At 36.5% G+C, this 262,444-nt stretch overlaps 3 protein-coding genes across 9 annotated transcripts; all 3 read left to right on the top strand.

Moving 5' to 3' along the window:
* Nucleotides 1-757: 757 nt before the first annotated feature.
* LOC102227952 (anosmin-1-like) lies at nt 758-48,721 on the top strand. The gene is made up of 15 exons (XM_005803894.2): nt 758-1,063; nt 16,691-16,738; nt 28,431-28,493; nt 29,094-29,301; nt 29,923-30,107; nt 31,783-31,912; nt 38,909-39,002; nt 39,458-39,689; nt 42,517-42,655; nt 44,651-44,881; nt 44,971-45,065; nt 46,438-46,600; nt 46,798-47,030; nt 47,453-47,596; nt 47,840-48,721. The coding sequence occupies exons 1-14, from the start codon at nt 887-889 to the stop codon at nt 47,591-47,593; spliced, it is 2,139 nt and encodes a 712-aa protein (XP_005803951.1). The 5' UTR covers nt 758-886; the 3' UTR covers nt 47,594-47,596; nt 47,840-48,721.
* Nucleotides 48,722-50,210: 1,489 nt separating this feature from the next.
* Nucleotides 50,211-64,824, top strand: LOC102234277. 3 transcript variants are annotated; one of them, XR_002753304.1, is made up of 11 exons: nt 50,211-50,298; nt 52,171-53,931; nt 55,948-56,053; nt 57,517-57,664; nt 57,850-57,897; nt 58,581-58,658; nt 58,994-59,131; nt 60,666-60,749; nt 60,979-61,029; nt 61,155-61,623; nt 62,049-64,824. XR_002753304.1 is itself a non-coding variant. In XM_023340004.1 (10 exons), exons 2-10 carry the CDS (start codon nt 52,380-52,382, stop codon nt 61,263-61,265), a joined length of 2,316 nt encoding a protein of 771 aa, XP_023195772.1. In that variant the 5' UTR covers nt 50,211-50,298; nt 52,171-52,379; the 3' UTR covers nt 61,266-64,824. The 3 variants fall into 3 exon arrangements, 2 of the variants coding, with proteins under 2 accessions (XP_023195772.1, XP_023195773.1); XM_023340004.1 differs by having other exon boundaries at nt 61,155-64,824; XM_023340005.1 differs by having other exon boundaries at nt 50,220-50,277; nt 61,155-64,824.
* A 14,867-nt stretch (nt 64,825-79,691) lies between these two features.
* On the top strand, nt 79,692-238,686 carry LOC102234018 (cAMP-specific 3',5'-cyclic phosphodiesterase 4B-like). 5 transcript variants are annotated; one of them, XM_023339525.1, is made up of 16 exons: nt 79,692-80,102; nt 91,069-91,164; nt 104,083-104,321; nt 182,800-182,994; nt 184,814-184,850; nt 185,054-185,124; nt 188,015-188,067; nt 217,786-217,898; nt 230,772-230,865; nt 233,585-233,868; nt 233,968-234,132; nt 234,427-234,526; nt 234,635-234,789; nt 234,898-235,020; nt 235,131-235,313; nt 235,405-238,686. In XM_023339525.1, the coding sequence occupies exons 2-16, from the start codon at nt 91,123-91,125 to the stop codon at nt 235,843-235,845; spliced, it is 2,295 nt and encodes a 764-aa protein (XP_023195293.1). In that variant the 5' UTR covers nt 79,692-80,102; nt 91,069-91,122; the 3' UTR covers nt 235,846-238,686. The 5 variants fall into 5 exon arrangements, with proteins under 5 accessions (XP_023195293.1, XP_023195294.1, XP_023195295.1 ...); XM_023339526.1 differs by lacking the exons at nt 79,692-80,102; nt 91,069-91,164; nt 104,083-104,321 and adding an exon at nt 114,649-115,581; XM_023339527.1 differs by lacking the exons at nt 79,692-80,102; nt 91,069-91,164; nt 104,083-104,321 and adding an exon at nt 164,731-165,329.
* The last annotated feature ends 23,758 nt before the right edge of the window (nt 238,687-262,444 follow it).

Below are 262,444 nucleotides of genomic sequence, written 5' to 3'. Positions count from 1 at the left end.
GAGGAGCGTTCAGCGGAAAAGGAGGATATCATTAGCATAGAAGTGGAAATTAATTATTCGGATTAATGTTATCAGAAACAATAACCACACTGGAATTTAAATAAATAGTTGTTTTTTTTATCTTAAAATGAAACCATCATTGTGTCTTTTCGGTCTGTAAACTGCACAAAACATTTACGTAACGGAAGAATTTAAATTGAACATTTACTAACAAAAATTGAGTTCAAGTACCTCTATTTATCACCTGTATGTCTGTCCTACTTAATATGTCAGTATGTAATACAGTGACTACAACCCTAATTGCTTTTTTGTGTTTTTGCAGTCTATACCATGACTGATTGACATTTTTGGAACATAATTAAAGGGGAATTAAAGCATTTAGGCACAAACCTGGACCTTGAGCTCCCCTTTGTAATTCTATTACCAGCTCAGCTTTAGTTTTATGTTGACACAGGACGGCCTATTCCTCCAGCTGCTAATGCAGCTTCTGCAATTAATAGTGATAGTGATGTGTTCACTATCACAAGTGACCTCCAAGGATGGAGAAAAAAATACTTCAAATTCCTGATGAGGGAACGAGGAGGAAAAATGATTTAAAAAAAGGTGATGTATAAAAAGGCAGGATGTTTGCATAGTAACTGAAGAGAGTAGAATCTTAAGCCACAATGATGATGGTAATCAGGATAATAGGGACTGAAAACATTAGAGATCCGCGTGGCGGTGGTGGGAGTGTCCGCGAGCTGGGTAGAGCCGCTCCACTCCCTGCTCGCGCTCAGATGCTTGCATTCTTAACTCACATGAGAACACACACTGGCACGAGAGGGAGACGACCTTCGTTTCAACATTTATATATACATCTGCTTTGGTTGTATTTTGTCACGCTGTGATGTCAGTTCCTCGAGCCGTACTGGTGTTGCTCTGCGTGGTGTTGACTGTGGCACGTGCCCGCAGGAGTTCTCCGGAGCCGGATGATGTTCAGGAGAAAGTCAACAGTGCTAGATGTACGTCCAGGTGTCTGAGTCTGCACATGACGCAGCTAACGGCAGTCTTCAGACATATTCAGGTAAATACTTCCGCTGTGTCTAACGCTCTTTGAGCCAATCGCCTGAAGTAAATTGCTGAGAATTGTTCTCAGTTGAGAACAAGCTATTATGTTTATGGCAAGTTTATTATTACATATTAAAATTATGGGGCAAGAGTGCGCAAACAAGCTATTTTTTATGGTTTATGTTAAATTACATGCAGTGCTTTGCAAAAAAGTTCTTTTCACATTTTGCCACGTTTGAATGAGAAGCATCAATATGTATGTTTCTTTTTTGTGCTCTACCTTTTCACAAAGTAGAGCATAGCTGTGAAGTGGAACAATAAGTATACATTGTTATATTTAATTCACATTAATCTGAAAAGTTTTAAGTGTGTATTCAAGCCCCTAAAATCTAGTACCCGCAAATAAATTATGATCAGAAAGCAACACACCACTAAAGTTCAAGATAAACTTGTGGAGAAATATAATCCAGATTAGATTAAGGATATAATAAAGGTACAGTATTATATTGTACCTGAAGCTTTTTGCATCCATAAATCCAATATTATAACATTATTACATGGTAGGTCTGGAGGAGCTGCAGAGATCAACAGCCCAGCTTGGAGATTCCGTTTACTGGGTTTTTCTGTCGGGTGCTTCAAAAATCAGTTTTTTTCTGATAGCCATTGTTGAAACAGAGCCATGGGAAATTCCACTTGCAGCTTCACATAAACCATGTTGGGAACATAGGAAACATGAGCAAGAAATGGAGGAAAATTACCTCTGCATATCACCCTGAACACTACGAGTGAAGCATGGTGTTGGCAGCGTCCTACTATGGGATGCTTTTAGTCAGTAGGTGCCTGGAACTTTCTGGGAAGATGGGAGTGGGAGAAATAATAACAGACTACCTGGGAAGAAATCCTCTGTAGGTTGTAAAAAGCCAGCAGGATAACAACCCTACTGATACAGTTTGAGCTACAATTTAGCAACTTATTTCAAAGCATATTCATGTATTAGAACAGTCTAGTCCAAGACCAGAACTAAATACAGTTGAGAATCTGTGTGAAGACTCAAAAACTGATGCTTTCCATCCAACTTGACTGAACTTAACCTATTTGGCAGAGATAGATAGGATTTTTAGTGTCTAGTTGTGAATATCCGGAACAAATTACAAAGTACTGAGTAAGGAAGGAGGTAAGTTTACATAATTCAAACTGCACATTTTAGATTTATTTGTTAAACAATTTCAATACAGCTTCTGAATACCATGTAACATTGTCCTTCCTCTTCACAATTTTATGTTGAGCTGCAGAATCTAGTCACCAAAATGTTTGTTCTCAGATTCTGCAATTCCAAAAGGGATACAAATAACTTTTGCAAGGTACTGTACCTCTTGTCTAAATTAATGTAGTACACTAAAAATAGCAAGAGTATTGTTCTTGACATATTAAAGTCGCTTAATATTAGCTTTGTTTACCTTTTCTGTTGTAATATATATATATATATATATATATATATATATATATATATATATATATATATATATATATATATATATATATATTTAAATGCTTTTTATTTTTGTTTTACTTGAATTAGACCAGATAGTATGTATTTTAATAGCCTTCTTTACCTATGTATTCTGGACATGCTGAAGTACAGGTGCCTTTGTCTTCTCAAAGGCAAAATGCAACAGCAGAGAACTGGTTTGTAAAACCGGAGACAGAAAAACCCAAACTGGTTCAAGAGTGTATTTAACTAAATGTTGTCACATACAATAAAAACAGCAGAGATGTGCCAATCAACTGGCCAGTGAATGCAATCTGCCAAATATTTTAATTGATTAGTTTTAATCAATAAGTAGCTGGTCAGCGAAATCAGATTTTTTTTCAGTCTGTTGAACGCATGTGGTGTTTTCATTTAATAAACACACCAACCAACACAGATGATGTACATTACCGGACTTTAATTTTCTTTTAAATAAAAATCTTAAGGTTTGGGCAACATGCTTCAAAGAGGGAGATATTAAGCAAATGTGACTTTTTTGAGCTTTATATCATGTTATAATTTCATTCCCTCATCAAAAACATAACCAGAGGGTTGCTTTTAATCATTCATGTGTAAAAACACACATGAATGTTTGATAAATCCATGAATTTTCAGTGGCTTAACTTGTTCCATTTGGCCATACCCATTTTTAAATTCCGTTGAATAAAAACATATCCATAGGGGCTGAATTTTGAGTATGTTTAGGCCTCTAAAATGCCAATTTATTTAATGGAATAATTTATCAAGAAGAAATCCTACAAAAACTATAGACCTTCACGGGTCTTTTCCTGTCTAAAAATGTGACTAATTCAGAATCAACCATGACTGGTCAAGTCTGAAAGATAACTGGAAATTGGTATTGCTGAACAAAAGTGTAATTGGTGTGCCTCAAAAATTGTTGTCAAAGATTGTATTTCCATGTTTAAGTAAATCATTAGAATTGCTTTTGTGCCTCAATGAGCCACAATCCTAAGCAAGATTCATCTTCTTTTGTAGGATTTTTACTGGGTTAGTGTACACACATTATGTTGTTCAATGTTTTTTTGATACAGCATCAGTAAATTTGATTTTTTTATGCAGAGTGGAAAATGGTAAGTCCAGCACTTGACCTAAATAATTCATCAGACAAAACTTGCAGTGTTGTTTTAAACACTGTTTACACCTGGAGATTTGGGCCAAACATGCCAGTGTTGCACAGATCAATGGTTGGACTTACTAGGGCAAAGAAACACCTGAAATATATTTGCTCGTTACTTGTTAATTGTTCACAAAATTGCTCATATGACAGAAAATTGTTGGCCCGTGTTCTGTGGCCCTTTGAAGTGAGGAATGTTAGATTAACAGGGACATTAGGACATTACTAAGTTTGAAAAGCTACTTATCGTTAACGGCTTCAACATGTGCATAGTGTGTAGTGGGTGGGAAAGTCATTAACCATAGAGTTCAGTCCCAGTGGCTCTGAGGTGTATAGAAGAGACTGTGTGCAGGGGTGTGTGAGTGTGTGTATTGGTTTTCATATGTTCATGTGTAAAAACCGAGGTTGGGTCTGGTCCTCGTCCTCCCAGAGTAGACTCCAACACCTGTGTACTGGGTAATGGGGGTGGCCCCTGGATGCCTTTGTACCATTGAGATCAGTGTGTAGGGGTGTGCAGGCGTGTATGTGTGTGGTTGGGTTTCTGGGACAGAGGTGTGAGAAAGGGAGTATGTTGTCTGAAGATTATGGAGTGCAGTTGTCAAATAGGCAACATCACACTCCACACATGAGAACAAAACATGCAGAGAGGTTGTGGCAAACAGATAAATCTCCCTCTTGGGTTTTGTTTTACAATATTTTTTTGTGCAAAGTCTTGGACTTTGGTCTGGACTTAAGAAGACCTTTCTTCTTAGTCATTTTCTAACTTTACAAATATGCATGCTCTTTGGACAGAAAAAGTATTTTTGTACAGAAAAAAAAATTGCACAAATAAAGGTTTTTTTACTCCTCACTTTGCGTTCATACGAGGCTTTAAAAAACAGCTGTTTTAATGGCAAATAACGATTAGGATAAAAGGATAAAATAGTTTTAGTCATTTCTTAACTGATCAAAATGCCTACATAATGTTTAACTTATCATTTTTATAAACAAGGTGCCTGACAATTTTTAAGAATTTTGACAAGATTGTTTGTTCCAAAATGCAATTCAAAAAGCTAAACTCAGTTGCACCAAAAGGTATTCAACTTTGCCTACAAATTAACAAATAGTTGAACCCAAAAAGAACAACATGTTAAAATTAAACCCAAATATCTTTTGTAATAACTACTACAGTCACAAAATGATTAAACCCCTTAACGGCACATATTTTATGGTTAATATAGTAAAGAAGCTTGTCTAAAGTTCTGAGGATCTTAGAATATACTTTTCTATGCTTTTGGGTCAGTAGTGATAAATGCGTTTGAAGCTGAGGCCTAGAGCCCTTCAGCCTTTAGTACATAAATTTCTGTGGAAAATGAAATACCAGTGACTGCTTTCATCAGCTCTTGCTCCAGGTGTTTTGCACCTGTCATTTTGATCACCTCCCTCTGGCTGTAAATAACTGAAATCCGCAAATACTTGAGACTCCCTCTAAAAATGTACATATGTGCCTATTTTAATATTTTTAACAGCTAATATACCTTTATATGCACAGAAAGAATATACCTTCTTGGCACTACCACAGAAGCTAATATCCACTGTCTTCCATATTTTTGCTCTTGGGCTGTGCAGCCAATAAATAGCAGGAAATTGGATGGTGCTCTTGGATTGGCTGCATTGCAAACGGTAGCCCGTGGCATCCTGTCTGGGGATTTCATTGTTCCAAGCTGCATTTTCTTTTGAATATTTTGGACATGCTCAATGAAAGAAATCTGTCATTTTCCACTGAATTTTCCAATGACTATTAAATTGTATTTTGCATTTATTTATGTAATTTTTGATTTTGTGTGCGTCATTCTTTTTCTTGATTAATTTAATTAATTTATTATGCTGCCATTGAGAAGTGCCAAACTGCTCTTTCATTTTTTTAGACATTGACCAAAAAGGTGATTCAGTAACAACATTTTCCAGAAAATTTCAGAAATAGGTGAATCGACAAACACTAACCATCTTTGTAGATGGCCGCTCACACTGAGCCAGGTTCTGATGGAGGTGTTTTTCCTTTAATACATTCATGCTCAGTATGAGGGATTGCTACAAATTGAATTGAATTGAATTTATGTATATGAACTATATCTGTTTGCATTTTAAAGTAAATCAGGGCTACCTAAATAAACTAAACTGAAGGGAATTGAATAGAGAATTTATGAAGAATTGTCAAGAAGAAGATGGAAAAAACCCAGAGCCAACAATACAGAAAAGAGTACAAGCTTGTGTTGCCATAAAATAAAAATACAGCCAACCACAAGTTGCAATCCATTAAGAAAACAGAAAATAAAAATATGATATCAAAAGACAGACCACCTAAAAGGAATCGGAGTGGCTGCCTCTGAGTCATCTTGGGGTGGGGAGAGGCAATCAAATACTTGTGTAGATCTGTAACCAGACAAAAATCTCCTCAGCCACATCACGGAGAACACCATCATTCTTTTCTGCATTTATAGGGCAATTTAGATCGCACACACTGTGATGGATGTGTAAGAGTGATTCTGTGTTAAAAGAGGAAAAAAACAACTTCTCTTTTGATTACATCTCCAGCAGTTGTACCATCAGTAAGGGCAACCATCTGTACTCTTCCTCTGTCATCACACTGTGATACAAACACATACACACATCGCTTCCTCTGGCTTCATGTGGGTGAACTGTGTTTTTGGCTCATTCTCCCCATCAGTTTGTGTGTGGCAAGCGTGGAGCCACTAGAATGTGAATCACCAGTTTTCTATTTACACCTCTTTCTGCTGCGTCTCTGGGTTTTCCACTAGTTTCCCTCGCATGGCGTAATAGCGTAATTATAGCTCTTTCGTGTGCGACGGCGTGCACATGTGTGCATGTTAGGATGCTGTCATATTCCCAAATTCTTCCTTGATGTAAACTACTAAGAATAAGAAAAAAAATCCTGCCTTAGTTATGCAGCTGGGATTTTTTGTGCATACACGAGATCAGATTCATGGTTTTGGAAAAAGTCTGGATGGACATTGATTTAAGTGTTTTCTTAGTCTTAAACATCTATCTGCCTGTCCGTCCATCCACCCATCCATTGTTTCTTCTGGTTCTGTAAGTTAATTCATTGTAAAAATGTTTGTCTCTGTTTTAAAAATTACTCAGAACTTTGGGATACAAACTGAAAATAAACAATTTTGACATAACGAAGTGTTTAGAAACCCTGGACTTTAAGAGTCATGGGTAAATATGCACAAGTACAGCATGATTTCCCATTGGTGAAAAAAGTGTTAAAACTGACAATGTACAGTGGACCCCTGCCTACTTGCAGTTCACTATTCGTGAATTTACCTTCTCATGTTTTTTTCTGTGGTATGCAATTCAAAAGTTATTCGTAGAAAATTTGATTGTTTGTGGAGTTTTTGATCGAGCATATTTAAAACATTCAAAAGAAAATGCAGCTTTGGAAGCTGTAACACCCAGACACAATGCTACCTTACACCCTACTGGTCGGAGTTCGCAAGTAGCCAATCCAGATGCACACTTAACTTTTCTTGTTACTGATTGGCTCTACCCTCAAGAGGGGAAATAAGGGAGACCTTGGATGCTAGCTTCTGCCAATGTTTCCACTATGTGTTATTATGCATATAAAGGTTATTTGATGTTTGAACAATATGCATTTCTTTTTTTAAGGTTTTATTGGCTCTAGTGGCCTTTATTTGATAGTTAATTGACAGGAAAGTGGGTAATGAGAGAAGGGGAAGAGGGCAAAGGTCACCAGGCCGGGAATCGAACCTGTGACGGCCTCGTCGAGGACGAAGGCACACCCCAACAATATGCCTTTCTAAAAGTTTTCAGATCGAGTCTCAAGTATTTGCGGATTTCAGCTGTTTGCTGTTGATAGTAATCTCTAATTTCCTGTGAATAAAGGGGTCCTCTGCAGCTGAGATTTTGTTATAATTGCAATAAATGCCACAAAATATTGAGTTCAGTTATAAGTCCATAATATCACCCACCCCTATTCATGTGGCTGTGGTGTTGATGGCCCAATGGTGTGAGGTTCAGGTCATTGTGCATTCATGTGGATGCATTCATATATCCTCAGTGCTCTGCGGTAGGTAACACTAATCAGTCCAGAGGTTAGGCATGCTGGGAAAACAGCTAAAGACAACCTCTAGCTCAGGTTGCAAGGGGACAGATAAGGAGACAGAAGCAGGTAGACAAAATTGGTCAAGCGTGAAGATGTCCAAAGGAAAATAAAGATGGTGGAGCAGGCAGGTGTTTCAGACATACTTGAGGACAGACAACCTGACAAATAGATTCACAGACCAGAGAGGTTGACTGATATGTGTGCAGACAGCAAGCAGAGAGACAGGCATAGGGGTGAGTGATGGCCGACAGCAAAGGTCCATGTGATTCATTTTAAAGATAAAGTCCATGCAGCTTTGTGATTACCCTGTCATTTGATCAGTAGAGCAGGACCAGGGATAGATTAGTAGATTTTGCTCTTATTAGAAACCAAAACAGAAAATCCAAGGCAGGGATGGGAAAACATACAGCTTTGTTTGTGACTGGCAGACAATAACACTTATTTTTGTTTCGATTAATGTATCCTTCAATTTTTTGACTAATCCAATATATCTTCCAGAAAAAAACATTTCATTTTATAAAGCTTGGCCAATGTAGTATAATTTACCATAAATTCATCATGAAGTCTTTTGTTCAAACCTGGCTTGTTTGATAGTAATCCATTGCTGCATCCACCATTGTTTTGAAATAGCTGCAAACAGTCATCACAAAGGCTAGAGCTAACTCCCTGACTCAAAGACACACCCATACACACGCGCACCTCCTTTCCCCCCACACACAGACTGCAGTGAGGGCACCCTTAGTACACACAGGACAAATTGCTATACATTTTGCTTAAAATTTAAGAAAAATAAAAGATGAAACCATCAAAAATTGTGTTCCTGCAGGCCCATATTTTTTTATTTTCTCAAAACAGGAATGCCTCCTTACACGGGAGACTACTTTTTTCATTGAGTTTTTGTGACTGCTTCCTGGTACAACATTAAGCTTAGGTTACCACTAAAGCATTGTAGTGCCATGTTAGCAAGTAGCATTGTCAACAATATTTTTGTAAAAAGAAGCTAAAGAAAACTAATCTTGCTTTGTAAAAGTGTCCATATTTAAAGATTTATGTTTAACATTTACTAGAAAGGACTTTACTTATACTATACATTCAAGATTTCAAATCAACTTTAATTTTTGGTATTAAATCAACAAGTACACTGGACCACAGCTTATTTGTAGTTCAGTCAAGGAATGTATAACTCTAAATTTTGTTCTATTTGCAAATGTTTCTTTAGAACAAACCTAAGGTAAGCTATCTTGGTGCATTGCTACTTGACATCTTTTGCGACTGTACTTAGCTTTGTACCTTAATATATTCTCATATACCAGAAGAATTGTTTCTGGTTTATTTGTTTTGGTTTTTGTTTAATGATCAGCCTTAAAATACTACATTTTATGGCATTCTCACATAGGAACACTGACTAAATAAACACGTGGTGCCTCAAGACAACAATAAAAGCTGGTAAATTAACTTTTGTTTCTGCGTCACAGAAGACTGAAAGTTGCTGTAGTTGTCTCTTCTATTTTGTAATTTCCTTTGGTAACCGTGTTTGTGGTAAGGGAATTTTAGGATGAAGAGTGAAGCTGTGTTTTGGACAATTGGTCCCTTTTACTGTGATTCTTTCCTAGAAATGTTTCCACAATGTTACACAACACCATTATACTGGTGTTAGTTGTTATCCACAGACAGGGTAAAAAATAGAAAGATGAACAAACCACTTTGCAGTGATATTTGCTACTCATAGGATGTGGAGCACCACAGTGCTATCTTTGATACATAGCACTAAAACACTTACATAAACTAATTAACTGGTCTCCTAACTGGAATGCTGACTTATAAATGTGGTATTTTTGGGAAAGACAATGTATATTTTGCTAGGTTGGAAGTTAGTCATAATTCGTCACACAATCAAATAAGACACACCGTAGCTGTGTGCTTCTGGTCATCTGGGTGTGATTAGCAGGAGTAATGCATCATGTTAAATAGGCTTTCTACTGCACCTCACCACAATTACACACACAAATAGACACACACACTTTCTTTTTGTCTCTGCATCTGGAAGAAGTGTAATTTATGTCTGACTCCGTCTTTTAAACAGCAACGGGGGTTTGCAGCTGTGCGCGTGTACGGTTCTCTCTGTGTGGTGTTTGTGTCATTGGATAAAATCAAGTTGTTTTTCCTCTAGAATGATTGCTGTGGACTGGGCAGCCATGGGATCCATGTGGAAGTCCTTTAGTGTAAATGCTTCTGACTCAGTTGGTCATCTTGGATTCTGATGACTCTCTTGTGACAGATTTCTCTAGTGGATCTCAGACCTAAAAGTGTGTTTTTAAGATTAATATCCAAACTATCATCAAAATGCAAAGGCTGTTTTGCCAGGTTTTGTTCTGTCACACCCTTTATCCTTAGATAAATAACATTGAAAAGTGAAAGCCATTATATATATGGAATTTTTTTTCCTTCAGTATCAGCTAATATGACAAACTTTTTAACATGGAGCCTTGGCGAAAATTCAAATTGGGAGACTCGACCAGCTTCACCACATCATCATCTAATCACGACGCCCGACCGCAGCCAATCCGGACCGGAGCTTCACGCCGCTCCAGCCAATCATCATCCAAAGACGCCTTCAAAAGTCCAAGCTACCCTGGGGTCTTCCTGCTCGTCAGCCGTGCTTCGACCCACCTCCTCCCCATCTCCACCTTCACCATGAGGATCGTCCTCCAGGATCCCTCGCGCTCTCCGAGCTCCGCTCCACCACCAGTTTCGGTCCCGGGGGGAAGACTATCCCGAGCTCGCCGAGCAGACCGCCTGCTCACGGCGATCCTCGGCTCACGGTCTTCTGCCGGGTCCGAGCGCCAAAGAAATTGTACCATTAAATCTTTTTAACTGCTATTTTCTTCTCTGTGTGAGTCTCTCCAGATTGAAATATTGGTATTAAAAAGTAATATTTTTTATATTGGAAATGTGTAGGGTTAAAACATCACATTGTCATTGTCAATATTGTGAGGTATCAGTCAATTTAATAATTTAAAAACAAAAATTTCCTTAAAATAGTTCCTAAAATGCACAAATAGTCAGTGATCTCAAAAAGTAAGCCAACAATTAAGTGTGAGAATATGGACATTCTTTTGTGCAGAAGATATATACTAATCAGGCGTGCCCATGTAACTTGGATTAAGTCCCAATGCTGGGCCTCAATATTATTACAGTTGGTGGAAGATGTCATTAAAAACAGTTAACAAGAACAGGAGTCGAGGCTTGAGTTATTATTGCTAGGTTACATAATGAGGGAGATGCAGCTGTGCTTGGCAGTATGTGAGGAAAGTGATCATTCAAGACATCTATGGAAACATAACAAGTGCTACTGCTTCATTTTTATTCATTATTACATATCTTTCTAATCTGTTTCTGCTTTTTTTAGTCCTTTCTTCTTGGTTAATGAAAGCTTAAATTAACCTGCTGTAATAGAGTCAAATTGTTTGAGTTCATGCTTCAATTAACCTGGTAAAAATCAGCCCCTTGTCCTACCCTTTGCTTCGGACAGATGGTCTGAACTTTCAGCTATTAAGAAACAATTCCTTCCTGGAGACGTGGGACTCTGCTAAAGTTTTAAATTTTACCCCATCACTAATGTTTTGCCTGTGTAAATGTAATGCGCCATTTTAGTGCTATGCAGCTTACTGTAAATTGCCTGTGCTGTAAACAATCATCCTCCACTGCGAGGAGAAAAGTGTCAAATCGAATTGATGTTAATTCATTATTTAGAAGTGTGACCTATAATTTTAAAACATTGCAGAAAATCAATGTCATTGTTAAAACGTCTTCTTCTGCTTACTAATTGGCCCGGTTGAAATTCTACGAGAGGGATCCAAGTCAATGGGAGAAAGCCCAGACTGAGCTGTGAAGTGAGATTTGAATCCAGGAGGATAGCATAAGAAGGCAAAGGCTAGACTAGCTTACTATGGACTGCAGGTGGCTAGCATATGTTCTCCTGACTGAGTTCTGTTTGGTGTATCCAAGCAAAAGCAGAGTAACATACCTTTTTGTATTTATCAAAAGACAGAGGCCTGCCTCCACATATACAATGCTTTCTGTCCTTGTGTACTTTATTTTTCAGCTTTACTTGAAACGGACTCTTGTAAGTTGTATTTTCAATAAATAATTGTGACATAATAGTAAGAACAGTTGAAAAAGTGAATGGAGATGTACATGGTGCTCAAGTGTCAATATTATTATTATTATTATTAAGCTAAAGAAGATAGCTTTCAAAAGAGTCCTAGCATCAAACTTTATTGGAAAATAAACAAATCATGTGTTTAGCACTGAAATGCAATGGTTTTTAACAGATAAACTCAAATGAATCATTTTGCAGCAAAAAGAACAGGTCTATGAATGGGATACCTCCAGAGAAGGAAGCTCACATATAGCTTAACCATTGACTTATTATTATAATATAGCAGGATAACAAAAGATTCATGGTATTCTTTTTCACTGCCTTTACCCTCTATTTATTACTGCCATAACTAATATTTATTGTATATTTTTTTCTTAGCCACCCTCTTCCCAATCTTCCTTTTCTTTCGCTCCCAGACTTTTTCCAACGTGTGCATCTGTTTTGCCACAGACAGATGAGCTGGCTTAAAACCTTGCTTTGACCACTGTCTAATAGTAATAAGGCAGACAGATCTATCTAAACTATTCTAATTGTTTCTGACAGCAAATGTGTACCATGAAATTGACTTGTGATGAATGCATATAACTGCACATCCATTTGTTCAGGCTGAGGCTTGGTTACTGATACTGAATTTGTGAATGGCAAGAAAACAAAGAAAGGAAAGAGAGCGTGAAAAGAATAGGAAAGATGAAGATTTCATTCCAGCAGCTTTAGGCCTGTTCTGTGAAAATCTGGAGATGTTTAGTAGCCTTTTACAATGTCCTTAGTTTTTTTTTTCCTGCACCCCTCCCAGCTGATCATTGCAATCACCATCAAGTCCTTCCCTGTCATTTTTGATAGATTTGACAGAAATGTGGGAAGTTAGACGGTCCAAATAAAAGACAGGAGTGACAGAGTGACCAAAAGAGAATATTCTGGATGAGAAGCAATGGGAGAAAGTTTAGCGAATGTGTTCCATGCGTTTGTGTAACTCAGATTTTTTTGACTGTTGTTTCTCCATCCATCTCCTAGTTGATGAATGTTCATCCCACCCTGGTCAGGGACCTAAGACCGAGACAGAACAGAATGATACAACAAAGATAACAGTAGTTTTGGAGAAATATTGGGCTCTCTCTTCTTGAGAGGAAATAGGTTTATGACAAACATGTTTTACAGTCTGTTAGAGAAGTCCAGCTTCCATCCACTTAAGAAATTAGGATTGTTATATCCTGGAAGATGGAGACTCTATAGCTTCTTGACTTTAGTGAAATAGGACTATAGTTCTCTGCCATTAAATCACTTTCCAGAGATAATCAAGCGTTGTTGGAGGACTGTTAGTTTACACACACCAGAGTTCAAGTGATATGTTAATTTTGATTTACATTAGATTATTTTCTCTACCAGTTCACTTTGAAGATTAAATATACTGATTGCATAAACATGTTGTGGGTTTTGCTTCTGTACTTATTTTAGCACCTGTCAATAAAGCTTGCCTAGTTTGCCTAGCCAGGTAGAAGGATAATGGGAAAAAATAGCTTCTGAAATATTTTTTAGACAGCTGGGTCAAAGGCCAGGTTTTTTCAGAATGTAGATATTTACAGCAAAATTAATGTATGAATCTGGACTGGCTGTGTACATAATTAACAAAGCATGAAAATACCTCAAAATCAGGACCAGCATGTAAGAATAATTGGAGTCAGAGAGTCTCTTGTGGAAATGGCAACAAAGTTTTTCCTGGATTTTTAATGCACAAGGATTAATGGCGATTAAGATGAATATATTCCAAGGCATGTCAGCATGGAGTTGTGCAAAAGTTTATAACTGTATTTAAAGAAGTGAAACCCAGCACTTCAAAGCCATAACAGGCAGAGCCAGAGGTCAGTTTCAAGGCGTCAGATGTAAAATCAAATTTCTTTTAAGTTATTTTTAATATATACACAGCATTTTCATAACAGCTGAACATAGTTACTTTATGGAACCATAAAATGAGACTATGTGCATAGAAAATAATATTCCTCTGCATGCCCAAAAAAGTTAGTGACATCATTTAGCCCTATGCAGTTCTGCACAATATTGCAGTAGACATTTGGGTTTGAATTGGTGCTCTGCAGTAAGAGCTGATAATGTTTGGAAATGTTTTAATAATCTTTTGTTGTTACACTACCACTTTGAAGTCAGAGAGAAACTTTGTTGTTTTTGCTGTTTTTAAATTAAAGGTTGGCTTAGCATGGGTACCATCTTCTGCATGTCCCACGCTTTCGAACTGAAAAAGGGAAGCAGGCATTCAGTGTGTTGGCCCCCACAGCGTGGAATCAGTTGCAGTCTGAACTTAAGATGTCGGAAATGATTTCACTGGACTAATTTCGAGCAGTTCTTAAAGATAGGCAACAAGATTCTATGAAACAGTGTCATTGTTTTTAAATTGTTTTTATTGTTTTATACTTGTGCATATGTATTAATTGTTTTTATCTTGTAACCAGGTTGCTATGTATTGCAAATTTTTTGCTCAGGTCCCTCTTGAAAATGAGATCTAGATCTCAACGGGGTTTACCTGATTAAATAAAGGAATATATATATCTCCTGTAATTTTCTCAATAACATAGCAAATACTTATAAAACCCATTAATCGGCCATACCTATTTATCCTGGTGCTTATCTCCAGCGGTCATTGGTGGGGTACACCCTGGACAGGTTGCCAGTCCATCTGAGGGCAAAATAGAACAAATAACTTTGCATGCACACCCTCATATATCTAAGGACAATTTTTGGAAATAACTATAAACCCGACAGTCATGTTTTTGGACTGATGGAGGAAGCCAGAAACACTTCATGGAAGAACATGCAACTCCTTCTATAAAGTCTTCAGGACCTTCTTGCAAAGCAAAAGTGCTACCAACTGCATCACTGTGCCGCCATAATTATAATTATAAAGCCAGTAATCTTAATTTTAAATACACCTTAGAAACCTTTTGAGTCATTCTGCAATTCTCTAAATATCTGAAAACCGTGACCAAGTTAGTCACTTTAACTGAATTAAGTTTTAAAAAACTATGTATGTCTTGAATACTGATGGTTAAAGTCTTATTTCACCATGTTATAAAAACCCTTAACCCGTAGTCTGAATCTTTTCACCTTAGTGCTGATCCCCTGGCAATTACCCCCTAATCACCCTAATCATATAGTGAGCACAAAGGCCAATTAAAGAGGAAAACACTGAGTAGGATCTAGGTGGGTGTATCTCTGTGTGCAGTAAAAGATTGGTTTAGTCTAAATACAACTCACTCGGGAGAGGGTTTAAGAGTTGTTAAAGCGGCTTATCCAACACACACGCGTAGACACAATTACTGGGGACTCACAAGTCTCAAGGTGCACAGACATGACAACAGGCAGGCATACACACACCTATTCTAATAGCTGTTTTGTTGTTGCATAGCAGCAAAGTAATTTTGTTGATAAAGACAGAGCAACAGTAGCAGTTTCAACACTGATGAGTGTTTCAACAAAGGAAGTCAAAAGCTGCCAAGCTCTTTGCTTATCCTTTTTATGGCATTATGGGGAGAAATTATACAGGATGTGCATTCATGTAGATGTTTTAGTTATTTATTATCACATGTTGCACCGAATGTTGTGCTTTGTTGGGTTTTAAGTTTAGCTATATTAGAATTGCCTATACCAATTAATAATGAACTAGTAAGTTGGGGAAACACTCTTACTATAGAGAAATAAAACATATATAAAATAGCAAAAGAGTTTATTATTTATCATACCTGGCTGATAAGGCCAAGTTTTTAAGATAATAAAAGATAAAGGCATAAGTTCAGCAGTGACATCCTCTTAAAAAGCATGATGCTGCACATGTGCATGGAATAAAATCAGACAACTTCTCTTAGATATACAAGAGCTTATTAAGAAAATTAATTGAAGTGCACAGTTAAAATATTTTATTCAATCAGCTCATTGTTAGCAACATGCAACTAAGACTACTGCTTATTTTGCTTAGTTTTCTTCTTTCTTAAAACTTGGTTAGAAAGGCCTAATGCTAAAGAATATGGTTGACTGACTTCTAATTAAATCAAAGATTATGTTAAAATATTTTGTGGTACTTTAAATTAAAATTGCGATTAATATAGTCTGAATTGTGGGATAAACCGTGATAGTCAAATATTTATCTAGGCTCTTTAGTGCATTCAAGTGTCTTTAAGGCATTCATTCTCTATGTCACTCAATTATCAGAGATATTGCACTTTTTGACAATTGCTTGTCTAGAGTTATCAAAGTAAGGAGAATTGAGGAATTTATATTGGTCTGATGTGATGTGTGATGTGGCTTTTATTTTACATCCCAGTCACAGTGGTTAAAGTGTTCATGTTTACTGGTGCTTTTGAGTCAGTTTCCACTTGACTTTCTGCACATGTACCTCATGTCTCACCATGTGACGCAATCCAGCCACCTCAGCAGCCACAACCATAGATCTTTTTTTTACGTAGAGGGTAATTAGGTAAACAGCTGAAAGGTGACTGTGTTGCAGGTTTTTCTCTGCTTGTATAATTTTTTTCAACGATCTTTTATGTGCAACGTTTTGCTTTTGGTCTGCTTACATATGAAATGGAAGTCTCTTATGAATAGGTTAAATGTAGGGAGTGTATATCAAAGGATTTGTCTGTCTAAATGTTTTCTTTCAAGCCTCTTTTCTCTCCTCTCTGTCTCTTCCAGAATATCCAAGTTCTGGATTGGTGTGAAAACCACAGACGCTGCGCGCAGGTAAATAAACTTAAGTTGCTTTAACCAGTTACTTGGACATCTTAAAAAAATACAAAGGGTGTCCAAAACGCTAGAGAAAAGCAACTGGAAAAGTTGCAGTGAAACATTATAAAGCGCCTTAAAAATACACAATAGTATGTTTCAAACACTAAGCATTTTAGACTTCTACAAGCCACTGAACACATAAAACCAACTTTCCATATCACTAAAAGATGATCTCTTAAAATCTCAGAATTAGTACGTTCCTACAAATTCACAAATAAATCTTACCACAGTTTTTTTTTCCTTTGCCAAACTTTTGCCAAACTTGTGTTGAATATTTGCAAATCATCATTTGGATTTCAGATCTTTCTTAAATGTACAACTAAAGTCTGTAAAGTCTTAAAGTCTGTTAATCTCGCTGAATATTGCTTCTACTTTAAAAACTACGTCTTGGTATTTTATAAATGCAGCTCAAACAATTAATCTTTATAAATCAAGAGTTCAAGTCAAGGATAATAATTAAAAACAGCCCAACATGGTAAGAAAATTACATTTTTAATAACTGAAATTTGGGATTGAGTTTTAGCTGTAACTGACTGCTCAAAACCCTTTGCATACAAATATGCTATGAATTACAATTTTAAATAGAGCATCTAGCTTTCTACAAAGTGGCTTTTTGAACTCCCTTCTGAGGTTCAGGCATAATCTAAAATCTTTAACCCACATGGAAACACCTGAGTTGTATTTTACTTCTTAAAATATTTTGAAGCTTTGGTACAAATTCAGATGACAGGTCAGTGAAGAAAAATATGTAGGCATGCACAGTGAAACCTGCTCTGCATGTATTTCAGTAGTCCGTATACGTATTTATATTTGGGTCAGCATGGGTTAATGTCAACATCAGCCAACCTCCACCAACAAACCGTCAGGGGATACCGCACTGAGCAAAACATCAGATTTAACTATACCTACCCCCTGCTGCCTCAAACAAAAAGACAAATCAGTGCAGCTCCTTTGAGCTTAAACAAACATCTGGTTGCTCCCTAGTTTTCTTATTCTTTCAGACTCAAATAGCTGTTTGGACTTAAGCACAAATAAAGTCAATGTCCAACAACACTTTCTCAAACCTTTCTGTCAGAGATCATGACACTGCTCGGACATGTGCGCTTTCTTATGTCTCAATTGCAAGATTGTTAATTTTTACTGTCTGACAGTCTGTTGAAAGTGGATACAGCCCAATTTGTAAAAGTCATCCTGGTAGGCCAACCAAAATAAATTATAACAGGAAAGCACACATCCAAGTCCTCAACCATAATTGCTTAGATTAATCAAAAGAATGAAATGTACAACAGAGGGTGTCCAACTGTGTTTAATGCTCTCAGAGTGTATTTGCTTAACTGGGAATGTTGAAGAAGTCTGGAGAATGCTGTTTATTTTTATTAATTATGCTCCTGGAGATGATTGTTTCAAAGAAAAAAAGCTTTATTGTATTTACCACTTGTTCAGTTAAATGTGCAAAAGAAAAAGGGCAGTCATGTTTAAAAGAAAGGACACCCACTGTCAATTCTAGAATTTTCTATGTGTAAATAAACTTGTTTAGATTTTGCATTATAACAACCAAAAAATACAGTGTCCTTATTTACTTATTTTCTTAGATGGAAGAACATAAAATCATGCATAATTGTCCAATGGAAAGAAAAGAATACTGGCAGGGCAACTGTTAGTTGTGCAGTCCACAAATGTAACTTTTATGAAAGAGTGTCAAGACGTGCAACAATGCTCAAAGAATACCTGAAGAAGCTTGCCACACAATCTATGTTTACGAGTGCAGGTGCAAGTCTCTACCTGTTTGCACATCTAGAGATTGAAATGTTTGGCCCTTTTTGCACAAAACTTAAAGTTCAGCCAGACTAGATAGTGAAAATTAGGCCTGTGCTTTGATTGAACAACTCTAACACTTGAATAGCATTTTACCTAAACCATTCGATTCTAGCTCTAACTAGCTGTATGTTTAAGGTTTTCATCCTGCTGGACAGTGAACCGCTACCTCAGTCTCAATCTTTGCTTTTGGATACTAAAAAAGGTTTTCTTCCACAATGTTTCTGAATTCAGCTCCATCTCATATCCTTTTCTCATCATGATCCATTGATTACATACATTCAAACAGAAATACTTTCTAATGTCTTAGGTGTGTTTATCATATCTGTTTTTGATTTAAGGTTTCTAACTTACAGTAAATGGGTTAAGTATATTTTAGCACACACAGCGAACAATAAATCAAGTTTAAAATACTTTAAGTTTTATCATTAACAAAATCATGCAAAATGAAAAACATTCATATCCGATTAAAATAACATTCAGTTTATGTGTGGGTCTGAACTGCATCAGTCCAACCCAATGAAAGAGATAACAGAGTAAAAAGTTGTTGTGTCTTTATAAAGCAACTTTGTAGCTGTAAGCAATCCAGACTGACAAAAGGCAACTTTATTTGAGGCTGAGTCCCCTTGCAACATCTCATAAACTCCTTTGGCCATATACGGTGCTTAAAAGAGTTTGACATTCGAAACTTGTAACAGAACAATGCTGGGAGTCGTAAAGATAGTTTTCCCTCAGCTCCTTTTGGGTTCGTATGAAAACTTGGGGCAGTTTTTTCTCACAGAGTTTGAGAACATGTAAAATATGCTGAAGTATTTTTAGACTTAATTTAATCTGAATTAGATTTTGTAAGTTCTATCTATTTTTGTGGGAAGCCTAAATCTTCCAATCTTCTGCTGCTGTACAGACATAAAAATATGTTGAAAAGTATAAAACACCTTTTTGTATACGTTTTAGCTGTTACGTAATCTCAATCTCTGGAGTTGCAAATTGATTAACTGTATCTATTTTCTTCTTTTGTAGCTAACAATTTTACCTAAATTTTGTTTATTTTTCTGAAAATCGCCATCCCAGTGCAGGGCAAACAGCAAACAAATAGAAAAAAAAGAAGAAGAAGGAATGAACAACATGACATGATAGATAAACATGAGTGTGAAGCTTTATATTCATATGTTCCTTCGTTTCATCGGTTTCTCTGTATTGTAGACGCACAAACTGAGCAGATGTTGCGCTAACACATCTGGTTTGTGTCACATCATCAGTGCACTGCTTCTCTCACTCTCTCTCACTGTTTCTCTCCTGGGAAAACACATGTGAGCTCACAAAAATGAAACTGCAGCTCTGTTTCAATTCTCCATCCATCCATCTCCTCTGTCTTTTATCTCTTTTCCTTTTCACTTTACAGATCACACGCACACCCAGAGTGGATTTAGTAATGTTTACCAGGTGTGTAAGACAGCAGGATGTACAACAGCATACAGAGCAGAAGTATTAAGTCACTGAGCATCTCTCTCATGTCATCCTCTCTTTAGCATTTCGTCCTCAAAGCCTATCTAGAAATTTGGTTAAATTTTAATAAGCATACTTCTTTATTTTTAGTTTGTAATTTAGTTTGTCTGTACAACTAAAACTGACTGAAGCCGATTTGCATCATATGGCAGCAGAGCTTTGACAGAGGATCATTTTAATATAGAATTTTATTTTGGTTTTCCCATTGTTCTATCTATTTATTACGCTCAAGTTGAAAATCCTTTCCAATTGCACATTATCTTCCTCAGTACATAATGATTTGCATATTTATTCACAACTATGCAAAAAAAATTAACATAGATTTTTGAAGGATTTTTAAAAATTTGTTCCAAAGTTTACATTTTCTAAAACCTGAAGTGCACATTACTGTGTGTATTATGCAAGTAAATACCATTTTAGTTTTAGAACTCAAAACTTTTAGACAAGAAGTTCCCAGTGTTGGAATCTAAACCCCCTATTGAGGTTGCGACAACAAAAATGATGTGCCATCCATATATGTATTTTTAAAATGTTTTTCTTTTTATTCAAGATAGGCAGTTAATTGCATAATGATGTTGCTAATTGAACATAGTATTTTTCTTACATGTCAGTAATTTTCTTTCATACCTTGTTCAAAAACTTTTAAAACTTAAATCCATATTGGGACATGGTATGTGTATTCATGTTGTTCTGGTTCAAATGTTATATTATCAAGTAATTCTGTTAATGTAAGTGTCACCTTGAACCCGAGGGCCAAAGTTAAAGTGGACTATACCGAATCTTTATGTCAGCGTCTTTTAACAGCAGTACATTTTGTAGTTGGGTTTTTCATTTAACGTAATTACTCATCTGGATGGACATCAAGCCAAGGGTAAAAATCAACTGTAGGGAACAAATCATATGACAACACACCTGTAGGCTGTCGGAGGAAACTCAAAGGGGGTATTACGAAAAAAATTAACCAAATCTCCAGTCAATTAATACTCATTACATCTTTTGATTGGCATATTGTGACATTTTATTTCTTCAATTGTTTTTTGGAAAGTCCTGCCATGTGCTAGACTTTGATGGAGCTTTAACTTTCTCAAAATGTGGTTGTGCTTAAACACATAAATAAACAGAAAAACCTTTGAGGTAAAGTCCAAGAAATTTTCACCAGATGAAGAAAATATAAACTCTATTTGAAGGTAACCCAGAAACTCAGACAGAAGCTTTTTTTAGGTTGTATTCACTTAGCCAGTGACCGTTTTTAGGGATTGAACACATCTGGTGGCTGTCTTTCTTTTACCCTCTCTCCCTGCTCCCATTTTCCATGGACCTGTTTCACTGTTTGTCTTTCATCTCCCCTGTCCTTTTCAACTGACACTCACTTTTCCATCCATTCCAAACCCACCATCTCTCTCCCCTTACTCCCATTTCCTTTCCTCCCTGTTTCAGATTGTGGCTGTCATCCCTGTGTTGTGGCAGGTGAAGTCATAAAATAGCAGGAGACATGAGAGGAGGGCCGAGTGCCATGGTGTGATTAATTATAACAGAGATATGCAAGGAGCTCCTGTGCAAATTGTACACACATAGTGGCTCAGATAGTCATTAATCTAGGTCCTGTTGTTTTATGTCTTGCTGTGTTAAACAGTAACATTGTCAACTTCGACCTTAACCATGTCTACTGAACCTGCTTTCACACACATAACTCATTGTGTTGCATTCAGGTTCAACACTGACTGCTTGTCTCTCAGCACCTCTTCCACAATTGCAGTGTGTTTGAGTTTTATTGATTTATTACATACAAGTGATATTTGAGTGTATAAGGTTTGCACCTCCTTGAAACCACAAATATTTTCAGGTCACATCACCTTCAACATATCACCTCTTCTGTTTTACAAGTTTTCTTCAGTTTCATCACTGTTTTTTTATTTTATTTTAAAAGAAAAATCAAACCAGATATTTTTTCTGGGATATTTTAGAATTGGAGACTGTGGCATAACTCTTATGCTGCGTTCAAACCAAACATGATTTGGATGCCCGGGGTGTCTGGTTTAATTTTTATGTGGACGCGTAATAAAAACACGAGGCATATTTTGTGCGTCTAGAGCTGCATGTTTGAAGTGTTTTGAGTGTTCGACACTCATCTAGGGCATTCAACACTGCTGACACATCTGATGCGGAAGTCACTGGAGTTGGAAAATCTGAATTTTTCCAGCTGGATCCAGAGCGTCAATCAATCAGAGAGACTCCGCTACATGACATAGATGGCTGTAGTTGGTGTCCTGCCAAGAGATGTAGGAACCGGTGCGGGTTAACAGGTCATCAAATTGGCTGAAAACGACCCTCGTGAGCACGCAGCTGGGTGGTGAACATCAGTAAATAACTGAAAGCAAGTCATATACTCTCAATATTTCATCTGGCATTGTACGAAGAGAACAGGGGGAGGCAAAATAAGCTAAAAGTCAAGAGGCTCCTCCCACTGGGCGACATTTGATGTGTGTCTAGAGCAAAATGTCAAGCGTCTCACTTGAGGCCTTGGACGCGGTTTTGATGCGCGGAATGCGTTTGGTCTGAACACAGCATTAGCATCATTCATTAATTTGATCTGTACAAGTATATCCTACAACCACTTGAGCTGGTGTCCATCTCTAGAGGTCAAGAGGTGTTGAGCTTTGGTTTTCTTTTGGGTATACTCTTTAGGCCTTGTCAAATTCTTTTCAATTCTTTGTATTTATTAGTGCCAACAAGGGGTTTGTTAATTTAGTTTCTTAGTTTATTCTTTGTACATTTTGATTTATTTTCTTAGATTCCTGTCAGGTTTTCTCAGTTAGTTTGAAGATCCTTTGAGATTTTGTTCAACTTCTCCTGTGCAATTTAGCCTCCTTCACTCAGGTCCCCCTGCCTGTATTCTGCCTCGGCTGTTACTCAACTACCTCTAATTAGATCACCTGCTTCTTTGCCTTTCTCCACCCTGCTTCTGGATTTAAGCACCTGGAACTTATTATTGTTATTGGATCCTTCTGTTACTTTGCTGCTTTGCCTGATATTCTATCACAGCCTTACCTGCATTTGCTCCTGCAAATGATTTATTTTTATTACATTTCTCAATTCTTTTGCACCAAATTTTTGTTTAACTCTCACAACATAACAGGTTCTGGTTTATGACCCTCTGGTAATATTTGTCTTAGGATAATTACAAAAAAGACATGGATTATTGACATCAGAGAAACATGCAAGTTGATCTTGAATGCACCATCAAAATAATTTTTTAAAATTATTGTCCATCCATCATAAAATTGGAAGGAAAATGTTAACATGCAAGTTCTAAAAAATGCATCCTCACCTTGAGATTTTTTATGACGCCTCTGAGATGCATCTCACACTTTTTATTATTTATTTATTTATTTTTTAAGAAGGAACATGACTCTGACTTGTATTAAACTCATCTGCTTCACCAAAACAAGTAAGTGTGCCACAAACTTGTTCGGTTGTAAGTCTGATGTTAATTTTGTACAACTTTTGGCCCAAAATTTCTTAAACTGTCCTTAACTTTGGGGTCTGCCAGATCCCATCTCTGCAGAATTGCTCTTCGTGGTGCAGGGTCACATGCCAACAACTAAATAACAAAAATTATTTAACTTTATTAAATCTGTGAAAAGGTTTGTGTAAGAATATATTGTCATCTACCTTAAACATTACATTTAAACTGATGTGACTGAATATGGAAAAAGACAAAACATAACTGAATATACATACTTGCATTGTCTTAAAAAATAAGCAAATGTCTTTTTAACCTGAATTGTTTGTACTATATTTGTCAGACTGCAGCAAGGGTCGAAAAATAGCATCAATGCCTTTCTCTTTCTGGGAATATGAGAATTGTGCAATGCATGATACTGGTGGATTATGTTTCTGTTGTGAAATACTGTTTTGATCTTCTGCGAAGTCTAAAGCAACTTTTCCCCAGAGAGTCATAAAATGTATCATGTTGCTTGGTTTAGAAAGCTGAGAAAGAAAAAAGAGCACATGATGGATACTGAGTCAGTTTACTGTTACTGCACTATTGATTATTTCCTGATAAGATCTTTTTGTTCTGTATTGTGTTGAGTTTTTTGTGCTTGGCTCTCTCAGAAAAGCACCTCCATGACCAAAGCTGAGGTCAGAGGGGAGAAGAAAAGGATAAAAAAGCAAAAGAAATTAATGGATAGAAATTCATACCACATACATTCATGTATGAAAATACAACAAGTTGTGCTAAATGTAAATGCTGGTGTGACGTTTGGCCATGTTGAAGAGGTAGTTTTTAGGAAGATCATAACATTCATGTCAAGTGATGAGACTCATGGAAACTTCAACAGGAACTCGTCAGATCTAATTTTCAAGTTGAAGCTATACAAATGTAGATTCTAAATAAAAGTTGCAATTGGAATTTAAAAAATAATCACAAAAACACAATGAGATAATGTTCTACCTGCTACCCCTCAGTTTTCTTATGTATTTTGCTTAATGATTGATAGCAGTAAGCTTTGACATCCATTACACACCAAAAATCCATTTTTTGTTCCTGTATATTTTTTGTCTTCATTAGTTTGGATCAATAGTTCTCAAGACTCTCTGCATGTCTTTTTAACGTTTCATAAACTGAAGAGACAAACCAGTGTTTTAACATTTAACAGATAACTTTGCGAAGAGCAATATTTTAAAACTGTTAAGTACCTTATACAATTAGGACTTTTGGTTTCCCATTTGCTTTTAACAAATATGAAGAAAAAATTAGTTTGAAAAGATATTGTAGCACTATCAAAGTATTATCTTTCTTTTTAGATATAGAGTGATTCATCTATCAGGACTTTGATGGATTGTTAACTGTTTATGTGCTGTAGATAGTTTTTTTACTTACATTTTTAGCTTGCTGCTATCGAGGACCACCTCCTGTTGGGTGACTTCATCTGTGGCATAGAGGTGAATTGTGGAGTAAAATTGATTGATTTTCTCCACTGCCCAGTGTGACAGTCTCTGCAGTGTGTCATAGAGGTTATGAGATAGTCAGCAACACAGGAGTCAGCAGACCTGCTGACAAAACTCCTGAATAACTTCTCATACAGCAGACAAGGTTGGGTGGTGTAGAAGGTAGAAGAATGGAAGGACATGGTCCTCACATTACCACATCTGTTATCCAGGTGAGACTGGAAACAATGCAGCAGAATCCATGTGAGACACATCTACCCCCACAGGGGGATGGCAACCAAACTTTAGAGGTCATGAGCAGCCATCACCTGCAATCTTAGGTAGGCCAGAACCAGTCAGTACAAAACTGACTTATATTATACTGTAATGTGAGTTGAATGCAAAGTTTGTGAGCCTTGATTGGTTTATTAAGTATTCAAAGTATCCTAAGTTTATTTAATTTGGTGAAGTTAGACTTAAAATCTTAATAGGATCAGAATGTAATTTCTGTATATCCAGACTCCATATTTTCTGATAGCTATAGAGAAAATTAATCAAGTTAGATATGTAATAATATATTTTACACTTCAAATTTTGTGTAAAATGTCTTCCAACATATTTATGTCCCTTGAACGTCTTCAAATATCATGTTGCAACCAAAACATAGAACGTATTTTACTATTAAAAGTTTTTCAGGGAACATTTCTACGACAGTGTATTATGGCCATTGTAAACTGAAAATAAATAAATCACCCTAAATAAATTTCTGCCAAAAAAACGACTGAAATTTCCCAGAAAAAAATCTTGGAAATTTTGTAGTGTTTTCTAAAGAATTTCTGAGAATAATCTAAAGAATTTTATAGTTTTTTGTCAGAAAAATGGAAAGAGTCTGGAGCTGCATAAATACCAAGACAATGGAAAGGTAATGGTGAGGTCAATACATATAGGGGAAACATAATTATAAATTATGAAGTACTTATTTCGGCAGCATTCATGCTGAACCTCTTGTTGGTATTTCCTACAAACACAGTAGATACTGCATTTGTTAAACCCTCTGAATAGCAGACTCTATGGTGAGGTGTTGAAGGGGTACCCTAATTTTTCAAAATGGTAAAAACCAAGCACATATGTCTTCAATGACTCTGCTTAGAAGATCATGTGAGAACCTTTGATCCTCATGATTTCATTCTGAATATTTACCACCGCAAAAGTCTGGATGAGACCATTTTAAGCAGCCCTGCATCGATGAATTTGTTAACTGTTCACTTCTATCAAAGAGTTTACCCACATAGATGAACAAAGAGGAAGTTTTTCTATCATTTGTTAAATCATGTTTCTTCTTCTGGAGTCGGTGGGAGGGAATGGACTGGAAAGATGATTGAAGCCAGGCGCAGCAGGAAGCTGAGGGAGACAGACAGGCATGGAGAGAAAGGAGGCGGGGGAGAAAAGGTTCAGGGTGAAACCGCAGTTTTTATATGCTGTCTGGTTTTAATTTGGTGAGAGACATCACTCACCAGTTCACTGAGGTGGCAAACCAGATGAGTGTGCTTTGGGAGAGTATTCTGCTGGCTTACACTAGAAGATCTGCTGCTGGAAATCTTCTAACTGCATGATACTTTATTCATTCTCATCATTAGGCCCTTTCTTCTCTTTATTTCTTGATTCTTTTGCTGTTTTGGATAAATTGTTCTGGGAAATGCTTGTGTTCGTTTTCCGGAACAGAACTGAACAGTTGTTAATTTATACATTTTGTTATTGTTGCCAATTTGAACAGTCAGCTAGAATCAATCTTGATTGTGCCTTGCAAAAGTGTTCATACTCTTTGAACGTTTTCAGATTTTCTTTCATAACAACCACAAACTTAAATGGTTTCTACTGGGATTTTAGACAATTAAAATATCTGAAATGCTTGGAATGGATGCTTGCTCAACCTCCTTTAATCCATACCTAAACAGAGTCAAGTGCAACCAATAAACTCATAAAGCCACCTAATTATTGAATGAACTTCACTTGTTTTTGGCACAAGAATGCAAAACTAAACTTTCTGCATTTGGACATTTCCTCTACATAAACATAGTGCAAATTAAACAACGGAACCAATAATTTAAAATAAATCAAATGGAAAAACTTTGATTCATCGCCCTTTTGCCTAAATTTTTAAACTATTTACACGTATAACCACTTTAGATTTTTTTTTCAATATATAGAGTAATTGTAAAGTGATTACGTGTAATAAATGCACATATTTTGAGGTTCGTAAAATAAAGACAATAGAATATTAACACATTTGTTTTGTAGTAATAAGTTTAAACATTGATAGATTTTAAGATAATCCAACCAAAATCCCCATTGGATCTATACTTTCCACTTTTATAAGTTTCAGAACATAACACAATCTAATTAATTTCAGAAATAATCTTTGAATTTTCTCAATTAAAGTGTGCCAAAAACAAAAGATAAAAGTCATGTTATTAGGATTTCACTACCTGTTAAAAATATCTCTGGTTTATTGAACATGATACAGTATAATAAATCAGTTTATACTACATTAAAATGGTTTACTCTTTCATCCTAATAAATCCACCATGACTGCAGCTGATTTAAAACACATCGCTATAAGGTCACAGTGGAGCTGCCTTCATCACTCGTCTCATGACCAATATGCTTGCTGTGACTGAGTGAATCATAGTTTAATCAAACTCACAGACCAGTGTGTGAGACTCAATCTAGGTTTGTTCAATTTACTCTTGTATAGGAGAACCAGTGCTACAATAGTTTTATTTTGACAAAAGCTTTGATGCTGCATTCTCCACTTCTCCCAACACACTTCGGACATAACAAACATGTAAAAGAAGATGCTCTGATTAGATCTGACTAAAATCTTACTTTTTGGACCAAAGCAATAAGCTATGCTTGGCAGAAACCTAACACTGTAAACACACCATGTTGGCTATGGACAACAGTGGTGGCAGCATCATGCTGTACAGATGATTTTCTTCAAAAGGCATTGGATAACTGGTCAGAGTTGATGAGAGAATGGAGCTAAATACAGGACAATTTTGAAAGGCTGTCTATTAAAGGTGGTAAGCAGCTTCAAGACAACAAACCTAAATGTACAGCCAGACCTTTAATGGATTCATTTACATTGAAACAGATGCTTAGATTTAAGAAAATCGACGTGTGCCACACTTTCCAGATCTTCAATCATAAAAATCAGAAAGTTCTGTTTCTCATTCTTCCGCTTCACAATTATACACTGCTTTTGTTAGTCTGTTACAAAAGGATCAAAGTAAGTAAGAATATTAATGTATGGGGTTTCTATTTGACAAAAGTTTGAAAAGTTCAAGTCGTGTAAAACTTTATTGTCCCATACTGCTTTTGTTTTTATTTACAGTGCCTTCAGCCATGCAAAGAATTATGGGAAACCAGGAAGATGTTCTCTCCAAAGTCATGTGAGGTAAGTCACTGCAACTTTGGTGGCATTGTCTCTCTTGCAAAAAAAAAAAAGAAACATGCATTTCTTGGCAAACTGAAGATGTTTTTATAGTGGGAACCTGGACGTATAAACTTCCTTGTGTGTTTGTGTCACAAATCTAAAGAGCTTCTCCAAACATACAGAAGAGTGTGCAACTGTTTCCCTAGTATTTTGCATGTGTGTGTGTGGCCCTAAATGATTATTTGTAGAGCCAGTTGCTGCGGTTTTCAGATAGATTAGTTTTTCATCACAATAGCTGAAGCGTGTTACTGACTGGCTGGCTGGTTAGGACCACAGGGTAATTCAGAGCCATTAGGTAAAGCTTGTGTTTACATCTGGCTAAACTGCAGCCATGTGAGCAGACACGGAGATACACACACAAATATACACCCCCTCACACTTTTGCTTTTAAAGGAGAAATGTGAGCGATAAATTTCAGAATCATAGCATGAAAAACATTTACCTTGCCTGTGTAATATTTTGTGTGTGTATTCTGAGATACTGCATATTCTAACCACAGTGTGTGTGAACCTTGGTCATAATAATAACCATAATACCTCTTGGGTTGCATCTTTCTTTCAGAAACAGACAGAGTGTGTGACGAGCAGAGAGTTTCTGGCATCTTTGAGATCGTCCCGGCAGGGAGACTGCCCCCCACCTCAGCGAGCCACAGGATTCGCTGCAGCTTGTGTCGAGAGCTGCTCATTAGACCACGACTGTCCGTCCTCCAGAAAGTGCTGTTTTAATGACTGCGGACACACTTGTCAAGCTCCAGCCAATTTATACAAAGGTAAATATAAATCCTTCCAGTTCCCTGTTTTAAGAACTTTGGGGTGTTTATTTTAGGATTTACAGCTACTTCTCCATCTTTTTAAATTTATTCTTATCACTGTTATTTTTTTATTTTTCTCTTTTTTTTATTTATTCAATCTTTATCTGACTGGGAAGAAAAAGCCTGTTCAAAGTACAGCTGACTTCCATCCAAATACCAAAATATTTTTAGGATGAGACTCAGATTATCACACAGAGGCAGAGCTGCCTGAGTTGTGGTTAGAGTTTGACTGTTGCAACAATAGAAAAAAACCCTACTTGAATAACTTCTCTATTTCTAAATTTACAGTTATAAAAAAGTATTGCTTGTGAAGTGTTTCTGAAATAATGATTATGTAGTTGAATTGCATAGTACATTATAATTGCATATTACGTGTCTCAACAATTGTCCACATTCAACAGGACATTACAAAATCCTTTGTTGTTTTTGTCATATTTAAAGATATAGTTTACTTTAAGCTATAGCTTGACAAAAACCAAAACTACTTTCTTTCCCTGGTGTTTTAATTGTTTTGACCAAAATAAAATAAGGATTAGCAAACTCTTTAAATATTTTCTTTATTTTATCTTTTTGTTGCAGGTGTTCCCTTAAAACCTCGCAGGGAGATGAACTTTGTGGAAGATCCGGAGGGTCATGTGAAGGTGGCGTGGGTCTCAAAGTTCAATGTCAGCATGGAGCCTGTTATTTACATGCTTCAGTCCCGCTGGAACATTGGCATTCACCCTAGTGAGGACCACGCCTCTCCGTGGGCTACTGTTGTCATGGTGAGTAACGAACAAAGCAGCTTAATACTACATCTCTATTAAAGCTGTGATTTGGCGAAAAGATACAACAGAGAGAAGAAGTAGAGAAGTGATGAATGGCACATAATTTGTGCTTTAGAGACATAAATATTTGTACTATAACAAACTGTCTCTAATTAATGAGTGTCATTGGTGGGGAGTTTAATAATATAAGTGAGCTGACAGCCGCAAAAATGTGTCTCCCGGCACTCATTCTCACCATTAAAAATGGTTCCTGTGCCTTTAACTGTGGAGCAACACACCACAGCATTTCTAACATATCTTTACCTCATAACTCTCAATTTGCCTTAAATGATGAAACATCCCAGCTATGGAGATGGATGCTAGAGTCTGTTTCCACCTCATCAGTCTGCTGCCTTGCTGTCTAAACCTCTCTGCCCCAGCCAGTCTCTCCCACTCTGCCAGGGTAAACCCGTGTGTGGGGGGGTGTGCGTGTGTATTTGTGTCAATGACTGTGTGTGTGAACTGCACGTTTGTGTGTGTGTCTGGGGGAGGTTAGGTAAATAAGCAGAACTTAAAAGGGAACCACAGGCAACCGCAGTCTTTCCACTGGCTGATTCTGAATGACTGAATGCTCATTATGGACTTAAATAGATGACAGCGCGTGTCGGTGTGTGTGTGCAATGGAGTGTGGATGAGCAGCTTTTAACTGTCATTACATTCGAACTGTCAGAGAACATGTGAGTCTGGACCAGTTTTTACCATACTTTGACCAGATGGTTTAATTTATATTTTAAGACATTCTGGCAGCGTTTATCTGAATTTTTGCCCCAGTTTATTATATTCCTGCCAGTGCAGGACAACTTAATTCACTCTGTGCACAAGCCATAGAGTAAAACTTGCAGTAATGAATTTTATGTTTCATTGCAAGAAAACTGTATTTAGAGATGTGTTGACCTGGGCAACAGAATTGCTGAATTTTACTTAAGGTCTTTTTTTTCTGAAATAAAATTATTAGGGGAAAATAGCTTTCCTTTGAATTGAAGTCATTTAAATGGGTTGTCAGTGAAAGTGCTGGAGTGGTTCACTTCAAAGGTTAATAGTTTTGTTCGTGCCCTGCCCCCAATTATTGCTACGCACTGTTGGTCAGCTGGCTGAAAAAAAATTGCTCATGCACCTTTATGCTTACAAGATTGACCAGTTCGGGTCAGTAGACCATTATAACAAATCCTGTCTGTACATTAAAAACAAGTATGATTAATTTTTCCAAATAGTCATGTGTTATTAATATTTAACTAACTAAATTAATATATGTTGTTCAGTCAATGAATCATGTTTATGGCCATTAATTGTGTGCTCTATAACCTGGTTGTCATAAAAAGATCCAACCAGCAGAGGGACAGTAATGCATGCAGCATTTTATATTGATTCTGTGAGGTCAAAATGACTCTCCTTATCAGTACTAGTTATGCAGGTCCTAACTTCTATATTTTATGTTACAGACGCAAAATAATTGAGGAGGAAATAATGAAAACTATTCAGAGTCAAACTGTCTCATGTTAAAACCTTAGCACATCTTTATACCAGTAACTAGCCCATGCCTACTACTATGTAATAACAATAACAGATGTGATAAATAATCTGCTGCTCTAAACTGGATTTTCTGAGTAGTTTTCTTCATGTGATGTGATTTCAGACCCTGTCTGAGGATGTGATTTTATCCGATCTGAGGCCTCAGCGCTGGTATCAATTCAGAGTTGCAGCCATCAACAGCCATGGCAGCAGAGGCTTCACCACACCCAGCAAGCACTACATCTCCAGTAAAGGTAATAAAACAAACTCAAAACATAGTTGTTCCCTTTTGAAAGCTATTCTATGTGTCCCACTCACAGTGATGAATCCTGAAGGTTTTCCTTCTCCTGCCAGTAAATTTCGATATCCTGTCACAAGATGCAGAATGCAAACACTTGTGTTCAATTTGTGTCACTTTATGAGAGAGATTAAATCTCCCTGTGGAGCTGTAGAAAACTCAGTAACACTTCCACTCTCCTCCTTTTCTGCTCTTTTCTCATTTTCACTCACAGTTAATGCATAAGGTATACGCTGGTTGATGGTAAAATACCATCAAACAGTCCATAAAACACAGGCAGAAAGCTGAACATATATATATATATATATATACATCTTCATATGTGGCTCTTTGCACATGTTAAAAAAGTCACACACTGATGTCCTCCTTCAGTTGGTTCATTTCCAGAGAGAAATCTCTGGTTTGGGTCAGAGAGATGAGCTGAACACACACACATTGTAGGTCATTCATCTAATGCTCAGCTGTCTTAAATCATACTGGTGTCAGGCCAGGATTGGCTCATGGTTTGAATCCCCTGCCAGCACTAAATAGAGCATGTTTAAAAAAAAATCCTGGCTATCATGTTGAAAATAGCTCAGCAAACCAGTTCCTTATCAGTTGAGATATAATCAGAAATTATGCAGAGGTGTTTGAGAGCACTGAGGAGAAATTTCCCGTGCTCCATTCAACTTCAGGCTAATCTTTGGTCCTCAAAAAAAGAGAAACTTCCCAATAGCATACCAGTCAGCTTGCTTTACTTAAAGGGCTGTAATGCGCATTGCTTACATGCGTGAGGTCATCTCCTCTGTGAGTCGTAAGACTTTTACATAAGTGTTCTCAATGTATATCATTTAACGCCAATGGCAAACTCACTGGAGTTTGCATTTGTTTTTAATAGAATTTTATGCATGAGACTTTTGGTATGGAAAATTTTCAAAGGCTGGCTTACCTTTGCAGGAGATGAGTCTCTCAACCCGAACAGAGAAGCATTTAAGCCTCATATATTATAAAGGCACTATGTAATAATATGCTTTTTCAGTAGTAAATACACATTAACCACAAAAAGACCATAATGAGATGTGGATTTCACTGCAGGACTTTCAAATATAGAAAGTTAAGAAAAACAGCCCAATCAGAATAAAAGCTGATTATCATTTGTGTGTAATTGGTTGATGACATCACAACAGGCAAAAGATTTGCACTGATAAATTTAATTCAGTTAAGTTTATTTATATAGTTCTGAATCACAACAAATAATTTAAGACAATTAAATCCAATTATATCAACAGTTCAGTTTATTGTATTATAATGTAAAATGTTTACTATCTAAGAAAATCCAGCCGATTACATTGAGTCACTGATTTTTGCAGCAATCACTCATTCTAAACGAGCATTTAACAAAACTGGACAGTTAATAGGTGCTGGCTTTGTAGCAATCCCTCAAAGTGAAAATGAAAACTCCCTTTACACTTCATTTCAGCCAGCTTACACCCTTACATGTTTTTTTTTTTTCAGTTTCACTGGTGTTTCTTACATTGTTGACTTATAGCGAAATGCCTGGGAACATGCCCTGTACTTATAATTATTGGCCAAAGTACTGGCAAAAGGAAAATACATTTCCATAGATTTCCAAAGTGATAGAGATCTACCAATAAATAAGCCAGAGATCAGAAATTCGCAAGGTTCTCTTTATTGATGATCAACGATCAGCAGATCAGATACTGAAAAGTCGAGGCTTATTTTTTTCCTTCTCATTAAATGCATCACAGCTAATCATTTTCACAGTGTCTAAAAGCTATGACAATGGTTTGAGACATATGCTTGATATTACTGGACTCGATGAGGTTATAATGTAATTTCTCCAATTTTTGTTCTGTGTTTGTAGGCTCCAAACTAATGAAGCCATGAGCTTGACACTCTCCATATTTCCCCTTGCTATGCACTTGATGACAAAAAATATCAAGACTGAATCCTCTTGATAAGGTTCAACTTTTTACTTCAAAATAGAAACCATACAGACATAAATTATCCACAAAAACAATACAGAGTAAAAGAATAATGTGAATGAGGTCAAAATACTGTGTGGCTCCGCTCCAACTGCACGACTCACTCCTGTATCACCACACCCAAACTTCATTAGCTGTCTAATGAGGAATTGCATAATTACCAGAGAGTATAATTACTTAGTATAGTGTCTTATATTACAAATCATCATTCATAGGTTTTTAACTTAATTGTAATTCTGTATATGTTCTAACCTGTAAATCGTCATTTTTTTATCCTAATAAACTTAAACCTCCATAGGAAATATGAACTTCATTTTCCTGATGGTCTGAAAAAACTTTAAAATCAGGCTTCTACAATGTCTATGCATGTTTTTACATGCAGGTACACACAGAGCACATGAATCTTAGCAACAAAAATATACTAGCAAAAAAAACTAACAAGGTTGGATTAAATTACTAAATCATAGTGCACATACCCAGATCCGATTTATGCACTTTGTGAATTAATTTTAATGAGCACATGAAATTTGAGCATCTAATTATACAAATACAAGACAGCTTGTAGATACTATTTTGTCACTAATTGTATGTAAGATCTAATATTTAATTTCACAAGAATTTGTACCAGAGTCGGATTTGCTACAAAGTTTGACCTTCACTTCTTGGCTCATTTATATAAAGTAAACTAATTATTGCAGTTTTGAATACAATATGTTTTTTTTAAATCTCTAGCTGGCACTTTATTGTGATCAAATATTTTCAGTAGAGTAACTTTAATTCATGATTTACATAGTCAGACATTTCCTTTAATCTTTGAAGTTGCTAGAAAAGATCATTTGAGTTTATCCTTCCATGATGCCACACATGTAAGAAGAATGTTTGAGGTGCTGCTTTGGTCTGCACAGGTCTGCCTCAGTTTACCAAAAAATGTCCTGAACCAAACTATCCAGAATCTTACTAATCATTATCTGGGCTTTCACAAATTGTTAAAAGGCATATAATTTGTGGTAAATAAAACCTCCGTAGGTTAATTCAGAAATATATATTTTTTTATTTTGTCAAAGGTAACAAATAAAAATAAATTTGACAAGAAAACCGGATAACCTCTGTACATAAGGTATCCACTTCACTGCTTTGACATAATCTGCTCCAGGCTACCACATTTTAATAGCTCCATTCCAAACACGTCTGATCTATTTTTACAAAACTTCTGATAAAAACTTGTACATCTGGTTTCCATTTAAATGACTTGGGTTTAAACAAACCTTCAGGCTAAAATATTAAGTTACTTAACTTTCTCTAAAATTATTTGTACATATTTTTGAGTCATGAAAATATGCATTTTATCTCTTGCATTTTATAAGAGATAAGCATGTACTAGGCATGCTTTTAAAAAACAAAAACAAAAGAAAGAAACTACAGATATGCACTCATCAGGCTTTTATCATCTAAATTCTGTCATCCAGTCTTTGTAGTCTATGCCTCCTAGTCACTAGTCAGATTTTAGCTGATTCTAATTTCTATTTCAGAAATATAGTATATAACCAACATATTTTTTCAATTCTTCTTGCTGCATGTGATCAGTATTAGTTATATCACAAGCAGAAACCATTTTATTTCATAAGTGACACAAATAAAAGAGTTGACATTTTCATTTTTGCAGCATCTTGTATTACAGCTTAGCTTTAATAAAGGTAAAGGTAATTTTATTTATATAGCACATTTTCAGCATCAAGGCAATACAAAGTGCTTTACAAGAATTAAAAGGAAATACAAACAAAATAACAAACCAAAAGAAAAAGCAAAAGAAGAAAAACCTAATAATGTTGATCCAAAGTAAATAAACTAGAGACTCCTATTCAGGATTGGTAGGTAAATATAAGTAAGTATCCTCTGGTCTAATTAATTTTCTGGTTTGGAAGAATAGGAGTCTAAAAAGTACTTTCTAAGGTCATTTTTCTGGGTTCCAAGTTCTAATCCCTGCTCTGGGTTACTAAATAAGTGTAAGTAAGTAAGTATCCTCTGGATTTCTGGGTTGCTAGATAAGTATAAGTAAGCACAATACAAGTTAGTTAGTGGAGCCAGAATTACTGAAATAGCCGTCTGTGTCTGTATTCAGACACAGACGGGAGTCTGTGGAAATCTTAGTTAGAATGTAGATTTCCAAATCCAGCAAGTTTTATGACTCTAAGGTCATAAAAGACCTTAAAATTTTTATTCTCTGTCTCTCTTGCCCTTTCAACTTGAATAAGCGACAGACGTATCAGAAAATGCTGTGACAACTCCTACAAATCTCAGCTTTCTCTGAATTTATTTTAAACACCTCACTCATACAAAAATATCTTACTTTGACTTCTTTTCACTCAGTAACAGTGTCCAGCTAGAAGAGTGTTATAAGCAAAGTTTGGTGACACTTATGGCTGCTTATGTTCAATGATTGGAAAAAAAGTGCTCAGGTGACTCACAAGTCACTCTAATCAAGCTGAAAATTTACTAGATTTTTTTCTTGCATCTGTATAAGAAATTGCTTGCCTGGTATTCAACCTTTAATAAAAACATAAATGAATATTGTAGAGTAGAATATATTTAGATGTGCAACAAATAAACAGCTGCAGTTAGATTTAGTTAAGCCATCAAACAAATTTATCAGTATTTCTAATATTTCATGACTTATATGAGCTCAAATGTAGCTGCATTTTGTTATTTAAGTGTACTTTGAGGGGTAGGGTTAAAGGTTAAAAACACACTTAAACATAGAAACTATAATCTGATCGCTGTCAGGCTCTTGTGTTTCTTGCTGGTTTGTGTCATTAGCCAGGGGCTGGAGATCAAAGGTCATATATCAGGAAGCTGGCAGAAATCAGGACAATCGCAGTCCCTCCATTATGATCTGATGCTAACCAAGTGGGAGAGTCTGAGTTTAAAAACCATCTCAAAGTTCATGTTGGTATTTTAGATTAGCAGAATCTGCCAACTTTGATTATAACAGAATGTCTGGAACAGAAAATGTTTTCTAATACCTTCATTTCTTAAAACAACAGTAAATTAGCTTCAATGAGAAATGAGGAACTCAGGCCTGTTTTTCTGTATAGGTTTGAAAGTTCTGGCACTAAGACACACACACACACACAAATATATACACATACATGCACAATCAGTACAGATCTGTCAGCTCCCACTATGTTGCTCTAACTTTGATCTGTGCATTTGGGTCAGCCGAGCACGGCCCCAGGCCTGTGGGAGGCCTGCTATGGGGGTGTAGTCCTAATCAGATACATTTTGTAGTTTTAATCAAATACAGCATCTTGGGCTCTAGGGCTTAATGAGATACAGAGTCAGCATTGAAAGACTGTTGACCCCAGGATTTCATATTTGAGGCAAACATTGTGCAGTGGCAGTTGTTTCTTGTTTTTAAAGCTACCACAAATAGCTTTAGGCTTCTCCAGGATCTCTCACCTTTGATGATATAAATTAAATTGACTTTGTTGAATCAGATAAGACTTAACCTTTTATCCTTTGAGAACGTTTTAAGAAAATCTCTTGATCACTGTGCTGCACTGATAAAACTGAGTTATGAGACAATTTGGTCAAAAGTCTCTGTGTTCGGTTATAAAGATAAAGTATTTTAGAATTCAACATCTTTACTTTAATACCTAACAAATTAGAGGCCTTGAAATTTAGCAATAGATCATCTGAAAAAAATCACACTTTCTTGCCTTCATGTCAATTTACCAGCAAATACTTGGCTCCCTTTTACACTTTTTGGTATTAAAGGAAAATCGGTCAATAAATGTATTTTTTATTTTTGCAATGTAGTCTTAGATTGAAATATAAAAAACACAATTTTGATTTGAGTACATTTGTTCAGAGTAGAAAAATGTACACAGTTAAAACCTGTGTACATTTTAGTAATTATAAGATTATTAGATGTAAACTTAAGTCATGTCAAAAGTTAGTTTTTGATAGAAAATGACAGCTGGGGTGCTGTGGTGGCGTAGGGGCAAAGCACAACCCACGTATGGAGGCCTCAGTCATCATGGCAGTAGTCACAGGTTCGATTACCGGTCTGGCGACATTTGCCGCATTCCTTCCCCCTCTCACGTTACTCTCTTTCCTGTCAGACTATTTTCAAATAAAGGCCACTTGAGCCAACACAGCCATCTTACAAAAGATAATAAGTGTACAATGGTCATTATTTTTTTTTGAAAGAAACTAAATAATTACTAAATTATCCAACCAAAAAAATGCTTTTCCTAAATCTTGGTATATCCTTCTCCATAATGGGTGGTGTTATAATGGTAATGTTGGTCTGTTTAAAACAGCATGGTCTTGAAAACGGCTCCAAAATTTGACACACATGCTGACATGAATTCAATCACGCTAATTTGACTGAGATTGATATCTGGTTGGGTCTGCTTCCTTCACGCACTTACAGACTCCCATCTTTACCCCTCCTCACACTAACAGATTTTGTATCCTACAGACTGCTGACTTTTCCCTACAAGAAATAAGGGGTAAAATTGGGTATAAAATACTGTAGTGTCACTTCAGCTTCAACATCTTCATCTCGAGACAAGGTAGAAAGATAAACTCTTGCTTATCACAGCTGTTTTAACTTTTTAATTGTTTCTCGGTTGGTAGTAGTTTACTTGTAGCTGTTTTCTGACTTATCAAAATCAACAGTACACCTGTTTTATTTGAATGGTATTTTGTCCTGTCTTCCCCCTTCGAAATAGTTTCATCTCACACATTTACACAAGCATACATTTAAAAACTACTTCATTCACATTTATTTTATATCAAATATTACATGTCAGTAATTGTGGATTATTGATGGTTTTGCTAAGTATTTCTTACATTTTGTTTTCTTTAGGATGACCAATAAAAAATCTTGTTTACTGATGCCAATGAGGATGCTGACATGTTTCTCAAGTTTTCTGTCTTTCTCATCCTGTCTTTGTTTGTAGATCCATCCCCTCCTGAGCCTCCAACAAACATCAAAGTTAGCAATCAGACTCTAAAATGGGCAGATTTACAGCTAACACCTGAGTTCACAGAAAGGTATGTGAAAATATCAAAAGATCCTAGATTACTGGATAGGTTAAAATAGTACTTTTTAACTAGTGCAGATTGGTCAGTAATCCATAAACTGTGTTCAGGAGGATTAATAGTGCTTGTGTCTGCAAGTAAATTATAGTTCATCTTTGTTCAATTACACACTCTGATGTCATTTTCATTTTAATGTTATGAAAAAAGGTCACACTGAGTTCAGGCCGCATCTTGAATCAGCATTTAATAACAGAGGTGATGACTTAAATTGTAGCTTTTACTCAACATGGTGCAATGTGTGGCGCCTTTAGCATACATGCTAAAAGTAAATTGGGTTGGTAAACACAACCCTGAAACTGTGTTACTCCCACTTCTACATCCGCATCTGACTCTCAGGCAATTCCTGCTGCTTTATTTATCATGAATTGGTTTCTCATGATATTTGACTTGCAGCTTTCCTTTTGCAGGTTAACAGGAAGTAGGCCCTTAGTGGCGGTGCTATTACGCTGGGAGCCCCCCAGAGAGGGAGACCTGCCTGTTCACAACTACAGAATCACCTGGATGTCCCGACACACACGCACAGCTCATAAACACACAGTTCAAGCACAACCGCACCCAGAGCACATCAGCAAGCACATGCAATCGGTGCGCTTACAAGAACAGACTAAAAAGGAGAGCAGCAGCACCCTGACTCGTGGGGTAAGTGCATTTACTTAATTACATTATGTTAAAAAAATAATATTGATTTTTCTACTGATTTCCCCATTAGTATGTTTGGAATATTATGATACACTGAAATAAGAGAATGGAGTTGCAGCTTAAAACAATTACATTTATTTGTTACATGTAGTCAAATTAAGTTTGTTCAAATTTACTATTTTTACATTCGTTTAACATGACGACTTAATAAATAACTTAATATACACTTAATTTGATTACTCATAACAAGCTAACGCAATATATTTAAATTGGATAATTTTCTTTTTTCAGTGTATGCTGTTATTTTAACACAAGTAGTTTCTTCCAAATTAACCCACATAAGTAAGAAAGCCACTGTTTATACAGGAAATACCCCTATTTTCCTATGTAGAAAAGTGTCATTTTTTTTTTTTCCGATTGGTTGCTGAATTGCCCAATACTTTGCCCTGATTAATAAAATGAATGTAATAAAAGCATTGTTGTTCTTATATCCCTCGTAGTGTCTGGAGTGCAAAACACACATACCCTACATCCATAGGATTTATAGCTGCACCTGAGGAGTTTTACTGGCTCTTTAAATCTACTCACACACATAGAAATACCTCCTCATATTGTGTTAGTAGGCAGCTGCTGTGCAGAGCAGGTTCTCTAAACACTTCACATGCACCAAAGTTCTGTGCAGGTGCATCTTTCAAAGTAACAATATTATGACAGTAATGTCAGGATTATAACAGCATCAGTGTCCTCATTGAGCAGCTGCCCTGCACAGGGTGATGGATGGATGGATGGATGGATGGATGGATGGATGGATGGATGGATGGATGGATGGATGGATGGATGGATGGATGGATGGATAATCTTCACACAGGATGTAGATTTAAATAAAGAGTAGAGATGAGGCATCTAGGACAAAACCTGCTCCTGATAATGTTGATCAAAATTAAATTTCTTGATATTTTAGCCTTTGCATGTTTTGCTTGGTTTTTTGTGAGTAGTCCAAAATGCATAAATTACTTTTATATTTTTACCCTGAGAGTTGTTTTATATGTACTGAAGCTTTGATGGATTTTGTGTTTCAGTTCTTTGTTGATTCAATGAAAGTCATGATGAACTTTGGGGACTGTGTTAAAGTTTCTCTGACAACATGCACATCTGTCAGGACAGGCCTTCAATCAGGCCTGACTGCTTTTCAAAGCATCTAAAATGCACTGACTGTGTGCCATTCAGTCAAGATGAGGCCATTAGTGTTGACTGTATCATTTACTATGGTCTTCCATTACTATTACAGCTTTAAAATTTAAGATTTGATCTGTGGAGGTTTGATAGCAATTTCCTGTTATAACAGGGACGAGACCAAGACGCTGATGTAGTTGTTTTGCAAAAAACAAAAAAATTAATTCAATATTTCCAAGTGTAAATACAAAGCAGCTCTATTTAAGACAGACCTATCACACCTGACTGTCCTGACTGTCCTGTAGGTGTGATTGTGATGCAATAGGTTTGCAGTGCAGTTAAACCCAGCACCAAAATGCTTTTAATCGTCATCAACACACAGCTTTGAGGCAGCTTTAATTTTGCCTGCATGCCACTGCAGTTAAAACTGCATGCCACTGCACAAATAATGCTCTTGATACTTATGAAAAAGTAAATATAAAAAAACTAACCCATTATTGAATGATAGAATAATATCATTCAATAATAGTATAAATTATTATTGAATAATATATTATTATTATTCAATAATAATAATATTTAATTTGTCATATTTTTGAAGAAATTGATATTTATTGTTCTTCTCATGGGTACAACAATGTAAAATCATTAAAAGTAACAAAAAATGGAAGAGATTCCACTGCTTCATGAGTCTGAATAGCTGAATGAGAGGGTGAATATAACATTTCCTCTAAATTTACCCCTAAAATATAGAGGTTGCCTGCAGACATGCTCATATGGACCCAGCTGCTCTAAGTAGAAATGGGGAACCCAGACTCTGCCTGGTGGAGCCATTTATCTGCAGTCTGGTCTTCTGTTCTGCATGGCTGGGAAGTCTGGAATTTAAATGGGACCCCCTAACTAGTATTTCCTTCTCACAGCAGCTTGTAGACACACACAAACAACAGCATCACAACAGGTAGGAAACACAAAAACCATCTCTTCCTTGTATAAGATGTGTTGCAAACTTGAAAACATATTTGATATATATATTTTTTGCTTTAACTTTTGGAATTTCTGCAGAACTGGAGGGAAATTTGGTTTTAAATGTAATGTTTAAACAGGGGACTTAACATGTAATGATTACATGTGGCAATGAAAAAAAAAAGTCTGTCTAAGCTTTTAACATATTTCTTGTATAATGTCCATTGAGATTATGGGCTGAAACAGAAATCTTGGCTTTTGCTGCTTAATTTTACAATTCATGCGCATTCACATTTGCAGCTGGACAAGCCATATGTTTTGTCTATCTTGAGTGTAGTGAAATGTTTCTGCTTTTGACTTATTTTCATGCTTCTCTCTCTCTCCCATGTTAACACACATATAAAAACACGCAAACTTGTCCTCAAGCATCTCTTTGTTGTGACTCGATCAGATACGCACAGAAAAATTACGATTAATGACTAAAAGCCTGTTAATTAGCTGTCAGTCAAACAGCAAGCTAATACAGAACAGATTTGGCCTGTTGCTCACAAATAAGCCAGACAATTCTCAGAATGATAATAACAGTGTTGTTATTGGCAAGGAGGTGCTGGAGGTCTGGTCTTGACGACAGATCCACCCCCCAAAAAACCTGCTTCTTTAAGTTGCGTTTTCTTGTTTCAATATGTTATAGGCACAAACCGAGCTGTGGCTGCAGGGACTACTGCCTGCCACTCCCTATGTCCTGTCTGTCCAGACGGTGGCCTACTGGGGACAAAAGAGGCTGAAAAGTCACAGAGCTCAACTTCTTTTCACAACTATCATTCATGAAGGTAAAGAAAAGTAATTAACTTTCCCTCAAACTGGGACTTAGCAGTCAAGAAGATCAGTTTTACTCAGATTTCTTGAACTTTTCCACAATATGTCCTATGACCTACACACATCACTGTATCTTCTTGGGGTTTTACTGATGAACAACACAAATTTGTACATTATTGTGAGATATAAGAAAGAAGGTACAAATTTCACAGTTTTTTGAACAAATCAAAACATAAATGGTGTGACTTGCATTTGTAATGGACATCCATTACTCTGATACTTTTAAATAAAAGGTAGTTCAGACACTTGTCTTCAGCAGTTGTATATATACACCTGTGTGTGATTTAATTGTTTTATGTATCCAACTATCTTTTGAAGGCTTGGTGTGTTTATGACAGAACAAATAGCATCCTAAAGGAACACAGACAAGACAGAGAAAATTGTAGCAATATTTAAAGGGTTAGGTTCTAAAAAGATAATTCAAGTTTTGAACTCCTCACAAAACAATCGTCTGAAATGAAAGGAATATGGCTCAACTGAAAACGGACAAAGTTACGGCCACTTAAATTAACAGCTCAGACAAGGAGAGCACTACAAAGAGACACAACCAAAAGTACCATGGCTACTGCAGAGGTGCACAGCTCAGGTGGGGTAATCTGTTGGCAGGACAGTTATTGGTCATCCCCTCTATAAATAATTTGCACCTTTCCCTTACTGAAAGGTGCCAATAAATTAAGTATTAGCATTCCTTCAGCTTAACACAACAATCTGTCTGGTCAGATGATAGAACATTTTCTAAAAGGTTTTATATTTTTCTTTATTTTAAAAAATAATAACAATAGCTTTTAAGTTGTAGGGGTATTTTTTTTTTTTTTACAAATTTATTTATTGATCCAAAGGCTGGGTAACACTTGGAACTTTAAATAGGTCTATATTAGCTGGACTGGGGGTAAAATGGCTCTTTCAATGGTTTCAATGTTGGTTTAGGTCAAACCATGCGCATGCATTGAGAATACTTTTGTAAAACACAATAAATACATTTCCTCCTCAAATGTAAAAGTGTGAATGGTAACTAATGAAAAGGTTTTGTGTATGTTTTTTTTCACATACCTTCACCTATAAGCATCCCCATCATAACCAGACATGTAACCCAAATTACAATTATCACATACTTAATTTGAACATATGTTTAACCTGTCATGACATCAGCATACTTATGATTTAAGGCAGTCCACTGAACTCACTAGTTTGCCAAGGTATACATTATTGAATTAATGATTTTCCTGTTAGTTCAGAGCTGCTGCATTTTGCTGACTGTCAGCATGTTCTTTGTTCAGGCAGCTGCAGTGTGGAACTGCACAGAAACATGGAGTGCAGGGAAAATTAGCCAAACTTTACGATGGTCCAAGCAACAGCAACAGTTTATTGTTGACCTGTTGGTCAGCCCAGCTGAGAGTTAAAGCCAGCTGCAACTTAATTATCAAACCACATACCAACATTTTTACATGGAACCTACTGCTATTTATAACCCAGTTGTGTTTACAACAGATACACTGAATGTACGTGCCTAATACTCAGTGCTAATGAGGGTCACTTAAAGCCAATTAGTATTGCTAGATTAACAGAAGGTGTAATGAAACTGCTTTCCTTTTACAGTTTTGTTCTGTTTCTATAATAAATCTCTTATAAATTCCATGTGCTGTTTAGCAGGTTTCATACTTTGAAAGCCAACATTTTATTTCTTTATGGTATTCTGTATTTTTTTTCATATGTACTATTACAAAAGTAATATTTTTTTCTCTCATTATTCTGACATTTTGCTAATAAAAATAATTTAGTAACCATAACTGACCTCCAAAGAGAAAAACTTTGGTCTGATTTAATTTGAAAAGACAAAATTAAGGTAATGCATCTGTATAAAGTATATGTAAACATCTGCATTAAGTTAAGTGGGTTTATGTTCAGTTCAGCAAACTGAAACTGTAAAAACTATTTCCACTATTTCCAAGGTGAAGATTTCTCCAACGAGCTCCCCTCATCCTCGTCATCCTCATCCCTGCCCTCCTCTCCCTCTCAAGCGTCCTCCTCACCTTCCGCTCATAAACCTCCTGAGTCTTCCCATCTGGCTCACGTGGGTATGCTTCCAAACCCCTCTGAAAATTTGCGGCTGGAGGTCGCTGCCCCTCATTTTCACCACAGTCAGCTGCAGGTGAAGGTGTTCTGGAAGTGGTCTCATCATGGTGAGTCGGTGTGAAACAGTGAACTGGCAGAATTTACCTTGGTTTGAACTGAGAATCCATATCTTTATATACTTTTTTCTGTACTGCAGCAAGGCAGAGACACAGAGGTCCTTACATTCTCAGGTGGCATCCACATACCTGCACTACAAATGTCACAAGCGCAGACAGAACAACAACGGTGGAGGTATACATTGTTTCTGCATAAAGTGGTGTATAGATTTTTGTTATTTTTGCTTTACAAATCCTGCCTCTATCATATGCTTTGACTTCTTGTTGCTGGGTAAAGCAATGTGGTTTTAAAGTAGCAAACAAAAGGCTTTTCACTGTAATAAAACAGAAAAATGTGTGCAGAATTATTGAAGTTGCTGGCATTACATTGAGGTTTGTTATACCAACAAACCCCAATAAATTTTATTACAATGCCAGATTATAGACCAACACTAAGTAGCACGTAATGATGAAGTAGAAGGAAAATAATAGAAGGCTTTTGATAACCATCACCGTTTATGTGTGCCACAGATTCTCAATTGAATTTAGATCTGGACTTTAGACATTTTAACACATATAATTGAATTATAGCTCTAATTGTATGTATAGCACCCTACTGCATGCCACCACTGCCGCTGTGGGAATTATGTGTTTAGAGGAATGTGTTATGTTAGTTTTCCACCACACAGTGTTTTGCATGTTGGCCAAAGAATCTAGTTTTGGTCCAATCAGACCCGACCACCTTCTTTCATATTTTTGCCATGACCCCTGCATGGCTTGTGGCAAACTGCACATGGGTTTTCTATGGCTTTCTTTCAACAATGACTTTCTTCTTTACACTCTTTCAAAAGAATAATGTTTGTGATGAATAGCTGTCCTGTAGCTTCTCCAGAGTTATAATATGCCAAGTTATGCTGTACTTTCAGAAAATGAATTGAAAAGTTTTCTGTGAGATATTCAAAGCTATTATTACTTGGTCTTCGTGAAGATTTTTATTCACTTATGTTCTCTAACATTTCATTCTACCTTACAATGTTGTGCTACTTTATGTTGCTTTACTATGTAGAATTCCAATAAAATACAATGGGGTTTTGTGTTGAACCATGAAAAACTGTGGAACAGTTCAGTATGTATGTCTTTGCAAGGCAGTCTAAGCGTTAAACTTCACAAGTCTTATAAGCTGTTATAAAGTATGTTGGTTGTTCTTTTTTGCTCAAAACTAGACTCCCTCCATTGAGCCAACGTTGAGCCAGAGGCGTAACATTTCATCCAAGACATGTCATATAAAACTGCTGTGTGCAATTTGCTGAGTTTACAGAACAAAATTCCAGGATTTCTTAAACATTTACAACATTTGCTGCCATGTGAAGTTGCCAGAGGGTGTCAAAAGTGTTTATTTTATATTGGAGTGAACATGTGCTTTGCAATAGACAGGTGCTGAGACAATAAGTAGCGAAGATAGGCAGGATTTCAAGCACCTTTGGGAAATGAGTTTTAATAAAAGTTGTTGATACTTATTTAACAATGATGATTTTTTTAATGACGTTCTTCTCCATTTTTTTTTGCAGGGTACTCATCACACTATCAAAGGTCTGCAATTTTCATGCAAGTACAGGGTCTCAGTGGCAATGGTGGATGATCCAGGGGTAGAGGCTGTTGCTTGGGTAACAACCCCAATTTGCTCGTCCATCAGGGTCAGAGGAGACAAAGCTTTGCCTTGCAACAGACAGGGTAAGAAAAGCTGAGCACAGATGTACCACTGATCTTTTATTTTATGGTTGAACTACGTAATCAAGAGTTAAACGTGGAGACGATATTAAAAATCAGTATATATTAAATCTTTGTGATAATTCTTTTATTGGTGAGAACTAATTAAACCAGTGTAATGAAGATAAACTGAAGAAATGTTACCTTCTTTTTTGTATCAGAGCGCCCTCTGGCAGGGAGAAAGGTGGTACTGCGTCCAGAACGGCTGACTGCAGACTTTCAACAAGTCAATGGAAGCTTGCTCACAACGTTTCAGTGGAGGATGTCACATCATGCAATGGACTCAGCAGCTGTTGAGGGCTTCCAGTTTACATGGAGTCTACAGTCTGAGCTCAGCCCCACAACAGGAAGACATGAAGATGCCCTTATCTCCCAGACACAAACAATTGCACCGGTAAGGCAAGGAAAGACAAGCTTATTTATATAAAAACATTCATAATCTAAAGTATTTTACAAGACATCAAAGGAAAAACATAAGAAAGATAGTAAATTATAAGCACAAAAGCATTACATAAAAAGATTAAAGAACATATTAAAATGGAAATAGTAAAGTGTGAAGAAACAAATGTTTCAAACAGTTCATTTGTCAAAAGCTGAAGTGAACAAATAATTTTTCAGCCCTGATTTAAAGTAACCAACCAGTTGTTCTATTCAGAAGAAATAATAAATAAATACAAGTTGGGAAATTTACATTAACATAAGGTTAAGTAAGGTTGATCATATCTCTATATCCAAGATTTACCTTTAGCATGTTATGTTGTTTTTATGCATTAAACTTCAGTATCTATTGAGTATTTTTTGTTTTACTCCACACAGTCTGAACGCTTCATCACCATTGATGGCCTCCAGGCTGACAGCATGTACCGGGTGCAGCTCCAGGTGCTAACTGCAGGTGGCAGGACTGGAGCTGCTGTCTCAAAGACCATACACACTCCAACAATTAACACCACACTTTGATAGGTAGTAGCATTTCTTCTTTGAGCAACAGGTAGATTCATGTGTATTTTTTATTATTATGCACATTGTGGGTGACATTGGGTCTACTGTAGATGCAATTTTTGTCTGTTTTTCCAATTTTATTTTGATAGTGTTGTTTTCGGTAGTGAAAGTGCTTTAGAAATTGATAATACCTAATGTTTCACGTGTTGATTCTGGGTGTGTCAAGAATGTGTTGCTTTTTAACATGTAATCTAATTTCTTTAGGTGACGACCACAAATCGGCTACTGTCTGCTACACCATGGTCACGTTTTCCAACATCCACTCTTCTACCTTCTTACTCATACCACCGGATCTTGACTGCAGAAAGCATGTCCAAAACATGTTTTATAAGTAAAATAAATAATTCACATAAAATGTATTTCCTGCCTTCAACTGCCTTTCACTTTAAACTAATGCCAAACATAATAAAGATTAAGAGTTTGAACTTAATCTAAACACAGAAATTACCTTAATCTTTTGGTGGGTTTTTCAGTTTTTTGGGAAGAAAAATAAACTCACTGTACCTGTATGTGGAGCCAATTTTTACAGGACCTACCGGTTCTCTTTTCCAGCATAAAATTTATGTATTATTATTTTTTTATTATTAATACAGCTTTTTAAAATGTTTCCTTGCAATGTAACAGATATCTGCTTTTGTCTGGTGTTTATACTAGACTGATAACTATGACAACCTTACATCATTCAAGTCACAAAAACTTGTAAATAAATTTTGTTTCCTTATAGTTTTTTTATCCTGTTAGTAGAGAAAAATATAGCACTGACATTATGTAAAAATAGCAATGTATAGCAACAGCATCATCTTTTGTTTGGAAATATCTCAATGCAAGCTCAAATATTTTACCTTATTTTATTTTATTTTTTAAAACTTTTTTATTCCTTTTATACATTTTGCCGCAAAAGTTATATTTTTTGAAAAGTCAGGGAACAGCCAACGTCATTCAACCTGTAATTACCATGTTAATATTTTTCCCTTGTTAACGTTCAAATATTCAGAATTTGCTTGTTATTCCTTTACTTTTTGACCGAGTCTTATTTATTGTTTTCTTGTCTAGTTTGTTTTGTAATTAAAATTCATCAACACTCAATATTTGTTGTGGTGACTACTAGTTGATATATTTTGTATAGATAAGACAAAATATAGACCACTATAGGTCACAATATGAAAACAACAACATTCTCACCCAAACAAAAGGAAACTGAAGCTGAGAAACTAAATCATTGAGAAAGTGTAGATATTATTTCATTTGAGTAACCAGATTATATGAACATCTCAGTTTTATTTCAGATAACATAATTAAATGTGATAAAATGAATATGTTTACATGACTTCCCACAGTCTTTAACTCTGCACTGGAAAGCTATATGTTTTCAGTCAGTGATGTAGTACAATGTGAGTAGTTTTCGCTGACATTGCTGGGTAATATTCATGAGTCCAGCAATGGTAGAGTTTTATTTCCAATATGATGTATATAGTATATAAAAGTATTTATATTTAAAGGTTTGCTTTAAATTTGATACATTTTAAAATGGTATATTTTTTGTTATTACTTTACAGGACCTACAAGACATTAAGTATTTTTTGACATTTTAATATATTTATATATATTTTTAAAAACAATGTAAGTATTAGGTTTTTTAATGGTAAAATTAAAATATGACAACATTTTTATTATTATTTTATTTTTATTATTAAAGAGTTACTATATATTATTATAGAGTTATTGAAATTGAATAATTAAAGCTAAAACATTTGTTTATGTAATACCTCACATTCAAACAACAATCAGTGTTTTCTGTGTGGCTCAAAACCACTGGGCGGTCAGTATAAGATAACCCTCTTAGTTAGAGCCCAACGTCTGAACAGCGCCCTCTGGAGTCAAAGTACTCCTGGAATATTTTGGCATTACTTTTTCTGCAGTATGAGATTCTTATAGAAGAATTAGTTTTGATAACATTCATAGAATAGTATAATTAGAAAATGTTAAAGTGTATATATATATATATATATGTAGAGAGAGAGAGAGTACTGAGGTAAATTATGATATTGTCATTAAAGGAGCTGCCAAAACTTGAGAAGTTTTGTGACATACAGAGAAGATGCTGAGTTAAAAACATTTACATAGATAAAGAAAGAAAGATTTTTGATTTTAACAACACATTTATTTTTGAATAAAAATACATTTTAACACAGTTTACTGAAACATTCACGCAAACATGGAATTGAAAACTAGCTTTCTATCAACCACTGAGCACATGACATTATTAAAGCACCACAAAGATAAAAATTCAGTTAAGTTATTCATCATTAAAAGAAGAAATAGGTGTGCCAAAAAATGAATCCTTTCTGTTAGAATCACCCACAGTGAGTTACAACTCACAGTTAAAGACAGGTTTCCTTTTTTCATTAAGCTGTTATTTACATAATTGAAACAAAGTTTGAATCTACATTTTACTGCGAATATATACAGCTCCACAGCTCCACCAGATTTCCTAAAAGCTTGTTGCTTGTTAGGAGGGGGGCGTTTTTCGACACAACACCGGACGTCGGTAAAGTTGAGGAGACGAGGCCGACGTCATGACGCAATGAAGGGGCGACGAAAGCTCGGATTGTTTCTTCAAATCGTGGCCAGACGGAACCCAGGTTGATATTTTTACAGGCAAGGTGGTGTTTAACGACGCCTATTTTGAATTTATGCTTTGGTTTTGACTTGTGCAAACGTTTACTTCCCCGAATCTGGAGACGTAGCTCCTTCACGTTCATACGCATTCGCACTTCCCTCTGAAAATGGAGGAAATTGCCGCTTTGTGTTTTGTCTGCAGCTAGCCGAGTCAGCTAGCTTCAGGGAAATGGGAAAACTTATGCAAAACTTTGTGAAACGTTACACTTCAGTTCAATAATTAACTTGTTGATAGTTGATACAGTTTAATAAACGTGAATTTGCTCCGTTCGTCTGGTGCAACATGTTGGATAATCTTAATTAAGGCGGTAGTGTTAATTATTCCCTTTATACGAATTGTTAGTTTCTGCCGTCATTCATAGAGATGCTAAAGACTAGTGGGCTCAAGAATCAAACATACTAAATACTGAAATTTCGCTGCTATTTTGCTCATATTTTTTTTCGAATTGTAGCTGTAATTTCAAACGTTTTCCTTATGTTATAGTTTTGCTTTTGTACACTAAAACGTGAAGTTTAGCATTGAAATAACCATTGCACCAATCAAAATGTTATTGAATGTGCATTTATTGAAATGGCATGAATGATGTATTTTTTTAAATTCGGTTATTATGACATCGAATAAATTATTTTACACTTGACCAATGAAAATAAAATTCAAAATTCTTTATTTATTAAAGGGAAAAAAATGTTGCCGTTGCTACTTTAATCCAACTATCGTAAGTGTCGTGGATAGTGATGCTGTGGGCAGGAAGGATTTGCAGTAGCAGGCACTCTTGCAACAAATCTGAAGAGCCTTCTGACTGAAGACTGTTGACAGTCAAATGACTGTCATGATATGTTCACAGCTCAAATTTCAGGCAGCAGAGATGATATTTCACAAAAACATGTCCTGAATTACATCATCAGCTGTTGGCAAGCATTGCTTATCCACCTAATTTGCTTTTAATGCACATTTTGCTGCACTTCCTTAAATCTCTGTCCATCTCTATGGTAAGGAAGATGGGCAGAGAGACATCAGATTTGTGGATATGATCATTTCCCATTGTTACTGATGGAAGAGATGGTTTGAACGTTTCTCCTTCTCGCCACACTTCGGTTTTGCTCTTCAGCCATGAAGCCTTTTTTTCAACTCCTCTGGGATTTTGAGGTGATAGTTCAGGTGTTATTTGAGCTTCTGAGATGCTAACTGATCAACTCAATGTTGCCATGATTAACAGCTGCCTGAAAGAAAAAAAAGTAAGATCAAAATCCTTTCTTTCTGCCCATCCAAAACCAGAATGAATAATCACCAAAAAAAAGCAACTCCTCAACCAAAACGTTATTTTCAGAAACCTACAAAAGAACAAATCAGAACTAATATAACAGAGCTGCTCCAACATGCTGCCATATGAGTGGTGCAATTCCAGAAAAAAAACAAAACAAAACATTTTTTAAACACAGAATGTCAACGTTGTGTTCTTTCTGGGAAATACACTATATAGAAAAAGAAAAAGGGGGTTTTCTAGCATTCACAATAAAGAATGTGTTGCTATGAGGCTTTGCAACAAAAGTCACAGTTAGTAATTCACAGAGGAGTGAAACTATCTAAGGTAGAGATCAATAATATGTTATATACTTTTACCTAATAGGTAAAATGTTCTATACAAGTAGAAGTAATATCTTGTATATTTTGACGTCACTAAAATATTGGGAATAAATTAGTGTTTATAAAAATCTGTGATCTGATCTGAGCACAATGGTGTTATTTTGTTCAAGTGTTGTTTATGTTTGTGTATCTGTCATGAAAACTGAGTTTAACTGCTAACTGGATCATTTTCTTGTCTAATTATTTTCTTATTTCATTTCACTCCTTTTAGGAGACAGTGCTGCTGTGACCCCGGAGAGCCGTCTCATCTTGATTCCTGTTGTCAAAATAATTTTGCCACTAATGTATGGAGGAAAGTGTGAGATGTAAAAGGTGGAGCAATCCACTTTATTTGTAAGCCAGCAAGCTGAAAGGGAGGAGACAGTAGCAGTGCATAGAGAGAGCATTGGGGATGGGGTTAAAGAGCCAAAGGCGGACGTCATGGTTCACAGCAGCTCTAATTCCCCAATGACAACACCATCTGCCTCGCCTCACCTGACTGTTTGTTCTAAAGCACCTCTTTCGGTGTCGTGTCCCAGAGGTGCTACAGAACAGGACCTAAGCCAAACCTCCACAGACCCAACTTCCCTTTCAGAACTACCACAGCCCCTTGCTGAGACTCCTGCTGAGGCTCATCACCATGTTGCTACCGCAACAAGAGCATTGAGCACCAAGTCAAGCTCAGCATCCAGCAGCCCCAGCACACCCGCACCAACCTCTGCTCAGGACCAACTCAATGGCCGTAGATCAGGCCGGAAAAGGACTCCTAAGGCCTGTGATTGTTGTGGCCCCAACAGTAGGGGGCACAATGTTGAAACTCCAGGCAGAGGCAGGGGAAATGGAAAGGGGAGAGGTAGAGGTAAAGGCAGGGGAGCAAACAGAGACTTTGGTGACACCCCTGCAAGAAAGCCACTGCAGTTGACAGGAGTCAGGAACATTAATTTAAGTGGAGAAAATATACAGGAAACAGAAGATGAAGACGATAGACTGGGGAATTTGCAGAGCTCTGATACAAAGTCACAAAGCCCTGCCACCAAGGCGGCTCCACCAATTACACAAGATGGACCAAAAAATAACTGTGCTGCTCAAACAAATGGAGCTGCACTGAAAATGGAAGACATCTTGATGGAACCGTCAGGGTTTGCTGTTGCAATACATGAGGAAAGTGTTGATAAAAAGGATGTGGATCCAACGGTTTTAGGACCAGTACATGAGGAAGCGGTAGTGGCCAGAGGTCGAGGTAGGGGAGCAGGAATGGGAAGAGGTCGAGGTAGGGGAGCAGTGATGGTGAGAGGTCGGGGCAGAGGAAGGGGCGTTGACAAGGGTCAAGACAGTGAACAAGAGAAAATGGAAGGTATTCAGATAAGCAGCAAAGATAAAGATTATGTCACAAGTTCGAGAACAGGTGCCTTAGCTGAGTCAGTGCTAGTGGAAGAACCAGAGAAGATACATGATGTACAGACAGACCACGAACACCAAAAAAACTCTACTTCAGGTAAATTCCCTATTGAAAATGGAGAATTGGTACACTTGTCTGACTCGGAGGACGAGATGGAAGAGGACACCATTATTGTGACAGAACTTGGCGATGGGGTGCTGACCATCCCACGGAAATCTGCTACAAGGTCAGAGATTTCTGGAGACCTGGACTCTGAGATGCAGGTGGACCAAACACATGATGGGATAGAACAGGTTTCTTTACCAGTACCTTTGCCTAATGGAAACGTTGCCTCACAAAGAAACCATGATCTAACATCCTCACCAGTGGAGGGTAAAATGTCTAGCTCCACTGGGTTTGCCTCTTTAAACCCGATAAGTGTTAGCCTAGAGCACTCCTGGGCATTAAGAGACCACAGACTGTACTGTCATCCTTGTTCTTGGGTGACAGACGAAATGGATGACATGTTGCCAAATGACCAGGCAGAAGATAAAATGATGGACACAGATATTCAGAATCAAGAGAGGCTGGAGCAGCTTAAAGACGCTATTCACGGTAAAACACACTTTGTAGTACTCAGTTGGTTATATATGCTTAATTTTCTTTAAATAAGTTGTCAAAATTGGAAGGAACTTCCACCTTGAACTGCAGGTTCAACAATCAGTACCTTCAGTTTTTGTAAAATCAACAGCTCCTTGCATTTTTTGAGGTAGTCTGTATTGAATTTCTGCAAAAATGGTCAAAAATACTGGGTTTAAATCATTAACTCCCACCTCCAGTATTGCAGGTGGCAGTATTTTTTCTACTACATTACTGACTGAGCCTTACTTGTTGTTCATTTAATCTGCTTTTTTCATCTTTTTTTTTCTTCTATAAGTAGATTTTGAAAGGGGTTAAATAAGGAAGAAAATTACGCTAAATTCCTTGCTAATATTTCTAAAGTAGCGCCACGAAATCCTGGATCCTGGAGGGACTGTCTGATATCGGAAATAGTTTTGATTCCAACAAAAACTGAAGACTGTCCAGATCGTTGTACCAAAGCATATTTCTACCAACCGTTTAATCTTTACTAACAACCAAAAAAGTCCATTAAATAATGTGCGGTTGATTGATGCAGTTTTAAAGTGAAAGTAGTTCAAAGTCTATTTTTCAGGATTTGACCAAAGTTTGTGGAAAAGACTAATATTACACTATGTTCTTCAGCCAATGGTTTGGCCCATCTCTAGCAATAACACAGAAGGGAAATTCAAACAAGACAATGTTTATGAACTAAATATAGTGATGTTAGTGGAGTCAGTCTCTCTCTCTCAGAGGACATCATGGCCTCTATATACACACTAATTTTCCATTTTAAACCAAAGTAAAACCTATTTTGGAGAAAATACTATTGTTACGACTTTACCCAACTACTTGACATGCACAATTTGAAGGTGACAATAATTCTAAAATTCAGGTTCACTCTTTTAAAACACGCTATGTTTTTCATCTGGCAGCATCTAGAGAAATAAAAAAAAAAACCCATGATGGTAAAGCTACACCAGCTCTCATAACACATGCATTTTGCAATCTTATCTAGATTACCTGGAGATTATCATGGAATATTTGTGTAACCTGGAAATGCAAAATGTCTGTCCATGCAAAATGTTGACAGTTTTGCTGCAGATTAGCAACTCCGGAAGTAAAAATCGAAACACTTTCATATCAATGAATCCTCACAGACTGCTCCACCAGAAGCAGGCGCTCATATCCTTTTACAGAAGTGCTGTAACAGATCTTTCTCATAACGCATTTTTACAATATGTCTGCAAAGACGAGCCCTTTTTGAAGCTTAAGAGTTCCTGTCCCTTAGTAGTATGTTCTGCTTCTTTAGCCCGAGTGCTAAGCTGGGCCATTTTAATACATTTAATACATAAAGTGTGTCCACAGTCCTGGGCTGAAATCCAATCTTTGCTCTTCATGTGGCCTTATCTAGCTCCATCATGTAATGCAAAGTATTCTGTTACATGACATTCCTAAAATATTTATGACCTGACTTGTGTAGCTCTTATAAATACAGGCTTGATATAAACAGCAGATTATATGTAGTTAAGAAATCTGTTTCCATATTCCCTTAATTTCTGATACACAGCTGTTTGTTTTACATAGCTAGAGTGAAGACATTTTGTGAAATTTTGTAGCCTAACCTGTTAAATTTTTATTGCTGCTTTATAGTGGAAACATGCAGCTATTGTAAGAGAAATACAACAGACTTGTGCTGAATTTCCAGCAACAAAGTTGTTACATATAAAAATCCTAATTAGACTCATTATTTAGACACCTACTTTAAATCTCATTTGTACTTTTCTGTTATTGGTTTGCTTTCACCTAAATTTTATGTAGTTTTCATCTTTAATTTTTCTTCCTTTCCCTTTTTATGTCTAGAAATATGTACTATCTCATGTCTGAATGGTGCTACCAGAATAAACTTGCCTCATCTTGCTTGTTTGTTTTTTTTTTTAATCTCAGCATTTTTTTGTTTACTTGTACTGTTGACAGGTATGAACAAACTTCTTTTGACTTCTGTTTTTCTAGAGTTTCTGGAGAGCTTCTACATAAAATATGGCAGCTTCATTCCTCTTGCTGAATCTGATGTCCTAGAACACCTGAAAAAGACAAGCAACTCTGACCTCAGCAGCAGGTTAGTAAAAACCACTTATAGGCATATACACTAGAGGCTAATTTAATTGTTATTGAAAAGAAATGTTGAATTTATCACTGATTTTTATTCCTCTTGATCACATTTTTCTGTAGTTAAAAAACTCACAAGTTTATATGTTTAGGAATATGCGCACCGTCTTAAATTTGTTTAAAAGTAAGTTGGCCTTTGATAAGTTAGTAACAGGTCTTAAAGTTTATGTTGGCAGCTCTATTTAGTCTCATATATTGTATGTATTTTTTTGTTTCTCGCTGGACCTTTCTGTCAGGTAAAAGTTTGAGACATCTTCATTGCGCTATGTTGACTCGAGGCAGGTCAGACTATGGGTAACTTGCTGCTAATATGCTCTTTCCAGCTCGCTGTGTAGCCAGCTAGATATATTTTTTTGTATCTGCCATGGGTAAGGGCAAATTTAACACCAGTTGGCTCAGTGTAGTTTGTACATTTCTGTTGGGATACAAGTCTTAAATTCTGTTCATAATGGTCTTAAAAATATGTCCTAAATTTGAGTTGGTGAAACCTGCAGAAACTCTTGAACTGTTGAGGCCTCAGAGTTTCAAAATAAATGCGATATAATCCATAAGAAAAATCAGCTGGAAATCTTCCATTCAAAATCCAGCGGGGCTGCCACACATGTAAGGTTGTTTTTTTTTCCAAATAGAGAACATGTTGGTCTTCTGAATTATTGTAGTTTTGTCAGAAAAAATAATGCCAGGGGAAAAATATCCAAACCTACACTTTTTTACATCCCTGTATGGAAAACCCCTGAACCTACTCACTGCTTTGGCCGTCCTCAGCCACATAACTGCAATCTGTCATTTGCCATGATTGGCTTGAGTCTTTTGTTGGCCTGACACTTCAAAGTCTTCCATTTTCATTTTCAAGGCAGGCAGTCACTTTTTCACACAGCACCATGTAGGTCTGGATTCTTTCCCCCGTTATAATTACCACCTTCTTTTAAACACTGTGTATTGTGTTTACTTGTGTAATCTTTGGCTAATATGAACAGAAACACTTTTTTTCACTACACTATAAAAGTTATATATAAAACTACAACACAATAAATTTTGTGTTTTGGAGAAAAAAAACATTGTGTTCCTTCAAAAAAAAAGGTTATGTTGATTTGTGCTGCAAAACAGTTGATATCCTACAGTGTAATTGCTGTTCATGGAGTTTTTGTATTATTTGTTTTATTTATATTGTGTGGTTTGGCCTTTATCATGACTGTAAAACACTTAAATAAATATGTGCAGAGGACTGTGAGTGCTGTTATTTTGCCTCTGTATGTAGACAAATCATTTTTGTTGTAAAATAATTGTTTTCTGTTTAATTTCCAAGGTTGTACCGTGTTTCATGTATATCAGAAATGTAATGCTTTAAATGCCAGTAACAAAAAAAATGCAAAATAAGAAACTCTCTGTGTGTCTGCTTCTCATCTGTTTCAGTGAAGTGGACATTAAAGCAGAGATGAGTCGATACAGGGCTGGCCTGGCATCTGCTCCTGTTGCAGGCTTCATGGTCACGTATAATAAACACAATCTGAGGCTGGAGGACCTTGGCACCCTGGAGGATCAGAACTGGCTTAATGATCAGGTAAAGAAAGATTGTGGATACTTGTGTCTTATATGTCAGCTTTTTATTTTTCAAGCAAATCAATTGTTTGTTCTGTATTCTCTGCAATATTTTACGTGATTATTTATAAATCTTCTGGATTTAAACATGCTTGATCAAGTATTTTAAAAATATCTTTCTCCTGTTTTTTTATTTCTCAAATTCAGATTATTAACATGTATGGAGAACTCATTATGGATGTAGCAGAGCAGAAGGTAAGTGTGTATAGGCCTGCCAGCACATTTCCAAATAAAGATAAGATAAGATTTATTTGTCATTGTCATCAACAGATTACGAGATTGAGATTTGCTCGACTCGAGTTAAGATGCAGGTTATGTGTATATACGTAATATACCAAGATAAAGAAATGAATAGTACAAAATGAGAAATAAACTTAGACATCAGAAGATGGTTGCAGCGCCTGGAGGTGTCGCAACAGAATTTACATTTATAACAAAGTGGTGTCAAGAGCAGAAGTTCTTATGCCTTTGAATTTAGTGCCATGATTGCCATCGGGTAAAAACTGTTTTATTGGCGATTTGTCCTGGTTTTTATTGCTCTGTATCTCTTGCCTGATGGCAGTAGCCATAAAATATGTGCAGTTGCTATCAAAAATGTACACAATCTTTTTCGGGCATTTTAATGGGGTATTAAAACATAACATCTTAAGATGTAACATCTAGTTTGTCTAGATGTTAAATTTTTTTGGGGGGGAGGGTGCAGGTAGAGTTGTGGGCACATCAGAACATTTAAAAAATTCAAAATTTTGAATCCACTTCTTACTGGAGTTGTATCATCACTAGGATCATTAGAAGTCCAGCAATTACTTCAAACTTGAACTGAGCTAAAAAATTTCAAATGTTTAATACCTATTTCTCTTTCCCTTTTGACCTTTTAGGTTCACTTTTTCAACAGCTTTTTCTACAAGCAACTGGTTGCCAAAGGTTATGAAGGTGTGAAGAGATGGACCAAAAAAGTAAGGAAGAAATTACATTCCCAATGGTTGTAGCTTGATGTGTGTCTCATAGTAAGAGTTTCATCTTTTGATGCTCCAGGAAATAAGGTTTTGATTGATGTCGACTTTTTTTTCATTCTGGTTGCACAAGGTCCATAGTCTAAAGTGTGCAAGAAATTAATATAGCAATAATCTTCCAACCTTCATTTCTAAATAACATATTAACCATAATCTCTGCAAACTTTCTCTAGAGTCAAACTAAAGAACAGCCCCCCCCCATGTTTTCTGTTTTCTGTTTTACTTTTACTTTTAGTAATGCATCCTAATAACCTCAACTGTTATGTTTTGTTTTTCAGGTTGACTTGTTCTCCAAATGGTTGTTGTTGATTCCCATCCATTTAGAAATCCACTGGTCTCTCATCGCAATCACAATGGCAACCAAAACCATCAGCTACTACGACAGCCAAGGCATTGTCTTCAGACACACCACAAATGTGAGTATATTCTGATTGCAGAATATAATCTGAAATTTTTACTCTCTGTGAAGAAAAAAATAACTTTATCTTTGTTTTTAAGTGTCATACATTTTCTTCAATGAGACATTGAAAGTTTATTCAAAATTATCCTTAAAAAATGAATGTAGTGCGCAACCTATTGACAAAAAATGACTTGATTAAAAAAACAATTCCTCACACTATTATATTATCCCCATACTTCATGAAAACAGGAAAAAACCTTTTTAGCAAGTTTGTCCAAAGTAACAAGTTTTCACTGTTGTGCCATTTAAATGTATTTTCCAGACCCAATTTCTATCCTGGTAGTTAGATTTGACCCTAGTTCCTGCAGAGGAAACAACAAGGGTAGCAAAAACCCTTCACCTTTTTCTTGAAAAAAGGTTCCTGCAGTGGATACTTTGGTAAAGCACTGCATATTAGCTGCTCTTCACATGGTGCCTTGGTGTTTCTGTAAAGATATGAATTCACTCGCTTACCTTAACTTGTAATATTCGTCAAGATGGCGCCGGCGCAGCTGGCTGCCTGCAGACGCAGCTCCCGTCATGTGTGTTTGTCTGTGTATATTTGCTGTAACCGATTAATGATCCGTGCTTGAAGAACCCATGGATCATCAGTTGGGCTTTCTACAATGGCTGGATGTGGTTCTGTCGATGTTCTCCGCGTTCTTCTGCTACTTTTTATACTCTTGGTTGCGGAGAACCTCGCCGCGCGGAGTAGCGGCATTGTTTGCTCGCGTGAACGGCTGATTGCGCTGTGTGGGCCTCTGCTGCTGCCCGGAGACGGGCCTGTGGTCCCGGAGGAGTTACGGAGGAGAAGACGGGGCTGCGGGTCTGGAGTTAAACGGAAGTAGAAGAGGAGACGGCGCATTTAAGGCCAGCGGTACCGGCGATTATTGTGGGGAACGTGAGGTCTTGGGAAATAGGACAGACGAACTCACGGCGCTGGTTAGGACCCAGAAGGAGTACTGGGAGTGCAGTATCTCTGCTTCACGGAAACCTGGCTGCACTCGCTTATTCCGAACTACAGCATGGAGGTCCCTGGATTTTCCTTGGTGCGCGGGGACAGGGACTATTCCAAGAGTCGGAAGAAGAGGGGCGGCGGGATTGCACTTTATGTGAGTGAGAGGTGGTGTAATCCCGGTCATGTTAACGTGAAGGAACAGATTTGTAGCCCGGACATTGAACTTCTGGCTGTGGGAATGCGGCCGTGTTATTTACCGAGGGAGTTTACGTCCGCCATTTTGATCGCTGTTTACATTCCCCTATCAGCTGATGCAGCGGTGGCCTGTGACGTCATCAGCTCTGCCACAGCCAAACTCCAGACTCAACACCCGGACGTTGTTATTGTGTCTTGTCTCTTGTCTTGTCTTGTCTCTATGCTGTAACTGCGAAGTAATTTCCCTGCTGGGATGAATAAAGTACTTCTATTCTATTCTATAATATTGAAAGTCTGTCTCTGAATTGTGGAAGAGTCTCGTTGTCCTACTATAACTGTGTGTTTATATTGTCCTCAGAACATCATGAAGTATCTTCAGTCTGAAGCCAGAGAAAAAAAGCAGGCAGCTTTCCAGAAGGGCTGGAAGATCGCCATCATCAAGGTAACCTTGACCTCTGATTAAATTTATTGTTCCATCTGTTCAAGCTGCTAAAATATTTACATTGCACATGGTAATTGTAATCAGATTTCTTGTATTTATTCAAAACTTAGTGTCTGCTTAGCACAGCAAAGATAGAACAGCTGCATGCATGTAAATAGTTACTTATAGAGGCATACAAAGGCTAGTTCAGAAAAAATTAAGTCTTTGCCTTGCTGACTTGTCCTAACAGGGCATCCCACAGCAAAAAAATGACAGCGACTGTGGTGTTTTTGTCCTTGAGGTAAGATGTTATTCTTGTTTCTGTTTTGCCACCTTTACTTTGTTCAGTAGACAAATCATCTGAGTTCCCTCTTTAATATTTACGGGTCATTTTCCCCTGCACTATTTGTCTTTACTTTCTGCCAGTACTGCCGCCGTCTCTCTGTGAAGCAGCCGCTACTGTTCAGCCAGAACAACATGCCTCAAATCCGAAAGAGAATCTACAAGGAGCTCTGCGACTGTCGTCTCAACGACTGAACGGCTGCCTTCACCCGCTGTGTGGTTGGCTGGTCATATGAGGCTGCCTGTCCTGTTCTTTCACGTGACGTTTTGACTGACTGTCGGGCTACATAAGCTAACACAGCTTGGCCATCTGTATTTTCAGGGAGTCCTTACTGCCATCTGCTTCTGTAATTGACAAGCAGAGCAGTTTTTGCTGACTTCTGGTGACTTTGGGAGGTGAAAAGTCGGTCTGTATTTAAGCTGATTATTTTCTTCCTTCCTTTTTTTTTTTTTTTTTTTGCAAACTTGCAAAGAGCTACTGAAGTGGCCCCCTACTGACCCTTGGAAAAAGCCTGAAGTGTCAATATGAGGTGCTGTTTCAGGACTTTACACAGTAAGTTCATTCTGCTTCTTACACTTACCACTCTGAGAGGATTTTATGGCCTAAAAGATCAGAACAAAGTACTGACTTTGACTGAAGTAACTGTTACGCCGACCTGTACCATGTGGATGGACATTTCATCCTAAAACGGAGTGGCCTTGCCTCCCAGAAATCCATTTTAAACGGAATTTAACAGTTCATTTTGTGCTGGACTTTACAGCTCTAGTATGTGTTCAGTTAATATGCATATTTTATAACATATTTTAAAATCTAGCATTAGCGATACAGTGGAACAGCTGTTCGCCTAAAACTTGAAGGGTTTAGAGTCGATGTTGTTATTGTGGACTTTAAATTGCACAGATACAGGCCTGTTAATTGAAGTCTGGAATATAAACTGAATGTTCCAATCATGTTCTCTTTTTTTTTCCATCTTACAGGATGATAATGGCTTCAAAACTGGGATCACATTTTTGTTTGGTTTTACTGCAATATATTTCCAAATAAAATTCCAGTTTTTTGAGCACATTACTTAGATTTTTTTCCTTTTACTGTTGGCACGTATTTATACAATGTTTTAAGTATTTTTCCAGCATTTAAGTTAAGCACATTTTACAAGTTCAAGATTCTTTTAGGCAGGTTTGCAAATCATTTTAAGCTGTACATCTGACCTGGTTACTGAGCTCCGTAAGGGCGCATGGTCACACACAGATATGGAAAGCATTTACCCCACCAATAAAGTTCACCTCAGAGACATTGATTAATTTCTACTAACAAAGCTGGATTTTGCAGTTATGTTTACCAGCAGTTCTGGTCAGAAAGACCCATCCATTTCTCATGGGCATGAGTGGATGGAAATAAGTTTTGGTTTTTAATTATATTTTTGAACCATTCTTTGTCTTTTGTGGAATGACCAAAACAATGTCCAATGATTCTTATTTTAAAAAGGAGATTTTGGTGTGCAAGTTTGAATTTTTTCACATATTTGTATGAATAAATTTGGGGCAAAATTATACAGAAATACCCTAACATAAACACCTAAATGTGATTAAATGTTTGCACCCATCACCAGGCTTCTGGAATAAATCTGTCTGGATATTTGTACATTTCTTATTACGTTATTTTTATGAAGGAGACCCGGGTTTAAAGCATAGTCCATACATTTTCAAAGGGCTGAGATCTGGACTGTGGCAATGACGTGTCTGCTATATCCTGTATTTTTGGCATCAATTGTTGGGCATTACCTGTTGTTAGTATTTTTACCGCCATTGGTTTAATCTTAGGTTTAAATCCTTAACTTGACTGTTTCAAACATTAGTAACTTTGTTGTCTGTCAAAATAAAGTGTTGCTGGTCACTGTTTGCAAACTCTTTTTCTTGGTCAACAGCTTCTCAGTCTTGTAAAATAAAACTCAGTGGAGATTGGGTTGAGATGGTTCTGATTCAGGAGCTTCCAGTTAATGTTTGGCTTGATGGTTGGGTTAGTCATGAACATCCTAATCAATTCCCTCTCATCTGTGTGGGACAGTTTGAGTCATATAGTTGAAACCTGGTGTTCCTACAGGTCAATGACTTCCAGTTTCCATGAAGACACACCAAAACTAGTTGTGGTATGAATTAAGCTGGCTAACACTAAGCCTCTGAAAAGCTTTGACCTCAGCTATACTAACAATTTGTGGATTATGGCTGGCTTCCAGGCCTGCGCAAAGAAACAAATCCCTTTAAGTAAACTCTTCCAATCCATTCAGATGTATCCCAGAAGCTTATTGGCTGCGAAAAGCCTGTGGTTAAGGTGCAAAGTACTACGGACGTTTCAGCCAAATAGGTTTTGTGTATACTTGAGCCCGTTTGTCTAATTTTGATGTGTAAATTAGAGAAGATCCGTGATAAATGTAAACTTGTCCAGCCAAATCTACTTTTAAAAAGTTATTGAAGTTGCATTTTGAATGATTGTTAAAGCATGAATGAAAAAATTGTTAAAATTTATCTTTCAAAGACCAAAATCAGTTTGAAATTCATGCCGAGAATTAGCGCATTTTAAGCTTCTCTCCAGAACTGTGTGTGTATTTACAAGTTGTATCTTGACTGACCTCCTGCAATGTTTGCTTGCTTTGGCTAAAACCCCCAATGTTGTATTTTTCCCAGTTTTTATAGTTGTCATTAAAAGTCCAATTATGCTGGACCATTTGTTGAATCTTTTCTTGTCTTTCTGAACAGGTGTTGGTCAAGTGAAATCCTCAGAATAAAAGGCATGAGCAGTGATATAAAATAGGAAAGTGAAAGAATTGACTTTTTTTTTTCAAGAATTCATGAGATTTGTGGGCTTATTTTCAATTTTCCAACGACGCTACACAAGGAAGTAGTTTTTCACTTTCCTTTTTTTTTTTTTTTTAGGTTGCCTTAAAATACATCCACAGTTGTTCCTCGGATGTCGTAAAACACATGCAAAGCCATAACAATCTCCATCTGCATCTTGTAGGACCTAATAATCTTAGTGTTTGTAATCATTTGAATATAAAAGAAGTAAAAATATATACATCTTATTGTTTTTGCATTTAGAAAACATATTTTGTGATCCCTAAACAGGAGTAAATGTGTCCTACTATCTAAAACACATTTTACTGTATGACTCGGGCCAACCTTCAACACCCCTTGAAGCTTGAAGAAATGAGTAATATTTGACATCTTCGGCTGTTGCTCTCCACGTTGTTCTTTTCTCATCATAGCATCTATTTTGAGGCATTTCTAAAATCAGAGCAGTACAAATGCAATGCATTTTTGTGTATGTAAATACCTGTGCAGACAGAAATCTTCTTACACTGCTGACAGTAAATTTTTTTGTTAATGAAAAAGTACAACTGCAATACCTAAAAACTAACTGAAGAGGGAGGACTATACCAATAATTATTTATTTTCCAGGTTTGCTCTGAATGTTGTTATAAAAACATGGCTGTGGTTAAGGAGCTGGATGAAGATGAAGTGATTTACTGTAGGGCACTTCACTGAGGTCTCCTGCTAATGTATTAGTGCTTGGTTTGTGCCCAGAAGGTTTTCATTTTTCATTGTCAAGAGAAATATTACTTCAGTGCTGCATCCTTCTGTGTCCTTGTCAAAATCACCCGGTCTACTGAATGTGTTTTGCTGTTAAGAAGAAATATGTCCTGCAATGTATGACTAGTTTAATATTTCTCCATTAAAAATTTCTTAGGATTCTTTTCAAAAAAGGAAAGTCTTTGCTGTTTTATTAAAGTTCCAGTAAAGCTGCTTTGATGCAAACTGGAAATCTGTGTAAAATCCTAGCACAGAGTTCTATTAAATGAAAAGTAGAATTATGTTTGCTAATGGTTTAAATGTTTCATCTTTATGGAAAAGCCACTGGAATTTTAATGTGTTTAACTTGTAAGTTTAAACATTTATTTTCATCTGAAGAGTTGGCTTTTTGACTTTACTTCTAAAAGCAAACGCAAACAAATAAAACAGGACTGAAATTTCATGCTGAAAAGTTTTCATGTCAGCTTATTCAGTTAATAGTTTGAAATAATTACATTTTATTTGGTTACAGAGGCAATTCACAACAAACATTCCAAGGCTCTTCAACAGATAAACAGATCCAATTTGTATGCAGAAATATATAGGCAATTCAGTCCAATTACAAAGAATCGATTTCAATCCCATTCTTTCCAGTTGGACCCCAGTTACAGCATTGTGCATTCAGGTTTATTTTGCGACTTGAATTAAAAAGAATAGTTACCATTAGGATGTTGCTACTGTCTTTCTAATAATAATAATTTTATAAAGCACAGCTTAAAAAAATCTTGTATTTTTATTAATTTGCTCAGATTAAAAATGTTTGTTTTAAAAAAATAAAAAAAACTCAAAGAATTGACTGTGCTTTCAGCATTTGTTATTTTGTTGTTTAGTTTTATATTTAGTAGTTATAGCTTAGAGGATGTTGTATTGCCTTTACCAATGTGAAAAAGATGACTCTTCATTTATCTCACTGAGTTCTGTTTACGTATGGCTTTTAAATCCAACAGATGCTTTCTATAGTGGTTGCTTTTGTTAGAATTTATCTAAATAAAAGGCGAACACTGAATCTCCCTGAATAGTGAATATTTCTCTGTCTAGTGATTCAGTGTATGGTGAAGAATAACAGCCAAATATTGTGGAATGTAAGCCCTTTTTGTAAATTTGTAGTTCAGGCAGCATTGTGGATTCTCCTGAGCAAAAGTAAACATCCATCCCAGGTTTTATTTCACTCTGTTTGCCATTTACTGACAGATTTTAAAGAAGAGCATGGAGTAGGAAAGTAGCTTGATGACTAAAATGACTGAGTTAAAGGTAATCTCTCTGGCAGCTTTGGAGATACTTTGCTCTGACAAAAATAAAAACCAAACAGTGTGCATATCCAGACAGGCAGATAATCAGGACGTGCACCATTACATGAGGTTGTCTCCATTTTCTGCTCACAATAACTCACATTCTGCTGTGCTCAGGAGGTTAAGTGCTCCTGAAGGCTGCTTTAGCTCTGTAATGTGGGGAAACTGTAGCTAATAGGATAAGCTTATAAAAGGCAGGAAAACACCCCTTTTAGTTGGAGTTAGGTAGAGCTGCCTGGGATAAATCTTTCTTCATCTTATTGTTGAGCCCTACTCGTATTTATCCACTGGCCTTTGCCAGCTTTATAGATCCATACATGGCTCTTTGATGCCTGTATGTCTGGAAGCTGAACTTACTGTGTATACATCTATATGCAATATAAATAGATGGATAGATTTTTTTAAAAGTATTCTGTAAAAAGTACTTAAATACTGAGAAACTTGTCATAACATCTGATTTAATACTTTAAAATGATGCCATCAGAAAGACAAAGCTGTAAGATGTGCAAAATCTGGTAATTTAAAGACTTAAATGACAAAACAATTATAGAAATACTGTAAGTTTTCAATGGAAGACTTGTGACACTAATACTTACAGAAGTGAATGCAAATGAATGTTAGAATAGGATAAAGTACCTGCAGTGACAAAAATGTTTCAGTAATGAAAGAAACAAAAGCATCTGAGAAGCTCACTCTTCAAAAACTGCAGCAAACACAGGCGTCTTGGGTTCATCAAGTCTCCACAACAATTTATTTTTAGGCTTTTGTTCACTTATTCATCAGAAGTGCTTATAATTGTGATGCACATCAAACATTCAATAAATTTATTTAGGCCACTACAATTCACATTCAACTCTGTACCATGCAGTAGAAGCCAATTAATCTAGTTATAATGGAATTTCAAACTTTCTGATTCAGTTCAGTCTTGAGCTATATGCAGTCTGATTAGGTTTATAAGTAACTTTAAAAATTCCATAAATGCTACAGATTATGATTCAGGAATACAATCGACCGCTGTAGCATTTGTAAACTATTCACACATCAAAAAGAAGCCAAAATATTTTGAAATAAGGCAAGTCAAATTGGACAAGGTGCTTTTCACAAAATGAAAGTAAAAACATTAAAGCAGGTAAAGACCATGTGTTTTTAAAGGTATTGCATTAAGAAAACAACAGTTTCTGCATGCCTCGGGTTTTGTTCCAGAGTTTGTTCCAGAGCTGAGAAACATATCAACTAAACCTATGAGCTCTGGTCCTTGAAATGGTGAGAAAACATGTTTCTGATGGCCTCAGGGGTCTGTAGTACGGCATGGTTCATATTTGACGAGTTACTCAGAAATATATGTTTTCGACCCAAGAACGTTTACTTCTCTATAAATCAATTGTGACATTTTAAAAATCTATTCTTTTGCAGACAGAATTTGAATAACAATTATTTTAATGTGTCTGTGATTTCTTGCTGCACACAGCCTCATTGCCATCAAAGGATAAATGAATACAATAGAGGTAATAACTTTCAGATTAGTGTTGAGTTCTGATAGCTGACATCTGACAGCTGCCTCAAATTAAAACCCTCCGGTGAGATCGTGTTATTACCTCTATGATGTAAGCCCGTCGATCTTTTCATTGCATTGGAGACTAAACAGCTACAATTATAGATAATCTTTTTACTGTTTTGAAAGATTTTCTTGTCCTATCTTTAAATTTCTACAGCAGTCATATTCTTTTCCCTAAAGGCAAAGTGAAGTATTGAAAAGAAATAAGATCTACAACAGATGAAGGAATTCACAGCTGCTCTGAAAGACATCATGAACAGATTTCTGAAATGTTTCTATCTCATCTCAAATCCGGCTGTTGTCGATCACTCTGGAGGTAATCAAGTCATCTGTTTTTGAAAAAAAAAAACAAAAAAAAAAACTACCGTACTTTTATTTATTTCAGCATTTATTTTCAAAAGGAGTTTTTCTCACACAACATTCCACAGCTATATAAATAGGAATCCAAAGAGAAAATGGAATGAATAACACAATACTGTGGCTGAGAAGAAGGTGAGAAAGAATGATCAAGCACAGGATAAGACTGAAAATGAAATGTTGTCACAGAGATGAATATTGACTGATCTGAAGGAGTTGGATTAAAAGATGAAGGACAGAAATGGGGCACTGGAAGACCTGAGAAAGTCACTGGTGCTGGAAGGATGTTTTATATTCACAGATATTACTCAAAATCCAAGTATATATGTGAAACTTTACTGATAAATCAAAAGGTTTTGATGGGAAAACAAAATCTAGTTTATCTGATAAAATTTTTAATGCACTGTGTTCAGAATATCCCTAAAACAAACAGATAAATGCAACATTTAGCCATAAATGAGGTTGAATCCCATTTGACCAGTTGGTCCTTGTTTTTGGCCCTTTACTTCTAATTAGTAGGATTATCCCAACTGTTTCCCAGCTGAGTACAGTGAGGTGGCGGGACGTGGCTCTCCTTGGATTTTGAGATTTTTCACAAGCGTGCTTGGGAATGTGAAGGCAGGAGAGACAGTGGAAAATGTAAAACTTTAATTGAAGTGAAAGAGGACTGGACAAGTTTTGATCATCCTGAGAAATGGGATGTAACTATAAATATTGATTTTTTAAAACTGATATAATAGAAGTATATATATAAAGCAACTTGTATAAAAAAAGTGAAACATTAAAAAAACTGTGGAGTGAAAATGTGTACAATGCAGGAGTTCAAAAATTACAAATTACATCTAATTTGTTATCACTTCTGTTAAACCAGGCAGAAAAGAGTGATTTTCAGAAAAGTCCATGTCTTTGTGCCATGTGAGCCAGGTTTTACCTTTTTGTCAGAACTGACCTGAGCTGCAAATAACCTTTACTGTTTAACCTTAGATGTATTTCTGCGTGCTTGGCTTACTTTTGGTTTGGTCTTATTTTTGTTACCATTGTTTTTTTCTTAGATCGCCTGAAGCTTTTGAATCTATTTATGTTTCCAAGCCATCATAAGGATGACAAAAGCATGACTAAAAATAAAACAATATAGCACATTTTAGACTGAAGATATAATCGGGTTATGAGAGGCAGTTGCACTCCAAAGTAACATCTTTGCCGTAACAGTCTAAAGAGGAACAAATACGTTCTGAAGGTTGTTCAGAGAACTGCATGCAAAACAGAGGCAGCACCTCGGCAGGACTCCCAGTAAATCCTAGATGCCCTGGAGGGGCAGCTGTCTCACAGACCAAAAATCAGAGGTTCTGTTAGGAACTGATATGAACCATATGATCAAACAGATAGAGTCAAGGTTATCCACTATTGCTTTCTACATTTAAATATAGATTTATTGTGTCCATAAATTAAATGTTTGAGGTTACGTTTGAGTCCCAAAAATTCTAAATAATATAAATTGAAATACCTTTAGAAAAGGCAAAGACCTGGAGCTTGACATACTTCCACACTGATTCATGCAGTGAGTCAGTGTTTTAGTTCAGTCAGGACAAAGGCACCTTTCTGCTGTGTCACTCTGCTGACTCATGTCATTTGCACCTGCTGCCGTATGCAGTATAATCTACTTTTAAAGTCAATTAGCATTTTTCTTTTTCAGGAGAATTTATCTCCGATTTTGAGCGTATTTCAATGAACGCATCATAACAAATCAGCAGGACCACGAGCTGATCTGAGCTGACTGTTATGCAACAGATGGGCATCTTAATCTTCCTCATGATCCCTGCCTCCAACAGCACTCCTGTCATATCATTATGGCGTCTGAGCGGTTTACCAGAAGCAGCAGATTGATGAAGACATGCTCTTCCGACAGCAACACGGACAACAATATGTGCTAACTAGGCAGCGAAATGTGTTTACAGCAAATATAGATTTTAGTGCTCTGAAGTCACAGGTGATAAACAAATTGATCCTCTTTTTACTGTTCTCACTGAGTTTGTATTTTTTACTGCTCACTATAATGCTGCTCTCATTATTCTTTTCTATTTCCCCTCCAAATTTACGCAGCTACTAATGATATTTTTTATTTGTTCAAATCATATCCCATTAGTCATAAAGTTGCCTTAATGTCAATAATAACAGATTTAATGAAGTGTTATTGTTATTGTTAGATTTCAATTATTATTGAACAACACATTTCTTGATCAACTTTTTGATCGTACATGTGTTGGTGCTTTTAACATACTGTAATGTCCCATTAACATAGAACAAAGTAAAAGGAAGAAGGATCTGCAAGTTTCAGTTTCAGTTTTGCAGGAAGATTTACCATCACTACTCATGATGTCATTTTATAAGCATCATTAGTAGAGGCAGTTTTTTTTTTTTTTACATAGAATTTAATACAAACCAGAGCATGCCATTTCACTCAATAGAGTTATACACAATAAATAAAGTTGTTATTGTCAAGGAAATATCACCATGTGCAACATCACAGTTGCAAAGGACTGCAGGGAATAATGTTTCAAGTGCCATGCGTACAAGTTCTACTTGCCAATAAAGTGTTTGGTCGATTGGAGAAACTTTCCCTGCCCTTGATGCTTGATGTTCAGTTTTCTGTGGTTGCGATGGTTAAATTGGCTGCATGTGGAGAAGATAAACTTCAATAAACGGTCAGTAACCTCATTGGAAATATAATTTCTGAGAAAAATATGTTTGTGGATAGTTTCTGCTTGAATTTCTTTGCAGGATGTCAGAATACCTTCCCAGAGCTGCTGGTTTGATATGAACTGCATTCCACCCTCAGATCTTCTGCTTGAGGAAACTCCAAAGTTTCTCAATAGGGTTGAGGTCAGAGGAGGATGGTGACCACACCATGAGTTTCTCCCCTTTCATGCCTATAACAACCAATGACACAGTGGTATTCCTTGCAGCATGAGATGGTGCATTATCATGCATGAGGATGATTTTGCTACTGAAGGTACGCTCTTCTTTTTGAACCATGAAAGAAAGTGATCAGTCAGAAAGTCCATAACTTTGCTGAGGTCACTTTTACACTGACTCAGGGACTCTGAAGGGGCCGACCAATAATTCTCTCCCCATGATTTCGTCCCAAAAAATGACTCCACCACCTCCTTGCTGACATCACAGTTGTGTTGGGACGTTGTGGCCATCCACCACCATTCCACTGGACCATCTGGACCATCCAGGGTTGCACAGCAGTCATCAGTGAACAAGTCTGTTTGAAAATTAATCTTCATGTACGGCTGGGCCCACTGCGACCGTTTCTGCTTGTGAGCTCTGGTTAGGGGTGGCCGAATAGTGGGTTCATGCACCGCAAGCCTCTGGAGGATCCTCCACCTTGAGGTTCCAGAGGCACCAGCAGCTTCAAATACCTGTTTGCTGCTTTGTAAGGGCATTTTAACAGCTGCTCTCTTAATCCAATGAATTTGTCTAACAGAAACCTTCTTCATTATGCCTTTATCTGCACAAACCCATCTTTGTTCTGAATCAGCCACAAATCTCCACAGTACGATGATAACGCTTCAGTTTTCGTTAAATATCTAATGTTTTTATACCTTGTCATACGGCACTACACTATCTGATGAATTTCGTCAGCAGAGATCCTTTCTCTTTCCCATATTGCTTGAAACATGTAGCCTGCTTAATAACGTGGAACATCCTTCTTAAGTAGATTTCCTTTAACTGAGCTCACCAGACAAACTAATCAACCAACTCTCTGAAATTAATTATAGTGATTCAAAGGGCCCTGACACACAATACCATCTATAAATTTAATAGCACAACAAAAAATGTAATCTTTATGACACTTAAATCCAATTTGCATAATAATTTGGAACACGGTGTGGATCAGAACAATTCAGAAAGCTTCCTATCTGAATATCTCAGGAACATCATCTGTGGGTAAAAGATAGTTTGAGCTCCATTTTACATCCTTCTTTAGTTGGTCAGGGTAGTGGTCTGACCAACTACTCTGGTCAGTAGTAGACCAGAGTACTTCAACACACACTGTGTGAGTGTGTTGAAGTGTATGCAAAATGTCAGATTTGAAGATTGTGATCAATATGTCTTTACCACATACTTGCACAGAATTTGACAAATGCCAAAAACAACTTTGGCTTGTTGCAGCCCAATCTCAAGGCAACACTGAACAACTGCATGAGCAGTAAATAATCTGAAATCTACAATTTATACTTCCGAGATTGTCTGGTGAGTTCCCATGTTGCAGTTCAGTGCATCAGATATGCAAACAGCAGAAGATCAGTTTAATGCTATGACTAAAAGACAGCCAGCTGCAATAATTTCATCACTTCATGTCCCGAGTTAACACCATTCTACACATGAATCTGCTGCTGATGGCTGGTATGTCTACCTGGTACTGTGTGCAACAATGTGTAATACCCTATTTAACTTTTATGAAGCCTAAATTACATATGCCTAAGCATAAACACCATTTTATTGTATATAAGTTTGTAATATACTAAAAGCAATTGCAGCGTTATGTCACCCAGGACATTGCAACAAAAATCTCCCATTAGAATAAAAATTGAAGAGTTTGAATATTTCATCCACTGCAACATTCAAATATTGAGTTAATAACGTTTCATATAAACTGATGGACTTTTTATTTTCCATCTTTTTGCTGATATAAATCGTGCACTAATGTCCTTGTCCTCAGTCTCACAGCACCATGGCAGAGTCCACCTATTAAGTTGAGATGAGAGTTTTTGTTTTAACAAAGAGTCAGCATTCCTGTCAGTGAAGCAGGCAAGAAATGAGACTACTGTGATTACAGAATAACAATAAAAGAGTTTATTTTGTTTGTCAAGGGAAAAATACTCAATAGGACAAGATAAATGCAACAACTTTGACCGAGTAGGTCATAATTGCCATTTCCGAGTACTGCATAACTGTAATTTGTGAAATTGTTGACCTTCACTGTGGATCACGGTGCTTTTAAAGAACAAAGGAGAAGCTGTGAATATAAAATTACTCTGAACACTTACGTTTCCTACATTCACTTCACCACGACTTTATTGAGGTCAGACTTGAAATCATTTTGATTGAGGAAATAATGTTGTTTTTGTGCTTAAAACAACAGAAAGACTACAGAAAGGGTTTTAATAACTGCATTGTTTGAGGGATAACATCTCACAGGACAGGACCCCACAGCAACTATAAAACCTCTCTGTTCTCGTTAAGAAAGCAGGTCATAAGATTTCCTACCCCTGAAAAAATCTACACCTGCTTTTTACAGGTGCTGCCTTGAAAGTATTCTAAGCTCTGGTAAGCTGGTGAGCGTTTGGAGCTACACAATAACTAACATAACAACTCTCAACAGAGAGCATAAAAGTCAGTGGACCTCAGGTGAATACCCTGTAGGACATTTATGGGATATGGTGACTTCAGTGTGCTGCATCCTGAGAGACTTGTCACCATGGTCACCAGATCACCATCTCTTCACTTTGCAACTCTCTGAAAGTCGTCTGACGTGATTAAAAACTCATGTCTTCGTTTTGTTGGGGAATTCTAAGAACCAACCTTGGATCATAGAAATATCCTTGGATGTGCGATATGAACAGACACCTTATTTATTATCTTTTCAACTATCTGCAGTTCTTTGCAAAGCTACTAATACACCTTCAATTTTTTTTCATAGTTTGCCTGATGGCAATTACAAACTACAAAATATACTGCTGGGACTCTATGTGATGGCCAACCCTAAATAGTGGATTATTGTGGATAGAAGGGACATTTATTCATAATATTGAAATGTTTCAAGCACACCTTCTGAAAGTGTGGCTTGCCTCTTTTACTCTAATGCCTCTAAATAAAGTTGTATACAACCAACTACCAACAAGAATGACCCGGATGTTTAGAAGAATCCACCTGGATGCTGGATAAAAATGGATGGTTTCAGATTCTTGATTACGAAAGCAAAATAAAACCAATCCACATTACAATCATGAACTACTTTTTATCAGTCTATGACACAAAATCCCCAGAATGTATTTACTTTTGTTCAGTCCTTTGATTGGTTTTGCTTTTATTTTCTTCTCATATTACATTTCAAACACATTCAAAAAGGAACAAAGCACCACAATGCATTTATGGAAAACCAAGTGTGTTAGGTTTTAACATATAAATAAGGTGTGGGAGCATTGTTTACCTGATTGAGTGAGTGTGTGCAGCAAGAGAAGAGGTTGATCTCGGTTTTTTGTACTCACTTCAGTTATTCATCATATGCTGATATTTCTGTTGAGGCGTGTGCATGTGTGTGTGCGTGCATGTGGGTGTGTGTGCGTGTGTTGGCACCTGAAATACGCCTGTTTATGTGTGTCAGCACCCCGTCAAACTACCAGATGGCAATCGCTCCTAATCACGGTTGTGTTATTAAAGTAGTAAATCCCCCAGCTTCATAAGAAAAAAATCATACGCAGAGTGGCAGTCTTCCAGTTTGTTAACATTTCAAATTCACAGACAAACACAAACACTCTAAATTAATGTCCCAACCATACTGCAATTAGCTCAGTGAACGAAAAACCAACAATCATCCTGGGACTCGCGGGCAGAACAAAAAGGTGTCAAGTGGGAATCCACAAAAACGTCTAATTACAGCATCCAATTAGAAGCACAATCATGCCCTGTGTATATACAATTGCCTTTCAGTCTCATTATACAGAAGTCTAATTCTCATCAGTCTTTGTGGCCCCCTGCCAATGTTTCACTCAGTGGGGAGAGTTATTACAGCACTAAAACAAGAATTTCTTCGAGGCATCATGAAGAAACTCTTGTATCACAGTAGCAGTGGTACTTTGTTCTGTGTACCAAAGGCTTTGGGTTCTTTTTCAAATTTATGATTTCAGTGGAAGTTATCGTTTATACTGAGCTCAGAGGTTTTTAAACATGATATTCAGTCAGTCCTCCTGAGATATCCTGGCAGCAAGTGAAGAGATTCACAAACACTTCTGCTTTGTTCCATTTTCAGTGCAGCATAATCCTTTTTTCCCCGTTTGGTTGAAATAAAAATCCTGCTGAGCTTCAGAATATAAATAGTCAAAGAGAAGAGCTTCTTCTCAACCCTGTCACATTAAAAAAATCCCAGCAAAAAGTTGCTGATCTTGTATAAACATTGCTGTTCCCCGCCTTCGTTGGCTTTTTTCAGTTTAACAAATGAGAATTTTGAATGTTCAGGTAAGGATGAATATCCTATCTTAGCAAATGTGTCTGTTTAAAAACAGCAGATCCAAAAGAGAAAGTAATCAGACTTTCACACTCACCAGGCTTTTCTTCCATTACTGTGAACTGAATGGGCCAGACTCAAACTGCCTGTACAATGACCATAAAACCTGAGCCAGCAGCAAGCAAGTGGTTCAAATAGCTTTGTGTTGTGTGGTGTGTGAGGAAAGGGCACTGAAGAGAGGAAGTGTTAGTTGTGTTTACAACAGCTCCCAGAGGCTTAGGTAGAAAAGAGGAACGATAACAGTTCCTCGGGGATTCTGCTCACTGGAAAGGTAGAACAAACACAACTCAGGATTCTGGCCTTTTAGCATTCATTGACTGTTTTAGGGAGGGGAGGAGGTTCAGTACATATGCAAATGTATCACAAACTGTACAGAAGGAAAACATAAATGAAATTGTTCAAATTTAGGATTATAATAATAAAAAACAGATGCATCAAAATAAGAGTAAATTTAAAGTGTTTATTCCCAATGTATAGGGCAATTTGCCCCTTTGTCAATTCATACCCATGTTTACTTCTGGGTAATTTTTGTTTCTATTTTGTACCTTTAAATAAACTTTTTTGTATCTATGAAGTTAGACCATGAGTGTCTGCCTTTGGAATGAAGAAATTATCATAAACTCCGGAGAAAATATGTGCCAAAATTTCACATTAATAACATATTGTTTTCGTTAAACATTAAAGTATTTATTCTCTAGACATCTTTCAAGGGTGATTTCTCAGATTGCTCTGAGTCATCTAATCCTCCACAGATAGGTCTGAATATATGACAAATATCGGAAAAGGGCTGATAGATCTGCTGAGTTGTGGAAACTATTTGGTGTAGATCTTTTTTTTTTTATTCCAAAAGGAAAGTTCAGACAATTCCAAGCAGGATGGATGCTTGGAATTACATCCATCATGCTTGATGGATGATGGATGCATCCATCAAGCATCCATCTTTATTAGTTTGATGAAATGTTGTTTTTTTTTTGTTATCTGCTGAACTTTGGTTTGGTTGTTACCTGTGTTTTGCTTCTGAGAAATATTTCTCTGGACCCTCTAAATATATTTTGGGTTTTTTTGGATAATATGTTCCTCCAGTTTTTAGCCCAGAACCCGAGCATTTTAGAAGAGCATCTTTTAGCTTGTAAGACATTTGACTATTCATTTAGGCATTAAATACCTAAACGAATGATGAACCTGTGTCCTCATATAACAGACTTTTGAATAATATAATCTAGTCTAATTAAAACAAACAATCATTTTTAAATTTGCCTTTTCAGTTGTAGTCAGCGCTGTACCCCACAACAGATTTACCTTTTCTAAGTGAAGAAGCTAGAAACAAATTTAATAATATTAAAATTATTAATTTAATAATTATTAAAGAAAGACCACACAAGGAAGCCACAAGTTGCCCAGTTATGAAGCCCATATAGAGCATAAAATTCAAGCTTCAACTGATAAAACTAGAGCTACCAAGGAAGAAACAGAGTTTAATTTAATTAAATTCACCCTTGTTTACAGCATAAAAGATTTTTGTGGGAGATGAGAGGGCTCCCACACTAAATAATTGACAATAATGCAAAGTATTAGAATAACTGTGGATTCCTGCTAAAAGAAATATGCTCAGGATCATTTTTGACATTTCTTAAGAATGTTTTTTTCAAGCCTCTACTTTCATGTCAAATTTGTTAATGTTGGAAAAAAGAGCAAAGAGCAATAATGAGAACAGAGCATCATTACCAGAAGAGACAATATAATCTAATTACTCCTGAAACAACAGAGGAGTTATTACCAAATGGCTTTGTCATCCTTATAACATCAAATTTGTCTCTGCTAAGGCTGAGAAATTTCATTTGCATAGCCAAGCCTCAATGTTAAACACGCCCACAAGTCATTATCTCATGCCCCACGTGAAATATGAAATTGGAAAGATCAGCAGTGTGAGCTGTGGTTCCCAGAAATCAGTGAAGAACTTTTAAAGCCACTAGACTGCTATCTTTTTCCAGAGCTTTGTTTCAGCATTTCCTGGAGGAGATTAGACACTCTTTGTGCTGCCACTGAAAGAGGATTTACAGAAAAAAAAGAAAGAAAAAAAAAACAGTCTCTCTTTATGGGAAGAACAAATTGAGGCAAAAGTCATAATGAGCAATAATATTTCAAAAATAATGTCGCCTACAGTTTCTTTTAACACTTATAAGAGAAATAGAAACACGAAAAAAGCCAAAAACTATATATTTTATATTTCAGCCAAGTACAAACTTCCCTTCACTTTCCCATAAGAATGATATGTTTAAACTACATGCAGGAAATTTAGTTTAGTTCAATTTCATTATCTAAATAAGAACAATCAAATCTTCTAACATATGAAACATGTTATAACTTTGTGATATTTAAGGACATGTGAATATTTGCCATCTGTTGCAGCAATGCTAAAGAAATTCAAGTAATAAATAAGCAAATGAATACCAACTGTGAATCATAGAGCTGCAAGCGTCACAGTCTGGGGATGCTCTGCAGCTGCAGAATCTGCTCAGCTCAGCATCATACAATCCAGCATGAATACCACAGTGTATCAGAGGGTGTTTGAGGAATAAATGAGATCATCTGAAAAAATAAAAATAACAAAAGAAACAAACAAACAAAAAAAACAAAAACAGACCCTCAGCAGAACTGGGCCCTGCAACATAACAATGACTCAAAAAATCTACCAAGAAGGACTGGTTGAGATTTAAGAAATGCAAAATTCTGGGATAGCTGAGTTTAAGTCCCGATTGACTCAGAGCCAAAAGTGAAGATTAGAGAAAACCTTCCTATGACTAATCTCAGAAACTGTTATACAATCTCGAAGCATCTCACTTCCAGATCGTATAATAAAAATAATATAATACATTTTTTACTTTAAAAAAATAATAAATCAGTTTTTGGCCAAAATGAAAAAAGAACAGTAATATGTGAATATTTCATAATAAAGAACTGAATATTTAATAAAGTTCACTATTTTATCATAATAGATAATAGAGAAGCTTTTTAAGGCATGGCTTCTCTTCCACAAAGTCAGTGTCCATGAAATCAGAGCAGCAGTAGTCTGATCATATACAATGTTATTCCCACCCCTCCCTCACCCCACACACACTGTAATCAGGTGCAATATGGAGTCACTGATATATTATTGTAGACTTCCAGAGGTCGTCAGCAGTGATTCACAGAGGATAAAATAAAATCACACAAAATAGCCTTCTTTACAACATCATTTATCCTCCAGTTAGATGTTCTAGCTCTGTTTATTTTCTGCAACATGAACATTTGCAAATTATTTTCTTGCAAATTATTTTGTAAAGGTGCCAAATTCCTGGGAATACTAGTCCAACTGAATATAAATGTTTTTTTGGTTTTTTTTTCTTCAGAAATAACACACCAGAACATGGCCCAATTATTTTTCAGCTCATTCTCTAAATAGATGTGGATCTAAACTAAAACAGAAATCATAGAGCCACATGATCAACGTGAAGATGGGAATCAGTCATGCCAACCCTCCACAGACAAATTCTTATGTGTTTCATAAACTTATGAAAAACATAAAACTTAATTGATTTTACGAATTGTTGTTTTGAGATGGGACATTTTTTTACACATTGACCCTGTGATATTAATGAACTCTTGTTGATATGCTACAAGATCAGTTATAAATAAAGATATTAAATGTAATATTTTCCACTACTAGCATGTTGCATTGCATTATTTTGCAAAAAAAAAGTACCTTTCTGTTACAATTTCTTTATATTTCACTTCCTCGCAACCATTTTGATTGTATTTTAAGATATCTTAAATTGTAGCTTTTCCTGCTCTCCAAACGTCTGGTACCAAATGAAATGTGGAGCCTTGACACACTCCCCTGAGTGTGTTGACTCTTGAAGAACTGACTGCAGCTGCAGTCCACACCTTGTGAATTTCTCTCATGCTCTTCTATTGACTGTGATTCACAATTCTTTTTAACTCTGGACTTTTCTCTGTTGCTTGTAAACCTTTTTTCTGCCAAATTCTTCCTTCAGCTAAACTTCCCACTAATATGTTCTCAACTTGTCATGAAAATGTTTGAATATAGTGGGACTCTACTGGCGGACGGTGTCAATCAATGTTTGCTGGACCGGTAGCAGAACAATCAGTCACTTTTTGCCTCCACGAAAGTGTGGGTCCTAAAATAGCATTTTTGTGTTTTTTTATAATAATTTTTTTGTGTCTTGATTAAAAAAAACGAAAACAAAAAAAAAGAATACGGAAACTTGGGTCTCAAATTAAGAGAAATGAATACCAAATATGCCATTTTATTTTTTTATTTGTTTGAAACTTGAAATATTAAAACAAAGAAAATTGTTTTCTTTCTTTCTTCTATCAAAAGCTGTCTTTCGATGTTTCGATGCTCCTCCTCTGCTGAGGCTGAGGGAGGGTGCAGGAGGAAAGGAAGAACCGGAGGAGGGAAGATCCGACTTTCAGATGAATTTGAGTCGCGAAAGCTGCGTACCTCCCGTGAAATCATCAAGCACTTCGATTAGGAAGAAAGGCTTGCGGATGTTGAAGAGTATACAGCTGGGGCAAAAGATAATTTCCTGGATTTTTCGCATCACATTCGTTGCAGTTTTATTTCAGTTTCGGTGAAAAAAGTGGACAAGCCTGAAATCTTTTGAGGATGTGAAGGATTTCAACAATAGCATTTAAATGTAGAAAAAGAGAAGAAAACAAACAGTGGCAGAGAGTGGACTTCCTGCAAGGACCATCCGAGTTTAGGACGGCGTTAAACAACCGTTGGACCGGAATTAATTAAATGTCTTGACTCGGTGACAGCTGCACTCCCATCCTGAAACAGGGCGCGAGAGGCGTTGGGATTCCCTTTGTCCCCACGTGCGGATGAGCTGCGAACAAGACACGAGGTATTGATTTAATGTGATGATTTCCTGCTATTTGAAATAGTTGCAGCCTGGACACTGTTTCTGTTATCCAGTCTCATTTAAATATTATTCCAGTTTTACTTAAACAGGCACCTGTAATGCAACTATTGTCTCACTTTTGATTTCTGTTTTTACTTGTCATTAATTCTGACTTAAAAATTATGGTCACTGACAGGTGAAGTAAATCACACTGATTGCCACTTCATGTTTTATAAGCAGCAAGTGGACAGTTTGTCCCCAATGTTGATGTAGGCCAGTGTTTCTCAATTCCGGTCCTCAGGCCCCCCTGCCCTGCATGTTTTAGGTGTTTCCCTTCTGCCACACACCTGGATTGAATCTTTGGGTGATCAACAGGCTTCTGCAGCACTTGATGGTCATGCAATCATTTGAATCAGCTGTTCTGGAATAGAGGCACATCTAAAACATGCAGAGCAGGGGGGGCTGAGGACTGGAATTGAGAAGCATTGATGTAGGCTATTATAAGCAGGAAAAATTGGTGAGATTAAGGATTTGAGTTTGTGCAGGTCCAGTTTTTGATAACTGTGTCAGAGCATTTGCAAATCTGCAGCTCTTCAAGAGTGTTGTCAAGAGGTTAGTACCTACTGAAAGTGCTTCCAGGAAGGCACAGTTGTGAAAAGGCTCTTGAGCAGCTGATCAGATTCTGTATTTGAAACACTGAAGAAGTTTATCCTAGTTCTGATTGAAATAGTCAAGAGTGCGCAGTACAGCAGTTTTTTAAACTCATGAGTCAGGGTGCCCATTCTTACTTCTGATCACTACCAAAAAATCTAAAAATGGGCATTTCAACATCAAAACTGGACTACCGACCAATTCAGGAAGGTAGCCTTGCCTCATTCATCACACAGGTGTGTTTAACTCACCTGGGTAATACACCAGAGCGCACTATTGTCATTGGAAGAGTATTCCCCAGTTGCTGTTGCTTCTTTTCAACAGGACAATGTGACGTACCAAAAAGCATAAAAGCTTCAGGAATGGTTTGAGGAGCACATTTCATTCGAGGTCTTGACTTGGCCTCTCAATTCAACCAGAAATCACTCTTATTGACAAGTAGGTCAGATTTATGGAGGCTCCACCCCAGCAACAGAGAGGCCATATCGGTTACTAAGATCTTGTTGGCAGATGTCACGGATTACCTTTAACTCTATCCCTTAATGGGTCAAGGGTGTTTTAATTGCAAAAAAAGAGGCAACACAGTAGACATGCGGTCATAATGTTATGCTGGATCTCTGTACATTACATGTACCGTTTGAGTCTGAAACTTGCTGCTTAGTCTCAGGAGTGCACACAGATCCCGGCATACTATTGAAACAAATGTCCCTGATTTACCTCTTAAAAGCTCCTAGTAGCTGAATGGTCTACTTTTGCATGAGGATTATCATCTTATTGCAAATTTCCAAAACATCTGTCTATCCTCAACAATGACTTCATTACCAGCGTTATGCTAGTTATTATCTTCTCTAACAGACCTCTGGCACCTGAAGATTATTTTAAGTATATGTGGTCTTATTGTTAAACTAATGACAAGCTCTGCAAGGCAAAAAGCAATGTTGGCTAGAATTTCTTTGAAGCTGCAAATAACATCAAATACAGAGCTTGTTTGTATGCAGACCACAAACACAAATGGAGAACCTCTTGGAATAGGAACTCCTCTTGTCAGAGAGGAGCTTGGGGAGTCCCACAAGTGAAGGATCCAAAGCAGCAGGCTGTTCTGCTTTGTGAATAAAAGTGTATAACAGTAGAAAATCAATTGGCTGAAGGGCGTAATGCCAGGTGTACTTCCTGTCTCTGCTGACTTTTTTTCTTTCTATCCTCGCTTCCTCACATGACCTCTTATACCATTGTGCAGCTCTGATCCTTCACTCTGTAGATGCCCTGAAACTTTGCTTTCTTCATGGTCTCCTCTTATCACATGTTTTATCTTTCAGCTTCCCCCTTTTTTTATCTTACTCTAAGTCACTCATGGAAAAATAACTGTGTGGCGCTGTTAGTTTGTATGACTTGCTACAGATGAAGTTCAGAATCTATTGATCTGTTGGCTGCACTCAATGTTTAAATGCGGAAACGCATCGATCTATGTTGTTACTGAACAGGTACCAACTCACTCAGACCCTGAGCTCTTCAGCAAATCCACCCATCTGTGTCCAGACTGACTTGCACCAATTACAGACATTAGATTGGCATCATTTTACTGCTGAAATTAGTCACACTGAACCACGATCAGACTGTAATTAAACTGTCTATTGTGTCCAATAAATGTATGCACGTTTTCTGGGGGTGGTACTCTGTACAGAAACCTCTTGGCTGTTAAATAATTGTACATTTTGTTATTTCTCACTCTATATGCTTGCTAGTCAGTTAGCATGCTCATAGTATTATACAAAAAGAGTAATTACGAGACTCAAAAAATTGGCTAAACCTCAGTTTCAGTTTTTATTTCCTTTTTACATATTTTGGAGGTATTTTTTTCTGGAATTTCTTAAACTGTGCAGCTTTTAAATCATATTCAAACTTCTCATCAGCATAGTTGAAACAGCATATTTGTTTTGCTAACATTTCCAGGCTGCGTGGGACTGCTTCAGTCCTGTACCACTCTGTACCTCTATGTGAATCACTGCCAGAACAACAATTTTTAGTTTAAGATTAGGTAACTGGAAGAAGATGTAAAATGACGTAAAAATGAAAATATTTTTCTTATATAATGTGATTCAGACTAACATTCTGAAGGAGACATAAATCTCCAGAAGACAGGTTTTCAAGTAAATGAGCAACAAGTTTAGGATTCTGCAGCATCACCTACAGCTTGTGGCGAAAGCATTAATACCTCTGGGACTATTTTTAAATTTTGTCTCATTATACCTGCAAACTTTCTGTGATAAAGATTAACATAAAGTAGTGTATATTTGTGAGGAGAATGATACATAGTTTCAAAACATTGTTACAAGCAAAACTATGAAAAGGGTGGCATGTATATTTATCTTCACCCCATACCACCTATCCAAGCTAATGTGAATCTGGGTTTGTATGTCAAGCCCACAAGCCAGTCTTCCCAAAGACCAATCACCTGCAAAGGATCCCAGAAGCAGAACAATCCAGCACTAAAAAGTGGGAGCATATATAAAATTGTCAGTTTTGGTTACTTCTTCTCAGATCCTCCTGTTTACCAGTTGTTTCACTGATTACTTCCTGTTGTGCTCTTTCTCATGGTGCTGTTTTTACTTCAGTTCACTTGTGTCACTAAGGTTTTTTCATTTCAAGTTATTTTAACAAATGCAAATGGTCCTATGTCCAACAACTACCAATCAAGGATGGGGTCCCTTTTCTCAAAGAATCCTAAGACTAAAAGTAGCTCCTAATGATGTAATTTTAGGGTAATTGTTAGAATTTCCCCAGAATTTTGGTAAGAAAAAAAGTAATTCACAAAACATTTTAGGGTGCATTCACACCAGGCCTATTTGGTCTGCTTTGATCAAACTCTAGTTTGTTTGCCTAGAAAGTCCGGTTCATTTGGGGAATTCGGAGAAGTGTGAATGCACAATCGATCTCTGATGTGGACAAAAAAAGTGAACTCTTATCCACCTAAAAACCTAAGTTTTAGGTCTCAGTTTGGTTGAAGTTAACTCAGGCATGGTTCAAATGTATATGTGAATGCCAAACAGCCCACATCAAAAGCAGGAAGTGAATTGCAATGCAGGGCAATCTGGGTAAATACAACAAAAACAGATGTATGTGTTTGTCTACTGCTAGCAGAAGAAATGATGAAGAAAAAAGAGAAAACTTAAAACAGCTAAACTCTGATATCATTCCATATTTGTTTACATTTCATAGAGAAGACAGTTGCGCTCATGTCTTCTTCAGAGGTTTTAATGTAATTCCCTTCACTGATCCTTGGTGCAGCGCCATCACAGGTGAAGGGGAGGTGGGAGGGGGACAAATTTTACCTAAGTTCACGTGGGTTCAGTCTAACCGGTGCACAGTTTAATTACGCACTAGTTTGTTTTTGTCTAATTTTAAATTCATTGAATTTTTGTGCTGAAAGATTGAGATTATTGGTGTTGCAAAGTTTTCCATGCATTGGAAATGTCCTGAATCTTGCTTCTGTGGAGTGGCATGTTTTCCTTTCTCTGCTATAACAGAAAATATCTGGACCACCGCCACCCAGCACCATCCCCCCATCTCAGCATGTTATATTCAACCTCTACAGCTTAGAGTACAGTTTTTCTTTGTGTGCTGCACCACCTTGCACCCTCTCCCAATTTGTTGTCCATCACACATCTCGTCATCCTTCCGTTTTTTTTGTTTTTGTTTTTTGTGATTGGATTAAATTTACTTTTTTTGTGTAAAATGCCTTGAGGTGATAGTTGTTGATGTGAATTGATGTTGTATGAACAAACTGAACTGAATGCAATGTGGATAAAATTAATGAAACGACTCTTGTGGTATTGTAAGAAATATGATTATTCTTAAGTCCTTGTGTGTATATGTTATATGCACTGTTTGCTGTACTTGCGTTTCTGTGGTACATCATTTCTTTCTTATGAATATTGTTCTTCAACAAATCCAGTAAAGAAAAAACATCACTGCTTGTATAATAGTCTATTTAAGGCTATTTATATCTAGATTTATATCCTTGATATTATGTTACATTTGCTTATGTGCTCATTGTTTGCCTATAGGTGCTTGATAAATCAAGCCTGATAAACTGTTATTTGAACCTTGTGTTGAAATTATTTAACACCAGGTGAGTGTACATATGACAGCCTATTTCTTCTGTATTATTACTTTGGGAAAAGTTAATTAATTCTGTGCCACAGTTTGTTTCACACCAAATTAATCGAAACAAGCATTCTTTTAAAATTTTCTATTGGTTATGGGGCAATGGTAGGTTTAAACAAGATAAAACTAATTGATTTTGAGATTGATTGAATGAAGAACTATGAGCTTGAAGTGAGAATTGAAAAGAAGTGGTGAGAATACAGTGCTCAGCTCTGTGCTGCATCTCAGAAACATAACAGTTTTTTTTCTACCGCTGTGGAGTTTATCTTTCAGGTATTAAGTTAGCATGGCTGTTGTGGAGACATCCAGCTGTAATTTTGGAAGCTCCTCACGTAGAAGTGCTGGCTGAACTGCATTAAATTCACAAGAGAAATCAAAGAACGCAATCTTCACACAGCTGCCGGCTTTGTTCAGATCCGAACGCACTCACTGAAACAGGAAGATGATTGTGTCATATACCCCTAACTCAGGATGGTAAGCACGCTGAAGTGGGGCTTGAAGGGCCTCTGGAAATTCTATATTTTTATGTTGTTTGAAAGGTAGTGCAACTGGTTTGCTGTTAAAAGTTTGATAACCTGGAACAGTTAATCAAGTAGAGGTTGTATGGAATCTTAGAAAACTGTTTACTGCCAGCATTCAGGACCCTGGGCGGATCATATCTGCAGCTTTGTTCAATATCTTGCTTTCAGGCATGCAGGCATGGTGAAGTGGGAGGCAGAGAAGCTGTCAGTTGGTCTTAAAATAAGGATCAAGATGGTCTGGTTGTGTTGAGGTCTTGGCAGGTGAGAGACTTGGAGCTGGACATTACAGTAAAAAAAAAAAACAGTTCAGAATTTTATTTTTTAACCTGTGTCCTTATTTCCATCACCATCCTGTATAGTGATCAACCCTTTGAGCATCCATATATCCAGTTTATTATGGATAAACTGGATATATGAATATATCCAGTTTATTCATAATATTTCTTGGTCATAAACTGTCTGTTTTGATGCATCTAGGGAAAACCCCATTTAGTCTAGCATTATTTGAAAACTCATCTCTACTTTTCCCCTACCTTTTTTTGTTGACTGAAATTTGAATATTCTGGCTTGTAATTTACTGGGCAAACATACAACATATTTGGATCCTCTATCTCTTAGAAACTAAGAGATAGAAACTGAATATATGTCTCTGAGCTTGAGATGTAGCTGTGTGACTTAATAACATAAGTGAGATAACTGAGAATAATATCTGTCCATGCTAAACAGATAAGATTGGAGATGAGCTTTGGATTGGTCAAAATTAAGCAATTGCCTTCTAAGTCAAATATTAAAAGTTTACCCTCACACGTTTCTAAAGAAATTAATATTCCTTTATTTAATCAGGTAAACCCCGTTGAGATCTAGATCTCATTTTCAAGAGGGACCTGAAACAAACTTCACTCCCCGTCGGGGAATCGAACCCCTGTCTCCCGCGTGACAGGCGGGGATACTCACCACTGTCCTAACGAGGAGATAAAACATGATTTTAATTTGTATTAATCAGAGACATGAAGATCACTAGCTATAAAAATCGAAATTGAGGCTTCCTCTATATTTATTAAATACAGAATAGTTAAAACTGAACTGTCATACAAAATACTATGATAGGAAGCTATAGATTAAATAGCTGTTCTACACCTAAAAATATCTGTGACTGTGGACGTTTTCTTTTTCTATTTTATTAAAATTTATTTGTATTTTGTAATCGTTTCCACTTAAAAACAACTTTTGTACTGAAAAGCTACAGCAATGAAAAGTAATCCAGTCTGGTTGCGTTTAAGAATTAACATCACAAGCTGTTGTTCAGTCCGACATGTTTGTGTGTTTCAATCCTACTTCCACTCTTTGCTAGCTTGTTGAATGCCAACTTCCTAATGCATGTTTGCTTCATGTCAAAACTAGACATTACTCATTTTAGGTACAGACCTAGCAGTAACCCGACTTTTCACACACATGCACACTTTTCACTAATCTGACCAAGACTTGACCATTGTCAAATTCTGATCATGCCTTTAAAAGGGAATTATATTATTCTGCTTCTCTGAAACTTTGTAAGCCTTCAAGATTCTGTTGAACTAATTCATAATTACCTTACAACTGGGGAATGCATAGTTTGAACACTTGTCTTTCTTTTCCTAAGAAGTTGAAAACCTTCAGCATGAAGTTGCTTTTACCTTGAGATACTATTATTCAATCAGACAGACATTTTTGAACATTTTTAGTAAACGTTGATGAGTGCATTTTTGTTTCAATAATCTTTGGCTTAGACTAATCTCCATGCTCCTGTGAATTGTTTTGAAAGATGAATGGTATAAACTTTGCTTAAAGGTCTTTGTTGACTTTCCCTCTTCTTAAATGTAGCAGGAGGCCTCTGTGTTGTGTGCTGCCTCATTAAAAGAACAATCTGAAACGACACAAATAAATACTGATCAAAAACTGCTGTTTTAAATGATTGTGTTTTGTGTGGACTTCAGCATGTCATATATATATTTTAGTTAAAGCAAAAAACAATAATTTCCAGATGAAAAGATTTCTTAAGGTACTTATGCTGCAGATACAACAGGCAGGTGATGTAAATCTGACATGGAAAACCTCGGTAGAAACCATAGAAGAGAGATGGGAGGGAATTGTCAAATGGTGAGCAACCATTTCAGCTGCAGATGAAAACCCCCTTCAGGACTGTGGGTGTCCTATTGTACACCCTCTTGGCACCAATCTGTGAAATGATTTATTTTTTTTCCCCAAGAGATGAGCATGTTTCTGGAGGAAATTGAATGTCATTATAAATGCTGTGGTGTAGGATGTAAAGAGTGTTCGGAATGATGTAACATACCCTGAGCTCATCTTGGATGACAGGCAATGAGAAACGGTGACACATGCAGAAATATTGGGAAAAGTACATTTCAAATGCACTTACTGTGGGAAGATGGAGTGGATTTTAGAGAATATATGTAATATGAGTCATACATTTATTTGGCAAACCACCTGGCTTTGTCAGTGAAGGGCACATCCCTTTCATGTCCAGTTGGGTAAGAAATATCAGTAATGTATGAAAGCTGCAGCAACCCATACAGTCTTTCTCTTGGTGTTCTTTCACTATGAATATCATAGTATTAGAAAAAAATGTTGCAAAATTAATTACATGAGTGTGTTTTGGAGAAAATGTTGATTTTGAATGATAAATGGCCTGTACTGCACAGTTCTTGGCAACAGATAATATTTTCACAGATAACCACAGATAATATGTGGTTCTAATTACCACAACAACACAGTATGTTGTTGTGATAATTAGAAATGACCCCAAAATAGACTGAGATGTGGTCTGTTGTCTGGCTGTTTTTGAGACGTCCCAGTGACCGACGGTCTATAAGACAAGCATGCTGAGGGTTTTCCTTGTTATCTTTGCTCTATTGGGCATGATGCACAGCTTGCTTTTCCCTCAGTCACAGTGGTGCACTCCTGCCAGAGCGTAAAAGGATCAAAACAAGATGCGACAGAATGCCCCGTCACATTTTGCCTTGAAAGCCAACTTTGTTTCTCTTGGTGACAAATGAAAATAAATGCATGAAATGGAGGCAGTAGGTTCAGTTTTTTATGTTCTATATGAATCAGTTATTCTATGTTCAAGAGATTATTGAACCTCTGATTAACTGTGACATTGCAAACAAAAAAATATTGTTATAAAATAAACTTCTGGCAAACCCAGTACTTTATAAATATTGATCCCCACAAAAATTTTGTAATATTTGATGTTAATGTGTTTCTGACAAACTTCATGTATTCATAAGCTGACTATTTTGAAGGTTTAAAATGTTTTTAAGCCCATCTTCCCTAATGTTGCTAATTAGGCTAGAGGAAAACTAATTAGAATGCCCCAAGAAACACACTCAAACATCCTCCTAGTTGTTAGGAAGTTTCATCCTCTGATGCTACAGTTCTAGTCTGTGTTCATAAACATGCCATAAACATAATATTCATATCTGCTCATGAACACTCATTTCTTGTTTCTGTCATTGTAATTGTCTTACTGTGATTTGTGCTACTTAAGACTTGGTTCTCATTTCCATAAAGAAGCCTTGGAAACTGGCAATTCCCTCATTAAACACATTTTGAAATATTGTCATATAAATTCCTTAATGGCTCTTTTCACCCACATGGCTTTATGAGATTTGCTGTTGACAATAAAATGCTGAGAAGATTTTCCTTCGTAAAATTTCTGTGGAGTCAATTGAGAAAACACAAAACAGAATTTATTACCATGATAAAGTTAGCAGCCAAAAACAGTTGCAAGTAGTAAAATAATCCATCTAAAAACAGAGGGAAATTGAGTTGAAATGCTTGTTAGCATGTTGGCAGGAATTGGAAAACTGGATCTGAAAATATGAAAGCTGGGTGTTACACCCTAAAGCTCAACTAGAAGGAATGCTCAACCAAAGTTTTTTTTGAGTTGTATGTTGCATGGTGTTCATCATTACTTGCATCTTAAGATACAGTACATCATTTATTTATTTGTAATAAGCATACCACAATTTGCAAAGGACAATTTTATATTAAATTAGGGTTTCTCAATGGCCCTTGGGTGGTTTTTCACCGGCAGCAATGCAAAAGGGGGACATTTGCTTGAAGGTAATGTTTACACCAAAGATGCACAATATCAGTTTAAACTTTTAACTACTTGCAAAAAACTGGGGCGCAAAATGAAAACATGCATGACTCTGCAACTGTATCGATCATAATTCTTCTCTCCCGTGTTTCAGTCAGCGTCTTTTGTCACTTAAGGACCCTTTTGAGGAACAAACCTTTTGTTCCTCAAAAGGTTTGTGACAAACTTGGAGGTATGTCTGGTCACTACCTTATTGTTGGACAGTGGGGGCCAAACTGGAGACAGCAGATTTCTTTAAATTGTTGTTTTTTTTTTAAATGCCAAAAGTCTCATCAGACTTTGAGGTCAATAACCTCAAAATATTCCACAGTGAAGAGCTTTCACATCTGCCTTTCTTGATACATCCACTCCAGAAGAGTCCAGCTGAGCAACAATCTTATTGACAGACATTATAAGCACTTCCAGGTTGCACCAACAGCTCCTTTCCTTGGTGTTGAAGACTCTGAGATACTTCCTCAGAAATACTCAGACTCACAGATACACTGCTCAGTATTAACTCTAAGGAAGAAGCTTCTATAGACAGAATATTAAAGTTTGTTGAAAGTGTTAGTTTTTAATCCAACAGAAAATGAAAAGACTACAAAATTTTAAAATATTTTGACCAGTTGAATGCTGGTCCAAGCTGATCAAAAAAAACATGTTGGATAATTTAATGCTGACTTCTATCATATCTTTACCAGACAGAATTTTTACTAGTTTTAGTAGCAAACTCTTCTACTCTTCTCATCCTTGCTTCTTCTAGCACTAAAACCTCTCTCTTAAATCCTTCCATTTAGCCCCTGACCTCCTCTGTGTTGCATTTAATCCTCTTTTGTACTCATTATAACACTCTTGGCCTCTCTGCTTCCAAACCCCTCCTCCAATTATCCATGTGCTTACAAAATCACCCTTGTCGTAATTTCCATTTATCTGTCCCGTTCTACATGTTTCGAGCACTGATGGGCTGTAACACGCTTCTCTTTATATACTGGAAACAAAAGACAAAAATAGACCTTCCTGGATCACAGGAGAAAGATGCGTTTCTCTAGCATCTTTTTAATCACTTTCTGAATTATCTTAAATGAGAGACCCGGCGACAATGGAGTGAATTTTATCTGCTGCTTTGAATTATTAACCTGCTCTAGCTTAAACTGTACTGAACAATTAGGGAGGCTCAGGATTGCCAATTTTTATATTGGCTGTTAGAAAGATGAAAAAATGTGCTGTCATTTTAATTTGAGAAAAGCCTTATACTATGATTATATTTGAAAGGCTACTGTCATTTATTAGAAATGCAATATTTTGGATGAACCTTTATAATTATCAAAAAAGAAATGATCCTGTATTTATCTGAATAACATTATTAAATACGTTGTAAGAATAAGAAAACACAAAAGACTATCAATTTACACATAAAACTTTCTTTTGCATATAGACTTTTCTGTTACAGAATTTGCTGTACTCAGTTTGTAACAGCTTTTATATTTTCTAGATTTTCATGTGAAGCTTCTGCGGTTGGACTACGGGGGGAGTTACTTGAGGAACGATGAGGAAAAGCAGGAGTGTTCTTACAGTGTCTCCCAACAATGTAAGTTATCATGTTCCCAAAATATCTCCATTACATAACCAAATGTTTGGAAGATTTACAACTGGCAGAGATGTCATTACAGTGTCACTAAGAATGGCAGGATACAGACTCAGGCTCATGAATGCTTTTGATCTCACTGTTTTCTGTGTTTCCGCTGTTTGTCAGTCAAAATATGTTTGGACAGTTCCTTTTCTTTGAATCTTTTTTTCTCCGTACATCAGAGATCTCATCTAGAAAGATGGCATTACACATCCTTCCTGCCTTTAAACTGTGATGGACAGGGGTCATACAAGATCTGGAAGCTGTTTATATTTTATGCCTGATTTTTATTAAAGAGAAGAGTTCTGCACACATGCGCCCGTAAATTCACATAAGAAAATAGAAATGTGTAAACTGGGTCATTGTGCATTAGTAAGAATTTAAATTGAGAAGAGCTGGATAAAAAAGACAGGTTTATCCTATTAGATAACAATATTATCAAGTAATTTATTTCAGTATTTCGTTTAAAAACTGAAATGCATACAGATTCATTATATATAAAGTGATTTCTGTCAATTTTAATGACTAGGAATTAGAGCCAGTAAAAACCCAAAATTATTTTTTAATTAAATTGACAAGGCACAAAAAAATAAATACAAGTATGCCACTTTGAATTTAATGAGAAAAATAAATTAACTTCACAATAATATAATAATTTGAGATGGACTGGCATCTGCAGCTAAATCAGCTTTTTTGTTGTAAGCCAGGGGTCTGTAAACTGAAGCTCCATACAAATATCTTTTTCACACTGATTCTTAATAACTTCAGCTAACAATAATAATAATTAAAAAAATGAACTAATATCTTTAAATATAAATTTAATAACAAACAACGTTTTTATGGAATAATTGCACATGGAATTTACACAACAGAATGATACTAAAAGTAGCAGTAATCAAGTTATCCTGCCACTAGTTTTTTTGTTTTACCTGATCTACCACAAATATCAACATGCTACAGAATAAAATGAAGAAGTTTGTGATTTCTTTATCTTAAACCTAAAGTTGCAGATAAATTGGTCATTCTAATAAAACGACAAGTAGTTCCATTTTGTTAGAATCTTTATTTTTTTTTAGGACATCTAAAGGTATTCTCTAAAATAATCTTGTTTAGCTGGACAAAGGCATATACTGTATATATATATATATATATATATATATATATATATATATAAAAAATTGGGGTTGCAGACCCCTAACCAATGTCTTGATCATGCCCTCATTTACTAATCTATGCAGAGATCAATAGAAGCAATGAGTTGTGCGTTGTTGCTTTAGGCAAATGGCCTTCCTTGACTTTCTTTATTTTTGTTTGCGCAAACAAGCATGGTGTGCTACTACAGGAGATGCTCAAATGCAACTACAGGTTTGAAATCAAAACTTTTTAAGAGTTTAGAATACACAGTTGAAATGATTGAAAGTGATATGCTTTTGCAACATAAAGCAAAACAATTGTTGGTTCTGCAACTCTCTGTCTTGTTTATGTCAGTCAACTTTAACTCTGATTGTTGTTAAAGACACTATGTGGACTACTTAATTTTTGCACTTTGGAATGACTCATCTTGTTCCGAAACCAAAATTTCAGAAACTAAGTATTCAGTGACTGCAAGTTATTGTTATCTGACATCTCTCACACAAAAATTCGGACTCATTATAAAATGGATAGGGCACAGTTCAACTAATCTATAACCAGTTTATTCCCATCCACTCTGCCATGACTGTGGGTGTTTGTTTTTTGGCTTTAGACATGTCTAAAGGTGTGGGAGTGTGTTACTCATCCTCTCTCTTTTTTTTCCAAACTTCCAGTGTGTCTTGGTCAGCTGTCTTAGCCTTGTTACCTCTCTGTGTCATCATGCCCACCGTTCCCATTTTTCATCTTTATGTTCTGTTGTTGAGGGTGTGTATTGATTTGACATTGACTAAAAATACATTCAAGGGTATGACTTACTGTAATTAAAGGTTTGAACCACTAGGCAAAAAGTAAAGGTATAAAATGAAGTGTAACCCTTTTCGTACTCTCAGATCCATACATTCACCACCACAGCCCTTAGTCTAAATATGTAGATTTTTATAATTTTCCATTCATGTATTTTAAAAGTAAATCCAGGTTTAATTTGGAAAGAATGTGTTAGTTTCCCCATTTGCCTTGCAATTTACTCACCTTAATAGCAGATTTATTCACTGATGGACTGTACTGATCTTGTTGTAGAAACCCCTGGAAGAAGTCTATTTAAAAAGAACAAACAAAAATGTGTTACGGCATTTGCATTTAGCTATATTCAATGAAGTCTCCATTTCTAAATTGTGCTTTTTTACTTTGATAAATACAGTTAGCTGTTTCCTGAGTAATTAAAGTTAAATATTTTGTAGTAGGAGATCCTTAATGGATAGAAGATGCATTGTCAGGGATTTATTTTAGCTTGTAATGCTAAATGAGGATTAGCTGTAAGTGGTGTAACTATGAGCTAAGAAGCCAAGGAGGGTTTGTTTTAATGATTTGCCCCATCATGAAGCTGGTCTGGCTGAGCCGGATTAGTTCGATGGGTTACATTGGTATTCGGGAAGTGTGTATGTGATTATAAGAGGTAATAAGGATTTGGCATGCAGAGTGAAAGAGTTTGAGTGCAGCGTCGTAATATGTCTCTATTACTGAAGTGTGTTATGCTGAGGAATGGATGTATTATATCAGAGCTAATGGCCTTTTTCCCATGCAAGGCACAGCTGAGCACCTCTGATCCAATTGCTCTGGCTGTGTATGTGTGCATGGATGTGCTCCAGGGTTTCGTGAGTGAAAACACTTCAACTCAGACCAACATTTGTGACTTTGCATATTTATCTTGTAGTGTTTCCAAAAAAGTTCAACAGCACACACCTCCGAGTCCTCTAATCTTTATATCAAGCATAGGCTTCTTAAAATATGTTCCTTGTTACTCTATAAGTTCTGAACATATGCATTTGCCGTGTTCCTTCAAAAACTATTCATATCTTCTATCAGAGGAGTGGTGTTATTTAGTTACAGTATATTGTTCTGTCCAATGAAGCTCCCTTCAGATTGTATGGGAGATCTGGAAAAAGCATTGTGTGGAGAAGAAAAGGTCAGCAGTACGAGTCCTGAGTCATACTGGGAGTGAAACAATTTGAAACCATTCATGCCTCTAGTCAAAAAAAGAGTGGGGTTGCTCAGAGTTGTCCCTAAAAACACACACACAACCAAGTGACAAGGTTGAAGTGATAAAGTGGCTTATGGATTTAAACACTCAAATTTTTGGTCCAGAATATGCTACAGGTCAAGCTCCCATTGAGAGCCCACAGAGGCTTTACACAAACATGGTGCATTTCACAATAAAGGCCTTTAAATTTGATAAAATGTTCATTTACAAACTTCTGCATACCATAAAAAATGCATAGAAGGAATAACATCTGTAATAAATAACCATTTTTGTCCGTCTTAAAACGTTTTTGTTTTTGTCACAGAGTTTGTGGAAATTACAAAGACTACTATTTTATGAGAATCCATGCACAATCCAAGACTTGAATAAGCTTTACTGAGCATCAGTCAGAACTGGCTTTAAACATTTTACATCTCAAATCATACATCTATTCATTACTTCTTTTACTCGCTCTAATAAAATGGAACATTTCCATCAGTATCCAAAGATTCTTTGGAAAGTAGGACTTGTACATAAATCCAACCACCGTTTACTGCGTTTTAAGAACTGTATGCTTAAAACATTTATTAAAACACAATTTCTCTGAAACACATGTTATGTAACAGTAACATAATAATGACACATTTCATAATGTACAGGATTAAAAACAAAAATTAAACAGGCAAAATGATCGTTGTATTAAAACAAGGGAGAATCGACTGATTCTGATTAGTGCATCCTGTCCTTTTTTAGAATCATTTTTCATTTAAAGCATAAACTTAAACCTCTTTAAAAGTTGACTTTAAATTAACCATCAACCAAAAGAGAAAATTCTGTATTATATGAACTCATCTACAACCTTTTATTTGTATGCCATGTCCCAAATATTTCTATCTGGTTTCCTGGAAATCTTTGTGAGTCTCTGGGAAACTAAAACATTTTTCTATGTAAATTTATGCATAATCTCTATAAAATGTTTTTTCATAAATATGGGACTGCTTTTTATTTTCCTTCTGGACTCTCTCAGTAGAAAAATATCTTCTCTTTTCAGTAGATCAGAGCTGCTCAGCTGTGCCTTGCATGGGAAAAAGGCCATTTTCCTACTGAACTCTGTGTAACACCCACAGTTTGGGTGTTACCAAACTGTGTGTTGGTAACACCCTCCAACACACAGTTTGTTTTTACTTCTATATTTTTCTTCATTTCATAGCTTTCTTTCTCTCTTCTGTGCTTACTGTTGAGCTTGTATGCAGAGGCAGCGTGGGTCAAACTGAACAGCTGTTCATTGTCCAATTAAAGCGCTCAAAAACTTAGATTTTCTCTGCAGCAGTAGTAGCAGTTCACCTCTTTCTCTTTTTGTTCTTGCTGCCTTCGCTGCTGTGACCTGTTCTTGCACCACTCAGTCTTTATAATTGCTTCCATCTCCACTGTTTCAATGGTGCCCTGATTATGCACAGATATTCATTCTCCTTTTCTCTTTTTGTCTGGTGAGGAGAAAGGATGCTTGTTACCACAGCAACAGTAACTCCTGGGATTACACAAACCATGACCACTTGCACTTTGTCTGTCAGTCTATCGCCTGGCATTAGGAACTCGCACCTTGTCACTTCTAATGTCCTCCTGTGGTATAGATTGTTGAAAGTGTACATACCATATTTTAGCTCTGAAGTTTCATTCATCAGAGAAAAAGCAGACCCTAGATATGAGACAAATGCAGAGTGAAACAAGCAACACCTGATGAATCACAGATTCAGAGCTCAGGTCAACAGGTGAACTGTTAGTCATGGACTCAGCTCTTAGGCCACAGTGGCATGAAGAAAACCGCTGAAAACAAACCTGTGTGTGAGAGAGGGAATCAACCATTCAGATCATCTTGATCAACACATCATCTGCACTCGGAAACATGGCAGAAGCACTATCATGGTGAGGGAATGCCTTTCTTTTCTTTAATAAGTAACCAAATCTATGAAAGAGGATTAGAACCACTGGAAAAAAATAATCTGTCCATAAACCCAGAATTTGTACTTTTGATCTCAGTTGATTATCTGACTTTAATCAATGGCCCTAATTCTTTTCCGTACTAATCAGAGAGAGTGCAAGATGGATGGAGCTAAAAACAATAGTGGAAATTACCTGAGGCTGAGGTGGAGACTGATATGAAAATATTTTTAAAAGTTCAATGGGTTGTAAGGTGTTAAGCCAGCATCTTTGGTAATTCTTAAAAATTAGTAAATGTTTTTTTTCTAGATCTCAATGTGGTTCCCTACATGTTCCTTCTTATCTCTCTAGTGAGCTGCAGCTTATTTAACATGCATACAATCAGTTTAAATTGACCTTCAGCAAATTCTAACCCAATATGATTTTGTCTTCATTCCTGCCACAATATAAATTTATCTCACATAGTGCATTTTGCTGTTCAGAGCGAGGATTAGAAATTTATTCTGTCTCCCGCTGAAGACTGAGATCAGTCTATTTCACAGCAATAAAGAAAAGATGATGATGAAAGAAAGAAAAGAGGGCATCATAATTCACCAAAGAGCTTTCTTAATATCCTGCTCCTCTTTTCAGGGAATATTTCATCACTATGAGCAGCTTATAAATTTAGGCAAATAGAGTTAATACTCCTGAAATGATGTTTAATTCAAAGATGGCAACACTGTCGCTGTCCAAAAACATGGAAAGCATTTATTAAACATGGAGTGATTTCAAATGTAATTGTCTTGTTTTACTCTTTGACAAATTAAACCACAGGTCATGACAAAAAGGGCAACTCTGTAAACTGCAGTGCATCAAGCAGAATATATTCACACTGCAAGTCAAGCTGCTGAAAATCCTGAAGTCAAATATAAACCATCAGTTTATAAACCATCAGTGTTCATGTTTGTGTTTTCTGCACAGGTGGGCGTTTGTTCTCACATGGGCAGGAAATACACAGAAGTGTGTGCATATTGCTGGAAAATATTCTTTAAATTAATTTTATTTCATCCACTCTGTTTCACTTGGTCTCCATCTTCACACACTCTCTCTTTATTCAACCTTTCTCCACAATCTTTCCTCTCATGCCCTCTTCCCTGCTGTTGCCTCCCTTCTGTCTTTCACTCTGCTCCGTTTTACCTTTTCACTTTTAATCAGTTATCACCTGTCTTCTGTTTCTGCTTTCAATCTCAACACACTTCCTCCTCTATAAATAATGGGAAAAAGTTGTTTTAGCAAATCATATCCCTACGGTAATCTATCCTTTGCTGCTTTATTTTCTGAGTCAAAATGGCAGCAGTGCAAAGTGTTTGAGTTGGGTGACAAATTGGAAGAAAGTGGGATTGTTTTTGTGATGCACTATAGAGCTTGAGATAAAGTAATATGCATTTCATAAGTGTCTTATATAAAAGTAATAAGCATAAAATGTAGTAATTGTAGCATAAAATGTATATTTTACACCTCAGAGAAATAAGGCAAGAACTGAAATTTTGCTTTGGAATAAGCAGTGGTGCCCCCAGAAATTATAGGGGTGGCCAAAACAGGCTAGTAAAAATGTTTTCTTTTGTTTTTTTAAAATACATTTTTGGACTAGAATGTTACTTTTGGGGGAAATAAGACTTTGATGGCTTTCTTTCAACAATTGCTTTTCTCGACTTTTTACAATTAAGGCCATATTAGAGTGCTAATAAAAGTATCCTATCAAGTGATTTTCTGACCTGAGCTGTGGATCTCTGCAGCCCTTCTTGCAGTGCCAGTGGTGAAGAGTTGTAATTTCTATTTCAATAATCACTGAAGGATGCAGTGGATGATTTTACCATGGAGTACTAATTCACTCTTTTGTTAAAGTCCATTTTTGAATCAAAAAACAGGCAACTCCCAAGTTTAACTCCCACAGCAAGTCCACAGCCTGGTAAACCACAACCCTCTAAAAACCTGTGGACTTGCCCACAGGTTTATGCTAAGCAGCTGCATTACTATCATTTTAATTCATATAAAGTACAATATGGACTTGTAAGATAACATCTTTCCTTTTGCTGCACTGCTTCCTGAATGCAACATAGGTGATTTTCACCCTTGCTATGTTTTTTCTCTGTAGCATATAGTCATAAATCAAATGACAGTGAAAATGTCATAAAAGGTTATTGAACCTACGACTGGCTCTTCTGTTGTTGACATTTGCAAACAGATGTGACAAATATGTTTTCTAGAAATTTACAAATGTCTCGTGTTACTGCAAAGTTTTATCTTTGTCTCCAGCTTAAAGACATAAAGCACCAGATGGCATGAGTCCAGGTTGCAGAAGCTGGAAATGTTTACATGTTCATGTAGTAGAGAGTGGACACTGATTTTGCCTCTCTACAAATGAGACTGAGCAGGTCTATGTCTGCTAATGTTTTTTGGGTTGCTGCTAATGGAGATGTTTTTTTTTTCTTCGTTTTGCTATTTTGATTCAGCATAAATATTAACATCCCAAATTTGGGGTCAAGAGTCTCGAGTGGGCTTGGCCCAATTCCCCAAACTGAAAAAGAAAAAACAAAATTACTAATGTTATTCACATTGTGATTACTGTGAACTATTTTTCAAAAGGTTTTTAAAAAGTAAATGATTATAAATGTAGTAAATTAATGCTGGTATGACCAACATAAAATCATTGTAAAAATCATTTTACAAAGCATTAAAAAACTGGTCATACCTTTCGATTCTGATTCATCAGACCACTTGAATTGCTTCACACTCTCATTTCACACATCTGTCTGTCTTGTGCGTCATTCACTCAATCAAATCACCTGCTTCCTCTCAGTTTGTGAAGGATGGAAAAAAAATACAAATTCTGCACTTCTTGCAAAGAGAAAAGGATGCGAGTCATTCATTTATTCAACTTTGTCTGCAGCCAGGGTTATTGAAGATTTCTGTTTCCTTTGGGAGATTATGATTCAGGTTTAAAGAAAATATGAGATTCAATGTGACTTTTAAAATAAAGCCAGTCAAGTTATTGACATGGAGCCAGCAGGTCTATTCAGCATCACGGTTTGAGGCCAGTAGAAGGGCTGTGATCTGGTTATGTACTGTGCTCAGAGTGTTTTATATGAATTTGTCCTTCACTTTGCTTATTGTAGCTTTCAGCCTACACATCTCTATCCTTTCTGCCCTACAGTACTATTCTCATGTTCTTAATCTTTTTCCTACTGCTTTATAAAGGTATTGATTGTCATATTCTCATATTTAGTAATAACTTATGAGCTCTATAGTCTAATATTTTTCTTTAGCACCAGAAGGCACCTACTTTATTCCATTTCCTCTAAATCTTGGCATTGTTTCCAGTATTAAAGATGGCACTGCAGTGTAGCCTGTTTAAGAGTCATAAATCAGTTTTACTGCTTTGAATTTCATTACATAATGCTGGTGCCTTTTGATGGCTGCCATTTATGAGTTGCCATGCTGATTTGTGTTCCTGCTATATGTGCCTTCTAGGAACAAAGTCAGAATGATTTGTTGGTTTTAATTATTACATTACTTAGCTGAAAATCAATTGTACACATTTTTTGGAAATCTATTTTTGAGGAAACATACATTAAAAAAAGGTAATCTAGCTATGCGTTGGCAGAAGTGTTGTTCCTAAATAGAACACATATAAAAGTGCATAAAAAATTGAAAGGCTCAGTGATCAAATTAATTTATCACTGATAGATTCATTAAACACAGTGATGGTTATATTTTCTAATTTCATGACTATACTGTACAGCAGTATCAAAACAATAGAACATTACATAGGGTCAGCAGACAGTCAATGACACCAAATGTTACTGTATAAGAAATTTGGTGTCCAAAGTGTATTGATAGAAAGTTGAGTGGAAGGAAAAAAGTGTAATTTAAAAAGTGTTGGTTAACCTTAAAAGGATTATGTAGATTATGTAGTGAGTTATAACACAGACATATCTAGCATATTTTGTTTTCAGCCATTCCCGAACTAGAGAAGTGTCTCACTTAGGTTAAAGAAAACAGGACTAGACTGCTGTTTAGTGTTCCAAAGTCCTATTTTAAATAAAAAGTAAATGTTGCATTTAAATAGGAAATTACAGTACAGATCTCAGGGACAAGAGTGGAGAGATGCAAAATCCAAGGTGGTCCAGGGTGAAGTTTCCACAGTCAGTGATGGTTTAAAGAGACATGCCAATTGCTGTTGTTGGTCCACTGCATGTTATATAATTCAGTCAGTAGAGGCTTCTACCAGGGCATTTTGGAACACATCCCTATGCTGATTTAATTTTTCAGCACACTTTTGCACTTCCAATCCTGTCAAAAGTACAAATATCTGATTTTTATTGACTATAGTAACAGTGTGCTTAATGACCTAAACTCTATGGTGTATTGCTTAGAGGAATGTGAGACACCAGATCCAAGAAAGCAGGTGAGCAGAAAATTGCTTTGAAACCAACTTGGGCTTTCTCAATACATCAGCAGAGAATCCATGCCATGCTGCACTGATGCAGTATTTCTTCCTCAAGGAGTCCCAATCCAGCAGCGTGGGCATATACTATACGATACATGGAGATAACGTTTGGAATGCCCGCATTTATGTATTTGTTTTTTTTATTTTTTATTGACCCTATGTAAAAATCTATTGTTTGAGAAGCTAAACTTTTTTCTGTAAGCCACAATGATGAGTGTTTATAGAAATAAAGGCTTTAGCAAATATAATATGAGTAAGTTTTTAGATATTTAATTGCTCTCTTTTTAAGACAAGGCATAAGGCTTAAATTTGTTCTCTTAGCTTACTTGTATCATGATAACCCACAAGATGAATAGTTTTTAGTGAAAATGTCAGCTTCTAGGAAGCCCTATAGAGGAAAAAAATAGCAAACACCCACATACCTAAAAGTAGTCTCCAAGACAGCAGGCAGTGTGTTGTTGCTTAGCTTTAAAATGGAAACAAGCCACAAGTAGTAAGAAGAAGGCAGTCCTCCAAGACGATCAGCCGTAGGTGTATTTACTAGAAAGGATGCTTACTATCTTCAACCCAGTAAATCTTATGCAAAATTAAGGCACAATGTTTTAGTAGTTAGGGTTTTCTTGGCAACACCACTGTGTCTTTTTTCAGTACAGGCCAGAGTGAGTCTGGCAGAGAACTGCAAGCAGATAAATATGACTGTTATTTCTGTATTTACTGTTTGACAGACAAGAGTTGTTAATAAGTAATGGACTAAATGAAAATGGCAACAACAGATGAAAGTTTTTTCAGTCCTCTGAATGTTTCCTTGATTAAATATTTTAAATATCTGTGAGGTTGGCTTTTATTTATTTTTTATTTTTTAAAAGGAGAGCAAAGGTTTTTTAAAATCTACTGAAGGATTCAACTGTGTGAAAGAAGTTTACAGTACTATTTTGAAATAATGAGATACTATCTTGAAATAATGAGATTAGTTATTTATTTATTTATTTTTACCATAGTGGCGGAAATATGCTTCCATACAAAATAGACCTCTTGGACATTTTAAACATATTTGGGGCTATTATTCATTTACTTTTTGAGATTTAGTTGAATTTTTTTTCATCAACTTGTGTCTTCAGACTTTATCAAAATTTTGGAGTCTCCCAGCCAGAGACAGGGAGGTCATCCAATCACAAAGAACTCGTATAATATGCCAAAAAAGGCTTGTCAGCAACTATAAGCTGGACTCCCGATCCCAATATTTTTTTTCACTGATTATTGTGAACAGTTTGAATATTTTAGAAAATGTAAATATATGTTTATATGTATTTTCAAACTTCAGTAAAAAAAAAAAAACACATTTATTTCTTCATTACATAATACATACATTTTATTTTCAACAGATTGTCGATTTTTTTTCTTTTCCCCCTGTAAGGACATCTTGATCTGCAGCTCAGTGAACAATGTGGTAGAAGATACCAATAACCTGGTCAATAAAAAGCATAAAAATACATGAGATGAATAAAAAGGCCTCAAGTTATTAAAGACATATTAGAAAAATATAAAACAATGGAAATATGTCTACCTTTAAAAAATTCATATTTAAAAAATTGTAAATATCTGGCTATAGGGATTAATATAAATTTGCTTTTATATTGGTACTGGCAGGAATCAGGAGCAATAAAAGAAAGTACTGTTATTTTAAGTCTGTGATATTTCACCTTTATCCTTTTTATAGAGTGTTTTTGAGTGGGTTTAACAAAAAGGCAGTATAGTTTGCAATGTTTCATGATAACGAACTGAACTGACCCAAACAAAGGTCAGAATGAGAACCAAAACTGGACATAATACCAAATATTCAGTCAGTAAATTATCTGACATTTGAAAGATTTTATGATTGCTTATCTCTAATTTGTCAAAACACTTGACTCCCAGAAGAAAAGTAAAATAAGAGTAAGCATGGGTGAAAGGTTGACTTGACTCTGGTCAAGTCAACCTATTTGTACAACTGAGTTGTACAAATAGTACATCTCTGAAAGTAACTATTTGTTCTTTCTATGAAAAATATGGAATGAAAGGAGGGCACCACTATTAGATGAAAAACAACTTTTTTCTAGACTTTCTAGTCAAACAGAAAAACACTTCATTCTGTTTCTGGGGGTGGAAGTTTACACTTTTTTGTGCTGCAAAATACAGAAAAAGATAATTTCTTCTTGGAAATCAAGTTTTGGGTGTATGTTAGATCAGTGAAAATGACTTCAGGGTGACAGGATTCTTGGAATCATGTCTCTTCCTGTCACTGCCATGGATATGGTCAAAAAATCCACATCCTAAACTTAAAATGGTCTACTTTTCCAGATAAATTTAGCTTTTCTAAACTTTTAATTTGTAATGATAATGTTTCACACAGCACTCATTAATTTTTGTCGAAACAGCCGATACATTAATACATTTTCACAGTTTAAAGTTTAATTGTTTTTTTCCCCCCAGAGCTGCTGTTTTAAGGACACCTTTTGAACTACAGCTGTTTTAACCTCTACATCAAACCTGAGTAAATCTGTTTAGACGACAGCGTTTTGTCAGTACAAATTAAATGTTCTATATACAGTGAGCATAACTTTTTATTTTAGGTGTAAAATATAAAGTTTGATACAACATTTTGGAGAAACTTGCTAAAACTTCTGATGTACATTACCTTTCACATTTATTTTTAAACTGGAACCTATTCCTTATTTTTACTTTCTAACATTCATTGTGACCTTTCAAACTAAATATAAATCTGTTTGCACAGTTCAGTGAAAAAACATGGTTATTTATAGTCTGCAATCAGTGTCCTACCGAGTACATACGCAAACAAAGTGAATTAAATTGTTGAAAAAAGGAAAGTGTTGAAGATGTATGCACTGCGTGATTCAGAAGTCTAACCTTAAAAAAGTTACCTAAATAGAGTAATGATTTCATTTAACTAATATAGTTTTAAAATAACTCAAAACATGTAATTATTTTGTTATTTAGGTTTGTTCATTCCTTGAAACAGAGCTATATGGATTGCAGGGGTATCTTTGCACAAATTTGAAGTAATATGACTAACCCGATGTTCTGGCTTTTCTGTAATCCTCTATGACTGCAAAGAGGAGGTGTTTTTATAGATGAAGCTTTAACTTGTTTTAGTCAGCAGCAAGCCTACATCGCCACCTAGTGGGTAAATGGGTAGCATTTAATTTATTTTATACAGACTTTGAGAACACAAACATTTTGCTGTGTTATAAACCCCCTTCTCTATTCACCTCCTCCATTTTATTACTGTTTTCTTTTTTCTATACAGGACAGCAGAGAGCCTCGGGACTGCTGCATCAGTGAGTCTTTCACTTCTCCCTCCTGTACTCTCGGCGTTGATCTGCGTCGGGGCCGACGTCGATTCTCTGGCAACCTGCAGCTGCCCCCCTTGTCCTGGCGTCAGGGGGAGAGATCGAGAACACCAGACGAAGAGATCATGACGAGGCCGACATCTCTGCCGTTTGGGGCCCCTCCCAGAATAGATATCACACCTGTGGACCCAGAATGGTTAGTAAACTGATGTTACACAGAAACAAGCCATTCCCTGCTGTTTTAAAATTCACTTCTAACCAAATCTCCTGCTGCTTTTCTGTCAGAAATGCCAGCAAGCTTCTGGGTTGTTAAAATATTGGAGTTTCACAGTTATTACCAGCATGCAGGAAAATGCAATATATTTTGTCAGTATAGAAGGGGGAAGAAATACTAAAACTATTTATATATATTTACAGACATATTGTCCAACTAAGTAGCAATGCATGCACTTCAGCACATTCCACCATGAGGTTGCAGCTGAATATTTTAGTATTAATTATCACTATTAATTTGTCAGATACACCTTATTGCAGTTCAATAGACAACCCTCTGTAAGGTTTATAAATATGCAAGTCAAGCAAGGTTTATGTGTACAACACATTTCAGCAACAAGGCAGCTCTAAGTGCATTACATCATAAAAACATAAAACCGTCATCAATTATGATACAAGCAATAAACATTACATTTTGTCAAATGCCATCATCAAAATCATCAAGCAAATATACATCAATCAATGTGCAGCATATTAATTAGTTATTCTGACATAATGAAAATAGCATGGCTTCATTTAATAAATGCAATATTATATTAAAATAATAAAAATTAATATTGGTCAAGTTTTCTCTGTAAATTTTACATTTTAGTAAGCTTATGAGGTAAGTTAATATTTTTCAATTTCAGAAGTTCAGAAATACATATTTCACCTCTTCTGCTTTTAAACTGCATGAATTGGGTTAAATACTTTGATTGTCCTTCCACATATTTCTCTCAATAGTTTGCTGGAATTGTGTCCAATCCTGCAGACAGAACTGGAGCTTTGCAGTTGCCTTGATGGCACACACCTTCTCATTTCATTTCATTTTGGGTGATGCCTTTGTTAGTTCATCTTAAGACACTCTGTAACTAATTTAGCAACAGTATTAGTATTGGTGTGCAGTTAAAACACATTTTTGTCCAACTTTTAATTTCCTTACTGATGTCTTAATATTTCTACATAATGTTTTTGCAAACAGTGGAAACAAAGCTTGTAGATCTTTTAATACAGTGTATATCAATATTTGATTTTTATCTGTATGTTTTGTACAGTGCAATATTTCTTGCAAAGCATTGTGTTATGCTAAAAACTAATTGTATACTCACGTACTGAGTTTTGACAGATGATGAATCTCTATCTGAAGGTGCCTTTGGGTTGAGGAAATTATCTAATATGTAAAGATCATTGGTGGATGACATTGTTAGAAAAATAGTCATATTATTTGCGATTAACTCACATTTTTTCGCTTTCTTCACAATGTTCCCACCCCACTGGAGATTATGCAATGCCCTTTGAGATATAAAGAATATCTTCTTCTCATTATTATTATTATTATTATTATTATTATTATTATTATTTTAAGTATCTCAGTCACTCAATTACATGTCTAGACTAAGTATATTTTTGTCATCCATCGTGTGAATGTGTAGCACATAAAATCTAGTTTTCAATCAGATATTATCAATATAGTCCTTTTTCACCTGCATTGATGTGGCGATGATGACTGGGGATCATTATCCGGTGATAGTCTAATTGAAACCCTTAGTATGTTAAGTGATTGCAGCTGCAGTCAACATGCGCTTTGCTAGAAGTGTTTAGATAAAAAAAAAGAAGACTGTCTCTTTTCCTTCCACTCTTGCTTTAAAAGTCCCAGTTTGCCCTGGCATGGAGAAAATAGTAAGTCTTTATGGGAAGCAAGTTCTAAATGTTTTTACTTTGATATGAATCTGTGTGCGTCTGGCATTAGTAAACATGGAAGTATGTTTGAGGCATAATAGGTGGGGTTTTTCATTGATTTATTTTTTTTAGTCTGGATCAATCAGTCCTTTTTCTTTTTAAGATTGTTTTAGCACTAATGGCCTTTAATGAGCAGTGACTTGACAGGAAAAAGGGTGGAGAGATCAAGGGAAGACATGCTTAAAATGGCTTGAGACCAGGAATCGAACCAGTTGATGATATGCCGGGAATGTGCTGATTTTATACAATGTGGATTCCACAAATTAACAGCTGCCTCTTTAATTCTCATTATGAGGTCATTTTTCCTGTGCAATTTTTCCTCGTTTCATTCTTATTCACAACGGTGTAAGTAATCAAAACATCCTTAAGTTTGACTTGTGAAAAAATATGAGACAAATAATCATAGAATGAAAAATTAAGAGTGTTTCTAGACTGATTATCCGAAGAACTGCAGTATCTCTTGTAACCAGCAGAGTGCAGTGTGATAATGCACACACAAACTAAAGTCAGTTTGAAGTTAAGAGGTTAGAAAGATGTATGAATAATCATGGATTATTAATTCCTAAACCAATTAGTTTTTGTTGTTTTGATGTCCTAATGGTTGGTTTCTTGAAGTCATGTTTCAAATAAGGATGTGAATAATTCTTCACATCCTAGTCCTACCTGTCAGTAGTTGTTTTCACATATAGTTATGTTTTTTCCTTTACTTATTAACTCATCTAAAAATGATTTAAGTTATATCACTATTCATTTTTTTTCTCTGTTAATAGTGAGTTAATTGGTCTGAGTACGAACTGCTCTGACAGCGACAGACTTAATAGCAGGTGAGGTGCATGTTAGTGGTTTGGTAAACCTGTTGTGCAAATGCAGATGTCTCCTTTGTGTGTGCTTTGCTCCCTACCTACCTGTCTATTTTTAGGCCATTAAAACCTAATGTAACATGTGAATGTACCTGTGTGTACAGAGCACCACAGGACTTGGCGGATTAAGAACCATCTCACAAAGTCCCATTAAGGCATCACTGCAGCAAAATGTGATGGTTGACAGGATCTGTCTCAGGACTCTTATGTAAAATGACTCGGTCCACTTCATGAAGTCCTTGAGCTGTTAGATGTTAGCATTTTATGTGTATTCTATTGTGTTTTCAGGCAGACAACCCTCCTTTCCCTCAGCTGGATTTCTCCTTGCTCATTTCATTGAACTGGCTTTGTCGATGTTTAGGTTAGGGAGGAGGGAGAAAGAAGTTATTTTGGGATTCAATTATGTTCCTGCTGATTTACACATTTGTTTCCAAGCTAAAATCAATTGCCGGATCTGTGTGTGACTTCGCGTATTTGTGTCTCTTAGAGATAAGCTTGCATTTGTATGGAGGGTGCAGATGTTGGACCTTAAGGCCGAAGACAAATATAAACACAACAGCAGACAAATATGATGCAGAAAAAGAAGGTGCTGCCTGCAAGACATAGACATAGTCATAATGTCACCTCTGCTGGATATAGTCATATTCAATAAATTAGAATATGCGTTCCAGTAGGTATTAAACACACTTTTCATTAAGCCCACATTTCTTTAAGCATGTTTTTTTTATTGCTCTAATATCTCCTATATGTCATGTTTTCATTAGCTCATAGTGGAAAATCATCATAATTAACAGCAATAAAAGCTTAAGTTTATCAGTCTGAGTTATTAATACACAAAATGTGTTTCAATTAGTGAACTGAGTTACTAGAGTACATAAACTTTTCAATCATATTAAAATGTATTGATGATTGTTGTATATCTAGCATATGAATATATATCCTTTGTTATAGTATATTAACAATACATGAGTTGTCAACTTGGAAAAATTGAGGTGGAGTCTTTGAGCAGAGTCAGAAGTGTTGGCAGCATTTTTGCCCCTAAAATGAGAAAATGTTAATTCTGAATTACGTTTAGAAACATTAAACACTTAAATGACAAATCTAATTTCTTTTGAATGTAGAGAAAACATAAGCAGTTATAATGCCCACACAATGTGTTACTGTTCAACACATTTAAATATTACCTTTCTTTGCACTGCTGTCATCTGTCCTTGTTTGAAAAACGCTACATGTTTTCAGCACCGGTTGATTATGTGTGGTGATGATGAACAGCTAAGTGATGCTCCAATGTAGCACATCACTGGTTACGGACTTGTGGAGCATTGTATTTGAAAGTTAATGTTTCATGCCATTATCAACAACGTTTTTATTATTGTTTCGATTTTCCTCCTGCTTGGAACAGAAATGGTCACATGTACTATATTTTTAAGCGGACGCCATACAAATTTAACAATGTCAGAACTGTAAAATTGGTGAATTTCTAGCTCTATTACAACACAGTGAGGAATTGTATTGCAAGCAACAGGGAGAATGTGGTTTTTCATTTAGCATTTACAGGTAAAGTTAAAAGTTAGAATACCTTAAATTTTTTTAATTAACATCTTTGTGTTACATTTCCGTTATGTTTGCATCTTCTATCAAATATAATTTTTTTGCCTGCAGTTTTTGACCATTAAATAACAGTAGGACCTATATCTTCTGTTGAGAAAGCCGCAAACATCACTCAGATTTTTCTGGACAGCCAGTTGCAATGCTCGGATGAAGAAAAAGAGCGATTTTAAATTTTTTTTAATTTTTTTTCATTTCAGAATAAACATGCTCTTTAATATATTTGTAATTGGACAACATGTTTCATTTTTGTAATGATTTAGACCCCTGCTAAACCAGCTGAGGGCTATACTGTGCTCTACAAAAAAGTCTGAAAAACCTAATTCCTTTGTGTGGGCAATGATGATGCTGGAGCACTTTAAATGCAAGGAACATATGGGTTCCTTGGCACATCCTGTCACATGTGTCACAAGTGTATCCCATCTGCATGAGCATTCTCCGTATCCCCAACCCAACAAAGCCTATTTGTGCCGTTTTCCTCCCGCTCCTACTTTCTCTTCATCACCTGTTATGATAACAGAGTTTATTCGCCTGTCAGGTGCAGTTTCCTGTTAAACCATAACATTGAAAACGAACCCCATAGCGATTTTAGTAATCAGTATGGATAAATGTTGCCTTTTCAAATGTTCTTGCAAACTGTATTTAAATCTAGAAATGCATGATTTGGAATGGGTCCCCCATTCCAAATCAGTGACCCAGGTCAGATAATGACTTTGCTCTCTGTGTTCTGTCAGAGTGTTTTTGAGCAGTGCCCTCCATTTCTCTGGTGTTTCGGACAGCTTTCGCGTGGGTGTCAGTAAACCACACATCCAACAGGAGGATGGTGCTTCTTACACTTTTCCTTTTAGCAAGCACAGAGACAAAGGCAGAAGAATTACGCACATTGGTTGCTTGCGTTGTTGTGAATCTTCAGTCAAATATTCACTGCTCTGAGGTGTGTGGAACAAGTGAGACTGTGAGGAGGGTAACCGGGCTACAACACACCAGCAGTAAAAATAGATTTTATATTTTAACATGTTAAATTGGTTGTTGAACTTTTCTGGTAATTTTTTTATTTTTTTTGTAAATTTTCACTTTTTATTGTTGTTAATGTGAAATAAACTGGAGACTTCAGTCTGTTAAGACATGAGCTGATATTTTTTGTCTCTGCAAATACTCAGGAATCTAGGACAGCAAGCATCACATTTTCCTTTTTTAACATGTTCACAGTTTAACGTCTCTTTCAAACCAGAATGCTCTTTGTTATAATACTGTTGGAAAATTCTCTGCATCTTTTTTTAAACCTGCGTCCTCATTGCTAAAGGTTGTCTGCTTTTGTGTATTTTTTTTCCCCCCAAATGAGATTTCTAAAACAGTCCAGGCCCGGTAATCTAGGCCACAATGCAGACTTGGGTTCTGTTATCTAAGAGAGATGGAGTGTGACAGGGGCAGTAAGGTGTAGCGAGTTTTATGTAACCAGAGATTCGACATTAAGGGCTTTTATCTTAGCACCTAAAGTCATTCCTTGTTCTCCCTCTTACCTCCATGTGACCCAAACACTCAACGTGACAACCAAGATCTTCTTTCTTTCCAACACACACTCAAGTCCTAAAGATGGTCTTGCCACCTAGCTCAGGTTTCATTGTAGAAGGCTGGGAAATAAAGGAGCATGGTTTTCTTTCTTACTCTGATACCAAGGAACCTGACAGCTGTATACTCTGCATGTTGGCGAGGCATGGTGCTTATAAATTGTTTATTTTATATACTTGTTTTCAAAATAAAAGAGTATAGTTGCATTAGCATATACATTTATCAGTGCAATGTTTGCCATCAACCAGTCAAGCAAAAGTTTTTATGCTGTCAGAATGGCAGTAAAAATGTCACATCAGCAAACTGCAATTGGCTCACCACAGTTTACGCCAAGGCACACGTCAGCAAAGCAGAAGCGCTGCGGCTATTTTTGTATTTCATTCAATTAAATATTTAGAACAAATGACTAAAGCCTGGTGGAAAAAATCTTGTCACTGTTTCTCACATACCAAGGAGATTTATTAAACTAGTTTATGTCTAAAAGTAGAAGGGAAGAGCAGAGATTTGCGACGTTGAATGTGGCACAGACTGTAATACTATTTCAGAGACTGTTGGTCTGCTGTTAACAACTCATTACAAGCAAAGGTATGCAGAATGCCATCTCTTAATGGACAAAAAGATGAACCTTGAAGCAGATTAGCTACAGCGTCAGAAGACCACACCGGGTGCCTATCCGCGCTGCTTTGAACAGGAAACTGAGGCTATAATTCACAAAGACTCACCAAAAGTGGATATTGAGACTGGAGAAATGCTGCCTGGTTCAGAGAGTCTTTATTTCATTGGTGACATTTTGGTAATTAACTTGAATTACTTCAGTCTGAACTGTTGATGCTTTTCCAAAGATTTGGCTGCTGGTGGTGTCATTTATTTTGGGTGTTTTTACAGACTTTGGGTCCATTGGCACCGACTGATCGTTTGTGTTCCAAACTACCTGAATATTGTTGCCCAATATGCCCATGCCTCTGTAATCAGAGAATGCTTATTTTCTGATAGCTATTCCCAGCAGGATAATGGACACATTTACAAAGCACAGATCATTTCCAACTGGTTTCTGGAACCTGACGAGGTTACTGTGGTCCCCACAGTCACCACATCTTAACACAATAGAGGGCCTTAGTGATGTGGTAAAATTGGAGCATTGCATCATGGATCTACAACTGTCAAATCTGCAGCAACATGTGATGCTGTGCTGTCAAGATGGAAATAAATATTTAAAAAATATTTAGACTAGGTTGTTGAATCATTGTTATGAAGAACTAAGACAGTTCTGAAGGCAAAAATACCTGCTAAAATAGCTAGTGAGTGTACATGCAAATATGGTCAAATAGAAAAAAATGAGGAAGTCTCATTAGATATTCAGCTCTTTAAAAAGAAATGTTCACATATTCAACTCTTATTGTTTTGTGTATCTTTGGTGAAGAAAGTGATTTAGTTGCACTTAAGTGTTTTGGTGAGAATAAACTACTAATTTTGTTGTTATATGTTCAGAAGTGGGTAGTAAAGGTTGCGGTTGTACTTACAGGAGTAGTTTTACTGCACTGTACTTTTTACTTTTAATAATGTTATGAACTTTTGCTACTTTGGAATAGATGAGTTTGCATTAAAAAAATTAACTTCAGAGATTGGAGTCATTACATTCTTAGATTCCTGGAAAGTATAACCTAATATACAAATCTGAGCATAATTACTCAGCATTCTCTACCTGTTAGTTTACATCATGTTTGTTTATTTTGTATTAATAGATATTTTATTTGAAAGGTCACATAAATGTTTGTGTTACATTAAATTAAAAGCCATTTGATGTGCCTTTCCGCCCTGCACACATAAAAAATATTGTCCCACCAGCTAAATTTCTCTGGAACATGTTCAGGTTGGTGTAAGGTTTGCGCAGTAGAGTTCTGTATTTAGTTCATGTCAAGCATGTCCTGTTCTGATTCAAGAGGTCCTGGTTTGTGTCTGTGTTCTCCAGACTTAGTTTTTTTTTTTTTTTAAGAGAGAGACCAAAGTGTCCGTCTTGTGAACACCAGGCTTAAATTTCTGCCCTTTTTTGCTAATTGTTGTTCAATACCTTCCTGTAAGTTACCTTTTACTTCACAAAAAAGGTAACATTCAATAATATTTGCTACTGTTAAAGGTAACAGTAGCAAATATTATTGAAAGAGTCAACTTTGTGAGTTCTGAAGATTCAGTGATTGTTACAGGAGCTATTGCACATTGTGGTGATTTAATCTCTTTTCTGTTACCAGCATTTATCTCTTGTGATTCTTCCTTTCTTCTCTTGACATTATTAAAACAGTGAGAGCCAATAAAAATGGCTTAGGATTTTGATTTGAATTTTTTTATGCTCTTTTCTTTAAATTAATAAGTTTAAAAACTCATCGTCTTTGAGCAATACATGCTGGTTAAGAATGTTGTTTTACTTTGCCAGCACTGAAAAACGTCACCATGTCATGCGACATTAATAGGTTGCTGGAGCAACACTGCAGCAGCCAGATTACGTCAGACGCCACCGTTTCTGCTCTCTGGCTGCAAAAGCTAGGATTATTTTCTGTCTTGACACAACTCTGCTCTGATTGGCTAAAGGCTGCAGTGACACACATAGCATTTTTTGTGTTGTTCTTCCTGTGTCATTAAATTTATATGTTGTCTTTTGTTGACTGTTGTCTCCCAATAATGACAATGATCAAACAAGTTTTACTTTCAACTGAAGAACTGCATTTCACCCTCATTGGAATGTGACTTGGTAATATTCTTAACCCCAATAATTTTAATTTCTAGACTTTCTTGAGTTCTGGCATTAAAAAACCCTCAGCAAAAAGAGAGGGTGTTTTAGTGTGGACACCTGGGTCAGCATCAGTCAGCCACATTTGTGCTTAAATGCACACAGTGAAAGAAAAGTACCTGTTTAATTATGTAAATATCATATCATAGACAGTGAAGTAATGTGAAGATTTCCATATTTTACAGTCCTCAAACAAGCTTCTTGTTAGATCTCAGCAACACCTGCATGCTTGAATTTTTAAATTATTTATGGCTCAAAAGAGGGAGAACGTGAGGAGAGGAAACGGCTATGTAGTCTTCTGCCACTTCACAATAATAGCATGAATATAATCATCTAACTACTTGAAGAATACTTAACAGTCTAACTAAAACATCAACACAGATGTTGAACTTCATTCAACTGAAATGTCACAAAACAACCAACTAAATTATATCCCAAATTAGTGCTTTGGAATATATTCAAAAAAATATGTATTTTGGGGAGACTGAATGCACTGAACCTCATCAAAATTAGCAAAATACAAAATGAAAAATTAGCTCAACTAATGGTGCATTTCCAGATTAGCAGAAGTGTGCCCACCACTGTTTTTCTCTAGCATTGTTGATTTGGTTCTTGTAAAATGACACAAAAAGATGGGGCCACAGGCCATGCATGCAAGAACCATGACTGGTCAAGGTGACAGTTTGAGCAGAAGAAGAGGAAAGACTGTTAACTGTATATAGCACTGTGGGAATTCTGAGCAAGTGTGAGACTATTTTGTTGTATTGATTAGTTTTGTATTTTGTCAAGTGCAAGCTTTCTCTTTTTTCTATGCTGGCTTTTTTCTTTTTGAAGGGTTGATAATTTGTTCTCTTACTCAAGTAAAGAGCCAAGCAAAGTAAAATTTGAAATTATTGACTAATACTTACTAATCGACTGTGTGCTTTTATGGCTCAAATTACTACCAGTATTATCTCCTTTTTTTTTCTGTTGGAAGACCATTTTCAAAGGGGTTTCTTGGCGAGCGTCTAGTGAGAAAGCTCTTGCAAGCTTCCATGGCTCGGATTCATCGGTGACTCACCACCAAAACAAATCAGTCCAATTGCAGACAAGCTAGTGCTCACATTTCCATCACTTGTCATGCTGCCATTCTGCCTTCTCTGATGTTCTTTTAGGATTTATTCTCCCTCATCTTTATAGCCTTTCTACCTTGAGGGCATTACTCTTGTTTTTCTTTCTCTTCACCATTCTGAATAATCCAGTGTGTTCATACCATATCTTCTGTCTTTCTACATACTGAGAGTGTTGTATGGTTTGGTTGTTTACAACCAGACTAAAATAGGATACAAATTGCTGTTTAAGATGTGATTACATTTTTCTTCTTGCTGTGAAAGGCCTCCTAATTGGTGGCATAAATGCATTCACTAGAGTTTTCCTTTTAATCAGCTGACCTTTGAGCTGTGTTTACTTGCGTTTCTTCATAGTCAACCTCATTACGCTGTTCACTTCCAAATTGTCTTTCCTTCTTGGCTCATCCACTTCACCAAAGGTCACCACATCATCACTACAAATGTACTGCAAATCCTAGATAAACAGAAAATAAATAATGAATCTGATAACCTGTTACCGGGGTTTGCCCGCTTGTCGTCACGGTGTTTGCTGGCCAATCCTCATCTGAGGGGGCGTGGCCTCTGCCTGCTGCGTGCCTGCTCTGGGTGGCTTGCGTATATTCTGAATGAAACGGAGAGGGAAGTATTTGCTTGCATGCTGCGTTCTGCTCCTCTCGCTGCTCTCACTGGGAGAGTGGAAGGGAAATCAGACTAGAGACTCAGCACTCTGTGCCACACCGGGAGTGCCTTTAGGAGAGTGAGGGAGAGAGAGAGAGGTGGGGGTTGTTTGCAGAAAGAGGAGGTCAGTAAAGCAGTGGTTGATGGAGGAGGCAGAGAGCAGTTTTCAACCCTTTTGAATATTTCATAAGGGAGATCCTCTAACGTCAGGCTACCTGGATGGACTGAGAGAAAGAGTTGGTGCGAAGGTGTGCAGTTAACTGGCACCAGGACCAGGGGGGAAATGGGAGAGCGGCGTAGTTGAGAAGAGGATTTTTTTTCCCTGTGTGACCCTGTCGTAGAGCCTCACATAAAGAAAAGATCTGCAAGAAGGCACTGGGGATGAACCAAAAACAAAGGGAAAGAAAGGGGGCTCAACTACTGGCTGGCCATTCCTGAAACCTGTGAAAAACAGGATAAGGAAGGAGGATCCCATTTCTGGGTGAAAGTCTGTGTGAACGGCTGCTTCAGTCTGTCTTGCAATCTTTCAACAGATGAAAACTTATCTGATTCTTCACTGAAAACGAGGAATCAACTTTACATGAAAGACAGGTTGGTCAGAATTTGACAGAGGAATTACAGTCTCCCAAACGGGAGCCAACTCCATCCTGCAGGTATGTCGTCCAACGAGCTGAGCGTGGAAATGGACTCATGCATTCGGACATTCAAGGAGCACATGCACCTGGAGCTGGAGCCCCCAAAGATGCCGGGCGTGGTGGGAGGCAAGAGAGGAGCAACGTCTCCCAAACTGTCCCCGAGAAGCTCCCCGCGGCTCTTCCGTAAGCTGATGGTAAACAAGAGCATCCGACAGAGGCGGCGCTTCACCGTGGCTCACACCTGGTAAGGCCTTTGGGTGGTCAGTCAGAAGAAATAAGGAAGTCAATTTAAACATAGTAAGTGTGGAAGAGAAGAAATGATAATGCACATATTAATGTACTTGGGTGAAATTGTTGGAGAATGAGGAGACTGATAGAAAGGGTTGTAAGGAAGAGTCTCTAAACATAGAAAAGGATGGAATAAACATGAGCACTAGGTTTCAGACAGAAATTAATTTAAGAGTTAAGCACAATGGATAAAAACACACAAGCGGAAATAATGGGAAGATATAAAACCGCTTGAGCTTCCTTTAAAATTAGGTTGTAAGATTGTCTGAGATGTAATGCGTTGTGATTTGTCTGTGAGTTATGGGATTACATAATGCAATAAAGATGACATTCAGCAGAGTTTCCCCTCTGTACTACTATGTCTCTGCCTTGTACCTCAATGCATTTTGTGATGAACTGATCAGACCTTGTTTTGGAAGACTGCTCAGATGTGCAGGGATTGCTAGGTGCGTTACGCAACCTGATGGTCCGTTTTCGTCCGCAACCCCAGGGAGCAAATGAATGCCTATATGACTCAACACGAGCTACAATTACTGATACATTCAAAATCACCAGGAACATTAGGATTTTGATGTCACAGACATCATCTAGATGGGATTCAAAGATGCTCTGATTCAGTTCTGACCTTCTTTATGGGCTGGCCCCAAGGTGTACCAAGGTTAATAGAAATTCTCTGAAAATTTCTAAAATATAATAATTTTTAATGGAAATGCTACAGAAATTAATGAAGTGACTAGTTTTCTCTGGCTATGAGGAGCATATAGTAATGCAGCACTGCTGCTCCTCTACCCATTAATTTAGATAAATTAATGGACATTGAATCATGTTACAAAGTTTGGTTTGTTTGTGTAAAGTACTGGCATGACTGTGAAAAATGCTTTATCTATTCTGTCTACTGCTGGTCTGCAGATTCTCGGAAAGCTACCAACAAAGACAAATTGGTCTGTTTTGAAATATTTCCATTGACAAAACACACAGTGTCATAGAAACTAAAAGGGTAAAAGCACTGCATTTAGCAAGTATTTTTTTCTGAGGTCTATGGATCAAAATCAAAATGACTTTAAGGAATGGATGTTTTTGTGTGGTAATTTTTTAAAGCAAAAATAGAAATAATTATTCTTAAAATAAGCTTCTAGATAATTAATTTAATTTTTAAATAAAATTTCAGATTAAATATAATGATATCATGACATTGTTGTGTTTTTAATCATGGGTGTAAAGGAATTGACCATTTTATCCAGTATAAACCCCATATTACATTTTACATTTCCCCTTTCTTATATTTTCTTCAAATCTGCCTTTAGATCTAGCAGCATTGAGGGTTTATATTACGTGGTGAAAAGAAGCCTGCTATGTTTTTTTAGTTTGGCGATTATTCAAAGTAGGGAACTGGCTTTAAGTGAGTATTAAAAAAGCTCAAGGTGACTCCTTTTGTTTAAACTGAGTCATTTTAGATGCTTCCTGATGCTGGTAAAGATGAAACACACCACTGAAAAGACAGGATAATGAAAAAGCCATACACACAAATATTTTTTTTTTCTCTGACTTGCAGTGCAATGTGAGTGATAAATCGGACGTATCATGACTTTTGTGCAGTGAAATAAAAATGATCTTATTGTGGGAAATGGGGTCAGGAAAATAATCCAGATTTTAATCCGCTCCTTTGTTTTGCCTATAAAGAAGTTGTCTCAGCAATGGGAGGGAAACGTTAAAATACATGTTTGTTTCTATTCGTGTATTCTTGCAGCCACGAGTTGAGAGAAATCTCAACTCGTGTTGAGTTGAGAGAAATCCTATATTCTCAACCATACGTGTGGTCATGTCAGTGATTTGAACCACACATATTTGTCATATGATTTTTGTTTATTCCTCCTTCTTCTTTTCTAGCAGCCACCTCCATTTGTGTCTTCCTTTTTCATTGTATAGGCTATGGCTGATCCGTCAGAGCGTGGTGGGGGTGGGGTGGGTACGAGGGAGAAAAGGAGGATGGAAAAACAAGGATAATGGTTTTATTTAGGAATCATTAAAATGTTCTTTTCTTTGTTTGTTCTCATAAATCTGCCACATATAGGCTCAATCCAGGGACCAGACAAAGGCCTATTACACCCATTACCGCCATTAAACACCAGGCGAGCCCATTACCCGCAAAGTTCATGATAAATTATCCTTGAGCGAGACGCTCAGGTCTCTTTGCTCACTTAGTCTGATGCGCTGACATGAAGCTAAAATTAGAAATATTGGAAAATAAAAGCAAGTTGGACTCATAAGAAACACAAGCACGAAGAGAGTAAGCTAAAACAAACAAACATAAAAAGATAATTGATGTGGACAGCCAAGAGAGTTTTTAAAAAAAACTTTATTTAATGCTTGTTGTTCACCCATTGTTGATGCAACCACATTTCAGACGTAATAAAATAAGCAGCCGAATTACAAGCCACAAAAAAATGTGCACAAGTATGGGTTGTCATGATTCATTAGCCTGTAAAGAAAACAAAATGCCCCACCTGGAAATCCCTATGAGTATTACAGGCCGTGAACTCTGTCTGACGTACTTGTCTGCCCACCTGTTCCAGACCTTAAAGAGAATATAAAAAATATGAATTACTGAAAGTCTCATAACCTTTTCAAAATGAAAAGGTATTACGTAAACATGCTTCTGTATATTGTTTGTGTTAGCACTGTATTAATTATTATAGAATAAACAAACTGAGACAAAGGAACTACTATTTATAGTTTAGTGTGCTCCTTTTGAAGAATAACCTTGAAGAACAACTCAGAATTGAATCACTATAATTAATGTGAGTATACCCGAGCATGTGAAATGGTTTGGCAGCTGTCACAAAAATCCCTAAATCTTTAACTTTTAGTTTGAAACACCCTGCTTATGATGCATAAGGAAGCTTTTTGCTTCCCCCCTGTCCTCTGTCTGGCCAATACCAACCACCACTCAGCAACTAGTTCCTGAATAATATTATCTGAACAGTCATACTATTGATTTTGTCTTTACAGATGCCCGTTAGCACTTGACCACAATTTAACTGTTTACTGGCTTGTAAGCTGAAAATGATGCTTCAAAATGATTTGTTTGCAAATGCTGCTGTTTGTAGATTTGTTTCCTTTATCCATTCTGCTGTCTTAATAGTGACTTGTTGAGTGTGGTCTGGTAATTCTGATTATTATAAAGAGCTGTTGATAACATCGCATTGGGACTAACTCTGGCTCTGCTGTGGACAAGTGTCTCGTGACCTCTTGACCTGCGAGCTCTCAGACAACGGGTCTTCTGTTAAGAAAGCTCAGCTTTTCCCGAATCCTTTCTTTCATTCTTTCTTTGTTCTGCTCGGACTCTCTTCTAAACGTCTCGCTTTCCATCTGGTCTTTCTTTATTTAACTTTGGTGCTGCCTTGTCCCCTGTTTTCTTGCTGTCTCTACATGCCTCCTTGTGTAATTTTTAGACACTTCTTTCTTTTTCTGTCTGCCATTCTGTCGTTTTCCCTTTTTGCGCTCCATAACACCACATGATGTAAATGTTTGATGGTTGGCCGAGGGGCATGTCGGCCTCTTTTCCAACTCACACAAAAAGTGCATTAAGGAGGGAGGGAGGGAGAGAGAGACAGCAAGAAGGTATGAAATAAGAGAACGGAACAGGATGGAAATATATGAACAAATATAACAATAAGCTTCACTGCTCATGAAAACTGTTCTGACAAGGTTAGAAACTGAGCAAGTATATTTTTTTTAGTCTTCAAGTCGTTTTCTCTTTTAAACCTTTATCCAGATTCTTCAAGGCAGTGCATGACTTACATTATACAGATTTTATCTGAAGAAGAAGAAAGAGTGTTTATTCGGAGCCTTTCCTCCTTCTGAGTGATGACCATCAGATGCTTTTAGTGGAGTGAAGAGGCTTTTGAGCGAACATCATAGACTTATAAACAAGAAGAGGTAAGAAAATGTCCGATGTTGTTTGTGCATATGTAAAAAGACAGACGCATAAACAGAAAAACAGACTTCATTTACCGCAGAGTTTTCAGGCTTGGCTCTACATAGAGGGCTATTTACCTCAGCTTAAATGTCAGTCTAAATATCCATCTTTCATCATCATTCCATCCAGCGCTCCATCTGCTATTGATTTGTTTCTTTCTCTTCTGGCCTCCGTGACTCATCTAAAATCATCTCTGCACAAACGTCAGGGAAAGATTGACGTGATTATTGTTGCCTCTGCTGCCAGTGTGTTTCTGCCAACTGCTCACTTGAGTAAGAGACGGGGAGACAGATGGAGAGACGAAACAAAGAGCACTCGATTGCAGAGCAAATTACTCTAAAATTAAATTAAAATATTAGTTTATTAAAGGTTATTATTACATTCTGCTAAAAATCTGGCCTCTACCTTAACAAACTAGTAAGAAGACTTATCTGTTAAGTTCTGAATAGTGGTTTGTGCTCAAAATTTCAGTATTTTGTCATTTTGAGAATTTTATCTACCATGTAACATCTCACCTCCAGTTACTTGGTCCACATTACCTGATTTAGATTTTAAGTGCAAAGGTTTGCAGCTTTGACACATGCCCCATCCATAGTACTCCATTGCATACTATTTTATAATTAGATATTTTTCTACTATTTAATATATATACATGCTGTATATCAGTATTCATTTTCCTGACCCTTTGTGGTACTCCATTAATATTCAGAAGAAGATTCCAGTATGGCTAGAGCAAATGGAGGCCAAAGAACCTCTGGAAATCTGACAACTTTTACTTGTTAGGAATAGTGCTTGGTAGAGGGAGCATTAGCCTTTTGGTCCTCTGATGTCCAGCAGTCAACACACCATGGACCTGAGCCAAGCAGTGTTCTCGTGTAATATATCCCAACTTTACACTAAAATGCAATATTAAGCATGGCATAGTAAGATCATCAGCTAAAACACTTTGCTACCACAGCTAACATCTCCAAGCACAACAAAAACTAACCTCTCTAAGTGAAGTCTGCTAACTTTACCATGAAAACATACAGGGTAAGATCTGCTTGGTGTTTTCTAACGTGGGCAGAACTTTTTATAAATGTTATGATTTATAAAGCCCATCCACTTAGAGGAATGATATGATCGGTTGATGGTTCCTCACTAGTAATATTTACTCTTGATAAAAACCACTCAAACAGAAAGAGGATCTCTCATTAGAAAATGAAGTGTGATAGAGTAGGGAATAATTACATTTTAATCTGAGTAAACAGAGTTCAAATAAGGGTGAATTTATATGAGACTGTATGTGTTCGTACTCACTGGGGTGATGCACTAACCATTACACTTGCAGCACAGCAAAGCAGAACTATCTCTTTTAGAGATTGTTTTTGCTGGATTTCTTTTTCTTTAGCCCTGGTTCTGACCCTAGATCCTCTTTATTGGACTCCTCTGGCTGGGTAATGGAGCATAGACCTCTGGGATCTCTGTGCTGCAGAGTACCTCATATCTTCCAATAAAATATGTATTGAATTTTGATTGCAATTTTATTGTTTTTGCTATCGTGAGGATTTTGATTTTAATAACTTCTTATTAAGAGTAACAATTTCAGCAGTTCTGGTCAATACAGTTTACTGTGTTTGACTAGTCTATTTTTTTTACCCAATAAAAATATTAAATCCAGACACTTAATTCAGAAACCCAGACTGAAACCAGCTTTTATGTGGTTTTTATCAAGTAGTTACATTGATCTTGCAATCCTATTTCCAACGTGCATGGTGGTTCATCCCAACTAACACACCAGGCGGAGACGATTGTTTTTAAGGAGCATGCTTTCCTGAAATGTAGCAACACAGATAGATTGCCGGAGTAAAATATTAATTTATGGACTTATATTGACCCAGATACATTTAATTTGCCACTTACTCATTAGCCCACTTAACTCCAACTATCAAATCATGTGAAGCATAGCCAAATCAACTTTCCTGCATCCAAATAACTTCAGGAGTGTCGATTACAAAAACACAGCCTGTGCTGTGTTACAATCAAAACCCAGGCTCTTAAGTGTTTTGCTGTGTTTCCTCACAATACCATTTTGACATGAAACACAAATATTTATCTGTGCTTCCATACTTGCATTGAAAAGTCATTTTTTGAACATTACAGCGTCTTTGTATTAATAAAAGTAGATAAAAATCTCCATTTCAAATCTACATACGTTGGCTGTTTGATTTAGGAAAAAGTACTATTGAACCTGTTTTCCTAAAGTCAAGCAGAAAATAAATATGAAAACTGTAAGAAGCAAAAGGATGGAATTCAATTTGAAGTTATGATAGTTTGTAATTTTAAAAATATTTCACCTATTTTGTCTCGTCAATTGAGGAAAGAAATATTTGACAAAAAAACTATTATACTAGTACTTTACATTTGTGTTGTCATCTACATTTGTCCGGCCTACCAGGTGTTGTGATTGGTTTTCTTGCCAGGTTAGAGTGAAGCAGGCACGCCAGTCCTTTTTGAGTCAGAGATGTATTGGGTGATGTTGGCGGTGATTCAGAGGTCTAGAAACAGTCTTCCTCCTGTTCTTTCTCCTCCTCCTTCTCCTCCTTATTTGCTCATGCTGCAAGACTCGGTTCAGCACCCCTCATTTCTTTCTTTTGCCTCCCTGAACCAAGCAAACCAACCAAGCAGAAAGTTAACTATCCCAGATGGGTGACGGAGGATGACCATTCAGAGTTGTGGGTGTGTGCATGTGTGAGTGTGTGTGTTCATGTCAACATCTTCGTATACTACAATCATGGTATGGACTGGGGTTCACAAGATGAATATTTGTAACACATGAGTGATGGGTTTCTCAAATTACAATAAAACATCATTTATTAATTCTGAGATTGCACATTTTCATTTTGCATCGATGCAGCAGAAAATACATTAGGCTGTCCCATTAATAATCCCATGCTTCACACTGATGTCATGTGTTGGAGACTTTTCATTTAAGTCTCAGTTAACATCATAATGTCGTTAGTTCGCGACATTATGATGATGAAAAATGTAAGAATTTCTTGCTATCTTTATAATGCCTGCCACCAATCTCCAACAACAATAATAAAAAGATGTTATCTATTTTTTTTCCTGGTTTGATAGATTTATTTAAGCAAAAATATTTAGCCAGTTTCTGGAAAACATGTGACTGTGCTGGCTTTCAGGAAACACATTAGACCCCATTTGTCTTCATTACATCTCATGTTTATTAAATGTTTTTCTCATTTTTTGCTGCAATTACTTTTTCCATATCTAGTTTGCCATTTGGCCTGTGCTGAAGTGGCATTTCTGATAAAGGATGTAATATAATAATTCAAAATATACATACTCAAGTCTGACACCGTCAGATTACAACTAGATTTTCAGCTGAGACCAAGTCAGTGCTACTGCATTGTATCATAATATTCAGAGTTTTTTAATTCCTTTTTTTTCCCCGTTTTTGCCTTTAAAATTGCTTTTATAAAATTTCTTCTGTGACTTAGAAGAAACACAGGGAGACAATACACAAAAAGATACGTCAAAACTAATAAGAGTAATTTGTTGACATTTTAGTTAAGAGAAAATATTTGTGTGTTGTCTAAAAGGTGCATTTATCTTTTTCATTGACTGACTATTTGAAAAACTGCAACTATGACTTTTCCATTGCAGTATTACTTCTGCAAGTGTCTGAGCTGCCATGAACATGTTAGACATCCATTTCTTTTGGTAAAATGTCTTCAATTTGTCTTTTTCTTTGTGCATGGAAGTGTCAAAGTTGAATATCCTTTTTCAGACAAAAAAGCACGTTCATTAATAACAGCTGCTCTAAAGCTCCATTTGGGCAGTCTGAAGTAAGTAGAACACAACAGCATATTTCCTTTCTGCTTTGTCACCTCTCTGTTGGCTCTAAGTAAGGAGCAACCATTATTCAACACTTGATTGCTGCCTATCACGCTGACTGAAAGGAACGATGGCAGCATCCTATTTTTTTCTGCTCAGCAGGCAATGATGTGCAGCCATGCAGAACAGGAGGCAGACACGCATTAGGCTTTATCTTATCAAATGAACATGGGCTATTGGAATCTCGAGAACTAAAATTATTCAGAAATGAGTTCATTTTTTGAGCATGAATTAAGAAGCAATGGTAGATTTTAACTCACTTGAACTTGGGAATAAGTTTCTGTCTTGACCCTGCACTGAAGTTTCACTCATCACGATTAACCTCATGAAACAATAATTGTACTGGACTTGAACATCTCACACTGGGCGAGCCCAAAATGACACAAAGTCCTGAAACCTACTGTACGACTTGTCGCTGCAGCACAATCATGTCCGACAGAAGCAACTACAGTTTCCATATGCTGCTTAAAATACTCGTATATTACCCTTTCTTTGTCACATTTTAAATGTGCTACACCTGTGAGCATATGTATTAGGAATGTGTAGCTCCCTTTCTTTGTTTAAGAAAAAAATGCTTTGTTCAAGTACCAGGCTTTGGTATGAGCACTTGATGAAGGGTTGATAGTCTTAGACTATTTCTGTTCACATTTTTTATATCTACACTGTTAATTCACTGATGTTTAAAATATTCTTAACCTGAGTGAAGGGAAGTGCTTGTTGTATTTAAAGGTCTGTATGGTTTGTGTTTTGTCAATCTTCTGATCAGAATAAATTAAACTAAGCTGCAATCAGTAGGGGATGGGTTTTGTCCTGTATTTTCAAGTTGTCTTTATTGCAGCATCAGCTTGTCCACAACTGAGATGAAAACGCAGGGAGGATTGATTTGTTGTAGTCTACAACACCCCCTGCAGCATCCACAGCTGAGATGTACCAGAAAGATGAGTACAGATAAGCGTGGGCTAATTCATGTGTTGGCGAAAAGTGAGCACAAAGCTTACGGCAACGTAAACTGTGCTGTGAATGTTTTTGTGATGCCTGCATCCTGGCAGACGTCAAGCTGCAGCTGCAGGTGAACAACACTCCACCTATGAGAGCAAAAACAGAGCAAGATGTGCATCTAACTTCTTCTTAGTCTCGCCCAGCATGTCCGGAGGCTGACAAAACCTCATCCTTTTAGTCTGATGAATTATGAGATTTAATATGTGCAACGTTTGAAATATGTTCCACAACATTTATGTATAGGATTGCTGAGAATACAATAAACTTAACATGCTATGTTATTATTATAAACTCATTTGGAATGTAGTATTTTAAAAGAATAATGGAAAATAGGCAAAGCTGTGAAACTGGAAAATCTAATGCAGTGGTTCCCAAACTTTCTGGCTTCTCACTCACAAAATAAAAATGCAAGACTCTTGGTTTAGCATACAAGCATTTTTACCAAGTCATATTATAAGTAACACAATAATGTTGTTTTAATTCATGTTCAAGTTTTGTTTTTCTTTATTTTAATGTTGGGATTTAAGATAATTTCTGAAGAACATCTCATTTGCTACCCAAATGATTCCAGACATACAACTTTGGGAACTGCTAATCTAATGAGCTCGTCTTAAATTGATTATTAACACAATGACAAAAATGTAGATGCTCTACTTTATTTAAAATGTAAAATCTATGACTAAAAATACTTCAGCCAAAACATGTGCTCACATTAAGCTGTAGGTAATTTCTCCTTTTTGACCATTTCCAGAGCCATTTTGGATCATCACTTTGAGCTGATGTAAATAAAATGAACTATGATGTAAACAAAACTGGCCTCCAGAAAATTTCAATCATCAGAATGGAAATCATTGAGCTTATTTATTTATTAATGAGGTTTACTCCTCCTCAAAATCTGTAATCTTCCTTTAACCTTCAAAAATGTCAATTAAAAATACTAATCTACAAGACTTTAAACAAAATCTGTTAAATATTGCATACCGTAACTTTCACTGTTCACATCCTTTTAATAAATTATTTTCAATCTCACAATAACTCAGTGAATTTGCAATAAATCACAAACAACAACAATCTTGCTTGCCCATCCTCTGTGTCTATCAGCAGCTCAGCAGGTGAGTCATCTTCCTACTTCTAGGGCTCATGTTTAGCTGTTCTTCCTCCTGTGTCTTATCACTATCACACAGATAGTGATGAGTCATCTCAACACTATCTGAAAAATCTCTAAATAAATGCTCACGATAGGATTTTCCAAAAGCAAATGGGACACTTCATTACTGTCATAATGGTTTAAGAAGCCATTTGTCAGTTGAGTTTATCAAAAGGAATTGCACTAATTATGTAGCGGCTGTCATATTTGCATTAGCAAACCAAAAAATACCATGTACTGAACAGTACATCACAGAGTTGCATGCAATATCTCAACATTTTGTTTCTTGTCTGTTTTAGAATTGAGGTTGAGGTTTTGCAAAGCTGACTTGTCTTATGTCATAACCTTTCTATTATTTAGTGCACCTACACAGAGATATTGCTGTTATATTTTATATATATAGAATATATATTTTAGTTATTATGTAACAGAGGTGCAGTTATGTGAATATTGGTAGTATTTATATAAGACCTGGATTTTAGTTTGCCTTAAAACTAAGTAATAAATGGTTAAAAGGTTTTCAATGAAATTTTAACAAATACATCCTGGAGACATGTGTAAAATCTGAAGTGAAAGGTTTTGTAGCAAATAGATAAAATAACACAGATATTATTAATAAAGAGATGACCTCAGTCGAGCTGAACATTTTTATAATTTTTTGACTGGAATGCCATTAAGTGGCAAATCCTGCTGTGATGATTTGGATAAAAGTAAATCTGACAATGATGGGATCAATCTTGAGAATATTTTTTTCAGTTTTCTCATACTTTGGCAAATTAGATGGGACTTTGTCAGTCTTTATGGCTCAAAGGCAGTCAGTCTGAATCATCATCTTCTGGGACAATAAGATGTTCAGTGAGGCCCTCGGATAAACACGACTTGTACATTGCCTGTATTTCACTGCTATCTTTATGCTGCTTATTCACATACAGTCATTATCACATTGTGCCTTCCAGACTGTGGCGATTTGCATTACAGAAGACTACATGAATTTGTTATATGCATGTCCATCCTAGCACAAAATTTTGTCTTTAACTGTGCGCATCTCCTGTCTGCTCGAATTATGGTCACTGTTAACCTATGGGGAAACCACCGCCCACACAGTCTGATGTAGTGTTAAAAAGTCTTAAAAAAAAGTTGTGTGTGTGTGTGTCTTGTATTTGCTACCCATGTTGTGTGAGAAAAGTGTGTTTGCAAAAGCACAATGTGAAGTCATTGGGAACACAAGCCGAAACGAGGGTAGCAGTAATTGTTGCATATGGATTATTAGAGTGTTAGAAAACTCGGACATCTGAACTCATCATATGTCTGTCTGCATCGCTTAGTGTATTTGCACTGATATGAGTCAAAGTGTAATGCACTGTTTAGAGTTGGTTCCCAACATTAAATTGATTTCTTGGCCACAGTTTCGGTTGATGTTTTGGGCATTAGGAAAATGTGGAGCTCTTTGTCATGTTTTCAAATGTGGTATAATCCACATACATTGAGACGATGCTGACTGTCTCACATGGATACATGTACCGCAATAGAAGATTGGATTTGTGTCTCCTTGTTTCAAGACTAAACTTAAGCAGAGCCACCAACAATGGCATAAAAAATCCTTTAATCAAATATAAACTGGTGACCTTTTCATTGGTTACCATTGGTGATTGTCTCTTTTCAATCATTTCTGAGTCATCGCCAATTCTTCAGAGAATGATTGACAGGAAAGTGTGGTGAGAAACTGTGCAGTGACTGTTACATCTACTTAGTTTAGTAAAATGCAACTATAATATAACAATTCTTGGTGCAATGATTTCTGAACCATATGTTAGATATGCATTCCAGATCTGCTTATCAGTCACATATCTTGCTAGTTGGATGTGTTTTGTCTCTTATGCATATATGGATCTTTGCGCCTGTGATGATAAAGCTCAAGGAGAGTGTTGGGGCCACTGTGATGATAGAAACAAGAAAAACGAGAGGAATAATTACACCCATATCTTCATAGCAATATTTATGTTTTGCTGTTATGGGGCAATCAAAATTATTATTTTATTTCACATGAATAACTTAAACACCAGATGGCCACTGAAACTTTATTAATCTCATCAGTTTATCAAAGATCTAATGCAAACATTTTTAAATAATTCCAAGGCACCAGACCATAAAATGGACAAGGTGAAAACAGAAAAAAATATTTTTGCTTCTTACACAAACAAGTTGAACATTATCACAAACCTTTGTCCTTAAGCATAGTACCCCAACTTCTCAAAAAAAAAAATCAGCCATAGCTAAATATAGAAAGATTCATGCACGCTTTTTTCCCTAATTGTTATTTTTTGTATTATATAACAAAAATACACAGTATTTGTTTCTTTATTGAAGAACAGATAAACCATGCTTTGCAGAATTTTAAGCAATTTCTTAATTTTAAGAATTTTAAGTTCTTAAAGAAATATATTTGTATTTATCAGCCCTAGACTCTCAAAGATCACTTTTCTAATCTCATTGCAGTGGGAAACCGCTTACAGAATGATTTTATTTAACAAGATACTGGAGCAAATATTAATTCAGCTTGCAAACTTCAGCTCACCACCATGCTGATCTTTGTTCAGTTTGTTTGCAAAAACCCAGTGTTTTCAAAAGATTGCAAGCTGCATAAAAGTATTTCAGAACATTTTTGATTTTTGCTGCGTAGCTATCTGCCAGTTAACTCCAGGTTGTATGTCAGTTATTTAAAAGTATGCAGTAATTTGTAACTGATTGCTCTTTTTGTTGCTCTATGGGTTTGTCCTTTAAATAACAGCCCTGAGGGTCACACGGAGCCATTTGGTCAGTGTTTATCCATGCTGGGATGTTGGCAGGGGAATGTTGGCTCTAAACCTGCATCCAAATGGCAGCCACTCTCTCTCCTCTGTTTCTGCTGTCTTCATTTGCAGACAAAATTCACACTGTGATTGAGCAATTTCCCATGGGTGTGTTAATTTGGTCAGATCACCTGTGGCTACTCTCAAAATTGCTACTGTCCCACTTTAGTTTTGACCTGTCCAAAACTGTAGAGTCTCCAGAGGTGACAAGTTTTGCTGCTATCCATGTATAAGGTAGCAAAAAAGTGGGAAATTCCACTAACTTTAATACATAGCCCCAAGTGTCTTCTTAGAGCATGATAGTTTAGAGAGGAACAAACAGATTTAGTTGAAAACCAGTGTGTAACTGCTGCTGGACTGGCTAAAATTAAAACCATTTAAACTCCCTGACCTGTAAAAAAACATTTAATTCAACTTGAAGAGCTATTGTTTGAAATGGGTGTGCAGTGTAATATTTTCAACTTCCTCTTCTGCTTCTTTTTAAAGCAATTTTCCACCTGCCTTCTCACTTTTCCACCTCGCTCCATCATGTCTGTCTCATGATTAAGACTCTGTTTGCTTCAGTCCTTTTCTGTTCATTATCCCGGATCTCCAGCAGTGTCTGTTTAGTTAGTGTCACATTGATTTACACACGCCCACAATGTGTGAGAGCTTTTTCATACACTGCACACACTTTCCTAATGATCCCTTAGCTCTACAGCCAGCAGGAGTGAACATGTGTGCTTGTCTAAGATTAATTTTTGCATTAAAACTATTTAGATAATCATTGTAACACCGGCAAATTAACCCTTAAAGAAAAAGAGTCACATGTGCCAAATGTGATTACAACAAAAAAGTTCAGGTGAAAATAACTTAGCAAATTATGTTGCTTCTGAAAAAGGCTTTTTCACATGTGAGAAGATTTCTGCATGTTGCATAACATGGACAGATGTGAAATATTTACATGTTAACACACTATAATATTTTACCTGTGGAAAGTTTTTGACATGTGAAAATGTAACAGTGTTCACATGTCACTACACTTTTACTATTTTCCCCTTCAAATACTTACATGTTCCACATGTGCTTTATGTGTTAATGCACAATAGATTTTTCACTGTTGAAACGATGGGACGTAAATCCAAATCTGGACGTTTTCCCCAACTGTTCACATGACAAACTTCACTATTTTTACACAAACTACAACAGGAGAAGTACATTTTAAGCAATTCAATTTTTATATGAATCTGCATTTTGGATATATGTTGTGAATAATGTGCATCAGATCGGCAAACAGCAAAGTGAGTGTGAAGGCAAGTGACCCTATACTTTGGCATTGTAGTGTTTCTTGGTAACTTTTTTTGCTTTGTCCACAACTTTAAAATCGTAGACTAGGCATACCAAATGGAGGACTTTATGTACAAAGATATTATGTAATCATATGGTAAAATAATCATATGGTTCTCATCAAGATTTAAAATGCCATAAAAACTCAGTTGACGTTTGTCATTATCTAATTTTAATACCGGAAAAGAATCAGATTTCTCATAACTACATAAAACCTTCCAAATGAAAATTGTTTCATAAAAACATTCTAAACATGTGGAAGATAATTCATCTTGGAAAACTTTCCAGCTGGGGTGCAAATGCACACAGTGACCAAAAAAACACACCCACAGAGGGACATGCACATAGAAAAACACACACCAACAGTACACGCAGACTGATGGTTTTATGGACAAAGATATAGATTAGTGAAATATATTTGGCACTTGGTAGGAAAGTTAAGAGTAAGTATATTCCAGTGCAGCACTGAAAATACACACAGACCCATAAATACGCTCACACAACCCACCATTATTTAATTGGTATGACAAATTGCTGGCTGGAATAATATTTCACAAGATGTGGCTTTTCGATCCAGGTGGGATCTATGACCTCCTTTTATCTGAATTTGGAGAGAAGAAGTAAAGCTCTGTCCCCCACACATAGAAATCCACTGCACCCTTCTTTATGTTACATGCATGTAGACAAGACTGACCTTAAAATGGTAAATGCAGTACCTGTCAAAAATGTAAAAAAAAACACTGTTTTAAAAATGACATGTTGGTTTGAAAATATGCACCATGACTGTCATATCTAGCATGATTTAGTTCTAAGTCAAGTTTAGCATTTTAAAAAGACCCCTGGAAAGGAACAGGACCCCTGCGGATCTGAGACCTTTGTATTTACATTTCTCTCCATCTGCTTTCACATGTGTCTTCCCTTTCCAAGCCTAAGTTTTATTTTCCAAACATGTTACAGGATGTTTACTGGGGGAGATGTCATGCTGATACCAATCAGCTTAGCCTAGTTTATCTTCTTGATCACAGCTTTAGATATAAATGAACCGCGAAGATTCATTTCTGCTCACAGGGATCAAACATAATTTCCCACTATTTAGATGAGACATTTGAATGTTGCTGCAAATTATTTTTTTCAGAATGAAAGAAGGTGACCCTTTTAAGGAAAATAAGGTGAAGGCATGAACATGCAACTGGTGGATGTAGAAAAACACCTCTTCCTTTCTGCCAATGAGCGATGAAGCAGGAGGGTTTATCTATTCATTCATTTACTGCTGGACAGGAATTTGTGTAGTTATTGCTAATTTGAAGTACCGTATTCATTTTCTCTAGTATTGACCTGCTCTACATTCCTTACACATCCTGCACAGGAAGCCTGGGAGTATTGAAATGAGTGAAGTGCCAGTTGTGTCTAGCCTATTTTCTTCGTCAATGGAACAGCTGAAAACAGTGGGTGGTGGGAATCTAAATAGATTATTTTATGTCTGCCAAACATTAGTCTTTTCTTTGTACGCATGGTAATAAATTCTCCTTTTTATTTCTTCTCTTTTTGATTTCTTCTTTTTTTCACTCCCCATTAGCTCAGTGAGCACAGAACCTTTAAGAAACTTCCCATTTTCTATCTTGGTGTTTCCATGTGGGAGCTGTTGGGTATATTTTTAAGAAGAATTGGAGCTCTGACCCAACAAGATTGGCTATTGAAGGTCAGTTGCACAAAACCACAGAGGAGCCAATGATCAGACTACAGAGCTTGTTCAATTTAAAGGAGTCAAACACCTCAACTGGCTATTTATCCTGTCTACTGTATTTAATCTAGGAGAAAATACAGTTTATGAAATTCTGACCCATCCAGATTTCTTAATCTTTTTTCTGACAATAATATATGTCTACATATGTGTAAGGGATAGCACAGGGAAGCCTTAAAAAATAAAATTGGAAGTTTTTTCAACTTTGAAAGCCTGTTAACCATAATAACTTTACAATTACAGGTAATGAAAACATGACATTTGAAATTAGAATATTGCATCAGACCAATAAAAATATTTCTAGCATCAAATGTGGGCTTAATAAATAGTAGGTTTAATACCTGCTAAAAGGTTGTTGTTTTCAAAAAGCCCATTAAATCTGACAGATGAGACTCATCTAGACTTTAATTTATTGAATGTGTATAAGTAATGTATTACTCTGCCCTCTGGAAAATGAAAGTTGACCCCTGCACACCACACTGTAGTCACAGTAATACCTTCCATCTAAAGGTGATGTCTCCCAAGAGGTAAGGATCTTCTGTCTTCAACTTTGTTGCCTTCATCTGCTGCGGTTTCTGTTCTCCAGAGTCCTTGAAAGCCCTCTGAGTCTCTGTTGGATCTGTTGTTTTTTTGTTGACTCATTGTCGGGAGAAACAGATCAATAGTCCTGTAGGAGATGGTTTTATTTTTTTCTTTTAGAAAAATGCCATATTTTTTGACGTACCACCTACAGCAGTGAAACTTATTTTTTTTCCCTTTCTTCTCATCCTGTGACATCTTCTCATTACCACTTTGTTCTCCAGGCTGTTCTAAACGTTAAATAAGACAGCTCCTGCTATGAGGACAATGATTAAGTTGATCGCACTATCAAATGGTCTAGTTTCTTTTTTTTTTCCTACTTCCCAGCTAGACACTGAAGTATTTATATTTTCTCATACTTCAAGATCAAACTTCTCCAAAAATATTGACATTCTTTAAACATTTTCACATTTAGTCATGTTACAGCCACAAGCATCAGTTTATGTAATTGGTATTTTATGCGGTCAAGATAAGATTGCGCACAATAGCAAAGGAAAAGAAAATAAAATTTAAAATTTTTCGCTTTACAAAAAAGTGTGTGGTCTGTTTGTATTTAGCTCATGTGAGTGAATATTTTGTTGAGTCTTTTTTCCTAATCTTCCTGTTGGGGTGGAGAGAGATGGCGGAAACGTCTACCTATGGAGACGCCCAGAAGGCATCATTAAAAGATGCCCTCTAAACTATTTTTGTATCTCATTTAAACTTTCAATAATTGAACAACTAGATTCTGCCATCATTTTGAGATGAATGACAATTAATTTATTTGTGCACTTCATGAGAGAATCAGGAAAGCACTGAACCATATTTATTAACATGTCACCTCTTGCGTGTATGTATCTGATTTGGCCTTGGTCTGTTCACTTCTCTAGGCCATTATGGTGTGTTTACTCTTCCATAACTGACTGAGGTAATTAAATCTTCCTCGTTTTTATCTCTTTTCTTCTTATTTGTTGGAACACTCCTCCTCCGCTCTTGTCTCTTCTCATTAAATCCTTTGCTCTCTTTTCACCTCACCCCAGTTTCTTATAGTAGACTCATTTTATGTTTTTTGCTTAGCTACTTGTTTACCACAAAAGCTAGGCATGATATATGTCGCTAACATTAACCATGAAGATTTCTCCTCTGATTGATGGATGTTTGCATCTGCTTAAGACATTAATGTCAAGAAAGTGTGGCTTGTCTTTATGGCACATTTTCTTAGGAAATATGTTAAAGAATGGCTTTCTGAATTAATTTAGTTATTGGAAAAGCTCCAAACCGTTACAAAAAAATGCAAAAAAGGTAAAACTGACACAAATCCTTCCCAGTTTGAAGGAAGAACCCTAGAGCTTAAATAAGATTTAGAAGACAATCTTATTTTGTTGAACCTGCGGGCTTTGAAATTTTACTGTAATTATCTCTCAACCACATTCCATGTAGCTACTTTAATAAAAAAGGAGGATGTCTCATGCAATGTCCACTCTTTCTTTTTCTGTTTTATTTTCACCTCCAGGCGTCTCAGCAACAATGATCCAAAGCCTTTCTTCATTGTAATCTATCAGCACAATACATTTTGTTCATCGACTTCGTGTCATGCATGCTGTCTAATAACAGTTATCTTAATTGAAATCAATAGAAGGATACAGCATTGATTTTGGCCAGAGGGAGCTGACAGTGGCCTCCTGGTCCTCTGTCTTTAAATGTTTGTTTCTCTCACATGTAATGGCTCAAAGATAAATTTGTCATAAAATCAACCTACAGCCATTAGCTTAATGGATGAAATTAGTTGTTTATGCTGTAACTGTTTGTCTGCCTAGCTCCAGGCTTCTTTGTGGTTGTTTTTTTTTCCCCTTATCACTTCTGTTGTGTTTGGTATTTGACAGAAGAGACAGACAGGAAAGATGGGAGAGAGGCGGGATGGCATGTAACAAAGGTTGCATGGCAGATTGGCGGGTACACAATCTGCGCCTGAGTCATCTGGGCTGCCACAACACCATCAAGCCCCAACAGTTTATAGCACTTGCTTTAGATGTATCTCCAAAAAGAATACTAAGTTGTGAAGGATGGAAGCTGCTCTGTCACATCTCTTTTACTACAAACTGTCTTCTTTACTTTGACTCCTTTAAATAGGACTGCCCAATTTTTTGTTTAAATTTCCTACACAAGCTTTCAAAGTAAATGTTTTAAACTACATTTTGATTGGAGAAGCTGCATGTTTTTGAAATCTCATCTTGTCAGTGATTGTCATACAAACTATACTATAGCCATATGAAAGTTACCTTTAATTTACCATTTTTTGATACTTTTTTTAACCTTTTTCGGCCTTTAATAATCATATGTTGCAAGAACTTTCAACAATTAGAAAAACAGCCCATATTTATTGATTTATTTTTACAAAGAATTCTGCAAAACCTGTTCTTGTATAAAAGTACATTCAGTCCTATGTTAACCGTTTCTAAAGCCAGGTGCACTATTGCTTCAATAATTTATAAATAAATATAAAATTCTTCTCTTGATATTAAAGTAGCTCTCATAGTTTAAACTGGATGTTTTGAAAAGATAGTAAAAAGACATGTTTATACTATATATATATATATATATATATATATATATATATATATATATATATATATATATATATATATATATAGTAACATCAGATAATGAACACAAAATGCACTTTAGTTTAAAAAATATCAATGCATGTGTAAATGGCATTTCTATGGACTGAAATATAGTTTCATTGAAATATCTGTATAAAAACAGTGTCATTGTGCATGACAGTGAGTGCACAGAAATGCTGGCTTATGAATAAAATCTTAGATTTTTTCCCCCTGCTCTTAACTGTGAGGTTTTCTGTGTTAATCCATCCATCTCACTCTTGTGAGTTAAGCTCTTTAATGACTTAAAAGACAACACTGTGAAATCAAGTGGCTTAAAAAAGAATGTTACCACTGGGTGACAGTGGCAACATTGAAATCAATAGAATTTCTGATAACATCTGACCAATCCAGATTTTAACTCGCACTGAGAGCGGTCAGTCAGTCACTCATTAAAAATTTGAAATGCTTGCCTTTAAGATGTGGAAGAAATGTTTTTGTTTTGATTGAAGATGTAATAACGGTTGATGGTGTTGATGAAATGGCACAACACGCTAGCCCTGTAGTGCTCCCAGTTAAACATAGAACACTAAAAATCACACTTTTCTTTGTTGATTAAAATCACCATGTTGTATCCACTAATATTACTAGACTGTAAAGTTTCAAACTGTTTCTAATAATTCCTGCTTTTTCCCTTTGGTGCACACCTTATAATTTCTCATTTTTTCTTTTTGCATTAATTATATTTTTTGGCATGGCTGTCGGCATGGCAGCGGGGGATTTTTTAAAAGCCAATTTTTAAAGCAAATGCTGATTTAAGTGAAGCACAGTAAGGTGGGAGGCAGTGTGCCACCTGAATAAAACGAGTTTATCATTGCCTGTGCTACACGCATTAAGAGAACTTTTTGCACTAAAGAAACGTTGAACTGACAAGTTACATTTGAGTTACTTCTAATTTTTAAAAGTCACTTTCCTTCTAATTAAATTTCATTTGCATGTGGCATTTATTATTTATTAACTATTAAGCAGATAGTTTCCTGTCTATGTAACACTAAGTTGGACGGATTAATGTTTTTGTAGAAGCCTGTTTACAACAGAAATTAAATGTGTTTTATTTGCTGTCTGATTTTATCATATTTCATAGCAGTGGATGTACATGGGAGTGTTTGATATTTTGCATTTTCCAAAATTTGCTCCTTGATTTTACAAAATATTCATTTATATTTAGAATATTATCAGTAACATAGAAAAGTGAGTGGTTGTAAATTGGGAGGTTAAGGATTTAATTTCATCCCTCCCCAATGTGTTATCTTCCCACATAATTTATTAACTCTGATCCTAATAAAGGGGACCACAGGCTATTTACCGCTCAGTATTTGCTGAATGGTAAATAGGCCGTTCAGCAAATAATGAGCTGGTCATGTTACGTCTTACAGCAAATAACTCTAATGAGGCTTTTCTGTAAATTTGCAACTTTTGTCTGGTGTTTTTGCGTCTTTATTCTACTAATAATATGACTTTTTTCCCTTGTAATAAAAAAATCTCTTTGTCTGGCACTTTGTCATACAATTTAAATACATAAAACATCTGCATGTGCTGAATTGCATGTCTGGAAGTATAACTCCAACTTATGAGTTGAACAAATTCTAATTGTACATTTCTTTGCAGGGCATCTCTACCACAGAAAATGTACCTTGGATGCTGAAATTCAAGTTAAAAATATAAAGAGAGATGAAAAGGTTGACCCTCAATTCTGTATTGACTACTGAAGTTTAAATCCAAAATAGTAGAAATTACCACCATCCATCTTTCAATACAGCAGTTGGCTACCATGGAGACAAAATGCAGCCTGGTTAACAGACATTATTCACAAGGAGTGCTAATAATTTATTTAGCCACCTGGTTCTTATGTGTTAATAGAAATTTTCTCCCTTGTGCTGTTTGATCTCCTAGATCTAAAGGGGGATAATACATGATCAAAACACCCAAATGGGTGTCATTGTGTATAATTTTGAAATATCTAAAGTGACAAATTAACTTTATGTGGCCTTTTTGTATCCAAGAATTAAAAATAATTTAACCAAAATTAACAGTAAAACTTAATCCTGAGAGCAGACAATCCTTAGAAGCATGTTTGCTTGGTAAGTACAAACAATGTTGTATTTCAACAAAATATACACCAAGTAATCAGTTTTATTTGAAAAAGTAAAAAATCATTCCCAGTGCTATAATAATCATACCCATCACACAGGGTTACAAAAACGCAATGACATCATTGTAAAAGACTAGATTCTAGAAAACACCTTCTAAGTTTTGTCATATCAACCTAAAATGTCAAAAATTTCTTTAAGGCTTCTCAAAGTGAAACAAGACAAGCCATGATGTTTCTTCTTGCTCACCTTTGTATATTAGGCAGTATGTTTGACCACATATTGTGTATGGTGTGTGTGTGTCTGTGTGTGTTGCATTGGTGATGAGGTATGAAATCAGAGACCGTTCATTCTGAGGGGTTATGAATAAAGACTTAGTTGTGCCTATACACTATTCAAGCACTAACAATGCTGGTGCTGTTGGTTCCCATGCAAGATGTACCCTGCTCCCCCTTTTCAGTTCACAACCCCCTTGCAATGTTGTATTTCCCCCCTCAACATCCCTGAACACACACACACACACACACACACCCCTCCTGTCTGGCAGCGTGACAGGTTGGAGTGATGTGTGGGCACCAAGCAGTCTGGCGGTGACGTGGTGAAGGCGAGAGGAGTGATGCTTTTCAGCCTGATCACGGTCATCCTCGTGACCTTCTGGCCCTGGGGGAAAATGATCACTGAATGGCATCACTGTGGGTGTGCCTGCATGTGTATGTTTAGTGTGAAGAAAGAACTCTGACTGTTGTGCGTTTGCCTTGACGACAGACGTAGCGTGTTTCTACGTCGTGTGTTTCTACGTCGTGCGTTTCTACGACGAGGAAATGCCAGGAGAGGTGGGGCTACCACATTTTTTTTTTCTATTCTGTCCACGGAGACAGCTGCTTAGTCACCATGGTAACGGAAGGATAAGGAACCATGGGGTTTAGCCTCCTTGTATGTGTGTGACGTGATCACTGAGAAGGATGAAGGTTAGCAGGTGATGTGTCACGATAACAGGTTGTCAGGTGTTGTATCTTCCAGAGCTTCCAGAGCTTCCAGTTCATGCTGCACTTAGCTTTTGAGCAGATTGCAGACATAAGATTTACGATTCTTTATAAAAAAAAAAAAGGGTGCTCAAGTCAAACTGAAAATTAATGCATTTTGGTCATCTGTGTGTATGCTGCAAAGAATTTACCTCATCACACATCAGCAAGAACTTATATCTAATTATTTAGCTTTAATTTAAAGCTAAATTAAAATTTAGCTTTTAATTGCTAAATTGTTGACTCATTCTTTTTAAATTAGTACAATTAGTTTTTTTAATAAAACACATTTAGTATTCATCAGGGGTGTAAATTTACACCCAGCTGTTGAGACAAGTCAATACAAACTATTGCGTACAGTATTTGGGATCTAACAATGCATTCAGATGCATTCAGTTCACAAAATGCTAGATATTACTTGGTTCACAAGAATGAAACACCAAGCAGTTTTCTTAAAAAAAAATCTGTATTGGTGTGACAATACTAAGAATGTCAAATTCAATATTGATTTAGACTCTTATTACACTTATACTTCACAATTTTCATCTTATTTAGATGAAAAAGAAGCAAATTTCTCCAGTAACTGATGTAAACAATCAACAAAAAACAACAATCCACTAAAAATGTCACTGGGCCTGAGCTGCACTCTTAAATATTAAACAGAAAAACATTAACTACATTTTTTCTTTGAAACCTTAGAAGCATTAAGATAAAAATGTTGTTCTTATCAGTCAGTATTCACTGATCTGATACTCAAGTGAATAAAAGTAATCATGCAATAAAAAAAAAGCCGTTAGTTGTGTAATAGGATTTACTCTTGGATAAAGTTAAATAAGGAGCTGCAGACTTGTCTCAAAAAATATGATTAGTATTTAACAAATGAAATATGATTTTTTTAATGCCCCTAAATAGAGAGACCAATCTAGCTTTTTTCTGGCGTTCTTCTTTTTTATTGATTTTGACAGTTTCATCAGGTTTTTTCTCAAAGTAATATTAAAAATAAGAGAGAAATGTACCACAAGTTCCTTGAAAGGAAGTAGTTCCAACAAATGGCACCCAATATGTGCAACAAAGCATGTGTCTATAACATTGTAATTTTTTATAAAAATCTACATAAAAATACATGCTGTTCATTGATTTGTATATGCGCCAGTAAGACTTATTAAGCTTATTAAATTCAATTTTTAGCATCTGACATTCCAAATCAAAGCTAATCATGGAGAAAATGGCCTTTCTCAATTTTGGTGTGATTGATTGGGGGATCTTTATGCTCAAATTAATGCTACTGGGAGAAAAAATGAGTGCCACTGAGAGGAAAAAAAACCTTTGTGGTTTTGCCATTTTGTGGTCTTATTTTTATCATTCCTTAATTCAGCACCAAATAAACAAGAAGGATCAAGCAAAAATCTAACTACACCAAAACTGAACACTGAACTGTATTTTAAATATTTTATTTAACACAAGGTAAATTTTAAGTAATCATGACTGTTTCTTGAGTTATAATGATAGTGTGGATTTATGGATAATCTATGCATCTTTGATGCCATTGAAGATACAGAAAACCTTGTCAGTAAATCGAAATAGTTCTTAAAAAACCTCAAAAAGAAACGTGTATACATGAAACGCTTTTTGAAAATGTATAGCTTGAAATCCATTCATAGAATAACCAGAAGATATAAAAAATAATTTCTGAGCTACACACACCCACCCCCACACACCACACACACGGAGACAATTTCCTGCCTCCTCTTCATAGCAATCATCTGATGTTTTAACCATCAGAGGAAATTGAATGGGCTCTTTGGCTCTAATGTCACCGTGTCCAAACAAAATGGTCCCATGTCTTTTTTTTTCCAGCAAGATAAAACTGCCCATCTTGTGGGAGCTTAATCCAATACAAATTTGAAGAAATTAATAAACTTGTTCCCCATGCTTGTTAAATTCAGATGGATTAACATTATATTTCCTGTTCTTCACTGTGCTGTCCAGCTCTGCAGAGTTGGACCTGGTAAACATCTAAACTTGCACTTAAATAACTGATTCACAGTTATTTAAGTGCAAGTTACTAAGTGTGTCTTACTAAGTGTGTAAGTGGAGTCCTTACCTTATTTGTGGGATTTCCAGAACACTTCACAGATTTCCAAATGCTGCACGTCTCACCACAAACGATCCAGCAGCAGAACCCTCCTGCAATTTTAGGAGGAAACTGTACTTAGGGTCAAAACAGGCCTCTGTTTAAAAAAAAATCCTTATCTGGTGGTCTTTAACACTTTCTGTGCTTCCTCGGGATATCTAATTTTTTCCCCTTGTTTTGTTTTTTAATCTGTTATTGCACTGCTCCTCATGCTTTTTAAATTCAGCATGCACTATCAAAAACATACAGTATATGCACTATCAAAAACATACAGAACTACTATATACTGATGTAATCTGAAAGTTGATGTGTTCTTGAAAAATAAGGAGCAGAAATAAGCTGCAGTGTTCTTGAATAAGACTGTGGAATCTGAAAATTCTTCTTCCTGTGGAAAGAATTAATTTATAAGTGTTTTGTTAGTATTACATCTTCTGAAAAAAACTGCTCTGTGCTGTTTGTCATGCTGCTCAACTCCAAAAATAAACATGTTTTGCTGACAAGATGTTCCACCTTTTAGGTTGTTGATTCCCTTTGGTTTGGTTTTGTTTATGGCGTATGAGTAAGTGGTGAGCAAACATCCCACTATACACCTGCAGACACATCTCTGTGCTTGAGGGAGTTCCTAATGATTAACTCGTAGTAAGCAGAGTGTTGCTCATTTTTGATGTAGCTTCTCCCTGCCTTCATTTCCTCCCGGGAGAGTCCAGGCTGTTTTAAAATTTGGCCCAGAAAAGCCAAACCAGTCTGAGGATGAAATATGCTACCGCTTGTCTTGGCCACCTCAGAATGTGGGCTACTGGTGATTACATTTGTAATGAACAGCAGTGATTGCAGACTTCTGTGTATTTCTGAGAGCCTTTGTTGTGTGTTTAGGGTCAACCAGTGTGCCAGCACCTTGACTCAACTGTGTAAGGCCTAAAAAGCCTCCTTGTATCAGTATACCACAGTGCGCTCTGGCAGACGGCATACAGCATTCCAGTCCTGCCAATACTCGCCATCTGCCGGTGTCCTTGCAGGGCTCCTCGAGAGAGTGTTGATCAAAAAACAACAGACCCCTCTGGAACACAGTACAGCACAAACAAATTTCACACTGACATACACTGGCTCGTGCATGCATGCACTCTCACTCAGTCACACTTTTTTGCTCATCATTCAATGGCTGTCAAGCGTGATGAACTGGAGAGAGCATCGATGATAAATGGTACTGACTGAGTGGCCTTAATAGCTCGATGATCGTTAATAATGACAGTGGTAGCAATTATGCGAGCATGGTACTGAGGATTGGATGAAAATGATGGCAACAGCAGCACTGGTGAGGAATGTCAATGAGTGATTTTACCACACAGGCCTGGCATGATGCTCATCCTTTTAATGTTTAACCCTGTGAAACCATTAAGCATCATTACTACAAGGGATGACGGATACTATGAATACTTAAACATTAACAAGATCAACTTAAAATTAGGCAGACAAAGTTATTCCCATATCTGACAAAACAACAGCCTCCCTGTCTGCTGTAACTAGCTAAAAATGCTGGTGCCCCTTTTGCCCCGGGGGTAAAGTAAGAGGAGGAAGCTATCTGCTTACTGCCACCAGGGAGATGAAAAGTTATGAGCTTTTAATTACAGACTTGTTTACTGTTGTCATTTTTATCACCTTAATATGTCCCTGCAGGGTTATCTGTCCAATGCAGTGTCTCATCTGTCATTACAAACCACTCAGCCAGGCTGGGCAATGCATCTGGGGCTGCAGCAGTAGACATAAATATTTCCATCTGCATCTGGGTTGTGCAATAAAGTCAGGGCTGCATCAGACACCTATCTGCTCAGAACGAGACAAACATGTAACAGAATCTCTTTTTAAAGGGAAGATGACAGACGGGGAGACCATCTGTACTGGTGCCCATATGGCTTATGCTGCCTCACCACTGCAGAACGTTGGAAGTTTCTATCTTGTCGGGTTGCTAACCACCTGCAGTAGCGCTGACTCATTCATGTAATCTTTACGTGAAGAATTTGTCACATGAAGATATGATTCTGAATATATATATTTGGCATCTAAATGTCTTGACAATCTGTCAGTGGGTTGTGTTTCATTACTATTTTTTCTTGAGGATTTTATTTTCCAACCTTTTTGATCTGTTCAACTTATCAGTCTGTTACATTAAAAACATGGCAGAGAGAGAAATATCCAACATTTACAATAAATTGAAAAAAGTTGTTGCAATGTTATATGGGAGTCTAACAGTGGAGAAATTAAGCAGTTTCTGAAACATTAAGTCCTTTGATGTCCATGAAGTACAGATGTCACTTGAGATGTGCCCCTATTAGTGCATCAGCGTTTGGTAAAGTGTTTAATTGATAGTTTTGTATTCCATAAAAACAGAGGAAATAACTTTTTATGTCAGTGTCATGTCTCTTTTTGTTTATTTTTTCATACTTAATAGATGTCTGAGCAGAAGTCAGTCTCTCCAAATCTTTGACATGCCTACGTGAGTGGTGTGTCTGCATAGCATATTGTGAATTTATGTAACTTTACAATCTGGTCATGCTGTTAGTAGAATTTATGTTGGTTCTATATACAAAGTATAAATAACATGTTTAATTTGAGACGCAATAAATTTTGTTTGGATGTCAAGAAATCTAGCAGGTGTGAATGTAAACAAGGCTGAACTGCCTCCTTGTGCACCATGTGTCAAACTCGAGGCCTGGGGGCCAAATCCGGCCTGCCGTAACTTTTTATGTGGCCCTCTAGAGGGACACATAAATAGAACATACAAGAGAAGAATTGTCCTTAAATATTGTTTTTATCAGTAAATCAAAGTAGATTAAGCAAATTATTATCAGCAAATTACCGTATTTTCCGCACGATGAGGCACACCACTTTATAAGGCGCACCTTCAATGAATGGCCTATTTTAAAACTTTGTTCATATACAAGGCGCACCGCATTATAAGGTGCATAGAATAGACACTACAGTAGAGGTTGGGGTTACGTTATGCATCCATTAGATGAAGCTGCGCTAAAGGGAATGTCAACAAAATAGTCAGATAGGTCAGTCAAACTTTATTAATAGATTACAAACCAGCGTTCTGAAAACTCAGTTCATTCCCAAAATGAATAAACAGCTGTTTTATTATTTTCCCCGAGGTAAAGTAAGTGACGTGGTATTTTCGTGACGCAGTTTATCTTTTAACAACAGCAAGGTATAACATATAGTGGAGGGGAACTTTTCCTCGATTCAATAAACACGTAAAAAACAGTCTGATACTGTTACGGTAAATCAAACGTTAGTGCAATCACAATATATATCCACTTCCGCACCATTGATTCGTTCATGTTAAATTCTCTGGCTGCTGCTCTATTCCCGTGTTCTATTGCGTGACTGATCGCCTTGAGCTTAAACTCTGCGTCGTAAGCGTGTCTCTTAATAGGAGCCATTTTGAGGTCTTTACACAAAACCCAGCATGCACCGCGCACTTCTTCTACAGGGGAAAATGAAGTCGGCAGCTGCTTACTGTAGTTGCGAGACCTGCTGTGGCTCAATATTGGTCCATATATAAGGCGCACCGGATTATAAGGCGCGCTCTCGGCTTTTGAGAAAATTGAAGGTTTTTACGTGTGCCTTATAGTGCAGAAAATACGGTATATAGATGTGAATAGCTGTTCAGTATTATTTTAAGAATTACTTATCAGTTGCAGAGACAGCTTTTTATTAATAGTTTAACGGTTTGTTTATGGGTTTTATCAATACATTCTGCCGGAATCGGCACTTTGAGAACATTCCTAATCTTGTTATGACCCAAAATGAAAATAACTTTGATACCCCTGCTGTACACTATTGAAATGCAGGGGTGTATTTCAATAGTGCACCCCTGTACTATTGAAATACAAGGATTTGGTTATACCCTTGTAATAAGGGTATGACAATTTTACTGATAAACCACTTGACAATCATGATTCTCAGGTACAGACAATGCTGATGTCTACAGAGGACCCTAGCAAATGCTAATGGGTGGAGTGGAGATGAAAATTACTTTACACTGGCTTTGCTAGTGGAGTTAACTAGGAGCTATTATTTAAGCTTTATTTGTCCAATCTCGCCATTTGTCTGCAAACATAGTTGTTTATTCTGTTTAGATGTTGTGAAATCATAGCACTTTGTTTTTTCTTAGTTGTATTACATTTTACGTTGAGCAAAACTTAATCTTAAGGTCAGCATTGCTTTTATGTACTGTGCAAAATCCCCTCCGGTTCTCAAAGACTTTTTGTTTTGTGTTTGCACTATCAGTTTGTGAGATGTAATACAGAACATTTGCTATATATAGTGCTTAAGTATCACAGTGTCAACATACAAGGACAACCTCAGCCTGATATAATGGCTGCTGGAACATCTGTTGCCATTATAGCCAATGGAGTGCTGCCAGAAAATGCCACTTAGGTCTCAAAACAGACGGACCTTTCAAGCTCCACATTCAGGTAATCAAATCAAACTGCCCTGCAGCACATAAAGGAAAGAGGGCATTTTCAGTTCTGTTCTCAGATTCTTAACCCCCTAATATCATGCAGGTGACAGTGAGAGTGCAAGCATGTCAAACTGCCACTTCTGGCTGCATAATTTGTTTGGCTGAGCATCATCTCTTTTATTTTTAATGTGCTTGCTTATCTCACTACTACTTCTAAATTGTAGCTCTCAGATCTTTACACCAAAAGCATTTTTACGCATGAGGTAAGAGTTTTAAAACACTCTTCTGATGTTTAAGAATGTTGAAAACACATTTTCACTACATGCTATTCAGTAGTTTAAGCACTTCAACGACTTACTTCCGTGTGTTGCCTCTTTTTCACAACAAATCAAGCATATACTAGAAGGGATTGATTTGCAGTGTTTATGTAGAGCCACTGGCGATGTGTCTTTATTAATTGAAGCTGTAAATTGCCTGACAAACCACTTGCCCCATGGCAGGGGTTGGCTGTTAATCTAGCTCTACTTTATCACTGAGGCTTGGTAAAGCTGGGATGCTGCACACAGCAGTGCACTTGCATAGCCAAACTATTGAAATTGCAATTACTTTTGCATGATGACACAAAACATGCCAGATAATTTTGCACTGTGGATTGTAAGGGACAGCAAGAGCATTGTTTCAACCTTATTGTCTTACTAAGTGCTGCCCTAGGCAATGTAACAGCCATTGTCAAAACCTTATTCATTAGACTTTATAAAAAGAGTCTCATAGATGAATAATTACATTTCAAAGTGAAAATAGACTACATACAGTCTTCTGAGTAAGTATTTTCCCCTCTACAGATTGCTTTTCTTTTTGCTACGATGTCATCATAAAAAAAATCACTAGCATCAGTTTGGAAATGGTTACAAAGCAATTTGTAAGACTTTGGGACTCCAGTGAACCACAATGAGAACCATTATCCGCAAAGTGAGAAAATACAGAATAGTGGTGACCCTTCCCATGAGTGGTCATCCTACTCAGATTACTCCAAGAGCTCATGAATGAATCACAGAAGTCCGTCTCACATTTGCTAAAGAAACAGATGGATGAGTTGTTAGACCTAAAACAAATCATCAAAGCAAGCAAACGTAAGCAAGAACACTTTTTTTACATTTTTTTACATTTGTACCAATTAATTTCTTTTGCTTTAAATTATATATATATGTAACTATTTATGTATGTATGTATGCATGCGTGTATGCGTGTATGTATGTACGTATGAATGAAATAAATAAAGTAACTTGAAAGTTTTTTGTATGTTTTTGCCTCTCTATGCTTTGATTATTAAATTAGCATACTCTATGCTCTATTTATTAGACATCGTCAGAGATCAGCTTCATAGCTACAGTGGTAACGATGACTCTCCTTGTTCTATAATTTAACTGAGCCTGTGCTGTGAAATTAATGCAGGAATGTCGAGGGGTGGCACTACTCTGCAGTTGCTCCGCAGTGAATGACTCAGCTGGACCAGACCTGGGGAAGACTGTTTTTTTTTCCCACTTACATTTAATCTTGATCTTCCTCATCCTTTACTTCCTTATCTGGAGCATCCTTGTTTCCATTTTTAACATGCTTTCCTGCACATTTTATCTCCTGCATTATTCTCTCTTATTTCTGTTCTTTTCATTTTCTTCTTAATCCATATTCCTTTAAACCACCGATCCCTCTCCTTGCAGGGCTTAAGACTTTGATGCAGACTGTGTGTTTTTTTTTTTTACTATATGCTGCTGCTCAGCATACAGGCTTACAGGTAACAGCAGAGGATGAAACAATACCCTTAACGCCTGCACAAAGCTTTTACACCACAGGTCTCATTGAGCTCATACTTAATCACAGGCTCTTTTATGTTCACCAGGATTACGTGTGAATTCTGAGTCCTTGCCATATGTTTGTGGCTACCATAGAAGCTGCCCAAACGACACCTGATGTAGTCTTCACTGATAAATAAAACAATAGGCAATATAACAAGGGGTAAAGTAGCAGGATGGCGCAACTGAACGAGCGACAGTTAAAGGTGGTATGGATGGCATGAACAGGACTGGGGGAAAAAGAGAAGTAAAAGTAGAAAAGTCCAGTGTGCTAAAGCTGGTAGAAGTCTGGACTTTATCATTTGTAAACTAAGTTTCCTACCAATGTGGCTCAACTGAAGTCCTGATATCATCTAAACTAAATGACTTTCTGTGAAGCCATGTTGGTCCTAAGGCAGAAGCTGCTTTGTGTATGCATGTGATAGAGTGGCATCAAAATGATGGGCTGGAATTTCATTCTCAGAATCAGGTTGCAGACAGTATGGTGTTGCAAGGGCTGTTTATGTCTGAAAAGTCCCTCATGTACAGGATTAGCATATCAAAACATGTACAGCTATGAGAAAAAGTGTACGTAACACTTGACCCTTTTTGCATTTGGTCCTATAAGTAAGAAATATATGCACATATTTTCAATTTTAAATGAAACAATTGGATAGTTTTTAAAATATTTACCAATAAAAAATGTGACAATTGTGTTTTTTCTTCTGTATTCAGTCCCTCATACTCACTTTTTACTGGCATTACAACTGCAAGTCGTTTGTAGCATGACTACCAGCTATGCACATTTAAAAAAGTGAAATCATTGCAGAAAATCTCAAGTTAAGTCTGATAGGATGGCAACCATTTGTCAACAGGAATGTTTGTCTGTCTAAAATATAGGTTCAAAATAACCTCTTCAGAATGCATTTTCTACTTTATTGATTATGATTTCATATATCTACCTTTTTCTCCTAACAGTAACACATATTTAGTTCCTACAGGAGTAATATGCAGCTCCCACATAGGTTGAGAAAGTCATCATGACGCATGCATAGCTTGATAATTTTTTTCCAAAGCTATATTAGACTTAAAATTAACTTCCTCAATAAACTCATGGCTTTCTCCAGTTGACTGTTTTCAGTAATAGTATGCCGTAACTCAATGATGATTCATTTCATGTTGGTTTTGGTTATCTTGTGCAGAAAAAAAACAAACGTACAGAAAACCTAGACTAAGGTTCCAGCGGGTTTCCATATAGATTCTGCACAGCAGGCAGGGCAGGTCACATGGCATGACAGACAAACCGGGGAACTGCAGCACCCAATATAATCTCACTTACATTTTAAATATATTTGTAAGAGGTAAGAAACACGTAGATTATTAATGCCTTCCATGAAAACAATGATTCAAAAAATTCAGGCCCATTCATGGATGTGAGTAAGAGACATCTCTTATAACTTGATGTTATAACTGTGACATGGCGAAATCCTTGGATGCTTATTCTTTTGATTCTTTTGTGGTTTGCTGTGGTGGCAACCTGAGAGCTCAACAAGGGTAGTGGTTTATCTGACGAAACCTATTGACTTGTGAGCCGGATTAACAATGAGAGTAAGACTGCAGCCTCTCTTTGTAAAATAAACAGCATGGTCTTAAATGAACTACAGTGGTCACAGAATTAGAATTGTGAACAAAACTTTTACTAGAAATAGACACATGGCAAAGTTCAGGTACTGACTGAGAAAATACGAGAAACAATTTTTCCTTTAATTTCCAGCTTTAAAAGAACTTACCAGAAGTTTCAGAGATGTCCCAGAATCAGTCAGCTCAACTGAATCTAAAGTGGCCGTCCATAAATATAAAAGGGGAAGATGGAGATTTTCCATGTCTATTTTTTAAAATTAAAATTGTTTGTGAGTACTTAGCAAAACTATTGGTGTTCAAATATTGAAATAATGAGAAAATTACTGGGTCCTTCCTGCATAGTTGTGTTTAGCCAACTGAAATATTTTTATAATATCTGCAAGTGTAAATCTGCATTAAGTTTGTTTTACAGTCAGATTTGTTGAATTATGTTCATACACATGGCAATTCAACGTCTTTACACAATAAAGGAACAAATTAACACATCACTTAAAAAGAAACAATACAACTTTAAAATGAGAAAAAATCATTACATAAAACAATTTACTGAGATAAGTTTCCCAGACTTTTGGGAATTAATTTCTAAATTTAGGAGCAAAGAAACCAAGAAAAAAATAATCTAAAAATCATAGTGTCCTAATTGGACCCTTAACAAGATTTTTAAGTAGATTATTTTATAAATTCAATGAGCCATGCAGTGTTTTAAGGTCTGCAGTGATGTGATCCATCTTCCTAATGACGTTTAGGAGTTTAGAAAAAGCACTTTGGATAAGTAAAGAAGATATTACATTTATCTACTAAAAACAAGCACATGCTCAAGTTTTACTTTTTTGGAGGTAAATCCTTTATTCTGCCAATGTTTTTTTAATACTGATTCAGTAATTGACTTTGTGCAGACAGTAATATTTAAATCCGAGTCCGCATGCTCCCAGTTGTCCTCATTGAGTAACCAAGTGCTGTTCTATAACCTTGCCTAGAAAACAAAACTTCCGTTCTCTCTGCAGTAAGTGGGAGGAAATTCTGCCCCATCTGCTTATGGATCTAACAAATTGACTCGATGACTGCAAGGCCCTGTGGTCATGTGGCAACATAAGGCTGTTATCAAAAGTGTTTTAAAAGATTATGTCGTTCTTCACAGTCCACGCTAGAAAGGGCACATATGCATTGAATAAAACCTGGAGAAACCCAACATTTGATCTTTATTTAATCAGGTTTAAAATCACCTAATGTTGCAAAGTCCTCCTCATCTGTCAAATAAGCCCTGTATGAGACGCATGCTGAGAGTATTGAAGGAATCCCTTTAGCCGTGTGCACACCATTTAGTAAAAAAAAACAAAACAAAAATCCATTGCTATGGTTTAAAAAATAATAAACAAACTGAATTAGCCATTGAGACTTGATGATAAGCACTGGTAAGCGTATTTAATTAAGTCCTAAAAGTTTAAAGGGAGACATCTGTGGATACAGTGAATAGGGCTAGATGATGAAACTATAATAAAATCTACCATGATGGATATAATTAGTATAAATAGAAAACACATTTGTTAGAATATTGATAATTTCACTGAATTCTGATCCAGAACTGCAAGACATTCTCTGGGATGTAGGCTCAGTCAACATGTAGGCATGTTAATTGAGCCGCTCAACCTTAATCAACATGCAAGGTTGCAGTGTCACGTTGCCTCCGACATACTCTGGCATACCTCATGCCTCAGAGCTCAGCGCTCGAAGCAGACTCAGTGGAGACGTCCGTGATAGTCTCCATTGAGTCTATCACGGGCCGCCAGACACATCTGCATAACGGTCAGGTTTTACGAATGCGTACGCAGACTCAATGATTCACTAACTCACACAGGAAACTGTTCAGCAGGAAACAGTGTTCACATCAAACTTTTTTGAATCTGATGCCGAGCTGATAAGAATGTTGAGTAAAAATTGGGAGTTCAGAGATGACACTTTGTGGAAAGACAGATATAAATTTACAAATGTAGTTTCCTGTGGCGTTCTGCAAACGCCTGAGTGCATTACTCAAAAATGTCAAAGGCAAAATGCTAAATGACCTACTCAAATCAATGCAATTATAACTTATATCAAAAATTATATCTGGTATGCAAATTCTTTCCTTGCCTACATCCCTTCCTCTGGTACCAATGGACAAAAACTAAAAATAAATAAGGAATTGCATGCTTCTACCTTCTACTTAGAAGACGATGTTTACTGAATGCATTACACATAGCAATTTTCATATCAACTGGGAACATTTTAATTGGATCTGTATCGTTTTATAGATATTTTTTTATGATGAAGTGAAAGGTTTCGTCTTGCTCCCTGCAAAGCATAATTTCATGTCAGCAAAAGTGAGCCCAGACTAAGATCAATGCAGATTCCCTGCAGGGGGAAGCATGAAGAATCTGAGCCCACAGGTCGATGGTGGGGCGGTGGCTGTCCGTGACATGCGTTGGCAGCCACAGCAGTGGCGGTGGCAGCAAGCTGAGGAGGATGATTTTCTTCCTTTCTAGTCAGAATGTGACCTGACAGCACAGACATGAAGGGATTCTTGTTTTATAAATAATATCCTAACTGAGGAGGCATTTCTTTTCCAGATTTATACACATAGCGTATGATTAAACACACACTTTGCCTTCTTCATATTTGCTAAGGAAAAGCTTGCTCTTCTTCACAAGCTTTTTGCAAACACTGTAGTCACATCTTGGTATCAATGATGTGCTTATGAACTTGGCATTAACGTGGTTTACTAAATGCCGAAACTTTATAATGATCAAACATACAACATAATCTCAGTACTCAATACTAATTTTAGGCCTGTATCATTTATGTATTTTAGACATGTTTAATAATTAGATTGTGTTGCATTAATTAGAGGAGAAATTACTTTTCAAACATTCCTAAACTCTTAATTGTTGAACCTTTTTGGCCAATTAATCAGTACACAGGGGGTCTCCAGTCTTACTACAGTAGTGTATCCTCTGCCACGCATAATGATTCCCAGGACTAATGAAACCTTCACATTTTGCATCTTCCTTAGGGATAAGAACACATAATCAGTCATAGCTCATAATTTTGTGTTGTCCTCCTTGTGACAGCACTTACTAATCAGAGATTGGACCAGGAATTTCTGAATAGCATTGATTGTCTATTATTGGTTTTGAGCCTTGTGTACCATTAACAGCCAACCAACGTTTAAGCATGTTGCCTAGGTGCTGCTCAGGTTACACCGGTCGACTCATATTGCGCTCTGCCTTTCTGTGTTTCTCACTCCAGTTAGAACTTATTTGATTTTGGCTGTAAACATGCATTTCCTTAAGACTCCTCAGGCTGGGAAGGAATTTGTTTTGCTGACACTCTGTGGGGGGAAAAAATGGATGAAGTGAGTGTACATCTAAAAGAGAAACTGCATGTGTCCATATGAGTGAGCTGAACTTTATATCACACTCCATCTGTGAGGTTTTTGCTTGTGAGCAGGAGGTGCTGCTCTCAGCTACAACAAAAAAAGAAAAGCGGTTGGTTCATGATTTGGGTATATTAGCCAGTTGTAACTATGAGCTCATGGAGTTGCAAAGAGTTAAGATGAGGTAAACATCTGCTTTTTAAAAACAAAATCTTACTGCGCCATTTTACCCGTTCAAGGTGGATCTTTATTTTTGCCTTGGTTTATTTATACTGAACAAAAGGTCAGTGTAGCTCAGGTATTTATTCTAGTTTGTTATGATTGAAAAATATGTAGCAGACCTTTATTTAGTTAGTATTCTACCCACAGGGAGTTGACACACTTCTGTAATGTCAGTCTGGGTAATTTTTTTTAGGATTATGATTAATAGTTAGCTACTGATATTAATGAAAGAGTGTCTACCTCGATAAATCTATTACTCTGGGCTTTGTGCTTTAAAAAAACTGCTTCAATTTAAGGTGAAAAAAATAAACCAGCAGCCTTTTATACCAGAGAAAGACTATTCCTGTTGAGTGAAATTGTATAAAAGAATAATTACCTGAGCAACCCACAGTACACTGAATGCAGTGAAAAGCAACAGAGTTCAAATTCAACAATGGCCGACCACACAGAGCATCAAGTCAAGTGGTATTGAACCCAATGGTTGCCAGGCAGTTTCACATGTTGTCGTATGGAGGCACTCTGTATGGACCAGAAAATAAAACAAAAAACAAGTGACAGCATTCAGCTTGCAGGTGTTTGTGCTTGGTGATAGCTTGATAAATATAGTTAATCTGCACATTAGCCAGTAACATTTTTAGCACATGGTCTGGTTTTATATGTGGGATTTTTGTTTATCAATGTCTGTCGCCATTGTTGCAGTTGATCTGTCTAAATAAAATGGTGTCCTGTTGTTTTTGTGTAACCACACTCTTGTACAGGATCATTAAGCTTGCAAAACACAGCAGACTGAGTAATTTTGACAAATAGTGCTATAAAAGAGATCATACAAAAGAAATTGGGCAAAACTAATAATTTCTTTGCCAAAAAGAGACACCAGTAATGAACTCCCAAAAAAGTCCTGCTTGTTTCGCTGTTGTTGATCCTCCATAAAAATCTGGGTTTAGATGGGATTTTGGGATATTGAGCATCCGTGAAATGTGACTAGGATGTGTTCCAGGGGGTTTGAGTTAATACCGAGACCAAAAAGAAACAACAGTGTGAAACAAATCAGGATGGAGACAGGCTGAGCTTGGAAATGAATGCTTAAAGAAAACTGACACATCAATAACAATTTGATTAACAATTATAGTCTCCTATTTTTACTTTCTATTTTTTCTTTTGTGCCTGTCCAGTAATTGTGAGAATGAAAAGAAGCATGCTGGGAAAGCTTTACACATTGAGGTTTGTGGTGACAGAATGAGGATTGCTTTCATCGTAACCCACTTTTTCTCCTATTCTGTTATGAAGTTTATGACTTGATGTGCTGTAGGAGTCTCTTATTATCAGCTTGTTGGATATTTAAGCTACTATCATGTCAGTTTTTTGCATTACATTTACAAAAGCAGTCCTGGGACTCTTCACAGTGAGATTACAAGAATAAAATTAAATACATCTCAGGCGTGATATTTGATGACAAGATTAAGCGAGAGATTAATTGTTTTCTGACCTCCAGTGTGACTGAGCTGATGATGAAATCACCCAGGCTGGAACTTAAGGTCATATCAGTCAGCTCTTAAAAGAACTGCATCTTTGGCTTTTTTTAACATGGTTTACTTCAATGAGAACACTTTTCATCTAGTTTTTGTTAAAACACATGCACGTCTGTTCCATCTGTTCATTGGTCAAGCTATCCATTAATTTGTCCATCCATCCATCTATCCATCCATCACCTTCTGCTTATCTGAAGTAGGTAGTAACAGCTCTATAAACCCATATATGTCATTTCTTCCACATGTGGCTCATTTCATTTCAGCCACTTGTATTAAGGATCTCGTTGTTTTAAGTCATGCAGTCACAGCTCCATCCTAACATACCCATGATCGGGTTACCATCAGATATGAACTCTAAAGCAAAGATTCTTCCCTAATCCAGAAGGCCTCCATCTTCGTTATTTTATGCTCTATCGCAACACTTTGGGAAAAACGGCATGCATCTTCTCAGTAACATTTTGATAGCATGAAACTAGTGTATGCAGCATTTAGCCTTCTATATAAGTCATGATTCCATCTGTCACAAACTGTCAGCTGCAGGATTATGCAGGACTTATTTGAGTCTTACTGTGACTTTACTGGGTTTGGAAAGGAACCCAGACTGAGCTGACTAAAATTGTTTTCGTCCAACTTAAAATGACTTATTGAGAAAAATTCAAATTTTTTTTGTACCCCTCCAGGGGGTCTTTTTTTTGTGGGCTCTAGTGTCCCTTGTGTGACAGTAGACTGACAGGAAATGGGGGAGGAGAGGGGGGGGAACATGCAGCAAATATCGTCGGGTCCGGGAGTCGATCCCGTGACGGCCGCGTCGAGGACTCAAGGCCTCCAAATATGGGTCGCGCTAACCCCTACGCCACCACGGCACGCCCCAAAATTCACATTTTGCATGTTTTTGAAAAGTTAATGATTTTAAGCGTCTGGAAAGTGAGCTGCTCCAAAATCCTCCCGATTGTTAAGGCACATTTGATAAGCACTATGCAGTTACCAAGCAACCCCAGTTGAGCCAAGCTCCTTTAAATCAAGATTGAAAAGAAGAATCTCAGTAATGAACTGTTTGCTCGATTATTGATTAATAATTCAAGAGTGAGATTGAAGATGGCTAGCAGTGCTCTTGCAGAGCATATGAATGCCTAGAACATGATATTTAATTAGCCATTAGTCCATTTTAAAATTACATTAAACCTTTTTCTTTCTTTTTATCCAATACCCTTTAGTGTTTGACATTCTGAGTTCTCCCTATGAGCAAAGCTTAAAGGTGTATGTGATCATAATGTCTTTTTTGCTTTGCTTTGCCTAAAGTTATTTCTGATTTAAGAAGTATAATATAAGAAAATGTAAAGACGTAATTTAAACATTTTATTTTCAAGTCTTGCTGCTGTGAGCTGCGTCATTATTTCTATTAGAAGCAGGGTTGATGTCACGCCACGTGAGAGCAAAATGTTTCTCTGCTTGGTCTCCCTGAGTGAGCTCAAAGTTGACTTCTTTAAATTGCCAGTGTTTTTAATTTTGTTCAGTGCAACATGTTACAAACTGTGTTCATCACTTTTTAAAATGGTCTTTGTGGATGTTACTAAGTTGTAATATTTTATAAAAAGATCAGATTTTTTGAGTTTCAGTTGGACTTTCCAGTTCCAGTCCCCAGCTGATTTCTCAGTGCATCTTTAGCAAATATGTGCATATTTGGGAGAAATGTACACATAGCTCTATTTCAAACACAGGAGGCTTATAACTGGACCAAGTTGGACTGTTGAGTAATGCTCATGAGATGTAGTCCTCAGGCTGAGGCTTAGCTGTTCACAGTTTGTAAATCACCATTAGAAGCTGTTTATTTACAGCTGCAGAAACATCACCTCATTGTCGAGGCAGAAATCTGTGTTAAGAAAACTGCCCCTTTTATTTTCAGTGACAGTCACGAATCTTTCTACTGACTAGCTCTCTCTCCTGCCATTATTAGTGGCACAGATATTTCCAGCCGTAACACTACAATAATTACTCTTTTTTTTATGTGTTTATACCTCTTAAAATTAATATAGAAAAAAAAACCTCATCTGCTTGAAAAATCAGTACTACAAGGCGAAGACATGCTTTACTTGCAGTTCAAAGACATTCCGTCTAATTTTGCAACTCTTTATAGGCTCATTCAGCAATTAATCTAAATCTTGCCAAAAGCAATAATATTTATAGCTCTACACAACTTGGTTATTGTTGAAAGCAGAAAAGAAAAGCTCCAACACATGGCCATAACAGCTGAACAGTCTACAGTTATGCCAGCATACCTTTTTAGAACATTACCTCATTTGTTACCCCTTGATCTGTGAACTTAAACTGAATCACTGAAACTGCAGCCACTTTGAGGTGGCCTTCTGCCGTGATGTAGAAGGGGAAAAAAAACACCACAGTGAACAAATTCAAACCAGGTAATTTTGAGAACCATAATGGAGAGTATCTGTATTGAAGTACTATACAACTGAACAGTCACTCTGCATAAAACCACACATATAAAGGGCATTTCTTATTGAGTGGTTGCTTTCTACCACACAGTCAGATGCATTTTGGAAATCGTTGTCACTTGAGTCACATTAACGTCTCTATTGTGTTGGATATTTTAAAAGTTTAGACATTCTCCATCTTCAGTTCAGTTCCATGAATGCTCTCTGCACCAACACAAAGTCAAAATATCTAAAAATGACTAAAATAAGTTCTGTTTTGTTCTGTTTAATGCTCCTTCATCTCAAGGAGCAACAAATGCTAATGCTATTAAGTTGCCATAATGGTATGGCTTCTGTATGGTTTAATTCTTCAACAGCTGTTATGGCCTGGCAGCCAGAGATGAAGATGATAAAAGCAGCATCACTTTTTGGAACAGAGAGAAAAGAATCAGAGCAAGGAAAGTTGACAAATATAAATCTTTTTAGCCGATTCTCTGTTTTCATCTCAGGATGGCATCCCCTGACTTTAAACACAAACCATCCTTTTTGTTCTTAGTTTTTAATGTTTTCACCACAATAAACACCTGTCCTTGACAACAGTTCCAGAAATATTGACACAAACATTTGCAGAAACAAAAAGAAAAAAAATGCTTTGTGTTCTTTAATTAAAGCAGTGCTGTGTGACTTTCTGTTTTTGTTTTATTTTTCAAAATCTTTCCAAGCAAAAAAAAAAAACCTCATTATGGTTTTGTGGAAAACTGCTTTCACTAATGTTCTCTACCAAACCTCTGGGGCCTTCACAAAACAATTAAATTAAACAAAAGTGAATCTAATTACTGATTAGGAGCTCAGAAAATTTGTTGCACAGAATTTTATTTAAAATGATCAGAGAAAGGTTGACTCAATAAAATCATATGTGGCATTTTGCAGATTTTATTTGTAAAATCTTACCTTGCTGGTAATGTATAGAGAACATCTGTACATTAAGCTCATTCGGTAGTTCTTTTTCTCTAATTAATACCAAGACCTTTTCTAGTAACAAGAAAAGGTAATTTAAAAAGCCACCAAGTTGACAAAAATATTAATTCTGTTGTGGGAATAGCACATTGGTTAAAAAAAAAAAAGAAAATACTAAGACAACTGTAATAGGATCCTACAAGTCTGAGTTTTTTACCTGATAATTGTCTTTTTATATCTGGAAGCTTGTTTTTTCTCCGGTGAACAACGTGGCAGGAGGGAAAACAAGAGTGTTAAAAAAGAGAGAGAATATATGCTGTGACTGAGGAAAGTCTGCCAGCTGCAGCATTTTATTAACCAGCCAGTGGGTAAACAACAGAAAGCCTTAAAGGCACATCTGTGTCGCTTCTATACTTTACTGATCTGGAGAACGTTTCATCTCAGCATTTCATTAGCAAGAAATGCTGATATAATCAAAAAACATGAGTTCAAATTCAAGGGGTTGTAGCTCTGCAAACAATGGATTCAAAACTAGTTTACCACATTTGATTCACCAGACATAAAGCACTACAATATGTCATTCATTTTAGCTTTTGGAATTAGCTGGCGGGTCTGACATTCAATGTGTCGCCTTAGGAGCAGACTGATTTTGATAGCAGATCCTGCTTTTCAGAATAACATGTTCCATGTTAGATTTTCATCTGAACTGACAACCAGAGATGGACGTATTGACCTTTACTGTCAGTTTCTGTGTTCCAGAAAGACGTAAAATATTTAAAACTAACCTCTGAGAAAGGAATGTGTTAATTTTAGATATTGCGTTTACAGACTTAAGAAAAGGATAGAACTGCATCTGAAAAAAAAAAAAATCCAGAACTCCATACAGAAAGACCCCAGGTTGGGATTCAAACACAGGACCTTCTTGCTGCAAGGTAACATTGCTACAGGAAAAGGATCCCCAACCAAGTATTCAAGTGTACAGCACTTTTCAGTAGACTGACATTCTATATTAAGAATCTCTTATTTATTTATTGACTTATTTTTTGCTAATCATATCCCAGAAACTAATCTTTTAATCTCAATAAAATGAGTTTTATTTTTCAATAAATAATGGATCTAACATTTCAACAAGATAAACATTTACTTTTCTTTACTCTTCTAAAAGACACTTAAACATTTCAATTGTTATTTACTTACTGTTATGTAATGCCCTGTTTTCAAGCTGCGATGCCTCTCTAAGACTGTTGCTGGCTGTATATGATGGTGAGGTGTTGTGCTTTAACACTGCTTATGATTCCCAATTCTGAGTTCCCCCCAGGTTATCATAACCTGAGTGCAGCTGACGTCAAGTACTTAATATTGCAGCCAGCCAGAGAAGCCCAACTCTGTAAAGGGATTAGGTTAATCACAGCGGGGAATGACTGCAGTGCCCTCTTTTCATCTGGGAGAATTAGTTTTATGGTGAAAGAGATAAAAATAGGAAGGGGAAGCTGTACTGTGGTTAAGACGGCAGGACAAATGTTATTGCATTTTAAATTCCCCCTTTATTTGATGATCGGGTCTATCAGCAATGCAACCTGGAAGAGGTCGTAATCTTCTCTTCAATCACGTCTGCTGCATTGCTTCTGTCCAGAGCGACTGGAAGCTTTCACAGATATGTCAATGGATTGATGAACGTGTGAGAGTGAAGCTCTTGCTGAAGCCAAAGCTCTCTGATCTTTGGGGGGTTTTTCGTTTGTGCTTCTCTCTGCTCACACGTCCAGGTGAGGTTTCTGGGGAAACTGTAATTGCTTCAACCGTGATGTAGAAGGGAAAAAAAAAACATGGCAGTGAACAAATTCAAACCAGGTAATTTTGAGAACCATAACAGAGAGTATCTGTATTGAAGTACTACACAACTGAACAGTCACTCTGCATAAAACTACATATATAAAGGGCATTTCTTATTGAGTGGTAGCTTCCTACCACACAGTCAGATGCATTTTGGAAATCGTTGTCACTTGAGTCACATTAACGTCTCTATTGTGTTGGATATTTTAAAAGTTTAGACATTCTCCATCTTCAGTTCAGTTCAATTAAAAGATGACTAAAATAAGTTCTGTTTTGTTCTGTTTAATGCTCCTTCATCTCAAGGAGCAACAAATGCTAATGCTATTAAGCTGCCATAATGGTATGGCTTCTGTCATTTCTTAGGTTGAAAAGTCTAAATAAATGATCTGAAGCCACATGCACAAAGAATGTCTGAATTCTTTGAGTGTGTGCACGATGAGAAAACATTGTTTGCACAAATAAATCCAGAAGTATGAGTATTGGAAATGAGTGTTTCTGAATGGATCCACACACATTTTCTTTGTACAGCCAACATGGAATTAAAGGCACTGGAGAGAAACATTGAGTCCTCCCTTGATCCGCCTCCACTCATGCAAACAGATGTAAGTATATTCTTCAGGTGTCATTCTCCTGTGAATTACACATACTCTCATTGGAAGTTATTGAAGTGTGCCAGGAAAATAATGAGTCTGAGGGATCCCCAAGTTTGCATACGTTTATTGGCATAAATATAAATTCAGAGGGGCTTGTAGGATGCTCTGAAATGTTAGTTTACCCAGCAATAACTCAGACCAATCACATGCTGTGAAATAAGTCCATCAGGGGGGATTAATATTAGGGATTAATATAATGACAATAAATGAACACACACTTTAAGAAACTAGTCATCCTGAACTGTCAGCCTTCAATCCTTTCTAAACTGTTCTGTTTATTAGAAGAAATTAATCATGTGCTGAATCAGGCCACCTTGTTTCAATGTTGGTTAGCAGTATTTACCCTGAGGATAGAATAAAATGATGGTGCTCGTGTGACATGCTTTGTTGCTAGAAATCTCAGTTTGTTCAGGATCTGTATGTTTCACACTCAGACTGCACATGATTCTTTCAAAACTGCTGCTTATTCATCAGCCAAATCAGCTGATGAACCAGTTATTATCTTTTTTGTTGATCATCGACCTGCTTAGTTTGTGCCATTTGCAATGTTGTCTAATAATGATCCAACATAATGTTAAAAATACATTCTTTGCAAAAGCATATTCTGCATTCTGTGTGCATGGTTTGAAATCTACTCATTTCATAGCACACATGGGGATGTATTAATTCATTAGTCTCATTTCTCTGGTGTAAATAATATTTGTTTTCATATTCTTAACAGTGTCCTCCATAGCACACGTGTCAAACTCCAGTTGTCAACGTCTGCTGCCCTGCAACTTTTAAACTCGACTTTGTGCCAACACACCTGAATGACATCTGTTTAGCATAATAAAGTCATTCCTAGTACTCTGTGGTGCTGAGGAGGTAATTAAATCATTTTATTCATTCATGTTGGAGCTGGGAAACATTCAGAAGTTACAGGACTGCGCCCTCGATGACTGGAGTTTGACACCCTTCTCGACGACTGCATGTTTGAAATGAAATGGAGGGTACCCTGGACAATTGTTTCAGGAGGTACTAGTTTTTGCCTGTTTTCAAAATGCTCTAAATCTTACCTCAAGTGTCCAGACTTTCAGATTTGATTGTTTGGATATTTAATACACAAAGATTAATAAAAAATTAAGTCTGTGAAAAACTATTTAAGCCTCCGAAACCCCCTAAATCTAATAGAAAAATGGGGTAAAATCCTAATTTTGGTCAAATAAACTGAAATAGCAATTGGTTTTTCTATGCTAAGTGTCTGAATGTAGAAGAGCTTTTTCATTTATTATAGCTCTTTTGACATGTAGCAGAGAATTTATGGTTACCTTACTAAAGCATAGTACTTGCTATTTACAATATGTGACAAAAACCTTGATAAGATTGATTAGAGATTCATGTTAAAATAGATACAGGTCTATGCTACAGAATCGGTCTTATATCTGGGAGTCAAATAACTTACATAGAAGTTGGACGATTTGATTGTCATATTGATCTATTTCTCCCCCATCAGCAAAAATATTTTTCGCCATTCCTGTCATCTTCTATTGTTTTTGATAAACTTATCTGTTTGTCAGCCTGACCTATTGAACTGGAGCTCTCTGCCTTCCTTTATAAAGTTTATATTTAAACTGCTTTCAGGAAAGCTGCTCGCTGTTTGATCTTGATTTAATATGATTGTGTGTGTCTGTGTTTGTGTGTGTGAGGAAAGTGTTGACATGAGAGGTGATACTGTGCCTGTCTGCTTGAGTCACAAGCAGCTGTGGTCCCGTTTGCTGCTGTTCTTCCTGTTTTAAGATAAGGATTATTTATTTGTGCGATGATAACAGTTGAGGTCAGCAGGCTAAGGCTGAACGACAAAGACTTGACAATATACATGCAAACATTTCATTATTCAGTGTTCAAAATGAAACACCATCAAAGTTCGAAATTAAAATAATGGTGAGTATTCAAGGTTAAATGGTGTTTGCGTTGACTAAATGCATTTCGTACAACCCATTAAATTTTGGATGCCAGTTAAATTTAAAAGGGTTAATTGTGACAACATTTTTCAATCTATAGATTGCTGAGGTCTAATGATAGGCTTGTAGATTTTTGTATTGAGAACAGCTGCAGCATAATAGCTCGGTATTCAGAGCACACCATCCTTCTAATTGCTAATTATTATTTAGGCATGCAAGGCGTAAGCTTCCAATCACTTTCTACATAACCTCTCACCAGTGCTATCACTGCCATTTTAAGCCAGCAAAAACAACAAAGAATAGACCTGTGCTTACATTATGAGCAGTATATTTCATGTCACTTCTTGTAGATGTGAATTGGAGGTCTCAGTATGACAACTTCTGAAAATTATACTGATACAACACTGTCATCTTGTGGCCATTGCTGTTCACAAAACCTGCCTACTGCCAAGTTTATTTGTAGAATGAAATTGTGACATCTAGTGGTTATGAAAAGGACTTGCAGAAATGTTTTTATATCTTGGGAGGGCCTTGGAGATTTCTGTTGTTGTTCAGGTATGAAAGTTGTCATGGTGTGAGAATACTTTCACGAGTTCTCCGCCCAACAGTGAAAAGGATGTTAACAACATCTAACCCAACAAATACTTAATCACTGACTAAAATTAGAAGTGGTATCTGAAGTAGTTTTGTTATGTTGTCAGGTTTGTGTATAGAGCGTGACAACTGCCTTGGCATGATGTTTATACTACCAGGTGAACAACTGAAACTAAACAGAGTCAAGTTGCTTAACATTGCAGGCTTACTTGGCCTCCATGTTATGATAGAGGTGGCTGATATAAATGTTCAGCTATTTATTTATTTAATTTATTTTATCCCTGCAGGAACCTCCTGTTACCCTTTTCACTCATAGAAAGCTTTGGGTTTGCTTTTGTTGTTTTTATATTTGTTTTCTGATTGTTTGAAAAGAAGTTAACAATTCTATTAATATCACTAATGTAATTATTCTACATTTTTCAGTGATTAATTTTAAGATGGAAAGTTTGTTATGGCCAAGTTAAATATTCCCTCAATCAAAATGAAAAATCTGCATATTACAGTTTATATATACAGATTGTTTGAAATTTTATTCATTTTAATTATTTAAATATATTTTGTGATGTATTTGGTCAATATTGTTTAGGGGGTGATTTATAATTTTAGTCGTATCAGAGATTATAATCTGTCTTTCCATGAGAGTAAAATGCCTCATAAAGAGAACTGGAGCTATAATAAATGGAAATAGGTTTTGATCAAATAATTTGAGATAATAATTAATGATTTAATTGAACAACAATATTTAAGTAGTTTTAAATTATGTAATGCATAGGAACCTTACTACTGAAAGACATTTCTTATGTCAGAAATAATACATCTAAAAGCTCATCTGAAAAGTCAAAAATGATCAAATGTCTGGTGTTTTTAAGATCAAGCCTCGATATCATAGAATATTCAAGAGTGCAGCATTTAGCTCAAACATTTATCTACAAAATGTTTAACTACAAATGGTCATCACAACCACAAGAACTGTGTTTAGAAAAAGAAAAAGCCGCAAAATGATTGCTAACGAAGAAACTATTGAACTTCCAGGAAGTCTTTATCCTCCAGGGCTGCCATAAGTGCATAAGAACACAAAAAATATAAGTAAATAAGTGAAGTGAAATGCTTTCTATATGTTCTCTACCTTGGGATAATCTTTCAGACATTAATGGGAGGTGTCTATTCTTTGTTTCACACAGTATGCAGAATGCCCTGTGGCTACCATATCTTCTTCCTATCTTGTTTGAGTGTATTTACAAGCAGCAGGTTGAGGTGCCTTGTACATAGTGGCTATTCAGGTTTCAGTCTCTGCGATTGGACTCCTCCCATTGTGTGGTTGTCTGAGTGCCTGTCTAATGTGTCATCCATCTGAGTCATTCTTAGTTAAGTGATGTGGCAGCTTGCTTGTCCTGTCGTGTTGTTGGTTTTGAGAAACACCTGGGGTTGTTACTCAGGATGGTTTTCCTACGGAGCTTAATTACCTCCTCTTGAAAGATGTGAAACGTAAAACCCTTTCTCATTCAACCAGTGACACATTTTATTTGAGATAAGAATTTGAATTTATGAGTCCTGCTCATGCTCGCTCTGCTGCATAAAGGTTAAGCTTGAGGAGCCTGCAAACTGAATATCAATATTATGACTCCATCCGACATTACCTCATGTATTTTATTAGATCCATAGAAACCGATAGTTAAGTACACATCACTTGAAAAAGCTGAATTACATTCAGTGCTTAACCTGTAATTTACATAGCTGTAACCTGTTGAGATGAAGGGGCTTCTTATTCCCAAAGTAGACTGTGGAGAACAAAATGATTTAGAATGAGATTACAATTTAGCATTCATTTTTAATATTAGTTTGAAAGATAAAAAAGAAAATGAGAATCGAAGTTCCAAAATTTAACCTATTGCTTTGAATCCAGTGGTCACAACTGTTTGAATAAACAACAGGGTAATAAAAAAAGTTTTCTCCCTCACTTTTAGAATCTTGAAGCAGTTTCTCCACTTGCTCAATTATTCAGGTGCCTATGAGTCAGCGTTCAGGTTAATATTTTATACAATCTGCTTTTCTTTTTTTTTTTATTGTATGCAGATGATGACAGATTTTTGTCTGACACAATGATGCGAATAAAATAAAAGAAATATGAAGTAAAGGTTTAGAAATGATTTATTTTGCATGTTTAATTTTTTATGTTGGAAATTATGAGCTCTATATACTGCAATCAAAACCGACAGAACGGAGATTTGTGGCTCTTTGATTTTTACTGTGATTATAAAATGTTTTATTAGCATATTTTGTCATGTGCTGCTATTTATCACAAGTGTACTTCTCATAAACTGAGGTCTTGTTGGTTTCCGTACCCTTTCATGTGAACAGGCACTGTGGCCCCCTGAGATGATACCAGATGCCACCTAGTTTTCACACAGACTGACATTTAAGAAGGACTTGCTTGTTAATACCAACCTCCCTGTTTGGATCCTGGAATAAAACAAAATAAATTTGATAACATTTTTATTTTTATTGTAAAATATATATATTTAGTAAAGTAAGCAATTAATGCTTGCAAATTTTGACATTACTGTAAGTATTAAGAAGCTTTTTATTTAACTGCTGACATTATACTAACAATTTGTCAAAGTCTACTCAAAACAAAGTATTTGCACACTGACATGGATTTATAAGACAGTGGGAATAACCTGAGCCTGACTTCTATTTTTTTATCAAAACAAACAAAAATAATCTGAAGCTATTAAGCCACGTTTTACAAAACAAATCATAAACTATCCCTTACAATTCAAAGGATTATTCATAAATTACTGCCAAAAATGTTTTATCTACAACGTTCTGTCGTAAGAAACAATCCAATTTTGTACTCAATGTACTGTTCAGCAGACTATTTTAGTCCTTTGAGAAGCAATTTTATGGAAAATTAACTCTCATCTCACCACAGTTTGGTCAGTTCATGTTTTGACTAGCTCTTTGTTTGCTTCTTTATGATTCTGCGTGTACTACATTGATACAGGATTAATTAAAGGCTGTCAGCAGTGGATGAGTTATGACTCCTCTCCAGCAACTCCACTCCACAATTTAAAGCTTCCTGCTAAACTCTGTCGGTCGCCTGAAGGGAACAGAGCTCCCCATAGACACACAGACACACACACACACCAACACACCCCCACAAACACACACACAGCATGGGGAGGAAGTAAAGTCTGTGATGAGAAGAGTCCGTAAAGAGAGCTCAGAGAGAGAGAGGAGTGTGACCAAATGTAAAACGGGATGAAAGAGTTCCGTGATGTGACGTGTGGACTGCTGCTGACATTGTTGTTGTGTGTAACAGGGGATCGAGTGTGTGGAGAAGATGTATGGACACCTATTTGCTGCATGTTTAGCACCACGGACAGTGTGGCCAATGGATGATCTGCTGAGAAACTTTTCTTTTACAAAGGGTTTATAGGTAACAGTTGTGTGAATGTCACGGAGCATGCCTGAGTCACGTATTACTGGACTCAATGAGTTTTTTTAGCACAGACATCAGAGTTGTGTATCCACGACTCTACTTTGCAGTTATCGCTACTGGGACTGTGTGTGGGAGAGTGTGTGACATTTGATAGCTTGATATGTTTGGGATGCTTTAGGATTAGTTTGACATGTTTTTGGTTACAAATGTGATGATATGTGCAGGGTAGTGTGTGCATGAGTGTGTGCTTGTGACGGGGAAATGTACCGGCGTTCACCCTGTGCCAGAGGAAGAGTTCATTTTGACTTCAGTGAGGAGGTCGTCAGAAAACTTCACGCCGCCAATCACAGCCATCCTCACAGGTTAGAACTTGGTTCACACATGTATAGACTTCCATGCATTATCATGCTTTTGTTGATGTTCATTTGGGGAGTTTTGTTTTTTTTCATGGCTTCTAAATCCTTTAATAGTTCTGCTCGTACATACTTCAAATTTTCTCCTTTATTGAAGCACTTACTGGTTTGTTTCTTATCTGTATCTCTCAGTGTTTTAAAATGCCTGTTACTTCCTTTTTCTATGTCATTAAACAATGCATCTATATATTTCACACCATCACTAACCACAGTCTGCTGATATGTGGTTAAATGCACCCTAATGCACTTTTCATGAGAAAAACATCAAGTACTAGCTGACATGTTTCTGCGTGCAGCAATTTTTGCAGAGGAATGTATCAAACCGTTTTTGTGCAGTGAAGAGAGTCAAGTTGCTAGCCATGCAAATTACTCTGGAAGTGTTTCAAGGATTTGTTTATTATCATGGCATTTTTTTTAGCTGTGGTGTAAATATAGCCACATCTCTTTGGCACACTGGTGACCAAATGACCTGGAGGATGTAAACACAAAAAAGAAGAACAAATGATGACATTGAAGAGTCTGTGATGCTTTAGGCATTAGCAGCTTCTGTATATTTGACATAGTTGCAATGCAGGCTTTCTAGTCTGCCTTCCTTAATTGTTTTTTTTTTTCTGAACCCTTTTGCCCCAGACCTTAAAAGGGAGAATGCTTGTATTTATGGTTTGTGCTAGTTGGTCAAAGTTTGTGAAGCAAAACTTTTTTTTTAATTTGTTTTTTAACAGATTTTATAGTTTTGCTATAATAAAATAAAACACTGATTTGAGCATTTTGTCATGTTGGAACCACAAACTTGAATGAAATTTAGGTAGTGGCTGTTTATGAGCTGTGAATGTACTACAAGTATGCAACAATCTTTATTGGAGGAATGAAAAACCAAAACTTGTCTCAATGTTTAAATTCCTCTTTAACCAAACTGGAGGGCAGATTTGTCCACAAGTTGCAGCAACAAAACCTCATTCAAGCAGAACTCCAAACTTTGCTAGTAATAGTTGTGATATTTCTGTACAGCAGTTCTCAGAGGGTTAGGATCTTGACTAAATTACTAAATGACATGATGGGATAATGATGTTGTGGCCTAGATTTAATCTTAGAATGAGAAGAGCTTTGTTGAATTTTAGCTAACATGCAGTGGTAAGATTTATTTATTTACTTATTTATTACTCATTTTGTTTTGTATTGATACAATGGTAAATATCAAATCTATTGACTTTGATTAGAGTTCAATCAAAGTCAATTGATTCAAAGTACTTTGCTGGTGATGTACTATCCAGCTTATAGTTCTATATTGTATAAATTGTGTATGTTTATTTGTGTCTGATTTGTGACTTTTTTCCTGATTATTTGCAATACTTTTCAAAACATATTTCTCTGATTTTAATTCAGCTGAATGTGTTTACATTTGGTTATTTGAATTAAAACAGCTTGTAAAACATAGGAATTGGTTCTCTTGTAGTACAGTTGGAAGTTTTACCATACATAGAAAAATATTTAAATATTATATGAACATTTTAATAAAAGCCTGGGTTTAGTAAGTAATGATGCAGCTCAGGAAGCCAGAAACGGGAACTGATTCATGTTGACTCCATCAGGGCAGAAATAAACCAAGAGAAAAACTAGGCTGGGTTTCACCCCAAGAGGACTATAGGTATTCTAGCTCAGATGGCACATGAGGAGGGGAAAAGCTGAACAAGCAGTGGCCATATATAGACTTACCATATTTAAGGGTAGATTTTTGTAAAACTGTACATATTTTCTGCAAGATTACTGAAAGGACCTTAATTTGAATGAAATACAACAAAACTTTCTTTAGCCTTTTTTAAGAACTGGATATCAGTTCATAAAGATTTCCTGCGTATACACACAAAATACTTAGGGAGTGTGCCTGTCTTTTAAAGTCATAACACTAAATTTAGTATGTATTCATGAATGTCTGAAGGTGTTGGGCTAAGGAGACGTTAATCCTCCACCTCTGTTTGGGTTGGTTCCACCTCTGTGACTGAGGATTTCCTGTGGAAAGTACTGGCCTCTACTGCAGAAAAGAGAAGTACACACATGCTATATTGTGCTCTCCTGCATATCTTAAATATCAGAGAAGCTTATGACCACTTGAGATTTCTGAATACACCAGGGATACTCCCTTATTTGACGGTTTGCTCTGTGAATATATGAGGTTTTGTTAGTTTATGACATATTTGCACATTGCTCTTTTTGAATGCATTAGTCTGCATAGTGTATATATCCCAGACATTGTTTCTCACACTTCCCACCAGGACAGTTAATCTCTTAGAGAGGCAGGATAAACCAAATATTTGTGATCAGTGACCCGGATTCATATAGAATAATCCCAAAGGTTATGTTATGTTTAGTAGTATATGAATGACTTAATTATTACCCTATGGACTGCTCCATAGGGTCCAGTGCTCCAATGGACTGCTCAGTCACTGCTGAGCAGTCCATTACAGTGAAGGATAATTGGATGGTTCTACAATGTGTTCTGGCTTTGTAAATTTGAAGTTCGATCTCTGTAAATGTAAGGATAAAAACACAATTGCATGTGATGCAGTTTTACAAATCACTCCACAGAAGACCTTCTTGTTTAATTTTTTGAGTAAGAGCTTCAAGACTCACAGCCTAAAATATATATTTCACACAGAGTCTGCACTGGAACTGGGAACATTTTAAAGCAGAGATCTTTATTGTGTGGTGACCCATTTCTCTTTCATGGTAGGACTTTGAATAGTGTTTTGTGCTTGCTTGCCCGTGGGTAGAGAGAAGCTATGTATTGAATTGTTTTGTGGTTTAGCTTTATGTTATTTGCAGCAGCCTTTGCTCACCATTTGACAAGTTTGTTAAGCAGTTATAAACAAAAATACATTGAGCAGTCACAGAGCTGCTGTGGTTATGTGGTGTGGGATTCAGATTGTTCTTGTTGTATTGTTTTTGTGAATGACTAAAGCTGAAATTAGGTGCTGCTCCACACCAGTGAGTTTGATGATGATTGTGATTTCAATTAAGATAATGAGTTGAAAATTACAAGCAATACTACAGGAAGTTGTGAAGATCAGTGGTAAATATTGTGGGTGCCTCTGATAATGAGGACGGTTTTTTGAGTAGGAGGTTAGTGGTTTTCAAGATGTTACCATTGGAGTTATAGAAACATTTGGAGCCTTTTCTTAAAATTAATCTTCCATTTCTAGAAGTGGACCATTGAATAGTGTAGACCCACTTGAAGCTCCATAAAGTCTGGGTAAATTATTACAAATATCTGTAATCTGACTTTGTCAAATTAAAACGATGACTAAGTGAGTAAAATAAAATAGGAAAATGGGCATTCTCTGGTTCTCTGAGCTGAAATGTAGCTTAGCTGTCATCTTCTAAAATTCCAGCCTTATTTATAGATTTACTTACAAAATTATCAAATATTTTTTTATTGCACAGATGAAAATCTTCACGTTTTATAATGATGAAGGTAGAAAATGTAGCTGGCTAGTCTTGAAATGCTAAGCTAGCTGCTTAGCTAGCTAGTTCGATGCCAATGCATAGCAGTCTGATTAAAAAATAAACAAACAAAAAAAACAAAACATCATTTGTATGACCTCAAATAATTAGTACTGTAATTATATGAGGTCAAAAATATAAAAACATTACAGGTGCTCTGTAATGTTTTTTTATTATTTTTTAGAGTCAATAGTGGGTCATAATCTGGATGGGACAAAATAACACCAAAAAGGATCACAAAGAGCAATCCTGACCAAATAAGCAGTTTTACCAACACAAATTTTCCTACCTTGCAATTATTATACTGAGCTACATTCATATATTCAGTGTTACTATTAAGTGTGGAAAGCACAAACAATAAAACAATGAATAACCAAATCATTTTGTCATTTAAAACTCTGTTACAACTTCTGTGTATGCAGTCCAGAGGTTTCATTTGAGCTAATATTTTAAATTGTTAGAAAATGCACTTGACAAGTTGTGGCTTCTTGGACCGCGAGGCTAAAGCATTTGTTCTAATTTAAATGAAAAAAATGTTTCTACTTACTCTGAGGCATAAATTAAAAAAAAAAACACATGAAAAATTGAGAACAAAATATAGATGTAGAGGAATAGAAATTTCTGACAAGACTAACAATGCTTTTCAGTTGTTGACCTTTGTGAGAATTACTGTATATTCACTTCCCCAAGCTATCAATGGCTCTAAAGTCTAATAGATTCTAACGTTTCCACCTTTGAAACAACAAAATAGCTGTGTAAATAAAGTACTCAGACTATTCAGTTAAACATGGTTGATGACATATACAACATCAATTACCAGCATAGATTTATCACACACAAGTGCTTAGCACACGACATATTGTAAAAGTTATGTTTGTTTGACAGGAAGGAGGAACCATGACTTTGGATAGCTTACTTGGGAATGCACTGGCATTATTGAGATGCAACACTGCTGTTTCCCATCTTGATAAAATGTTTGGAGCAAAAATATTTTCTTCCTCTGTATTCTTTGTCACTGTCTGGTATGATTATTTTACAGAAAACAGTCTTATTACTATGTGTAATGTAGCAGTTTATTTCATTTCCTCTTTTCACTTCAAATTTTTTATGTCAATGTGTGTTCATAACCTTTATCATAACTCATTTTGCCACCACCATTGCTCTGTGCTTCCTCATGTGAGCTCTGTGCTCACATGAGGAGGAGCTGAGTATTTAGACTGTAAATGATTGTGAATGAGAGCATTTCCTGGATGACTTTGTACATTAACGTGCAAGTATAAAGACAGTGATTGCGTCAATGGCCTCATTTCTATTATTAAATTGTGTATCTAGTTGAAGTCCAGTTCTTTTCTATTTCTGGCCACAGAGGATGAAAGGTTGAAGGAGATATTTGAATTTATTTGTCAAAGTTTACTGCTAAGACTGCCAGTGACTGTAAATGTGCTAATAAAATGGATCCCATATTTGTTGGTATTTAGTAATTGCATCACAATTGACCAGAACAACAGAAAAAACAAATTTTGGGTTACAGTGTGAATAAAAAACATTTAAGAAATTAGCGTTCTGCTGAATCAATCTCTCTAAAGTGCAGCAGCAAGCTGGGGAACCACCAGAGCAACAAAAACTAGCTTTTGGTATATTTATGATACTGGTTCAGATTGTTAACATAAAAGATCATTTTTAGAGAGAAAACACACAAAAGAAATTACTACTCCAGCCAGCCCAAAGTCTCTGTTTAGACTAAACTTATTTATAATACAAACACCTGCATTAGGAAGCAAAATATGTCTATTAGTGGTGGCATATTTATTTAGCTCATTTAATAAGCCTGATGTTGGTTTTACAGTAAAAGTTCAAACACTAAGAATATGCTGCTTCTCGCTGCTTATTGGACTTTCAGTTGAAATCTCTCTTTAACCTTTTCTCTAACTATATTATATGCACATGTAAAATTTTCAGATGCACTCATCTTATGAAGCAGCATCAACATTTACATAGAGAAAAATCTTAGGGCTTTACTTCAGTCCTATAATTGTTGTTTGTTGTGACAAATTGCAAATCTTGCAACATTTCTCTAAAGTCTTAAATTTTTCAAGTTAGACTCTGTGGATTTCAACTAGAAATGGTCAGCATCAGGTTGTGTACTCTGCTTCTGGCAATTACCCCAATTTATGTGACATATATTTGCCAGAGATTTATGGAAGGAAAATGTCAGAGAAATCTTTGGGACATGAAATTCGGTGACTATTTTTACTCTGGCTGATGGGATCAACTTATCACTCCTTCTAAGGAATGTTAGAGAGTCTTATTTTATTGAGCTGACTGGTTGGGAGATTAAAAAATCTCCTACAATGGACAAATATATTACCTCCATGTCAGTATATCCTCTGCAGTGCCAGCAATTTTCAGCAACTTTTAACCTCATTTGGCAGTCTGCTTCATTGTCATTGTGAGCACTATCATTAATCTGAAGAAATGACATCAAAACTCAGAAAACATGGCGGAAAAACGGGAGGTGTTTCCATAGCGCCTCTGTTTGTACAACCTCAAAGGGTTTCCTTCACAGGAAACCCAAGACGATCAGTTAAAGTTAGGTGAAATCAAGTTAAGCCTGAAAGGTAACAGTTTCTATTTTTTAGGCATGTCTTATAATAATAAAACAGTTTCTATATCTTCTTGATAGACTGTGGTGTAACAAAAGTATTTGTTGTAGTTGGTTTTACATGTAAAAATGTCCATGTTTGTTAAAACAACAGATGTCAAAAACGTGTTTGAATGCCCATATATCTGTCTATCCTTTATATATGTGTTTTAAGTTCTAAACACCATTCTGCAATCTTCTGGGGCTGAATTATAATATCTTTTTACTTTTGTCATGAAGAAGTATAGATGCATCAATGAAGGTTAAGTTACAGACAAGCAGCGTTGCATAGGTTTCTATGAGGGGCCGTTTAGGACAAAATTTACGTTTTGTCTCTCACACACTACCAAAAACTCTCGCATACGCCAAAAAAGTAGCCACGCACACTCCAAAAAATTACGTTTTGTCTCTCACACACTACCAAAAACTCTCGCATACTCCAAAAAAATAGCCTCGCACACTCCAAAAAATTACGTTTTGTCCCTCACACACTACCAAAAACTCACGCATACTCCAAAAAAATAGCCTCGCATACTCAAAAAAATTACGTTTTGTCTCTCACACACTACCAAAAACTCTCGCATACTCAAAAAAATTACATTTTGTCTCTCACACACTACCAAAAACTCACGCATACTCAAAAAAATAGCCACGCACACTCAAAAATTACTCACGCACATTCAAAAAATACTCAAATTGCGTATACACACACTACTAAAATGTCACACACACACACACAAACGTTAACTTTCTCGCTCACATACACTACTATCAGCTCGCTCACATACACTGTACTAACAGCTCGCACATTCACAAACGTTAACTTTCTCGCTCACATACACTACTACCAGCTCGCGCACATACACACAAACGTTAACTTTCTCGCTCACATACACTGCTAACAGCTCGCACATTCACAAACGTTAACTTTCTCGCTCACATACACTGCTAACAGCTCACACATTCACAAACGTTAACTTTCTCGCACACATACACTGCTAACAGCTCGCACACACACAGACGTTTATCTCTCACATACACAAGACTAAAGTTGAACACACACACAGTACTAAGACTCGTTTTATGTATGTGTGAGAGCGAGACTTTTTATGAATGTGTGAGAGCGACACTCTTTTTGAATGTGTGAGAGTTGTCACGGAAGAGGCGGGGCATAATTTTTGGATCAAACTGCGCATGCGTAGATCCTAAACTATAAGTTTCGATTGTTGACTCACTGTATGTTCTATTACTTAGTATATTTGTGCTTTTAAATATATATAGAACGTTTAACTTTCTTGTAGATTAAATGTGCTATAGAAATAAATGAATCTGATTGATTGATTAAAAATAGCAAAATTGCTGTAGTACAATCTGTCCACTGGGTGCCAGTATTACAGGAATTATTAACCGGCGCCAACTAGTGCCGAAGAAGAAAGAGTTTGCTATACCGAACATGGCTAACTCTAATTCGAAACGAGAGAGAATTGGTCAGGCAGCTGCCATTTTAAACACCATTCTATCTTCTCCGGAGGCAACCAGCACTTTGACAGGCGCATTAAACGATTCAACGACTGCCCGCAGTGCTACAATCTGGCACCCAGTGGACAGATTGTACTACAGCAATTTTGCTATTTTTAATCAATCAATCAGATTCATTTATTTCTATAGCACATTTAATCTACAAGAAAGTTAAACGTTCTATATATATTTAACCCTCTATGGCATGACTTTTTATTTTTGTGGGGAAGAAATATTTTCCTGCATTCTTTGGGAGCTTGGTGGTCCCTAATTACATGTCAATCATAAAATCGGACTCTGACACCTCCTGGAACCAGATTTGGGTTTGTTGCCTCAGGGTAACATTGGTCTAGAACACCAAGATTGTCTACACTGATTATGAGAAATGAAATACAAATCAAACAAAAACTATATTCATAAAAGAACTATTTTTTGGACAAAAATATGTCAAAAATCATGCCCCCCAAAAAATAAAATAAAGGAGCAATGTGAGGTACAGCTATGTGGTTTGTTGCCTGAGGGCAACGCCATGCCATAGAGGGTTAAAAGCACAAATATACTAAGTAATAGAACATACAGTGAGTCAACAATCGAAACTTATAGTTTAGGATCTACGCATGCGCAGTTTGATCCAAAAATTATGCCCCGCCTCTTCCGTGACAACTCTCACACATTCAAAAAGAGTGTCGCTCTCACACATTCATAAAAAGTCTCGCTCTCACACATACATAAAAAGTCTCGCTCTCACACATACATAAAACGAGTCTTAGTACTGTGTGTGTGTTCAACTTTAGTCTTGTGTATGTGAGAGATAAACGTCTGTGTGTGTGCGAGCTGTTAGCAGTGTATGTGAGCGAGAAAGTTAATGTTTGTGAATGTGCGAGCTGTTAGTACAGTGTATGTGAGCGAGAAAGTTAACGTTTGTGAATGTGCGAGCTGTTAGTACAGTGTATGTGAGCGAGCTGTTAGCAGTGTATGTGAGCGAGAAAGTTAACGTTTGTGTGTATGTGCGCGAGCTGGTAGTAGTGTATGTGAGCGAGAAAGTTAACGTTTGTGAATGTGCGAGCTGTTAGTACAGTGTATGTGAGCGAGCTGATAGTAGTGTATGTGAGCGAGAAAGTTAACGTTTGTGTGTGTGTGTGTGACATTTTAGTAGTGTGTGTATACGCAATTTGAGTATTTTTTGAATGTGCGTGAGTAATTTTTGAGTGTGCGTGGCTATTTTTTTGAGTATGCGTGAGTTTTTGGTAGTGTGTGAGAGACAAAATGTAATTTTTTTGAGTATGCGAGAGTTTTTGGTAGTGTGTGAGAGACAAAACGTAATTTTTTTGAGTATGCGAGGCTATTTTTTTGGAGTATGCGTGAGTTTTTGGTAGTGTGTGAGGGACAAAACGTAATTTTTTGGAGTGTGCGAGGCTATTTTTTTGGAGTATGCGAGAGTTTTTGGTAGTGTGTGAGAGACAAAACGTAATTTTTTGGAGTGTGCGTGGCTACTTTTTTGGCGTATGCGAGAGTTTTTGGTAGTGTGTGAGAGACAAAACGTAATTTTTTGGAGTGTGCGTGGCTACTTTTTTGGAGTATGCAAGAGTTTTTGGTAGTGTGTGAGAGACAAAACGTAAATTTTGTCCTAAACGGCCCCTCATAGGTTTCCTCCGTTAGCTCTTACAGAAAATTGTAGCTTGTATTCTACTGTTTGTCTGGTCTATGACCTTGTAGTTGTCACTTATCCTGACCAATAATGCTTCATTTTTTCCAGAAGTAACTAAGTTCAAGTGAAAATGATGTAAGAAATTTTCTAATTAATTTAGTTCCAAGTGTTGTTATTTAATGCTTACCTGTTCAAAAATGGCTAAGCAGAAGCAAGAGCAGGTGAAAGAGAATGTTTGAGTTGTGTTTGTCTCATAACTGGAAGAACCACTCAAAGTCAGCTTTATTTAAAAATGCTTCATGTAAATATGCTTCTGTTTGCTCCTACGTTTACTTTGCCGTCTTTAGAAGAACACATAGTGTATTGATAGCTGATTTCAGCTGAGAAACATAAATTATAAGTCGTCAGGAGGCGGTAACCAACTTTTTCCAACTTGTGGTAACATGGTGTCAAGTTAACACAGATGGTAAGACACCCTCCATGTCAGCTGCTTTTTTGTGACTGTTTTCCTTCTGTTATTGTTAACATTTTACTTCAGGATGATCTTTCCTGCCTCCTGCTTGCTCTTGGGTCCTCCGCCAAATTGACACACTCACTCATGTTAGAGTCAGAGTTAAATTTTTAAAAACTGTCCCTCCTTCCAGCATTCATAATGATCAAACTTTAGATAAGGGTTCCAATGAAAAAGCATTGGAGCACAATAACTATGGGATAGTTATTTATCCCATATCTTCCTATTATTTCCACATTTCTTGAGATCTTCAGTTTTAACTATCATAAAAAAGTTTCAGGATTGATTAAAAAGTATGCCACTATAACTTAACTTCAACCAGACAGCCAACACTTAATGCAACATTTCCAAGTTCTTGAATTGCAAGTTAATAAAATTGATTCTTTCTACTAGATTAACTAGGAAAAAGTGAATGATCTAATTGGTTTTAACCCTTTTAGGGACTAAATGCTTTTTTCTGTAGATTGTTTTTTGAGTGGCAGGATTGCAAACAACAAAGCAGGATAGTTCACTTTTTAAGCAAGGAAAATCTTTTAATTTCTTCTTGTTGCTGTGATATAAACATTTATTTATTTATTTGCCATCTTGGTAATATTCTGATACTTTCTATAGTAGCTAATTTGTGTAAGGTGTAAGATTCATGTTCTCACTCCCTGAAGGGCAACTGAGAACCTCCAAATAATGTAATATGCAGGCTGAGACTGGAATACCCAGAGAAACCCAATATGGTCATGGAACAGATACCAACTCCTCCAAAACAGGAACTCAGGATGTTTTTTCTGCGAGGCAACCAATTTTATTTTACACAAACTGCTGTGACACTTACCAAAAGTCCTGTCAAACAGGATGCTGATTACAATACCATTGTCTCATAGATGGGAAGTGGAGTCGCATTTCCTACAAGAAGAGAGAAATACAACTGGCTGTCTTAATCATAAGAAAAACATGTGTTGAAAGCAGCTACACTGTTGTTACTGAATTTAAAATGTCCTAAATTTCTGATTTTACAATTAATGTTTTAACTAACATCTAAGGCTTTAAACCAGTAATGTCTATAATTAATCTTTGTTTGGCTTGAACTAACCTGCATTAAAAAACAAAATATGGAAAAAATAATTTATCAAATTTAGTAGTCTTTTGTTAGATAATATACAGTTTTAGTAATATGAAATGACTGATGTGACCTACAGCCAATAAAATCACATTTAATGCCGATTATCAACTACCTTAAATAAGTGAGTTCAGCCAATTATCCACCCCTTAACAATCATACCTCATAATGTGGCCCTTCAATTTCCTATACCTTCTACTGAAGAATATTAATTGATTTGTTTATGTGGCATTTTCCAGGGTAGCTCTTATTTATTCATTTTAGCAGTTTTCTAGAATCTTATATAATTTTGTGCTGGTTAGATTTGCTAAAGCCGAGGTTCAAGCAACTAATCACTAAATGGAGAGAAAGCAGTTCTGTCCCATGTCAGGGGGTCCATCTTCACTCACCGTCTGACGTATGCAGATGGCTTATGGGAAAGGAATGCTGTGTCACCCTAGCGTCAAAAGACGACAATTTCTGATTTCTTTAGTAACAAAATGAAAAAAGTATGACTGAGACCCACATTGTAGTTGCTTAGGAGAAATCAATTTACAAGGGAATTTCCGTAAATGTGTTCTCTAGAGACTCTGGGGGGGAAAAAAACAACTTTTGACAGCGAGTAAAAAAAAAAAAAAAATCTTTAACTACTTCCACTTAGTTTCTGTCCACACATTCTCAAACTCCATGAGTCCGTTGAGTTTACTCATTTCCCTTCAAAGCGGAAAACTCTCTTTTTCATCAAGTGTTTGAACTGTGGGTGTTTTTATCTTCAGATTGGATAAACAATAACTGTTTTCATCCTTGAGATTTTACCGGTACTCCTGTGGTTGGAGAAACATTTAGATGTTTACTTTTTAACATGCCTGTTTGAGATTGTAAGTTGATAGTATTTGTACAAAAGGTTTTTGGCAAATATGTAACAGGATTTCAATAATTTAATTTAAAACCAAAAAATGTTTTTCCAAAATTTATATATCACTGATCACAACAGCTATCTGTATAATGTATTTTAGTCCTGGCATACAGAATTAAACAAAAATGTCTCTAAAACGTCCTTCAAACTGGTGAAGTTTTAAGCTTGCTGTATCACATAGTATATTTTTTTCTATTCTGCTCAGAGATCAGAGGCTGATGTTAGTTGGTTAATTAGTCAGGCTATGTGCTTCTGTAGCCAGCATACAATTGGTAGCTTTACGGACATGCTGCTAATTAGAGTTTCCACGCCATCACTGTTCCTGCTTTTCCGTAAATTTAAATATTTCCAGACATCAATGTTTGTCTTGTGTGCATGGAAGAAGCTTTGTAGTCTTAATTCAGTTTGCAAACTCCTAGTTCACAGCAACAGGTTTTCCCTGTCCCCATAGAGACAGAGAAAACGTTGAGATCTTCTCTGGCAGCCAATTGGAAATATTTACAACAGTAGGAACTGTACTATGGAACATTTTTGTGTTTTGTTTTATTTTTAAGTCATTTTAGTTTGCTTTATCAAGATATAAACTTTACAGAGGGAGATAATAAATTTGTGGTTTCTTGCCAGCTTGCCACACAAATCTCTTAATCCACCAAACCTTTATTTCTTTATCTTTGTATATTATGTACACATAACCTGCATCTTAACTCGAGTCGAGCAAATCTCAATCTCGTTGTAATCTGTTGATGACAATGACAAATAAATCTTATCTTATCTTGTTTTATTTTTAAGTCATTTTAGTTTGCTTTATCAAGATATAAACTTTACAGAGGGAGATAATACATTTGTGGTTTCTTGCCAGCTTGCCACACAAATCTCTTAATCCACCAAACCACCAAACAGCTCTCGCTCCATCACATAGCAGAGGATCTTTGTTCCCAAACTTTTTCAACTCTTACTTCCTCGATGTCCTCCCTTTGGACTAGAAGGCTTGCTTAATATTTGTGTGTCATTAATTACTTTCTAAACCATAAAAAATGCTGTTAAAAGCACCTGTCTCATAAAACTGACAATGTGATTTAGTCTCCTGGATGAATCAGTTCTCTCTTTATTGCTGACTGCAAGAGCACACAGTTATAAAGAAGACCACAGGGGCATTGAGTTGTGCAGTTTACAACCATAGTAGATGATGTAAGATTTTAATGTCAACTTTTGGTGTTTCTAAGTTTTGCTATCTCAACGTAGCTAATGAATGGACATTTTCTGTTATGAAGTATCGAGTGATCTTTGAGAATCCTATATTTAGCTTTCCTCAGTCATCTCCCTATTAGGGGTTGACTTGACATCATGTGTAAAATGTTCAACAAGACCTAAGCATTGCCATTATGTATTCCCAGGAGAGTAATACTTGTTTCAAAATGTTGTTTTTATATAAAAATCAGACTGTCCTTAAATGGTAACTTTTGAACTTCAGTTTATTGTAGAGACGTTTTATGCTATTACTTTATACGCTTAGAAATGAAACTCTTCTCAATGTTTGCTTTATTCTCTAGCTGACAGAACACCCATCTAACTTAAATACAAACACTAAGGGGCATACAAATTCTTTTAAATGTATACATATTAATTAATTGGTTTTCCATTTTGTCACTTTATAATTTCACACACATATTTAGTAATACTCAATAGAGTGAAAATTGTTGTCAGTGCTTTCAAATTATGCTCACTTAGTTTGGTCTAATTTTGCTAAGAAGAACTGTCAACTATTCCAGTTTTTGGATGTGTGAAGCTGGTAGAGACAAACCAAAAAAGACTTGCAACTGAAGTGAAGACTGCTTCTACAAAGTTCACTGCTGGGACTCAATACATGCACGCCATGTTGTGCATTTCTTTGTGTTGGCCTGTCACTTAAAATCTCATCAAAATGCATTTGATATTTCAATTTAAATGAGACAAAATGTGAAAGACTTCAAAGAATGTGAAGATTTGCGACAAGATGTGCTACTTTATATATATATATATATATATATATATATATATATATATATATATATAAAAATTCCCTTCTCACCCACCGCGGGTGGTTCTTATCCTCTGAGCTCGGGTCCTCTACCAGAGGCCTGGGAGCTTAAGGGTTCTGCGCAGTATCTTGGCTGTGCCAAGGACTGCACATTTTTGGACTGAGATGTCTGATGTTGTTCCTGGGATCGGTTGTAGCCATTGGTCCAGTTTGGGGGTGACTGGCCCGAGGGCCCCGATGACCACAGGCACCACTGTGGTCTTCACCTTCCAGGCCCTCTCCAGTTCCTCCCTGAGGCCCTGGTATTTCTCTAGTTTCTCGTGCTCCTTTTTCCTGATGTTGCAGTCGCTTGGTATTGCTACATCTACCACAATGGCTTTCCTCTGTTGTTTATCCACTACGACAATGTCTGGTTGGTTCGCCATTACCATTTTGTCTGTCTGGATCTGGAAGTCCCACAGGATCTTAGCTCTGGCATTCTCCGCCACCTTTGGGGGTGTTTCCCACTTTGATCTCGGGGTTTCCAGTTCATATTCTGCACAGATGTTTCTGTACACTATGCCTGCAACTTGGTTATGTCGTTCCATGTACGCTTTCCTGCCAGTATCTTGCACCCTGCTGTTATGTGCTGGACTGTCTCAGGGGCCTCCTTGCACAACCTACACCTTGGGTCTTGTCTGGTGTGGTAGATCTGGGCCTCTATTGCTCTGGTGTTTAGGGCCTGTTCCTGGGCGGCCAGGATGAGGGCCTCTGTGCTGTCCTTGAGTCCAGCTTTTTCCAGCCATTGGTAGGATATATATATATATATATATATATATATATATATATATATATATATATATATATATATATATATATATATATATATATATATATATATACATATATATAATTGTTTTCCTTCTCTGCGCCAAGTTTCATGCAAAATGCAACAGCCCTCTGTCTCTAATGGCACATTTAATACTGGTTCTACAGCAGTGACTTTCTGACATGAGTTACTGAACTGAAAAGTCTTCCCTCATGAAATGAAACCCAGACCATTGTTGGTATGCACTGTTCTGCTAATTCAGTGGTGGTAAAAGTCTTCCTCAAATAGTCTAGTTGAGCATAGCTTGGTAAAAGCTATAGTTTTACCACACATGAACTTTGCCGTTAGTACTTTTCTGCATTTTAAATAAGCCTATTTTCTTAAACATTTTAGTAGCAACAAAGATTATTTACTCCCCTTTCGATTCTTGGACTTGTATTTTTAATTTTTTTATTTGAAACAAAAAGGTGAAGTTTTTCTTGTTTTAGTTTGAGGGGAAGCAAGACTACACCAATGTGAGATGTTAGTCACCTAGCCAGCACTCATTTCAGAGTATGTTGTCTGTAGATTGTGATAATAATGCAAAGCAGTGGGTTGACCTGAGGGCAGAACAGTCAATCCTTTATTGCACAACACTTTCAGGGTAAATGATACTGTATAAGTTTTATTGTTGCTACTCTGAAATTCCACACTGCTCCTATATTTTTCATTTTTAGGTCTCTGTAATCAGGGTTCCCACAGAGTCTTAAAGGTGTGGGAAAGTATGGAAATAAACTTTAAATATTTACAAGGTCTGGAAAAGTCTAGAAAAAAGAAAGCATGGAGCTTCCATAATTATTCTATTGTTAAACTGAAACATTGGTGCTAGATTTGAGTGAAGTTATTGCATGATTAGAATGAAGAAGCAAATCGTTCAGAGATTGTCAACATGATTAGAAACACCAACCACCAACTAAGCTGATGTGAACACGATGTGTAAAACACCACTTTTTTTCCATCTTACACTTTACCAAGAAAAAAAGTGTTAAATGAAACAACAAAGGCATTATTGTTAAATATCTTTGTTTAGATTTTAGTTAGTTTTTATTCTGTTTTAAATAAGTAATCTTGATCACTGAAGAAATCTCTGATAAGTCCAAGAAGAATTTTGTTTATAGAAATATAGAAAATGTGTCACTGGAAAGCATGTCATTTGATTAGAAACAAATGTTGGTAGTGTTTAAGTTTACGAATAAATACACATAAGATACACAATGCAGTTCATAATAATAGTTCTGCTGGACATGGTTTCGTTTCAAATTTTGTTCAGATTACAAACTACAACTGTTCTTTCAGTTTAGTCGGTGTCTAAAATTTGTTTAATAATACCATCTCAGTACCATGGTGAGTTTGTTGCTCTTAAAGTTTTATTTAAGCTTTATTTAAGTGGCTCCCTAGAGTCTAGAGGACCACTTACAGTGTTATTCTGGGCCGGATTTGGCCTCCGGGTCTTAAGTTTGACATGTGGTTTAAGGAATTTTAATATTGAACATCTGAAAAGCATTATTTTTACAACTTCTGATACCGTCTCTCTTTATAGATCTATATCCCTGTAAAATTCTAACTATCGATATGAAGCAGAAAACAGTACTTAGATCATTTAAAGCTTTTGTTTCTCTTCTTTAATGTTATTTTGATCGTACTTGGTACTATAGCTCCTAAAGCTCCTCTTCTTAGGCTCGGCTCCTAAACTAACTGCACAATTTTTTTAGTCTTTGGCACTAGTGTGTATAAGTTTTTTTCAGTTATTTGTTGAGTCTTTTTAACTTCCTGTTTTTCTCGCTGTGGGTAAAAAAGTCCAGTCTGTTTCTGTGCAGGAACGGCATTCATTAAAGTAAATAAAAAGTCCTCAGCTGCAAATTTCCCACAAAGAGCCTACAATTATAAGGGACAAGCCTTTTTGATCGCTGTTTATAGTGAAACAAAGTGATGCCAGTCAATTTCCAACTTCATGCAGGTGATTTTTGTCACCTGGAAAATTGTTTTGCATACATGATTTTATCTGGGGCTGCATAGGAAGGACTCGGCATGTTTTGGTGGAAAAGTAAAAGTGAATATATATCTGAGTTCTTAGTCTTATTCATGCTCTCATTTGTTGTGTAAGCACCAGACTTTTTGCCAACCTGACTTTACTACACAAAAGGGGCAAGGGCAGACCAGAGAGAGTGAGAGAGAGAAAGACAGAGAGAGAAAAAACAGACATTGGGAATTTCAGCACTGCATATTAACAGGAATAAAAAAAAGCTTGTTTGCTAGAAGATCCCAGCAGGACATTATATTGTCCATTCCCTCCACTAGCAGTTTTCCTTCATTTCTCCATTTTTTTCCATCTTGTTAGACAGAAGCTTCATTCTTTCTAGTACTCATCAAGAAATTAACAGCATGTCAACTTGCCCTCCCCGGAACGCTCATGTTAAGTCATTTCACTGCATTGTGTGCGTATTCAGTGACACAAATAGGTAGGAGTGCACAAACGCATCATGGGGTATGAAAGTATTTGTCCTCTTTGTTGATTCTGTCAGTAAAACCAAATGATGTGTTGGATAATAAAACACTGATCAGGATAAATTACTTTTGTGGACTGATCTATGTTTTGTGTCTCATGTCTTATGTATACTTTGTCTAAACTTCAGAGCTGAGAATCTTTGAAGGTTTAATAGTTAGATTATGGAGACCGTCAGTATTTAAATAAGAAAACATATTAACCACTTTAAAACTTTGCTCTGTTTGCAGTTTTGATGTGGAGAATGGCCCATCAGCTAGTTGCAGCCCATTGGACCCCCAGGCGTCTCCCGGCTCGGGTCTGGTGCTCCACACCAACTTCCCGGGACATAACCAGCGCCGGGAGTCCTTCCTGTATCGCTCTGACAGCGACTATGAGCTTTCCCCCAAGTCCATGTCACGAAACTCCTCCATCGCCTCTGAATTGTAAGTTATTGTACCATTGAGACATTTTTTTTTTTTAATTAATGGTGTTGACCTGTCCTTTCCAGTTGCAACAGCTCCAACTCCTCTGGGAAGGTTTTCCACACAGTTTAGAAATGTGTTTCTACTATTTGACCATTTTTCTAGGAGAGCATTTGTGAGATCAGACACTGGTGTTGGTCATCCTATTTATTCTAAAAGTGTTGATTGTTTGAAGTCAGTGCTTTCATAAAGCTCTCTGGGTACTGTTCTTAAAATAATCTGAAGGTCACACAAAATCCGGAGGCCTGTAGCTGTTGAGTCTGCAGACAGTTGGTGATTCCGGTATCTTAACCACAGCCTGTGCTGGCACAACTAAGTGACTTAGTGTGAACTAACCCTCCATGGCCAAGTTGTAGTTGCTTCCAACTTCTTCAGTTTTTTAATATCTCTTGACTTTGGAGGGTTTTGTGCTAAGAAAATTTCATAAAACAGCTGACTTCCCAAACTACGACAGGAGGCATGGTATCTTAGAATCTAAGTGCAGGATTTCATACTCTTTTGGCTGCAGAAGAGACTTGAATACCTGTATTCATTAATTACGAGGGTCTCCTTTAGGAGCTTTTGAAGTTGCTAATTTCTCCAAGTTGATTGTTGATATTGCAAGATTGAATCTACAGTGTTGAACAATCCAATATTGCAGCTCCCTTTTCACTACTCCCGGTAAAACTTTATTAGACAGGTTGTGAATAAGACTGTCATGACACCGTCATAAACATGACATAACACCTGTCAAAAAGTGTCATTCGGTAAATCATGACACTTTTAATACAAAGTTGACATTATTCAAAATGTCTTTGTTATGACAACTTGCCATTATAAATTTGTTATAAAAGTATTACTGATTAAACTTTAAAAATTATGTAGCTCTATGTTATTAAAGCTAAAGTTTATGACAACAGTCATAAATATTCATGAAGACTTACTCATGTTCATGACAGGTGTTATGTCATGTTTATGACTGTGTCATGACAGACTTATTCACAACTCGTCAAATAAGGTGTTACTCTACTCCCATTAGACTATACCTACAGCACGATGAGAGCTGAGGGAACAAAAGTTTAATAAAAGTCAAATTTGACTTCTCACAAACAAAATGATAACATTCTGTGCATATGATACTGAAGTTTAACTGTGTATCCTCTCTATGAAGCACAGAAGTTTTCTTTTAAATAAATAAGACTTAAAAAAGCAGTCAGGTATCTTGCTCAGTGTAAATAAAATCAGCACAATCACCTCTGTTTTCACCTCTGACCATTCTGCAAATGAATTGTGTAACCTGTAATGTAATTACAGTTATATAAAGCATTGGTCATGCTCTTAATCTAGAGCTCTTACCTAAAAATAAATGAGTCCAGAAGCCTCACAGCACTCTAAAATTTGCTACTCCCAAAAATATTCCCATAAAATGTATTAGCTTGTTTTCATTTGGTTAACATAAAATCGCTAAACATTCCAACAAATTTTCCATTAAACATGTCAGCAGGGTAAATACAGATTTGATGTCATTTAATGTTTTTTGCTTCCCAATTGTGAAATGCTTGTAGATCAAATTGTTTACTCACTTAGAAATTGTCTGAATGCCACTGTAGTTTGGGTCACTGAAACAGGAGGAGGAAGTTATTTAAGTCACATCATATTTTATGTTTGCACTTGTTGCACAGTATTTACCATTTCTAACAGATGCTTTATTTTCCAATTGTGTGAAAATAAGTCCATAGAAAAGTAATATTTGTGGCATTTTGCTTTTTATAATTTACTTACTGTATTTCTCCCCATGCAGACATGGCGATGACCTGATTGTAACTCCATTTGCTCAGGTAAACACCTCATTGTCTGCTTTCTGGAATGTTCCTGTTTTCTTTTATTTCCCTATTGATGAATAATATTTGCTGAACCATGTTGGATAAAACCAAGCCAGATAAAACAAATATTTAATGGCTGTGTATTACACAAATAAAACGGCTGCTAAAGTAACGAGCACAAAGGATGCCACTGATTACCTCTCTCACTTCCTTTGTAGGTTTTGGCAAGCCTTCGAAGTGTGAGGAATAACTTCACTGTTCTGACAAATGTCCAGTGTGCCTCCAGCAAGTAAGTATGACAACATCAAAGACCAGGCATGAAAAGTTTCTTTATTTTTTTTTTTTTCCTGATTTGAGAAAACATCAGCAATTGCTCACAACATTGCAAAAACACCTCAATCAGACATAAAAAAAGAACAAACATATAAAAAAACTGCATCTGCAATCAAGTCCAATGTTTATTCTAAATAAACATGGTCAGAAAATTGCATACCCTGAAAATGCTGTTTTTTTTTTTGTTTTTTTTTATAAAACAAAGCACATTAAGAATTCAGATTGCAACTCCATCCACATTCCACATAGTGTCAGTATTGAGTTGTAGATAAAATTGAGGTTAGACTTGTGACATCACTGCTGTTCCCACCACTCACCAGCTGAAATACTAGTTGGAGCAACAAACATCAACCTCATACAGACACACAAATGCACAGATTGAGACCATCTGCAAAGAGTTTTAACATTTTGCAGTAATAATAATTTGTCACATTTAATAATTTGTTGCAACTGATTTTTGTAATGTAAGCAACCTTTTTGTAAAATTTCCTGAAGGTAAACTGATGTACAAAGAGCTGTTCTGTTGTTCTGAGGCAATTGCAGTCTCACATGGACCCACTTATTTATTGCTTTTCAGTGTCCACTGAGGCTGCAAAAATTAATTTTACATTTTTAAGCAATTGTATGACAGCATCATTGTTTTTCTTATAGAATCAACAATATTCTTCAGCATCTGCAGTCAGTACTGATTCATATGTTCTTAAAACATATGAATTATAATAGGTCACCATACTATATTCTTTCCCAAGTGAAGACTTATTTATTTGTGCATATTTCACTTTCTAAACATGCCAATAGCAATCTGCTCCAGCAACAACCAGATTAACATTTGGTTTGGAGTTCTGACTACCTGAAGGCTGTCTGACCTACATTCATCTGACTCTCCTTCAGAGACAGGAGTGAAGAGCTAGAGACAAGGGCATGTAAACAGACACTGACCTCTATATTAGTATACAAACTCACTATATTTATTCTACACAGAATGTTAGATGCAAAATTCAGTGCTTTTTAAACTTCCTTAGCATGAATTCACACATTATCATTGAAGCTATCTATTGTGATATCGCTTTATTAAAATTTTTCCTAGCTTTTTTTTTCACAGATCCTGTCAAAGGTAGAAATCCTGTGATAGTCCTACCTCCTGTAAGGCATAAAATCCAAGAACTGATGTTTAAAAAGCAATACACCAGCATAGTTAGTATTTATAATACAATGCACCTTGTTCTAAGGGCTATTAACTTCACAAAAGACAGGCACAGAACATCCATGTCTTTATTTACGTTATCTGCAACTTTCGTTGTGTTTTTTTTTTAAAGAATTTTAATATTTTATAATAATCTGGCCATGTAAAAGTATAACAGCAACACGTAACAAATGTTTAAAGTTTCTAACATTTAGAGTATACTATGTCTGATATGCCTAACTAAAAACTGAATTTTAATAAACAATTCAAAGTAAATCATCAATGCTAAGGGCTGTCTTGCTACCTAAAAGCTTTATCATAAAGTCTATAATAGGAAATAGAATAACACTACTGTGTCTGCATAGGATAATTGAATGATAATTGATAACTGATAAAATTTTGTAAAACGTCCATTTTATCATCTCTCTGTTTGCTTTACACAATTGCAACCACAATTTATTCAGTGTTGCATGCAACTCTATGTTTGCATGCAGGTCTTGATGCAAACATAGAGTTAGATTTTTCCTGTAATCAGATATTCTCTTGCTTGGTCAAATGATGCGATCAAAATCAGACTTCTGTGTGAATGGTTTAAAACCCCAAGCCGACCAGCAGAAGGACAAGAAGAACATAGGTATCACACAGCAGTACACTGTTTAAGGAAGTAATAATAGATGCAACTGTTTATGGATCAATTTTGAAGTTATTCAGCAATGGGAGTTCAACAGTATAGCGGTAAGATCATAGCAAAATAAATTAAGTTAATAAAAAGAAAGCACAATCAACAGCAACTGTGGAGCATTGACTCCACCTTGTGTAGATAATTTTGAATCCCACCCAGTTTCTCATCTTTCATCTTGGAAACATCAGTTTTGTCTTCTTTTTCTAAAGCACTTGTGACAGGATTGCGACTAGACATGAAATGTAACAAGTCACAGAAGAGCACAGAATAAACTGGTCTAAAAGTAGACTAACAGGAGCAACCCCTAGTTGCATATTGGCAAAATAACCTGATTTGGTTTGCATTTGTCTGCTGTGAGAACATAGCATAAAATTGTTTGCTGAACCATTTGTATTAGGATTTTTGGCTTTATGTAGATAACATTAATTAATATGTTTTACATTCATCTGATTGTGAAACAGCTAAACCAAAGGGAGAAAAGATTTTTGGAAATGCTGAAAATATCCATGGCACCTGCACTGATGAAGATTCACTCACCTCTGCACACATAATGCTAAAATAAGTAAATACGGAACACGAGTTGGGAAAAGATCAGTAATGCCACAGTAAAAAGTGACCTTTCCTTACGTCGTATCACACTTGCTGCAATGTACTATTTCTTCCTTATGACTGTGATGCAAAGTACATCTTCAAGAAATATATGCGACCAGTTTGTCATAGAAATACAAGCAATAAGAATTTGCATAAACAAAAAATAATCCCTGCACCAATGTCATTTAGACATTACATAAAACTTGAATGCATCTTTTTGGTAGCATAGAAACATTAAAAAAACCTCCTACGTCATTCTATTTTTTTATTAATTTTTATTTTGGATTGGAACTGTATTTTCTAAGTTATTAGACTAAATAAATGGACTCAATATGCAAATTGTTGTAATTTTTTACGAAACATCATTTTTCTTTCTTTTTCTTCAACCAGGAGGTCTCCAGCAGCAACCACTCAGCCTCCAATCACCAGAGTTTGTCTGCCTGGTAAGAAGTCTCATGTGATATGTCAGCTCTAATTAATGATTTTCTTATCCATGTTACATCTGACTTGGACAATCTATCACATAATATACTGTATCTTCCTCTTTTAGTTCCTAAAATGACTATTTTCTTTATTCATCTCGTCTTTTTCTTTCTCGAACTCGCCTACGTGACAACTCTCACTTTTTTGCCATGTGTCTGCAGCCTCAACGCTGTGGTCCAGACTAGTTTGTCATCAAGCTCATTAACATTGTTCAAACACATTTTAACAGGCAACTCGGACAAAAAAAAAAAAATCTCGCTTATGCACACCCCATCTTGCACATACACAGCTGTGTGTGTTACGGCAGCTCAGTTGCAACTTCAGAAAATACTTAAAATGGATGGTATATGTTTTCCAGGCACATACTGCCATCTTATAGTGCAATCAAATATATGTTACCTTCAGTTGTTATAAAATGTTTTATATTTCAAACATGACTTAAAGAAAATTAACTTTGTAATCTAATGCCTTGAAATTGTGTCCCTGTCTCTTTGAGAAACTCCTATTATTTATGGCGCTCTGCCTTCAGCATGCCATCACATCAGTGCATCTCATTATGCCTTAAACAACCTTTTGACTGAGATGTAGTTTGTATGATCAGATCAGCAGGAGCAAATTTCAGCAAAGTGTTTACTAATTGGATTGAACTGAGTGGGGAAAGTGGTGTTTTGTGAGAGCCGGCATTTAGGCAACTCCAAATGGAGTCTGTCAAGGCATCAGAGATTCAAATGATTCCTCAAATATGCATGGAAGAATCAAAGCAACACTCCAAGTATGTTTTGTTTTGATGGGGGTCGTGACATGACATAAAGGCCCACTTTTAAAACTTTGGTTTTTGACCAAAAATACTGAGTTTTGATTAAATATTGCAGCTGATATACGCAATTATATCCATAAACCAAGCAGAATACATTTAAAAGTATATATATTTTTACTGTCAGGATATTGTTTTGAGGTTTGTCAAATCATCATTAACACTAAATAATTATGCACCTTGTGTTACCAAAATATGGAAATTTTAATTCAAAGAAATATTTTTAAAAAATAGTAATGAGATAGGTCACTGTTGACATAGAGCAATGCCTCCTGACGTCTTTTGCTTCACACCTATTGGCCCTTCATGTTTTGCACTGTCAGGTCAGAACAAGAACAACTAACATGTTGATTTTTAAAGAGCGAGACGATTCACAACGAAACTGAGAACAGTGAGCATTTTAACCATCAAATGCCATGTTTTAAAAGAAACCCACTCGGGTCAAATGTGACGAAAACATAGGACAAGTGAAACTACAGAGTTGGGGAGTTCAGTAAAGGTTAGTACTGTTTTCATACATCTTTCCTTTACCCTAGCTTCTGTAACATGCATCATTTAATTTAAGTCTCTGTTTGGACCAAATTAGAGACAGAAGTTAAATTTAACTTATGTCAATTTAAAAAGTTTTCATTAAACTTAAATATTGATGCGACCAGTTTTCAGATAACTCCGGTTTGTAAAGTTTGAATCTTATCACTCACTTTGGATGATGAATATATTGGTGTAAATTACTCTTCATTTTACTGTTAAATGGCCCTGTGAGCATTTCATTGTTTTAAACAGTTTAAAAGTTGCCTCGCATAGTGTTGGGGTTGTGGAGCGATGTGAGATCTGATATTATTGAGTCTTTCAAGGCATATATGCATCATTTATGAGTAATGTGAGGGGTGTGCATGAGTGTGTGTGTGTTATGGGGAGGTGTTCCTGTGGTTCTAATTGACGTCAGCACGCCTGTATGTGGCTTCTGTTGACTTCCTGTTAAAGCAGATGGACTGAGCTTTCACTTCCTTCTTCAGAACCGCAGCTCATCAGGTGCTCATGAGTTTGACTACAAGAGTTTGGTTCTGCATGTGCGGGCGTGTGCGCGTGTTGGTGTGTGCAAAGAAGTGTGCCTCATACAGCTCCATGTTGTAAAATGTGACCTATTTTGCTGCGATTAAGAGATGCATTCACTGGCTTTTTTTTTTTTTTTTTTAATATGTTTTCATATTTTTAAATATATTACTACCTTGATCATAACTGGAAACAAAAGGTGAGGTGCAAAAACCCAGACTGAAGATGGCTGTGTTACGCTAACAACTGCTGTCAAGTTGTCATAACGAATACATTTTCGTCTAGGTTAATGTCAAGTTGTCATAACAAAGATATTTTCAATAATGTAAGCTGGCTAAAAGATGGCAGTTTGATATTTATGTTATAAGATTATAGAAGAAATACAAGGAATTTCAATAGTTTAGATCTAGTTTCATGCATTTTTATGATTTGGAGAAGTTAAATTGTGAGCATATCTTTGTATTTCAAAACACAAATTTTTGCCCTGTGCCAGGGTGGCGACCTGTCCAGGGTGTACCCTGCCTCTCGCCCGAAATGTCTTGTTGGAGATAGGCACCAGCACCCCTCCTGACCCCACTAGAGACAAGGGTGTAAAGAAAATGGATGGATGGAGGGAACACAAGTTTTTTTGTTTGTTTGTTTGTTCTTTACAAATAGATACAATGCATTGGGATTGTGCTATAGCTTATATAACCCCCCTTCCCCCAATCCACATTCATACAATTTCCTCTCAGCTTGATTTCATTCAGCTCTCATGATCTGAGACCACATCCTCACTGAAGGCAGCCCACAGTCACATAAAACACACAAATGTACAATAAAGACCCCCCACACATCAACCCCTCCCCTCCTTTTCACTCCCCACAACCCAGTTCTTCCTCTCTGCCTCTGTCCTCTCGTCTCTTATTTATTCCAGCTTGTGTTTTTGCTTCTTCTTGTTTTCATTCATCTTTTTGTTTCGCTTCTCTTTGATTCTGGAGTTGCTGGAAAAGTAAATATGAGGCAGGAAGAGAATATCGGATTGTTCCTGTTTTGCTGCCTCTCAGTTGTTGTAGCTTGACGGAACCCGGTGGAAACCATGCAAAGACCAAGTGTGTATGTGGGGAAAAATAGGATGCAAAAAGACAAAGGCCTATTGTCTGTCTCCACGCACTGCAGAGACTGACAAACTGATATATAACATGATATATGCACCAAAATAAAAGTTCGTAATTTTTACCTCACCACTATTGACAGTGGGGAGGTTGTAAAGGAGATTTTTAAAACTATCTGCCCAAAGAACACTGTGGCAGATTTTCATTGTTGGATCATGCAGTAAAGATGCATTTGTTTAAAGGTTTCTACACATTGCTGTTAACAGTTTACCAGTGAGTGAGTTGAGACATTTGTTTTGAATTGGCTTTATGTACAGTACATTGATTGCAGTTGACCTCTGTCGGTATTTTATTTACTATAAAATACTGATCCGTCTCCCACCTGTTGCTGACAGTGGTATTGTCAGTATTGTATCAGTCAATTTTTTATTTACTGACTGATATTTTCTCAGTCAGTAAATTTATTTACTATAAAATAAATTTATATGTTATTTACTGTCAGTATTTTAATGAATACTGACAGTAAACTTTTTTCTTATTTTATCTGATGTTACATAATTTCAATGGGTGCAGGCTGCATTGCCTAATCAGTTAAATGTATGAGTTAAGGGGAACTTATACAACCTGGAGCAACAATGGATGAACTTCCACTTCTAATATTTCTATTCAATTTGTTTTGAGTGGAAAAACCCAGAGAATGCATTGTTTTCCAGTACATTGTGTGCTAAAGTTTCAGTATAAAAGCTCAGAGCACACAGTGCGCTCCAATGTTGTCATGCCACGTTCAATACTTTATCAGCAAAAATGATCATCCCTCAGTTATAGTCGTCGACTTTCTCATCAGCTGTGGTTTACTGTTGAGTTGGGCAGGAAAACTACAGCACTTTTTTTCTCAGAAGATAAAGGCAGAAATGCCACAGATTATCAGTACATAGATTGTGAAAGTAGATGTTGTATAAGGGATGTCTGACGGATGTCAGGCTTTTTTGTGAAGGAAACGTTTTTGAGAGCTGGAAATTTTTAACAATATTTACATCAGTTTTTGCAGAGCATAACTCTTTACTAAATGGTTAGTGATGATAATAATAAAAATTATTGTCATCATCTCATCACAGTCATAAACAGGTTAGTAAGGTCTGCTCACACACATGCTAAACATTTCTACATAACAGACCGTCACAGACCCAAAGCAGCTGTTTGGTCGTCACAGCAACAGAGGCAGGAAATATTCTGTCAATTCCTGCAGCATTTAGCTGTGAGACTCCCACCAAGGTATGACCTGACTTCCTGGCCATGTTGACCAATGTGATGAAATGTGATCATCCAGGATACATGTGATGTAAAGGCCCATTGAACTCACCAGACCTTTGTCACATCCACATCTTGTACGTCTGTGTGTTTGTGCATTTGGCTGACTGGTGATGTGGAAAGGGGTCAAAGAGTTGACTTTTTTTCATTCCATTGTGTCCTTCCATTGTGTAGATGTTTTCATATAAACCCAGCTGGCCCTAATGGCATCATCCCAAAAGGAAGCCGTCCTTGTTGTTTGGTCATCTGGTCATAATAAATATGATCAAGTTTGAAAGGTGTTGAGTCATTAAGGATATCTTGTGCCATAGCCTAAGAAATATTGTATTTAAATCTGCTGAAGGGATCCCAAAAATCAGAATTAAAATCAAAACTTGGCAAATTTTAATTACAAAAGGAATAAAAAAAGATTATGGATCAAAGAATGCTGGCATCACATGCTCTTGGTGGAGAAACAAGCAAGAGCCAAATTAACACATTTGTGTGAAACACATCAAGTGGTTGATAGTAACAGAAACTGGCCTAGTAAAAATAAATAAATGCAGATGAAACAGTCAGAAATCAATCACCGAGCTCGCTCTCATTTATCTTCAGTTTCAAAAACACTTACACATTTTGTAAGTGTTTGTCATTGCCCTTTAACTGAAACTAAAACTGCCAACCTCCACTTGGTGCATTACCCCCCCCCCCCCCCCCACCTCCCCCCGCCCCCCACACCGTTTTGTAACAAGAGACTGTTCCTCTTTTTAAAATAAACCAAATAGTTCTTTAATTTCACAATTAGATGCATTCTGACATAGGTGTGCAGGCTCCCGAACACATGTTATTTTCATTGTAATAAAGGAAAGAAAGTGTGTTTTAGCCTGGAGTAGTCTAAAGGTTTCCAATAGATTTTTAAAAATGTTTTGCCAGTTTTAGCTGAAAGAGAAACTAGTTCTTTTCTGTCTCCATGAATTTTCTTGCAAAACTGTTCATACCATGTTTGACAGTTTGTTAGAATGCAACCACAAATGGTAGTTTATTTGGATATTATGTGATGGATTAAGACAAAGAATTGCAAAATTGCAAAGTAGAAGGGAAATATGACATGGTCTTCAACAATTTTTACAGAGAAATATCTAATAAGCAAGTGTTTGTAACTCCCTTTAATCTGCAGCCACATAGTTAAATCCAGTGCAGTATAACTAAATCTATATACATAAAGCCTACATGTTTTATCAAATACTTTCGTGTAAATACACTGAAGGGATTCAACCAGACCCCTTCAGTGGTCTGGTTGTGGTTTGTCCTTTTTTCACTTAAAAAAGGACAAACAAAATGAACAAGTTTGTTGCAAAGGACAGGAAATTATATATACATTTAAAAAAATACAAACAAGCTGGCTTCTCACCTTTGCACAGCCAAGGAGACATTTGAAAAACCTTTTCTTGTTCAAAACTGGAGAGTAAATAATTGTCTCCTTTTGTTAAGAATATTGATTTTTCAAATCTTCCTTAAAAGAATCTGAACAGCAGGTGTGTTGGTAAATCTGAACATAACTTGTACTTCTCATTTAAGTTGGAAGATAAATGGCTTGGTTTTATTGACAGTTATGCAAGCTATGCCTTTAAAGATTCTGATTAAAACTGCAACGACCCTCAACTTTAAACTGTAAGAGTGTGTAAGTGTAAGAAAACAGATTTGGCAGTTCAGTAGGATTAAAGAAAACATGTTTTTGCCAAAATAAGTCAAATGTTTTGGAAAATGTTAGATCTTTCATTTAAACTCTTTTCTATGTTAGCAGAATGAATGATGAAGAACACGAGTCTCTTTATAAACGTTGTTTCAAAGGAGCCTTAGACAGCCCTCAACTCCCTTCACCAAGCAGTGACCCAGTGCGTGCAGGAATGCACTGCTGAGGTCACAGAGATCAGGAGGGAGAACCAGTACAGCAGGAGGGATGAAAGAAGGAGAGCTCTGCTGGGAGGGACACCAGAGATAAGTCATCTTAGGAAAGGAGGAAAAGTTGACTAAAAGGTGCTGCAGAAGATACGATGCAGAGGACACAAGAAAAAGCTTTTTACATCATGATGTAGTCATAAGTCAATATTTGTTTACTTTAGTTGACAGTTTTGTGATTAAACAGCCAGCAGAACATATACCCAGATAAACTCTAACTAAAGAAAGGTCCTACCTGTGTGCATGCTTTTTAACAGGCTTTCTCGCAAGTACACCGATTCCAAGATATGAGGTCAAAATGTAAAGATAAACATATATTATTTACAATCTTCTCACAAATATGGTGCAGTGCAAAAAAGCCTTGAGTCAGTCCACATTTTTATTTATGTTTTGCTTCTATTGAGCCAGACTTTCTTGTAATCTTTAAAATTATATGAAGCAATAATTCTTTCAGGTGACACAAAATAAGCTTGAGTATAATATTGTCAATTTAAGTCTTTGTTTTTCATCTCTGGCATCCATGTCCATTGCATTTCCATATCAGTTACCTCACATCAGTGCCTTTTTGCTCAGTGTATGCTAATCCTAATAATGGTTATTGATGACATTTCCATGACGTTGGACACAGTGGCCGGACAAGACAACAATAATGCTTCTGTTGTCCATTTCCTTGACCAAACCACATTAGGTCAAATTCAGAAACATAAATTGTCCCCAGTTGTAAAGGTGGTTTGCGGCTCTGTATCCTCTAGTTCTGCCAGAATGGTTAGATAAGAATAAAATTATTTGTAAATTGTTAAATGATTTGTGCTAATATATCAATGATAACTTTGTTTATAGTTGGTAAGTGTCCCATACTCCAAGAACAAGCTACAGGATTTTAAAGTCACTAGTTCTGATGACGTCAGAAGAAATTGCTTTCTCCATGACAGATTTATTGAAGATGTTCAGCATTTTGCTGCGAACACTGAAGGACCCAATCCTCCTGAAAAACTACTGTCTGTTCTGTCCTTTCTTGTAGAAAGCTTCACTGTTGTGTCTACAGTTCAGTCTCTTTCCAGGTGAACGCTGAAGTATTTGTACTCCTCCACCACCACTCATCACAGTAGCACAGTTCTGTACCATAGTGAGAATGAAGGTAACACTAAATCAGATTTGTTGGCTGTATCATTCAGCAAAGTTTTGACAAGTTGTTGGTCAAGAATAAAACCAGAAAGGCAAAGATTTAGATTTAATGCACACACTTGTAGCTAATGGAGGAGCATAGGCATCAAATTTCTGCACTCTAATTTAGGTTTTTGAGTTTACACTTCAGAAACAACGCTGCTGTGCCACAGCCATTTGTGTCGGTGATGTAATGCCGGTAAAGTTTCAAGGTCGGGTGTCTATATATGCATCTGTTCGATAGGGAGGCAGTGTGACGGTGTAAGCATGTTTACATGTAATAGATACGTTATGCACAAACATCTCTTACCATTTCTCAGCTCACAAACTGCTCTGCACGTACACCACGTAGGCTGTTGCCATGGCAGCGGCATGCTCCACATCTATAGTGTCTCCTTGTCTCTCGCTTGTGTTATCCAGGTGTCCCAGTACTGAGAAATCCATACTCCTGGCCCTGTTTCCCTGTTTGTAAGCAGCTTAAAGGTCTCGGTATTTCTGAGTCTGGGTGTCTCATGATCCTAAGCCTTTTTACTACTTCCCGTCAGTTACTGCTATATTACATTACATTATACAAGACAGCAGCAACCTCATTCTATTTTGCCAAAGTTACTGTTTTATTAGTTGAAATACTTTTTTTCTTTTTTAATAAAAAGATATTCGGGCAGGCCTGCCATGTTGCCAGGCAGTGTAAAGAGGTTAAAGCTTTCAAGATGCAACTTATATCATCATGAGATGGTTGGTTTTCTCATAAGGGAACTGTTTAGACAGCTGACAGGAGAGGGTGCGATATCTCAGATTACATTTCCACTCTGATTTACTGCAACCATACCTTAGACACATACTTACATCAGTTGACAAGATTAATCCTCCATGTTTGCCTGACAGTGAGAGAGATCCTTCTACCATCTTAATTTGTGGCCTTCTCACAAGGTGAAGCACACATGTTGAAGACATCCCTGCTTGTCAGTATGTTTACTAGATGGTTTGTGTGGTGTATATCCATTGGTCCATACAGGTATCTTCTAGTTATATCTATGTTCTATGTTAATATTGTGAAAATTATGTTTGCCAGGATGTTGTTTTTGTTTTTATCCTGGATTTTTAGTATTGTTCGTACCTGTGCTTTCTTAGTTGATCTTAGTTTTTATGAGATTAGCTTTGCTTCTCCTTTATTTTAGTTCAGTCATTACTTGCTCTTATACTTAGATTTTCTCCATTCATTTTTTTGTGTGCATCATTAATTGTTGTGGTCAGATTTGTTTTCCCAGTTCACCGTTTTGTTTACTTTTCCTCACTCCCTTGTGCCATACTCTTTCTCTCCCTCAGCCTGCCTTCTGCTCTCTCCTCACATAAATGCAACCTGTTTATAATCTTCCCCAGTCTATTGTTCCAGTATTCACTCTCTCAATTTTTAACCACCTTTCATTCATTCTCTGCTGGTTTCTCCCGTTTAACTCCATCCACACGGTTCCCATGTCTTCCTGCTCTTTGTGTCGTCCTGGTAGTTTTTCTAAGTTCTTGTTTTGTTTTATATTTTCATTTGATCATTTATCATCTATTGCTTCAGCCTTGTCTGCATTTGAGTCCCCACCAAACAACACATCACGACAGGATAATTTTTTTCATAGTCCATTGTTGGATTCACTCCTCCCATTCCGCTAGGGGGCTCTGTAGTTGTTTTGCATTGGTAGTGGAGGGGAGGTGAAACAAGAGATGAAACTTACGGCAGGCCAGTAATGCACCGAGACTGCCGTTAGCTGAAGCTAACAAGCTGAAGCTACAATAAAATCATATTCTACTGGCGTTCATGAGTGTTGCCCAACGTGGTGAGTTATTAATGCTGTAAGCTGTGAGGAGATGAGTTTTTTGTTATCTGTTCTAAGCGTGAGCTTGCTGAGTTTGCTAGCGCTAATTAGCCCAATGCTAGCTGTGTTTGCTGCACTGTGATAGTTGAATACCGATGTTTATTATATGACGAAGTGTTCTAAGAATAAACTGCGTTATAACTGGTTATTCAAGCGTAGCTAATAAATGTATGTTTAAGTTTGTGTTCATTGAATTCTGCAATACTAAGTATTGATGTTTTGTTTTTTCTTACTTTATTTACAGTTTAACCGGACGGCACGTCCGTGTAAAAGCACTCGGCAATAAAATTAACAACAATGACTATCTTATGTTCTTTGTAACAATCCATCTTAACAATGAATTGAAATTTTTAAAAGCACGGTTTCACTAAAACCGCAACACATTTTTCAGTAAATGACTTTAAGATATGCTAAGGTATCTATAAAAAATCCAGCTGTGCAACAGTATAATATGACAGTACAGAGCTTAAACAGGCTATCCCCTCTGGAAAGCTGCTCCTTAGTAAACATGCTACACATGGTTAAAAATACATTAAACTGCAGAAATGTTGTGGCAGAAAATCTAAACGGTTTTGAAACATTACCTTTGCAAACCTTACTATAACTCATAAGAGAAATGAGCCCAAGCCAATCATTACACAGGTCAATTTAAGCACACATGTGTATTTTGGACTGTCTTTAGCTTCTCAAACACTGTTAAATAAAGTGAGAAATGGCATAAAACTTCTTTGAGGTTTGAGAAACTAGGTTGAATTTAGGTATAACAGAAGATTTTATTATTATTAAAGTATGCATTAAAATAGACATATTTTCACACTTAAAAATAAATTAAAATGAATAAATAAATAGCAGTTGCATATTTTCAGTTGATATTTTGCATAAAATCAATCAATCAATTAAATTTTATTTGTACAGCACATTTCAGCAACAAGGCATGTAAAACAGCAATAATGTGTTAAAAACGATTGCTACTTGGATGTCAGCCTCAATGTTAATCCATGGATAAGTGACCGAATTCAAAGACAGGTTAAATAATCTTGTTTACTTGTGTCAGGGCTTGTCAATAAGGTTCATAGTGGGGGAAAAAATGCCCTACACTGATTAAACCATTCTACAACTTCTAAATTTCAAATCTTGTATGTGGAGCCACATTTTCCATACATTTGGGATACATTGATGTAGAAGAATGCATGCATCTGCAGATGATATTACACAAACGTTCATGCAAATCAAGTCTTTGACTCTTCCATGAGTGTCCCATACAGACACCTTTCTGTCCATAGAAGGAAGTACAAGCTGGGCTGGACTATGATACCAATGAGGAAACAGGCCACTGAGATGATAGTGACTTCCTCACACACACACACGCATGCACACACGCAGAAATGCACATAAACAATCAGCCTCCCCTGGGAGCTTTTTCAACAGCAGTTCATCCATCTTTCTCTGAGGACAAATGAGTTCCTTTGGTGTGACAGGGAGACAAAGACCAGACAGGGACTGACCTGCGTCACAAAACTCAGCATGAAAACAGTCCTTTATTACCCCATTCACTATTCATTCACTGCTGCTGGCTAGTTCACAGGCAGGTCTTAAACCTGGATTTACACAACTGGTCTTTGTTGTTAAGTAAGTTGCGGGCATTAAGGATACTTAAGACTGTCTCGTAAAATGTTTGACCTTGACCGTGCTGCCCAAATTTCTATGAGCTTGTCATTTGAAGATGTTTTTTTAATTATTAAATATTAAATTAGCTTTCAGAAAGCTCTGAATGTAAACAATACATTTGGAGCTCTGCATTGCCGAGACCCTCCATCTGCAAATACATAACATGCTGAAACAGTTACACCAACAAATGAAACATAATAAACATTCTGTTCTTCAACATTCTGCATGTTTAAATATGTCTCCCAGACCTTTTTAAATAAATTTCACATGTAAGCTTAGCATAGGCTGGTATGTAAAACAAAGTAAACTATTAGTTATCTTATGGTTTTTACATTTTTAAAAGAAATTAATAGAAAGTTTTTGAATAAAAATACACCAAAATGGTTGTTTACATTACCTGCAGAGTTCTACAATACATACTTTGATGGGCCTTTGATGGACTTTTAATTGCAATTACTTGCAAATGATTGCAATTAAAATCAAATTACTTTTAACAATACTAATGTTCTTGTTTCTTTAATGATAAACCGATATTTCTCTGCAACTAAGACTGTACAGAACGGTGGTTGTAAATCAATGAGCTGATGTTATTCTGACCACTGGAAACAGCACATCACTCATCAGAGATAACCTGCTGAATGTTTACAGCAATGTCTAAAAACATTATCTATAATTAGTGTTTCATGAATCTGAAAAATGGGAGAAAATATCATGACATAATTTTATGTCTTATACTGCCAGTTGGCTGCAGGGCAGGACTTTCATTTTAAGCATAAATCTGCCTCTCTTTCATGTATCAGAGTCGGTATTTTAAACTCAACAGGGTTTAATAGGCTTTTGATAATGAGAAGAATATTTTTGGTAGGTTTTTATTTTTCACTTTTTATCAAGAAATTGCTTGATCCGTTGCCCCAGCTACTCTCTTGGCACATATTTTACCTTTAAAGAGAAAGTCAGTGAAATGGTTTTAGCTGTAGGTTTTACTTCCTTTTTGCAAAGAAGTTATTGGTCTAAGTTCTTTTGAAGCCTCTGAAACCACTGCTTTTTTTTTGGTCAAACTTTCATTGGTTTGTTATGCAAGTTTCAGCCCAGACAGAAAAAACGTCTGTCAAGTTATTTATAAGATGTAACAGTTAAAAGTCCTGATATAAGTCCTCACAAATTGCTCCAGTGTTTAGAGAACAATTATAAAGACCAAATGTTCAGATAAGGCCTCATTCCATTCTGAAAGGGGATAAAGATGAGCACTTAGCCAGTCACTTTTCTTTTCAAGCTTTTATTGTTTTATTACTTACTGTCAGTTTAGCAAAGCAGCACAAAAAGTTCAGAACAAAATGTGCCGGCTGTTGACCAAATCGGTGACTTTCATACCTGGGTAAACACTTCAGACTTTATTCAAACCTCTTAAGCGTTAAGTGTTATACAGTATGTGATGCTGGATTGTGCAAGGTGTCCTGCAGTTTGAAGAGGAGCTAGTTTTGCTCACTCAATCTGTAAGAAGAGTCTGTTCTTGGAAAAGACATGTAATGCTCTCTATTTTGGAAAAAAGAAATTGATGACTAGCGTTTGCTTAATACTGGAATGTGTAGGTTATTAAACATCATACTGGCTCTCTGACATGTCCATCACCAACATATTAACATATTTTTTAGTATTAAGAATAACTAAAGAGCTGCTTATTTTTGATTTTTTTCTGCAATTTTTTGTGTAATGTTTTTATCAAAAATAACATCATGGCAAAGGTCTTTATCAAACCTTGTTGACTGAAGAGCAAAAAACAGCTTAGTAAAACACTAACTCATCTCATACCAAGTGAAAAGTTTATTTTATTAAAATTAGTTTTGAACATACAAAGGGACTACTGGATTATTCTTGCTCCTCAATAAACTATTTTGTGCCGATGTAAGATTATTTGGTAAATTCCTAAAAATAATTTTCTCAGATATATTATCAGTTAATTCTGTCTCTTATTAGTCAGGATGTGAATTGAGCATTTGTATTCCATGTTAACTGTCCAAACATACAGAAAAAAGCTCCTTTGATAATCTGACCTGTTTTGCCAGTAGCGGCTTGTCTTTCTCAAAACATTATCCACGCTTCTCTGAAAAATCTCGACTGTGGATCAGTTGTTTTCAGTGAAGAAGCATTCCAGTGAAAAGCAGGCCCCCACTGTTGAGAGTGCAGCAAGACTTGAAAGAAATGTAGAAAGCTTTAAATGGAATACTGTTGTGTTGTCAACACAGGTGTCCCAAAACAAAAGATGAATCCTTTTGTGCGATCTGAATGTTTATGGTGCTCATGACCTCCATAATCGGTGATTAATGTTTCCTCATCAACAAACATATTTTCACTTTTTTTTTCTGGTTTAATTAAAAGGGTTGGGGTTAATCAGTTTAATTGTGCCTGAACACTGAGTCTCGCTTGGAAAGAGGGCAGTGTCAAGCTCATTATAAACACCCTGTTTCTTCATGGGTGATTGTCCAGGGGTCGTGTTTTACTCTCTTCAGCTGTTGGTTGAATGTTTGTCTCTCATTCTCACACCATCTCTACAAAGCATGTTTATGACCTACCAGAGACCTGTTGTTTAATTTTCCAGTTTGATATTGTAGTTGTGATTCAGAACAATGATTCTTTCAAAGACATGTCCCCAGAATGCGTCTGCACTCTGCCCTAATAAAACAGCAGCTGACCAGGCTTTACTATGTGCAATTGTCCCAAGTTAGTCATTTGTGGTCCAACTTCAGTTTTTTTCCCCCCACCAACTTTCACGATCAATATATTTTTTTCTTTTTCGTAGCTTTACACATGTAAAAAATTTTTACAAGCATAAACTATAATAAAAATATAGAAAAAAATTGATAATTATGAGCAATTGTTCCTTTGTTGCTGTTTGTGTGACTTTAAATATAATTGTTTGACAGTTTCATCTTTTACACTAGTGCTATCAATTGAATAAAGTATTTAGTTGCATTAAATCACAAGCGAGTGTGATTTAGCATACACTCTCTTAGCGCATCAATCAAGATTCATTGCAAATTAATCACAGAAGTTTTGAAACTTAAGGATTACATTAAGGAAACAAAATATAATAATGAATTAAATGTTGGGTGAGCAGGACAGATGTAAAAGGTTGAACATGGGCTCATTTTCATGTCTGTCGCTTTTGTATTCATTGTTTTTCATTTTTTTCAAAGTTTCTCTTTGCTTCAGTATTGAATAACAGCATGCAAAATTATGCCAGGCTGCATTTTTTTTGTTTACAGTAAAGTAAAATCATTTCTGAGGTTCTTCCTGTTTCTGCCCTTCCGAGCCATAAAAAAATAAAAAAATACATTACCAACATCACCAACCCTCTCCACTATCCTTCTTGTAACACAAAGACAGGCAACAACAAGATGGAAATAAAGATCACTTGTAAATATCACTCCAGTTTTACTTATTGGACCAATTGCAACATGTTAAACCTAACAGCCAATATTAATAATTAACATTGGTTAATACCAATGAGGATAGCAATATATCATGCCTCATACAGAAATACCTGAAACAGAGAGCAAAATAACGCTCAAACTACCAAAAAAGAAATAAATACAGAAGCCTGTGCCTTTAAAAAATATGGCATTAAAAGGAATTTGCATTAGTGTGCAATTAAAATAACCCAATGCAAATATAAACAGATGAAAAAAGTCAAATAAACTTTATTTTAAAGTTTATCATTCAATACATTTTATCAGAAAAATGAAAATAAAGGATCTTAATCAAGCTACTTCTGTTCCATGTATATCTTATAAAATACTTTGATATAAAAGGGAAAAAATTACACATCTTACTTACTTGAAGACTTTTCATATTACTGCCTTTCATCTGCAGTTAATTAAACTGGATCATCTATTGCCACTAATTGATGGACACTTTATTCTTCTGTTGCAAGTTCCCACCACTTCTCTTTGAAATGGAAGAGATGAGGGAGGTTGTCAGACCAAGCGAGATTCCCTTACAAACTTGATTTATTTCTTAACGGAAAGTAACTGTTGCATAATATTTAATACATATTTTTACTTTGTGTCATCAGTAAATCGCGTCATTGTTGTATAATTCATGGCATCCTTCACATGAGATGATAAACACAGCTAAGCTCTCATTTTAGCACATGTGACCTCTGCTATCGCCAGAGGGGCCAAAGTAGAAGGCTTGGTGGGCCCAGCTTGTGGTTTTAATGTATTGGGTCACAGTTGACTGTGTTACTGTTTACACATACCATTTAGTCTCTTGTATGCAATAAGCAGGACACATTATAAGTATTAGTTTCCAAGATCACTTACAAACACTTGAAATACAAGACAAGTCACGGATTCTCAAAATATTCATGACTACATAAATATGGTATTATGTCTGTCATGTGCTTTAGATGCACAAAGGTCATGACCTTTGTGGCCTGCTGTGAGTTGTGTTTATTGAAACTGGATCATATTGTGACATTGATGTCTCTTCTTTTTTTATAAGTCCCCACTACACAATAGATTAATTAGTTTCATTGAAGTTCTCATGAAAACTTAGGGTTAGTCTTAAGAAGATCAATAATCTTGGTCTAAAGTTATGCTTTTTAATGCTTTTTTTCTTCTTTTTACATTTCATCATGTTAATACATGTGAAGTACGAATGAAAAGTATTTTTCAAATGAAAAAAAAAATCAAGATTTTTGATAGATGATCTAACAATAGTAGAGGTAGTGTCTTAGCTTTCCGTGATTGTTACATTTCCATATGCTATTTTGTTTGAAGTTGAGGGAATGGCTTAAAAAACTCTGTAGAGTCTGAACCTGAAGCAGTTATTAGTTTGAAAAACCAAAATTGATCTGCAAATCAAGGGTTTGAAGTCTATAAGCCATAAAACAGGAGAACTATCATAGGATATAGTCTGAAATGATAAAAGTAAGTGGGGTTCCTTAGTCAAAAGGGTCATCATTCAAAATGTATCTTCATAAAGAACAGAATAGCATTTTTATTTGTCCATTAGCTTTTACTTGTCGGGGTCTGCAGTACTTGTGGGTGGGCAAAAAAGTAGAACAAATTAAAATTAAATAGATGCTTTGTAATAATTAAGAGCAACCAGACTGCATATCTAAACATACCCATGATTTTCACTGCTATGTGTCACATCACGGCAACATAAACAGCATTCACAGTATGACCGGGAACTACAGCTCACTGTTTAATCATTCCAGTAATCAGGTCTGTCTCATTGACTGTTCCTGTCCGGTAGCACTGACTCGCTACTTTGCGGTGTCGCATGTATACAACTCAGGCACATTCACTTCCAGCAATGTACTCCAGTCCACAGGTCTGTGTTTTTATTGGCTGCCTCGACAACACCTTGCATCATCAGGAGAAGCCAGGAATACATCTGAGATTGTGCTGTATGTGCGAGTCTGACATAAGTGTGTGTACACTTTGTGACAGATGTGGGTAGAGGTGCGTGTTTGTTTTCAGGGCTGAAGTGACGAATTTCACAACTTTCCACCAAAAACCGCCTGTTCTCCTGCTCTCCTCAGATCTGCTTGTTGTTTATGTGATGCGACTTGGAGACAAGGTGACGTCACCTGCAACATAGGTTCTATATCATACAGGTTACAACAAGCATGTGTGTGTGAAAGCATAAGTCACTATGATATAAATCAGCTTACTCCCTACATAACACTGATATGTTAGAGGAAATAAAACAGCTTGTTTTTAATTGTTGTGGAGACCAAACCTGATTTCCTCACACCCCCCATTCAACAGAATTATTTGAAAAAATGAATTTAGACTTCATCATTTTAAATTGTTTTTATATGCAAGTTAAGTGAAGTGGTGCACATTTTGTGGCGTTCTTATTTTATGTTTCTCTATGAACAAACATAGATAAAATGAAACATTTAAAACTGTCAGCAGAAAAGAGTCAAATTAAAAAAAATGCTGAAACCAAAGCTTCAAAAAAAAAAACTTTGCAATAATAAAGGCACACTTTGTAAACTATTTAGTGTTTTTTGTAAAGCATTAAATATTCCTCTGCATTTTTATTTGTGGTTGAGCTACTTTAATCTGTTTTACTCAAAGGCATATCAATAAATAATATAATCTACATGTTTTCATTCATCAATTTTCAAAATATGAAACTCAAATATTAGAAATTTAGCATTAATATATTTTGGTTTTCTTGTGTTAATTTGATAATTATGAGTTATAACTAATGAGTTGAACCCAAACTTCAGCTTTTCACATGAAACCTTTCTGAGCATGACGCTTAGGTGAAGTCATGGGGAAATTCATATTTCTGTATTATCAACCTTCAGCTAATCTGCATTATTTTTGTCTTTTAACTTAAGTTCCCCTAGACAATAACTTACAGATTCTGTTGTTGTATATGTCAGCCAGGTTTCTTCAACTATGAAAAACATATTGAGTTGCAACAGAATTTAATTTCCACTTGTAAAAATTTATATTTGATTCAAACTGATTTGAATTGTTTGTGCCCAATTACGTGCTACTCCTTTTCCAACACCAACAAAAGCACAAAAGTCATATCTTATCAAAAATACGCCAAGATTTAACTAGAGGCATGATTGATTACATTCATCCATGCGTGATTTTGTGCATTTTTTTATGAAAAGCTGATAGCTTATCTTTGTTAATATAGCTGAACTCTTATTTGTAGATATTATTGAACTTTTTGGAAACTAAGCAATTTCCAGTCCTTTTCTTTTATTCTTGGAAATTTGTTCTTTGTTTTTTTCTATGTGGTATGTGATTGATGAGTTGGCTACAGCAAAAAATCCTCAGACATGCAGTAAGAAATAAAAAAGGCTGCTAAATAGACTCCATTCTTACACTGGAAACGTGTTGCGTAAGAACTGAGCTTATTATTGTAACGTGTTAGAAAGACAATCTAACACCATTACTAAAGTGGTTTTCTTTGTTTCTATGACTTCTAATTTATAAGTCATTTCGTGGTTCTCTGAACAACTTAAATACTTACATAATAATCAGTTGCTGGAATCTCAAATTGGCTTATTTTTTGAGTTTGGAAATGGTCCTGTTTTCTTTTATAACTGGCCCCATGCCTCTGTTTCTTATTTTCTTTCTAGTGGCTGATTGCAATATATTCAGGCTACACATGTTACAAAAATGTTCCTTCCTTTTACTTGTTCATTTGTAATTTGGAGACAGCATTATATAGATGTGATTCTCTGAGGACATGCTTTAAATTGCTTTACATTACAGTATTCATGTTATCAGCTCTAATTTCAGTTGCCAATAAAATTAAACCTTTTCCCCACAAAGTTGGAATCCATTTTTAGACAATGCCAAAATGTACAATTTTCTATAGGAAACACACAAATGTTTTAAATAAATTTGCCACCCATTCAGCTAGCTTTTTAAAAATCATCTTATTTGAAAGCAAAGGCCAAATCTGCACTAGAACTATACCTGTCCATAGTGAGTCTTGTTCTGCTCAGCTGGCCTCTGTCTCTAAGCTGCTGCTGAAGTGCTTAAAGTGGACTTTTACAATTAACTAAATGTCAATAGTGGTTTTATTGATCGGTTAATATGCCTTTAGTCATGCTAACTTCACTCTTGTTTTTTTCAGATTTGTGTTAGCTGTCAAAGTGTTACTTCTCTAAGTGGGATATTTTCTTCACCTTAGCAATTAAATCTGACTTGTAATGATTGAATGCCAGATCCCACTAGTCAGATTTGTTGCCTTTTGTATTTTATTAACTCTTCTGTCTGCAGGCTGATTATGTAATTCCTGTCATCAAAATGCTGCAGACAGTCACCACAGTTCATCACTGAAGCCATTTCTGAACAGTTTGTGTCTTGTTTCCATTATATTGGACCACATAGAAAATGTATGACTTGTAAATGATCAATATTGTCCGATAGAATACTTTAGATCCCCTTCTTTGCATATATATATATATATATATATATATATACAGTATATTTACACCATGAGATGAGTAATGTGTTTTTACAGTTAGCTAAACATTAAATATAAAAGTTAGATCTAGTATGGTCATTCTGAGATCCAGTTTTTACTGAAATAAGAGTACTGAAATGACACACTACACTCGTCAGTGTCATAAACAAACTGCCATGCCAAGTACTTACCCAACGCAAAGCTCTTCATGCCTGCTGGCACATATTCCTGCATCTCCTTGCCAAGGGAGATTCACAGATCAGCTGTGGCAAAAGAATCCCTTCACCTATTTGTGTGTGTGACTGTGTGCTTGTAGACCCACAGGCCATAAGGACAGTTTGATTTTACTTTAGATTTTGTTCTTCAAAAGGCTCTGTAAACCGAAAACATGGCAATATCTCTGCATCTTTTCAGAAGAACTGACTAACCCCAATGCCAAAAGCAATTTACAAAGACCACATAATCTTTTACCAGAAGTTTTCTTTCTTTAAACTAGATCTTGGAGTGGTTAACAACCTGTCTTTGTCTAGGAGTGCAAAATATACGAGCCACTGACTTTTTGCAAGACAACGGGCAGAATATAAAAGAACTTAACAACTATGAAACACTCCAAAACTGTGATGTAAAGTTACCTTTTAGAATCAAGGATTCACTTTGATATTTTTTGAAATTGTTTGGGTTTACTGTCTTGCTTAACACTGATAATTATCTGATTTGGAAATATGCTGTAAATTAGATCATTTCTGACTGCAGAGATCATTGATTGCTTGAGCTTTTGAAAGTATCTTTTAAAGTCTGTCTGTCAGTCATCCCTGGCTTTTTCAGTTACACCATCCTTTTCTTAAACAACATAATTACAAATAAGCTCAAAAACATATCTTTCTTATCAGACGAAAACAATACAAGTTTGACATTTGGCAACAAGAACCAGAATTGTTTTAAATTTGTCTTGAATTTATCCAGTTTCTTTATTTTCATATGAAGCCAATTCATTTTGTTACTCATTTTAACTCATTAAGTAATATTAAGGAATTTTTTTAAATTACTGTGCCATTCAACTGAACATTTTAGTAAACTACATCATCAAAGTTACTAAAATAGAAAGGAACCAATAAAGTATCAGTGCTTATACTCGTTGAACCTGTTCAGATATTCTTGCAGCCACAAATAATAAATGGGATTTGTTTTGATAGATGAACACACCTATCACAATGTTTATGTGCATGAGAGGGGAGGGAACAGAATACAAATGCACGCCACATTTTTATTTAAAATTAATTTTTTTGTTGAACATTTCTGTTTTCTTTTTTCCACTTCACAATTATGTGCATTGTGACCAATGCACGGTACCACAAAACCATAGAAAAAAAAAAACAGAATCCAGTAAAGATTGTGCTTTTAAAATAAGAAAATGTAAAGAAGCTCAAGGGCTGTGACTGCTTAGCATTTTATAGCATTGTTAAAAAGTCAATTTACACATAGAAGAACTAGTACTTGTAAGCATTTCCCCTATACCTCAGAGTATTGTTACATTAAGTTGTTAGTGTTGTGTTTCCAACTCACCACTTCGCATTAATGGGGCTCACTTCCTTCTTTTAGTAAGAGGGAAAATGTCTTCGTAGAAAAAGGTTTAATTGTTTATAAAGTAAGTTTCCTCTTCCCGTTTTGCTATCCAAGCTATTTGTATTCATGCAGTGCGTGCTCTTTAGATTTTATTTTATTAAAGCTGTTTTCATTTTCACAGATTTACACTGTAGTTTTATTTATGGACTGGAAGCATGTAAGCTTAAAATTGAAAGGTATGTCAATCTGTGTTATGAAAGCTGAAGGCCGATAAAACCAACAATATGTTTATTGGTGCTATTTAGTTCTGATATGACTCCAATAAACAAAAATATTTACTCCAGGGTGATTGATAAAAGTAAACAAGCCCTACTGAATTCCACGCCAGTTATTTTCCTAATTTGTTTTTGTGTCCAACTCCATGCCTGGTTTTGACTGCACCCCGCCACAGAAAGAGAGAGCAGGTTTAGAAAGCTGGAAGCCTGCACTCTGCAAGTATTTGAATTATGCCATTGACGTCAGCACAGTCATAAAGTAGACGGCTGCCCTTCCCTGAAGTATTCCCCTGCCAGCAGGCCTGCTCAGCCCTGTGCAGATGGATTCAAACGCGCTCTGCTTCACAGACAGGCTCTTTTGTTTGGGTATTTGTGGAGCTTTCCCCCCCTCTAACACATGCCCTGTCACAAAAAAAACACCACCATTACTCTGTTCTCTTTGTGTAAGTGCACAAAAAGCATCCTTTTGCAAAATCAAGTCAACAATAAAATGGAACCAAAAAAGCCAAATCATGATTTAACTAATCAGCAGAATTGTAATCAGTTTATCTATTTTCTTTTACTTTTTTCAGCAAATATATTTAGGTTATAGATGATAATAAATAGTCATTTACTTGAATATTTTGAAAACATGTTTTTTTTTATTTCCATTTTGTCCGAATTTTCAATTTGGCAGAAATGAATACTCATCATTAGCCTTATTTAACAGTGCCAATAGCATACAATGACTGGCTGTTAGAGACATGCATCTGTTTTACTTTTAGTCCAATTGTAGCTCTCATTATATTTAAATAGTTTTGATGGTGATTAGCTGAAAGTCTCTCATGTCTTAGCTATTATTGCTTCTCGATCCAAAACTGTTTTCCTTTACCAACAAGTTCTCTTTATCAGTTCAACATTTCTGATCCTGATAACTATACCAGTTGTTAGGCTGTTCTAACAAGTCAACAATAGTTGTAATAGTGTCACCAGGTGACATGGATGCAAAATGTTTTCTTTCCTGGTAGGAAATGAAAGTACATTGGAGTGAAATGGCAAAAAAATAGAAAAATGAACTGCAAAAAGGACAACATTTACCAATAGTTGCATCTGAATCACACACTCATGGTTATGATTCAGATGCAGTGAATTTGGCTAAGGGCACAGAAGTTGTCTTACAATCTGAAAGTTGTGGTATCTATTCCAGCCTTCTCTTGCAACATGTCAATGTGCCTCCAGGCAAGGCAGGCACCAAGTTGCCTAGCGATTTGTGTATCTGTGTTTGAAGGTCGTACACAGTGCGACTGGTTCTAGTGTAAAGCACTTTGAGTGGTCAGTATGACTATAAAAGTGTTACATAAATGTACAAATTTTACCATTTACATGCGACCTCAGTTGCAGCTGCTTCTAGCAAAGCTAGAAGTAAAAGTGTTTGGGACGATAATATGCTTCTCTTAAGATCAGCTGAGCTAGAGACAACAATTATTAGGGCAATTTGTGTTTTTATTACTATGAAATTTACTATTGTAAGAAGAAGTTTAAGAGAAAATTCAAAGCCATTCAGTTCACTCATTGCTTTGGCTCCAGCTAACGGGGTTAACCAGATAACACCAACAAAGCTTGCTCTGGTAGCTTGCTTGCTTGTGTGTGTGTTTTATCTGTCCAAGTGTTGGAAATTAAAGTAAAAAAACCCCATAAAGCTGAGTGAAAGGAAATGATATGCAGGGGAATGAAGATAGTGGGGGGGAGACAGCTCAAGGACAGTGTATCACTCACCAGGTCTACTGGATAGTTGTTGATAGGTCGGAGAACCTCGCTGACGTCTGTGTTATCAGAGAGAAAGAGATGAAGAGCCAAAACTGATTTGTTCTCTCTTTTACATCAGAACACGATGACCATCCAGATAGCTGCAAGAACTGCATGTAACACCCTGAGAATCTTGCCTTAAACCTCAGAGAACCTTCAGACTCTGTGCTGTCACTGTCTCTGAACAATATTCACTGATCACACTGTTTGTCACATTTACATCACAAATGTGTCTAATCCCTGTCTGTGTTTGCTGATGTTGTGTACCTATCAAAGTCATTAAATCAATGAGAATGTTTCTTACAAGTATTCACTGCAATGGGAAAGTATTTGATGAATCTAATGATTTTATAATGTTGAAAAGGAGAAGGCTGGAGCAGAGCATGAACTCTGGGTTGAACCCTTATTTTCCATATACAGTAACCCTGACACCCATCTGACAATGTGTACACCTATTGTGTATTTTGCATGTTGACTTTTCCAACTCCAATTTTGGAGCTTGTTGAAGATTGTAGGCCTGAAAACTACTATACAGATTAGTATTGTCTGAAATACTCAGACAAACCAACCTGGCAGCAGCAGCATATGTTTAATGTCAGTTAAATAAAAATAAGTCAGTAAAAGGCTGACTGGTGCATATCTAGCCCTGAGAGGAACCGTTTAGGATTCTGATTTCATTTTTTAGTATTACAAAGCTCATTTCATTTTAAATCTATGTTTCTATAAAAAAGAGAAAATATATAATAAGTGGTTTCTTTGAACCTACATCTTCAGATGCAGAATATGAAAATATCAGCATATGGGGGAGAGGGGGTGATCACTTAACACACTCAAATCAAAACACTTGACAACCCTGGAATTAAATTTAATGGTTTTTGGAAAGACATCTATTATCAGTAACCTCTCTCTTTAGATCCATTGTCGTCAGTGTTTCTTTCATTTTGAAACATACCCTAAGAAATGTAAGAACAAGAAAGTATTATTTTTTTTTAAGCTGTGATCTCTGCTTTTTCTTAGATGTTTGGTCCGCTTTATGTCAGTGTAAACGTAAGAAGAGGAGGTACAAGTGAGACTCAAAATCACACACATGTGAAACAGGATGTCTGATATTTTACCAAGTCAAACTTGAACCGAATGCTCCCCTTTTGCTACAGCAGGCACGTCACACAGTCTTTGCTGCAAACAACTCTGAACATTTCCTGCCATGAGCTCATAGAAAATACACTTCTTGTCAAGTCAATTTAATTCAATCTCTGTTTTCTGTGTCTGTTGTTTGCCGTGAATGAACAAATTAGAAGAATACTAGGAATTGGGGGATTTATTGTTCCTGGCAGACATGAAAAAAAGCTCGCCCAGAGAAATTGGGTAAGAAAAAACTAGCAGAATATATAGATTCAATCTGGCTAAATCTGACAGTTTTTTTCAACAGAACTGAGCTGTTGGTAGTTCGAATCATTGTTAAAGATAATAAGCTGGTAGCTTTTAGACTAAGTCAAATATGCAAGCATGTTTTTTTTACAAAAAAAAAAAAAATTGTGTGCTCTTATTGCGTGTTTTGCAGTGCTGCTTCTGCAGGGTCACCACATTAAAGAGCCACCAGCATGTACCAGCACTATATCCCAGAACAATAAATTTTGTCATTACAAGCTTTTATCAGAATCCCTTTTCTCCATTACAACCGCATGTGGAGTCATTATTTCCCTCCCTTCTGTTTTTCAGTCACAACCACAAAACAACATACTCTTGATGCCATCTAATGACACATGACTCCAAGTCTTTGTAGATCAGATAAATGAATGTTAACAAAACGCAGACCAGTGATGTCATTTTGTTGCTTCAGAACTAGCTTTGCATAAATATTCTGTCTAATTGAATATTTCACAGTCATGTCATATCAGGTCACGTAAAAACCACAATACGCATCACTTCTGCCCACGCTTTCCAAAATTATTTCTGACAATTCTCTAAAACGTGTGAAAACTGAGCAGGTGAAGTCACATTGTCAAGAACAACAGCCTTCTGCTTCCCCTCACAGATTCTGACCTTTGTTAGTAAGTGTTGTGCAACCACATTGGCGGTTTTTCTGTTTGTAACACCTTTTTCTGGCGTTGCTGCCACTTACCAGCAGGTCAAAAGTTATAATTTCTGTGTAAGGGTGACAACGGTTCACCCGAAATGTTGCATGTAACTAAAAAAAAAAAAAAACACAATTGACACGTTTGTTCAGTAATTAAACTGAATATGGGAATAAAGATTAAGATGCTTCCCCCTGTTTATACCTTCTCGGTTTATAAATGTGTCCTGCTTGCAGGACACCAGTAGGGCTGCATAACATGTTACAAATGCTCTCATAAGCCATTTTATTATGTATTCATGTAAATTACCACATATAGTGAATTACTCAATCACTTGGTAGAAAATTACTGCATCTGGGCATCTTGACTTGCTGAGCACAAGATTAAGAAAGAAAGGGGCTTTAAATGTGACATGGTTACTGTTGTCAGACAGGCTTGTGTGAATATTTCAGAAACTGTAATGTGCTTCTCAACTCTGAGGTTTACAGAGAATGGTCTGAAAATGAGATAATATCGAGTGAGCTGCAGTTTTGTGGACAAGATGATGTCAGAGGAGAATGAGCAGACTGGTTTCAGGGTAGTACAAGAGCAAGAGCAGTTCAAATAATAACTCAATACAACTAGGCTGTGTGAAACACCACCTGACATGTCAAATTTTGAAGTATATGTGTAATAGCAGCAGCAGACCACACCATTGACCATTCCATCTGCTAAGAAAATGAAACGGAGGCTAAAAGTTACACCAAAGTTGAACAATTACAGATTGGAAAAGTGTCGCCAATCGGTCTCAATTTCATTCCACATTTAGGTGGTCAGATCAGAATTTGATATGAACATAATCTGTCAACATGAATTCATCCTTCCTCATATCAATGGTTCAGACCGCTAGTGATTTGCAATCGATCTGTTGAAAAGGTAAAACCCACATTGAATGAGGTGAAATACTTCCAGATATGAAAGAGAAAGTATATATTGTGCATTAAACACATCTAGAGGAATTGCAACTTGTGAGACACAGTAGATGCAGTTAATTTACTATGTTAAGGATTATGTTGGCACTCATTTCATTTTCATTAAACAATAGGTGTTTTTAGTACTTCATTTTATTTCAAAGTAATCTTCCACTAACCTGAATGTAGGCTACTGATTGTAAGTAAAATGAGCACAGAGGTGTTTTTTGTGGGTATTTTGTGTAATTTTATGCAGTTGGTGAAACAAAGGGAAACTGAAACAAAGCGCGCTGACCTCATATCCCTCGTTATCCTCCCTCCCTGTCTCTTCATTTTATTAGCTCTGCCTCTCTCAGCTGGAAAATACATGTCTGTGTCTGTGAACACAGTAATTAGACCTTTCAGCAGATGTAGAAGTGTGTGTGTGTCGACTGTACATGTGTTTGTGTGTGGGTTTCCTGTCTGCCCCAGTGGGACACTCACTGTAGGTCTTAGTGCTGATCAGAAAGGTCCTTGTGTTGGCTGGAGGCTGTGGAAATCCCCTCCGCTACTCGCATGCCTTCGTATGTGTTCATCACTTGGACATGATTTCATTCAGTGCATCTGATTGCAAAATGTAAATGAATAATTGTCTAAAATTCACCAGTTACAATGTGTTTTTAAAAACATTGAGACACCACAGACCTTCTTCTACATGGTTTGTTTAAAATAACATTCTTAGAGTTTCTCCTCTTTGAGGATTAAAATATGTTTGGAACAGTTTCAGTCAACAGGTCTTTGTATTTCTTTTGGCTGTATGACTTCACATCTCAGTACACTTCAACTTCGCCGTATTGTACTGCAGAGGGGGAGAAAAGTAGAAATTAAATTAAATTAAATGAATCACAAAATGTCCTGAAAAGACGACTTCATCTGGTAACAGGAAGCTGAACATATCGCAGCAAAGATGCTCCATCTTATCCTTCTTGTTCTGTTTTTCAATGTCAGCTGCATTATTAAATATTGGTTGTGTTTTGGTTAAGATAAGGGTCTGCTTATTCTACAAGGAATACACATGGAGACTGTTTGCCACTGACAGGTAAATATTTGTGAAGTCTTGTTAAAGTTTAAAGCTGTGTAACAACAACTGTTCTGACTTCCACACCTCTAGACATCACCTCTAGATATAAATAAATTATTGCCGACAACAGAAAGGCTTCTTAAGGCACCTTTATAATTCTATCAAATAAATGACTAAAGAATCCAACACATTGGAATAAATCAGAGCTTTTTTTCAAATGTTAGGTTTAGCACAGCTGATATGTATTCTTTAATAATCATGTAGAAAGAATTACATCTTGTAATATTGTGCATTTTCACATTTTGAGTGTTTTAAAATTGAAAAGAGTTGGTAAGCTATACTTTGCCTATGTTATAATTTTAGTTGGATATTATTATGGATGCCTTTTCTCATAATCTGAATATTTTCTGTATTTGTAGATTACAGCTATTCATATTAAAATGACTGTAACTTTCTGCCCATTTTGAGATTTTCAGAAAATGTTGTGTGTATCTCTGTTTTTGTTCTCATAGCTTTAACTTAAAGCTGTGACAAAACACTGAGTTTGTTAACCAGCTAGCCACACTTTCAAAACTACTTACAAATTATGTAAGTTACACTGATAGAGCTAATTTAAAGTTTTTGCTAGATATAAAATAGAAAAGCAAAAAAGGCAGTCTTGCCTTTTATAAATCAAAAGATCCCATGATCTTTGAAAAATAAACCACCTCAAAGACACTGGAAATACTGGAAAGCAAAATCTCAGATAGGTGTAAACCATTTGAACATCGGGCGCTGGTGGTGTGAAAGTAAACACATGCACACACACACAAACTGCCTCTCCTTTTCTCAATCCCCTGATCAGAACGAGAGAGGCCAGCTGGCAGAGTGCCAGGTGCCTCTCGTGTTTGGGAGAGCAAACAGGCTCGCGTCTTTGATGGCTGAGAGATCAGAGCAGGGGACAGATTCTACGCGGCTGCGCTAAGGTCGCCGCTGTCCAACCCGGTTGCCATGTTGTGCTCTGCAGCTAGGAGACCCAGAGTGTAAACAGCGCTGGGGCGTCGGATGCAAGTGTGTGTGTGTGTGTTCCTTGGACCCAACCAGCAAACTCTCTTTGCTTTCCAAAACACCCTCTCCAGATTTGATTTATAGCTGTGTAGAAGAGAAAGGATTGAAATAATAATATTAATTTCTATTGCATGCATTATTTTTATTTTCATTTCTAAGTTTTGTAGTTCTTCACCTTATTGTTATACCACAGGTTTATAAAATTATTCTCTTTAACATGTTGGCTTGGAATATAAAAACATTGTTGCATACTAATGAAATGAGCAGGGACTGGTTGTAAAGTTATGGTGTCAAAATGGCTAACATTTTTTTATCACAAGGCTCATACAATTCAAATTCTTTTAATAAATACCAAAACGTCCAAAAATTTTCTCTGGCTGTAAGGGGCATAGAGTAACTTGGTGCTCTCCCTCCCCAACGTGTTGCTGCAAACTAGTCAGCTAACTGAAAGAGTCCAAAAAAATATTGCATACAACAAAGACAAATCCTAAAACCACACAATCAGTACATGATAAAAACTACAACTTAACTTCCAAAAATCTTTGTTGTTTTGGCAGCAGTAAAAAGTACTATTTTGTCTAAACTAAAACTAATTAAACAATGTTAATGTTTTTTCTTTTAAATTTCTGTTAAGCTATGATATTGTGATACATTTTTCTCAAGGTTATGTCACCAAAATCTTACATAAAGGCCCATGCCAATATGACACCTAAAGAAAGTGAATTTCAATTTAACAATGTAGTAGAACAATGACTGACAACTACTTAAATAATCAATACACTTTGTGGCATTGATGATCAAAAATCCCAAAGAATGTGAATATTTCAGGTCTCTTCAAAGTGTTTCAACCAAAAATGTTTCAACTAAATGTGGTTGAGATGAAGCTAGAAAGTGAAGTTTCCTGCTGCATTTAATTTCTGCAGATTTAATCAAGATTTGTGTCTTGTCTGTGGTTCGACTTTTACCGTCATGTTTGCACGCTTTCAAGCAACTTTGCTTTCATATTTTCACAGCAACATTTTCTGTAGGGTAGATCCCTGCAGATAGTGTAAGAAATGTTGGTCCGGGGCTGTTTTGGTTTTTCAGAAACTCTGCAACTTGCTTTAAGTGATGCAGAAAGTTTTAGAGTAGAATGTCCTCCCAGCAGTTTATAACCCTAAGCTTGATCAAACCTATGTTGTAGGACAAAGAGTCAAAGGACACGAGCAAGAGAATGGCTCAAAAACAGAGGAGGAAGGGTATACCTTTAAAAAGACTGTTCATTCTCAATGTCTTCAATATGGTTGTATTAAAACAATCCTGCAAAAACGACTGGTTCAAATTTCTCCCACGGGGATGTAAAATGGCAGTTGTTGCAAATATTTGATGGCACCTGTTGCCGTTAAAACTCAAAAAATGGGTTAGAGGACTTTTTTACATAAGGCCAGGATGGTTTGGATAGATTTTTTTTCCTAATTTAATTGAATTTGAGAATAACTTTTATGTTAACTTGTATCTTTGCCAGATTTTAAAATGTGTTTAAAACAGAAATTTGAAAAAATGAGTCTGTTTTGGGGTGATGCTTTTTCAGAGCCCTATAGTCAGAAGAAAAATAATAAATTAATGAAAAAATACTTGCAAAAGAAGTGCTACTGGATGTGTTGCTTTCCTGTGAGTTGGGGTAGAGTGTGTCTGTGTGTGGCAATGGAAAAAGGTGGGGAGTATCTGGTTTCCTGGAGCTGTGTGTGTGGTGGTGGGGGGCGACATTATGCAAATCGGCTGAGGATCGCAGATTTGGAAAAGGAGGGGGGTTGAATGTGTGACATGCATACGCACCGAGGCAGACGGAGCGAGGTCGGGGTTGCAGCTTTCCTCTGCTCTATCAACAGCTGCGAGTTCCAACAGCTCGCCACGGCTGCACCTCCTCATGATGAAGGAGCACTGCACCCGGGTGGCACAGCTAAAGTTTCACCCTCTTCCACAGCAGCCGCAGCAGAGCCGTGCACCGGGTGGGCAACATTCGGGCTCCATGTACGCTGTCTGTTCTGACAGTGTGTCTCTGTGTACCGGGTGTCTGACAGATGAGGCGTACCAGAAGCTGGCCATGGAGACAATGGAGGAGTTGGACTGGTGTCTTGACCAGCTGGAGACCATCCAGACGTACCGGTCTGTCAGCGACATGGCCTCCAATAAGGTAGGGGAGACCACATTTCTCATTTTTTCTTTGAAGAATTTTCTGAAGAGTGCAAAACAGAATGTTTTATCATATTTAAACAAAATAAAACACTTGTTGCTCCAAACCTGTAAGGAATGGTTAACTTTTAGACTGCTTAGAGCAAAGAGTATAACCAATCCAATCCAAAGTTTTAATGCATCTCCCAAGCAAGGTCAGAAGTTTTCTCCCAGGTCGAAACTTGTCCAGCATGCTGAAAAGGAGAGCATTGGCTCCACAGGGGGCGCTGCAGTGTTTACTGACTGGCTTATAAAGCTGCCTGCATACATATGTTTCTTATCAGCTAATTATTTCCTAAATCAACACGAAGCTTGATAAATTTTTTTCATTTGTCCACATTTCTACAAAGTTGGTTACACAACTGTTATTACCTCGGCTGTGACTCTTAGCCCATGTTTCCTGTAAAACTTGTTTTCACTGTCCGCTGGTTCCTCTGCATCATTGATTCAGTGTGATGTGCACTAAGGTTCAGTTCCTGTTTTTTTATATAAGTAACCTCATAACCTTTATACTCAGATTTGTAATGGTATTTGATATTGACATTTAAAGTCAGTAAATTAAGTTCCTTTATTTACTAGAAATCAAATAATATTGTAGAAAGCACCTTGCTGCATTTACTCAGCAATGTTTTAAAAAACTGTTGTAGTACTCTCAACTTTGATGGCTGTAGAAAAAAACAATTTCTGCATAATTAACCTAACTTTTGGAGACAAAGTTATGCTACCATAAAAAAAAAAAAAAACATGTAAGAGGAAGCCACTTGTCTCACTGTGGATCTGAACCAAACTTGTCAAAACAAAATCTTAACATTTTCAAGATAATAGCCCCAAAACAAAGTGCAAATTACATATTTAGAGTACTTCTATTTTAAACTTAGACTTAGACTGACTTTATTGTCATTTTGCATGCAGAGGGTGTATACAGAACGAAATTTTGTTGCATACGGCTCAGGACAATGTTTTGAGGTTCCAATGTTGTGAGGTTACTCCAGAATAAAATAAAATACAGTATAAGATATGAATATAGATATGAATATAAAATATAAAGTGCAGGAATGACAGTAAAATAGAAGTTATTTAGCTATGTACATGTGCAAGGTATGGTTTTATTTATTATTATTATTAATTCATTATTTAGTAGGTTTTATTCCAATAACAATTAGTTTGTCATACCTGTAAATTCACACTTAGATCTTACTAAATAATTTTGCAGTGCCACTCTAACTGTGTTGGTTGTTGCGTCATTGATAGTGGATGGGAAGTACTGGTAATTTCTTCATCCTCCTTTCGAAAGTAAGGAAGTTAATAGAGAATGTTTAAATATTTATGAAGCTAAATTTATCTTTCCATGAACCAATTTACTGTAAAGGGGGGGAAAAAAACGTCATTAGAACCAGTGGAACATTTAAAAACTTATTGATTAATATTCAGATTTCTTATCATCATGATTTCTTCTAATCAAATTCTGCAGCAGCTTAAACTGGTAATGTTCCAAGCAAAGGGTTTTAGAAATATTTTATTCTAAGGTCACTGCTTGGCTATTGTTTAAGAATCATAACTTATATTCATATGTGTGGGTGTGTTTTAGATTTATATTAATGATCTAATGAATCTGGGATTTTCCAAACAATCTAAAATCCAGGAAAACTACAGTGGAGAGTCTCTGTTCAAAAAACAAACAAAAGAAAAAGTCCACACTCTTTGGGGAGTCCAGTCAAAAATGCTGCAATATGCATGCTAAAGCAGCAGGTGATGATAACATCTTCACCCACCTCACCTGGTGAAAGTAGTCAGAGGACACACTGATAATCCAATGACAATATATTGTGCACATCTAATTAAAGTTGAAAGATACATTTTCATGGTATCTTTTCATTGGTACCATGCAAAGTTCTAGATTTTCTTAGTCTAGAACTAAGAAAATTCTAGACTAACCTTTTAAATAGAAATGTGCAGTTTATGTTGTATGTGACTTGGTGTTTATTCTTAGTCAATCACTTTTTCATCTTGCATTTTAAGTTTACTGTGAATGCTCAAACTGAGGCAGCTGTAAAATACCCATTAAAAATATGCAGCTGTTGATGATCATTTCTAGCACACTACTGTAAAGTTTAAACTTGAGTTGGTTTGTTCAGAGTGATGGTATCGTTGAATATAAACTTCCTGTTTTGTTATTTCAGTTTTTTTAACCATACACTTAGTTTCAATGTGGACAGGAGGTGAAAATGCTGAACAAATTCTACTTTCAATTGATCAATGTTAGATTTTACTGTGCCTATGTGAAAGAGAGACTGTATTGGCTGGTGCACCTGGTGTATGTGTCACCTGTTCTGCACTGTGTGTAGACACCTGTCGGCGTGGGCGAGAGCTACAGGCAGTACACCTAAAACACTAATCAATACATTTAATGAAATTCAAAGAAAAATAGCACAGTATATGATGAACTAGTGCAATCTCTCTTCAGAAATGAACAATAAAGCTACAGAGCTTTGGGTGAATAGCTGTCAGAGGTTTATAGCCTCTCTTGCTGTGAGAGAAGAAACTAGTAGTAGTGTATTATTTTACTGCACTTTAAAGATGCTGAGTTTTAAAATTTTCCGAATCAGTGGCTTTTCACTCTGACTTTTCTAATATGATTTGGATCAGAATTGTAGAGGGGAAAAATGCTGACTGGGATATTGCTAGTTTAATTTTTGTGCTATAAATGTTTAGTTTCTGAGGCTGTTTACAGACTGTTTATACAAGTTTGTTTTTATTTTGTTGGTGGACATATTAATGTTATTATGGCCTTCTGCGGTGCAGTGTGCCACTGGGGAATCTCTATAAAAACAAACAAAAACACTTCGGTGGGAATTTTCCGATTTTTTATGATGTAAAAAAGCAAGACATATAATCCATTTTTGTTTTTCTCAGCTACTTATCAATGTCATGAACAGGACAACAAAATCTAATCACAGCCTACTGTACAAGTTGTTTTGTAGACCTGTTAATTTGTTGTCTTGCTTGGCTAAGGTCAAAGAACAGATATGAGAGTTAAGGTGAGAACAAAATGTAAAAACAATTTGTCTCGTAAGCTGAGAGGAAAAGCTTGTTATTTCTCATAAAACTGGACAACAGGATGTGAGAGATCCCCCAGTGGGTCAAACACAATAAACTCAGGAGGAAGAGAGAGAACATTTGTGTGTGTCAAAGAGTATGAGTGTGTGAGGGATCCTTGCTGACCGCTGGGCAGAATGACTCTCTCTTCCTGTCTCCATCCGGATCTCCTCCGCTCTTTTCAGACGACAATAGACGTCCCATCTTACTTTTTTGGTTAGTTATTAGTGGTGGTTGCTAATCCTATTTCTTTCATCGTCCGTGCTAACAACCAGAAGTGAATGTCAGCTGGACTGTTCTCTCTATAAACAAGTGATTAAATCACTAAAAAAACCCACATTTTTGGATAACAGCACATCAGAACTGAATAATACCTGTATATTCCAAAGGATATTACGCCTGTTGTTTGCCATGATTTAGTCGCATCTGACATAATAGTGAAATTATAGCGCCTTGGCCAATTTTAGCTTGTTGGAATTGATTTAGGAGCTCGAAAATTTCCAAGGTCTTGGAATAATTGAGAAATATGTGGGATTTTTAAAAATCTTTCTCCCTAAGAAAACAGATTGGATGCTTTGTATTGCCAACATAATCCTAAGTCAACCTAACTAAGTGAGCTAAAAGAAGTTTAGTAAATCAGCCTGTCATATTTCAATTATTTTTATCAGCACTTGCATTATAGTTTATATTCTTTTTGTTTCTTTTTGCTTTAGTTTGATTTTCCCCTCAGGTTTTGCTCACAATTTGTTATAAACATTGAGATTTAAGTAAACTTTGATAAAAAAGAAGCACCAAGCAGTTTTTGACCAGTTACCAAACACAACAACAGATGCAGATTACAAATGAAGAGATAGCAAAGGAATTTCACCAAATATGTAAAAAGTTATTTTGCAATTTATCCAGTAAGGAGAAAAAAATCAGGAGAAACTTCAGGAATAATGAGCTAGTAAACTACCTGTTTGTAGGCACAGTGGCAAACAACTGCTTGTGTAAAAATATATGTATATGTTCATTAAAAAAAATAAGTGTTGCAGCCTTTAGGCTGACATTGTAATTTCTGCTTCAATTCTAACCAACATTGTTAACCTGTTGTGCCAAAAAACACGTCACCATGTTTCTATGAAATGAAAGACTGAATAAGAAAGTAGGGTAAAATACAGCTGCAGTTGTACATCTGGGATGGAGCAAAAACTGAGATAGACTGGAGGACAGAGCCGTATTGATCCAATATGATTATCAAACATCACCAGAGGATCTGTAGTGACAGGACAGGAAGCAAAACACATCGTAAAAAAGGAAGTTTCCAGTTTATTTCGCTTCCTGCTTGCATACCTGTGTTAGCCAAAGTATGAGCTGTGTTATGCCCTTATTCTTCAGGCTTGGTCCGTCCTTTAAATCTGAGTTTCCTCTTGTTGGATAATCCTCGAACAAAATTTGCTGCATTGATGAACTTTATAGTAAAAGGGTTAATTCAACAAAAAGTCTAGGTGGCCAGCAATAATGGTTATTTAACCAGATGAAGAACTTCTTTTTCAACATGGACGTTGCAATTTAGCAGCAATCCAAAAGACCACTGATCAGTTCACCATATTCTACTAAAGAAATGTTGTTATATATTAATCTAACAAGAGTTTTGGACAGTCATTGCATCTTATCTAATATGGGGCCATCAAAAACGTATCATCCACATATGCAAGTGCTCACTGGTTTTAGTGAGCTCAGAGGGACCTTTTTGTTAGAAAAGTGTGTTTTGAAATCACTCTCCCACATTAAAAAACAATGCTCAGTTGAGTTGTGATTTATTTATGCTTCATACTTTAATGTTTATGGGTCTTCTGGCTCTTGAAATGATTATTAGTCATTGTGATAAATTTCTGGTTCACAGTGAAGCATATCAGGTGTCACAATGTTCTCATTGTGCGTTGTGACCTTTTTTCATCTCTGTGACTTTGGCGCGAGAGTCGACGTGTTCTTACATGTAACCAAAAGAAGCTTTTCAGAAAGCATGTTTTCATCAACTGCATGTAAACTTTATGTCTACGTGTGCTGCCGTGCTTATGTGTGCTGTGCGTCTGCACTAACTGCAGCTTAATCTCCCTCGGATCTGCTATCTCTGTCTCAGTCCTGTTTTTATAATAAACTAAAATATTACACAACTGTTGAGCCCCCTCTCTGATGTGGGTTGCCACATTCAACCTGTGTTTTTTTTGTTGTTGTTAACAAGAATGGGCTAATCAGCAAATATGACCCTTGTGCATCTATTGTGCTGCGGATGGAAAAACTGTAATTGAAGCTCCAGCAGCGTATGAAACACGAGTCAGGAGGGGGAAGTGAAATGTAAGAGGTTACGGCTGCAGCTCCAAGGTGAGACACAGGGGCTGCTCCTGCTGCTGAGGGCTTTCAGTACGTGACTGTCCTCTTTGTTCTGCATCACTGGCATAGATGAGACGAGGTCTGTTTGTGTGCTGGGATGTTTTCGTCTGTCAAGGCCGCAAACCCCTCTCTGTTATGCAAAGAGGGTGAGAGTAGAGCTTAAGAGAACCGTTTCAAAGGTAGTTTTGTAAAGGAAAAAACTTTGAAGTACTACATATTCACACTTTCAGCTATTCAGATTCCTTTATATAACTGGTCATCTGATGTAAAGGCATGCAACTAAGAATTATTTTCAGCTGATTAACTCATCTTTTAGTGTATGATTAAATAAGCAGTCATAAGCTTAACTTCCTAAATCCTTAACACAAAGTGACATCATTGCATCTGTTGTCCAGCTACTTCACCTCAAAAATAGACACTGCTATAATAAAACTCAGTCACTTGGTGTTCTTATACATAAACTGTCAAATTTGTGATGATTAATTTCAGTACTTTAACTTTTCCCTTAATTGCTTTGACATACAGTTCAAAAAATCTGAATTGACGTTTTTAGTCAAATTTGAGTTTTAATCCCTTATTTTGAAAAATAGCTACTACAATTAAAAATTTGAGTGTGTTCCTTTTTATTATAGTGCAGAAGTTGTGGGCTGAATTTCCACATAATTGTCTTGAGCATGTAACCAGAGTAGATATACATATGAAATGAATCGATGAATCCATGAATGTGGCGGAAAGGGTCAAAACTTTTACTTAGACACACTTGGAAGAGTTTTAAGGAAAAACTTTGTCTGGATTTTTTATTTTAAATTTATGTTTATCTGCACATTTTGTGTGTGTGGGCAGTTATTTCCTAAATTTCTTTCCATCGTGTTTATCTAATAAGCTTACGTCACTCCAACAAAGGCAAGAAAGGTAAATAAAAAAAGAAGGAAATCTATGGCCATTTTTAAATATTCAAATATGGGGAAAACAATTCTAACCTACCATTAGTCACTATGTAACAGATGTGTTGGGGTTTGGATTGTTGCTGATCGTTATGACTGAAGTGCACCCATTTTTTGATACTTCATTCAGAAGGATAATGCACTGTGTTATGAATCTCAAGTTATCTCAAACGTTTTGTTTTTTTATTCTTTTAACATGACAATGAGTGTTCTCTATTCCAGTGTCCTGCACAGTCAACAGATCTCAGTTCAGTTGAGCATTTTTGGGATGTGGTGGAAAAGGAGATTTGAAACAGCAGCTGTTAAATCTGCAGCCACTGTGGGATGCTTTTAAAAGCAAACCAAAAGCCCTGGTGAGGGTTTGTACCACATTAAGTTTGCCATAAAGAATAGGGCAGTTCTGAAGAGAAAAGGGATCCAACCTCTGCGTCACTAGATGTTTGTAACAAAGTGGCTTGCGAGTGCATTTACTCACAGCTGAAACACAGAAAGTGTAGTTATACTCTTCAAATCAGATTTATGTTTGGATCAGCAGAGGGGTTTTATGCTGTCTTGCAGATATTTAGTGGTGTTGAATGCATCATGTGGCGGAGTGTAGCCAACAGTGAAGCTGCTGGTATCAGCCTGCTGTGCTAAGATGTTGGTCTGTTTACATTAAGTTTAATTTCCACGAAGACAAAAAAAAAAGTGCATTGCTTCATCCTGTTCTAAGAAATTCAAGCCTTCTGTTGATCAGATTGATCAGAGAGATATTGACAGCATAAACATCAGAACTGTGACCGCCAGCTGCTGGGGAATGAGCAGGCTGAAAAGGAACAAAGAGACTGGAGGCGGGCCTTGCCCTATAAGGGGGAGTGTGTGTGAGGCAGATCTCTCTTCCACACACACTCTCAAACACATTCAGTCATTGCTCCACATACACGGGGTGTGAGGTAAAGCCAAGTCAGACTTCGCAGCCCAAAGTGAGTCACCAGAGTTGTGGCATTTCCCAGAGTCAAACAGCCGGGACTCAGTCCTTTTACTCATACTGTAGTCAGAGCGAGACAGACACATTAACGGACGGACGCCCTGCTCAGGTCTGCACGCCGCGCTCAGCAATAATGGGTGCCTGCTGCTTTGACAGAAAAGACAAGAAGTTAGGGAAGCTAAGTTTTTGGAAAAAGGTGAGTTTACTTAAATTTCATGCTGTTCAAGGTTGTTTGAGGACTTTAAGTCCAGAACTGCTTCAGAAGGTTTTTTTATTTCATTTTTTGTTGAACATTTGTTATTGCTACCAGTCCTTTTCTGTTCAAAGTGGTTTTCTTGGAAGAACTTTAAATGTGTTCCACAGCAGTGGAAGATGATGGCTGAAGTTTGATGACATTTTTGTTTTCAACCTTCTGCATTTACAATCTACAATTTTCTTCATCAAATTTTAAAAATATTTTTTTGATAAAAGATGCATCTGTATCTCTGTTCACCATTCAAGAATCTCTATTTATCCTTGAAGTCTTGGTGAAAATATTCTGAATGGACAGAAATCCTTCCTGTCGCACTTTTTGTTTATGGGAATAACTTAGTATTTACTGGAAAGGAATTGAAAGAAACCAAAGTTGAGGTTGCTTTTTAAACTAGACTTTGTCTTTTTTGTTGTTTCACAAATGATCTGTAAAGTGGCAATGCTGAAATAAATTGAGCAGTTTGATGAAAAAAACAGCACATGGAGTAGACAGACTGTGAGCTTGTTTCTGTTGTTTGGCGTGGTTTTGTGTTGTCAGAAGGGTTCAAGTTAATAAGGAAAATACTTAAAAAAATTAATTATATTTAACTCAAGCACATTAAAAATGACATATCCAAACATCTTAACGAACCCAACAGAGAGTGAATTTGTGTGCTGGCAAAAAAGCTCATCTAGGGGTCATATTGGGTTAGAAGGAAGAACCGCTGTGGATAATTTTGCACTGTGTTCAATACTTTTTTCTTTGAAAATAAATTAATTGGAGAAACATCTTGAGTTTTACATTTAATATGTAAGATATTGCAGGTTGAGCGAAATTTTGCACCTAGCCTGAAAGCTGTTTTCAGCAATTTGTGAAAACATGTCCAATTTTGTAACTTGTTTTTTTTTGTTGTTTTTAATGCTTTGTACTGCGTAATCTGGGGCAGAATATGTATGAATGCACTCTAAGTCTTTAAGTCTCTATTTCATGGCTTTGTGAGTCAGAGGAAGTGAGAGGTAGTATTTCTTTTGCACCTCCAGTGAATTTACGCACAACACATACGCAAGACTCTTCCCCTGATCTTTACAGAATTATGTCACTTTGAGTAGCTTTGGTGCCAGTTTTACCAGCTTGCGTCATATAGCCAAGCAAAGTGGAAATAAAATCAAAGTCTTGCAAAATTTGGCAAACAAGAACATGGAAATGCACTATAGGGGAAAGAAAGGTAAATATTCATGGGAAACATTTATTTCAGGTGAAGTGAAAACAAACTTTAAAGTTTTCAATTCTAAAAATCTATTAGCATTTGATGCTTATTAAGATTCTTGACTAAGTAATTTGCAAGCTCTACAAAACTTTCAATTTTTGGTCTCTCTGCAGCATGAGTGTAGTGTAGGGCACCCACTAGTGGCTGTTGGGTACAACTTCAGCCTGGTGGAAAGGATACAAGTAAACAATGTACAAAGAATGACTCTGAATACACAATTCATTCTGGATTTCATTGTTTATTTTTCATTATTATTTGAAATAGTAATGAGGTCAGAAGTAATCGATAATTCCATCAAATAATGGAATAAATAGCTAAACAAAACAGGAAATATTGTGATGGTTTAGGACAGATTGGGCCATTTAGCTATTTAAAAGTGCCAAAATTTCCCTTAATACCATTCATAAAGTCCTTTCAATGAGACACCAGAGAACGTGGCAGAGTGCCCAGAGGTTCAGAATCTCACATCAGGCCTTCCCTAACATCCTGTTATAGCAGAGTGGACCCTCTCAGCCTCGTGTCAGGAGAGACCCTGTGCAGGCCTACCTGTCTGTCTGGCTGCCCTGCACAGCGAGCTGTCCGATGAAATCACATCTAAATATAGGAGCTCAGCGTTACGTGTCCCCCCCTTACTCATTCCTCCCGTGCTGGTCAAACTAAAATGCCACAGGCTCCATTCACCTTCCCTGCCTCTGTCATGGCAGCTCTCTGCTGAATCAACCCAGCCACTGTAGGCAGGGACAAAAACCAGGGAGGAACATGGGATTAAAATGCATGGATATTAAACTCAGTCATAAAAGGACGTGTTGAACTGTGACGGAAATTGCACCCAGAGAGCTTCCAATCCCGTCAAAGCTGTGTTTCATGTTCACCACGAGTAAAAAAAACCCCACGTCCTTACTTTTTTCTTCCACTTAACCTTCCACTAATGTGCTGGCATTTCACTTTGTGTCTAATCTATGTACATAATGAGTTTAATTTTAATACTAAAAGAAATTACCATTCTGATGCTATTCTTAATTAACTCTAGAGTACGTCTGTAAAATCTACACGTTACATGTAAGCATCAACTATATTTAAGTGAATAACAGCAACTCTGGTAGGTTTTATGCATTTGTGCCTACTAATGCATGTTTGCAGCCTCCGGCAAAGCCCAGTTCTCTGACACATTGTAGAGAGACACCCCCCACTGTTATTTCTGGTTTTCTTATATATTATGTAGTGAGCTATTATATAAAGGGCTGCCTCCTGTTTTTTTTTTTCTTTTCCTTGCAACTACCCCCTCTCTTCTGGTCCTTTCCCTCGGTGGGAAGATAATCTGGAATCCTCTCAGGAAAGCTTTGATCTCCCACTCATGCTCCCCAGTTCGAACAAACAACGTTGGACCTAAAGGCTCCTATGAATCTCTGTTTACAGTTTCCAATTGATTGGTTCTGAGATGACAAACGCCATATTTTCTCTTTAGCAAACCGCCCCAGCCTTCTTCTCTGGGACTCCACAAATAATAGTCTTGACAGAAATTGACAAAAAAGCAAATTCACACCTTGAAATGGAGCGCTGGTACTGATGTAAGAGTGGATTCCAGTCAGGTGGCTCCAGCCTTGTTCATTGCAGCACCTGCACCAAGGACAATTCATTGATTCTTTCCGGAAGGCGGGCAGAGAGATTGATCACTGCCGGAAAATTGACACATAAGTGGTAAAGAGCCAGGGATTGATGAGGCGGAGGGAGGGAACGGGGCACACTGGATGCGATGTGTGTGGTGTGTCCTCGTGACAGCTCAGCAGCTTCACCGCATGAAGTAAAAGGGAAAGCCTCTCCTGCATTTCTCCCCCTCATTTTTTCTATTAAATGAGTAAAAAAAAGCATTGATGTACTTGTTCTCTTATGCTGTTTCTATGGTCCCACACACACACACTCCTCTCACAGTCAAACACATAAGCCACATCCGTCCCCAAACTGGGACGGATGCAATTATCTGGCATCTCTCTGCTCTTTTTCTTTTTTTTTTATTTTCTCACCTCCTCCGACCAGCTTTCCCACTCCGCTTGTTAAAAATAGCCGTCCACAGACACCCTGTTGGCATCCAATATTATTATGGGATGCAGATAATGAGCAGGCTTATGAGGTCTATACAATGGCTGCCACACTTGGTTGTCAGGAGACAACAGAGGACTCGAGAAGAGGGGAGTTGAAGAGGAGCGGGCGATAGTGGAGATAATGGCGATTAAAAATACAGTTCACACAGGCTCACGTTCCTCAAAACGTGGCTCATTGTTTCACTGTAAAGGAGGAGGGTTTGTTTTTACTTCCTAATTACAATCCCCTTCACTCGATGACTTGATATAAGTGGCTTTAAAGGGGATTAGAAAGGCTGAAAATTGAAAAGTATGTAAATTATTTTGGGGGGAAAAAACTTGAAACTCATATCTGCTTCAAAACTTCATACAAGCTGTAATTAAAGCTCCCCCTTTTCCTATTACTGTCAAATCATATGCCCCGAAAAGAGTGTTGCTATGGCTGGCAGATAGTGAGAGGGGAAAAAAGAGATGGAAAAGGGGAGAAAAAAACACAGAAAGATAGAGAAGCTGGGAAAGGAGGGGGAGAGAGAGCTAAAGGGAGAGCAGCGAGGCGAGACAAATCCAGCGGAGGAACCCCCCCTCCAGTCAGATGAACATCGCTGCCTCTCTCCCTCCTCCTCCTCCTGTCTCCATCGCTGTGTTTTTCCCCTCCTCCCTTCCCTGCTTCCTCTCCATTATTCATCAGTACGCCGAGAGTCCCCAACTCACGGCTCCAGCAGCTGCTGCTGCCGCTCTAGCCCCATACAGCTGGATCTTCTTGCTGATTTTCCAAACATCTTATCAATCTATTTCCTCCATCTGCAAGCATGGAGACTTGGAACTGGCCCTTTTCTGCTGAGAGGAAGAGCGAGCCATCATAAAGCTGCTCTCTTTGCTGTCGAGAAGAGGAGAAGATAGAGGATTGTTTTTTTGTTTTTTTGGTGCCAAAAAAATCCTGCTTGACTTCAGTAAATTTTCCCCCCTATTGGATTACAGTTCTGGCTTTGTGTAGGAACCAAACAACGGGGTCCAAAATGCCTGAAGCCAACTACCTGCTGTCGGTGTCTTGGGGTTACATCAAGGTGTGTGGTGTTTAACTACGTATCACGCTGGGATACCGCACTCATATTGTCCTAGCTCTCTTTGCTCCTTAGTTATCATATTAGTTATTTGCTCTTACTGAAAAAATTCTCATCAGGTGTATTTGTGGAGTTTCATTTTTAATGTTTGGTGGCAGATCTGATAACATTTCCATCTTTTTGGGTAGATGGGGCTCAGACAGAAGGGTGTTTTGAAGCTCGGGCTCCATCTTGAGCCCTCTGCAGAGCTGTATCTCTGTTTGTATGTATGTGTGTGTGCACGCACATGCATCAACCTGTCATAAACATCTGCTGCTGCAGTGCCTGGGTCTCCATGTACCATCAACTGCACATATTTTCTTGGTCTCTAATGGTTTCAAATGTATGGAGAAAATGTGAAAAAGGACATCAGGGACAACTGTGCAAAATTTCCTCTTACCTGCATTAAAATTCCTCCACACTGACGCAGTTGCCTGGCCGGATAGATTCCTGTTAAATGTGAATGTGTTTAATAAAACTTGAAATTGGTTCCTGTGGAGACTTTAAAAGGGGTATTAAAAGCTTCTGGTCCCCTGCTGGTTACTCAAATAATGGTTGTATCATAATTAATTCCTGTGTAAATGGAGGGGAAAATACACAGTGTTCCCCACTGATTGTAGGCTGTAATTGAATGGCATTCTTGACCTGATTAAATTAAACGTGGGGCTGTTGGATTTTCAAGATATCTTGTAATATAATTTTTTGCCAGGTTTCCCCCAATTTGGAAAGTGATGACATTTTCCTCTCTCTCCCTCTCCCCTCCCCTTTTCTCCTGCAGTTTAAGAGAATGTTGAATCGGGAGCTGACACACCTATCCGAGATGAGTCGGTCTGGGAATCAGGTTTCCGAATTCATCTCCAACACCTTCCTAGGTAAAAATAAAGTAAAAATCACAAGAATAATCTGTATCCAAAAGTCACACTAATAGTTTTTATTAAAGGCATTTATTGTGAGTTGTGTAATTATAATTAAATGTGACAAATCTGCAAGTATTAAGTGGTTCATTTTAACACATTTTCATTTGAACATTTGTTGAGGCTTCATTTTGTTTCCCACATGATCAGCTGTGCAAGTTGTTCTGACTGGCTTCACTGTGGGGGCGTACCAGTAAAAAATACTGCGCCATCAACCTTTCCTCCAATATTTAGAGAACTAGTTAAAATGAATGTGTATATTTTTTAAGGTATTTGGGCAAAAAGAACCTATGTACTAGTTTGTTAGTATCTAAAAGAGGCAAACTGGGAGAAAAAAAAGAGTTTATTGCTGCATAAATTGCAAATTTTAGTGTATTTGAGACTGCAGCAGAATCAACCAAATGCAAAAGAAAACATTCCATAATAGTTTATTCTGCATATATGAAACATCACAACAACTAGAGTAAGATATAAGGTTCAAGATTAAGAAAATGATTTAAAGGTGCTGTAATATGTGAGGAAAATGGAGGATTCCAGACAAACAAGTGAGGGAGGGAGCAGAGAGGAGACAGAAAAAGGATCTACAGAGGAACCCCCTTCACTAGCAGTGAGATAAGCTCAGCAGATTGGGTGACTCATTCAGATCTTAGTGCTTCTCTGTCACTGGGGACACCTTGTTGTCCCTTTACCCACCCACTGACCTGACAAGGGAGAGGGTGACTGCTTTGATCGAAGTACATGGCAGAAGGTAGAAAAATAGAAGGGATGCGTCCACATTAATGACTAAAGTGGCGCAGCTGGCCTGATGTGTCCTCAGCTGACCAGCAGGACCTTTTAATCCGTCCATCCATGAACACTAACGTCACGTCAGCTGTTTGCTTTCTGTCATTTTTTTAAAAGCGTAGATGCAGAAACAGGGAAATTAGATTTTTATCCAGTGTGATTTGCGCTCCATGATTCCTTTAAAGAGCCACCATAAATCCTTTCAGTTTATTGCTGCCCATCTACTTTCTTTGTTTATAAAAACAGTGATGTGAAGTTTAGCGCAATTCTCTGGATCAATTAACAACTTCATTCATTTCTGGCACAAATCCATGGAAGACTTCTGGCTGGCAACAGGCACACTATTCACGGGTGCCCTTTTTTGCCCCCCGTATCCTGCTGCCCACTCAGGCTAATTCCCTTTGACGGGCCAGCAGCAGAACACGCCTAGATTAGAAAAAAGGAAACTACTATTTAACCTCTTCTCTTAACGGAAAAGGAATTTAATTTTTACCTCCATAGAATTAAAAATAATTTAAACCTTTTATTGAATCCATCAAAACTTACAAACCACGCAACACTTTCAGTCTGAAAATACATCGGTCAACTGCATGGACTTTGATGCACTTTTTTGAATATTAATTAAATACATGCTCACTACCTCTCTCAGAATCTACACTGTATTTTCTTCCTATATCTTGGGAAAAATAGAGAAGCTAGACTGAAATTGCATCCTTTGTGGACATATTTTGAACCAAATTTTGACATTTAATTGAATAGAACAGCAAAGCAATAGGAGAGTACTCACCCATGTGAATACAATATGAAGCAGAAATGAATAACGGGCATGAATAAAATCTACTTCACACCTAATGCTTATATGGGTCATGCATCAGTGGTGATGATCGCAAGTTGCAATAAATTACAGTATGATATTGCCCTTCTCTTCATTTTCCCACACAGCACGTCAGAGAGCATTTAATCGCGATTCTAAATTACCAGAGAAGAACTGTGAGAAAGGGAAAGATGCAGAGAAAGTCAGAGACAGCAGTGGATGAGAGGGAGAGTGCTTATTTAAATTACGGCTGGTAATTGAATAATCCTCCACAGGGGAAGGCCGATAGGCCAGCAATGAGCTGAATTGAGGCTTGAAAGACGAGTCCACGGCTTAAACGAATGCCGATGGCAAGTCCTAGCAGGATTTCTATCAATTCCTCTGTGACTGTAGTGAACACAGCTCAAAAAGCATGTACTGGATATTTTCAGTGTTTGGAAAATAATCAAACACTTCGGTGCCTTTTAATAGTTATTATTTGTACCATTTCTTCATTTTACTAGGAACCAAAATAGAGATGTGCCAGTTTCTATTTCTGTTAATTGTGTCAGTTAAAACAACTATAGCAAATTTGTCATTAAAAACATCAGCTTATGACATTTACTTTGATGCACTTTGTTTTAAGCTAAGTAAAAATCAAGCAGAGTTTAAGGATTTGTGGTTCTATCTTCAATTCATATCTTTATCAAAGAACGTCAAAAGAAAAAAGGGAAAACCTGACTGGTGCATCTCTAGACCTACTGCAGTTGAATAAAATAAACCTGGCATGCTACAGGAAGAACGTTGACATGGTTGTTTTACAATGCTGCTTTAGCTGTGCTGAGTCCTGGGTTAGGTGGTTAAATACTGTAAGGTCAGACAAGCTGCAGCTGGACAAAGAGGGGCATGAATGAAGAAAGAGTTGAGGAACCTGATGAATGAACACACTGCAGGTGTCGGCTGTGCATCTGGATTTTTAGTTGTTGTTTTTTTTCTTTTTTTTCTTTTGCTGAGCAACCTCTGCAGACCATCTGGATCCTCACCCTGCAAAACGAGTCTCCAAATAACACAAGTCGTCCTTTTTTCTGTTTCCTCCCACAGATAAACAGAATGAGGTGGAGATCCCTTCGCCAACATCCAAAACGCGAGAGAAGAAGAAACAACAGAAACAGCAGCTGATGACGCAGATCAGCGGGGTTAAGAAGGTTTCCCACGGATCGTCACTCTCCAACAGCAGCATATCGCGTTTTGGCGTCAAGACCGATAAAGAGGAGCAGCTGTCCAAGGAGCTGGAGGACCTGAACAAATGGGGTCTAAACATCTTCACAGTTTCAGAATACTCCAACAACCGACCTCTGACCTGCATCATGTACGCCATATTCCAGGTAAGGACACTCTTCCTTTATTGCAACCATTTAATGAAGAATAAATTTATCTTATTGGTAATGTTGCTTTATTTAATCCATAATTTGCTGTTTTTTCAGGAGCGAGATCTGCTAAAGACGTTCAAGATTCCAGCTGATACGTTTGTGGCCTACATGATGACATTAGAGGATCATTATCATGCAGATGTGGCTTACCATAACAGTTTGCACGCTGCTGACGTAGCCCAGTCAACGCACATCCTTCTCTCTACACCCGCCTTGGATGTGAGTCTTTCTGTAAAAGCCATGTAATCTGTTTGAAATTGGCCTCATTTTCAGTTTTCATGCATGCATTTTAGACATCTCTCCAGTGCTTGTAGAAGTTGGTGGAATGGAGTCAGGTCTGAATGACCTGGTTTTGCAAAAACGATTAAGTCCACTGTGCTCTTTACCATGCATATAGCACACTCAGCACAGATGAAGCAACACATAGCAAACTTATAGTTGAGTGCCTGCTGTTTGCCTCTTAGCCAAGTTACTTTAAGAAATCCTTAAATTCTGTTTTTCTGTCTGGACTAGGCGGTCTTCACAGATCTTGAGATCCTAGCGGCCATCTTTGCTGCAGCAATTCATGATGTCGATCATCCTGGAGTATCAAACCAATTCTTAATCAATACCAGTAAGTTCAAAATAATACACAAACATTATGTTTTCTCTGACTTGATAATAGATAGATTGAAGCAAAGTTTACTCAATAAACAACCAATTTTTTGTATTGAATATGCAGATTCTGAGCTGGCCCTGATGTACAACGATGAGTCTGTGCTGGAGAACCATCATTTGGCTGTGGGCTTCAAGCTGCTACAGGAAGACAATTGTGACATCTTCCAGAACCTCACAAAGAAGCAGAGACAGTCCCTCCGCAAAATGGTCATTGACATGGTAAGATATTTTTATTTGACTGGTGATGTAGGCAGATATGAGGTGACAAAGTCGATTGGTCCATTACATTGTTATTGCCAAGCTAACCATCTTTATCTTGCTTTGCAGGTTTTGGCTACTGACATGTCCAAACACATGAGTCTGTTAGCTGATCTGAAGACTATGGTCGAAACCAAGAAAGTGACCAGCTCTGGAGTGCTGCTGCTAGACAATTACACAGACAGAATACAGGTACATTCAAAATAAAAATAAAAAATAAAAAAAATGTATAGCTCCAGATCATGCAGACAACTTGAAAGGTCTCCCAACTACGTGCCAACATTTTATGTGTTTATTTCTAGGTGCTGCGAAACATGGTACACTGTGCTGATCTGAGCAACCCCACAAAGTCGTTGGAGCTCTACCGTCAGTGGACTGACCGGATAATGGAGGAGTTCTTCCACCAGGGAGACAGAGAGAGGGAGAGGGGGATGGAGATCAGCCCCATGTGTGATAAGCACACAGCCTCTGTGGAAAAGAGCCAGGTATGCTTTCAAAAATAGGAAATCATACAACTACAAACATATTGTGAATCTAGAGAAAAAAACACCCTAACACAATTTTTTTTCCTATTAGGTGGGTTTTATTGACTACATCGTGCACCCCCTGTGGGAGACCTGGGCCGATTTGGTTCACCCTGACGCTCAGGACATTCTGGACACCTTAGAGGACAACAGAAACTGGTACCAGAGCATGATTCCCCAAAGTCCCTCACCGCCCTTTTATGATCAGGGCACACATGGACACAGTGGAGGCACAGGAGGACAAGGAGGAGGGGAGAAATTTCAATTTGACTTGACATTGGAGGAGGAAGACATGGACGGGATGGAAAAAGACTGTGATGGGGAGGATGAGGAAGGAGAAGAGGAAGAAATAGAAGTGGAGGATAGTCTTGTAAATTCGCGCTTGCCTCCTCCAGACTATTTGGACAGTCAGGCGGAGGAAGAAGACGGCATGGTTGAGCCAATGACGGCAATAGAGATTGTGACACATGAAGCCTCACCCACAGACACATAGGGCTTCCAGCAACAGGCTCTCATGGTGGTTTGAAAGTTTTTTGAAAAGAGGGGGAATACCCTCTTGCAGCTGTGCTTTTTAATAAGCCCACAGAAGCAAAGGCTTAGTTTAGGCCCGCACAGGGGCAACTTGCACTTGGGTGTTTGAAGCCAGACACAGATGGACAGTTTCACAGAGGTGGCTTCAGAGTTCTCAGGAATTATTTGCTGCGAACATTTTAGTCTCGATGGACGAGAGAGGAACTTGAAGGACTTCAGCCAGTTTAGAAATTGGCTAATTTTCTTTTCTGGACTGGCATTATATGGACAATGACACTACTGAGAGAAGTTTTGTACCTTAAGATGTTTTTTTTCTACAGATATAAGATCTTGAAGTAGCATAGAGTAAGATCTACTGATGGAGACACATTTGTATAGTAAGAGAAAGTGTTTACTTATTTCTGTACCATTTGTCAAAGGACTTTTTGTGTGCCTTTTTTACAACTGTCTTTATAATAGTTTTTTATTTATTGAACACACTAGTGTTTGTGAAAGGCTTTTATTTCCTTTATGACAAAAAAAGAGAAAAAAATGTTTTTGTATGGTAAAGAGCAAAGTCTTCCACATACTGGGCAATAGAGAAATCCAAGCAAATGTTGACAAACAGTTCTTAGTCTCATCTACAGTTAATGGGAAAATGTACACCAGAATCACTCAATATGATTTCTATCTGAGCACCGACAGTCTAGACATACTATGTTCAGATATGGTTCATGTTACAAATTTGATAAGTTGCTTTTTGTATCAGTCAATGAATGTCAATATTACACATTAACACATGTCTTTCCATCCTACACCTTTTGTTTTTGGTGAGCTGCAAACCATTGAGCTTTCCTTCTGTTTCTTTCTTCCCATAGCTTCAAATTTTTAGGTATTCTTTCAATTTCTATATAGTTTAAGAAAATATTTTGGTCTAGTTTGATCTCTTATTTTCAGATTTTAAGAGCAGATATGCAATCAATGATGAAACAAATGTCTCTTGACATCCAGCTGCTTGGATCAAGGGTAAAATAGAAAAATAAGTCGGCCAAGGACAAAATGCACAACAGTGGTGAGTCTATTTTTAGCTTCCAGGTATGCTCCAGTCCTAATAATCCTGTTAGTCGAAAGAGGTTCAGAACCCAGATCTGTCTGATGTAACGCTCCCCTGCATTTCCTGCAATCAGGACCAGACCAGATGATTAAAGCCGCAATTACAGTAACCTGTCTAAAACACACTGATGGACAGAATTCACATGGCTTACACACCCTCCAGGCTCTGGCACAATGACCCTGAAAAGTCAGGACAAGTATTCCTTCCTCGTGATAAAAATCTACTCATTGACGTCAGCTGGCTTCCCGGCAGGGTAGTTGAATTCCATGCAACGCAGCAAAGCTTTGGAACTGTAAAGAAATTAGAAATCGCCCTGAAAGCTTAAAAATGGTTTGCAGACCTTCCTACATCTGATCATAATGAGTGTCCTACCTGCATTAATATCCTTACATAACTTTGATATAGGTTTACTGATACTCAAAGGTACTTAGTTTAATTTCCCTTAAAGCATGCTTAAGTGGCAATTATTTGTGTGTGGTATGTATGTTTTATATGGGAGTGTGTTGTCTGTGTGTGTTTGGATCAGACCTTACCATCCCCAAGTCACTCCACAAATTTGCTGTTTGTCGCTATGAGCTCAAGTTGGTCCTTTTTGCTGTTTATAACAGTGTGTATTTATTCTCTACTTTACGCTTGTAAATAAGAAATACTGGTTTAGTGTAAAATCTATTTTAATTTATATGCACTTGCATTACCTGGAAGTGGTGGTGTCTAATGTGTAGAAGACTCTGGAGTGGAGTCTTTTTTTATATAAATGTATATTGTTTTTATATAAATATATCTATATATAAATATATCTAAGAATATATTCGCACAAAGTTTCGAGTGCCCAGCAGAGCAGCAGCTAAAGAGGCTTGTTGTTGTCATATAAAACCCTTGAAACTACATTTTTTGTTACATAAAAGCTACATTTGTTTTACATAATTAAAAAAAAAGTATTGTTAATGATGCACAAACATAAACCAAAACTGTTCTTGAATTTCATAAATATAATAAATTCAACAGAGAACCCTATATTTTATTTTGCTTTAAATCAAAGCCTGATTCTAGTTAATTATCTTGGGTTACAAGGCTTTTATTTGACATCAGCAATTTGATAACCAAAAGGCCATATGGAGGACATTTTAAACTTTATAGGCTTGGAGATAGGATACATACAAGTTAGCTAAATAATACTGAAGCATAGGTGTTGCTAAGTTCCAGAGTACACATAGCTTAATTTTCTCAGAGTTGACAGCTTAAGTAAACCAGGCAGATGTTTGACTGACAAACACAAAGTCATCATTTCTTTCTCCACTCAACGCACTTCACCTAAAGTAGGGGACATTATCAGTAGCATACTACAATATGCCCAGCACTGATTGTTCTGAGTTGACAACAAATCCTGATCTTATGTAACTGACTGTGCTAATGTGTGAACTCTTCTGACCAAACGTGTTAGCAGTTTTGACAGACAAATTTGTCAGTATTAATGTTATCTATGTTCAAGCTTTTTTGGTCCTAGTTGTGTCCAAATGGTTAGCCAGATTTAGCACTATCTGCATGAGAGATGGGTTCTTTTATTTTTTATTGTTCATCTGTTGAAGTCCACCACTTGTTGGTGGGTTGATAAATGTTTCACACAATGTATGGTATGATATTGTATATTGTGTTTAAAAATAAATCTGAAATACTTTTTTATCAAGTGATTAAAAGCAAAGCATGAATATATTTTTTTCTGTGTTGTGTCCTTTCACTAATACATCAACATCTGACCTTTCACATAATTGACTCTTGAAAATATCTTAAAGCCTTTAGATTACAGAAAACAGTTTATCATGTTGATGAATAACTATTAGCATGAACCTGAAGGCCTATGTGCAATAAATTGTGTTTGAATCTCTTAATACATGTAAAATTATTACTTCAATTTAAAAATTATTACTGAAAGTTAGCTTGCAGTCCTTTCCAATTCAAGAATGGAATATATTTTGTTCATTTTCAATCAATCAGTCAAGTTTATTGGTAAAGCACATTTCAACAACAAGGCAAAACAAAAATACAGTCGTAGAAGATTGTATACAGTTGAAACTAAACATTCTCATGTTTCTTTTTACTATAAGGGATAACAAGAAAACAGACTTTATGACACTTTATATTACACGTCTTGTAACATTCTCATAATAAAAATATAGTATTACAGTTCTGGAATATCTGAGTCTTATTTTAATAACCTTGTCTGTCAAAATGATGTAAAACTGGAGGTTCAAGTGTGGTTGAGCTATTTTGCAAAGAAGAATGAGTAGCTTCAGTCTCGGAATGGGCGAAGCTTGTAGATACATACCACCAAAGAATTGATAGTTAATAGCGTTAATGCTTTAATTGCAAGGAAAGGTGGTTTGACAAAGTCTTGACTCAAGGGGACTGAGTACATGACATCTTTTTCATATTTTGGTGTTTCAATCTTTTTCTTCATAATTATGCTCTACATTGTGTTCATCTAAAATGCATTAAGAGTTGTGGTTGTAACATGACAAAATGTGAAATGTTTCTACAAGTATAAATACTTTTGTAAGGCACTTTACATACATGGATATAGAAGCAACATAAATAAATGCAAATTACCACTGTTGTGAAATACTATTGAAACTATCATTTAAAAAAAATAAAATGAACTAAACCTGAACCACATGAGAAAAGTACATCATCCAATTTATGGTTAGTGCTGGAAAATGGCACAGACCTGGTGTTGTGAAGGTGTTTTTATGTGCGCCCTGCGAGCCTTCATTCTCTTTGATGTGGCTCTGTTTGCTGCATATTCAGAGGTTTGGCTCTAATGTGCTGAGATGGGAACACTGTGTGACACAGACTCAACACCACAGCCTACGCACAATCTGACTTGGCTGTCCTGACGTGACATAAGGCCGACAGACAGACACACACATAAACACTGTGCTCATATTTGTATGAGCAGAAATGTTTTTGCACACATATCGACACACAGCAGATGTCTGCAAGGCCTCTTCTCAACCTAAACATCACAGACTCAGTGAGGATGATAATCAAAAGAACAGACACCCTGATAGGGGAATTTTTTGTCCAATAAGGAGTGTTGTGTCCTTACACATTTTGGAATAGGGGGGTGATTGCATAAAGCCAAGAGAAAAATGGACTAGTAATAATGAGACTGTAAATTTTTACATCATCCAAGTCATATTTGGATGTCAGAAACACAGTCACTGCTGCCAGTAAGCTACTTGGTACTTAACTGGCAGCTACTTACTTACTCTACCAAGTATGGAGAGCATTTACAAAGACAGACTGGTGAAAAATAACATCATCCATGTCTGTGCACTTTGTATTCCCACAAGTAATTAAATGTTTAAATGAATTAGCATAAGCCATTATATTTGGCCTGGTCAAACCCAATTGGTAAAGTGCTTGTGTGGGCAAGAAGGCTGTTCCTTACTTTGTCTGTTGCTATTTACTATGTCTGCTGTTTGTGTCCTGTAGCAAGTGCCTGTGATTGTGACTGTATTGTAAATCCAATTGCCCCATAGGGACAATAAAGTTATCTAAAGGTATTACAGTTTTATAGCTTGGAACCACATTACTTTGCTAAACTATCAAACTTGGATGAGGGTTAAGGTTTTTCCTTTCCTACCAAATTCTGCATACATGTTAGTATATATCAAGACAACATTTTGAGATGTACACAGATTTATGTGTACATCTGTGCTGCTACTTCAGGATCAATATTGGAAATATTTCAATTCACTTACTTACTACTTACGTAAATCAATAACAAGAGGGGAGTTAAACAATAAAAGTCTTTCCAGACATAGATTTAATCCCACTCAGTTCTACACATTGTTACCAACACTACTGCTAATGGTTAAGCTCCCACTGACCATGCATAACAATATGACCACCAGCATATAGTGAAAGACACTAGTCATCTCTTCATCATGGCAACAGTCACTGGGTGACAGTGAGGAGGGCTCCAGAGGAACAATGCCCACAAACCTGCAGGTCCTGACAATATCCAAGGGAGGAACCTAAAGGACTCTTGAGTCGTCCATCGCTATGGTGAGCTGAATGGTGCAAGACGAACCTACCTACAGCTAGGCCCCAAATTATTAATTCCAATGTCAGGCTTAGGTGTTCATTTTACTCATGTTTTTTCTGAAACAAAGTAATATTTTTGTTTTGGGATTGTCCAACCAGAGTCCTGATTTGAATATGAGAAAGAATCTATGTAGGAAGCTAAATATTAGGGTGATGACAAGGAGGCCTTCCAATCTCTTACTTGGAAACATGAAGTAAAGATGGTCAGCTGTTCCAAATAGTCCAATTTTTAAAATCAATAATCCTTTTATATTGTTTGAGAAATGTTTGTTTCATTTACAGTCAGAAACTTTGTGGCTGAATAAAGGTAAATTTAAATCTAAATCCTTCAGGGTATGAATAATTCTGGGCTTAATTGTACAAATCCAAGTTAATTCTTTTTGAACTTTGCTGCTACAAAAATCTGTTGGAATATAAAAGTCTGTTGGGCAATATGATCTCAAGTGTAAAATTATGGCAAGGTTTATTATAAAGCTGCTTCTAAAGTCAATCAAAACAAAAAACTCCATACAAATTATTTTGTCGACTATTCCTAACAAAATGTAAATAAAAATAGAATCTGTTATCTCATCTATACCTTGTGATTTTTAACATTTTGAAAGAGGGTAGACCTTTTTAATACATAATAATGAGCCAGTATTTAACTACATCTAGAAATATCCTTACAGACCATCAACAAACTACTGGCAAAATAAATGTACATTAATCTAACATTAGAACTCAGTGAGAACAGTAAAAAAAAAAAAAAAAACCTGTGTATGTTCCATCCATGAAACATTTCTGATTTCATTTTGTTAAAAATGAAAACTTTTGAGATTGCTCTTACATCAGCTCTGACCTTGCAATAAAGATTTATGAGTAACCCCAGTCATCTGTCACCTTGTTTTTTCCATTATCTTCTTAGCTCACATCCTTGACTCTAAGTGAGTAGGCTGTTCTCTTCTTTGGAATAGTCTAATCTTTTATTTCCTTCACCCCTCTGACACACTCCTATTTCCCATTGAGGAAGCCTCTTGTTTCTGATTTGATGAAAACTGCTTGCGTACATGTATTACATATGGGACCAGAGGACTTTCTTGTAACAGTGGAATAGCGATCCATGGGGATGATCCAGTTATCTAACAAAGCTAAAAACAGATCAAATCATTTCCCAACAGCCTACGTAAATGACACCACTTAACTTTTCCCTGAAGTGGCACAAAGGGAAAGATGAGACATTTGCACCAGGAAAAATAGGAAATGGCTGCTTCAAAGATAATAGGAGCTAGACCTCATTCTGGAAAATTCCCCAATGTGTCTTCAACTTGTGAATCAATTTAAAATGCTAATAAAATAGAAGGAAATGTAGTTTTAATCAATAAGCCCAATCAAAAATTTATATATTTGTTTGTAAGGTTTTTCTGTCATTATTTGCAGTAGATTAGACAGGGAATGGACAGAGAGAGAAGGTGGATAGACTTGCAGCAAAGGTCCCAGGAGCTGGAATCTAACCCCTGTTCAGCAGAGAATCCATCTGGGATAGTTTACTCAAGTCATATATTTTGAAACGCATTTATATCAAATACTAAGTATATAAAGTTATGAATTTGAAGAAATAATAAAATTTATATACAGTATTTTCACCCCTTACTCTGGTGTTTAACAATGTAATATGAAACATTGTTTTAATGGATACCTTCACAATAAAAATGAATAAATCTTATCTGAATAGAAGGGGGCTGCGCAGTGGTGCAGTTGGTAGCACTGTTGCCTTGTAGCAAGAAGATCCTGGGTTTGATTCCCGGCCTGGGGTCTTTCTTTCATGGGTTCGCTCCGGGTTCTCCGGCTTCCTCCCACTGTCTAATTGAACTCTAAATTGTCCTTAGGTGTGAGGGCGTGTGGGCATGTGTGGGGGTGTGCATGGTTGTTTGTCCTGTCTGTCTCTGTGTTGCCCTGCGACAGACTGGCAACCTGTCCAGGGTTGATACACATCTCCTCTGATTCATCTAGTTCAACTATCATTTTCTACTTCCACCTAACTATATAAGCTCACTGCTTTCTATTTTATGTTAATAAGCGTCTCCTTCTCAAAGTTTGTTGTTGCTGTTAGGTTTCTGCAGCCAGGAGGGCACAGCTGATTCCTCTGATGAGCAGTGTTTGAAGTTGGGAGAGGAGCTTGCTCCATGACCATTTGGTAGCATGTGTTGCATGAGTATATTGAAGTTTTGGTTTGCATATTGCTTCTAGAAGTCAAGTAAAGTAAGGGCTGGTTCCTAGATGAAGTGTTTTGTCTAAATTGTTGGGAACCTGGTTGTAGTATTTCTGTTCTGGATTGTGGTTGAACAGTGTGGTTGTGGAGAAGGAAAGGGAGGTTGAGTGTTTGTTTTGCTTTGCTTTTTTTTTACTTTTTTATGAGCGCATAGGCTGTTCTGTTGCTGTGTGCTGGAGGTTGGTTTTCTTAAACCCTGTTGTTTTGAGCCCTTCTCCAAAACACAGGTCTGACGTGAGGAACATGACAGGCTGCATATAAACAAAAGCCATGTCCACTACTGCTTATCTGAAATTTGCACAAGAGACTTACAAACATCCACATTCCTATTCAGACTAAATAAGTGAGAAAATATTTTAGGATTCTACCAATAAAAATTCAAAGGTGTAAAATGAATCATTAAAAATGAGTGAATATCTTAATCTGGCATAACTCTAATGATGCTCTAAATAGTCCAAAGAAAATGAAATTCAGGAAACTAAAACAGAATGTCACAATCCTACTTGATAGGCTATTGGCTAGCATTTGCAAAGCAGCCAATCCAGGAACGCCATGTATTTTCTTTGATGCCAACTGGCTATAAGGAAGACCAGGGATGTTAGTGTTAACACAATTTCCACTGGGTATATTCAGACATATTTGTTGTTTGAACTAATAAAGTAGACAGTCATAAATATTTTTAGGGGAGGTCTCAAATATTTGCAGATTTGGGCTATTTTCTAGTAATAAAATTTATTCTGGAATCAGAATAAAAGGATTGGCAAAGAGAAGCTCATAGCTGTGAGACAAATTATTTTTTGTCATAGTGCACACAGAACTAGCCCTTCATGTTAGTAGGATAAAATAATTAAAATAATGTATGGTCATTGGTCAGAAACCACAATCAAGCAGCCTAAGCCGCGGAAATATTTGTCAGGAACATTCATGATGAGCAACCCACTGGTGTATTTAAGACGCTTATTTTATTGTTATTTTTTTAAATAAGCAATTAGAATCTAAGAGTTCAGAAATATGAGATCCATTCAATACGGCTGGGTCAACATTCAATCCTGACCACAGAGGGTTAAATATCTTCTTACAGCAAATTATGTGGCCCCTGGATTTGCGTCACTGTGGTTTTATAGCTGGCTGTAGGGCCAGCAGGGTCACATACTGCTGCCGCTCTCACAGGAATACACTGTTGAAGTGATGAACGTAGCAAATGTTTTTCTTATTTTAACTAAAAGTAATTGGGTGAATTGGAGAAGGTCATTTTAAAAGCAAAATTGTAAATTGTTTCGGACTTGAGTTTGTCTTAGAAAACCAGTTTTGTCAGTTTTATATTTGATTTCATGTGTGTGTTTTTTTGGGGGGGAGGGACGGGAAATCCACCTAAATGTCCCCACTGGTTCCCTGAGGAATCATTAACCTCATAAGTAAAGCAAGTAAATATACATGCGGCTATTTATATCACTACAGCCAATTAGTGGAGAGATTATGAAGTGTTCGAGGGTGCACAGAAATACCAGTGACAGTCTGTTAGAGAAAAACATCCTTAAGCTCTCATCACAGAGTCCCAGACTGCCACTGATTAGTTGCAATTTGTAGTTTATAAATTAGGAGTGAATCTTTTTTTAATGTTTAATTACTTTAATAAATGGTCCAAGAAAGACATTTCTTTTTTTCATTTTGAAAATGTTAAAACTTTTAAAACAAAAACAAGAGTTCATAAGGCTTATTGTTTCAGACCTGTGGACTAAGCATTCTATGCACAAACATTTTTGTTGATTCAGTTCACTGATGAATCTGTAAGGTCATAAATGCTGGTTCAATATACTGTATTTAATTCATGATCTAATTTTGCCAAGTAGAATATTTTGAGCAAAAAAATCAACGAATGACAGAGCCCATTGTGCTCATTGGTACCTTCAAAGCAAGCAGATTTTTATTTTTTTGTATCCTTCCACAAATTTGTGGAATGGACACATAAAACAGTAAACACTTGTCTCAGCTGTTTATGACAGAATTATGTCCCTAATCTAATACAAGAAACAGGATTGTGAAAACCTTTCTAAAGGGTGACAAATAACTTCTGTTTCCAATTGCATTGGTTTTGTCACAGCTGTGGTGATGAACCCTTTGGTCCTAAACTTGGTAATCATTTGCTCTCACGCAACTTTGCCAAATCAAAAAGATCTTCAGCACATGGGAACAATTCTTTGGCTTGCATGAGAGTTTGTGAAATTACATGTGTGTGTGTGTGTGTTTCTTTTACTCACTGCCGTTGTATAATGCCGTGCCTAAAATAATTAGGTTATACTTCAAGGCATTTACAGTCTACTAAAAATGCAAGGAAAACATCTACACAACTTTTAACAGGGCTTTTCTGTTTAGAAACGCATCATCTGCCCACTTTATAATCAGTTTTGATGATTTTATGATCTAGGTTGCTCACATCAACATCCTTTGCGAACAAAAGCTGCAAATCACTTTGTCCCTGACATTGTACCTCAAATGAAATTCTATTAATTCAACAAATATGAGAAGAGTGAGAAAAAGTAGAAGAAAGATCCTTATTTAGAGCAGAGTCATGTAACAGCAGTTATGCAACAAACTCATAGTCTAGACATATTTTCAACAGCCAAAGGAATGAGTGTAAAAAGAGAAAATTGTTCAACTTAACGTGGTTATTATAACATATTTAATAAAGGTTTGGGGAAAAAAACTAGCAAAAAATATAATTTTACAAATTGCAAGCACTACAGAGATGTTATATCAACATTTACTGACAATCAGAAAAACCTTGGATAAGCAGAAGGTTGCTTAGCTGCACTAAGAGTTCCAGTTTTTTAGATGGATTGGCAGAAATGCAGCCCTAAGTTTACAAATATACTCTATCACTTTATTAGGTACATGTGTTCAATGACTGCAGAAACTGCAAATGGAGTTCATCCGCAGAAGACCATACTGATCAAGAGCGCCACTCTTGTTGCAGAACAGGAAACTAAGGCTGCAGTTTACAGATACCTACCAATAATGAACAGAACAAGTTGGAAATGTTGGGTCTCAATTTCAGCTGCAGCGTTCAGATGCTAAGGTTAGAATCTGATGTACAAACAAGAAAGGACAGATAAATCTTGCCTCATATTGACAGTCAAAATGGGTGATTTGGGGGAGTTTGTCTTGGCCCAGTTCTGCAGCAACTGTGTAATGTTATTATGCTCCAATCACATATGGACGCCCAGTTTAATCCATCAACATTTATGGAAAGGACAATGTCTGGGTATATATTTATACTGATAATTTGGTATATGAAGATACAGAAAAAGGGTAAGGTTTAAGACTGCTTAGAATAGTACCACAGAAGCCGTCAGATAACTTTTCTCCTCATTATACATAAATATAGCACTGAGTCTTTTTCACATGGACAGTGCCTCCTGCATATGACACAGTTTGACAAGTTATATCTTAAAATATATCCCATTTAAATTTGCAACAAACATGCATCTGCCAGGGGACTACAGAGGTGAAATGACAGCATTCAAAGCTCTAAATGAAGGATCTCACAATAGAATAGGTAAATACATAAATAGTGGGCTCCCTCTACAAAAGGGAGTCTTTTGTTTGGATATCAAAGCGGAAGGTCAATACACCAAAAACAGAAAATGTGTTTAAAATGAGGATCAGTCCTACAGTGATTAAAATTGTCAAAAATGTTTTTATGCAAACAGTCTCGAACTGTAAATGCCTTTTCTATCAAACATAAACTATATAGTCCCACTAAAACATTTCTAAATTTAGAACAGATTAATCTATTGTCAGTTGATACACTTTAATTCCAAAGCAATGTAAAAACATAGAATGATTAACATTGTGATGATTGAAATATTGTGACATTTTAAGGCTCAAAATCAAATTTTCTTTGGAAAATTAGAATAGAATTACAGAATTAGAATGATATGGAATCAGTGATTAAAAACATATACAACAGGTTTTCCTTCCACTCAGCTTTCTATTAAAATGCTTGGCAACTACTCTGTTGTCAGTCATAGTCAGATTTTGTAGCTTTCGCTATTCATGGGGATGGTCAGTAACTGTGTGTTGGGTTAAGTCAAACAGGTAATCTTCCACATGATTAACATAATATAACCATAACTATTTCTTGCTAATTGGTCTTTATTATTTCACCCTTTAAAGAATAAAATTAGGAGGTTTCAATAGCTGCAGGTGGACTGAATGGAGGCACAGTTGGTGGTGTTGCTACCTTGCAGCAAGCAGGAGCTAGTTTTAAATCTGGGCCTGCAGTTTGCATTTCCTTCCCGAACAAAGGTTCTCTTCAAGTAATGGTCCAGAATCAAAACTAACATTGTCCCAGGTTAGAGTTGGGTCCTGATCAGGGAGTACTCCATATATGTTATTATTAAAATGTTAGTATGAAATAAATATACAGATAAATTATTAAATTGTGTCCAATTCTTTATATTTTTTCTACATACTTTAAATATTTTCTAAATCAAGAGCCAGAAAATACAATATTGTGGTACTATAGCTGACAGACAATAATAGCAGTAAATATGAGTAAACCATTTAGCAGTTAATAAGTCAGTACAATTTAGAAAAATAAATAACAAGAAAATTAAACAATAAACTTCCCAGTGCATCATCAGTACTTGTAAATAACTTCCCACTTTAACAAACACCACATCTTGTTTCCACTGCCCCCTGCTGGGGAAGAAATAAGTTTTAACAAATTGGAAGGATTATACAACGAGATCAGAATTATATTTAACCATTAAAATTTTAAATTATTGACACAGAAAGGTATAGAAAAATAGAGCAACAAATATAAGACATAATTTATACCATAGTGAAATATCTAAGAGAAAGTTGGTAGAATATTTTTTTTACCAGTTACCAGATGATATATCGAATACTGTGGGTGTATTTGACCACAGCAGCACAATCACACCAAGACTAAAGGTACATATCTAAAAACAAAAACTCATTGTTGAGCTTTAAGTTTATCAGAGGCAGAAAATCTTAAGATCATTACTACCAGGATTATGGTAATGATCAAATAAGATGCATGTCAAGATCTTAAATTGACTTCATACATGTCCACCTATTTACTTTGTAAGAGTACAAATCTGTTTTAATGGGATTATTCAGCCCCTTTGATGGGCAATGTTCCCTCTGCATGTATCAATTAAATGTGATTGAAAGTCTAAAAATGTATACAAGTGCAGAGTGAGGATGACACTAACAAGAAAAAAAGGGCTTTTCCTCTCACATTGTATCACAGACATGAATAAATATGCTTTGTCGGTCGAGTTGCCACAGCAACCGTGCCTTGAATACCGAGAAACGTTTTCAGTATTTCTCTGTGGGATAACATCAAAACAGTAGCATGCTGGTAATGTCTCAAACAGCACGTACTATAGGCCAACAAGGGACAACATGCGTTCTTATCTGCACGTGTTGAAAACAAGACAGAAAGTAAAACTTGATGATTTTGATCAATGAGTTTGCATCCATTACTACAAATTCTAAATGCACTTTAATTTGAATTTGACAACTGGTGGGGTCTGGCAGCATTATATTAACAAGATAAGATATGTTAACAAGATAATGCTACCACATTATGGCTGATTAAACAAATTATGGTTAATTCATACTTATTAACTAATACATTTTCCACACTTTGGTAGGTATTACAGTGAAATTTGTACAAAACAAGTGTGCTTGGCGTAGAAATTATCTTTGTGATCTTTTTTCTAACTATTTTTATCAGTGCTGGCAACCAGTGGCGTTTTTTGCACAAATATTGTCTTGGGTGACCTTCACCTTCTGCACCCCTGCAGGCCCACAAATAACAAACACAACCAATATGAACACCATTCTGGAGATGAATAAATGTGGTCCAGATTCTAAAAAAAACAACAAAAAACCCAAACATGGCTATCACTATTCAGTTACATTGTGCAGCCATATTTTCTTAAGTACTAACGGAGTGAAAAATACAGAAAAGTATCAGTCCAGATAATTTAGGGTGCAACTGACTGGACATTTTTGTCTGAGTCTCCTCCCATCCCCAAATAGCTTAAGTATAAATTAAGCAATGAAAATGCCTAAATGACCAAACTTGTTCATGCCTTAATCTGGTAGTATGCATACATTTCATTTAAATATGAATGTTAATTTGAGTTTATTAGTAGAATATAAGTCCCACCTGAAGAATAAGATTTATTCAAGACAAAGAGATCAAAAGTTGCCATTTTACAACCTCTTACCCTGTTTACATGCAGAAAAACCCTGGTTTGATGTGAGTATGAGAGCCAGAACTTTCAGTTTCCCATTCACCATTCATTGCAGCACCACAGCACCTTTTCAACAAAGCTGTAAAACCAGAGAATCAACATGTGAATCAGATTGCATGCTAAAGCCAACTTGGTGTCAGGCTGTGCTTTCTAAAATCCAAACGTGGGTGGGTAAGAAAAAACTTCCTTATTATGTAACCTTATTGGGTTGGATGTCAAAATATAGTGATTTGCCAGAGGAAATTACTTTTCAGGACTGGCTTTGATTAATTATAGTGAGAGTCAGTGAGACCAGACAGGCGAGTTGCTGTATAGCCAGAAGTATGAATCAGCTCAACTAGCTGGCTAAATGCATTTTTTTCCCAAAGGCATTTATTAATTTGATTTCATAATAAACAGAAACATGCAGGTAACCCCCAGGCTGTTTAATCCATTAAATTTAATTTGTTTTAAATTAGAGTATTGTTTCTTCCTTTTCTGCTGGCAATGGTTTCTCCAAATGATAGTTTATACTTGTGACAGTAAAACATTTGATTTTACTGTTATATTTGCATCTATCTAAAATCAACTCAAACATGTCATTTCATTTATTGCTATATCAAAGAAAAAATTCTATTCCACATTGCTTTCACCAAAAGATTTAAGAATGTCAAAGGTTAATGGAAAAAAAAAATGTTGATAACTATCAATAAGGACAGTTATAAAGTAAAAGGTTTCTAAGGTTTTGGGACTCCAATGAAGCCCTCCAGGCCGGTCTTGCTTTGGTTAAGGTCAGTGTTCAATATCTCCACAATGACAAACAGACCTTCAGAAAAAGACTTTCATACAGCAACTCTTTGTCTTCTGGAAAGTGCAAAAGTTTTTTTTTTAAGAAAACAGAGGCCCGGTTTCAAGGGGAAAATTACAAAGACAAATTTCTTTTAAGTCACATTTGATATACTGTATATAGCATTTTGTTCAACAACTAAAAGTAACATAGTTACTTACTTGATTGTGCTATAAAATGGAACTATGTGCCTAGAAAATATGTAATACATCCCCTTTAAAGGGTGGGTAAAACGTATTTGGAATTTAAATGTAAAAAAGAAAACAAGTTAAACCATCAGTTTAATTTCTTTACTTATTTTTTTAATAGAAATTATAAAAATTGTGCACATGTAATCTTTCAGATATTGGTAAATTAGAAATAAATATTATTTTAAAATATACATTAAACTATGAAATTAAACTCTGAAAGACATCTTTTTGTTTCATTTTTTTTTTCACAGTGGAAACAGAACAATGATTCTTCCTAGATCAACTCAGGACCGGGAGGAGTAGGACGCACTTCCGGGGAGAATTGATTGATTTACAAACGCCTGGAAAATAGGTAAAGAGTCCAGAAATGTTTCCCAAACATATACGTACTAACGAACTAAAAGCATGGCAGTTTTTAGCAACCTACAATGGTTTAAATGTAAACATTGTTGAGGCGGTAGCATACTGCCAATTGAGAGAAGCTAAACACGTTTACAAGTAAAAGGTAAGCTAATGTATTAGTGCACACCTTAGCTTGCATTTGATACATTATAGCTTTCTACAATGGAAAGTTGTAGATTAGCTCCGACTTAGTTTACAAGGGGTAATGCTAACTAAGCTCAAGTGAGTGTATGAAAAAAGTTTCGTTTTGTTGAAAATGTACTTAGTTTTGAAAAATTCCAAAATCGTGTAGGAGCTGTTTCACCGTGGCAACATGCCCATGGGTTGCAAATACAAGGTCGATTATCACTTGGAACATGATAAATGCTTCAGTTGTGCAATTCCCCTTTTCTGTTTCTGCAATAATCTAACTGTTGTTGTATAATTAGTTGCTAGGGAAGAGACAGGAAGTGTTGTTTTTTGTTCGAGTTAGCAACTTTAAATTTGGCTTAGAATAATAAAGTTTCTAAAAGGTTGTACAAGGCGAAAAGTTAAAGAAAACTATGGAAATATTTTATTAAGTAAATGTTAACATACTTATAGCTTGTTTATTCCGGAGAATATCTTGAAACTAAGGGACTTGGTTAATTGTAAAAAATCTAACAGTTACGTTTAAACTAGAAAAATATTATTGACAAGTAGTTTACTGAAATTCTTTGTTTTAGGACAAAATGACTATCAAAAGTACAATTGTACATTAAAGCAAATGTGTACTTAAGTAAAGGTAATTTTATTTATATAGCACATTTTCAGCAACAAGGCAATACAAATTGCTTTACAGGAATTAAAAGGAAATGCAAACAAAATAACACACCGAGGGAAAGACCAAAAGAAGAAAAAGAATCTAATGATCTAAAGTATATAAACAAGGTACTCCTGTTCAGGGTTGCTAGATGAGTATAAGTAAGTATCCTCTGGTCTAATTCCTTTTCTGGGTTGGAAGAGCAGGAGTCTAAAAAATACTTGCTAAGGTCGTTTTTCTGGATTCTAAATTTGTTCTAATCCCTGTTCTGGATTGCTAAATAAATATAAGTAAGTATTCTCTGGACTTTCTAAGTATGCTCTAATTTTGTAAAAGTAATGAGTACTCTACAGTTTCTAAGTAATAATAAAAACAAAGTATTCACTTTCTGTAAGATTGTTTTCTGCATACTAGGTGTGTTCTAATTCCTTTTCTGGGTTGCAGTAATAGTCTCTGTGCATAATCTAAAAATTAATCTGAGAAGTTTAATATTGGTCTAAATAGTGAGTACTCTACAGTTTCTAAAAAAAATAAAATAAGCTAAAGAGTGACTAATCTAATTCCTTCTCTGGGTTAAAAGTGAGTACTCCACAGTACAAGGAGTAAAACTGGTACAGTGTGGATGAGAAGTTGGAGAAAAGATGAGAATCAGATTAGAAAAGCAATTTAGGTTTCTTTAGAGGGGTATACACATAGTGCTATTTTATAGCACAATTAAGTAACTATGTTACCTTAAGTTTTATAAAAATGCTGTGGATATCAAACATAGTTTAAAAGAAATTTGACTTCACAATATGACTCCTTGAAATTGGCCTGTGCATCTTTAAGAAACCCCCACTCTGTAACATAAATTTGTATGTTACAATTATTTTATGATTGAAGTGTATCTTCAAGCAGAAGATACGCTTTTGGGCTACAGTAACTGTGGAAGTTGAAACTGAAAGTAATTCCGGCATTTTGCTTGCTATTACTGTAAACTGTGCACTTCCCACACCAGGGTGGACTGTGTATTTTAAGGTTTGAGTAGGATTCTCATAAATGATGAAACCTTGGGTAAAATATCCTTTTTCCCAAAAACAAGTTGGGAAAGAGGGATTTTTTTTCCTGGTAACACAAGCTAATGTCTTTCATGTGTATGTAAATCAGTGAGATTGGAAAAAAGTTGGTCCCGAAAGAATCCTCATCAAATCTTTCCTGCACAATATTGTCCTTTATTTCCAATGAACTGTAAAATATTTTACAGTTAAAGTTGAAGTATATGTATTTCCTTTTAATTCATGTAAAGCACTTTGTACTGCCTTGTTTCTGAAAATGTGCTATATAAATAAAATTACTTTACCTTTACTAGTCATTGTTAAGAAAAGTATTTATATAAATGCACCTCTTTGTTAGTGTACCTTGCCAGTTGGTGCTTAAGTTTACTACGTAAAGTGAGGTTGTCAAAGTGAAAACTCACTTTTATTTGTTGTTTAAATAGAATCATTGGTGTTGTGGGTGTGATAGAAAAAAATGTTTTGAATTTTTGACAGGCAAGCAGGTCTTGTTATGTTTCTGTTATACATTATCTAGCAAAGAGAGAATTCTTAAAATAGTATTTTCACTCTTCAGTTTAATTTGAAATGTTTCTAGTCGAACACATGTTGTGTTCCTGCTCTGCACAAGTATTTATGCTTTGCCAGCAGTGTACACACATTAGTCAGTTTCTTCAGGTTTATTTCCATGCGCAGTAAAACTCTCTTCAGCTGGATAGTATTAATCATTTGTTTGTCCATTAACAGTCTGATGAATAATTTAGGTTTTAAGTCTGGGGAGAATTGAATCAAACTACTAGAGAGCAGGCTGTGCCTTATCAGAATAATTTTAGTTGGATCCAATGAATGTGAAAAACTCTCTGAGTTTTTTTGTTTTGTAACTTGAACAGAACAGGTGTTGGTACATGTGATCGCTCACATGGAGGTACACCTTAGGCCCAAGCATGCATAAATATTTGTGAAAAAAGAAGAGACTATTTTAATTTAAGAAATTGAAGAAATGTGAAAGATATCATTCCATCATCATTGTAGATATTGGATGTAGCACAGATGGAGAAAATCATCTGAACATTAGAGTGGTGAAAAAGAGTGTGTTCAAGATGTTGTCCATAACCTTTTAATGAACTTCCTTCTGAAAAAAATAAACACAGGAGTGGGAAGAAATTACATGATGAAATAAGAATGAGGTTTCAGTTTTTACTGTACTTGGGAATTCAGCCTGGGAACAATTCTGATCTGTTTCCTGTTTGGAGCTGAGAAAACCCCCTAAAAAACCCCCTACCCTAGAGGTTCGGGGTATTGGACATAGAGGCATGACTGTGGACAAATCCGCTCCCCACCCGTAACAATATGACTATTGGAAATTAGGATGAGTTAGAAACGGCTTTGTTTTTGGAGAAATATGTAAAGTTGAAATTGCCTCTATCTCTTTAAGAAGCTTGAACCCCAGCTGACGCTCCCCATTCAGCACGTAATCACAACAGAGCTTCTCCATAAAGCTGTTTATAATCATTCTGAAGAGCTTTGTAGTTTAGCTCAGCAGACACAGAGTTCCAAAAGGTATTTGCTCATTCCTGCTGCCACTAGTCTGATGGAGCTGCAGTGGGGATGCATGAACATAAATAGAAGGACGAAGAATGAGTAGATTAATCACAGTCTAATGGGACGCAAGGTTCTATTTCTAATATTCCAATTTTATGTCTACCCAACATGATGCAGGTGTGGTATTATAAGTAGCAATATTTTTTCCCCACAAATGTCCAGAAACACCTTTATGTATAATTGTATATGTGTGCGATTCTAGAAGTTACAATGTATTTTCTGACTTGCAGAAGGTGTTGTTGCTGCTGAAGACAAAGTGTTCTTTATGCTGCCGTTTTCATTGGTATTTCATAGAGAATCCTTACCCTCTGGTATAAACGCATGGAGGATTCCCACAGCGTCAGTGATTTAGAGCTATTTTTAGGTCCTTGTTCTAAAAATTCTCACTGCTCTGTGTTGTGCCGGATCCAAATTTAGTTGGCTGTGAAACATGAGCTTGCTAAAAATAATCCTCAGTCCTATGTGAGTGAGATATTTCTGAAATGAATATTGTGAACTGTGGGGGAAATGGATTTAACGAATTATCCAGTGTGTGTGTGTGTGTGTGTGCGCAACATGAATAGTGTTCATTTTAAGACTTAAGAACTCACCGGAAGTGTTGGTGGTGAGGGATTTATGTGAGCTGTATGAGTGAGCTGAGGCTTTCTGTGAGGAGAAGCCTTTACATCCATATTTATCTGTACTTCTTCATACATAGGTTTGTACATAGACATACAGTAGTTTGTCCATGTCCTCCCTAGGTGCAGATTAATTTCCGGAGATTTGATTTGTGCATATTGACCTAGAACTGGTTAGTGCTGCACTGCTACAGTAGTTCAAATAAGATGTTTTTTTAACAGCCTCTCTGGCCAAAGCAATCAGCTCATCCATTGCAAAGTTTGTCACATGTACCACTCTGTAAATTTCAGTTAATTTCAGTAAATATAACATGTCTAACAGCTAATGACAACCAAAATTCAGGCAACATTTCTACCATAAAATTTCCCAGTAAACTAGTTTTCATTACTTCTATGTAATAATCATCAAAATTAAAAGAAATGAAAACTCGACATATCTCGCTCTTTGTGTAATTAGTCTATATTTAGTTTTACTTTTTGGACTGATTGACTGGAAGAAAGTAACATTTTGTCGATATTCTTACTTTTTGAAATCCTTCTGATTTTCTTATTTAAACAGCTTTTAGCACCAGACTCTGCACTTAGTTATTTATCTAATAAAATACTGCCTTTAAAGACAGGATTTTCACATGATTGCCTCTGCATTTCTTCCCACTCTGTTGTGTATTTTTTTAGAATGCAGAAGGAGATCCCTTTAAAGGAATGGAGTTTTGTTTGTTAGGTGACTCAGGATGTTTGTGGAAGTGGGAGTAGAGGAACACCTCTGTGATCATTTGCCATTTTTGAGTGTATACTTCGGGCATCCTGACGAGTCATTCTGATGATCTGTTGTCAGGTCAAGAGTTGGGTTCATTCTTCTCTGTCTGCTCTGATGGGCTGTCAAACCCAAGAGTTTTAAAATGATCTACCTATTTTAAGAAACCTTGTGAATTATAGGTCTTGTTAAATGCGTCATTAGGAGGCCTGTGTGGACTTTTATTAATGCGTCACAGTTTCTACTTGCAGACATAACCTACATTAGCAGCATTCTCGTGGGTGTCCAGAACGAGCTTGAGAGAGCCAGAAATCAGGCATAGGGAAGGTTTTTTTCTCTTTTTATCTCAAAATTTCATATTGGACTGGTTTTGAGCTTTTTCTTTTTCAATGCCAATTAGGCAGAGGTATTGCTTAATCACCTCTTCTTGGGAATTACCAACCAAACACTGTATGTACAATACATGTTTGAAACTCTCTGTAGAGGGATCATCTGACTCCATTATGTCACCTTAGTCTGCTTGTCCAGGCAAAGTCCAGTACTCACGGGAGCAACCTAATTTCAACCTCCCCTGTTTTTATAAGTATAAGCTGATTGTAAAGCAAGTCTGGTGTGTGTTTATTTAGGCCTTGGTCCTGTGTGGAAATGGTAATTGGTGTGAGTAAGAGGGACATATTGGACCAGTGTTGACATCCTGGAGACCATTAGTGAGACCACAGAACAGACCGGCGTAGTATCAGAGAGATGAGCTCATCTTTTCCATCCCGTGATCCAACGTCTAGAGGGGAGAACAGGGATTTCACAGGATGTAACATGACCCGGACTCTGGATGGCGTTTCAGATCAGGGAATAGTCAGAGTTAAGCAGTGTTTCCTTTGAAACTGGTGCAAAAGAGAATGAATACTATGGGAAATATGTAATCCAGTTTTACAATCGACTTTTTAACCTGATTCTCGTTTTGTCCTGAGGTGACCATAGGCATAGTGGATTTATTTTATTGAAACACTAGATGTCCCCAGACTTCTTTTTTCCCTTGGTGATTTCAGGCTGCCCAGTTTGGGGTTAGCTGGCCCTCAGTTAGCCCCGAAAACATGTTGAAAATGTGACTTTTTTTAAGGTTATTTTTCTTCTCCTAACTTGTCCTAACAATGTTGGATCAATGTTGAAAGTCAGGCTCAGCTAATATTTTAACATTCACATCTACCATTGTCTTCAACGTGTCTTTTAAGTAGTAATTTTGTGAGAACTTCGACACTACAAGCACTCTTACTGCAGTGTTAAAATGAGAAATGTTGAGCATCTTGTGAAGTTACAAGTTACGCTATCCTATTGGTTTTACAGATAAGTAAATAATTTTTTAACAAATCAACATCACATTTTAGCAATAGAAGGACTTTGAAAGAATTGTCTAAAGTTTTGAAGAAAGATTTTGTAAGCTGCTCACATCAGATCTTGTTAACTCAAAGCATTTTTTCTCAAAACAACTTTTTTCTCGTAGTTTTACTACTTTCTATTTATAATGTTATGACTATATTTTCATAATATTATGACTTCATTCCTGTAATAAGAGAAGTTTTTCTCATGAAAAAAAAAATCTTTTAGTCTGGCCCTAATTGTATAAACTAAACATTTTATTCTTCAAAGGTTTTTGCATGAACATTTTTTAAAACATTAGCATCTCTCATCAAAAATGTGAAGCCATAATCAATTTACTTTTGCTGGATCAGACTAAACAAGATTAAATTGCCAGTGAATCTGCACTGAACCTCCTTTGCATCATCAAGCAATCAGGAAGCGGAGGCTAATTTCACAAAAAGGCTTAATGGCTTCTGGGGTGTATATATATATGTGTGTGTGTTGGTCTAGTGTTTGTTCCTGCGCTCCTAGACAGGGCAGCAAGTGGAGTAATGACAAAGAAATGTGCCTGCATGGTGGTACAAACAGAGATCGTGTGTGGCTGGATCGCACGTAGGCACACGACGCTGCACCCTGCCATTCACACTCCTTATCTACATGCCGTTGAGCACAATGTTATGATTTGAGTGCACTCACCACTGAGGCTTCGGTGAGTGAGTGTTTGTGTACATTTAATGTCTGCAGTCTAATCATCATCCTTCATCAGGGCACTTTGGCTGTGAGAAGTGACGGAGCGGGTTGTAGACTTGCAGACTTTTTGTTTTTTTTAATCTCTTTTCGAGCAGGAAATGGCAAGAAGGTTTGGGATTTGGGACGTGACAGCTGCAACATGAGCTCAGGGAAATCCCTGCATAGAGATGACGTTTTTGTTTTGTGGTATCTTATCAGTAAAGCTCGTCTTTGTTAGCAGTTGACTTCAGTTGAAAATCATGTGTGTAAAAAGTGAATTATTGCTGGTGTCATCTAGGTTGCTGACCTTGGGTCAAATATAATCATGTACTGTTTACCATCTTCAAGATATTCCAACATTTGAAATAGTTACACTCTCTAAATTAAGATTTTCATTCATACTATCCATATGGTTGAAAGATTTTTAAATGAGATACCAGAAAAATTGTCATGAGGTTTCTCTGATTTTGTAAAACATAGATTAATGCAATCGTGCCCTTCCTCCACCTGTTTCTGTCAGTTAGCTTGCTGCCGTTGGTGGCAGCAACTGGCAGTCACTAACTAACAAGAGCAGTAAGTATTGTGAAACACCATGAGAAAGCTCTCATACTGCTTCATGCTAGTCAAGTTCAATTTATTGGTCTTCCCTATTAAAAGATGTCTGCCACTAAAACAAGGAAAAAAATCAACATTTTCTCAAATTTGACCAATTTACCATCATTTTATTAATAAGATGTAATAAATAAAATCACAATTGTTCTTAATTTCTTTGTCCTTGTCTGACCAAGAAAACAGTTTGGTACCTGGTGTTGCTATTATAAGAAAAGCAGCTGCTTTGTTTTATATGGAAGTTGAGGATTTAAGTAGAACACATTTGATGAATGATCATAAACTCAGAGACCCAAAGAGCCTCTATTCTCTTCTCGCTTGCCGCAATAAAACAGTTGTATTCTACTAAATGCAGCTTTTTTCTTTTACTTCTTTTTTGGTTTAAACTGTCTTCAGATAACAGGGTGATTACCTATTTATATGAATTTGTCTTGTAAGTTTTGCCACTGGTAAAGAATTACTTCAAATAGATTCAGAGCAGCATCTCTGAAGAATAGCCAGATTGGAGCAACAGCGCACCCTACAGGCAAAAAGCATGAGCAAAGGAGATGGGAAAGTAGGTCAGGAGGGAGGGATGTGAAGGGTGTTTTACTGGTGGGTGGAGGTGAAAGATGATGAATGCAAAGAAGATGGTGGGAACAAGGGAAAAGGGAGGAATACAGAAGAACTTTAGATTTCCTGTATTGAAAAACTCTCCCTTAACAGTGTCTCTACCATCTGGGAAGAAGAAATGCAGTCTGCCTCAAGTAATGATTTTCATCTCCTTCTTTGTCTGAATTGTGTTTGTTTATATGCCAGAGAGTGAACTATGCTCTAAGGAGAGTATGTTTTACCTTGATAAGGACGTTGGCACAGGAAGCACTCTGCCTGAATCTGACAATGATATGAAATGTCACTGCAGATATCAATCTAATAGTTTAATTTTGGAGTTATTTTTTGTGGCCTACTTTCACATTATGCTCACAGAACCTTCTTAAAAGCCCCATTTTAAATTGTCATGTTCATAAAATAGTTGTGAAATGTTCAAATTATTCAGTTTTGAAGTTATTTGTTGAAAATTTAACTATTTGGAAATAAAACTGGTCTGGACAGAGATTTTAGTTGAAGTAGTTTACACTGCAGGCACTTTCAGTGCACTGACACCATCAAGTCTTTGCATCTGTGTGCAAAGACTAATGGCCCTATCCTTCTCCTTTTTTTCCTGATTTTTTTCTGGCTTTGACCATTTGTTAAAATCACAAAAAAGTAATTAGGGTCTGTAACTAAATGGTCAAATTACAATATTTTAATCTAAACCTTGATTAAATTGTTGCAGGTCTAAAAGTGCATACAAATTAGGGTATTTGAGGTTGAATAAAGCACTTCTTTTAAGTTATCAGCAGATGGCGCCAATCACTTGTGATTAAATTGTTTAAAGAAATTTTAACTTATTTCTTCACACTTAACCAGTAATTGTGAATGCTTCACTTTCATGTGATGGTAATAGTTCATCGTATTTTTGGATTTTACTTTGTGTACAAATTTCTGCAAATTACATCTTAAGAGTTTTATTAAATATCAATTCTCAGAAACATTAGTTTGTTGCCATATAAAAGCTTTTATTACAACAGGGCTAACATATTTAAAAAAAATGTTGACATACTATAAGTACTTATTTCTTAAACCACTGTTCGCACATTGATTTCTAATCTAAGTTTTGTTTGTCTCTGGAAACACATTTAATTGCACTTGACAAAAATAATTATGTTTTACTTGGGAAGATATAATACAATGTTATGACATTCTGCCGTTTAATTGCAACTCTTAATCCGTTCGATTGAAATAACTTCTTTGAGACAATTCTTGTAGCTGGCCTCCTTCACCAGTAGGATGCTAAAGGGGATTCTTGCATGTATCCCTCTGCATCTGTGTGAAATCATGATCTATTTTCTATCTCATCATATTGCTTACTCTCACATAAAATGCCAGGACCACATTCAACTAAATATCTTAGGTTTAAAGGGCGAACCTCTGCAAAATGCTGAGTAAAGATGTTGTAATCATGCAGACCTGATGTGATATGCCTGTGTAATGTTGTATCTGTTTGGTGTTGATAAACATGGAGGAGTCCTAATTTATTCCTCTCTTAAAACTGCATTCTTATTTAGATTTTACAAAAGCGTAAAAAGTAATTTTCATTGGTTTATTTGTTCACATTGACTGATTGTAAGTGGTCTGGTAAATGTGTCCAAGATTGTGTTAAATGCTGATACCAGATATCTAAACTTAGTCCATAATGCATAATCTCTTCTACAACATTACCAAGGCCAACCCACTTGTACTTTTATTCTATTTAAATAAGTGGAGGTAAAGTAAACTATGAAACAGAAGAAACAAACAAGTATACTCGGTCTAATAAAAAAAGGAACAAAGCTATTCATAGTTAGTGCATTAAAGGAACGACCTTCAGTGGCTGACAAGTTCGAACTCCTGCTGTCCCACATTGCTATTCTCCACAGGTCGTGTGAAAGTCCTTTACAGTGGACAATCAGTTGTTGTATACAGGTGCTGCTGAGAGCTGCCGCATACAGGCTTGTCTTCTTTGCGTCTTTGTCTTTCATCAATACTTATCCTGTTTTTCTTCTTATGATTTTCAGTGAATTAGTTCTTCGCTTGTTCTCCTCTCATCTCTGACTGTGGAGAGAGCGGAGCATCTACAGAGGAAGCAGTAAATGGCTGATCAGCTGGTTACTGGTTGGCTTCGTATCGTTGCAGGTACAGTAAGTTAAGTAGCAGTGCTGTCTCCTTAGCATGAAGCAAATGGATTGCTAATTTATGGCTTCAAGTTAATCTTTTGTTCATATTGTCAGGTCATTAAGTATGTGAGGCCTGGTGTGGGACCGACCTTTAGCTGTCTTTGCATACAGCTTTTGTCTTTTTAGCTAAAATTTTATATTTTTGTGCATGAGGAATTATAACATGACTTGTAATGTAAAAAAAATGGCGTAATTTGAAATGATCTGAAATTGTTTGGTTTGAAATGAGGCCATCTGCTCAATAATGTAGCATTCTTCATTTCATATCATTGTTCTTTATTGATAACATGTATTTATTTTACTCAAAATATTCTCAATTTTTCAGATCAATTCAAGATAGTAATTTCTTAAATGAAATCTGTCTTGCCTTCATTGTATTTAGCTGAGATTTTTCCAATTGAATACTGTTGTGGTATTGTATAAATCTCATTCTTTGGTATGGGAAATTAGAGGCATTAATTTGTGCATTAATTGCAGTTTTCCTCTTCCTGTGCAGTCTTTTTTAGTTAGACCCACATCACTAGACATACTGACTACACCAAGATGGCATTAGCAGAAAGAGCCTATATTGAACAACTTTATTTATAGCTTTAGTGCCAGAAGAGAAATATACACTTGACTTCGTACTGAAAAAATTGGCCACAAGTTGATAAAAAAAAGTAATATAATGGCCATACTATAATAGCACTGGCTGATCCAAACCAGCTTTTTATTTTTTTTTATTTTTTATGAAACTATTTGTTTATGCGTTCATAAAAATCTCTGACACAAAGAATAAAATGAAAAAAACAAAAAAATTCTAAACAGCGAAAACAATTAAAATTCCATATTGTTCTAATATTACTTAAAGTGATCTATGTGCTACTTACATTGTACTAAATACATGGAAAACCAGATGTTTACATGCACTGCATAAAAGGAAACAAAATCTTATTTTTGTCTGTTCCCTATTAGACATTAAATCAAAACTTTTCCTGTTTGAAGTTGGTTGGGATTAACAGATCTTGTATTGTTCTATTGGATTAAGATTAGGGGTTTCTGATGGCCACTCTAAAACATTGAATTTGTTGTCCCTTAAGCCAATTTTGTGGTTAAATCTTTAAAGAGAAGGACTATGTAATATC

Source organism: Xiphophorus maculatus, chromosome 9 (genome assembly GCF_002775205.1).
Source record: "Xiphophorus maculatus strain JP 163 A chromosome 9, X_maculatus-5.0-male, whole genome shotgun sequence".
NCBI classification, from domain to species: Eukaryota; Metazoa; Chordata; class Actinopteri; order Cyprinodontiformes; family Poeciliidae; genus Xiphophorus; species Xiphophorus maculatus.
This window is presented reverse-complemented; position numbering and strand designations above follow the sequence as displayed.

What these genes read in the sequence shown, in the direction of transcription:
- LOC102234277 (XM_023340004.1), top strand. Translation starts at nt 52,380, where the DNA reads ATGGTTCACAGCAGCTCTAATTCCCCAATGACAACACCATCTGCCTCG. An exon ending in TGGATGTAGCAGAGCAGAAG is followed by an intron (nt 57,898 to 58,580) that starts GTAAGTGTGTAT and finishes TTGACCTTTTAG; the next exon opens with GTTCACTTTTTCAACAGCTT. An exon ending in TCTTCAGACACACCACAAAT is followed by an intron (nt 59,132 to 60,665) that starts GTGAGTATATTC and finishes TATTGTCCTCAG; the next exon opens with AACATCATGAAGTATCTTCA.
- LOC102227952 (XM_005803894.2), top strand. Translation starts at nt 887, where the DNA reads ATGTCAGTTCCTCGAGCCGTACTGGTGTTGCTCTGCGTGGTGTTGACT. An exon ending in CAGTCTTCAGACATATTCAG is followed by an intron (nt 1,064 to 16,690) that starts GTAAATACTTCC and finishes TGTCTCTTCCAG; the next exon opens with AATATCCAAGTTCTGGATTG. An exon ending in CGTGGGCTACTGTTGTCATG is followed by an intron (nt 30,108 to 31,782) that starts GTGAGTAACGAA and finishes ATGTGATTTCAG; the next exon opens with ACCCTGTCTGAGGATGTGAT.
- LOC102234018 (XM_023339525.1), top strand. Translation starts at nt 91,123, where the DNA reads ATGAGGAAAAGCAGGAGTGTTCTTACAGTGTCTCCCAACAAT. An exon ending in CATCTCCAACACCTTCCTAG is followed by an intron (nt 230,866 to 233,584) that starts GTAAAAATAAAG and finishes TTCCTCCCACAG; the next exon opens with ATAAACAGAATGAGGTGGAG. An exon ending in CCAATTCTTAATCAATACCA is followed by an intron (nt 234,527 to 234,634) that starts GTAAGTTCAAAA and finishes TTGAATATGCAG; the next exon opens with ATTCTGAGCTGGCCCTGATG.